This window comes from Watersipora subatra, chromosome 10, assembly GCF_963576615.1.
Source record: "Watersipora subatra chromosome 10, tzWatSuba1.1, whole genome shotgun sequence".
NCBI lineage: Eukaryota > Metazoa > Bryozoa > Gymnolaemata > Cheilostomatida > Watersiporidae > Watersipora > Watersipora subatra.
Window position 1 is genome coordinate 51552980 of NC_088717.1, and position 274172 is coordinate 51827151.

General features: G+C 34.2%; 9 protein-coding genes across 9 annotated transcripts; 5 read left to right on the forward strand and 4 right to left on the reverse strand.

Annotated features, from left to right (window-relative positions):
* Nucleotides 1-19902: 19902 nt before the first annotated feature.
* Nucleotides 19903-57997, reverse strand: LOC137405808 (multidrug resistance-associated protein 1-like). Its single transcript, XM_068092218.1, has 32 exons — nucleotides 57968-57997; nucleotides 49681-49805; nucleotides 48916-49104; nucleotides 47971-48114; nucleotides 47704-47838; nucleotides 46255-46377; nucleotides 45594-45790; nucleotides 42762-42912; nucleotides 41995-42053; nucleotides 41688-41892; nucleotides 41005-41102; nucleotides 40542-40764; nucleotides 39295-39432; nucleotides 37864-38010; nucleotides 37292-37376; nucleotides 36227-36420; nucleotides 34465-34641; nucleotides 34174-34335; nucleotides 33804-33966; nucleotides 33175-33289; nucleotides 31908-32025; nucleotides 30535-30772; nucleotides 29617-29787; nucleotides 29281-29420; nucleotides 28520-28719; nucleotides 26216-26360; nucleotides 25630-25763; nucleotides 24789-24900; nucleotides 24514-24672; nucleotides 23963-24129; nucleotides 23064-23258; nucleotides 19903-20516 (listed from the first exon to the last, which is right to left on the reverse strand). Exons 2-32 carry the CDS (start codon nucleotides 49753-49755, stop codon nucleotides 20399-20401), a joined length of 4677 nt encoding a protein of 1558 aa, XP_067948319.1. The 5' UTR covers nucleotides 49756-49805; nucleotides 57968-57997; the 3' UTR covers nucleotides 19903-20398.
* Nucleotides 57998-78397: 20400 nt separating this feature from the next.
* LOC137407191 (multidrug resistance-associated protein 1-like) lies at nucleotides 78398-93530 on the forward strand. The gene is made up of 5 exons (XM_068093793.1): nucleotides 78398-78509; nucleotides 78865-78984; nucleotides 91712-91900; nucleotides 92586-92729; nucleotides 93525-93530. Exons 2-5 carry the CDS (start codon nucleotides 78898-78900, stop codon nucleotides 93528-93530), a joined length of 426 nt encoding a protein of 141 aa, XP_067949894.1. The 5' UTR covers nucleotides 78398-78509; nucleotides 78865-78897.
* Nucleotides 93531-94539: 1009 nt separating this feature from the next.
* On the forward strand, nucleotides 94540-137720 carry LOC137406601 (multidrug resistance-associated protein 1-like). Its single transcript, XM_068093196.1, has 28 exons — nucleotides 94540-94662; nucleotides 96158-96280; nucleotides 97627-97823; nucleotides 98137-98281; nucleotides 98997-99055; nucleotides 99479-99683; nucleotides 100003-100100; nucleotides 100694-100916; nucleotides 101602-101739; nucleotides 102859-103005; nucleotides 104061-104145; nucleotides 104627-104820; nucleotides 104940-105116; nucleotides 105210-105371; nucleotides 107288-107450; nucleotides 108359-108446; nucleotides 109080-109197; nucleotides 110646-110883; nucleotides 116437-116607; nucleotides 118161-118300; nucleotides 129646-129845; nucleotides 130958-131102; nucleotides 131595-131728; nucleotides 132761-132872; nucleotides 134126-134284; nucleotides 134541-134707; nucleotides 135026-135220; nucleotides 137211-137720. Exons 1-28 carry the CDS (start codon nucleotides 94540-94542, stop codon nucleotides 137329-137331), a joined length of 4227 nt encoding a protein of 1408 aa, XP_067949297.1. The 3' UTR covers nucleotides 137332-137720.
* Nucleotides 119537-125080, reverse strand: LOC137406136 (uncharacterized). Its single transcript, XM_068092667.1, has one exon. The coding sequence runs from the start codon at nucleotides 125078-125080 to the stop codon at nucleotides 119537-119539; it is 5544 nt and encodes a 1847-aa protein (XP_067948768.1).
* A 17480-nt stretch (nucleotides 137721-155200) lies between the features above and the next one.
* LOC137406602 (multidrug resistance-associated protein 1-like) lies at nucleotides 155201-199463 on the forward strand. Its single transcript, XM_068093197.1, has 26 exons — nucleotides 155201-155332; nucleotides 155623-155758; nucleotides 160132-160190; nucleotides 160865-161069; nucleotides 162430-162533; nucleotides 162941-163163; nucleotides 165162-165299; nucleotides 168229-168375; nucleotides 168757-168841; nucleotides 169582-169775; nucleotides 170255-170431; nucleotides 171118-171279; nucleotides 171817-171979; nucleotides 172160-172244; nucleotides 172983-173058; nucleotides 175173-175410; nucleotides 176579-176749; nucleotides 177661-177800; nucleotides 178601-178800; nucleotides 179830-179974; nucleotides 180682-180815; nucleotides 183453-183564; nucleotides 185228-185386; nucleotides 194437-194603; nucleotides 197503-197697; nucleotides 198852-199463. The coding sequence occupies exons 2-26, from the start codon at nucleotides 155678-155680 to the stop codon at nucleotides 198967-198969; spliced, it is 3678 nt and encodes a 1225-aa protein (XP_067949298.1). The 5' UTR covers nucleotides 155201-155332; nucleotides 155623-155677; the 3' UTR covers nucleotides 198970-199463.
* A 5606-nt stretch (nucleotides 199464-205069) lies between these two features.
* LOC137406600 (multidrug resistance-associated protein 1-like) lies at nucleotides 205070-251294 on the forward strand. Its single transcript, XM_068093195.1, has 31 exons — nucleotides 205070-205161; nucleotides 217358-217546; nucleotides 218551-218694; nucleotides 219086-219220; nucleotides 220846-220968; nucleotides 221584-221780; nucleotides 222794-222938; nucleotides 224703-224761; nucleotides 225001-225205; nucleotides 225577-225674; nucleotides 227524-227746; nucleotides 229851-229988; nucleotides 232738-232884; nucleotides 233068-233152; nucleotides 234358-234551; nucleotides 234646-234822; nucleotides 236959-237120; nucleotides 238158-238320; nucleotides 239365-239485; nucleotides 239666-239792; nucleotides 240118-240355; nucleotides 241748-241918; nucleotides 242381-242520; nucleotides 243919-244118; nucleotides 244401-244545; nucleotides 246739-246875; nucleotides 247464-247575; nucleotides 247989-248147; nucleotides 248467-248633; nucleotides 249677-249871; nucleotides 250769-251294. The coding sequence occupies exons 1-31, from the start codon at nucleotides 205075-205077 to the stop codon at nucleotides 250881-250883; spliced, it is 4698 nt and encodes a 1565-aa protein (XP_067949296.1). The 5' UTR covers nucleotides 205070-205074; the 3' UTR covers nucleotides 250884-251294.
* A 1103-nt stretch (nucleotides 251295-252397) lies between these two features.
* LOC137406041 (coiled-coil domain-containing protein 134-like) lies at nucleotides 252398-260365 on the reverse strand. Its single transcript, XM_068092560.1, has 6 exons — nucleotides 260180-260365; nucleotides 259495-259616; nucleotides 259012-259096; nucleotides 257137-257318; nucleotides 255009-255083; nucleotides 252398-253137 (listed from the first exon to the last, which is right to left on the reverse strand). Exons 1-6 carry the CDS (start codon nucleotides 260337-260339, stop codon nucleotides 253048-253050), a joined length of 714 nt encoding a protein of 237 aa, XP_067948661.1. The 5' UTR covers nucleotides 260340-260365; the 3' UTR covers nucleotides 252398-253047.
* A 290-nt stretch (nucleotides 260366-260655) lies between these two features.
* On the forward strand, nucleotides 260656-264011 carry LOC137405901 (sperm axonemal maintenance protein CFAP97D1-like). The gene is made up of 5 exons (XM_068092352.1): nucleotides 260656-260829; nucleotides 261184-261264; nucleotides 261441-261559; nucleotides 263207-263387; nucleotides 263872-264011. The coding sequence occupies exons 1-5, from the start codon at nucleotides 260737-260739 to the stop codon at nucleotides 264004-264006; spliced, it is 609 nt and encodes a 202-aa protein (XP_067948453.1). The 5' UTR covers nucleotides 260656-260736; the 3' UTR covers nucleotides 264007-264011.
* Nucleotides 264012-264553: 542 nt separating this feature from the next.
* LOC137405902 (transmembrane protein 254-like) lies at nucleotides 264554-269031 on the reverse strand. The gene is made up of 4 exons (XM_068092353.1): nucleotides 268902-269031; nucleotides 266646-266749; nucleotides 265338-265397; nucleotides 264554-264689 (listed from the first exon to the last, which is right to left on the reverse strand). Exons 1-4 carry the CDS (start codon nucleotides 269025-269027, stop codon nucleotides 264572-264574), a joined length of 408 nt encoding a protein of 135 aa, XP_067948454.1. The 5' UTR covers nucleotides 269028-269031; the 3' UTR covers nucleotides 264554-264571.
* Between the last annotated feature and the right edge of the window lie 5141 nt (nucleotides 269032-274172).

Genomic DNA, 274172 nt, shown 5'->3' on the forward strand with positions numbered 1-274172 from the left:
GTGTCAATCGGGTAATTCATTAAAGTACCGATGTTAATCAATTTAGTAAATATCGATGTCCATGCGATCGAATAATACAGAAAAATCCCTAAATTTGAGATCACAGACAACGAGTTTTACGAGTGATAACATTTATTACGACCTATATAAAATCTTTGTGCTGATGACTCGTTGACTCTTTTCAGACGTATGACTAGTTATGTCACGAATGAAGCACCCATTGGAATCTGAGCTTTTTAAAAGATGGCCTCATTCAAACGCATATATCTATGAACAGCGTTAGTCTACAAAGACAAAAATGACATCAAATCGTAGCTGATGTTTTAGCCTTTTATTGGTCTTAATTTAATTAAATCGATCTTTTTGACGCAACTACATCTTTAGCCGTCAAAATAAACAATAAATGCAAAGGCTGCTGCGTAAAAAACCTATAGATCTTTTTAGTATTTATGTTTAATCCCTCATATTAATTGACCTCAGATTGCTCTAAGCCCCTGTTTATACATGCAAGTTAAAAAAAGATTAGTTAAATTGTGAATTTGGAATTTTACCTTTAGCATTTGTACATGATAGACTTGTGTAAACTAGCGGTCAAGCCTTTGCACCTCACTTTAGAACTATGATTATGAGCAAACCAACATATTAAGATATTTCAAGCATTCTGAGTGCTACCGCTTATACTCGCCTAGCTTTGATTTCAAAGACCTATTGAGGCTTCCATTATTTGGTGTTTCTCGAATGACGAAAAAACCTTATGAATGCAGATCTAAAATTATAGAATGACAGGGTTATTAGAAATACCTACATTTTACTATAATTTGCACTTTGACCCGCTTAACCTAAAATGGCTAAAAAAGCTATCTTATTCAAATTGTTCATGGTATAAGATTTGTATGCAAAAGGCTAGGTTTTACAGTGACATATTGTCAGTTTTATTTACTTCAACACATCTTTATAAACGTAGAGATGGTAGATTAAAGTTCTTTCACAGCTCAATAGGCATAAACAATTTTATTTTCAGAAGACAGAGAATCTTATGCAGCACCATAGTATTGTTTGTAGTTTGCTAGATAATACCGTAAGATGAACAGAAGAAAAGCAAAGGGGTATTTTCAAATTTAGATCAAATTTGCTTGTGCGAAACAATTGCCTAGAAAAGGTATGCAACAATCTGCAAAAATCAGCCAAAAATTTGTAGTATTTCTAAAATAATATTTTTTTACGAGTAATTAATGAGTAAAATATTTAAAGTGAATCAACCAACATAAAGCACCAAGTGATTATCAGACATGCTATCAACTACTTGATTGGGCGGAGATACAGTGACTGCTTAACCAACTGTAACTGTTGTAGCAAACCAAGGACAACTACCCCCTTATGAATACCTGAAAGACGAGAATGGCAAAATCATTAGTCAAACCGTGTTGATCTACAATAGTAAGGTGAATAGATTAATTAAGATAATATCTTCTTCTGATATAGTTTAAATATTTTAATCATATTTTTACTAGGTGAATGCCTGACAGTTGCCTGAGTAGTAAAAAGTCTTCAACAGAAAGTTAATTCGTATTTAACATCTAACAACATTTGACATTTTAACTTTTAGCTGTCATGAGAAACGTGTTTTGTGTAGTTGAAACAAATTAAGAGAGAAAATAAAAACAACTGTAAAAGATTTTAAACTTTGTCAAACAACTGTAACTTTTAAACTTCATATCACTAGAAAAATGTTTTGTGCAGGTCAAATAAATTGAAAAAAAACATAAAACAATTATAAAAAGGTTTAAATGTAAATGTGAATGTGAAATAATTAGCAGGTAATAGCTAAATTAAATTTGTTCTGCTAGGATTAAAATAAAAAGTGACTCAGTAATGATACAATTAACATGAACTGAAAAGAACCAAATAAAAATCTTGAGTATGTTGAATTAATAACAACTATTGCATAAAAGCGCGTGTGCGTGCGCGTGCGCGTGCGTGCGTGTGTATGTGTGTGCGTACGGGCGTGTGGTGTGTGTGTGTGGAGTAGGCGGTGTTTGGTGTGTGCGGTGTGTGCAGTGTGTGTGGTGTGTGGTTTGGGTGTGTGGTGTGTGTGTGTGTGTGTGTGTGTGTATAAAAAGGTTACTGTTCCACCAGAACTTATCCATCAAAACTTAGAATATGACGATACTGGTACCTCTCGATACTGGTGCAAAAGAAACCATGAGATATCATACAGTCTTTGTCTGACCGAGTGAAGAGAGAATGTAGAGGCTTTTCCGACGAAGATAATACAGTTGTTCGCAAAAAAAACAATTAGACTTGACCGCGATATAGCAGTCGAGTCTTATAAATAGCTGAAAACCAAAGTTCAAGATAACACAAAAAAGCATCATGTTTCATAGAGTTAATAGAATTCATAGAGTTTTAAATAGTACGAGTTTTAAATAGTCTGTCAGTTTCAAATATCATTTGAGCTCCCAGAGATTGTTTACAATCTCTGGGAGTTCAAATCCATTATAATGTGGAATTTTAATTCCAAGTTTTTAATAGCTATAGCAGTACGCACACGCTTGCAGGCAGACACACGCACGCAGACACACACGCGCAGACACTCGCACGCAGACACACACGCACGCAAACACACGCGCAGACACTCGCACGCAGACACACACGCATGCAAACACGCGCAGACACTCGCACGCAGACACACACGCACGCAAACACACGCGCAGACACTCGCACGCAGACACACATGCACGCAAACATGCATGCAAACACGCACGCAGACACGCACGCACAAACACAAATTTTGAGAAATATATATCTATAGATTGTTTTAATGCGATTATTGATTATTTTCTTTAAAAAATGTTTGTCAGCTCTGCTTTGATTAACTAACTTTGTTTAATATTTTTGCGTGGTTTAGACAGAATACGATGAAACACCAAAACCTAAACTTTATAAGACTAAGCTATGTGATCACTATCAGCAAGGTAGTTGTCCGAAGGGACCTGAATGTCGTTTTGCACATGGTGAAAAGGAACTGCGCGATTGGACAAAGGTTGCTGAGCTTATGGCTCTCTACTATGACAAGGGAAAGGTAAGATTTCAAACAGGTTTGCCATCCTCTTTCAATGTAAATAATATGGGCTAACATATCTACTATGACTTACTTCTTGGGTCTCTCTAGCCAAAGTCTGTTTCTGCACTTTACCATTAAATAACAAAATAAATTAAAAAGTAACTATAATAATTGCTTGCAATTTTTTGCACAAGTGGTTTAGAAGAAAGAGTCTTCATAGTTTTAATAAATTTAATAATATATCAAGCTTTATTTTAGTAATAACAGTATCAAGCAATAAAAACTTTTAACAAAATTTACAGTTGTTAATAACAGAAGAGCCTAGCCATATATAAAAATGTGGTTTCAAGAACCAATAATGATAATAACGAAGGTGTCTTTCAATTTGTCTAGAGATATTAAATTGTTAAGTACAAATCGGAGAGTAGTGAAGTATTAAATAAATTTTTTATCCCGAGTGTCTCAGACTGATAAAATGAAAATAAATATGAATAATCAGCTTTCGTAAAAAGTGTCTCTAAGTCTTCATACTCCCCTCAGCAAATGTCATAAGCATAGCTTTTGCTATATTGATATACAGTCAAACATGGATAACTCGAACTTCACGGGACCGAGCAAAAATGTTCGAATTATCAGAGCGTTCAAGTTATCAGAGCACTGTCACAAGTCCATGTATTTACTTACTTATTAGTAGATACATGTACATATGCAAACTATAATATAAATCAAAAGCACAAATGGCTTGTTTCAAATTAAATGCTTCTAATGTAAAGTTTAAAACGTTTTTATCAAAAAGTATAGAGATTTTTCTATCACTTGAGATTGGTTTGTTGTTTGAGGTGATGTTATTGCCAGGACGTTTTTTTAGATTGACATTGGCAAAACTTGATCGTTGTTGAAATGCTCAAAAGAAAAGACATCTTTTTCTTTTGAGCGTTTTACCCACGATCAATTTTGCCGATTTTTCTTGAAGTTTATGCAACTTCAAGAAAAAGCTACCAAAGAAAAATCCCTTACTTTACCTGGGATTCGTTAAGAGCAACACTCTGAGGCAGTTCAATTAAAAGTTTTACGAGGTTTAACGGTACATTGTATATCACTCACGCTTTTTGAATGGATACTTATTGAATGTACACATGTATTCTGTGTTTAGGTCAAACGATGAATAGTTTTTTTAGCTAAGACAACGTATACGTTTAATAAAAACAATTTTTAAGACGTTTTAAACATTCAACATTCCGACGTTGATTCAACACAGAATCAACGTCGGAAAACTATTCGTCACGGGCTAGCCGGGTCACGCACTCAAGGATTTTCGCCACGCACATACAAAACAACATGCTGTTTTTGTTTTGTATGTGCGTGGCGAAAATCCTTGCGCGCGTGACCCGGCAAGCCCGTGCTATTAATCGTATAGCAGTATAAATCAAATTTGACCAAACCTTTAGAAAAGTCGTTGACAAAATTATTTTGCCGATGGTGGTAATAACAACGCTTATGAATTACGAAAAGATGAGGTTTACCTCTATGGCTTTGAATAAAGTGATTTTCTAAAGCGATAACAACCGTTTCGGTAGCTGTTGGGCAAAAAAACAGTTCGAATTAACAGTGTTGAGTTCGAGTTATCTATAGCAATTTATCATTACATGGGAACGGACCAAAGAAACCGTTCGAATTAACCATGTGTTCGAGCTATCCGTGGACGAGTTATCCATGTTTGACTGTATTTTAGTGTGATGTCTCAGATTTTGTTTATTAAAGTTGTTAATAGTCCTTATTTAAAAATTATCACCTTTGGAAGATGCCGCCATGATACATATACAATCTATTTAAGCTTTTGTGGCCAAGCTTTCTACTGCCTGTAAATGTCATCAACCAAATACAGACTGAGTCCAGACCCAGTGACAAATTTGTTCTAGCCGAATATCGTGATTACACCAAGTTTGACTCCTGCGATGCTCTGCATCACATATTTTCTGCCCTGAATTTAATCTGGTCAAGGCAGGTTGTAATGGTTTAATAGCAGTTCAGCATAAGCACGTCTTTGTGACAACTTTTGACAAATTGTTTTACCTTGTTAATCTAACTCATCTATATCTCTCTACATACTTATAACACTCTGGTAGTCTTGTAAGTTTATTCAAAACTGCTACACTAAAATAGTTATGTACATGTAGGTGGTAATTAAAACTTTTCATAAAAAGATTTTTTGGTATGGGGCTTAGCTTAGTAGACAGACGTTCTGCTGTCTGCGCCTTGCAGAACAATTTAAACTACAATAAGAGCCGTGTTTGTCACAAAATTGTCACATAAACAAAGATCTATAAGATCAGATTCCCAGAGTTCCATGCATTACCTACCGCGCATTTATTGTATAATATACGAGCTGCATTACCCGTGTTCGAGAACAGATTTACGTAAAGCAATAGTTTTATTGAGAGTTGTCTTTCATACTGTAAAACAACTCCAAATATGCAATCTACTGAAATTTTTGTGCTTATCTGACTGCATACACATGCAGTTGTACATTTCAATAATGTTGGAGAGATCAATGGAAATATGCAATGTGATTTACAGCTAGTCTACAATGCATCAGTCTCAAACCACTCAAATCGGAATTGTCCTATTTTTTTGTACACAGAACTGATAATGAAATTGACATTGCTAGGCAAACTGACGTTCTTCAAACTGGCAGTATTGAAGTTTTACATATTTTAAGAAATTCTAGAAAATATTTTGCTATTGCACTGCTTAGCTATTGCCAGCATTTATTGAATTGAGACTTCTGCATGCTTGAAACACTAATCACGGCTCACCAGTTTTTCGTCGATTGCCTGTGTTTTGACATGGTATATACAAACTGTGCAGCGGTAATGCGGTTGTTGATAAAATTTATTATCAATAAAATCTACTATATAAACTACATATATGGCCTCTCGCCTTTCCAACATAAGGCATTACATCTGGAGCATTTTTGGACATTCGTCCCATAAAAAAATTCAACCCTATACTGTGTTGCAAGACTGTAGTCAAATGCAAAGTTTTCTGTCCATACACGGCGCCTGGTAGCAGCTGCTGTAGTTAGTGCATCTCGCTGTTGTCGCCGTTTCATCTGCTCTAAAAATTCAGCTCGCCGAGCCGCTGTTGTAGCTAGTGCATCATGTTCTTGTCGCCGCTGCATCTGCTCTGAGGTTTCTGCACGTCTGGCCGATGTAGCGGCTGCTCTGAGCCGTTTGAGTTGCTGATGGGGTCTGTTCAGTAGTCTATGCAGTTCTAGCGGCTGCAGCATCTATTCTGGCCCGCTCTCGATGTACCTGTGTTTGTTCGGCGGTTTCTGCTCCTCTAGTAGCTGCAGTAGCAGTTCCGTTTCGTTGTGGGCGTAGCTGTGTTTGCTCTGCAGCTTCTGCTCGTTTTGCTGCTGCTTTGCGAATTCGATCTCTTTCTCTACGGAAATCAATCTGTTATTGCGTTTGTTCAGTAGGCTTTTTGGAAGGCATTGTACTGCTTCAAGCATTTCTAAAATTGAATGAGATGGCGTGCTTTTTTGTAAGATACGCTGCTCGCTTTCTTCTCACCGTCGCCTATCGCCAGACTCGGAGTGCCCGTGCAAGTTCTGTAGTAGCTGTAGTTCTGTAGTACTTGTAGCTGAAAAAAAAGTAAAAGTAACTTGGCTGCGGAAGGAAATGAACATGTTTATTATCACCAACAGTGGCAAATCCAACGTTTTCAACCCTTTCACTGAAGTAGACTCATTCATGCGTTTTCTATGGTCGACTGCCATAGACACATTTTTGCGACTTTCCCAGCAATTGCTAGTAACTGAATTTTATTATTCGTTGATAACATAACCAACGATTTTTAAGACTTGTATGAAGTGACAGTGTTGTCCAAAGATTTCCCTATAAAATTAGCCTAAAATTTAATTTTAAATCTTTGTTTGAGAATTTCCAACTTAACCCCTTCGGGTGCATGCACCACTATACCGGCTTCGAGTATATTCTTCTCAAGTTCATCAGCCAGTTTTTAGGCTTTGCGTAGTTGCATTACTCATCCATCTATATTTAGAGCCTGCTTACAGTTACACTATATCTACAAAGCTAAGCATGACCTTCAGACATGTGTGCAGACATTAGAATGGTCAAACAGCTATGGTCAAATGAAAGAATTTCGAGTAATTTGCGTTCAAAGTTCAACAGTTCAAAGTTCAACATCTCGATCAGTTAGTAACAACGCGTAGTAGCTAGTAGTTGAAGCGTATAGGCTTCGATTCAGCCATAGAAATGGCAGACTTCCAGTAGAGTGGTGACGAAGATAAGTTAACAGCTATGGAAGAGACTGTAAATTGCATTGTACACACAGTATAATGTTTTAATTGTTTGTTATTATATATACTTTTATACGTTTTCATGCTACCCTTATTAGTCAAATATGTTCGTAGAACACGAATTTTAATAAAACCGCTATTTCATGCTACTTTCAATATTTATTAGTTTTAATTTTTGAAATAAAGATAATACGATCAGATACAGAATTTTCTCTGCTTCCCAAAAAGTATAGGTGTTCTATGTAAAAATCGGAGTGCTTCTACGGTTAAAATGACTTTTGTTGACCCATGTCATAATCTGTAGAGCATCATGATTTAATTGTACCTGAACGCGAAATTTGATTATGCAATTGTACCCGAAGTGGTTAAAAACAACCATTTTTGTGTAAGTTTTGAAAATGCCACTGAGTTAAAAAACAATTACTTATGTTGATGACATAAACGATTCAGATTTGTGTGATTACACATATAATTAAAATAGCAATAGCAATAACATAGTAAATAGCAATAACATACAACAATACTAACCTTTTCGATGTAGAAATTTAGTAGGTAAAACGCAGTAGCAGTACCCGTGCAAGTTCTGTAGTAGCTGTAGTACTCGTAGCTGGAAAATAAGTAAAAGTAACTCAGCTGCGGAAGGAAATGTACATGTTTACAATCACAAACAGTGGCAAATCCAATGTTTTTAACCCTTTCACCGAAGTAGACTCATTTATGCGTTTTCTATGGTCGACCGCCGTAGACGCAATATTTGCGACTTTCCCAGCAATTGCTAGCAACTGAATTTTATTATTCGTTGATAACATAACCAACGATCTTTAAGACTTTTATAGTAGTGACAGTGTTGTCCAAAGATTTCTCTATAAAATTAGCCTGAAATTTAACTTTAAATCTCCGTTTGAGAATTTCCAACTTGAAAACGAAGATTTTTTGTGCGAGTTCATTGAATGCGTCCGAGTTGAAAAACAAATAACTACTTATGTTGATGAAATTATAGCCATATCAAATTTTTGTGATTACACAGATAATTAAAATGCACAAATTATAGACACAACAAATTTTTTGTATAACAGTGCTTGTTAACATGTTGGCAAAATGAAGTATATAACCAAAACAAACGTTCTAGATCGAGATTGAAATTGAAAAAATAATGTATACATATTAAGCAATATCGGCAAAATGGCTGGCAGTAGGCCGATAGCTAAATTTGTACACGGACGCGAGTGAAAGGGTTATGTAGTGGAAGTGTGGCAATTCATATACAATACAACATTGATTAAGAAATACCTACCTTTTTTATGTAGAAATGTAGTAGGTGAGAACTGCGTTTTCCAGTGACCGCAAGAAACCTACGTTCGCGTGACCTTCTCGGTACACGTTGGCAGTAAAAATTAATCGCATGTAAATTACTATTCATTAATTTATTTTATTTAATGAGCAGTACATTTGTATAGCTGTATAGGCAGCCGAACTCAGGATGGTGCTTTATAACACGGCAGTAATTTTACTGTTTCAAACACGCCAGTCTCGTTGGGCGCCGTAAAGAGGCACGCGCTAACCGAAGGTGACGTGATTTTGCGTAAAACCGATGAATAGGTAGGTTATGTATAGATGCGCGTATTAACCGTCGATTCCCGTTAACGCGCCCTATAGATACCTAGTAGCTGGTAATAGTCCGAAAAGTACGGTACTCTATAAAGCGGACAATCAATCACACACACACACACAACGATTGCCGTTTATATAGTAGATGACTCGCTCCATGCTATGCCTGGCTTAATTGACAATATTAGAACTTTTTTTTCCTTATCAATACCTACAATCTATCTGATTAGAATCTTCAGAGTGTGGCTTTTGACTGAATTAAGGATACTGGAACTCACTACATTTATGGAATGCTGTTATAAAGGTAGTGTAGCTATTTTTGTTAAAAAAGCTATTTTCAAGAAATTTCAGTTTTCAACACAGCGTGTCACGTGCTGTGTGTATATCCAGGTATAGAGATTAGAATCTAGAAATAAAAAATCTGCATTGGATTGGAACCCCACATCACTAGCTCTGGAGGCGTGATCTAAACTATTACACAAAGCTTTCTTTGCTATTATCATTGATAATTGCACACATAGCCTACTTATTCAGGCTTGTGGAAATAACATTAGTTAATTACTAGCACGTCTACTAGCCTGCTTCCCGCTTACTGTTTACAGTTTCTAGCATAACATGAGAATTATAAGCATTATAAGCAAGCTGGGTTTGTTGGAGCAAACCAAACAAGTGTGAGCCTATTTGTTAGATAGCCAGGTCTAAATTTTAGTTTGAGCCTCCCAAACACATATTCGCATTACATCCAGTTTGCTTGAAAACTGAGCAGCAATTTTTTTACAGTCCAAAACCATAATAGTTTGAAGGTTTTTTATGTAGCAGCTCTAGCACACCGTCATAAAAAACTGGTATAGTGAGAGTCTTACAAATTGAATTGTGTAATAAAGCCTATATAATAAATAGAATTATATATGCAGACTCCTTGAATGAAAAAATGTGATTAACTAAGTAAAGAAGTACACCATAACAACAAACACAAGGTTTTGAAAAAGTATTTAGATAACATACCTCACGCTCTCACTAGTAATATACATGTAAGCTTTAATTATTTTGCTATTGGATCTCTTCAGTAATTAATTTAGTGATGGTTTAAATGAAAGTGAAGACTCCAACACTATTCCCTAGTACTTCTTTAAACTAATATATACAAAACTGATTGAATATGACAGAGAGCCAGCTTACATGTACGTGCCTTTGGCAATCTTATTTAATAAAAATTTGCTACTTGTAGTAAAATATTCAAAAATGTAAACACTAGTAATTCATATAAACTAATTCTTAGCAGACAGGATTTTAAAACAATAGTTTGTTTAGTCTGCAATCCACAGTTCTAGCAAAATTTTATAGAAAACTGATATTTCTTGGTTCGTAAAAGTGGATTTTATAAAGATAAGCTGGAATTATTTTGTTTAAATGAATAACAAGTAGCCTTTGGTATGCGTATATAACTGCTTTATGCATTGTAGAAAGTTCCCCTTGGCCACAATGAGCCATGTCAGAACCAGTTGTGTCCAGTCAGATTGAGATACTTGCTAAGGAAAACCGTTCTTTGTAAATTCTTCGAAGAGGCTGAATGTTCATATGGGACTGGTTGCACCTATGCACATGGTAACAAGGAGGTGAAGCCATTGCCCAAATATGAAAAGTGTCAAAATCACATGATTAAACGATGCAATCTGCCTACTAATCAGGTATATTTTTTGCTTCAGCATACAAATTGGAACAGCATAAATGTATATAATAGTATTGCATTTTATCTGTGGTTTTAGAAAAGGTTTCCTGACATTCACAGCGACCATCGCTTAAGCAAGTTACACCAGAATGTTCATGCAATACTCAAAAGATTTTAAAGTTGAATCATGCATCATAATAATGACTACTAGAACTCATGTTAACTTTCCTTTGATTGGTTTGTAGTGTGTTTACGCCCACTCCAGAGAAGAGCTGAGAACAAGAGGAGCTCGAAAGGTTCGATCCTAAAATTATTAAACCATAATTGCCACGAACAGCATTCACTGTTTTTTCATAGGTAAATCAGACACCCTGATTCCGATCTTTTACTCAACATAAAATTGGTCCACTAACTTTCAGTCATTTTTGTTTTTGAAGGCTTTTTACAGCGATTCAATATCGGTGTCGTAAACGGCAATACAAGCCCCGCTCATAAGAATGTGACGTAACCTAGCTTTTTAGGGACGGAAGTTGGATATGTTTTGTTCAATCTAGAATTATAGAAATGGGTGTCTTTAAATCTATTATTCTCTAAAATCAGCCTTCAAAATAATCTCAGTTTTTTTTCTAAAAGGTAAATAAGCAATGCTTTTAGTTTGTTACAGGATGTTCAATAGGATGAATGCCAAATAAATGAGCTCAGAAAAGCGCAATTTTAGCGTAGGCTAGCGTTGTTATTGAGTCAATTGTAAGCTAGGTCACACCACAAAATTAACGACATGATTAACGATAACGATAATTACCAAACGCCTTTGAAATTACATCAATCTGAAGACGTAATGCAAAATAATCTCAAAACTGTTTGCAATTTTTTATTGAGGCAATAAATATAAAATATAGTGTAACCCTATTGATCAGCATAGTTGATTTGCTATTTGATAAACTTCTACTTAGGACGGTGGCAGCTATAGTTTAAAAGTAGGTCACAGGGCTCTCTTAAAGTTTTTATAGAGTTGCCGCAACCAGTGAAATAGGACCAGATGGAGTTTAAGAATATTATATCCCTACAGCTATTACCGCAATACAATATTATGATGACAACACAATTCAAGCTGGTAAACCACTTTTTTGCTTAGATGTTAGTTGTTTTTTTCTAGTAGCTTATTGGCTGTAACCTGCTGACACAGCAGTTTTTGCTAAAATGTCTTCAAAAACTAACCTGCTAGAAAGGCTTGCAAGGTTAACACACAGCCTTGCATCAGTTAATTATTCTATATTATGAACGATTTAAAATTAAAAGAAAAATTTTTAGGATTTGCTTGGTCAAATAAATTGTTGCCGGGGTTATTGATGCACAGCATCTAAGACAACAAATTACCATGCTGTTTAAAATTTATAACATGCCAGCATAGTAGTGTGATAGAACGATCTAAAATTTTTTGCTATAACATTTTAATGATTTTTATTAACTTTAAAAGAACAGAAAATACGTTATACATGTCTATAGCTTTGAGTCTTCAAGTCATTTCAGCTAAAACTGTTTTAAATAATAAAGTTGAACTTGCACTATATCTTTACTAAATTTTATCAAAACGCATCAGTATTTTTTTATCATTTGCCATTTTATTTGATGTTTGAGGTGATCTGACAGCCAGGAATCTTTAAGATTAAAATTGATGCAACTTGATTGCAATTAAAACATCAAGGAATTATGTGATTATGACGTTTATAGTTGCCAAGAAACTGACAGAACAAAGAAGCATAACGCTGCAGCATGCATGCAATATCGGATGAGAACTATCGCAACGATAACAGCTAATGGCGTCACAATGCACATATTTTGTTTCTGAGCATTTCAGTCAAGAGCAAATTTTATCAAATCTTAAATCATGTTGGCAACCCCAAAATTCAAAAACAATTGCAAATAATAGAAAATACTAAAACTCTTATACGTGTATAAAATCTGCAAAAATGTCGTGTCACCAAATCTTAACACTTGGTTTGCTTGCTACATCGATATGCTTCATAAAACAAGCATTTTTGATCTTGAACCGGCAGATGTCAAGGGTAAAACTTTCTAAGACTAAAATAAAATAGAAATATAAAATATAAATATAAAATGGAAGGTGAAGTGAAAGGATTTTTACTTTATTAGTTTAGAATAAGTTTGTTCAGCTTGAAGAAAAGATTTCCTACAAGCACTTACGTGTTCAATTTTTGTGTCTTGTCTTAAGAGTTCATCTTTTAATAATATGGCTTAAACTTGATCTGTCCTGTGTAAAAAAAGAAAGCGTCTCATGACTAGGAGCACCTTGTTAACAATGCAAGCTAAATGACTTTACTGTAATAATTTACTTTATCATTTACAGAAAATGCCTGAGCTGTGCAAGCTTTGTGATGAAATGATTCCAGAAATTGCTCGAGAGACATACATTAAAATGAGCTGGAACTAATTTTGTTCGCAATGATTCCTTAAATAGCGGCAAGATTTATGAAGAAGATGAAGTTCAGCCAATGAACGCACTCATCTAATTGACAAGTTTGACTCTCTACTAGTTTAGATAGATTGTGTTTTCTCATTAGTGTTTGAAACAGTTTGCTTTCAACTGAATTGTTACTTGTAGTCAATTAACCAGTTGTGTTTTCTGATTTAATGACTTGATGTTTAATGATATCACTTTAATTTAGATCATATCACACTAAATGGCTAAGATTCATACAAAAAGATGCGTTGTAGAAAATCAAAACTGCTCATCAAGATGGATGTTGCATGACCACTATTTTTTTGAAATATTTATTTTGAATTTTTTTAAAATTATGTTTGACAAAGCTGATGTCACAATGGGTAGAAACTACTTTTTAAGGGAAAACATGTATTAATAAAATTGCTGCAGGTTGTTGAATTTGAACCGGTTTCATATTTTTATACTTGTTCCATAAACTTGCAACGATAGAAAAATATATTTTATTCCTTTACTGTTTTTATTATATTGTTTATTTGTATAACTCAGCAGTAATTTAGTTTGTTTTAAAAACTAAGTTTTCCACTTTTTTGGTTGTGTCTGCAAATGTTCTAAAAAACTTTGATAATCACTATGATAATTCTCCAAATAGTTAGCTATGTCACATACATATTGTTAGTTAAATCTAAAACAGCTGTTTCTTTAATTTATAAGGTAGTGTTTAGTACATGTTAAAATTACTGAGAAAATGGTAATATGTTCCATTGTTTTTGCTTTGTAGTTTTTGACTTATAGTTTTAAATGAAAAGAAAACAAATATAAATGTATTTTCATAATATTTAGCTTCATAATAATTTTATCTTTCTTAAAAGAACAAATTTATGACTAGCAAAGAGTTAAGCGATTGTAAACTCCTCCTTTTATACAGTAAACTGCAAAATCCCTGCGTTATTAGTACATAATATCGAGTATTTTTAGTACATAACTTAGTGTATTATTTATTACTATGTACTAACTGCAGACTTTATATGTTTGTTTTCTGCTCTCCAAAAAACGTTTTAATTGCTGTTAGTAGTCATCTACTCATTGGTCGTTGTCTAGTTGAAATAGCCTATGAGTCAATATTTCAAGAGTTTAGTAGATTTATAAAAATTTCATCACAGCTTGCTAATGCAAGCTATTTAATTTTTGAATTTTTTTCACCATTTGACTGTGTTAGTGCTGACAAAAAAGAGAATAATGCCCAACCATTAGTTTGACTTAATTAGGCTGAATTAGGCAGTTTCTTAATGATTCATAGTTTCTTAGGCAGATATTCCCAGATGAACTTATAAAAAATTTTGGTATATTTTATCAGAAAGCGTCGCTATTTTTGTAGCATTTGAGATTGGTTTTGATGCTTGAGGTGATGTAACTGCAAGAATTTTTCAAAATTAGCAAAGCGTTATTGCGATTAAAACAATCAGAAGGAAAATACAGGCAAAATGACATCACCAGTCGCTATCGCTGCAATATTTGATAGCAGTTGTTGTGTTCAACTTAAAGCGTTACGCGTCTTTATTCTGTTGATCTCTTGGCACCTATAGTCGTCATAGTTACACATTTACTTGTGCTGAGCATTTTAACCGCGATCAAGTATTCTCGATTTTAATCTTGAAACATCTTGGCAATCAGACGACTTCAAATATCAAAAACAATTGCAAATGATAAAGAAATACCGATACTTTCTGGTAAAGTTTGTTAAAATTCTGTGCAAGTTTATCTTTAAATAGGAGAAACTTGCAATTAGTCATAAATATAGCAGCAAGATTTAGCTGTTAACTACAGCTTGGAACTGCCGTAGGAGTTGCACCACCATGTATTGACTATGACAAAGATGAACAACTCAAACACATGTAGATAACTCGAGAGACTGCAGCACTTGAGAACTACAGCTCACAAGGCAGCTCAAGTAAATGTGTTACTACTAAATATAGCAATGAGCTAGATGTACTACTTGCTAGCTTCTGTTTATCAGTGTTGGCTCTATCTCAAGTAACAAACCGCTACTTCGGTCAAAAAGAAAAACAGTAATTAGGGGAGCAAAATTTCTAGATTGGGCAAATACAAATTGAATCGGCTTCTATTGAGCTGCAGATCAACTGCAAAGATTTTCATAATTATATTATTTATAAACATCTGTGAACTACCCCATCAATGTGTCCATAAATAAGCGTTTTTTATTACTTAAGCAACGAAGGGTATTTAGCAAGTACACAATAAATGTGCCTTTATAACAGAAAATTGACGGTGCTTTTTACAATCAAGCTCTCAGTACACAATATCTGTAAACTGTTAGATAAATCAGCACTCAAAGAAGGACACTGCTGATCTAATCTGTGGGAAAGTTTCAGTAAATCTTAAGCTGAGTTCACTCGAGCTGATTTGCTAACCGAGTTTTGTTGGGCGATCTCTGAACAATTTTATGGGAGTTATTGGTCGATTTTATCATTCACACCAGACCAAGTATGAACCGAGAATGCGCGATTTTGCCATAATTATGACAATTATTATGCCGTTGATAAAATAATTAAACTTAAGTAACAATTATGTTGACAGAACCCTTCAAGGTACTATAAATAGAAGTATTACTCTTTTTTGACGCCCATGACAAAAATGAGTGCAAATATGAAAACAAGTACGGTGTTCACTTAAAAAGACTGGTGGGAAGAATGATTTGGTTTCATTGACTTCTCAAATTCAAAATTGGCCTAGAAAAATAGCTGTTTTAGCCATTTTGCTGATTCGAGGCCTCGAGTAATCAGCCTAGAATCCTAATTTTTTAGCCATTGCCTTTAAATAATCTATAATTGTCTCGTAAAAGGTGGTCTAGAGTGTCAAACTATGCTACAATGCATTTTACAAACCCTGGGATACTGTAAAACTAGTGAAATAGGTAAAAATGTTAGGAAATATACCTTTTTGCAGATCTAGTGGTTTGAATAATTTTTGACTACTAAATAAGTCGTAAACATAGTGAAAATACCTGTGAACTTGTTGTTCAGTGTTTAGCCATCGCTGCCTTTTTGCTCAAATCTGGCTGCTGCCAATGAATTAAAAAATACTTTGCATTCTTGGTGCACAAAAAGGAATGTGCTATGAATTATTCATAGCACATTCCTTTTTATACAATTATAGGAGAGGAGTAATTTTAATTTGCTGAGGCTCAAGAGTATGGATAGTCTGTTACAGCAGATGATATTGTTTACATGGCAGATTATTCTATCACTATTAAGTTCTATTTGAGGCTATTTATAAACTAACATATTTAAAAGCAACATTTTATCCATGTATAAGTTATAGATACGATAATAACACAGCAAGTGAGCACTTTGCTATGTAAAAATTGATATCATTGAACCTGAAGCTGAAGGGAAATTTCTCGGTAAAATAATAACACTGTCGCTTCCTTTGCTATGCAAGTATTGGTTGCAAGTCTTTGTACAATCATAACGATTAGATAAAACCCTGATAGTGCAAACAGACCAACTACATACAATTACTAAAAATAATACCTTTGTATCTCATGTGTAAGTGCAAATAGTATAATAAGGTAAAAAACTTCCAGACTTGAACATTTTCACAATTTAATTATACTATTGTTACAAAAGCATCTTGTCGTTACAAGTTTAGATACATGTAAACTGTGTTTTTCTCTTTATTATCTGAACCAATTTACTGCTTAGTTGATTGTTACTTGTAGTTAAGTAGCCAGTTATGTTTTCTGATTTGATGATTTGATGTTTGATGATATCATCTGCTTATTTAGAATTATAGCTTATTATTTTAATACAGTTTTACTTTTTGAAGTGTAGCTTACTTAAAAGTAAAATAAATTTGACAGCATTGCAAGCACAAGTTTTATTTCGGTAAAGATTTACTCTGCAAAAGTTAACTTGCAGAGAGTTCTTGGGGGGCAAGGACAAATATCTGTCAGTGAGTATGATGAAATACTTTATGATAAAATATTAAATGGTGAATTAATTCTGAATCACACTAAATAACTAAGTTTTATGCAAAAATATGAGTTGCAGAAAAATAAAATCTGCTCAACAAGATATAAATTGCATGACTATTTTTTTGAACTATTCTTTTTGAACTTTTTTCGAACAGGACAAAGGCTGCAATGAGCAAAAACCACATTTTAAGAGCAAATAGGCGTCAATAAAATTGCTGCAGGTTGTCCAATTTTAACCATTTTAACATTTTGATACTTGGTCTCATAAACTAGCAAAGAGAAAAAATGTATTTTGTTACTTTACTGTTTTTATGATATTTTTTATTTATATAACATATAATTCAGCAGTAGTTTAGTTCGTTTTGACAACAAATTTTTTATTTTTCGTTATTATTTGCAAGTGTTTTAAGAATTTTTTTTGATAATTACCATGGTAATTCTCAAAATAGTTAGCTATGTCACATATTCTTAGTTAAATTAAAAATAGCTGTTTTTTAACAAGGTAGTGTTCAGTACATATTAAAATTACTAAAAAACACGGTAATAGGTTTTATTGTTTTTGCTTCATAGTATTTGGTTTATAGTTTTAGATAAACAAAAAAACGGAAATATATTTCATAATATTTTTTCTTTATAACAATGTTTTTTTTAAAAGAACATATTTACAACTAGCGAAAAACCTGAATGAGTGTAAAACTCTATTTACTTTATGCAGTGAAATGCAAAATCCTCAGATTATCAATGAATATTTTTGTGTGTCAGTCATCATTACGCACCAACTGCAGGCTTTATAAACTTGTTTTCTGCTCTACAGAATATTTTAACTAATATTAGTAGTTATCTACTCAATGACCTTAGGCTAAATGATATAGCCTCAGGTAAGTCAACAACTCAATAAATTTTAGTAAATTTGTAAAGCTTTTATCACAACTTGCTGATGCAAGCTGTTTAGTTTTTAAATGTTTTTCCTGCCATTTGTGTGAGTTAGTGTTGATAAAAAGGAAGATAACTTCTACCCATTAATTTGACTGCATTAATTTTATGCTGCTGCATAAGGCAGTTTTTTAATTAAAAATAAACTTATACAACATTTTTATAAGTTTCGTCAAAAAATATCGCTATTTTTACTGAGATTGTTTGTGATGCTTGAGATGATGTAACTGCCAGGATGTTTTAAAACCAATAAAACGCTATCGTGATTAAAACAATCAGAAGGAAATTACACGCAAAATGACATCACTAGTCGCCATCGTTGCGATATTTGATATCAGTTGTTGCGTTCAACTTGAAGCGTTACGCGTCTCTATTCTGTCTGCTTCTTTGCAGCTATAGATGCTATAATTGTACTTTTACTTGGTCTGAGCATTTTAGCCGCACTCACATTTCATCAATTTCAATCTAGAAACATCCTGGCAATCAGATCATGTCAGACATCAAAAACATTCTCAAATGATAGAAAAAAATATTGATACTTTCTGACAAAATTTGCCTAAAATCTGTGCACGGTCATCGTTAAATAAGAGAAACTTGCAATTAGTCATAAATATAGCGGAAAGATTTAGCTGTTAACTGCAACTTGGGGCTGCCTTTGGAGTTGCACTACCATGTATTGACTATGGCAAAGATAAAAATCTAAAATACATGTAAATAACTTGAGAGACTGCGGCACTTGAAAACTACACCACACAAGGCAGCATGAGCAAATGTACAACAGCTATAATATTTCTAACAATGATCTAGATGTACAAACTGCTAGCATCTGCTTGTCTGCTTATCTTGGGTAATAAACCGATTCTTCGATCACAAAGAAAGACAAAAATTTAAGGAGTAAACTTTCTAGAAGGGGAAATACAAATTGAATCTACTTCTATCGAGCTTCTATCGAAAATATTTAGTGTCGGTGATAAGAAAGCACTCAGTACGCAATGCATGTGAGCTGCTAGGTAAATCAGCACTCAAAGAAGAACAGTCAGACGATCTGCAGTCCTATTTTAGCGACTAACACTTTAGGAAGATGCTAAAAGATTTACTGATTCGAAGGCTGTTGTGCAAAGAAAGCTTGAATTATGTTAACTACTAGTACTAATAGTTAACTAGTTACTACTAATACTTGTGTTAAGTACTTACCGTAAACTCTCTATTTGAACACCGTGGAGCTTTATTTTTCAACCCTATCTCTTATAGTGGCATTTAATTAGAGGTGGCATCTGATTAAAGGTTGCGTTCAATTAAAGGGTGGCGCTGTATTTTTCTTTATAGTGGCGTTTTATTAAAGGTGGCATTAAAATAAAGGTGACATTCAATTAAAGATTTTACAGTAAGTGATTTGAGGCTTTTGAGCTATGATAGCCAAACACTTGCCAAAGAACAAAGGCATTTGGTGAGTGCTAAAAGAAATTTATTGGATTCGTCCGATGGTTAATCACGGAGTAATTACCGTGTTCATCACATAGGCCTACTGCTGAATGCAACATGTATAAGAAAACCCTAAGCTTATGTATACAGATGGAATTGAATGAATGCTTCATAAAATACTCCATCCACAACAGATATTCTATTAATATGTTGTCAGGCATGTCCATCAGAGGTACAGTGAGGAATTCTATCGCAGTCTAATATAGGGGTTGATTATCTGAAGAACAACAATCATTCTTCGCTTGTTCAGTTATGAATTTGTTTGCGTTTTTATGTGATTCAACACACTTTTTTGACCTGATCTGTGCTCACTTGTATTTCAGAGTACATTTTAGAGTAAAATAACAGAATGTAAGCAGAAGTCTACCTTTAGTACAGATTTAGTCCAATAGAACAAGCTTATAGTAATCTCTTGTCACAGGTTAGCACGGATTCTCAGCTTGAGTAAATATATATTTCAAGCTAAAATAACGAAATAATTGTAAATCACACTAATGGCCAGAATTTACGTCGAAACACCAAATGGTAAAAACCAAGATTGCTGTAGAAAGATATAAGCAGCATGCAAATACTGAACTCTCTTGAACATTGTTACCTAGACACAAGATGGATCTAACTAACATGCCGACAGTCAAACATGTGTAAATATTTAATTTTAGTAATAATGCTTCCATCTTTATCAGGGTAGTCCTTATGAATGAACACAAATTGGATTAAAATATTTACAAGGATAATCGGAATGCGTCCAGTGCGGTGCAAGTTTTTGAGCCACTCATATGAGAACCTCTGTAAAATCCGTAGCATACATAACAGTGACCATCTGTTGAAGAGTTTCACTAAACCTTAGTTTAGAACAATGCTCATTTAGCCTTCAGTCCAGCTTCCTTAGCCATTCCACTGAATACACTATCATCGTCTCGCAGAAGATTCTCCGGAGTATCGAACTCAGCTACCATGCCTTTGTCTAGCACCAGAATCCTGTAAAAACAATTATATAGTCGCATAATTTTAAGATTTTTATCTTTCTACATTTCCATTTGCAAATAAATACATTTTGGCTCGTTTTGCATCTCTTCGAGCTATAGAAAAAAATCTGTAAATTTGAATCATTGATGCTTAATTTTATTTAGTTGTGTAAATTATACATAGTATTTATTCAATAAATACTATGTATGCATTATGTACTTATTCAATAAATACTATGTATACATTATGTATTTATTCAATAAATACTATGTATGCATTATGTACTTATTCAATAAATACTATGTATACATTATGTATTTATTCAATAAATACTATGTATACATTATGTATTTATTCAATAAATACTATGTATACATTATGTATTTATTCAATAAATACTATGTATACATTATGTATTTATTCAATAAATACTATGTATACATTATGTATTTATTCAATAAATACTATGTATACATTATGTATTTATTCAATAAATACTATGTATACATTATGTATTTATTCAATAAATACTATGTATACATTATGTATTTATTCAATAAATACTATGTATACATTATGTATTTATTCAATAAATACTATGTATACATTATGTATTTATTCAATAAATACTATGTATACATTATGTATTTATTCAATAAATACTATGTATACATTATGTATTTATTCAATAAATACTATGTATACATTATGTATTTATTCAAGCGCATAAGTTATACATAATGTTTATTTAATTTCATAAGTTGTACACCTTATTATACAAATACAAGGTATTTATATTTCTGCAAAGTATTAGCTTTTTCTACCAAGGGAACTTTTTCCTAAATTATCTGTACTTCCATAGTGCTCTCTAATCACTATCACTCTACTGACTTTGACTACAACTAGAGATTAGTTCCTGATATTGAATTTCTGTATATATACTTCATAAGTCTAAGTGGAAACTAGATATTGATCAAATAAATATTTCATTACTTCAAATAAAATTAAAAATGAACTTACACAAAGTTTCAGTAAATTTTATCAGAAAGTGTCGGTATTTTTCTATTATTTGTAATGGTTTTTGATGTTTAAGATGATCCGACTGCCAGAATGTTAAAAAATTATAATTGACCATACTTAATTGTGGTTAAAATGCACAGAAGAAAGATATGTGCAAAATGACATCACTAGGCGTTATTGTTGCAATAATTGATATCGGCTATTGTGTTTACGTTGCAGTGTTATGCGTCTGTATTTTGTCGATCTCTTTGCAACTATAGATGTAATAATCACACTTTCACTTTATCTGAGCATTTTAACTGCAATCAAATTTTCTCAATTTTAATCTTGAAACATCTTGGCTGTCAGGCTACTTGAAACATAAAAAACAATCGTAACTGATAGAAAATAAAACTTGATAAAATCAACTAACATTTTGTATAGGCTTATCTTTAACAGTACATGTTAAAAACTAATAATTATTGCATGGAGCATTCAGCACAAAATATTTCATTCGTTCATTATACACTATTGTCCACCTTGGCAGACTTTTGGCTCCCTTGGTAAAAACAGATAAGTAGTTTTACCCCCTTGTTTTTAATGTTATAAGGTCATTCTGTCACAACATGTTACAGTGTACACCAAAAATAGAGTTAATGCTATTGGCTAGATTTGTTGGCAGGCAGCCAGCTCATTGTATTACATACTACATACGTTATGTCGTTATGCTTGGTTTAGTACAATCACTAACATACATATAAACTGTATGCGTGCAATTGCTTTAGACAGAATATAACATTCTACCGCGGTCACTAACTGACTTTAGGATAATTCTGGCGGGCAATTGTTTACTCATTCTTAAAACTCGGTGCTCTCAGGCCATATGTTCAACTTGATTTTATTATGCGGTATCAACAGAGTTCTTTTTTCCAAAAAACGTCAAGGAAAGAGCTTTTAGAATACTTTTTGCAGCCAAAAGTATATGCTGTAAGTTATAAATGTGTATCACGAAATTTAACCATTAATATTTTTCAGTCGAAATCACAAACACGTTCTGGATTATTGACAATATCATACCCTTAATTTCTTTAAAAATATTCCGCAATAATGATTGCAACTTTAATATTTTGTCTACATCACGTTTCAATTAAAATAAAAATAACTCATTTAAGGTAGCCATGCCTATTTTGCCTCCAAATAGAATCTTTAGCTTTTTAAAGAATATGGATAGGTATGCAAAAAATATTACTTTTTATAATAGTATTTAGCTAGCGGGCTAAGAGCGGGTATACATACCTATCACTGTTCGCAATATTATTTAGTCTGTGATCTATCATTAGGGTTAAGGGAAGATACGCATACCCATCACTATCCATGATAGTATTTAGTCTATGAGCTATAGTTAGGATTAAGGCAGGGTATACATACCTATCACTATCCATGATAGTATTTAGTCTATGGGCTAATTTTAGGATTAGGGGAGAGTATACATACCTATCACTCTCTATGATAGTATTTAGTTTATGGGCTATGGTTAGGATTAAGGGAGGGTATACATACCTATCACTGTCCATGATAGTATTTAGTCTATGGGCTATGGTTAGGATTGTGCAGTCAGCGAATGCAGTTCTTATAGTCTTCTGGATGAGATCATCAGTTTCCAAGTCTACAGCCGCTGTAGCTTCATCCAAAACAAGGATCTTAGTCTTTCTTAGTAGAGCCCTGGCTAGGCAGACCAACTGACGTTGTCCGACACTGCAATTACCAATGGATAGCAATTTTCAAAAGATTTTTTGCAACCTTACAATTACTGAGGCTTGTTAAACCAGTCAATCTGTTTACTTCTTGGTTATTGCTAACTAAAATTCACTGCAGCTCGCTTTCGCAAATTTCGGCATGTCGAGCGACTATGATCACTTTTCTAGTAGTACAGATTCAGAATATGCAAAACAGCACCTCAAAGGCAGCATCTAGTACAGCACCTTTATTGACAAACTAAAATTAGACCAGCTCAAAAGGAAAGAAAACATATTTAGTTGAAGCGGATGCACGATTATTTGTTATCCAGTTGACCAATCATTGTTAATTTCAATAAATCAACTTCCTTAGATTTATAACTTATTGATTTTTAGTATCTGGTGAATATTTTGCAATTTAATCGTTTGAATTATCATTATCTTCTAATAATCTAAGTTTATAAGTTTTAGTCAATTGAAAACACTCTCTACACCATATTAGTTATTTTAATATAATAATTAATATGGAAGTTGACTAATTCGATAAACCAACAGCAATCATGACCGGCAGCATTAATAAATTAGAGATGTATGACATTGGTTGTAGCACTTTCAACTAGGCTGACTTAACCTCACAGTTTGTGAACAGCTACTGGTTATACTAAAGAGCCAGACACATCTCAGCAGTGCTGACTGACTAATACAGAAAATAGAGTTTAATACCTAAGATTTTTTCCACCTTCTCCGACATCAGACTGTAATTTTGATGGTTGTTCCTCAACATATTCTTTAAGATAAGATTGTTCAAGCACCTCCCAAATCTTATCATCTGAATATTGTCGGAACGGATCAAGGTTTTCTCTCATGGTACCAGAAAACAGAACTGGGTCCTAAAGGAAATATATTTAAACATATGAGCTAGGCATTCAGCTAGGCTGGCATAGCATTTTACAGTCCATCATTAAATGATATATTAAGTTTGGTTTCACGAATGTATGAAGTTGTGCTTCATTGGTTGGATTACATTTCATCAAATCTTCAATGTGACAACCAAATAGAATTATTAATCTGTTTTATTTCATGAAAATACTAATCATTTTTACTAATCTATTACACAATCAGACATTTAATGTTACGATTAACTCTGTTGATGCCATTGGTGACTGAAGATTAACTTTGTTAATCCGTCGCTCACTGACGACATCAGTATTTTTCGAAAAGCGATTGAGGAACTGACTCAATGATGGCCTTAATGATAAAAGCGGTATGCGTACCTGTGGAAGTATGGTTATTTTATTTCGAAGTTGGTGCAGTCCAATGGCTCCTATATTGATTCCATCAATATAAATAGAACCTCTTGCCGCCTCTATCAGTCTGAAGAGGGCAACTGTCATAGAGGATTTGCCTGCACCTGTTCTACCTACTATTCCGACCTGTCAAGCATTAGAAAACTACTAGAAACTAGAAAGTACTAGAAACTCGTAACGTTTACATAATGAATAGATAGGAGCATCGAATAAAAAAGGTTTGGTTTTTACTTTTTTCTTACCTTTTCTTGAGGTTTAATTGAGAAATCTAACTGCTTGAGGACCAGATCCAAGCCAGGTCGGTATCTTGTGGCGTAGTGTCGGAACTGGATGGCTCCACGAGCAGGCCATTGCCTAAAGATTTTCAACCAAAAATCTTGCTGTGATGTGCAGAAAAATCATATTTCCTACTGTTATCAAAGCACAAATTTGTAAAGGTGTTATCGCAAATGGCTTGTCAAACATCATATTAAAATGTGCAACTTTTGATATAAATTTAACCACTGAAATGTGCATGATTTCAAGTGTTATCTAGTATTGTTCAAACTCCACAAACAAATTGTTTTTTTTTATTTTTCCAAACATGAACCTCTTCGAAAACCAACAATGCATATTAAAACAAAAGCTACAAAATTTGACATACGCTTTTTTTGTAATATAAGATTTTCTTTTTATCTATACAATATTTTTATAATTGACACTTTTGTGGCATCAAAAATGTAAAATAACATTCAGTAAAATTGAAACAAGAGCAAAATAGGTTTAACTTAGTTATATTCCGAATCTCTTTGTCAATCAGCGTCACTTAAGCCTTATATATAACAGAGATAAAACTTAAAAACTGACTCGTAGTAGCACCTACCTTTACTCCTATACCTTGTTAGTTTGTTATTATAAGATGGTACCTTGCACTAGTTCAGCACTAATTGTCTATTCCGCATAAAACTGAGCAGCAGACAACAGATGTGCTTATGATAAGGGGAGAAATTGTGTAGGTTAATCTACCAGTAAAAATTAGCAACAAAGGTATAGTAAGGTATCCAACTAATCTTACATTAGCAGAAACAGATGTTCAGCTCTCACCTCGGTGGAGGATCTTCTGAGATCCAGTCAGCTTCAAGAGGTACTTCACTGAACTCCTTTATCCTCTCAATTGACACTACGTTTGTCTCAAACTCAGTCAAATTTTGGGTGAAAACGTCCAAATTCTTTGTAATCTAAAATGATTTTAGAATTGCTAAATAAGAGTTGCACAACACTTTGTGTAATGAATGTTGAAATTACACTGATCTTTTGTTAAATTAGCAACTTTATGTTCATGCATACTCATTCGTGCAGAAAGGTTCTCGCATGACTTCTAGTGATAAAAAAATTCCACAATTTTCAATACAGCAGTTTTAGCATCATTTATCTATAAATCAAGGCTGTCACGGTGACTTGTTGTTGAACTAACAACATTTTGACAACAGACTGCAACCAGCTCTGTGACTGAATCATAAAAAAAATTCAGGGTAAGTTTTTACCATCTGCATTTTAAAAAGACTCAAGAAACCCGTTTCATAATGTCTGATCAAATGGTTGTAAGAAGTTGTTTAAATTGAAAATTTAGATAGGATATGATACCTAATTATCAGAAAGAACTTTATAATGGAGGTTTATGGTAACTTACCAATAAGGCATAAGCAAGGCAGAGACCAACGATACTGCTGCTGATGTGGTCAACAAGACTTGGAAGTTGTGTTGACAGAACACAGAAAGCAGCAGCCAAACCAATTACAGTTCCTGACATGATCTGTAGGCGCACAACCAGCCACCTTCAAATACGTATTATATTATACTGTATTATACTACATATATATAACATATTATATATTTTACATATGTACATGTATTTTATACACACATATATACGTATACATGCATATGCATATGAAGGCCACAATGAAAAAACAAGTGATGTCACATTTTGGTTTTTTTGGAGATATTGCTACCTACATGTATTTTTGGCACTGTAGAATTGTATGGTGAATTAAAAATTTGGAAAAAAATCAGTGTTATCCTATGAAAAACTGTGTTTAAATTTTATGCTCAAATAAACAGATAAACAGCTCGGATAAACAGGAGATGTCCAAGCCGTTATATGGAAAAACCGGTTAAGTCCAATAGCTAACCAATCAAAGAGCGTTTTGCTCGTTAACGCGGTCTTGCATTGTTTAATGTCGCTTAGCTAGCAGAAACGATCGATGCGTAACGCTGCCTGTTCGTTAAATTATTATTAATAATGATGGCATCTGGAGATAGATCGAGTCTTCAGAATAAACTGAAAAATCTAGAGAACAAAGAAAAAATGGTAGTGCACAAAAGCAAGCTAAAAGCAAAAGGTTTCTAGTCACGCAACAAGAGAAAATTTCTTATACAAACGGTAAACATGCTTTGTAATTGCGTGCAGATGACAGGCAGAAGTTGTTTACTGATTTTAATCAATTTTACGTTACAAAAGTTACAAAACAATTATTTATCTTTGCTAATAACTGTGTGTAAAGTAGAGAGAAGATGGCCCCATTGAAAGTCACATACAGACCTGCCAACCAAAGAGTGGGGCAATGCGTGAGATTTTGTTTTGAGGCAATTGATGTATCAATGATAGTATATATAAAATTGTAGAAATTGGGGCAAAAATCTCACGCATTTCTCACGCATTCTCATTTTTTCTTTGGGGTGATTGCGTGAATCTCACGCCCAATGCGTGAGAGTTGGCAGGTATGGTCACATAGGTGCCGAAGTAGTGCAGTTAGATTCGTTCTGTGATGGATACGCTGGACAGAACAAAAAACTACACATTCATTCACTATTTTCATTGGCTTGTGCATGAAAAAACCTTTTTTAACAAGATCGCAATAAGCTATTCAATGTGTGAACATTCATACATAGAATGTGATTGAGACATGACTGCAGTGAATAGCAAGTCAGGTGTACATCTATCGTCTAATTGAGTAAAGTTGTTTTGAAATGCTCGCAAACATCTTAAACCCTTTAATACAATTTATCTTAACAGCTCAAAGTTCTTTAATAACACATACATGTAGTATCTTAAGCAAATGTACCAGACAACTTGCCCAATAAAAACTAGGCCTATACGTCAAGTGAAAGCTGGGAATACGGAAAGCAAGCTCATGGAGCTTTATAAAGAATCGTGAAATGGCTGTCACATCGAGAGTGCTATTAAAAACTGTTTAAGTTTCCTCATTGAACTCAATCAACATCATTACCATCAGTCGATTACCAGTCAGCAAAGCAAAATACCAAGATTGGCAAGTCCTTAAACAACCTTGCAAACTAGAGAATCAACCATATTTTGATAACTTTAAAACCAGTGATGTTGTGACAGCAGATAGTGATGGAATTTAAACATTGTAGTAAAACTTTAAACTGCTATTAATTACTGGTTGTGCTACAGTACTTATATTATAGTTAAATATAGTTTGAAGTAGAAACAATATGTTTAATTGAGCAAAACCATTTTAGTGCATCCAAATGAAAAAATAGGTGATGTCCGTTGCCAACATGCATGTTTATTTTTGACCACTGAATGACAAAAAACCAATATTCGGAGTTAAAAAAGTTATTTTATAAGCACCAAACTATGTATCTGTCAATAAACCTACATATATTTGTCATAAGCTGTATTTTCATTGTGTGATCCAGTCTCAAATCTTAAAAATTGATTTTCTCAAAACTGCAAAAGTGTGACATCACTGGTTTTTCCATTGTGGTCTTCATATATTATATACATGTATATGTATAAATGCATATACATATATTGTATATTGTAAAGCATTATATATATTATATAGTATTTGAAAAATATGAATTCAACAGTGTAGAAGAGAAACACCAGAGTATAACGTTCTTTCTGCTAATAAATTTTCTGTCATCACAAACGCTGCAAGGAGTAACCGTTGGGAAGCCTCACCTGTTAGCCACCCATCCAGTGTAGAAGTACACTATGTTCTCTTCGACCATGTTGTCAGAATCATTGATAAAGCGCTGTTGATGGCCATAAGCTCTGATAGTCTGGGCACCATCAACTGTTTCACTGAAGTGTGTGTAGATAGGGGAGCGTGTCATAGCCTCAAACTTTTTCAGTTGTCTTACAGTATGTACAAAATATCTCTACAATAGTGCATAATTTTTATACAGTAAATATGAATTTATATGCAAGATAAATTAATTACACTTGTAATGAAAAATTTGTGATTTGCTAAAAAAAAGCTCAATGATGATGTTTTATATCTGCTGCAAGATGTTAATCTCCTTTGCCCTCTCATAGTTTAAGACAAAAATATGCATCATGGTTGTTGGTTAAAGCTTCAGTTGAATAGCAGTGCTTCATTATTATCAGAAAAGGCGTTGTGAAATCGCAGCTCCTATAAACGCTGCACATTTTGTAATAAATAAAAACTATATGCATAAATATATGAAGTCGTTTTAATTCTAGTTTTAATTCAACTATATTTAATTAAATCTTAATTTATCTGTTACATCAGTTGCTACCTATTTTAAGAGCAAAAATTTACAGTTTTCAGTCACACCTGTAAATTTATGCGTTTCACTTCTCCAATATTCGTTAGAAAGTCGAGCATTCTAAATTTAATTAAATGCCAGTTGAAAGGTTTTTTCTCAGTGCCTTTTCTCTCAAGAAATAATGCATATAGATTAAGAAACATAACTTACCTGCAGTAAATAGTAGAGAAGCATGAATGGTAAGATGAGAATGGCAAACCAAGGTACGCTGTAGATTATGATAATAACTGTGGCAAGTACCACATTTAGTACCAAGCTCATGGGCATGGCAGTTATTCCCAAGATGTTGTCTAAAACAGAACAGTTTTATTTACATTTGAGCATTTGTGCCTGATGGCTTAGAGTACATTTTATCAAACTTTCAGTGTGGCAACCAAATAGAAGTACTCATCCATTTCATCCCATAAAAATACTTATCATTCTTACCAATCTGTCACGCAATCATAAACATTTGACTTACGAATAACTCTGTTAAACGTCACTCACCGACGGCATCAATATCTTTTGAGAAGCGGTTGAGGATTTGACCTAGTGATCTTGTGTCAAAAAACATCATCTGGGCCTTCATGACTTTACTCAGCAGCATTCCATGGATGTAGGATGAAGCTGATACAGCACACTTAGACACGGAATATGCCACAGCACAATAAATTCCTCCTGCAATTTGCAAGATTGGAAATTTGTAGCGAGATCTTTAATATTATTAGTAGAAAACTCTACTTACTTTAAAAAAAGATTCAGACTAAAAATACGCTAAAAATAATCATAGAAAAGCATTCCAAAGAAGAAGCTCCTTTTATGGTAATAAATTTTGTGGCTAAAAAGCATGACAGACACTGTAGTAATGTGGAAGCTATATTTAAGTGTTTATTTTCAAGCTGCTGTTTCAAAGAATGCTGAAAATGTTTTCTACCATTTTTTTCAGGTAAGCTATGTCTTTAATTTATATGCATTCTTTCTTAAGGCACTGAGAAATAACCTTTCAACTGGAATTTAATTAAATTTAGAATGCTCTAATTTCTAACATATATTAGAAAATTGGAGCGTAACAATTTAGAGTTTTTGCTGTTTTTATGAAAATATTAACTATCAAAAAAGGTAACAATTAATATAACAGATAAATTAAGATTTAATTCAAATGAAGCTGACTGCATATATTTATGAATAGTTTTTATTGGTTAAAAACTGTACAGCGTTTATAGAAGTTGAATTTTCATAGCAAATTTTCTGCTAAAGCGCTTTGTTTATTTTAAATCTTCTCTATCACCTCAAATGCATATGCGATTAAATATAAATTTCACAAATAATCTTATGTAGTAATTAGTAGTAATATTTGAACAAGACTATACATTATTTAAACATCAGGTGTTGTCACATGTACCTCACTGATGAGATTAAACATACCTTGAGCAATAGCTAGCAAACAGTAGACAACCAGGTATTTTTCCGTAGCCTTCCATTTCTCGGTGTAACTATATTGATCTTCTGTAGCGGGAAGGAACCTCGGGTCATCTGTCCAACTGCTCAGCCATATGCTTGAAAATATTGTAAGACCACCGAGAAGACACATGTTGATAAAGACTGCAGTTAGTCGGAGATATCCCATAGCCTTGGCGAACAACTTGTAGACATCCTTTGTTACCTTGATTCAAAATATTTCCAAGTTAGATAACTATGTTGTGCATCAGAATTTGACATTCGAGATAAGCTTGCACAATATTTCAATAGATTGGTATTTTTTTAACATTCACCATTGTTAGAGGTAATCTGACAGCCAGAATGTTTGAAGAAGATTAAAATAGCGAGATCAAGCGAACGCTCGATTATGGTGTCTATAGTTGTAAAGAGACTGACAGAATAGAGACGTGTAATGCTGCAACTTGAACAGAATAGCTGATATCAACTATAGTGATGAGATGAACTAGTAATATTATTTGGGACATATTTTTCCTTTTGGCATATGAACCGCGATCAAGCTTTTTCAATTTTAATCTAGAAGTATTACGACAGTCAGATCACCTCAAACATTTAAAACAGTTGCAAATGATAGAAAATATTGATACTTTCTGATCAAATTTACTACAGTTTTGTATAATTTCATTTTTAAATAAATCTAATGCTAGTATCTACCACCAAAAACAACCAAATATTTGACAATCACCGGAAAAAAGCGGGTATGGATGATTTAATGGTAGATACAGAGTTTTACAAAAATTTTATGACTTGTATAAAGATTTTGTGCATTTTTAAGTTAAGGCTTGATTTTAACAATTTGTTATAAGTTTGAGGAGCTAGGTCTTTATGCGAAGTCTGTTGACAGACTCACCAATATCAAATTAGAATGCAGCTAACGAACTACCAATTATTTGTATCTTACATGATACGATGCGCTAAATAAAATCACTTTAAGGAGCATTAAAATTTACTTTGATAAAAACTGATTATTAAACATAAAACCAACTACATGTAAATGCTACAATTCCTGGATACTTGATCGGCCAAATTTTAAAAGAGTTGTAAGAGTGTCTTAGAAATTTTTTAATAGTCAGGTGTCACATTTACATGTAATACTTGTAAATGATATCACGTGACTACGCGCCATACAGATGGCATCCCAAAAATGGGCAAAGATGAGATGTGTATCTTATGCCCTTGTGAGACTCGGCTGCTTGGTAAACATGTAATCAGGCTAGCAACTTTCAACAAGAATTTGTATATAAAAAAAACAGGAGTTTTAACTCTGTTGGTTAGTTTCTTGTTGTGAATGTAGACTCTACCTTGACATCATTCTCATCTTTGGGCATAGTGCCATGAGAAGCGGGTTCTGCACTGAGCGCAGAAAGTGCATATGATCCTTCCACCTCACTGAGGAGTGCTGACATCACAAACTCTCCTCTAAAAAAGGAGTTCATTTTATTAGACTGGGAATGGAAAACAGAAAAAATTTGATTAGTAAAATGGTATTACAAACATATACAGGATGTTTACAATGTTAATCACTGCTGGTAATCCCGCTTCAGAACAAGAACCTGTTCACCAGTTTTGAGTGATTTCATAGAACACTACACTTTCATTACGCAACTATGATTTTTAATAAGCACCGTGAATGCACTAGATAAATAGTTGAATACATTTTCTTAATAAATTATGATACCTGCAGTCAATTTACTATAATTAGATAATGAATATATTGCGATTTAATTACTTAATAGTTTTACATTTATTAGAAATATTTTTAACATTTTAAACATACACCTATTTCTGAAGAATTTTACTTCATATGCTTTACATGTTTTCTTTGAGTTAGTGATCATTTTGCAAAAATTGTGGCATCACTCATAAAAGAATCAACCTTATAGTTAATAGCAGTTAACAATCAACTAGTAGTAGTTAACTATAGTTAATGCGTGGCTATTGCAGCCTACTTGTTCAAAAATAATAGCAACAACAATAACTATTATAATAATGTTAGGAATTATATTAGGAAGAGTCGGTCCATTTCTATCTAGTAAAGCTAAGTTGATGACGGAAATAACACGAACCGAAGCTGTGGTAAAACTGATTATAACAATAGTAATAATAATGATAATGCTTATATCTTTCGAGAGTTACGTTACTAAAATTTTAAAATGGTAGTTTTTGCTCTGAGGCAAGATGTGTCGCAATGGACATAAACACTCTGCTTATTATTTCCTACAAAGTTTTCTGTAAGAGTCAAAAGGTTAAAAGACTTACATGTATATCATTTGCAAGAAAATTCATTTACACATGAAGTATTTGCAAAAAAATAATTGATTCACAAATTAAATTTGTTGAAAAAAATTAGATCATTCGCATATAAAAAATTAAAAAACTAGATAATTCACAAATGAATCTTTTGTTGAGAATGTCTTCAAGTGCTTAAAAAAATAACTCAAGACCAGCTCAGTTTTTACCAAAATTAAAACATGATATGATGATTGATTTTGTATCAATGGTAATTATTGTTATTTATAATATTATTTCAGATTGAGACTCAGTTTTCTCAACTCTCAGACTATCTACCTCAACTGCTCCGATTCTCCTAGCTCCATTCCCTTCTTCAGTCTGTCAGCATTCTCAGCCAAACGATCTTCTAGATCTGGTTCACTAAGCACCTGAGGAGTTTCAGCTTCAGCATCTAAAGCAAACCAAAGCTTCTTATCACATAAACACTCGAATCACAGCAAATTTTAAGCATCATTTAGTTTTAAAATTATTGTACTGAAAAACTTAGGTAGTAAAATTCTTTCAAAGAATCACTGTTTCCTTGCTTTGAATAAGTTTGAGAGTTGCCCGCTGCTGATGAACTCACCCCCTACCGTTTCCCCATTTTGGAGTTGCACCATAAATCTTTCAAGATTGTTGAGGCATTCTTTAGAGCAAAGCTTCCTAAAGTAAACCCGCTTTCTTACAGCAAATGCTTTTAGGAAATTAAGCGAAGCGATGAATGCACTCGGACTTTACAGTTTTGATGATTATGAGTGGAAGCAACTCTAAACCTATTTGAAGCATGGAAACGCAGTGAACATAGCAAAATTTTCACGAGACTTAATGTCTAAAGTAACTACTACTAATCATGATACATGTATTCTCTCTCTCTCTCTCTCTCTCTTACTTCTAAAACAGCCAATGATTGAGTTGAATTTACACACCTGGAATAGAGTACTCTTCCACAAAATGACAAAATGCTCCCTTCTGTGCCATGAGCTCATCATATGAACCACTTTCTGTTATAGTTGAATGAGATAGTACAGCAATATGATCCGCCTCTGGTAGCCACTGCAGCCCATGCGTAACAAGCACTCTTGTCTTCCCCTGATATATATATAAATATATACATAGAAATATTTACAAATTACAAGTCTACGTCAGATTAAAAGATTTAAAATATATTATCAAGTAATTGACCATTAGAAAACTTTCATTTATTTTTTTTGGAAAAGCAAATACTGCAAAATATAGTGAAGAAAAATACCCTAAACTAAGTTACATAGAATGTTAGCTGTTTTAATTAAAGCATACCTTTAAGATTCCATTTGGTCCAATCACGTGCTCAAAGATGTGTTTCCCGACATGGGCATCAACAGCGCTAAGGGGGTCATCAAGATAGTACAAATCTGCTTCGCTATAACAGGCTCTGGCTAGACTGACTCTCTGCTTCTGTCCACCAGACAAGTTAATACCCTAAAATATGAAAGTTATTTCTTGCTTTAAAAGGATTGAGAAGAAATTAGCTTGATCAAAAGTTCGAATCAAGATTTCCTTTGTTCTCAATCTCAGCTTATTTTTAAAACAATCATATTATGAAACAACCTTTTCTCCTATTGCGGTCATATCTCCGTGATCGAGGATCTTAAAGTCTGGTCTCAGTGCGACTGCATCCACGATTGTATCGTACTTCTTTTGATCAAAAGGCATTCCAAAAAGGATGTTTTCTCGAACAGTAGCATTCTGAATCCAGGCTTGCTGAGCAGCAAAAGCTACATCACCCTGTAAATAAGATGTAGAAGAACTTTAATTAAAGTCAACATATAAACGTTACTGAATAATCTTTTCCAATAACTGAGTGACACATATTGAAATAAATATTTGAGTGCATAACAATTTTATGTGCTCGCTACTGCAGCTTCAAAGACAGATTCTCTTGACCAAATATTTTACACATAACCACCATTGTTGGAGACAAGCCTTACGCATCATTTGAATAATTTGGATTTTATAATTTCCTATTTAATACTTCAAGTGAGTAAACGTTGAGTAAATCTGCATTTATCTACTCTGCATTACTTGTAAGTTTCTCAAAACCTTACTATAAATTTCAGAGGCGAGTATTTAAATCTGCATTATTATTCAGCTTTGAAAACATGAATTATAGTCCTTGAACACTACTTTAAATGTAATGTAGTTTAGTAATTAGTGTAACTTTTATGCATATTTTATGAAAACTGCTTATGTTTTAAAGGCTGTCTTAATTTAAAAAATCATTGAAAGAAATTAATCATTTTTATATCTAAAGGAATTCTTACAGCTTATGACTCATGATTTTTGTTTATTTTCAGTTTAGGTTTTTCATTGCACCACCTTTTTAATACAATAATTATGTTTTTTTTCAGCTCCTTGTAATATGATTGGAGGTTATTTATTTAGCGGTTTGAATGCGTTTTTTAATTTAAGTATGTTCAGAGTAGACAGGAGTTCTATGTTTGGTGAAAAGGACCACAGCACTTTCAAGTTGCTGCAACTAAATCAATCACGTTATACAATCAAAGTAAAGGCACTCAGACTACATTCTTACACATTTCAATGCTACTTAAAGCATCTCCTAAACATAATGGTACTTACACTACACTGAGAAAGTAGTAAACATATTTTAGTAAGGTCAAAATTTGTGATTCAATGTTTTCATCTCACCGGTTTAATTTTAGTTGGAGTAGCAATTATCTTTCCACCACTAATTAGGTTATGATGATTTGCCCAATCAGCTTAATTAAACCATTAAATCAACAAAATTAATTTGAGTAAATAAAGTTTAAATTTGATCTTCAGTTGGTCTGCCGCACCAAATGTAGACAGTAAAGGGAAAAAGTCTGTCATGTAACAGAATCTTGCTACATTTTAGCAAGTTCAAATTACTTTCTTTATTAAACTGTTCATAAGATAGCTATTTACACTGCTCCGTCCTTACTTTTTCTACTAAACTGTTCAAAACTTAAAGCCCTAGACTATAGACTATAGTAAGAGCGCATTCTGTCTTTCCTTCTGTCTGTTTAAAGCCTCAGTTGGTTAGAACAAAGTACTGCTTTTTACAAGACTAAAACTTGTGACATTTAGCACAGTGGACTGAGATTCTAACGCATGCATCTTTCAATTGCCATACTGAGCTTCAGAGTAATTGGGCACATACTTATTCCTTGAGTTTTATTTGCACACCTCTTTCTTTCTCCCTCTCTCTCCCTCTTCCCCCTCTCCCCCTCTCTCTCTCTCCCCCTCTCTCTCTCCCTTTCTCTCTCTCTCTCCCCCTCTCTCACCACACCTTTTGTCTGCTTTCCAAGAATTCATGCAACTGGACTCTCACCTTTACAACAACCTTCCCAGAATGCTTGTGCATGTCACCAACACAGGCTGCCAATAGTGAGGATTTACCAGATCCTACTTGTCCAACAACAGCGGTGAGAGAGCCAGTAGGTACCTCAAAATTGATGTTACGTAATATCTTGGCAGAGTCAGAACACCACGAAAAGGTCCCATTTGTGACTCTCAAGCTAACATCTAAAATAATAAGGTTCATTGTGATGTAATCATTTGAAGCAATGTTACATTCATAGAGCAAGAGCTTGATAGCTGGCCCATTTTTTTTTCATTTATTATTTTCTTTATTTTAATGCTACTTGCAAACTATGATAAGGTTAATATCAGTATTGAGACAGTGATGTCTTATAGCAAACAAATTACTTGTTGGTTACTGGTGATCAAAAGTCAAGCGAAAAATCAATTTTGACTGTTGGAGGATGATAAATTGTATTATCCTTAAAAATACCATTTTTAGAATTATTTGAGATAAAATAACATGATTTCTAGTAAAATAGGAACTATGTAAAAAGCGTTGTACTTTTAAAATTAATTTAAAATCAATCAAAAATTTTATTTTCAGCTCCAGAGAAACTAATAGAAAATCTATTTCTTCAATAATTAGTTAATTATCAACTAATTTTCATAGAACTATTTTTTTAAAATAGCGTGGTAACCTAAAATTGATTTAATTGGTATATAAATCATTAGCTTGGTAACTATGTAAAGTACTAAAAATGCTATTTAAAACATGATGAAACAAGTATTAATTAAATTGGAAACAATAAAATATTTCTTAAACAAATCTTAGTTCAACTTTTAGATCAAGCTTTGAAAGAGTTCAGATGATTTTATGTTCCCATTATCATAATACCAATTTTGAAGAACTTCTAGAAAAAATGTTTTTAATTAGATTTTCAGCCAATAAATACTATAACAAGTATAGCAAGTATAGCAAGTATAGCAAGTATAGCAAGTATAGCAAGTATAGCAAGTATAGCAAGTATAGCAAGTATAGCAAGTATAGCAAGTACATGAATAGCTTGTAAACAGTTTTGCTAGATGGTCTTACCACAGCTGTCATCCCTTTCAACGTTGTCATCAGCAAGATTGGTTGTCTTAAAGAAGTTGACAATTCTGTCAATAGATACACTTGCCTAAAATCACAAGGTAAAGTCTTCATATAAGCATCAAGTACATCTTAATACAATTTTATAATGAAATGACACCATTTACACACATGACATCAAAGAGCATTGCATGAAATTTAGATATTGCAATAGCCATCTTATTAAATAAAAAATATTGAAATCTTTAAATAATACCTCATAAAAACAATCTATAATTGATTTATGTTCCATCTAAATTCAGTGCTACTTTTGTCAAAAATTTTAAAATATTATCAGATCAATTGTGTATACTAAATGCTTAAATTGCATTTTAATCTTAGTTTGCTAGCAACTACAGTTGTCTTTCATTTTTCATCCATTTAACACACTGTAATGGAAAAGTTGTTTGCCCAGCATCTGAAACTTCGGTTTAAAGAAAATTTAATGTTCAAATAAATTCTCGTCTTGATAAAGTTCTCATTTCACTGTTTATAATTGTTATATGTTGTTTGACTAACTCTGGTACATCACTTACCATAGCAATGGTGGACAGAGCCAACGGCAACTGGAAGAAAGGTGAGCGGAGAATGTTGAACAAGGTCAAAGTCAAAAAGGCCACTGTAGGTGGAAGAATATGATCCTCAGCTAAGCCTATGTAAGTGGCATATGTAGCTGCAGTCACCTAAAACCAAAAATTTGTGTCAGAAGCATTATTTTTTTGAAGTTAAAATTACCCAACTACAGATTAACCATGTATTCTGTAGTTGGGTCATTATTATATATTTATTATAATATATTCTGTATATTGCTTCAATAAAATAGTCATAAATTTAATAAATAAATTTTCAAAAATCTGCAAAAACCTAATCAAGAATAATTAGCTCTGGGTCTTTCTTTCTTAAATTAATTTGCAAATCAAAGACTAACAACAGAGAAGCTTTCAAATTCTTTGCGCATATTACATCATATCCTTTCTATGTTTTTTTTTATTAATTCATATTAATACAGCATTTTTCCATTGTGTGCGCTCATGTGCAGTGTTTTTTTATGTAGATGTGTTAGTCTACATGTACTCAATTCAAGGTTTACACACATCTGCTCTATGCCTGCCGCCGAATTGCAAAAACATTTGGCTTTAAGACTCTGTCTGGGTCCTGAGAATAAGTTACTTAAACATCTACTAGCAGGTTATCTGATGGAATGTGAAAGAAATTCCACGCATCACCAGACTTTTTAATGATCTTATTTTAAAAACAATTTGCATAATAATTTAATAATAATTAAATTCTTTTAATTAATAATAATAATTTGGGAAAAACTGTTTATTAGATGAGAATATAATTTACAAGTACAACTGAATAGGCCATGTGCAAAACTAGTTGCTTGATAAATGCTTGGTATTAGTAATGTACTGCTGGGAGCTTAGCACTTCATCAGATAGGGAATAATCTGCTTTTGAAAGTGCAAAGCTGTTCGTACATTAGGAATAAACTATTAATAGCACCTTGTCATTTTTGACTGACATTTTGCTTCGCAATTGAGCACAAACTGATCTGTACCGAAAATTGGTTACGTTATGGAATATGTATGACATTCTTATGGGTTATAGTCGTACGCTAGCTTGTTTAGCATGGGAAAATAGAACTGCACTCGGTCTGTTCTGATTGGTTAATGCAGCAGTTTATTTGTTAGTAAATCAAATCGCTTCAAACTGCGAATTTATGAACATTCAGAGAGGTTTGTAGATTGTTGAAAATTAACGCATCTCAAACTATCATTGAGCAATAAAACTACTCCAATCGGTCAAACGATCAGTTAGCACACACTTTATACTTTAATCAACGAGCTCTATTAGCTGCAATAACATTGAATATTCTGCTAGAAATTTATAAGTTGATGGAGTTTAGCAAAATTATTTTTTCAGACACACATTATAATAAATACACTCGGCAACAATAAGACTTACAGCAATTGGGATAGAGCAGATGATGGTATATTGGACCACCACAAGCTTCCAGTTGGAAGCGATTGATTTTATTTCTTCCGCTCTGATTGCTGCAATCTTTTCTTCAAATGAAGGCTCCCACGCATACAACTTTATGACCTGTACAACAGAAAGCAGATTTCAAATTTTCAAACATTCTTAAGCAACAAAAACTGACACAAACCAACCAAAACTGACAAAAACTGTTGAAAAGGCTGGTCGAAGTTTAAATTATTGGAAGTGGTATAACTCATTTGAACAGCTTATATACTGGTAACCAGAGATAGTTGTAAAACATCTGTAAAACTATGACATTTCTTCAAGATTTGCAGAAGCATTAAATAAATGAAACAATTATTGAGACTGTAGTTATTGTTTAATATTTTAGTACATTATTTAGAAGTACCATGATATTTCTAGCAACACAGTTTTCACATTTCACTTGTAACATTTTTTTTCAACTAGAATTCAAACCAAAATGAAGGTCTATCAAAAAAGATTAGGTGCAACAAGAAATGTTCTTTTAAAGGGTCACTATTGTCACATTTAAAATATGTTATCAGAAAGTATAAATATTTTATATATCATTTGAAATATTGTTTGCTGTTTTTGGTGATCTGACTACCAGAATGGTTAAAAATTAAAATTATCAAAACTTGAGCTCAGTTAAAACACTCATTAGTAAAAGACTGAATTTTTTAAAAAATTACTTCGAGAGTCGTGCATGTTGTTTGTGAAAAATAAATATATAGTGTCACCAGCACTGAGTTCTCATAATGTATTTTTGCGAAACATTTGAAAAAATATATATAACTATCCTACTATTAAATCGATTAAAACATCTATAGCATGGAGATTATATTCACCATTTTGTTTTAACAACCATGAGCAAATAAAAATAAAATATATGTCTATAAAAACGCGTAAAGCTGCAACTCGAATGCAATAGCTGATCAAGTGCCAAAAGTGACAAACAGGAAGTGAAACTAGTGATATCATCTTTATCTAGAGAAGTCTTTTTAAAAGTTTTAACTGCAACCAAGTTTTGAAATTTTTAATCTTGAAACCTTATGGCAGTCAGATTATCTTCAACAGGATTTGAATGATAAAACTATATTTATACTTTCTGTCGAAATTTGTTTAATTTAATATTAGTGGTTCGCTAAGTGAAAACATTCTGCGTTCCTTTGTGTTAGGCAGTTTTATTTTACTTGTAACTATCAACTTACCTTGATACCACTTAAAACTTCATTCATAATCTTAACTCTTGTGTCTTTTAGTCTCATCTGCTTAGCTTGTGACTTCTTCATTCGAATCGCTAGCATTCCATTGGCTGGCAACGCGATAACCATAATTGCTAGTCCAACAAATACGCTGGGCCCGACATTAATGTACAACTGCCAGAGAGCAATGAAGATTTGTAGAGGTGCTGACCACATCATCCACAGATTTCTAAAATAGTCCATGTCAAAAATCTCTTTTGTCTACCAATTTAATTTCAAACTTGAAAACTGTAGAATGTTTTTTATTGGCATTGATGGGAAACATTAGGGTTATCCTGGAAGTCGCAATACGCAACAAAATGGTATAAGGCCACACCCATTAGCAGTAATAAATGTTAACGGAATAGGTACATTGAAAAATAAATTTTTATATTGAACTGAAGACCTTCAAATATATAGAATGACTTACGTGAAGACATCTTGCATTCTCTGCCCATCTACAGACATCAAGTTGACAATCTCTCCTGTAGTAGACTTCTGTTTTGCTTCTGAACTTAGCCTAAGAGCCTGCAAAAAGCATAAAATATTGTCAGAACTTGCAGTTGATATGTGGAAGATGAGTTAGGTACGTTCAACTAAAAAATTAAATGTTAATTTTTAAAAATAACTAGTTTTACAAAACATTTTTCAAAGCATTTCAAAGCAAGTTGTAACTTGGCAAGTTCAATTAAATAGTTGGATATATACTAATGAATTTTTGGAACTTGAACAGTTATTTTTAAAAGCAGTTATTGAAGGCAAATTCAAATAAAAAGGTAGATACTCACATTACAAAAAAAATCTTTTTATCAGATTAAATTCTCAGAATGAATAATGGTTTTATAGGGCTACAAGAATACAAAGTATAATGCAGCAAAGTGGGACACATTTGTAGATGAATTTCACATCTAGCATATTTTGATAACATAATTGTGGGTAATTGACTTACAATGAGATATGAGGTACCTATCCTCTAAATGCAAACTTTTTTAAACCTAACCAGAAACAAAATCAGCTAACATTATTCCAGAAAGGGTCGAACCAGTAGAAAATAAGTCAGGTTTTGTTTTTGCCCAAAATACAAAGTCGGTTGCGTGCAGACTGGGTTGTCACCTTTTTATATATGATAGCTATAACTGATGATCTGACATGGAAGCCAACTTCCGAGCTGATTTGCCACAACTTCTGGTAAAGGACACTCATGATGACTTGCACGATGAACAGAACACATGTAAGAAAATATCCATGCCAGACAGGCTCCACATAAGTTCCTGGGATGTGTTCATCTGTTCTAGTACTCACGAAATCCATTAGTGACCTAAAAAATGAACTCTTCTTGTCGAGAAAGATTGAGTAACAGGAATTCATAGAATGAATACATTTCAAAGGTGTCAAAACTGTATCTTGATTAATACATTACCGTTGGATGAGAGGGCCTATGAATTGAATCCAGTCGTAGACAAATTTGCAGGTGAATCCCTAAAAAACAAGTCATAATACCTTATTTAGCTCTATAGAAGACATGCCATATAGTTAAAGATTGTCGAATCAAAGACCTTATCACCAAAATTATGAATAAAAATGTGTCACAGCATGAAATTTGCATTGTGAATGGCTTTAATGATACAAGCTACACGTGTTATAAGTTTGATGGTATATATGACAGAAGAAACTGAAATTAATAAAATTGTGTTTCAACCATGTAATAAGATGAACGAAACTAGAAGAACTCTGACATATTTTATGAAACTTGAAAGTTTTCGATTTTTAAAAGGTCGCGATTTGTTAATATTTTACGGAAATCTGAAGACCCTAAATTTAAAGAAAATATTTATAAGGTATCCTAATATTAAATATATTTTTTGTATATGGGCTCTTAAACATTGAAATATCTCTAAAGATATAGGCTCTTTATTAAGAATAATAATAAATCGACCATGGTGATAGAAAAAGCGGAAAGTGGTTGGAAATTTTTATATCAAATTTTTGAAAAGAATAGCGTTCAAGTGCCGTTCTTGATTAACAACTTGAGTAACTTAAATACAGTAACTTGAGTAACTTAAATAACTTAAATGACTTAACTTAAGTTAGTAATTACTAACTTATTTGTTGAATCTCTTTTAGAGGTCATTGCTCAGGCATGACTAATACTTCATTTTTAACAAAAAGGAAATGAAACAGGCTTACAATCATTAGATGGCCACCAAAATGCTTAGCAATGATCTTGGCAAGAGAAAGTGGCGGCTCCTTGACCTTTCGTGCAGGCTCCACAATAGGCTCCGTGTCATTTTCGCTGTCTGCTATCCCAATAGATGTGTACCTTGCATTGTTCTCTGTTCTGCAGACAACAGCATACACCAAAACATTACACTTATAGCTTTGATGCGAACAGCTTAGATATCTTAACTGCAAGATAAGGGATTGGAACTTTAATTGGGCGATATCTTTTATGCTCAAATAAGGCTCTAAATTTTTTTATGAACCACCAAATGAAACAACTAGATTAGTTTTATTAAATAATGCAATTTATTATTAAGATTTTCAATAAACAAAAAGCAATGTAAAATTGAGTTTTTGCAATAATCAGCCCTCTACTAATACTCGCTAATAGCAGAAAAAAGAGAGTACTGTCATATAGCGAAGAAAATCTTTTGAATTGTTCATTTTACTGCTGTAATACTTTCTATTCAGCAGTTGAACATACAGTATTTTCATTATTAAAACAACTAATTTACAATATCGACCAGCAGTTCCTTGAACGTACATCATATGTTAGTACCCCCTGAAGGAACTTGTGGTTGTTACAAGATGCTTGAAATAGTGCCCTATTCATTGATCCTGGCCATACCGCTTTTTGCATTTCTAATGAATTTTCTGGTTTGGTATGCATAAACGGCTATTGTAAAATGGAATGGGCGCTACTTGTTAGTTTATTCTCATCCATATTCATATATATGGAGTTATCTTGCCCTGAATGATGATTGCTTTATTGAAGACCGGTAAAAGAATCCAAAACGTCATGTTGATTATCACCTGTGTTTGCTATACGGTGGAAGGCAAGTTATAGCAGCTGAGAAATTCTAAGTATTTACCAAGAAGTCTGTTCATCGCTTTCGTTGAACCCCGTCAACTATTTACTAGCTACAGATTTTAGTTATCCTGTGCCATTGCGTGCCTGATCAAAACAAAAACTATAATTTTTTAAATTGTTAGGGCAAAAGGTTAGAATACCGTTAAACTTTGTGCAAGTCGTGCAACTGACAGAACTATTCTCATTGTGAATAGTAATACTGCTAGTAGATACCTTTGTACATCTTCTGTAATAATCAGACTATCATTTGCACTGCTATTTTTTGGTTCCTAAGGAATCGGTTCATATTTACAAAATAAATAAATACAAATAAACTTCTTTTATAAACTAAAAAGTGATAGAACCCACCATCTTCCTTGGAGTAAGTAGCCTGTTGGTAATAAAATAGCATATCAGCTGTTGGTAATAAAAAATTGTTACCAACAGCTGATATGCTATTGAAAAGTTTCAATGCATGGTTATCTCACACCAATATGGCCTTCGTTTAATCTGGGCATGTAACAAAAGTGTGGATTCCGATTCCTGCTTGTTTGTTCTCAGAAGGCATTTTTTCTTATAATTCAACGCAATTTTTTTAAATTTCCCGCTCATTGATTGGGTATTGAACTACTTTTTAAGCATCAAAGTATCAGATTTGTTGAGTTTCTTCTGTCACAAATTCAAGCATGAAGAGCTATCAATTAAAAAACAGCTATGCCTTTTTTCTCTTCATTGATCGCTTAAATTTATGACTTGAGCGTCTTAAAGGTTGACGCGCAACAAAATTCACATTACAGTTTTTTGGCATCAAAAGATTCATCATGTTTTACTCTGCTGTGTTGTAGGTGCAAAATATGTGGAATTGTGATTACAGGCTCTTGAAAGCTCAAAAACAAATAGTTAATCGCAACCATCCCAAAAACGCCATAGATTGGAAACCCTTTCCAAAACGACTCAAATGGAACGTAGATAAACATGTTGAGCTTCTGTTTACATTTTCATGCACCCCCATTCGTCAAAATATTTTCACAAATATTCCTCAAGCATTCAATAAAATCATGTTTATTGTTCTTACACGTCTATTTTATTGTTGTTGTAATGCTGTCACTTTGTAATGCTGACATCTCAAAACCTACCGTAAAAGTTCATTTAATTTCTTAACCCTAGCTCGAAGGAGTGCCTATCATCTTTGGATAAACACGAGAAGTCTGTTGGTCAACTATGATAGTCAAAAAATGCCGCAGAAATTGTCCGCGCTATTTGAAAGGAAGTGTGGGTCACAAGATCACATAACGACTAGATGATTAGAACTAGCTGAAACAAAACTTGTAAAGTAGTGCGCATCTATATTTGATACGGGGTTTCTGGTAGAACCCGAAGTGTTTGTCATAAGCTAGAGCTATGAGATATTTTATATTGAGCCTTTTATTGGCCTTTAATTTTATGAAATAACATCACGTGTCAAAACAATAACCGAAATTTTTGATTGAGAACGTCATCAGAATAAAGAGATTCCAAACTACGGCGTTTTTGTGATGACTGATTAACTGTTCTTTTTTAGCTTTTAAAAGCTTGTAATCACATTTTCCCATATTTTGCACCTTTAACACAGCAGCATAAGATATGGTGAACTTTTGATACCAAATAACTATAATGTGAATTTTGCTGAAAGTGAGCCTTTAAAAAAAATGTTTTACTAACCTACTCATTGACACAAAAAAGATATGCGTTCTTTCATAGCATGTTGATAGTGAAAAATCTTTTGTGAAACAAAAAAGAGAAATGCAGAGGCTTTTAGTTTTGATAGGTGCCTTAGTGAAGAACTTATTTATTGATAAACATGCTAATTTGAAGTGTTTAAAATAAGTTTCACCAGTAAGACCAAATTCAACCATCGATGAGCTACTGGGTAGAAAGTTTTAAAATATTGACTCGATGCGTAAGCTTACTGGTGCTTCCATTTGGCCACAGCGCGATTCCAGTCAGCCTCAAATGCGGGAATGTAGTCTTTGCCACTGTTACCTCTTCCTAACTCCCAGAGGTCGTCTCTAACTAAGTCCTTTCTGTATCCCAGAGATATAATAGGGGAGAACCACGAAAAAGTCAAGGTAGAAGAGAAAGAAGATATTTCTTCAGGGCAGATATTCTAGAACAAAATACCTCAGTTTGTTGCTTGAGTGAGTAATAAACGCAATGAACTCATGAAATATTACAAATATATGTTGTTTTAAAATTTTGCGTCTATAGAATTAAATAGACTATAACAAATTAGCCTTTATCATTATTTCAAATGGGCTAGTTATTGAATGGACTTTCAAAATAACCTTAGAAATCACAGCCAGCACCAGTTTTCTACATACAGATCTGCCAAACTTGATGAGCTTAAACTGTGCTGTTCTATATATATTTTTTTTTAAATAATACTAGTTTCTGATCATGCATCAACCTAAAACTGACGTATTGATTGCTGATATTCCACAAACATCAATTATATATTATATTATTGGTTCTGGAAATCTACAAGTTGCTGTAATTCAACTAGTATGCCACACATCTGGTGCTTTCAAAAGTCTGTTAAAGTACATTACATGAAAGTAATAGTTATCTAACCTGGAATCTTCTCTTAGTTTCTTCATTTGCATCAGAGAAGCTGGCCAGTATTAACTCAAGAACACACAAAGACAGAAAGACAGTCTTGGTGGTGAATTCTGGGACATCATCAACTCCTTCGACCTGTAGTAATTTTTATTGTGAGATTTGAGAAATTTTCAAGTTTTAACATTTTTTTACTCAAATGCTGTTGCACTTATTTTACTCATTCTTAAGCATTGACCTTCACAGTTACTAAATGTTTCTCTTTTTTTAGCCTAACTTCTAGGTGTAACATTCAAAATATTAATTTATTTCTCTGTAAAGGCAGTTTCACAATATATCGCCGTATGTCGCTTTTAATCTCACAATAGTTCTATGTTCGTCTGCGATAACAGTGTTCACACTATCACAGACCAATCTGCGTTTGCATTGGTAATAGCCTGCGGCATAGCATCCCCATTATATAACCCTGTGGAAGGGGGGGAGGAGGAACAATTAAATACTAGTCTCGCAGCAACTGAAATGAAATAAAATGTAGATCTATCAGGCCTCAAACCAAAGCCAAACACTATTGTACAAGCAGTACACATTTTACAGGCAGTGCACATTGTTCAGACTGTCATGAATGTTAGGCGAACTATCAAAAAATTTTGACGGCTGCAGTATTTCCAAATGCATCTGTGTTGCCTCGGCGATGCCTCAGTTTACGGTGAACATAGTCGATAAATAATTGCGAAGAAGATAACTCCGACATCATGCAATGCAGTGTGAACCAGCCTATAGTTGAACTTTACTTCGGCAAAATACCCGTGTTTATCAGTAGATCTGATTTAATGAGAAGATTGCCTGAGAAATATTGACAGCACTTTAAAAACGAAACGCTAATAATAGAAGTGTGATTGTGGATTGCACTTCAAATTTATGAGTTTCCCATTTATGTAAAAGGTGAAGCAAATATAAATTAAGAATGCCAATGTACATTTTTTAGCTAACCCTTACATATAATCTCATAGAGAGTGACAACACACCGCCATAGTTCTCGCAACGGAAATAAACTTTTTAATCAACAAATATCGCTAAAGTTTATTGTAAGTTTTTTTTATGAAGAGTTATTTTTGGCATACTTTTGTGGTATAGCAACAACAATGACAGACTATATTTTTGATGTCATCTTGGCTTCTTATTAGTTGTTATAGTTTTAGCCTGTTTATATAAAGCCAATAGAAAAGATTGTATTGTTGTTAAAAACTCAACCGCTGACTATATCTATAACTGGTTATAACTCATGGCACCAACTGTCTATCAGAGCAGAGCTATCTTGCTAATCACTAATGTGTTGCCATGCTAACAAAGGTGTTTTGTACATTCTTTTGGAATGATGGTATAGTCTCTGTGAGGTTCTCCATAAAAAAACCGACCTAACATCTAATAGAGAAGAACTGTTTGTACGCTGACTTCCATACTCACATTAATAAAATGAACAACTTCTGCGTAGACAGGTATGCAAGCTCCTACACACCAGAGAAGCCAGTAACACCAAAGGACACCACTGGTGAACCTCCCTTTCACTCTGTACCATTGTATGAGCACAGCAGCCGCTCCCTGTAATGAAAAGATAATGACTAACTTAGATTCCAGCAACAAACAAGGCTGATATATCAATACACCTCACTGTAACACAAATCACTGGACTAGCTTTTTTTGGCGATTCAAAAATTGGCACTGGACATTTACCATTGTCACAAGCTCCAGAGTTGCTGAGACGTATGCAACAGTGGCAACATACGAAGGGCTTGTCCAATACGGGTTGTAGAACTGTGTAGCAACTGCATATCCAAGGTCAAAGAGTGACAGAGCTGACAGAAGCAAGGCTATAATCTGCAAAATTCAATCAGTGTACAAAGATCAGCTGTCCAGAGTGATTGTTATTTGATAATCCTTGTCATTTGCCATCTAGAGCTGAATGTCATTTAAAAGGCAAGTTCATACTAATCGCCGATGTCTCTGCTGATTGTGCAACCTCAGTTTTTCACTAAAGTTTTAAGGCTCCAGACTCCATAAACTTTTCAAACTTTATTTTTTGTAGCTTCAACCGTAATCAAATTCAAGGCAATAACATAGCTTGATTGACATTAGATTGACAGGCAGTTTGCAGAGCTTGAAGACTTGGCATATAGCTTGTGCGTTTCAAACTTTAAAGATATTGGGGTTCCAAAATTCACACTTTGAGATTTGTGTTTTTGCATGTACAACACTTTGGTTATATTGCTTTTTTATCATCAAATTCAAAAACCTGAAGTAGTCCAAAAACTTTGAGTAGCCCTAAACTAGTAAAGTTCAAAAAACCTAAAATTTAAATATAAATGCTAAAATCGGATCGATTTACACTCATGCACACGCTTGCACACAAGCAAGACTATTGGATCATCAGTATTAGTAAAGTATCATAGCATATAGCAATACATTGGATAACAGACTAATGACAAACTTTTTTCTGTAAAACTGGTGTTGCCACAACAGCAGATTCAGTCTATCGTCAAATCAAATACATAGACTTTGGCAAGAGCTAAACTTTGATGAGCAACAAAAATTCAGTCATGATTCATTGTAGTACTTTCTTGTCAGATAAATCTACTCTAGTCCAGGTGAACTTTGTCTGCTCTCTTTCTAAAAACTTACGGATTTTGAAGCAGAAAACACTGTAATCCCTTGTACATATTCCCTTTTTGAGCTGGACAGCATGTAGAGGTAGAATGGCAAACAGAGCCAGAAGAAAAAGCACGGTACCCATGCGCACACCGTTTCTTGGAAACATCTGGTGAAGTTAGGGATGGTGCCATTTACTGTCTTCCAAGACAAACTATCATTCTAAAATAATAAAATACAGTGCCGTTGTTCTACTGAATTGCTGACTTCAAGAAAAAGAAACTGATTGCTTATAAAAATATAATAACATTTTTAATTAAAGATTGCATAGTGAATCACTTAAAGATGTACTTACACAAGCAATTTAGCAGATTATATTAAAAAGTATCGATATTTTTCTATCATTTGCAATTGTTGTTTAAGTTTGAGATGACCTGACTGCCAGGATGCTCACAGATTTTTTTTTAAAACTAGATTACCGACAAAGTGCTCAGATCAAATGAAAGTGTAATTATTATGTCAATAGTTGCAACAAAACCATCAGAATGGAGATGCACAACTTAGCAACATCAAAGCTATAGTTGATATCAACCATAGCAATGATAACTAGTGACGTCATGTCGGCTAGTGCTTTTCTTCTGAGCAGTTTCACCGCAATCAAGTTTTGTCAATTTTAATCTTAAAACTTCATGGCAGTCAGATTACCTAGAGCATCAATAAGGTTTGCAAATGATAGAAAAACATAAATCCTTTCTGATAAAGTTTAACTAAAATGTTGCTTAAGTTCATCATCATTACCCAAAACTCGGATCCGCAGAAGTATTCAAATGCAGTCACTTCTAAAGAAGTATTACTGGAATCGTCAAACTGCATTCCCCACTCATATGCTTCACTGGTTTTGAGGGTGACCCACTCAACGTAACCTGAAACAGAAGTCAAATCTTTCTATCCTCAGGTAATATTCTATTTACAATGAAAATTCAACACCTTGCAGTGCCAGTATAAGGCAACAGTCAAAAAGGGACCAAACAATGTCAGTGAGTTAAATCAAACAATAGCATTGAATACTTGTAGGGCTTATCAATAAAGCATGATGGACAGCCCACGCAAGCAGACCCCTCGAAATTGCACCTGTTTCAAAAATGTAATGGAAGGTGCATGATGTAATGGGTTGAACTTGGGTTCATCCGTTGGCCTGGTAGCAGCCCAACGTCTGGGTTAACTATGGATCAGGATTTGCCTGATAATGAATAAAGATTGGTCGAGTAATAGGTTTATGCTGGTAATGAAATAACACTGGGTTTAGAGATTCAGTGATTTTAATGTTCTACTCAGTGAACTCTTCATGTCATGTGATCAGCGATGTGGCGGCATTGGGCTATTGTTTCCCAGCTTCTACGTGAGTTCATACACTGATAGATGCGTGATTTACTAATAGGCAGTTTCATTTCGTTTGAAGTTAGCTAAAAACTTTGTGGAAAAGGGACAAGTTGTTTTACTAGCTAGCCTGTGACTTTTTTTGGAGAGCTTCCGATGATAATTTTTCCGACTAATACCAAAAGTTAATTCGAATTATATTATTGGTCAAAACAAATATTAGCAAAAATATTTAAAGGTGTGAATCTGAGCTACTACGAGAAAGTATGCATTTTTGAGCATGTTCAGTATATTCCTCTCCGTGATTCAAAAACTACAATTCTCTTGCCTGTCAAATACCACAAATATTTTAAAGATTATCTTACACAAACTTGTAGTAGATTTTACCAGGAAAAATCCGTTATTTCCGAAGATTTAAAATCCGGAGGTTAATTCCGAAGGTTAAAATCCAAAGATTTTTTTGACTTTTGAGGTGATCTCACTGCCAAAGTTTTTCAAGATTAAAATCCCTGGAACTTGATCAAAGTCAAGACGCTCAGAAGAAAAATGCAAGCAAAATTATTGCTCTAGTTGATGCCATTGCTATAGTTTATATCAGCTAGAGCGTTAAAGTTGAAGAGTTACGCTTTTCTATTCTGTCAGTCTCTTTGCAAATATAGACATCCTAGTCACACTTTTGTTTAATATGAGCATTTTAACCGCGATCAAGTTTAATCGATTTTAATCTTGAAACATTCTGGCAGGTGCATCACCTCAAACATCAGAAACAACTACAAATGTTAGAAAAATACTGATACTTTATGATAAAATCAACTAAAATTTTGCGGAATTTCATATTTAATCTATACTAGCTCAGGTTCTGCCCATGCGTAAGGCAAGTAATAAGCAAACAAATTGAATGAGATACATCAGCCTTAACGGACCAGTTGTTCTAATTGCGCAGCTACACATCACTGATCAGACTTGCTTTACATAACTCATCTACTTGTGTAAGGACAATTTGTTGTACTGGTAGCACAAACAAACCTGTTTCAAGGTTTTGCACTTATAACAATGAAGAGCAACATTTAGCATTTATGTAAGGCCGTGGACAATAACCCTGTGAATACCCCACACCTTCTGCCTACATTCATAACGTGGTAAACAAACAAATACATGACTAGTGGAATATTGCATGCACAAAAGATTATATTGATTTTGTCGAGAGCTCAGTTCATCTTCACTGCAACAAAAATGAATAAAAAGTGTCTCTCTTCACACTGAGGACTTTTAAAAAGAAAGTTGAAAGTTGTAAAGTGGTAGCTGGTATTTGGTTTGAACAGTCGAAAAAAAATTCTTTGTTTTAATCATGGAAGTAATTTAAGGCCAATTTAGAATCTTTGCTGCTGTACTAATATCTCTTGCTAGCAATTTCTCACATGAATGAGTCTTACATAACAACCTACTCGGATTGGTTCCAAGTCATCCTCAATGTATTGCTTACACAACCAGCAATGGTGAAAGCTAGTTTAAGAGAAGGTTGCTGTCACAAACAAATCTTCTATTCAAAATAAAGTCATATCTACTCGATAGTAAGTTTTAGATTCAATGTATAAGTTAACTAACGGTTACAAAACAGTCAGCAGTACCAGGAACAGATGGGCCTTTAGCAGCCAAAAACTTGGGACACAGCAAAATATGCAGCGCGCCAAAGGATCAAGCAGGATAGCATTTCAGAAGCTTCGTTGGTCCCTCGGAATTGGCCAATATGGTTTGCGGTGTAACCACATGTAGTTTTAGTTTTCAAACTTACACATTTTAACATAAGTTATTGAGCGTGTTTATGTTAAACAAAATAAAATGAAATAAATAAAGTGAATAATGAAATAAATGAAATAAAATAAATAAAATGAACGTAAGTCTATTTGTGGGCCTGTTGATCTTGGTCACTATTGTCTGATTTGTCATCTCTACAAATCCTGTACCAGGATGAACGTAAAAGGAAATCATGCTGCAGGAGTTTTATCAGCTAAACATAGCCCTTGGAGAAGATGCTTAAACAAAGGGTTTGCAGCAGTAATGTTTATGACGTATGAAAATACATAAAACTGAAGGATATGATTTAGCAAGTGTCACTCAATGTCCTAAATCTTTACATTGGTAATGTCGAACAAACTATTTTCAGCGCGAATAGTCACATGATGTTCACACTAGTTGATCCTATAATAAATTATAAGTGACAGAAACGCATCAAAAATAAATCTGTCTGTGTATATGAAGTGTATCGTCTCTTGTTAATAGACCAGCATGTCTAGCTTGACAGGTGGGCAATTCCCATTCACGCCTCAAGGTGAGAATGTGTGACATTCGCGGCAGAGACTGTTTGTGAACAACAATAGAGAGGGCCACGCGTTTAAGATAAGGACGATGAGACAAAACTCACCTGGACCCTAATTACCTTTTTATCTCCTTTCGATCCTAAGTACTTCTACTGATATTACTTTTACTTGTATTTTGGTAAATACCAGTTGATGTTGTAACTAGTCAGCATTTGAGAAATCTACCTACAATGGCTGGCCAACGCTGCAGTAAATAAAGTCTACAAGAATGTTCTTTCGTAGTCATTGTTTTCAAACACCTTTTTGTCTGATTGCTGTTAGGTAAGCATTAATTGTGGTAGGATTATACTTGCCAGGTAACTTTGGTTTCTACTTATTTCATTCTATATACGTTTTCAGTTAATAATAATACAACAAGGATCAATTACGCTAACTTCTTTAAAACACGTATGCAATTTCATTAAAATGCATTTACACTCCAGCAGTGGTTTTATAGTTTTACTAAGTTGGTTACTTTTGTTACCTACCAAAACCTGAAAGGTTTTCACACAACTTTGTTTCCTTAAAGGCTGGTTCACACTGTATCGCCTTTAGTCATAGTTTTCCTTTCGGTGTTCATCATCGATTATGTGAACCGTGAATCGATGGCATCGACAAAGCATTGCAGACACGTCTGGAAAGTTTGCAGTTGTCAAACTTTCTCTATATTTCGCCGAGCATCAACGACCGCCTATCAAATGTGAACCATTTCGGCGATGGTAATTAGCGGTTGCGAATAGCGTGACTTGTATCCGTTTATGATACTCTCTTCAGGGCTAGTTTGATTCAAGCACACGAAAACAAAGAGGTTTAATCGCGAAAATTTAAAAAGAGACATGAGAACACTACGTCACGGAGTATTTCCTGATGCAAAAGCAAATGGGTTTATGATAATGTGAACATCGTTATCATTGACAATCACCGAAGTATTGTGGCATCAATGCCAAAATACGATGAAATAGTGTGAACCTGCCTTTGACTTGCTTCAAAGTTTATTTTTATTACATGGTCTGCTCCGTTCATGCTGGCAAGAGTCGCTGTGCATGCCTGATAAGAACAGATTCTCTAGCTGCTATCCTGGAGTGAGCTACTACCTTCCTAACCCCAAAATAGTGCATCAGATCATGTCGGCCACTCCGTTTAAAAAACGAAAAGTAGCTCACAGCGGCTCTTTGCTTCATACAGCAGTTGTGTTGACAAGAACGTGGCATTTTTGTGTATAATTATGACTGACAGACTGATCTGCTGGTAGGAAAAGAAGAAAAGACGTATGACCTATGCAGCATTATGAAGGTGTGAACTAAGTGAGCAGGTAGCAAATCACAGATTATCTCCAAGTCCTTTATGTTAGACACTTGTATCTTCAAAGGTTTTTGAACTGGTGGCTATGCTAGGAAACTGATAATTGGCACCCTTCAAAATTGGCAATATTTGCAGTTGTTTTCCATATGTAACAGAGCTCTTAAGTAGTTGGTGACTGTAAAAGTACCACGATAGACTCATGACACTATCCACAAGCCAAACTTGTTATTAATGATCATTCACACCTGCTTAAAACAAATAATCTTTGAAGAGTTGTTCTCCCTATTCAACATAACTCTTAAATATGAACTTACACAAAATCTTGGTAAATCTTTTCACAAAGTGGCGCTATTTTTTTACATTTTGCAATTGTTTTTGGTGCTTGAAAAGATTTGCTTGCCTAAATGTTTCTAAATCAAAATCGAAGTAGAAAACTATCTGCAAAATGACATCACTAGTTGTTATTGTCCTGATGGCTGATATCGGCTATAGCGTCCATGTTGAAGCATTACGCGCCTCTACTTATAGCCTTCGTAATTGCGCTTTATATTGATCTGAGCATTTTAATGGCAATCAAGTTTTAAATTTTAATCTCAATCATCCTTCCAATCAGATCCCCTCAAACATAAAAAATAATTGCAAATGTTAGAAAAATACTGACATTTCTCATGAAATCTACTAAAAACTTGTGCAAGTTCCTCTGTAAAAGGTTGGTGAGCGTAAAATTACTGTGATAGACTTCTAATAAGTTTATCTTGCAGATATAAATAAGCCCCTAAAACATGTGTGAATTTCAAAACCAGGATCCATCATTGTTTGCAACATGATCACTGATAACGCTTGCTTGGGACATATCATATTACCTCTATATACAACCTAAAAGATCTCATCCTTGTCTTTAGCTAGTTATACATAATGCCAAGCTTAACTAACCATTTGAAATGTATCGGCTCCAACTAGCATGTCATTAGATTTTTTCAAAATGTGAAGTGTATGTGAAATGCGCATAAAAGTATGCACACATATGTACAACTATGAAGTCAAATTTATAAATCTATAAGGGTAAAAAATGAATACTCTTTTGAGAAATAGCACCCGATCCATAATCCGTAAGTTATCATCCTTTGCAAGATGGAAACTAGAAAAGCTCGCAAGTCAAGCGAATTTTTTTCCTCAAAGTTTTATCGAATATTTCTAAGCTGGAAGCGGCACTTTGCATAACGCACAAGAAAATTTTAGGCATTTTACTTCATTTTGAACAGTTTTTCCACTTTAGTTGGTTCTACTTGAATTTGAGCAGATTTTCAAGAAAGGAGTGCGCTGCTATGACCTCTAGAGTAGAATTCCTTATCTATTTTAACAAAACGCACACTAAAATTTGCAATATGTGAATGTCTATTCAAACACTTACCACACGGTAAATCAACATGGTGAGCAATTTTGCATCTGCATCATTCATTCAAAGAAACGTAGTACATGATAAACAGAATACCTTATCTAAGTTCATGATGACACCCTAGGCTTGTGCAATCATTTTAAATCACTTTTACCTAATGTATAATCTGACAATAATCTGCTGGTGCCTTCAGGCGGAGTGGCCCTGCTGGACCAGCTTACGACTCTTTCAAGTCTAATGCTGGTATGAACAAAATGAGCAAATCTTTATCTTTAAAGGTTCATTGAGTGACATAATGGGTGGTTAATGCTGCCAACTATGGTTGGATCGTTAATGCTGCCAACTTTGATTGGGTGATAAATGCTGCCAACTATGGTTGGGTGGTTAATGCTGCCAACTATGGTTAAGTTGTGAGCTAATCTTATTGATGGCATTCAAACATTACAAAAATAGTTTGAATTTTTGGCTATATTGATGCTCATCAAGTTTCACATCCAATTTAAACTACAAACTAAGCACTTGAATTGAGTTGCAGTTATCAACAACAACCACCCATGCTGAGGCTTTGCTTGCAATTCAATTTTAACCCATTTAAGAGAACACACAGATTGCAAATGCTAATTAAATATAAGGCAATAAATTGTTGCATACTGGATCTTGTACTAAAATGGCTGATCAAGAGAATATACCATCTTGTTAGTTCAATGATTCCATGCCAGGCTTGTCAGCAAAACATATAACTCTTTTAATCAACTGACAGATTGCGCCGCTTGCTTGAAAATTGCAAAGCTTTAAGAGAATGTAGAGTGCCGGCACAAATAGCAATACTTTAAAACTGGGAAAAGGAAGAAATAGTTTGAGGTGCAGCTTATAACTAGCTGAAACCAGAGCTAGAGATAACTTTGCTAGTGGTTTTTGATCGCTTCAGCGATTTTGAATCTGAATCGCCATAACAACTATTAAGAAGACGATTTCTGTCAACTGATCTCACGTACACTAAGCTAGTAGCGTTAAACTTGCTATGGCTTTTGCAACTTCTTGTAAGTGTTTACCTTGACTAAACCATTTTGTTTTGACCTTTACAAACAATTGAACAGCATACTCTAAACTGTAAAATGCTTTGTTTCTCATCTCATAGGTGTCTACTTACCAATGTGGTTTAGTGACCAGCTTGCTAAATGACAGAGTACCTTGCCCAGAACAGCAAAACATGCCCAAATCGTTAAGGTACTTTTTATTTAAAATCTAAGTTAAACTCGAGGTCACCCTTTTATTCATGTGCAATGTTTAAATTAGTCAAGCACACATGAGAACTTTAACAGCTGGAAGCTAAAGTTGTACAAACATTTTTACAGCAATTATATCTATGTTTAACAATGCAGCCATCAGATTACAAATGAATTGTATAAATTGTTTTTTCTGATTCTCAGTAGCAACTCTCATTCTTTCCCTGACTACACTTTACATGGTCAAAAGGTATGCAACATGCTGTCACTTTCGGCCATCTTATAAACATGCCTATAGTCCAAAATTTATGGTGCCCCATTAAAGCTTGCAGAAAAATAAGTGTTTTTATGCAAATAATAGAAATAGAATGTTGAGCTAACTTTATGCTCAATCATAATGTTGGTGTGAAGGTTGGAATTCTGCTGCAAGCACAATCATTTGTGAGATGGCCACTCAGTTCATAGAGTATTAACCAGCAGTTTTCAACTATTTGCTATATCACCATAACAAACAATAAACAAATTCCATACGCAATGAAGTTTGTGTCCGTTATTTACAGATTTACCAAATCATTCCTGAGAAGAAGCTATGTTACAGGTCAAAAGGTCAAAAGACAATCCTAATAGTAAAGTGCTTATTTTTTTTACCTAGTTTTGTACCTTAACATCCAAATTATTCAAAAATGACTCTGCGGCCATGTAAATCTTTTATGTCAATACTGTTGTGTCGTGTGTAGTAATCCGAGTTCTGATGATTTAGAATTGGCAAAAAGTAGAAAAACAAATTATTATTATTGTTGATTGGGTGCGCGTTGATAGATACTAGTCACCCAACACAACAGAAAATGAACTATTAAAAAGCTTCCCCAATTGCTAAAAGTTGGAACCTTAAAAATATTATTCAAGATGAACTTCCACACCATGCAAACAAAAATAAGATCAGTATAAAGCTTAGACATCAAGCCACAAGTTGATGTGATTTTTTGTTGTTGTAGACATACAGTCGAGAGATAAAATAGTTTTTTGAAATTCTTTTTTGAATTGCTTAGATTTAAGCAAAACTGTGATGATGGTGTTTATAGTTGCAGAGATTGCAAAAAGAATAGAGACACAACTCCAACACAACTTCAAGCCATGCAAGTAGTGACATCATTTTGGCACTTTTTTCTGAGGTGTTCATCTAGTTTTGTCAATTCTAATGTTGAAACATCCTGTCAGTCAGATCACTTCAAATATCAAAAACAGTCACACTTGATAGAAATAGTGCTACTTTTTGATCAAATATACTACCAATGTACAAATATACTTCAAATAAACTTGTGATAAAACTTATGTGTCAGTTCATCTTTAAAGTTAGAGATAGGCAGACTAGAATTACAACCAACTGAACTTAATTTACATCCAGAAAGTTCTTTCTCAGCACTTACCCACTCTCTGCAGTTAGTGAATTCAAAGAGGAACCGGCTCCTCGTGAGAGCGGCTTTTGCATCAATCTAGTCACGGTTGACTAGGGTCTCCGTTCAAGCGGTGAGTTTCAGAGACACTAGAAGCGCACAATCATCGTGCATAGCTAATTACACAGCCAAATCCTTGTTGTGTGGAATAGCTTGTCGTCAACTTTCTAAAATTCCAATATAGCTATGTGTTTCAATAGCCCTTTGTAATTCAACACATGGGATGCCCACAAGCCTATGCTAAGCCATGCATATCGCTTAAGCTTGCCTCATCAGCTTCCAAACTGGTGGTTTAACTCTGCATAACACGGTGTTAGTAAACAAGCTATACTTTGTCATTTTTATCTCCATTACCCATAGAAAGCCTTCACAGGGTAACATGAGATTTTTCTTAGCGTGACCACATGCTGGTGTGGCTGCTATTTTGCTACATGCATAGAATATGAAAATTATGTTAGTAGTCAACTATATATTTTTCTATCAAACTACATTCACCGCAATGCGAGAAGATTAGTAGATTTTTGTATGCTCAACTTCGTGATGCTTTTAAAAGCATTAAAATAGTTTAGCCTTGAAATATCTTTTTGTAAACCATGCAATCTTGAAGCAAATTAAAATTTACTGTCTCATGCAAAGGTTTGATTGCTGCAGCATTGTTATAATATGAGTAAAAAAGTAGAGAATCATCTTTTCTCTTTGTATTCTCACTCCTATACTATTAGTTTAAGAACAAAGTACACTTAATGGAATCCTGTAGAGGTACACAAATTATTCTAAAAGTGGGTTTATTACCTATGACCTATTATGTAGTATTTGTTTAATGTATTCAGTAAGTTTCCACAATTTCAACTGCTAGACCATTATCTTTGATTTTTATCAAAAATTGGTTTTATTTGTTGATAAAGTGCTCATAGGAAACAGTTTGGAATTATTTATGTGCATGTACTCTAATGGATTTGAAAACTGAACACGCAAACATCTGACCATTGCTAAATAGTTTGGTGAAAATGGTACCACTAAATGATTTTCTGTCTCTGATGTAATATTAGTAAATAACTTGAATCAGCTAGCAACAGTTTGATCTGAGCGGGTAGTTACTAGGCCTCTAATTTGTATGTCTTCGTTCTAGCGGCCATCTTAATGATTTCGGATACAATTTATGGAAAACTTTTTAGCTGCATGAAAACGTACAGACCATTATTTAGAACTAATAACAATAGCTGTTAAGGATGGCTCAATAATACTAGCTCGCAATAGTTTACACAAATCATTAGTAAGTTTTCATACAGTCACAGTGTAGTGGCACATCCTCACATGTTGCTGCAGTGCCATCATGGAAACAACTGTATCATTCGTATTCTGTCTTGTTTCAGTGTGGCTGTTTAGAAGCAAAATACAAGTGCTGTATGAAATTGTCGCGCTCTAAAAACGGCTTCAGCGACGAACGGCGCCGCACTTGTGCGAGCGCATGGGTTAAAGATGCAAACTTGACATGAGTTGCCGCACAACCATCACTCTAGTATAGAACCCTCAAGAAACATGGTTTGCTTGTTGGCCTTCATAGCGCTTCAGCACTGGCGTACCCAAAGTGCCGCAACAGTATCGCTATGTAGCTACATAGTAGATATCTCAAGCTAGCCGAATCTTCTCAAATCCTTGAACTTTTCCTTCTTTCGTCAGTGCATATTCTTATAAATACAGCGTATCACTTAACTTCTTGAGCTACGATAGTCCCTCAAAAAGCGCTCATTCTAACAACTCTATACAAAATTTTGTATTAAAACTCAACTGTTATACTGATGAACAGTTGTTTCAGTTGTTTGAAGATGAGCCTAAAACAAGATAACACAAACGTCACAGTCTTCATTCATTTTCCACAAGGAAAGACCTAAATAAATTCTGACTGTATGCTAAGGCTTTGACTGTATGTCAAGGCTTTGACTGTATGTCAAAGCTTTGCTAACTGATTGAGTAATTATTATACTACATCAGATTTGATGTTTTTAAAAACAATTCTCAAACTTACATCTTTAATTAAAATACCGCAGAATTATGTCTGATCAAAATATCAAATATCTGCAAATATCAAATCAGCAACTTTTCGCATTGTGTTATCATGCATGCACTATTAGTTTATGGCTAAACTGCACTTGATAGAATCTTGCATTCCTGCACCGACATGAAAGCTAGTGTCAGCACCGACAAAAATGCTGCTCTTCCTACTTTTTGAATGAGCTTTGTCATGACCTACATAAATTCTCATGTTATTGTCTAGAATAAACGCTATGATTCTACAGGTATAAAAGTTTTTTTTATTTTAGAACAATTAATGTTTTTATAACGGTTTTCATTTTAATGCCACGATTATTATTTCTGTCATTCCAGAGCAGTTTCTACTTTTCCGCCACTTATTAAATGTAAAAGCCCACCATTATCAATAAATTGGTATCTTGTTGGTAAACTATAATCAACGAATTTCTTATATGGGTTTATGTAATCTGCTCAGGCTGTGGTTGCTACCTATGACGTAGTATCTTTAACTGTGATCAGTTGTCTTAAAGTGGCTGCTTGCTAGCATTAACCCAAAATAATTTGCAGTAGAATGGGAAAGTTTTCCATGGTTTTAATTATCAATTAATAGCATGTGTTTCACACAATCTTTGACCCATATACTTGAAAGTGTTAGAATGTTTAATTTGTACCTTGAGTTCAAAAATTCTTTACATGTTAAATCGTATGTGAGAGGTCTGTGAAAGGCCAGTGCGCTAGTCAAGTTGACACTAGTAGTCAATACTAACTAACTAGTTTATTGAAATGAGATAAGACAGCATTACTTTGAAATTTGTTGATGTTTATTGGTGTCTGTTTCTTGCTTCAGGCAAGGAATCTAAGACCTGTCAATCTAAGATGAATGTATAAAATATGAGTAGTAATTTACAAAGCATAAGAAAGTTACCAACATTTCAATAAAATGGTAGATCTCCAAATGCCGAGCAGACCTGGCTACCACAGTCTTGTGTTGTCAATTTTATCAATTTTTAATTTTCCATTCAATGTCGTAAGCCTCAATTCTACATCAGCGAATCCATTTTTTTTATATTTATTGGCATAGCAAAATAAATTTTTGAGTACTAAACTTGCAAAGTTGTAGACACGCTAATATACAAGTTCAGTAACAACCTCTGACTATGTCTATGTTGATGAGGCTTCAAGAATCTGTATAAAAATACAAGTCTAGGGTCTTTCATTTGAAGGACTGTTAGCCTAAGTTTCTACCTTTCACTTGCATCTGTGAAAGCTTACTAGCTCGGTGCACTTTTAAAAGCTAGCCAATTATCCAGGGCTAATCAGGTTATAAAAGGCTATACAGCTGTTCATTTCTGTTGTACATCTATTACATGTATTTTGGTGCTTTGCAGACAGATAAATTACCTAGACATTATATTAGCATGAAATGTGACATGTTCCTACTTAATGGTAAATACAACCGTGACTAGTTCAAAGCATATTGATAGCACTTCAAATTGCTGCCTTGTCTTATCCTCAAATTAAAAATTCTTATTGGCTCAGATTTTTTACCTCATGTTTACCATCTACTCAATGGTGCTCTTACTGAAAGTTTAATCAAAAATTAAAAAAATTATAAATTGGCCTTAAGAGGTGCCCATTTATGTTCATATTTTAATAAAAAAATATAGTAAAAGGTTACGGGGTGCTAAAAGGAACTTCATAAAATAAGTAAATATTTGCTCAGCTCAATATCTTTACCAACTGGTATTATAGAGCTATTATTACCTTGTTATTATATTGTTGAGCGTCTGGCTTAGCTTTGTTGTCATGACTCATCCTTTCATAGCATAGATGGAGACACTTAATCAAAGTGACAGCTCTAACAAGTGCTTGTTTCAATGAGTCCAACTTAATCTTGTTATGAGCTGTTTAGTATGAAAAAACTCTGTTTCAGAAAATGAGCAAAAGTAAGAAAGAAAATTTAAATAACAATCACATTACAATTAAATAATAATATAAAAATACTTACGAAAAGCTACTGCTACCTTAAGAATCTAATATCATTTTAGTTATTTCTTGTTCTATTTTTATATTTTATTTTTTAAAAATTAACAAGTAGTGAGAATATAAAGATAATATTACACTTGCTAATATTATTAATAATAACATGAATAATAGCATGAATAATAAATGGGGCAATAGTTTTCTATAGATTTTTTGCATTCTTGGCTTGTAATTGTCTAAATTGTGAATATTCAATGAGCTCTTGGAACATCCAATGATGTCTCATACTAATTTTCAGAGGAAAGTCATTATTCTAGCTATTCTCGGTAATTGCTGCTATATAGTTGGTATAAAAACCTTTAGCTATTGAGCATGAGCTCAAGATTTAATGGTTAGCAGAAAATGATTAGCAGATAAAACCTTATACTACATAAAAATATGAGTTATAATTTCTTTTTGTTGGTGTTTAGTCTGACCATACCGTTTGGTTTTGACCCTTATCATTTTATATTCAAATACGTACATGGTAATAATATTATAAGCTTGCCAGTTCAATTGTGTTATCGTGTTTATATTTAGGTACCAATAACATGTTCATTTAAAATTATAATATGTAATAAAAATACAATATATTATATTAAATATATATATATAAATATATATATTTAATATATATATATATATATATATATTGTATATATATTATAATAAAAACAGCGCACTTCATTGATAAAATCACAAAAATATTTGCATAACTAGTGTAAAGAAACAAAGATTGAGTAGATTATGACACTACTTCGAGGTAATTAGATCAAGGAATTGTTCAAGATTCATGATCAAGGCCTTTGATAAGAATGAATAGGATGCCGGCCATGTTTCAACGGGTTTCAATATTACTGTAACTCGTACTTGTTGCTTGCAACATTGAGGTTCACTAATTAATCCCGCTGAGAAAATACCTCCCAGCCTAAATAAAGAACTTACTGTTAGACATTGCATTAGGTTGACAATGATCAGTAGACTTCAAGTAAGAAATTTTGGAGCTACTAAAGAATTTGCAGCAAAAGATTGGTTGAAAGTGCCACCATGTCAAATTCTAATAGATTTTATCAGTATATATAGATATTTTTTATACTTTAAAGTTCTTTTAGGTGATCTGACTGCCAGGATGTTTTAAGTTTAAACCTGACAAGCACTGATCACATTTAAAACGCTCAGAAGAAAAAGACGTGTTTAGACTCGCCCCAAAATGATGTCAGTATTCAGCTTTTTGTATGTCCCTTTAGTTATTAACATCAGCTATTGCCGCATTTAAGTTGCATTGCTATCATAGCAATGCAACTTAAATGCTATGCGTCCCTGTTGAAATATTTTTTATTCTGCATCTGCTTATGATTGATGAAATAAAACTTCAAATATAGCCTCAGATACATTGCTATATATTTCTCAAATGATTTAAAGATATGTAGGCTGGTTAGAGCTTGTCCGATTGTTTTTGTCTAAATGCTGTGTAAACATATGAGTACCCGATGATGATAATTGGCTAAAGAAGAAGTCAGATAAACAGAAAGTATGACTATCTAAAGGAAATCATATATTTTTATATAATGAAGATTGCTCATTTTAATTTTGGTTGGAATTTGTAATTAAAAAAAGGCTGCTTCAATAACATGTAAAATAGTCTCAACGAAAAGTTATAAATTAAAAATACATCCGATCTTTACTCCAGCGCTCATCTGGGGTTTGTTGTGTTACCGACATGAAAATAGTGCCCTTCTTGTTCTCATCATATCTTGAAACAAACAACATTAAAAAAGCAATTACTGGTCAATTTTACTGCTTGTTTTTTTATGCTAATACTAATACTAATTTGTTGTATAAGTTACTAAAATCACATCTCCTACTTGCCTGGCCATCCATGACATCCCTGCTTTCCAAAAACTTCTACTACACCTTAATCCAGGTACCGACATTGTCCGATTTCACATTATAGAAAAGGGTTATGCAAAAAAGGTCTTTTTTCCCTATTCATACAATTTTACTTTACTATTATTTATTATTTTGTGTCTCATGGTCTAATTTGTTTTGAATGGAATTAACTGGTGATAATAAAGCTCTTATCTATCCAAATTTTAAAGTAACACAGATTACTAGGAGTTGATCTCAAGATGGGCATCTAATCTTTAAATTCTCTTTTTTCTTATTGGTAGCTTACTGTGTTATCAGCGCATCAGAGCACACCCTCCTTCTACTTAATAGAATTTGGTACAAAATAGACATGACGTCTTTACAGTATGCAATAATCAGCATAGCTTTTCGGTAGAAAGAACTAAGATGATATTAAACACAGTATGTATTATTGTTGTACCTTAACACTGGCAAAAAATTCTTTCTTATCCATGTCTGTAGCTGACAAGCATACAATGCATTGTATCTAAACTAATACGCTGGTTTACAATTTTACATAAATAGAATAATAATCTATTCATCTGTGATTAGCCAAACCAACTAATTATCACTAAACAGAAGTCAGATTATATTTTAATTGCTTTAAATTTTAGCTAATTCTGAGTTTCACTCAAAAAAACCAAACAAAATGTTATCGTCATTTGTAATTTTTATTTATTTAGTAGAGACATAGCAGAGTAAGTATTTTTGCAAGTTTCATTTTCTTAACTAAATTTTTGAGTTATGTAATATCGTCATGTTAAAAACTAAAAAAAGCACTATAAAAACTATCACTATGTTTCTGTGACGCTCATGATTTGCAAATTTGAGCCAATCAGCAAATTAACGGCATCATGAAAATGGTATAAATCCGCAAGCTAAGCAAGTTTTGCGATTCACCAACCTTTATTGAATCCATAATGCCTGCGAATCATGGAAGCAGCCCTTGCAAATAATGCAGATTAAAATATCGCACCGGCTATTCAATTTTCAACATTTGTAATACTTCCGTCAACTTTTCACTTTAGAGTTTCATGTGATTGTGTCGCTAACTCGTGCGCCGCTAACTGCATCGCTAATTATTAACTTATAGCATACAACTCCTTACCTTTTGTCAACAAGGTGCACGAGTCAATTCACATGTTCATAGAAACACTTAAATCGCACCATATTGCAAAATGGACACAACTCCAGATCCGCATGATATGCGTCATGGAAACATAATGTCTAACATGTTTAGATGTGCCATGGCAAGTTTATATTATTGAAGCAGTTTGTCGGCATTGTACAAGCTGGTTCACAGCATGTCACAATACGTCAGTGTTATTCCAACAATACATAGGAGATTGTCAGCGATAACATTGTTATGTTTGTTGTTCTGTTGTTCTGACAAACCAATCTGTTTACATCAGTAATTTCTGCGGCACAACATTCTCATTATGCAGTGCAAGCGCGGAAAGGTGAAATAGTCTCACAGCAACCGTTCGGAAAAAAATATGACAAGCAATCCGGGACAGCCAAGCGCCTTTGCCGAAGTGGTGCATATGCACAGGCTGTCAAGAATACTGGATGAACTATCGAAAAATTTTGAAAGCTGCAGTCTTTTCTGACGTATTCGTGTTGCGCCGCCGATAGCGACGATGCCATCGTTTTACGGAGCACATTGTCGATAAATAACCGTCGGAATTATAGCGCTGACATATGGCATTATAGTGTGAAATAGCCTTGAATCCCTGAGTGTATTTTATGCGGGCAGCCACAGCAGGTATTTATGCAGTGAGAAGGCTTCATAATAGAAGGTTGTACGCGACAGTAGCTTATGAGTTATTTGATAGACAATGAGCTTAGTGTCAAACCTTCAGCTTTCATAACCTAATCCAACGCACTCAAATCATTCTTTAACATTGCAGCTAGGCAAGCCAAGGCTGAGCTCAGCGTGCAAGGAATATCCATGCTCGTAAATAGCCATGTCTTTTACGTGATGTAGTAATTGTTACTTGTACTAAATCTAACAATTAGTATATATTTCTCTCTGAATAGGATTTTTGTTATGGATTATTTGCATGTTGAGAGCCTTGGTGATCACTCTGTAACTTGAGATCACTAAAGAAGATATTCATATAATAATAAAATTGTTAGCTAACACAAAAGACCTCAAAGGCAGGCTGTATCATTGCAGAGCCTCCTATTGTTATACAATGTACATATACGCTAGAAATGAAGGGTCTACATTCATTATTCTCTAGTTGTGTTTGAATTTATGCTTCTTATAAAACAACACTATGTGTCTTTCTGTTTGTCAAACTGTCATTATGTTCAGTGTTATAAGCACGCCTGTGTAACAGTTGATGAGGTTGTCATGTAGTCATGTTGCATCATTTCTTCTAGTCAACATAGTTTGTAGTAACATTGCTTGTTTACATTGGTATTTATAAATATACATATATATATATATATATATATATATATATATATATCAAATATAAATAGCATATCATATAAAATTGCCTCCATTTATCAACGGCATATCAGCAACTTTTTGCAATAAATGTTTCAAAGCTATAAAGGCCAGTATAGGAATATCGTGTTATATGCAATGTAACTGTCTTTAGATGTCATTATAACTAAAGTATTTCACAGTAGCTGCATGAACGGGTTGCATATCATTACGACTGTGCTTTGGTGTCGTCATAGGAACAAAATACTTCAGTAGATACTTTGTTATTAACATGAAATTGAAAAATGTAAGCAACTGCCGCTTATCGAACAAGTATTGGTACCAAATAAAAGCATTATCGGTGAAAATGCTACATATATCATATAAAATAAGTTATTAGTACCAAAGCAGTTCTTTTTGCTGGCCTAGCACAGTTGTCTCCTGTGAAGCTGAGCTCAAAATTATTGTGTTCATTCAATTATAAGCTGAGATGATATTTTAATCCATTTGAATGCACATAGGCCTACCTAGTAATTGTGCTCTGCCCATCCCACAAATTTGATTGCCAGAAAGTCATTAAAGAACAAGATTGATAGGAATACAGCTATTAGGCCACATGCCACCAGCACAGGTTGTCAAAACTATATTGACACAATCTGAAAGGTTAATCCTGTCGAAAGAATACTGCTCATGGAAGAAATCTGGCTTAAAAGATTGTGCCACAACGTCGAAAAGCAACAATATGGAGGATAATTGGTAGGTAGGCTATAGCAATTTTGTTTGAACTTTTAGAATTGCTAGGACTTTAGGAGTAGAACTTTACTGATGGTGATGCAGTTACTGGACATTTCTTTATTACTTTATTACATTGAAAAATACCAAAACCAACACCATGAAGTCTAAAAACATAAAATTATCATGCTAAGTACTAAATATAAGCAGCAATATTATGTAACGAGTAATTGGCTATAATAAGTGATCAAGCCGAGACATTACACAGGCATTCTTCTAGCAAATTACATCAATCAAGTGGTTGGCACATGAGAAAGCATTCATGGCAAAGCACAGTTCAATTATCACCAGTTTGTAAGAAACAGGCAGAAGAAATAAAATACACATACTTTTTGCCTTCTTTCTAGCACTTTGTCAAAATACTTGATAAATACAACAGTGTATAAAAGTCTTAAAGGAAGTTTGTAAGAACATAATAACATAATAACTCAACCTCACTTCTCCGTTCTTCACGCCTAAAGATAGATATAAAGTAAGAATAACAACTTTATCATGTCTCAAAAGTTGTTCAGCTTCAGACCAAAAGATTATGTCGGATGAGTTTCTTCAGATCGGATTTATAGCCGCAGGTAAAGTATAGCATATATATAACATATAGCCACAGGTGAAGTAATTATCTGAGAAACAACTTGTTGTTTCTCTTTTGTTTATGGGAGTCTCTATGCCTGTAGGCAAACACTATACTGACTGTTTTAATTGTATGTAAACATAGTGTTTTGAATGTTTACTATCTTTATTTAGGCCCTCTTATTAGGTAAAGTGTATTGTTAAATCACAGTAAATGCTAACCTGCTAATTCATGCCTTTTCAATTCATGAACAAGTTTCTTTAATGACTAACAAAACCAGACTGAACTAGGGTGAGTGCAGGTAATATATATATATATATATATATATATATATATATATATATATATATATATATATATATATAGGGCAAAACAAAGATATCTATTCAGTTGTTACTGTTCTATTGGTCCCACCAGACTGGGAACCATACTCAGGTCCAATGACAGTATAGGCTACCCGGAAGAAACGGAAGAAATGCGACAATAGCAAGGTCAGCGAAACAGCTTTACTGTAAACAATCCATCGTTTTTTTTTGACGTCATCAAATCGTTTGCACATGCGCTCGTTCACGAAAAAGCCGCCATTTTTGTAGAAAATGATTGCTTATCTTTTATTCACTAGTACTTTTAGTTGTTGTTTTGATACTGTAATAAAAAAACTGCAAACAAAAACATCATTTTCAAATTATCATTGCAAAGCTTCGTGTTTTTAACGATAAAATTGTCTATAAAGATGGCCGACAACGATAAAATGACGTCGCGAAAAAAAACGAAGGATAGAAAAATAGTTTGACCACCACATAATTATGTGTGTTTTATTGCTGAGATGACCATACCAACGGATGAAATCATTTCTTTGTCAGGTAAATGTTTCAATGAGAGAGGGAGTTTGTGTGCAGCATACACCTAGAATTGTCTTAAAAGTATACAAATCTTTACAGTATGAATAAAAGGCTGAGTCATCTATAGTTTTTACTGAACTTGCCATACTGTTTGCAAGATCACTACAGTTAATAAGTTGGCATTCATTAGCACATCGAATGAGACACTGTTTGCATGACTACAGTTAATAAGTTGGCATTCATTAGCACATCGAATGAGACACTGTTTGCATGACTACAGTTAATAAGTTGGCATTCATTAGCACATCGAATGAGACACTGTTTGCATGATCACTACAGTTAATAAGTTGGCATTCATTAGCACATCGAATGAGACACTGTTTGCATGACTACAGTTAATAAGTTGGCATTCATTAGCACATCGAATGAGACACTGTTTGCATGACTACAGTTAATAAGTTGGCATTCATTAGCACATCGAATGAGACACTGTTTGCATGATCACTACAGTTAATAAGTTGGCATTCATTAGCACATCGAATGAGACATTGTTTGCATGATCACTACAGTTAATAAGTTGGCATTCATTAGCACATCGAATGAGACACTGTTTGCATGATCACTACAGTTAATAAGTTGGCATTCATTAGCACATCGAATGACTTGCCATACTGTTTGCATGATCACTACAGTTAATAAGTTGGCATTCATTAGCACATCGAATGACTTGCCATACTGTTTGCATGATCACTACAGTTAATAAGTTGGCATTCATTAGCACATCGAATGACTTGCCATACTGTTTGCATGATCACTACAGTTAATAAGTTGGCATTCATTAGCACATCGAATGACTTGCCATACTGTTTGCATGATCACTACAGTTAATAAGTTGGCATTCATTAGCACATCGAATGAGACACTGTTTGCAAAAAAATTGATTTTGTAAAATGTCATGGATCACCCAATTCTGTACAAAGACAACCATTTAAAAAAACTAAATAGAAACTACAGTCATTGCCAGTAGCTAATCAAGGCATTTATCCAAATCCTTCATAACTGTAGAGCTATCAGCCACTGCAACAATGAGTATGTGAATTTATGTTGACAAACAGTAAGCCTTTGGATTTTGCGGTTGAACATGAATTTCTAATAGGAGAGAGCTCTGTAAATAAGAAGTTTAACAACAAGTATGAATAACGCTTCTGGTAAGTTCAGATATAACAAGAATGCTGTTTTATCAGCAATTTCTGGCTGCATCAGGAAGTCCGGCTGCACAAGCCCCGAGTGATCTTAGAGATCTCAGTAGTATTTTGTCTACTGAGTTTGTTACCTCTAGATCTCTGCATGCCAGGTGTCTTTTTAGTCAATTTATAAGAATTGACATTGTCAGACTCCGGTTTTCAAGGGCAAGCTAACTAAAGCTTACACTCTTTGAAAGGGTGCAATAACCTACAAAATCTGTTGATTTTGTCAGTAGCTTACGGAGTGACATCTTATAAATGAATAAAAACTATTAAAAATCTCAAACTCGCGGATACACCTGTCTTGTTCAGTCTAACTCACTCTTCTTTTTATTTATTCTTAACTTTTTTGTTACAAAGGAAATCGCAGCATTGTACTATAAATAGTAAAATTGCTTCAAATACACTACTATAAAAGAATCATCGGTTGGTACAAAAAAGGGAAAGTATATTTATATTCTACTATAAACAAAAGCAAGAGCAAGCGAATGATGCAACATTCTAACAAAAAGGATGCTGCAAAACAATCATGAGTATTTGCATCATTACTCTTTGGAAAAAGAGAAACTGTTTATATGTTACAGCCAATGCAAAGTTCTGAGCTAGATAAGTGAGATTGCATCAGTGAGAATACATGTAAACTGCTCTAAAACCAGCTTTAAGAATCTCTTTTCACAAGCATACTCAGTAAAATGCAGCATTCAATATTTTGTAAGAATGTCTCTTAGATAAGCCAAGCTGATTGTGAGAGTTATGTAATGCAAGAAGTAAACAAGCGCTTTAACCGGAGTTTCAGCAGCTGTCAGCAGTGTTACTAGCTATGAGTTGTAACAGTAAGTCTCTCTTTAAAACTTTGTGAAAAGATAAAAACAATTGCCACAGATGGGTAAACTCCGCTATCACGTTGTGTGCAAAGAACGAATGAAGTGACTATATGATGCTATAAACTGCTTGAAAAGTTGGTAAATATATCACAGCTGAACAGGTGTAACATATTTTTAAGAGGTCTAGCTAGCATTGAGAGATCGAAATTTGATATCATAGGAGGTTTTCAGTTGAAGCACACATTTACAAATCGTCATGGTATAAAGATAAATAGTAGGACGATTCACAGCGGCGGCTCTCATGGATGACTGCTCGTGTGACCTAGATATGTCAAGGGGGCGCTAGGCTGTGTCTTTTCTGAATTCATCAATTATAAAGCTTCAAAGGCAGCTCGCGGCTTAGTGCAGTTCTTAAATCATCCAAGAAAACTTGTTGCCAGAACCATATATGAAAACTGAACACTATGTAGTCATTTACATAAGGATAGTGCATTGAATCAACCAGTACAAGCTTTTGTAAAAAGTATCGTCCTCTCTGCATAAGCAGACTAAAAAGCGATTGGCTCAGCATATCGCTCTGCCAAGAAAAGCAAGTACTCTTGTAGTTTTACAATTTACCAGTATAAGTTCCATCCAAGTGCGCAGCAGTTTTGTGTTAGACCTTAGTAAAACTTTTACAACAAATATATTTAGGAGCCTTATACAAATAGATAAGCTCTGATAATAGTCACTAATATTACCAAATTAGACCACTCGGACTGTTTTTCACCAGAATACATAACATAGCCTACATGTTTTATTGAGCAATTACGTGAATGGTTTATCAAAAGACCATTTTGATGAGTAATTTTTATAGATAAATTCGCTTTAGGATTCGCTTTTAAATTCGCCAAATCAACTAATTAGTTGATTTTTGGCAGACAGTTCTGTGTAAACATTTTGTAGACGGACATTCAGAAGCAGCGTCATACAAAGTGGGCCTAAACCTATGAAAGTCATTTAATAGCTTGTGATTTCTGTGGTTTTGCGAAATGTCTATGATTTTTTGTCAATAGGTACCTAATTGAAAGTGAATGATTATGCTTAAATTACCAACAAAGCATTAATACAGGTCATGAGACTAGATTTGGAAACACTGAAAACAGTCGTTTATGCATTTAAGTGTGCGCAATGAAAACAAATTCCCTAGCCATAACACTTGTTTTAAACGGTTGAGCACCCTGAGTAGATCTAGGTGTCAGAATTTTGGATGGTAGATAATCAATAATCAATGAGTAGAAAATATGCACATTGATCAAGTTTTGAATTCTGTCTGCAGCTAGTAAGTAACTGATGGTTGATACTACTGCTTGTCAGTATCCAATCGTCAGAGAGCCTGCAGCTAAAATACGACATGATTAATCATATTTTAATGTTGAAATAGCTATTTGCATAGTTAGTTATGCTAGACTAAAAACAAGCATTGCATCGTTGAAAACATGTTCAGTACATTTATTGCAAAGCTGAGCAAAGCACTGTATTTTCAGATAGTATCCTTTCAATCCAATCCATATTGTTCAAATCAGGCCTTAAGGAGCAGCCAATAGAATTCATAGGTTTAAATTTGTTCTGAATGCTAGTTATGCAACTTGAAAGAGTTGCATAACTTTTATAGTACAACGTGGTCGGCACGCAGATGTAACTAACTGATTGAGGCATGAGAGAAACCTCTGTGTGAGATGAAATGAAGCATTTCCACTATAGCAAGACCTGACTGGCTGTCAAGGGATAGTATGTAAACGACCACATGCGCTTCGTCAATGAGCTTCGTCGCAGCCACGATGTGAAGTTGCCGCTCAAATATCCAAAGTGAGGTGAGAGAATGGGACAAGCAAGCCCATTCATCAGAAGGAACTTGTACTTATACTAACTCACTGATGGTCAGACATCGAGGGAGTAGGCTATACGAAATATTCAAGCAGCATATGATTAGACTAGGGAACTTACTTGACCAAATGTATTGTCATGTGTCATTTTTATCGCTGGAAGTTGGTTTAGCTGTCTACCAGTTTCATAAAAGTTTCACCTGTTTTGCTGGTGTGTTCATAAGCATTCGAGCACTGAACAATCTGGAATTACCTCCTGAATTCATCGTTAGTTAAGATAGTTCTTCTGTTTTGTGCACTAACTACGTAGCTGCAAACCCTGCGTTGCTGGTCTTTTTTATGTTCAATCAGACATCCCACAACTTGTCTGTATATGTTGAATGCAAATTGTTACACTGTTCTCACTACAACAATGCAAGACAATTAAGGGCAATTGTCTTAAATTCATGCAAATGCTCACTCTTGAGTTTTTAGTAATACGAGTGTTTAAGAGACTGGTTTTTAAAAACGAAATGAAGCTTGGTAGCAAAATATTTTCGGCGAGCTGTTGGAAGGGTCGGAGCATATTTGTGTTAAGGTTGGGTAAAATCAGGCTAAAATTGTGGAAACACATAGCATTCACACAGACTAATAGAAACACATGCACACATGTTCATACACCTCACTTCACACAGACACACCACACACAGACACACCCCATACACAGACACACACACATATGCACAGACACACACGCTCACACACACACATACACACACACACACACATACACACACACATATGCGCATACACCACAGCATACCAGCATACAGACTTTCCACACACAGACACACCACACCCAGGCATACACACACAATAACTAATAGGATAACTATGCAGGAGGAAGTAACTTCTTATTGAATATGTAGATCTCTCTAAGCAAGGTTCTATTGCTGGCTGTGATATTTGTGAATTATTACGTTGGTTTAAACTGTTACTGTTGGACACGCTTAGTTAAAGGTAACAGAAGCTGATGAGAATGCAAAATCATTTAGAATTATTCATCAAAAGTCGCACAAATAGCTTGTTTCTTATGAAAAGCAATTTTTTTATTTAAATGCTAGGAAAAAACTTTTATGTAACAGTTGAAGCACCAGACAAATGAGAAAAACGTTTATTGCTCGGACAGATTTAAAATACCACTGCGAGTTGGGTTTCCTTTGATCCTTTCTTCCTCAGTTCATTGATTTGTGTTATATGGCTCATCACTTGATATCATTTTAATGACAACAGGGAAAAAAGGGGATGTCAGTTTTTTAATCTCTCAATAGTAGAAATAACTGTAGCTTATGCAACAAAGTTTTTACCATCATGGTTAATAGTGAAACTTTCATTTGCTAGCGGTCAATAATTTGAGATTTGCTTATATAAATGAGCAAAAGTTTTTGCAAATCATGCGTATAAAATTGTGACATTTCCAAATGACGTAAAGCTTTTGTGTTGATTATTGATGACTTGTTATGAACATATCTGATAAACTTACATATATAGAATTGATGTATTGTAGTCTAGCTAACCACAGTTTAATTATTTGATAAATATATTTTTAATGATAATGGTTCAGTGATGTTATAAAGGTCTAAATAGAAGTTACAAGTTAGTCTAATTGCTGTTTGATAAATCTTTGTTTTTCTTTTACTGCTTCCGTTAGCTACAAAAATTGAGTATTATAAAAATGAATGGTGTGCCGTTGCCAAAAAGCTAGTTCATAAAATAAATAATGTCGACAGACAACTTCTTTTTTTACATAGATTAGGCCGCTAGTGATGCTACTGCTCCACGGTGAACTAGATAAGGCTTGTTCTAACAGCACCTCAAGGATTGAACCTGTTTATGGCACACTGACGAGTCAGCCAAATCTGGCTTGTTTTTAAAGTGGTTAAGTAACAACATTAAGTATTTACTTTTTCAGATTCATTCTCCCTCTCTCTCTCCTCTCATCTTTGTCTTATGACTAAACATATGGTTTGAGATATCTAAAAGACTTTTCCTTATAATAGAAACATTTATTAAATGTTAAAAATGTTGTAACTACATTTATTCCAGACCTGAACCCAAGCGGAAAAGTAATCAAATGTATTGTGTCGATGATTATTATTAAAATCAGTCTACAGAAACTAACTCCAAGTTCAAAGAAATTCAATTGTATCAATGGTTACTTACAACCTATCATTGAAAATATTTGTACATCCATCCAGACGATAGTTTTCATTGTATATATATACCTGTAGATTACAACGTACATACTTATGGCAGCTGTTTCCTGCAGATAATATTATATATTATTAACAAGTTTGTGACTGCCATTAAATCATCATAGCATTCCAAACTAGGTTGCTTACAAGGTAGTTATAAATTTGAACTTGGCCATTCCATTGTTAACGGCTGGTTTAGCCCATTGCTTGTTAACAGCTAACTACCAAAGCTAATTTATTTTGAGAACCTTATCTTCTATTGCTGTTGTTGACATGCATTCCATATCTTGAGAATTTAATTAGCTATGGTTCTAACTACCAGGCTCACTATTTACCTGTGCTAATTTGTAATCTATAGACAGACCGTTGGTATTAGTGCTGGGCAGGAGTATTCTTTGCCAACGAATTTAGCCTTGCTCTCTTCCGTTTGTGTTTTTCGAGCATCAGGTAGCTGGCAGTGCTTGGCATGAGTATTTCTTGGCCAGCGATTTTTTCAGGTATTGGGTTTGTTGATACGAGTTTAATGTTTAAAATTTCCAAACATCAAACATATCCTAAAACCTATAATTCATTTATAATTCTATTCAATTTATTTACTATCTTTCACTATATTCGATCAACCGACATTTGTGATTGCAGCATTAACAGGCGGGTTTTTAAACAGTGCTTAGTGCGCAGGGCACAATAGACTGAGTTTTTGTTCACTTTACTCGATGGGTCCATGTACCAAAGCCCAAACTTGCAAGTCAAAACCCAAACACACTAGATCGAAATGCTCAAAATTTCTATTACTCAAAACTCAAGAGTAGATAAACCCGCGAGTTCAACGAGTTTTATTATGCTTGCCCAGCACTAGTTTGTATGCCTTTCAGGTAGGAATGCAGACTGGAAAGACTCAACCTTATTGAATTAGACGATAGAGGATAAAACATTGCAGTTACATGAATGAGTCATCGAATTCTTTTGCATTAGAGTTTTTAGTATGTGATGTTTTACTAGTGAAAGTTATTTTAGTGAAATTACAACCAGATGTTCTTCTTATGGTGCTTTTGACCCGCTGGCTATAGTACAGTTGTAACTTGCACACAATTACACTCCTCATTGCGCTAGACACAACGCTGTTGTAAGCAGATATCGAATTGCTGCTCAGCTTGTGATGAGCCTTGATAAAGATAACTCATATTTTGCTATTGTGTTTAGTGAAGATGTTGGAAAAAACAGTAGACTTGTCGGATGTCATAGTTATGTTTATAATAAAACCAATACATGCATCAGTAAAGATCCTTTAAGACCCAGTTTTATATAGCCACATTATCATATTTTTCAAGGATCAAAGCCTACAAATGCCCAAATTACATCAAATTACCTTAAGTCAGCTGCAAGCATTCACTGGGGCAATCGCATGCTTTTGGTCATTAGTAACAAATTTTAAAGAGTAGAAAACTCCAATTATGGTAGGGGGTATGGCTCATGTCTTCCTTAGTGAGTTGCTGTGAGCAGTTTAAGTCTTATTGGAAATTATATTCTATAAGAATTGTATATTGTAGCTGTATACATAAATGTAAAACTACCACTCAAACACCGTGTGTTGTTACTGAGGCATCACAAGAAGTAAGTGACATTTTTTATTTTAATGTTTGTGAGACAAAAAGTTGATCTTTAAAATTGAAATACATTTTAACACCATTTTAACATGTAAAATTAATCTATGAGAGAAAGCAAACTAAAATAGAAATTTAAACAATCTTATGAGAGATTTTCAATACAGAAATGACCGTGAAGATAATTATGATATTTCCTATCTCAAAATGTAAATGTTGTATTTTTGTTTTGTGAGCTAGTTTATCACACTTTTTACTATTTTAGATTTGTACTTCAGTATCTTTGAGAATTAATGTAGCAACACAAACTAAAACTGAAGGTTATGTCTGTTTGATGAACTTTAAGCACTTCTTACTATAAAGATCAACATAAGACACTAACTGCGATTAATAAAGCAAATGAAAAATTACATCAATTATACGTTTGCATAAAATTTAATAAAATCCAGCAAAGCAAATACTCTCATTGCAAAGCCTTCTGCTATTTCTCTGCTTAAATACACCAGAGTAAATCTATTGGCTAACAGTAAGTGGAAGCATTAAAGTTTTTAATTAGAATTCGTGATACAACTTCTATAATCTACAGTAATACTTCGTTTTATCATATGAACATTGAAAGGATAACTCTTAAAATACAATCACTAACAATCATTTTGAAAATGTCATTGCCAGCTGCTTTAATAATCTTCCACCAAATATCCGTTCTCTTAGCAGAGAAAGGCATTTTAAACACTATTTCTCAGACTATTTATTCAATTTTAATGGCTAACTGTTGCTTTTTTTCCCTTTTTTTTGTTTTACTATTGTTGTATGGCCTAATTTGAAAAACATTTCTATTTGTGAAATGAAATTATTGCCAATAAAGTACTATATATATATATATATATATATATATATATATATATATATATATATATATATATATATATATATATCAGCAAAAAAGTTCAACATTATTGAATGACTAGCAGTAAGCCAGGTGATGCCCGAGATTTCATTCATTTTTAATGAGATAGACTACAGAAGGGTGTTTAAGACGCTGTTTCTTAGGAATCAGACAGGGTTTGGCAACTTGACATTTTAGCGACCCGGTGAAAGGCACGTTACATGTGTGGGTAAAGTTTGGATGAAACAGGCCAAATGGGAAATGCATAGCATTTTCAAAGTGGCACACATACGCACACGCATATACACACACCATCCCACAACTACCACCACACCAAACCGCACCACACACAATACACACATATATACACATATACACATATATACATATACACATATACACATATACACACACGCGCACACACACACACACACATGCACACACACACATGCACACACAAATACACACCCACCGCATCACAACCACCACACCACATATATACACAATAACACAGTAGAGATTTATTAATTGAAAGAAAATAAGATATAACATGAACCTCATGATATAAATTTTCTTAATATAATTTTTTTCAAAAAATACTACTTTTATACAAGTCATAACATATAGGCCATTCCACATTATCATCTTACAGTAGCCTTTTTCAGGTAATTTTTTTAAATAGTTGGTCGTGGCTTGCATTGATAATGCAGCAGCTTTTTTAGAGTTTAGCTTCAATCTATACAAAACACTTTAAAAACTAATTTTCAAATAGACATCGAGCGGCTAACTCATTCACGGGGTCATTTTTCTATTTATGACAGACTTTATAAAAAGACTGATGTCATAAATGTCAGCAGTCTCTACATTGTAAGCTCTCTTTACTGTTGTCAGTTCATAACAGATAATTTACTAGTTATTACTAAAAGGAGGATATGTACAGTAACACTAATACAAACAGTAATACAATACACAGTGTTTGTTTCAAGTACTATTGGTCATAATCTATTCAGTGAAATTGTTTTCTCTCGTTTTCCAGGTGAGCAAACTTATACGCCATTCGGGTCACAGATGAGTGAGCAGAGGGCCGGTGTTTGAATTGTTAGAAGACATGAGTTAGCGCTAGTAAGTGCTAATGTTTATTAGGTTGAAGGTTGTGTAAGGTGAGCAATCTGGGACAGCTTCTTACTATTCCTTTACAGCCAAAGGTTTATCTTTTAAACAAAACCAAGGAAGGATTATAAGGATATAGAAGCGCATGAAGGTAAGATGCTATGAAACTAAACCTGGACACTGTATCTTATTGCAACCAGCCATCTTTGTAAATGAGGAGTTGATATAAACACCGAGTATGCCGCTGACAGGTACCAGCTTTCTGGCTCTAAAGGTTTCATGCCGTTTAAATATTTGTCTGTTTTGACAAATTCACATTACATTCTGAAATAGCTTTTTCTGTTTGTAGCAACAATCTCTGCGTGTAACAAATATGTTGCTAGTGAGTCAGTCATCTGCATGTATCTTTATATTCAATATCTTGTTTATTAAACATGTTTCTGGGCATCAACAAGGTCGTTTAAATTATAAGGTATGATTGTCTGATAGGTCACTGTTTGGTTTAGATCAAAGCATCTTAAAGAAATTGGTCTCTAAGAATGAATGGAAGCTCTATCTCTTTGGCTATAGCTGATAACTCATCCAAGCCTAGTGGCTTTGAGCTATTCTGTGGCTCGGAACTCTGGGTGAGCATAAACTTACGGTACCTACTTTCAAACGTATGACTCAATTAGTTCAAAGGTTACAAGAGGCATTAGTTGACTCAGGCAGTACGCTAATACTTACGATCTTGAAGCTACAGACTGGTTCAAAGGGTAGTTGTACTTGTCTTTGAATGGTGGTAAGCAATACTTGAATGGTTTATTCAGGAAGCAAGCAGACAACTGTGAAATAAAGATAGTTGGTCCTGTTTCTAAAATATATATAGCAAATTATAATTTCACTTCTATTCCTAGCGTTTGATATGTCAGCAGGTCAAAACGTCATCAATTGTCTGAGATTTTCATCAATATATATAAATAAAGATGATTGGTCTTGATTAGCCATTGGTTTATCTTAACTTAATTAAACTTATAGCACACACAGAAATAAGCAGCCACCTTCATTTAAAAGATAAAAAGGTAAGTCATGTACATGTTGATTAAAAATAAATTTTCTATGCAAAAACCCGCATTCAGTAGTTTCAGTATATTAGCTGCTTACTCCTTAAGTTTAAACAAAACCTGGGAGAAAGAAGTGTTCTAATTGATGCTTTCTCTCCTACGGTTGTAGATCTTCACTGATCTCGCGGCGAGAGATCATCAGATGTAATAACTATTCACATAGTTATTCTAAAAAGCTGAAAAGCGATTGATTAGCATGTTTGCTAATGCAATGGCCGAGCGAGCTGCATGCCATAAGTCCATAAAATGTAATTTCTCCTTTCAATCTCCTACCATGGCTTCGGACGTGAGATAGGTGGATGAGTGGTCACGGTTTCTGCTATATTAAAAATTTCTGTTGTTTGTGTAATATAGGCTATGTTTCTACGACCCGCATGTTGCGGATTAATGCTGGCACTTTTGTTGAAAAAAGGAAAGAAATTCTACACCATTGGTCAATAATTAGCGACGCCATCTTGTCATCCTTTGCAGCATTTGGAACATTAGAGCATTCAGAACTGCTCAAATTGAAAACCAACTGATGAAGCTCTTAAACTTCAGGAAGTGAAGCTCCTGAAAAAAGTCTACTCAGAATAATAATATAAGACTAGGCCTACTCAGTTTAGGAATATTTTGCACTGGTCAGTACAATTATTCAATGAAGGTCATACTTGGACTGGCAGGTGTAAACTCATTGTTAGATGCTTTATGCCATTGTGACAGGCTATTCTGTTGATATGTATACTAATTGTATACTCCTTGGTTGTTTGAAACAATTAAAATTTATAGTTGAATGAGGTTAACTGAAAACTTTTTACTTTAAAAATGCTGATTTCATGTAGCTTAAGAAAATAAAGTTTCAACAACTAAATGCTTTTTAATAAAACCAACAATTCTCAGAATTTTTAGATTTATCTGCACTCAATAAAGCTGTCTCCTGTTTTGAAAAATTTGAGTAGATGCTTTGCAATTTTGATTGCCTTATTTTTACTACTTTACACCGTAGGCCTACCGAGAGTGCCTGTTTTTATATTGTACTATTTTTGGTGAGAGCAACCAAGTTTAACATGCGATTAATGTCTAATCATTGAATCTAATATGTGAAAATGTCTATTTAGACTCGCACAGAATTTTCTACGCTCATCTGCTAAATTGAACTGTACTGCTAAGACTTTTACTAGCATTCTATACAGTGACAGCGTAGCGGCAGCAATAGCATAGTGACACTCTCCCATATAGCACTGCAATTTCATCATGGAAACAGCCATGTCATTCTCATTCTGTAGGGATTCCGTGTCACTGTTTGGAACCGAAACAGCTGCACGGTGCTTTATCTTTGTGCCTCAGAAATCGCCTTAGCGACCAATGGTATCACATTTGTATGTGCGAATAGGTCTTGCTTTCTTGTTTTTTATATTCAGGCATACGCCTCGGCATAAAGGTTTGGTTGTACAACCGTTGCTCTACTATAGCGGCCTTTGGAAACATGATCTTCTTGTCGGCCAAACAAAGCTCTTCGACACTGGCGCACCCAGGTGTCACTACACTATTCCTATATGGAAACCTAGTACTCCTTGTTATCTGTTATAAATACCCTTCAGTCTGTGAATGTTTACCATATGGTTCACTACTGTAGTTCACATATATACTCACCTACCTACAGAGCATCATCTACAATTAAAAGGGCAGCTTGTTTATCTCAGCATTTTGCTTTTAATTCTCAGTACATTGTTTTTTTAACAAGTTCCATCCAAGGACAGACTTAGCTGCACACTCAAAAGTAAAATAGAGTTTGCGTTACTAGGACATACTAAACTCATTCATCCGCTTAAAGTACCATTTGTTAGGACAATGTTTCCAAGAACTGACTAATCAGATTTGTTACGCTAGAGCAACTTTCTTGTACACTGTTTCAATGACAAGAAGACAGTATTAGCTCATTAGGCTATGATTTTCACTGACGCGTGCTGCTTAAAAACTTGTACTCTGTTTTACCATATCTTGAAGATGAACTTGTATAAACCTTTAGTAGATTTTATTAGAATGTATCGATAATTTTTTGATCATTTGCCATTCTTTTTTGTGTTTGAGATGATCTGATCGCCAGGATGTTTCAAGATTAAAATCAACAAAACTTCATCTCGGCTAACACGCTCAGATCAAGCATAAGTGTAATAAGGGTGCTTATAGTTGCAAGTCTATTTGCTGTAACTTAAACTCATAGGCTATAATCACTATAGCAACTAGTGACTTCATTTCAGACGTTTTTTTTAGTATTTCAATTACAACTAGGTTTTGTCGATTTTTCTTGAAACCTTCTGGCAGTCAGATCACCTCGAAAACTAGAACCAATCACAAATGGTACAGAAACACTGATTCTTTCCGAGAAAATCTATTAGAATTTCGTGCAAGTACTTCTTTAAGGCATGAGGTCTGTGATCTGTGATAACAGTCAAAACAGTTTCATCAGAATGAATTTGAAGTTCTGTTAGCTAGATCCGGGAACACGAAAGCCTTGATAAACATCTTTGTGAAGTATTTTATCATAATGTGCATTATAGGTCATATTGTTAACTACGTTCCACATGGTCGGTCTATAAGAATGCGTTGTGAAGTTATGTTTATTTGCGCAATTTCAATTTTTCTTGTTTATGAATTCACTTTAATATGAATCACCAGATTTGAACATGTTTCAAATGAAACTGTTGAGGTAAAACCATGTAAAACCATAACAAATCAATTACTTTTGTTGCATATGTTACTGTGGGCAAGCCATGCAATGTCAGAAAATTTGTTTGCGGTACTTTTTTGAAGTTCTGTGCTCATATGTTATAAGCTAGAATGAGCCAAAAAACTACTGAGTTGATACACCTGAAAAAACCAGCGGTGCAAATAGATAGTTTTTTGTGGTGGTTGTATACCAGTTTTAATTGGTAACTGCCATAAAACCAGGTTTCTGTTAGTCAATAAAGATAATAAACTAAAAACAGTGAAAAAGATGTATTACTGTCTTGTATTCATGAAGTATAGTTTTGTACGGGTTACACGAAATCATACAGGTTTAGCCTTAACATATCTCTAAGATCACAGAGTTTTATAATGTACACTATTGAATGGATGGCGACCAATCATAGAATACATATAGTGATAAAATTGTTAAGTAGTGGTTATGTAATGATTGTCTTTTACCACCAGATTAGAACTAAGTGATAACAGCAGTAGACACTAGTGGATAGATGCTTATAGGCACTAGTAAATAGACAATACAATTTGAAAGATTAAATTTCTAGAATATATATTCTAGAAATTTAGTCTTTCAAATCTCATTGTGTATATGCTTAGCACATCAGTTGATAACACGTTGTTTTTACATCTGTACAAAGTAACACTATTCAGGTACATAGTTACTCTTGTTATTCCAACACAGGGTTGGCCTCTTCTATGGTTAGAGCCACATAAAATTCTTTTTCTTTTTTGGAACCACTATTGTTGCCCACCCCTCAGCACAGAATATTCGCTTTGTGGATATTTTGACAGCTCAGCACTCTTACCTATAACTTATTTACTAAAAAATCTGGCAATTTTTGTTCAGGGTTCGACATCTTTTTGAGATGCTGACACAAGCACCACACATTTAGCTTTTTTCAAGTTCATAGCCATTCTGGAATTAGGTTATAAACGACATTTTGCAGTTGCTGTTCCTTATGTATCTTTTAACCCTAAATTAATCCCATTAATTAAAACTAGCGAATAGTGATTTATTTTTTTAAACTGGCTCAGCCCCACCCCTCCCCGCCATTGGCCAAGGAGTGAAGCAAGTTGCCCTCTCACTTTACACCGACTGCCCTTTTCAAAATGTCCCATTCTATCAATGAGTGTTCAGTTCTATTAATCGATCCCGTCAACTTTAATACAAAAGCTGACTATTCTGATATAAATATACTAAGAATACTGGCAGAGTCATGCAGATAGGTCTGCCATTTACTCGCCTCATCTTGTACGCCTCATCTTGTACGCCTCATCTTGTACGCCTCATCTTGTACGCCTCATCTTGTACGCCTCATCTTGTACGCCTCATCTTGTACGCCTCATCTTGTACGCCTCATCTTGTACGCCTCATCTTGTACGCCTCATCTTTTAGTTCTCATTTTTTAGGTCTCATTTTGTACGACTTGTCTCGTACGCCTCGTCTCGTACGCCTCGTCTCGTACGCCTCATGTCGTACGCCTCGTGTCGTACGCCTCGTCTTGTAGGCCTCGTCTTGTACGACTCGTACGCCTCATTTTGTACGACTCGTCTCGTACGCCTCGTCTCGTACGCCTCATCTCGTGCGCCTTGTCTCGTACGCCTCGTCTCGTACGCCTCGTCTTGTAGGCCTCGTCTTGTATGACTCGTACGCCTCATCTTGTACGCCTCATTTTGTACGACTCTTCTTGTACGACTCATCTTGTACGACTCATCTTGTATGCCTCATCTTGTATGACTCGTCTTGTACACTTCGTCTTGTACGCCTCATCTTGTACGACTCGTTTTGTGCGCCTCATCTTGTACGCCTCATCTTGTACGCCTCATCTTGTGCGCCTCATCTTGTAGTTCTCATTTTTTAGGTCTCATTTTGTACGACTTGTCTCGTACGCCTCGTCTCGTACGCCTCGTCTCGTACGCCTCGTCTCGTGCGCCTCATCTCGTACGCCTCATGTCGTATGCCTCGTGTCGTACGCCTCGTCTTGTAGGCCTCGTCTTGTACGACTCGTACGCCTCGTCTTGTACGACTCGTACGCCTCATCTTGTACGCCTCATTTTGTACGACTCTTCTTGTACGACTCATCTTGTACGCCTCATCTTGTATACCTCATCTTGTATGCCTCATCAAATACTTGAATAGTCAGAGATAATACTATTTGTTTCTCTAATCACCTCTCCCCTCCTTTTTCAAATGATGTTTAGGGCGAAGAAATATTAGCTGCTCTTTTTTCCTGCTCCCCGTAGCAATGCGAAAGCGCTGCAAATTTTCCGAGATAGATGCTCGATGTTGTTGTTTCAGGTGTCTGAATTATTTCTTTTTAGCTTTTTAGGCTAACCTTGCTAACTACAATACCTTTACCTTTATGTAATTTTTACAGCGAGTTGTTTTGTCTCTTTACCTAAGGTATCTTTACTAATATGAGTTAAAAGCAAAGTTTGTGTACAAGGCTTATACTTCTAACATTAAGTTTCCATGATGCGGGTAATGCGCAAGTCTGTCATTATTCGAACAAAGGAAACTGCAAAAATCTGCAAGTTTTTTTACTTACAAATATTTATTGAATGTTTCGTGCTTGCTAATTTTCTAAAGGGCACCTGCAAACGATGTCCAAGAAAATGCTGCGCAAGCTATTCCATTCTAAACATTTTCCCATTTCAGTCACTTTCATTTCGATTTGATCAGTTCTGAATGCTCTCGTGTTCCAAATGCTGAAAAGGATGACAAGACTGTGTCGCTAATTATTGACCTATGGTGTAGAATTTTTTCCGTTTTTTCACCAAAAGTGCCAGCATTAATCCGCAACATGTGAGTCATTAAACATAGTCTATATTACACAAACAACAGAAATCTTTGCCATAGCAGAAGCCATGTCTATTCACCTACTTATCCCTCCCTCCGAAGCCATGATGGGAGATTGAGAGGAGAAATTACATCTCACGAACTCATGGCATGCAGCTGGCTAGGCCATTGCTTTAACAAATGTGCTAATCAATCGCCTTCCAGCTTTTTAGAATAATTATATGTATGGTTGTTACATCTGATGATCTCTCATGGCGCGAGACTTCCAGTGTACTAGTGAGAATAAAATGAAATCAAAAGTTGATTATATTGGGTGATAACAGTAAAATTTCACAGCCTGACCACACAGGTTACATCAAAAATTGGCTTCCTTGGTAGGCGAGTAAAGCGGTGATTTATAAGCTAACATTTTGCATCGTATAGGTGATAACTCTTCTAAGAAGGTAATAAGCAATTTTCACAGTGTTGGCCGCATCCAAATACTGTTGATAGTTTGTCTGGCCCTTTACAGGTCACGTGCATAATTTTATGGCCTATTGTATACTCTAGCCATGTGCTATTAATTTGCATGTCCTATACCGTGACACTGGTTCATCAGCGTCCCAAACATTCCAATGCACACACCAAATGTAGCAATGGCTGACACTCCGCATAGAATAACAATAATTCATATTCAAGAATAGAGCTATAGAAATATGGTTGAAAGAAAGCTGAACTGATTCTTTTTGTTTTACTGGTTGAGAGAAGCAACAGCATTTTGTAATTTGTTTATAAGCACCATAGCAAACCTATATAGATAAGTTACTCATAAGTAACTTACTTTAATTGCAGTTCATGATGTTTTGTGCTGTATCAGATTTCCTCAAAAATAGTTTGGAAGATAAAAAGTGAAACTGCAAAATATTTGCCAGCAAGTTGTTTTGATCTGTTTCAACCTACCAGTTCAACAAACCAAATTGATTCACAATCTTCAATAATTGTGCTGGACTGCAAACATCTAAAAGTACTTCAATTGTTAGCCATTGTGTTATATTAAAAACAGCTATTTTTTAATAGAGGTTGAGTGTAAAAACATTATATAACATTGTCAGCTACTTGGTATCTAGCATAAAAAATGTTACGCCGTCAAAATGTTTGTCAATTTTGAATCGTCCACACTACACTCTCGAGTAATTTCACTGTGTGTAGCAAAAATAATTGCCTGTAAGAAAGATGTTTTTACACCGTTTAGGCATGAGTTTCAGAGTGCAACAGTAGAGATAAACTGGCTATGAGAGAAAATTACCCAGTGAAGATCGAATGGCTAGTATCTGTTGCTTCCAAACACTGAACTTGATACACTTTCAATTTTATGTGCCATAACAAAGTCATGCCAGCATCTTATGCTTATCTAACCGATCTACCGATCTCCCACATTGCATTCAAATATGTTTCAACTCAAGTGACAGAGAGAGTGATCTACTAACAACCCATTGGCTAGCGTTATTAGAAGCAATTTTAACTCACTGCTTGTGACAACCATCTTCACAATCAATCAACTTAAACAATAGCATGGCAAAAGATTGAAAAAATGTCCATTGCATAACATTTTTCAGCTAGGAGCCACTCAAGCTAGTATATCTGAAAAACTTGTCAGAACAAAATGGTTCCAATTACTCACCTCATCTATTACGTTACGCAAAGGATTGTGCTACTTATAGTAAACAACATACTAAAGGCATTACGACTGACCAGAGTGGGCAACTGACCAGCTTCTGAATGAAACAACTACATCTACCAAGAGCTTGCAAACAAATAGTTTCCATGATGTAGTTTGCCTAGATTAACCATAACTCATAAAGTTACAAAATTATTTGAGCCGCTGCAGGAGGAGAATGTTTTTATTGTTAGGATGATGCAGATTTGTTACAATATCCATCCGCATGTTATGGATTAACACGGGACTTTGTTAAAAAAGGTAGGATTTCTACTCCAGAGGTCATAGTGGCGTGTTCGGAACTACTCAAATCAAAATAAAAACAACTGAACTGTGAAAAATGCTTAAAGTGGAATAGCCTGTGCGACATTCTCTTACAGATCATTTGTAAGTATCGTTTATATATTTCGCAAGAATGAAAACTTTGATCAAAATTTGCAAGTAACCAAACCTGCTGGACTTGTGGATTTTTGTTATTTTCATCTTTCAGATGATGCGAACTTACGGATTAATCACATCATGGAAACATAGTGAAGGCACCGCTTGAACTAGTATGCAGAATGTTAAAAATTTAACCAGCAGAATGTTTGATAGCGTGAGGGTCATCAACTACCAGTGTTTAAAGCATCGCTCTTGTGAGTAGATTACAAATACTGGTTTTTTTATAGAAACACAATAAATAAAACGAGGTCTCGATTGGTGGATCCAAACACAGCTGGCTCGCTAATTGAGGTTCGCACTGCCATAGTGTTAATGCATGTAATTTCTCAATCCATATTAGTTCAATCTATTTGTCTTCTTCTCAAAACAAGTGCTATATAATTTTAGCGCTTACAGATACTCGGCTCATATATTTATTACGTACAAAATGAATGATAGACTAGCTACCACAATTCTGGATAGAATTGTTCAAAGACGATTACATATCAAACCACAACCACAATCATCATCCTCTGGTGAACCAGAGTCCTTGTGAAATGAGCCATTAGCTGATAAAAGGAACTCTATATGTTGTACATAGCTCTCTATGGTTAGGCTGTATTACGTGGCACCTGTAGTCAAAGAACTCTACTGAATCTCAACCACTAAGGTTATTAGTTCATTTGCATGATAAACCACGATGATATTTTCTCAAGGTATAAAAACCTTGAGGCATATTGAATGATCTTTTGTTTAAACTGCTTCATATGTTATTGTTGTTATACCAAAACATCAAATCTTGGATAGTCATCAAATTAATACAATTGAGTGAGAGGAATTAGCTATGCAATTAGTAATAGAACTATTCGTACCATAAATGACATAGGTTGGGGTCGCTATACTTTAAGCTAACTTCTCCATTGAAATAAGATGCAAGGTAGTGTTTATACTATTTCCACCATCTGTTGCATACTACATAACCAAGAACTCTCTCAATAATACAAGAATTGTTAAAGTTTTTTGCTAAACTGTTGCTCAAGTACTAAAAAAATAGAAATGTTTATGTTGCATGAGCAAGTTTGTAGAGTTTTTGAATATGAAGAGAGATCATTTGAGTTTAAACAAAAGCGAGTTTAGTGTAGTTAGCTAGTACAACAGAGTAGTTTCATTACCATAAAACAGAATAGATTAAGTATTCGACGTACTATTGTCAGCATGAAAATATACATATATTTCTATATACGGTATCTGCAATTTCATCCAAGTTTTATGTCAGCAAGTTTGGCAGGCTTATATTCAAAAGTTAATATAAATGTATAATAGATAAATAATCAGGCCAACTGCTAGCAGGACTCTATGCTCTGAAAAGTGTGGAGTGATATAAATAACTAGTGTGGCACTAGGTTAACTTCGTTTTTTTTAACCTGATGTTCTTCTCTGTTGTCACTAGAGTTCTGTTTCATGTTCCTACCTATTTTAGGGTAGTAAAATTCCGGAAGTAAATGTCCTGGAGATAGTAGCGTTGTCAATAAGTTTGAGCAGAGATTTTTGGAGAATCGATATGAATTAGTATTCTGCTTATCTCACTCCAAAGTCGAGAAACAATGGAATAACCTGGCTATATTTAAGCAATTCAATGTGAGATTGTACCAGCAAAAATACCTAAATAGTTGAAGTTGTGTTACCTGTATATTAGCCAAGCATTACATTGAATTTACTCGCTTTTATCATCCTGATTATGGGCCTGTAATCTCATCAGCCAGGTTATAATAAGCAATGCTAATTGGTATCACATTCTCTCACGTTTGTGGACTCTCTCAACTACATCTTTTTAACCTGCAAACAGCATGTATGGCATAATCATCTTTTGGTGCTGGCAAATTTCAACTCGCTTTTGGCGCTTCATATGATCTATACAAATACAGAATGACTAATCATACGGTTGTTGTTTAAAATGCCAGAGTCCTATCTCGACTGCTAAAATCCCTTGTCATGTGACACAGCAGTTATGTTTTCCAACACTTATTTTTTCAATTTTTTTTATACTTTGTATACTCACCTCCTGTAATGATTTTTTTAGCGTTGTCATTGTAAAAGCATTTTGGTTGTTTAATGGTTTTAAGAAGGGTTTTTCAATTTTGAAGTCAGATTAGTGAATTTTTGGTGAAATACTTAATTTCTTTGCTACATTTTGAATTTATTTACCTAAACCTTAGACCAAGTAAGCTGTTTTAGCCTTTCAGTTAAGTTTAGCAGTAAAATATATGCCAAGTGTTACTTGAGCATCTTAAAAAGAAATGTAACTCATAAGTTATGTGCATTTATATCATACTGAATTTTCTGTTTACAATATTATCTGAATAAAATGTTGCAAACACAATAACTTTTAATAGTGAGCTTTTACCAAAGTTAAATATATATAGCATTGTAAATAGCTTGAAATATGTAACATTTGAAGCAGACTAAAGTAGCTAATTAGAAAAAAGTTATTAAGTTACATATTGATCCTAAAAGTCTACCTTATTATTTAGCTAGTTGAATACTCGACGTTGCGCTGGTAATAAAAAAGTTTGTGCATAGAAAATTCATTTTTAATTGGTTAAGTTATTACACAAAGAACTTGAGTAACTTAAGCTATAATAAGAGCTGTGTTCGTCCTTCTGAAATCAGTGTTAGAAAAAATTGCATCATGATCTCTCACGCAATCGTGATCTTCAAGTGTATCAGCTAAAGCGTGAAGCGTGCTATTTAACTAATCAGCATTAAACCATAACTGTTACGTACAACTTTTATCGTAGTTTCTAGGTAAATCAGCCACGCTGATTCCGATTTTGTACTCAAAATAAAGCTTGGTCTACTAACCTTCAAAGTCATTTAGGCTTTTTTAAAGCGTTTCAATATCCGTTTCGAAAACAACACAATCGGCATTACATGCTCCGCCCATAAATATGTGACGAAACCTAGCTTTTTCAGGAATGGAAGTTGGGAATGTTTAGTCCGATTTAGAATAATAGAGATGGGTGTCTTAAAACGCATTATTTTCTAAATCCAGCCTGTAAAATTATTTCAGTTTTTTATGAAAGGTATATAAACTATTTAAAATTGCTCGTAGCTTGTTACAGGATGTTTAAAAAGTCTGGACGCTGAGAAGAATGAGCTTAAAAAGCGTGGTTTTATCACAAGCTAGCGTTGTTATCGCCCTTTTTTAAATATGCAATGCTAAATAGCTGATCTACCTTTCAGAAAAAACAGATTATTTTTAAGGCTGAATTTAGATATTAATGGATTTTAAAACACCCATCTCTATTATTCTAAATCGGTCTAAACATCCCTACGTAACTTTTGTTCCTAAAAATCTAGGTTACGTCACGTATTTGTGGGCGGAGCTTGTTGTGCCAATCAATCGTGTTGTTTGCGAGACAGATATTAAAATGCTGTAAAAAAGCCTTTATTACTTTGAAAGTTAATGGACTAATCTTTATTTTGAGTACAAAATCGGAATCAGCGTGTCTGACTTACCTAGTAAATACGATAAAAGTTGTACGTGACAGTTATGGTTTAAAGAATACTCGGTGGAATAAATATGATGTACACAATTATTCTATAGTATGGCCAGTTGGATGTGTAGTGTAATAAATAGTACGCCTGTCTAAAAGACTAGAGGTTGTAAGTTCATTTTCAGTAGAAACCAGATTTTTCGTTCTCATAAGTTTATTGCTATAACTAGACGCATGAACAACAGATAGCAGAAAAACAAACAATGAGATTCATAGATATAAATTAACAGTTGTGCTGTCTACTTTTATTTCTTCAAGTGAAACAACTCGTTTGTGGGGTACACTTTTTTGGATGAGCAGCTCTTTAAAGCTCTCTTTGTTCTTGCATGTAACACTTTGTAGAATACTCTAAACTGAGTCACCCTTAACAGTCCGCCCGTAACATTAATTATTAGGGCAACTTTTAAAACGCTGTTACTGAGTTGACACAACAGAAATTAATTATGGTTTGCTTAATATACATAATTACTGTACCTAATGTTTGCTCAAATACCAGAGTGAGCACTCTCAACATGCTTTACCATAACAACCTATATTCTTTAATGTGGGCATGATTGTGGTCAGCAAAGGTTTCCAGTAGCTTAGATGGTAGCTCAAATGCATCAGTACTTGCTGAGAGCTTTGTTACCTTGTATATTGTCAGTGGCAAACACTTTTGCACGCTAGAAAGTTGTAGATAGTTAGTAACTAGTACAAAAAGACAAGAAGTTTCCAAAATACTTAGCTATATTTGCTAATTTGTGCATGTATTATTGAGTAATGGCAAATTTACTGACAGAGCATTACAGTTTTATACTGATTATGTGATAACACTAATGTGCTGGTGCTCTAAAATTCAACTCAGGTAAACATCAGTTTATGCCTTCCAAAACTCTAGTATATTGTAGGTCTTACAACTAAATCTGCTAAATACTGAGCTAATCAGTTCCCTTAAATAAATATCAGATGATAAGAGAATTTTCGAATTACAATAGCTATGAAAGTGTTGTTCTTATTGTTTTTGAGTCATACCACATGTTTACACTATACTAAAAAGTTATTTTGGGATTGTAGAACAGTACTCTTACGTGGAATACTGTAAATGGAGCCATTCCAGACTTCACCAGATGCTTCAATGAAACACTAGTTAGTTGGATACCTTGTGGTTTCTTCTGGATCTGCCTACCATTCTACCTCTACTACCTCTCTACTGAAAAGAAAGATTATGTGCAAAAACTTTCGGCTTTCTCTGCTACCAAATCAGTAAGTTAATAAGGTAAATAGACACAAGGTTTTGGCTGCTCTCTTAGGCTCTACCATTTATCTAAGCCTAAGTGAGTCTCGTTCACTTCAACTGACTTTGAACTTTAACACACAGACGTCGGTGAGATACATGCTTAGTCTAGTCCAGTGATTAGAGTCATTAAACAATATACAGTCTACACAAAGCCTAGTCAACTGCACTGTAACAAAAACCTTTTATATTTATAGGCTTGTGAAAAAACGTACCGCTGTTAAAAGTTTACCAGCATCCTATGGTAGCAGCCATTTTTAAAATCTGATTCTCACTACAACAATATTTCTGCTAATTTTGTCAACTAGCAGAGCATGTTGAAACACTCAAGTTTGACAATCATAAATATTCCAAACATTAGTAAAATTAAACAATAATAAACACAATTGATTTTATTTGTAACACTAATTTGAAATTGTTTCAACTTAATTTTTACTATTTTACTTAATTTTATGTATTGAAAGTTTTGCATTCTTTTTCTAGAAACATGACACCAAGCGACATGCAAAGAAAACTTTTGTTTAGTCATGAGTCCAGGCGTGTTGAAGCATATTTCATGGGACCATGATTGGTTGATGATAGACATAGGTCTAGAAAGGTAATGAGAGGATAACGAAAATAGCACTAGTACACTTTTTGTGATTTATTTTGTAGGTCATAGCCTTGATTCTCACTGCATTATCATTATTTGAGCTTGGCTATGCAGTGGCTGTCAGATTCTACAACAGGAATTGGACTAGTCCCCTGTACGCCTCCCCAGCGACTTATGTTTCTGCAATTCTCGAACTTATAACGATGGTAAGCTGGAACTTACCAACATTTGATCAATGCCTTTTTTGAAAAAATATTGTCAAATGCTGTCTATGTACGAAATAGAGAGCTTTCTTCAGGTATACATATACATGGTTAAAATAAACCGCAGAACTATACAACATTAAAAAACTTTCAGTGTCTGAAATATTTTTTATAATCATTAGATGAAACCAATCAAAGTTCTGATTTGAATTGTTTAAAGCTTCTCGAGTGTATGAATGAGTAAGGCATACAACAGTTGACACCGTTGATCGATCGGTGCTGAAGTTTATGTATTGAGTTATTGTTTTATTTTAGCCTCGTATTTCTAACCTTTTGCTCCAATTCATATATAAAACCTATATTCCTTTGCAATATGTGCTAAAAACCTACCTTTGCCAGCAACATATCCATAAATATAGTAGCAATAGAAGTTTTTCTTGTCACAAATATTAGTTTATCTTAAAGAAAAATTAACAGAACTGTTTAATAAAAAAGGACAGCGCAGTAATAATGTGTTACCTGATATAGTTGGTTTCCTAACTATGGCAATGGCCTTTTCGTTAGCTAGTTTTTATACTTGTGCACAAAAGTAACAAACAATTATAAATATTTTCAGTCTAAACTACTTTTGAATAAAATAAAGTTGTTAATACCACAATTGTTTTTGAAAAATTGTGTAGACTTTTTAGCTGTCGCATCACTTTTATATTGCTACACGGGTACATATGTGCCTGGCCAACCCACAGCCAGTTTCATGCGGCTCCTACATTCATGTTGAATTTTATGTTTCTTTTACAGCAGTGATTTTCAGCCAGTGACCACAGCACTGCAGTGTGTCGTAGATTTTTTGTTGTTAAAAATGACTGACTTGTAGTCTTAGTTCAGTAGTATTTAGTATCTGTCACTATCATGTTGATGTGGGATATTTACAGTAAATATGGAAGAACAGAGGTCTCTTTATGTAAGTGATTGCAAGAGGAAAGGTCTAGGGTAGTTTACATGTGTCTGTGTGTCTATGTATGTGCTGTGGCTCTTTGTAACCAGCACACAGTCAAAACTGTGTGACTGTTTGGACTGTGTTGTTGTTTAAAAAAGAAACTTGAACAAAACAAAAAATTTCTGAAATTAGCCATATTTTTCTATCATTTGTGATTGTGTTTGATGTTTGAGGTGATCTGATTACTATGATGTTTCAAGATTAAATTCGAAAATTTTGATAGCGGTTCAAATGCTCAGATCAAGCAAGTGTGAGCATTACGTTTCCAGCCACCAAGATACCAACAGAATAGAAACGCTTAATGCTGTAACTTGAATGCAATAGATGATATATGCTATTGCAACAATAGCAACTAGTGATGTTATTCTGCACATACCAAAAAACCTCCATTTGAACGCTATTTTTAATTGAACGCCATCTCTATTAGGTTGCCTCTATAGATAAAGGGTTGAAAAATAGACCACCCTGGCATTCAAATAAAGGTTTTACTGTTTTTTTCTTCTGAGTGTTTAACCGCAATCGAGTTTGATTGATTTTAATCTTGAAACATCTTGGCAGTCAGACAAGAAACATAAAAAACAATCACAAAAGATATACATATACTAAAACTTTCTGAAAAATTCAGCTAAAATTTTGCGTAAGTTCATCTTTAACACAGTAAAACTTTATTATTCACTTTATCGATAAAAAATTTTTATCAAGAAAGTATTTTATTTTTATCATATTTAATTCAGCTTTCCGAGCTTGCTTCTAGCTGGCTCCATAACAAGCCTCAACTGCAGCGATATCTCATTCATTTTGCAGCCAGCCGCTGCCATGCTGATCCAATGGTACCGAATGAAAGGAAAGTTTACCAGTGGAGTCTTGTGGTGCTACTGGCTTATTTGGTGTATTGGCTCCTTCATTCCATTCTACTCTAAAATAGTTCACTTTGTCAATGTGAGTATTCCCAATCACAATCTGCAGGTGTTGTTTACTCTTGTAAAATTATGCCTAAAGCAATATTTGCCATGTTTTCAAATTGCTTTTCTTTGTGGGAATATATATGTTTTAAACATTTATTTAAAACGATTTTTACTAGTCGCTAGGCAAACAATATTTTTGCTTCAATCAAAATGTAAAACTAGCAAAGTAAATCCTAGGCAATTTGTATAAAAGTCATTTGACATTATAAAAAAAGCTTGCAGGTATAATAATATGGAAGTTGGTGTATTCAGCTACAGAATTTAAACCTTAGGCCTAAGAGTTTGCTGCATTGGCTAGCTTTTGCCTGAAGTAAGCAGCAATATGGCTGCTATGCATTTGATACTGTGATTGTATCAGCAATAGCTTACAGCTGTTTTCATATTCTAGACATGTAGGAGGCATTCAGATTCTAATAGACTACTTAGTAAAATTGTAGGAAACTTACAGTAGTATTTTCCTTTGTTAGGAAGAGTATAGTTCATATTAGAAAAAGTTTCCTGTTACAACGCCAAAATATTGAGGGTTGGTTGGTGTGAGCCAATGAATAGTAACTTTAAGATCTTGAAATTGGATTTTACTACAGGTGCATAGGTTTTTCAAGTTCTCTCATAATAGGGAAAAGTCCAGTGAAATTTAATCTCAAGATCTTAAAGGTACTATTCTCAATATTTTACCGTTGTAACAGGAAACAAACTTATTCCAATATGAACTATACTCTTCCTGATTAGGTTATGCAATAACAAAAATGCCGTAGGGTTCGCTGGCAGTGGGTAAGTGGATAGGCGGCATGCATTGCAATGAATCATTAAAATCCATAGCCTGAGGCCTTCATGAATAACTTAATGTTTGTAGGTTATAATAACCAAACGGTTGCATTTTAATTAACGTGTTTGGTATAGGCCATGAGGTTACAGAAAAACCTTTTGATAGAGTAATCAATGTTTCAGTCACATATCACTTGAAGTGACAGGCAGAAGATAGCTTCAAGTTTATGGACATGTTTAAGACTAAATTAATACTTATCACCTGCCATATTTAACAATAGATAGTTTGAAGTGAGTAAATTACAAGGTTGTTTGTAGGGCATTCTAAACAAGTTGGTGTTATGCATCACTTTCAACTCACAAGCTGGATAAAAAAAGTATTTCTTATTTTATCTGTTGTAGTTGAGATAAGCAAAAATGTTTGATATTTTTTTATCCTCAACTTATTAAATGTGTAGAGAAGACTACTTATTGTGAATTGAATGTTGATACAATAATAAATTTGTAAAGTTATAACAAATATCAATCACAAATGTAGTGAAAATCTGGTTACAAACTCAGATGATTCCCAGATTTTTCAAATTCCATCACTCTTTATACCAAGTAAAAAGCCAAAGAACTGTCATTAAAAATTGTTAAATTTTAACGTAAAAATATTTGGCTGAGAGGCTAACAATCGTTTGACCCTTGTTTGCAATTTTTAGGTGGAAAAATGTGACGATGTGCCAGAGTTTGCTACCTCAACAGTGTATTTTATTCTCTGTTGTGTACAGTTCATTCTCGCCTGTATTTCTGATGCTAATGACGAGACTCGCAAGAGGTTTGCGGTAAGTACAGTTGAGTTTGTGACAAGTTCAGCTGTGTTTATGGTAATTATAATTGTTTGTGGTAAGTACAGTTATGTTTGTGGTAACTATAATCATGTTTGTGGTAAGTATAGTTGTGTTTGTGGTAAGTATGGTTGTGTTTGTGGTAAAGACAGTTGCGGCAATCTTTATGTTTGTTTTTTTAAGTTAACAGTTTCACAAATATCTACATTGATATAAAGTTTATAATTTGGTTGAACAACAATAGGGGGTTTTTTAATTTTGTGGGGCCATGCAAGGTTGTTATGAAATGCAAACTCAAAATTCTACCAATATTTTACGCCATTTTAAAGCATCTTCTAGTGCATTTAAATATTTTGATTTTATTTAAACTGAAGAATTTATATAGACTGTAAACTACACATAAGATTAAGTACATGTAACAAATAGAAATACTCAATTAATAGAGGACAAATTTATTATATATTTTATTATATTTATTTTATTATATTTATTTTATATTATTATATATTTTACTCATTTAATAGGATATAACTCTGCCATATCTTTAGTAACTCCTTTCTTCGCATGTTTATGCAAAACAAGAAGTATAAAAGTAGCTTGTGTGTTTCATTTTAATGAATGATACTTTAAGAATGATCATGCAGAACAAACACATCATAAATATTTTTATTGTCACCAATAGTACTATTCTGAACAACTCATTAATTGCTAGCCAATGGTTGATTATTAAAAATAAAGAGAAGACGCGAGTCAGCAACTAAGATGCTCTTTTTAATTTTCTAGAATTAGATCATAGATTTTTAACTTCTTAAAGGTTTTTTGATATTTTAAGCAAAATCATGTAATAAGACAAAGTAAGCCTCAAATTTACTTAAAATCTGAGATGAATGAGAACCAAAATTGGACTGAATAAGCCTTGAGGTTCTCATTATGACAGCTTGGTTTCTAGATTTCAAATTATTTTATGAATACTCACAAATCAGTTCATCTTTCATCTACAGCCAAAGCTGTCTATTATTAACTATCAAGCTTAAAAAAACCAAAAGGTTTATAATATGGGTTACAATCATTCTGATTTATAACCTATTGAAATGAATCTTTGTTTACTTTTAGTAGGACAAAGTTAGTTTTAGTGGCTACAGCCATATATTTTTTCAAAAAACATATTGTTATTATAAAAAAATAACTTCCTGATGTTTAAAATAGATAAAAAGCTTTGCCAAATTAAAAACTGAATACTTTGAAATCTGATCAGAGAACTTGTAGCAATAGCCTTGATTGGTAAAAGTTCTATCCACATTTATATTCCTTCTCTCAGATATTTTATAACACATTTTTTGTAGAGCATATGTCCAGAGCACATCTGCTCTTTCTCTTCATATTTAATGTTTTCCTGGTTTACGGACACCATATCTCTTGGTTACAAAAAAGAACTAAGTCGAGACGATCTTTGGAATCTCGGACCTAACAACACGAGCAAAGAAAATGTGCCGGCTTTTGAAGCAGACTGGGATCGGGCTGTCGCAAAATGGAGGCATCAGTGAGTCATGTACATGTATATGAGACTGGATTGGAAAACGTTATAGAATCAAATGAAAAAAATGAATTAAATTATTATTTCTAATTGATCATAAATAATGCATCTACAGCACCTTTTTTAATTTTTGCTGCTATAAGCAGTTTGAGTGCTTTAAAAAAATCTATAATTTCTTTAAATGATTTTTAAATCACTTCCTAAATAAGATACAAATTAGCTGTAGACTTGCCATTTAGAGAAGTTTATAGCAAGTTCATTTCTATGTCTAAAAGATTATGGCTCATCTACATAAGTTATTTTGCTGTCATGATTACAGGAAAAAGAACAGTACTAAACAAGCTATGGAAATTCGAGAGAGCAGCGAGTCAGCACCTCTGATTGAATCTCGCAAACCTGCTAAAGAACCTCCGCTGTCCTTTTTTAAGTTGATCGTCAAGCACCATGGTGGAAGCATACTCCTTGTAAGTTTGTCTTAAATCTGCTCATTTACATTTAGCCATTAGTTTGCAGTTTTTTTATATGCTTGTGGTCTTTTTTGAGATTTTAGTTGGAAAATATGGTAGTGTATGTTATGTTATATAAATAAAATGCTCTTCAATATCAACTAGAAAAATAAATTTTGATAAGATTTTTTGAAATTAATGGCATTTTTTGTAATTTTACTTACCAAAAATTGTTTAACATAATTTTTTTTAATTTAAGAAGAATATATTCACCTAAAGAATTGTCTTCTCTTACTCAACTAGCAGTAAACTGTCTTCCCTAGAATTTTTCATTATCCTATTCTTAAATCTAAAATTAGTGATAAAATTCGGATGCCTTTTTTTCAGTTTAATTGTTGCAAGATCTGTTTGAATTTAACTCATTCGCTTTGATAAATTATTTTATATGTCGAAGACCTGGCAATGTTACATACATTTTTTTAAATGATTTGGTAACTAGGTAATTGCTGGGTAAAATGCGAAATAAGTATATTTTACCGGGAAAAAGTAACTCATATGCTACAATTAACTATTTATATATTTTTATGGTCAGTTTAGCTCAATATTTTTATGTAAGTTTTGCTTTCAAGCAGATATAAACAAGTTCTTGTAAATATCTTGTTCCGTGTAGATGTATTCACTCATAGACATCTAAAGTGCTTCAACATTTAAAAGTATGTTGGTGCTCTTTTAGGCACTAACCTACAAGTTTTTTTACGACTGGATCCAGTTTCTTTGCCCGGCCATACAAGGGTAAGTTCGCCATTATATTCGATTGGTTAGTTACATAGTGTTGTATCACATTAGTCTAGATAATTTGTTTCAGTTTACCAAATCTAAGGATATTTGCTTCTACATGTGGTTGAGTAACAATATTTTTCGAGTTGGGAAATTTTTACCGACGAAATGTTTGAACAACCTTTTTTTTATAATGAGAGTTGTGTTACCAATTCATCTGTCTGAAGCAACAGTTAGAGGTCGGGGTAAGGCATGAGTAACTAAATGGAATTTGCACATTCCTATTCACGCCGTCCACTTTTTTCCTTGAGTTTGAGTTTTATTTCCATATTAAATAAATCACTCTATAATGGTACCAAATGACTTCAGTGTTTACAATACTACAGTGTCAATACAGCCGAAGTGGCAGAAAACAAAAATAATTTTTTTACTTTGCAGGTTGCTTATGGATCTAGTCATGTCAAGAACTGATGAACGCGCACCAGGAATGAGCGTGGCCCCTGCATGGCAAGGATATGTGCTCACCATTGTCTTACTGCTAACACAAGTGGTAATGTCTATCTTGTTCCAGCATATGTGGTACATGAGCTTACAAGTTGGATTTCGCATCAGAGCTGCAGTCATTGCCATTCTCTACAAAAAGGTAAACTCTATCAAGAGTTTATACTCAGAAAAAATTGTCTTAGTGTTGTTTTAAAAACTTGTAATGACATGTGATTTCATTTGTCCTTTTATGTCCTTGTACTGTTTATCCTTTGCCTGTACTTATTGACCTATGAGTTAGGCCTTACTGTCTGAGTTCCCTTCGTGACGTTACGTTATGCCTTATGTTATGATAGTCAGTCAGTTGTTCAGAATATATGCAAGCAGCAACAACACAGTGCACTGAATTCACGTTTTAACACTTAGTGTCCTGTTAAAGTGGATAAAACAAACTGAAATGCTTTTGTTGCCTCCTATAGGCACTGAAACTGAGTTCAGAAGCCAAAGAGAAGACAACTACTGGAGAGCTAGTTAACCTAATGTCTGTAGATGCGCAGAGAATGCAGGATGTCTTCATGTGAGTTCTTAAACATAACATATACAAATATAAGCGGTGTAGATGCTCATTTTAGACTTGAAAGATGCAAAATATTGGCTACGTAAGAGGCAGTGAGTTGATTAAACTCTCATCAATACAGGATTGTACTTATCACGCGGAGCAAAAATTTGCCTCATTCAATATGCACCTTTTCTGTACTGTACTTTTATATCATTTTGCATACTTTTGTTTTAATTCTTTTATGATTTTCATGAATGGCACTGCAATTGCAAGCTAAGCTAATGTTTACATGTTTTTTTTATTAAGCAGAATGGTAAATCATATTATTGACTAGATCATTTGGAGTGCTAAATTTGGAAAGTTTTGGTACTTGGTATTAAATTCTTTTTCAAAAAATTAACCGTTATGTCATTTTTTGTTTTATTGAGATTTGAGACTAGTTTCAAAAGAGACTACTTCCGTTTGGCATTTTTATCTTTGACACAATATTTACCATGAGCATGCTCTTCCGCGTGCGCTGTTTGCATGATTTATATTGATCATTTTTTCTTAGAAAAACTTATATGCAAGTCAGTTTCCGATTAAACCTTTCCATTGTATTGCAACTTCAGGAACTTATGGGCCATACCATCAGCACCTCTTCAAGTGATAATATGTCTATGGCAGTTATATGCCTGCGTCGGGCCGAGTTTGTTCTTGGGCTTTGGAATCATGGTCATTAGCATGCCCATCGTTGGACGGATCGCTATGAGTCAGAAGGCAGTGCAAACCAAACAGATGAAGTTAAAAGACACGAGAGTCAAGATGACAAATGAAGTTTTAAGTGGAATAAAAGTGAGTACTCTAAAAGAAACATGAATAATATTCATAACAGATATTAAATAAAGTCTAATATATATAAAATGCTTATAAATATTCATCAAAGCTTATTTGAACCTGCAAAACTTACCAGCTAAGAGCTTGTAATCACCTTTCCACATATTTTTCACTTACAACACAACAGAGTAAGACATGGTGAATCTTTTCATATCAAATAACGATAATGTGAATTTTGTTGCAAGTCAACCTTTAAAGGGTCCTTATTATCGGCACACAAAAGTTGGACCCAATTTAATGCAGCTCAGTTGATCATTGGGTTTTGGGAAGATTGTTCTAACCCTAATGCCCTCTTTCAGTTGCATCAAAATGGTCTTTTTCTGATCCTTGAGCCAGAGATTTTCTTCACGATTATATTTATCCTGTGTCCAAGTTTCAAATTGATATGTTCAACCTTGAGCAGAAACTTGTCTAAAATAACTAAGTTTTTACATACCTACATTTAAAGATTAATTCCCATAGTGCAAGTGCATCATTTAGTGTGAGACAATGTATGCCTAAGCAGTAATTCATCTGAAGAAAGAAATCAGATGAAAATTAAATTTTCTTATATTTTGCGTCAGAATTTAGTTATTTTCAAAGAAGTTTGATTAGGAGTTTATTAAAATTTTAACTCTAAACCATTTTTGTTGCTATTCTTAAGGTAATCAAGTTGTATGCATGGGAACCATCCTTTGAGGAGAAGATAGCTGCACTTCGAGCTGAAGAAATGAAAACAGTTAAAACCTTCTGGAGGAGCATGATTGCTCAGTTTACCATAATTTCATCACTAATCAACGTGGTAAGACAACTCCTGGTTGCCTCTTTACACAATGATTTCTATCATGCCTATTACAGGTATCAAATGCCGGAGATAGTAAATTTTTAAGCAATTCTGCAAAATCATGAATAAAATCAGAAAGCTTTGGGAAGCATTTCATATCTGCTAAGGTTCTGCTATTTTGACAGTGTGCGCTTATAAATAGAATAGATAGTTGGCAGCTTTGCTAAAAAATTGTTTAGTTTCATTATGAATCCCACAAGGCCATAAGGTCATGATATAAGCTTTGATACATTTGATTTAATATTTTAGCGGTCATCTTATACCAAAATGCTAATCAAATGAGAAAAAAGCCAAATTTGTTTGACCAAAGCAAAATCTATATTTATAATGCTCGATAAAAGACATCATTGTCATTTTTTAGTGTTATAGTAGATTGCTAAAAGCTAACCACATTTCTGTTGTTTCTTTGCATGTAACTTCATTACAGTTTATTGGTTTGCATTTATTTAAAAATTCATAACTTTTTTAACTAAATATCTTTTGATGTTTTGAGTTTGCTATGAGGGCTTTTCAATATTCGATCGATGCATCAAATGTATTTTTGTAGCAAACAGCTTGTATATTTTTAGTCAAATCAATGCTGCTATCAGAAGATCACATCATTGCTTTCTTTTAATATTGAATAGTAGCTCTATATAAATTATATTATTTTAATAAAAACAAAGTTACTTTTATTTTAGTAATGTTGTTTAAATGCTCTTCAAATTATAAAATGAATTTCTTCTGGTTAAACAGCTCCTCGCTTTTAATAATTACTAAAATAGCATTAAACTAGCACAGCTCTAAAATAAAGTACGTACTTTATCATTTAGACTAGGCTCTTGGATAAAGGTTCATATACTAAGGTGTTTTTGATTCACATAAAAACGATAGTATTCTCACCCAGGTCATTGTACTGCATAATCTATGAATCACATTTTTGGTTCACTGGTTATAGTTACTGCAGATCTAACCTCATTTTTTATGTTTCAAAATTATATCCCTGCAAATATAATTTAGAATACTTTTATAAAATAATCTACTTTAGATATTTCTGCTGACATTCTGCTAAGGTAATATGAAAGGTGGCCATTTTAGGTGACAGCCGCTACATATACCATGTACATCTTCATAGACCCTCACCATATATTGACTCCGACAGCAGCCTACATTACGCTGACCCTGTTCAACCTTCTGCGAGGACCATTTTTTCAGATTCCGATGGCCCTATCTACCATAGCCATGGTTAGTTAGCTAATATATAAACTTAAATCTCTGTCATAGTAGCAAGCTCTACGACAGTGGTGATACGCTAAAACATCTGAATGGTGAACTAAAGTGTAGAATAGTTAATTCACAGTCTTCTTCTTCTAGTCTGGTGTTAGAGAGTTACAATAGTCTTGTGTTATAAAATATTGCTCGTACTAATTGAATAGAAAAATAAAAGTGAATCTTTAGTTCACTTTTCATAGACAAATGATCCTTCTGTAATCAAAAGCTCATGAGATTTTTTTTAAATCTTTAGCAATCTTTGTGAAACCATCTTTCTACTAACTAGAAAAAAAATCTGTGAAATAAGGAGTCTTTTCCACAAATTTTTCAATTAGATTAAAATCTGTACAATGAAATAGTACACAGCGCTACAGGCAAACTTATTTGTGCAGTTCTACCCAAAGTATATTGATTCCATCTAAATGCCATCTGGCTCTGGTTTTTTAGAGTCACAGTTGTTGCCTGTCTGGCTCAACTACCATAAAGCAGAGACATTGACAGAGCCGGTTGCTAGAATTTGGCGTAGCTGCATTGAATAAAAACAAAAATGAACTACAAAGTTTATCAGCTTCTCAAATGAAGTACTATTTAAGCAATGTTAATCTTATCAGCCCAGTTGAAATTGTTCAGTCACCCTCTTTCTCTCGAGGAATCGCTACATTATAGTGCTGAGTTTGTTAAACTCACCTCAACTCTTCTATCTGTCTTTCATTCTTGTTGGCTCGTTATTATTATTTTAGTAATACTTACCTTTTTTGTATCAGTTTAGTTTGGCTTTGTTTCACATCAGCGGCAGCAACTACTTGTAGGTCTAACTTAAACAGTGCTTAAGTTTATTGAACATGGTTGAGCAGTGCTGAAGGTATCTGCACAATGGGTGTGGGATCTTTTATAACATTCTGGCAATGTTTTAGGTTACTTTTGACAATTAATGCTATTCATATTATTATTTATTATATGGTTTTACAGCATACTTCACATTTACTTGCATCTGTCTCTGAATGCATTTTATCCTTTGATCTTTGTAGGCCTCAGTGTCTGTTAACAGAATAACCAACTTCTTTAAGACTACAGATCTGTCAGATGAGCATGTTGAACATAATGAAAATTGTGGTAAGTTTTCACTTTTAAAATTATTGCACTAATCCGCAGTTTGTGATTAAATAGGCAGTGAAATTGCTTAACTTTTTATGGCTTTAGCTGGACTACTGTAAGTAGTTAAAATCTAACACTATTTACTTTGACTGTCTGTAATAAAATAGTATCAGTACCAAATCTGCCCAACTAATTTATGTCACAAAATACTTTTAAAATATACAATATTAAACTTATAGAAATAACAGAAAGTTGCTGTGCGTAAAATAAGTAATGGATAAAAAGCATATGAATGCCTAGAATCAAATATAGAAAAAAATTAACTTTTTGTTTTATGTTATTTAGTTTTGCTGCTACCAAGGCAAAACTATATATACATTTTAGTTGTTTAGGTTTATGAACGCTAGGGGGTCATATATACTGGATAAATCAGCAAAGCGTCAAGATGTCAAGATTTAGAGTGAAGTCTAAATATGATTAAGGTTACTTTATATTTTAGACGTAAGCATCAGGATATCTAATGGAAGCTTTTCTTGGTCTCCTACATCAACAAAAACATTGCATAACATCAACTTTGAGGTTCCCACTGGCTCTCTTACCGCTGTCGTTGGACAAGTAGGATCTGGAAAATCCTCCCTACTGGCAGCCTGTGTTGGTGACATGCACAAACTTTCTGGAAGAGTCGTGTCTAAGGTTCTCTATACCAACATCAACTACTGTCTATATTCATTGTGTACGTGTAGGCTTCTTTATTGATATAGTAGCTTACAATTGCATAAACTAATACAGATTGTTATGCCTTCTGTTTTTAGGGTTCAATGGCTTTTGTTTCACAGCAGGCGTGGATTCAGAATGGAACTGTTCGAGATAATATTCTCTTTGGAAAGCCATATGAAAGGAATAAATACAACAAAATTCTCAAAGCAGTCGCTTTGACTGCTGACTTAAAAATCCTCCAAAAGGGTGACTTAACAATGATAGGAGAGAAGGTTAATTTATGTGAATTTCATTCAGAATGAGTTACAGAAATTGGTAATGTTCCTCATTATATCTGGTTCACTGCATCAAACCTTTATTTATAGGGAATAAACTTATCTGGGGGACAAAAGCAGAGAGTTAGTTTAGCCAGAGCATGTTACAGCGAGTCTGATTTGTACCTTTTGGATGATCCTCTGAGCGCTGTTGATGCACACGTCGGAAAACATATATTTGAGAATGTTATTGGACCAAATGGTTTGTTAAAGGTAAGCTTTATTGGTACATCTTAGCTTTTAGTCGTATTCTGAGATTTGCTGTTAGATATGAGCTGCATTTACCTTATAATTTTATTAAAAAATCTAAGTTTTCATTGTTTGCATGTGTGTGTGTCTTTTAGTCTCGTAAACGTCATATGCTTCCACTTTTTTGGCAGATTGTATCCAAACTTCACACATAAGCTCCGTTCCTTTTACTAGATCACCAAAATATTTGGTTTCAAAACTTTATTTAGTTTTTGCAAACCAGACTCTTAAATACCTATTTGATTTGAAACTTAAAAGTGCCTTTGCATGTATTAAGGAGAATTGACCTCAGGGAAAGTGTTCGTGGATTATTATCGCAAAAGTAGTTTAGCAATTTTCTTTATAAACCTACTTGCGGGCAATGTGATTAAAAATGGAAAATATCCCAGACAGCACCTGGCTTAATGCTAGTTCTCAATAAGCATGCGTTTAACTGATTTATTCATTTAATTAGCAATGTGATGTAACGGTTTGTCTAAACAGAATTCTTTTACATAATTTAAAGAATAAAATGCCTTTGCTAAAAGTTTAGAATAACAAAGATGACACAAGTCTGATAGAAGCTGGTTTCTGATATGATTTTTTGCCACAGAGTTGCTAAAAATGTCTTCCTTATATGTTTTAAAACATTCAGACTGACGTTTTTCCGGCTTAATTGTGAGGAATTCATTTGAAGTTAAGTGAAGAACAAGTTTCATAGCAAAAACATCCATCAACTTGAAGTCAATCAATTTATGGTCTTTTTAAGTAGTCAAGGCAACTGACTGACTGACAAGTTTAAAAGCTGCTAACTTTTATGGTCAAGTGGGTTTAACTTTATTAGTGAAGTTCTACATGTACTTTCACAGCTATAATGTTAAGAACCATTAGTGGAGTGCAAGTCTATATAGTGTACTACCTATTAATATGTTTTACGGCCAATAAATGACCTCGCCAGCTAGATGAAGAAAATAAAAATATAGTTCTTCTATCCAAAACAACAACTACAACATGTTACATTTTACACTTCAAGAATAAAGCCTGAGATCTTTGTGATTATACAGACATCCTATTTGTTTTAGTTAGATACATTGTAAATTTGTAAATAACTTATGCAGTGAGACTAGGTTAGGCAGTAATGCCATATGTTTTTTTTATATATTTGCTATCACAGTGGACAGAAAATTTTAGTTCTTTTGGAAAATCTGCTATCTCATTTATATGATGACATCACAGTGTGCTAAATGACTGCCATGCTTGGCAGTATGAAATGAATTTCATCTTTAGTTTGTGTTAAAAGTATTCAAATTTATGCAAACACCTTTCATACACTTGCAAGCTATATATAAGGGAGCATAGCATTACCTTTAAGGCAAATTCTATAAGCTTAATATTATTGAAGACCTTGACTTCTTTGTCATGTGAAGATGTAAGGGAAACCAGTAAGATGTTTGTTTTGCTACTGTATGTCCTCACATAGGGTAGCAACGCATTGACCTATTAACCTCACATTGACCTATTAACCTAATTAACCTTTTGCTGAGTAGGAATTTTTAAAACAGTATTTGAAACTGGAACAATCCATTAACTGTTGAAAAAGTAAGCTGCTTGTTTTTCAAGTTCAATGTAGTTAACACATTAATATATTATCTATACTTATTTTTTTAGAGTAATTATTTAGCTGATAGTATATGACCTCAATTAAAAAATGCACAATTATCTGAAGTTGTGTGCTCCATTTGACATTATGATCGCCAAAAATTGACATATTTTCTGTTTATAAAACTGTAACTCTAAAATGATTTTGAATTGTGGTTGACATTACATTTTCATAGCCGATGTGTAAACCATTCACGTCTTGTATTGAAACCTTAATTTTTTAACTTCTCTGTATTAAATAGGACAAGACAAGAATACTTGTAACCCATGGTCTGCAGTGGTTACCTGAGGTGGACAGTATATCTGTACTAACAGAAGGCAGAATTACTGAAACTGGCACCTACCAGGCTTTGATTGCAGAGAAAGGAGTTTTTGCTCAGCTTATAGATGATTACGTGTTATCAGGCAAGGTTACAACTATGATGTATATAATATTCCACATGAGCTTTTAGCACCTATGTTCCTTCCAACAACAAAAAACAAAAAGCATCTTTTATTCTTTAAATAGCCTCAAAAAGGTTACATGACACCCACTTGCTCAAATAAATCTGTGATGTAAGATAATTTATTATTATTTGGACGGTCCTGCATAGAGTATTAAATTCACGAGCGCCCAATCAGTGCTTCTGTCAGTTATAAAAAAGCATCGCTATTTTTTGTATAACTGGTTCAGTGGCTATGCATGAAATTTAGAATCCCTTCAAACAACAAATGGTTGTGTAATAATTTTAACTTAATTCTAAGATCACAATAAAGAAAAAAGTTTTGAGTGATTCTTTTTCAGAATTTCGATAACGTATAAAATAGTCAACTAATAGGTTTGGTGAAACACTGCTTTTGTTGTCACTTGTTGTACTCAAATTCGCACGTGTTATTGATATGAATTCTCCGTATAATTCCAGCGACATGTTTGTGCTTCATGCAAGTTCTAGATTGGTTAGTGGCAGCAGAGTTAGAGTATATTAATTTGACTAAGCAGTAAAGTATGGCAGGTGAAGGCTGCTTCTGTCTTCAACGCTCCCTCTAAACTACAGAACTACACATGAGTACATAATCTTTAAACTGCAAATTGATTAGAGGATTCTTGCAACTAAATTATGAGGAAAATTTGAAACTGGCACCAATTTAAAAATAAGCTGAGTACAGCTCACCTGGCATGGAGCCATAAAACAAAGTTTTGCTGATGTTTATAAATTATAGAATTTATGAACATTTCATATTAAAAAAGATTAAACAGAGTTTAACATATTTTTATAATTTGCTTCAATTTCAGGTTTTTAAAGTTTTTTAAACATTTTTTTTGGTAATTGTAGAAGATGCGGAGCCTGTAGAAGAAGTTGACGAGCAAGAACCTGACAACTGGAGAGGTGTTATTTCATTAGCTGAGCGAGAACATGCTCAGTACGTATAGTACTTATTCTCACAACATTGACCTCTCTCACTAAACTCTCTGTTTTTTTATATAAATGCTCTTCTTTAATGCCACAGTAACAGGAGTTAATAGTATTTTCACCTACGGAGGAAATAGGGCTGCTATCAAAGTTGGCTCAAAAATAGCTAAGAGCTTAAATACTACTGAAATGATTTGCTCAGTGTCATTATTGATGTAAGTTTCTTATAGACTCTGATTAAATATGCTCAAGTTATAATAATTTTGCGTGCTTACAGTTTATTCATTTGTCCTATCATTGACTAGCACTGATTAGTGTTCTTAAATTAGCCCATGCTAGTAGTTGCTTGAACATTGGTAATGAGCTGTCAAAGTGGAACAACTCCTAATTCTACTACAGTGAAGCTGAGATTGGAATTAAATAGCACCACTTCTAAATGTTTGTTATGGAAACAAACATTGATTCTAGTTTTAATTAAGTTACTAAAATCTTGCAGTATGCAAGGTCATATGATCTGCATAAATAGGCTGGATTCAGAGCTGGTGAGCCAACAGGATCATGAAAAAAAATTATCACATTTTATTTTAATCGGTTTGACATTTTTACTTAAAATTTATGATATGCACGATTTCATATACTTTAGGTTTGAGCTATCAGCGTCGATGATATTGAGTGAGAAAGAAGGATCCATGGCTTTATCTGCTCTAAGCAGGAATACTGAACCTAGCAATCTGCATGAAGAAAACCTGGAATCAGGAAAGGTGAGCATTAACTTTTTTGCTACCATCAGAGCCACATAGTACAGTTCGACAAAGCGTTTGCGTATATCCAAGAGCCAAATTATATACGGCTTTATCAGGCTTTGTGCAAATCACTTTTGATTAGCAAGTAGGTAACTAGTTGGCCCCATCGTATCTGTATTTAGACGAAAGGAAAAAAGTATCTGCATGCATTGAAGCAACAAAAAAATTTTACAAAAAACATATAAAAACATCTTAACAACAAAGTCTGAGTCTAGTTGTACTTTGCAAAAAATTAATTTTTTATTCCAATTTCTTTTTAGCGATGATCAGTAGTGTCAGACGCAGTCCAACTACAATTTTAACTAACTAACTTTGAATCTATTGACTTTGAGCCTTTTTTATATAACAAAAATATTACTAGGAGTAATTATTTCTGTCTTTTTTCAGGAATGATGACTTCTTAAGCTGTAATAATATTGATAAATAGTCTGGCATGCTCATGGTTTTTTAAATATGGCCAAAAAGTGACTGAGCTTATTCTGCAATGCATTTGTGGTATTTTTTGGACATCAGCTGATGTGAAAGTCCATGGTAATTAATTTGATATCAAAACATTTTCATAGAACCTGTGGTGCAAAAGTTATGATGATTTATATGCACCCTTGCCAAATATTAGGGTTTACCGACTATGTAATTATGTTCTGTAAATAAATTAATTTGGTAGCTAAAGAGTTAAAGAATTCACTTGATAATCGAATAAAAAAATTGTAAACTGTTTAGGCTTTTTTGAAGCGATTTTTATAACAAAAAACATAATCCTTTGTTTGTTGAGCTACCACTGATTTAATTTTGAACATTTTAAATATCATAACTTTACTTGACTGATCACTATAAAAATCTATTTTATAAAGATTAAAACAACTGTCCAAGAAATCTTGAATTTAATGTGTTTCTCAAATAAAAACTTTTTACTCTTCAGGGCCATGCAAATTTTTTTATCAGAAGTAAAGAAGATTTTCCGCAATGTCGGTTTTATCGGGTTTGCTTCTGTGGGTTTGCTTACAAAATATTAGAGTATTTAGCTAACTATAAGTTAAATTAAATTTCCATAGTCAATAACATGCAGTTAATAATCATAAACAGCCAGAAGTGATAATATTAGTTCAGCACTTTTACTGTCACTGGTAGCACCTGCTTTCTCTTCTTCAAAATAGCCAAAATCGACTATCTCTTCAGTGTTGCGTACTATTCCACAGAACTCTTTAGCTCAAAGTATCTTGTGGGTCGCTGCAATTGTTTCTCTGTTAAGGAGGTTTTCAAACTGACGTCATCTCCATCGTTTTTCCTGATCAGTCCATTCAAAACATTGTCACCTTTAATTGTCCTTCACAAGGTTTTTGCCTTAATTTAAGTTCAATTGCAATTATACAAGCTACTCATTTAGTCTGATGACCTTGTCAATGCAGGTCACAGCAGCAATCTACAAGTATTACCTGAAGGCCATCGGCATCTTCTGGACAAGCTCTTGCATCATCTCTCTATGTCTGTTCATGTTGTCAACTGTGGGTGCTACTGTATGGCTGACCACATGGACTAATGATGAAAGGTTTCTACCAGCCACCACTGGTAACTACACAACAGAGGAAAAGTGGAACGCAACAAATTATTACCTTGGCATTTATTGGCTGCTAGTCATCCTCAGATGTGAGTATTTCTCGTTTGCTTTCTGTTAGACCTCAAATCAGTCTGTGTCACCTTTTCTAGATTTTTCATTTTTACTTGCAAATAGAACACGTGAACTATTGTTTTCCTTTACTTCCAACTTTTAAATATTTTGATGAAAATGATTCTTTGGGACACTTAATTTAATACTGTGAGTAATAAGTTGTTTTTCTTTTGGAAAAGAGCACGAGCTACCTACGACTCTATCTGCCTAAGTCTTTTTATTCACACACAAGCAACAACTTTATTGGTGTTTTTTTCGAAAAATGCAAATCAAGTTTAATGTAGAGAAGATACATGTTTGCGAGTTTTTACATAAGGAGAACACATTGGTTACCATTTTTGATTATACTGCTCAGAAATAGGTAATAACTTCTTTGTACGCATTAGCATTTAGAAGTTGCTTGGCTCTTTAATCATTTAATTGTTGTTTCATTTAATTTAATTTTTGTTTCATTTAATTTACTTGTTGTTTCATTTAATTTAATTATTGTTTCATTTAATTTAATTATTGTTTTATTTAATTTAATTGTTGTTTCATTTAATTTAATTGTTGCTTCATTTAATTAAATTATTGTTTTATTTAATTTAATTGTTGTTTCATTTAATTATTGTTTCATTTAATTTAATTATTGTTTCATTTAATTATTGTTTCATTTAATTTAATTGTTGTTTCATTTAATTAAATTTTTTTGTGCAAAAATATCTTTGGTTAAGCTTGCTGCTGAGTCATGAGTCAACCACTTCATTTTAGTGTTAACCAAATTATCGTAAATAACTTTGTTTGAAGCAATACTCAAATAAACATTTTGCTGAAACGAAATTTTTGGATTTTAAACTGCAATAACTCAGCTAAGGCAGCATTAGAGATGAAATATGGTTTACTACCTAAAAATTTTCAATGTATAGTAAACTAGTCGCCACGCTGACTTTACAGTTTAAGATAGTCAACTACCAGTCAAGCTATAGATAATTGGCGCATGACTATCGTCTACCATACAACATAAAAAGTTGAAGGGGAAATTATATGCTAATTTTTGATATATCTGTTTGGTAAATATTTGACCATTAGTTCTATTTGTTCTGCTCTGCGCAAGTCTTCTTGATGCACCAGTAAGCTGCAGTCTAACCTCAGTTTTTGAACATCTCAGATCTCAAAATAGTTGGAGTACAATTGTACAAACAAATTGAGACTTTTCGCTTTGAACTCCCAACAAAGTGTAGAACTCAAACACGTTTGAGATACGCTGAGGAATGCTTCTCACATGACTCAGTTTCCACATGACTCTCTCGCTTTTCCATTTTTCCTTTTTTGCTCTCTTTCTCTCTCCTCCATCCTTCTCTTTCTTGCTTTCTCTCTTTCTCTCCCGCTTTCTCCCTCTCTTTCTCTTTCTTCTCTCTATCTTTCTCTTTCTTCTCTCTATCTTTCTCTCTTCGCTATTTTCCTTATTCAGCCTTTGAAGGTAGAAATGTTTGTTGCAGTTTAAAGCACATAAATTACATAATTTTTTTTATTATATAGCTCACTACATCAGAATCTTAGCTTTCGAATGAGCTTATATTCAATACACAAAGAACAATATAAATATGAAAAACATGATGTCAAAAGTATGTCCTGCAATAAAAAAACACTTGGTTGTGGTTCCCACAATGTGATGTCATAATTATCATTTAGCCTTAAATCGTGGATTCCTTTCGCTGCCATTGAGGCTGCGCTTTTCTGTGACAATCGGTGCTGTTAAACACAGAGAGCGCTAATAATAAACTAGGATTCTAGATAATCAACAATGCCCGGGATCGTGCTAACGCCCGACCAATGGGAGTCCTACCACACAAAGCTGTCGTCAGAATAGTCACTTTTAAAATCACTGTCGTCACTTTTAAAATCACTGTCGTCACTTTTAAAATCACTGTCACCTTTTTTCAAATTGGTAACCAAAACAACCTCTTTCTTCACATTCGTTATTTTAATACAAATATCTATACTGGTGGCACTGGGTTGCGTTGAAAATCTGAAACTCGCTAGGTTTGAACTTCTGCTAACCAAAAGCATGGCTCAACCAGCGACCTTCACAAACATATTAGTGATGTTTGTGAGCGTTGCTGATTACTCCGCGAAGAGTGACAGCCGTCTTAGGTTTTTAGAGCTATATTTCTTCTACTGAAAATAGACCGAGATTGCCTTTAATAATCACTGTCAGTCACAGACTTGGAAACGGATTTGCTGTAAATGTCGTGGCATTTCATTGCTTTAATTATTTGGCAGTCTATAAATGCTGGGCCAGATGCTTCAAACCAAAACTAGTGAAGTTTCGGTTGACCGTGGTGATTTATGAACAAATAATAAGTTAGTAACGGTACGGCAACACGTAACAAAATTTCCGTTGGTTCTAACCAAAATCACGAAATGATTGAAACACACAGAATTATTCTGCGCTGCTAGAATCTGCTAACGAGCACGATCTCAGCAGCTTTTGCAATTAGTATAGTCCAAGAGACGTATAATGACACACAATAGTTAAAGTATAAGTGCAAATCAACATAGTACACACGATGCAACTGCTTAGATTGCGTTATTGAATGTATTTATTGTTTGGACGCTATAGCTACAATTTGTTTATTTTTTAATTATATTTCCTTTTTAGCAGCAAAAGTTTTGTGGTAGAGAATGTCGACATCTCTAGCGCAAACAAGTCAGTTGCATCGTATTTACTATGATAACTTTCTGTAATAATTTTCTTGTGTGTCGCATTATGTTTTCGGACTACATATATCTTAAAATTTGCTAAAGTCGTGTTCGCTAACTAATAATAGCGCGACTTAGATAGTTACATCGTGTGTTCTATGTTGAAATGCTTTCGTATTTTTTATTGTGTGTCATGGTACATGTCTTGGACTATACTAATTGCTAAAGCTGCTAGAATCGTGCTCGCTAATAATTTGTTTAATCTGTTAAAAGCGTTCGTCGACGAACTCGGTGGGCATGCACAGCTCAAATAATTCTGTGAATTTTGACCGATTAATTCTGCGTTTTTCGTGATTTCGGCCAGAACTCCGAACTAACGAAAAATTCGTTACGTGCAGCCGTACCTTTAGTAATCCTATTTACGCAATCCTCGTCACCTACATTGGTAAATGGTCGTCTCGTCTGTCACTTTTTAAATATCCCTGTTGTCGGGTCGTCAGAATCGTCACAAAACATGGGAGGACCCCCACCAATACAAACACATGTTCTGGGTTAATTAATTATGCTTCAATAAATAATTATTTTGTCGCTGATAAAGGTAATGAAATCACATGGATTACATTGTGACCTGCAGTTGCGTGGCCCTAGGACGTTATGTCAATCCCACTTTCGCGAGATCACGCAATGCTTGAAATTAATTGGTCTCAGTCAGTGCCCCTCCAACAATCAACATCACAATAAAAAGACAGGACTAGTGCATAATATCATCAGGAAAACATAGTATGGTGCTTGGAATCTGAGTTATTTATCATAGAAATAACCTGTACATAGAGAGCTAATGACACTGATTCCTTTGTCATCTTCATTGGTTCTCTTGAGTTGTCCTACCTTCGCCTTCCACTAGTGTCATTATCGTAGTTCATGAATATAAGCAGTAAGCAATAAAATAAGTGGTAAGAGCACACAACACCGAATATGAAAATTGTGACGTCACAATTTTCGAGCCTGTACCATTGAACATTTCTGCAGTAGAGCTCTGGGGAAATCCTATAAACACCAACCAATGTTTGTCTCACCATGTCAAACAATAGCTCATTCGAAGGCCAAGATTCCGATGTATTGAAATATATAATAAAAAATTATGTAATTGGTGTGCTTTAAGAAATACTGACAGCATTTTGTGCTTTGCATTATGTATTAGTGTATTATTTTATTTTTATCCTTTTAAGAATAGAATGCATAAACTAATTATAGACTGCTTTATTTCACACAATACTCTGAAAAACCACGGCTGGGGTGCTAGCTGCTACTGATGTCACAATAGGTTCTTTGTGCAAGCCTAGCCTTTTCTATTAGTACAGTAATCATGAAGAATTCAGTATACCTTGTATTTTATCTGTTCTGTTAGTATACAGCTCTTTGTAGAAAATAATGTAACAATGCTCAATAGTTGTTCTGATTTTGATACAAATTAAAATGACTTTCATTTTCATGATTTAACCAAGTGGTTGCGGTTTTTGGTTAAAAACAGAGACCAGACTGTATTAGTTGGTTTGAAAATCATATGTTTAACTCTACCAATATTTTTATGCTAGCGCTTTTTTTGGAATTTTTTGCTGGCTTTTTAAAATTTTTTAAGCTTAAACAAAATTTTGTTTTTAGACTCTGCTTGTAACAAGTTGGCAAAAACAAAATTGATTTTTTTCAATCACAAAACGACATACGCTAGGCTGACTTAATTTAGCATAAAATGTAATTTTCTAGTTTTATTTCAGCTCTATCTATTACACTTGATAAATTGAGAGTTTTGTATGTGTATTATTTGGTTTTGTTAATGATGTTAAAATGACAATGCTATTATAAATCCTAACACAAATTTTAGGGAAGTTAGATTTTTACCCTACAGCAGCACTTGATAAAAACCTGAGACCAGTGTGAGTAAGCGTAAGATATTTTCTTGCTTTTCTACAAAGTCATGCTTCAAAATCCTGTTCCTGTTTATTGTGCTAACAGTCTATTGCTCAAGTAGGATATTAAGAGTTTGCCTCCCTTGTTTATATAACTCTGCACAGTTCTTACAAACACAGGAGAATTGCTTAAAGCAACACCTAAAAGGTTGTGCAAGTCATGGTGTATTGTAGTTATTGAAACATATCCAACCATCTCATCTCTCTACTTGACCTGCTGCCACAGTACTTTCTCTTTTTAGTTAACTCTTTTATAGGGCAGAAATTATATCACCTTTTTTTATTTTTTGATAAGTGATATTTACTTGAATGTGCTATTTTTACCTGACTAAAATATATAAACATCCTAGACACTTGCAGTACATCAAGGGTTTAATTATTTCTCCATGCGTCTAAACTGCTAATGCAAGTCATGACTTTATGAAAAATTTCTCTGTTTAAGCAAGTGATATGTTGGAGGTTTGCAGTCAGCATTTTTTTCAAGAAAATAAATGTTAACCATTTTTCGGTGCAAAAGGAAGTCGACTGACACTTTTTCAGCACTACACCAAACACCAGAATAGCTTGCAATATATGTTAATAGATATACATGTATATTCATACATATGAAAGCCACAGCCGAATATATTAATAGAAAGAGTGAAAATGTTTCTGCTTCTCTGGGCTGGTCATCTATTTTTGTGTCTGACGGATTAAGCTCTGTCCCTTTCGCTGAGTCCATCTTCCGTTGGTTCATCTTGGGAGCTTAGTGGTCTCCTGGTTCTGTTGCCAAGCTGGCTCAGCTACAGGCCTGGCCCTCACAACTGAACTTTTAGGGCATTCAAGAAACTTCAGCAAATATTCAAAAATACCTTTCATGAAATATGCCTTCATCTATTTTAGCTGTGGCAATCTTCTTCGTAACGGCAGCGCTGGCTCAGTCAGGAGTCTCAGCATCAAAGTACCTTCACGAAGTGCTGCTCAAACGTGTCATGAGGCTGCAGATGGTCTTCTTTGACACAAAGCCTCTCGGACAGATTCTTAACAGGTTCTCCAAAGACATCGATGCTGTCGGTAAGCTAGGGCAATTCCCATTTTGACAAACCATTAAAGTTATGCATAAAAACAATAACAGCAAATACAAACAATGATAATATTAGTTTTATATTTTAGATTAAAATTGTCCGTGATCCATGATTTACTTTTTATAATGGTTAGACTAAGGGACGGCAAAAACCTTTTTAAGTTGTTTTAAATACTCTAAGAATGGATCAAATTTCATAAAAAAGAAGTACTTGGTATTCATTTTAAAATAAAGCAGCAGTTATATTAAGAATATGAAAATTTAAAATATGCTCTTTAAATAAGTATGTGATTAAAATTAAGCGTTAATTTTTGTTAATTCTCAATACTGCAAGCAAATACTTTGCACAAATTGCCAACAACACAAGTCTTATGAAACAATTTGCTAACAACACAAACCTTATGAAACATGCCTTTGTATTTACAAAATAATAAGCAATAAACGAACATAACAGAGTCATTTGCATTGCTGAAGAAAGACCAATATGAGAAGTGAATGCCACCTATTGCGTGAAATTAGGTTACGCTGTTAATGTATTTTCAATAAGTTGTTTTATATTTTATAAGCATATTAAAAGTTTTCATCACGTCCTGTATATATTGTCATTGAACCTCACAAAAACTCTAGCAGGCAAACTAGCATGAGTTATTTATTTCACAACCATCGTAACTTCACAGATATCTGAATTAAAGTATTGTTGCTATTTGAAATTAAAAGGTTAATTTGAAAGGCAATGGCGTAAAACTTCTCTTAATTTAAATTTAATAACCAATTTTAGCTACATATTCATGTTGTGTTATCTCCTCACTAGTTTACTTTGAACTAACAGATTAGTCTTGCATTTGTCATTTGAGCATTTGTCTTGAAAAAAGTGTAAAATGCCATACTAGTTCACACTTTTCTTAAAAGAACGTAATGGTGCTGAAAAAATAAAAAAGAAACTCAAAAAAGCTCTTAAAGGAAATGCTGTTTAAGTTATTAAATTTGTACACTGTTGCTATAACTAGTATAGGATGTTTTGTAACCAAATCAGCAGTTGTAGTAGGCCGTTTTGTAACCAAATCAGCAGTTGTAGTAGACCGTTTTGTAACCAAATCAGCAGTTGTAGTAGGCCGTTTTGTAACCAAATCAGCAGTTGTAGTAGGCTGTTTTGTAACCAAATCAGCAGTTGTAGTAGGCTGTTTTGTAATTAGGTCGTTAGTTGTAATAGGTTGTTTTGTTACTGGGTCAGCAGTTGTAGCAGGTTGTTTTTTAACTGGGTCAGCAGTTGTAGCAGGTTGGTTTGTAACTGGGTCAGCAGGTTAGTAGATTGTTTTGTAACTTAGTCATTAGTTGTAGCAGGTTGTTTTGTAACTAGTTCAGCATCAAGAGGGATAGTAGCTAAAGCTGCTGCTTGTGTCTTCATTTACTGTAATGTTAAAACTGTACAACAGAGGCTAGTCAGAGCCTTACAAATTACGCCCTTTAGCAAAAATGTTTTGATAAAACAGCTGAAGAGGTCATCTCAAGCAACTTGTTAATAAAAAACAATCTGCTATTGTAGATAATGTTCTGGGAGGGGTCGTGCTGATGGTCTCCTTTGGAGTAGGTGGACTTGGTGCAGCCCTGATCATTATAGTCTATGGTACTCCAGCTTTCTTGCTTCTTGTCATTCCTTTTGGATTTTGCTATTATCTTCTCCAGGTAACTATTATTTGCTCAGCATTAAATATTTATTATTGTTAAACATACTACTTCCAAGTTGAAACAGTTATGAGTTTTTTCTTTTAAGTGATAGCTAAATCTATTTGCAATTGACTACAAAAAGCTGAAACGATACGATTAATTGTTTTTTTCTAAATACTTACCTCAATTTTTCAACGGCTAGCTGATATTATGTAAAGCTCATTCTATGAGTAGCAAATGTTATGAGCAGTACATTTGATAAGTATAGCAATTTTGTTTGAACTTTTAAAATTGCTAGGACTTTTGGCGTAGAACTTTACTGATGATGATGCAGTTACTGGACATATCTTTATTACTGTACTTTATTACATTGACAAATACCAGCACCAACACCGTGAAGTCTAAAAACATAAAATTACTATGCTAAGTACTAAATATAAGCAGCAATATTATGTAACGAGTAATTGGTTATAACAAGTCATCAAGCCGAGACATTACACAGGCATTCTTCTAGCAAATTACATCAATCAAGTGGTTGATACGTGTGAAAGCATTCATGGCAAAGCATAGATCAATGATCAATAGTTTGTAAGAAAAAGACAGAAGAAATAAAATACACATACCTTTTGCCTTCTTTCTAGTACTTTGTCAAAAATACTTGATAAATACAACAGTGTATAAAAATCTTAAATGAAGTTTGTAAGAACATATCAGTTTCTTTAATGGCTAGCAAAACCAGACTGAATAGGGTGAGTGCAGGTAAAATATATATATAGGACAAAACAAAGTTATTTATTTAGTTGTTACTCTTCTATTGGTCCCACCAGACTTGGAACCATACTCCGGTCCAATGACAGTATAGGCTACCCGGAAGAAACGCGACAATAACGAGGTCAGCAACAATAAAACGCGAGGTCAGCAAAGCAGCGTTAGTTTGAACAACAGGAAACTGTTTGACCACCAGATATGTGTGTTTTATTGCCGAAATGACCATACAAACGGATGAAATCATTTCTTTGTCAAGTAAATGTTTTTATGAGTGAGATAGTCTATGTGCAGCATACGTCTACAATTGTGTTAAAAGTATACAAATCTTTACACTCCCACCAAAAATTTAAAAGCCTAAGTTAAATTTTTTAGTATTATTATTATTATTAGTTTTTTTGTTTTTTTTGGAGTTATATATGTCTAATATTTTCTGTGCTACCACAACCATTAGGTTAATGTATTCTGAACAAACCTAAATACACACATTCACATTAACTTAATCAGTTTTTGGATCGGTCTTTCTAGTACCACTGCCTTAGCCGTCCGTTTTCCATTCTTATCCAGATCTGACGTACCTATTCTAACTTTTGCTCTACGGATCAAACAGTCTTTTCCTAAAATCGCTTCTTCTACGACGCCAAGCTTCCATCTTCCTCTAGGAGTGTCTTGCTCCACTAACATCACTATGTCACCAGCTGTGACATTTTTTCTTGTCTTGCTCCATTTTTGCCTCAGAGTGAGGTAACTTAAGTATTCTTGTCTCCAAGAGAGCCAGAACTCCTGAGCAAAGCACTGCGCTTTCTTCCAACGCAGTCTGCCATACAGATCATCATCATCAAAATTTCCAGGGGGGAGCTCTGATGGCATATCGCTTTTCATCGTGAGTAAGCTGTTTGGCGTAATGATGTTTTCATCTGGATCATTGATATCCAAAGCAGTTAGAGGTCTATTGTTCACAATACTCATGGCCTCGTAGAAGCAGGTACGAAGAGTTTGAGTATCTATGCGACCTTTATACTTCAGTGCCATGCCTCTTAAGACCTCCCTCACAGATCTTATCATTCTCTCCCATACCCCACCTTGATGGCTTCCTGTAGGAGAGGTAAATTTAAACTCCACTTTGTTGGCAAGTAAATAATTTTTTAAAGACTCATCTTCCACATATGATAGTTGTCTTTTTAGCTCATTGGCAGCACCCACAAAGTTTGTGCCATGGTCGCTTATCAGTGTTTTGATGGGACCTCTGATTGATGTGAAGCATTGTAAAGCATTTAGGAATGCATCACTGGAAAGGTCTTCGAGCATCTCAATGTGTATAGCCCTGGAGTAAAGACACGTAAAAAGAAGTCCCCAGCGCTTGTTCTCTGTGCGCTTGTCTTTGGTGTAGAATGGTCCAAACACATCTATTCCCACATTAGTAAAAGGTGGTGTTTTCTCTAAGCGCTCCTCCGGCAGAGGACTCATTTTTTGCTCCCCTGCTGGCTTTCGAAGTTTGGCACAGCCAACACAGGAGCTCAGGATGCTTTTTACCATATTACTTCCATTAACTATCCAAAAACCAGCGTCCCTGATGGCTGCTAACGTTGATCGTCTCCCAAGGTGGAAGATGGCCTCATGGTAGTCTCTGGTGATAATCTTTGCTAAGTGTGACTTCTTTGGAATGATCACTGGATGTTTGTGATTTTTTGTCAAGCCTTTCCCATTTTCAAGTCTCCCACCAACGCGGACTAAACCTTTGTCATCTAAGTAGGGAGACAATTGGCGCATGCTGCTTGTTTCAGTTGAGTTATGCAACTGTTCTATCTCCTTAGAGAAGTGAAGAAATTGAACAGTTTTTATTACAAGTTCTTCTGCATGTACTATGTCTGCAGGAGAGATTTGTACTTTCAATGATCGTTCTTTGCCAATTTTATAAATGCGAGCAAGGACTTTGGTGAGTTTGGTCCAGCTAGAGGCTTTGCTCACAATGTCATTAAGCCATGAGCTTTCCGTTGTCTTAGTCGAATTTACTTGTACCTTGCAAACCTCTGGGTCCTTTTCATCTATTTTGAGAGCTGTGGTTTTCACATCTTTGACCTTTCTTATCTCAGGGTCAGTGCTGTCAAGTTCTTTGTTGTTTTTCTGTGTATTAAGCCTCTCTCTAATGTCATGTTCCTTAAGAAAAGCAGGCCCAGAAAACCACATCGAGTCCAGCAATTTGCTACAGCTCATCCCGCGTGAAGCAATATCTGCCGGGTTTTCATTGCTGCCAACATGGTGCCATTGACTTGCGTCTGATGACATTTTTATTTCCTGAATGCGATTGGCTACATAGATGTGAAACCTTTTCTGCTCATTAGCCAAGTACGCCAGCACAATTTTTGAGTCCGTCCAAAAGTGCTCGCCATCAATTACCATGTCTAGCTCCTTACGAAGTATTGCACCCAGACGAGTTGCCATGACAGCACTTTGGAGCTCCAGTCTGGGTACTGTCATGATTCCTTTGCTAGGTACTACACGGGATTTAGCTAGCAATAAACAAGTGTGAACATTACCACTGTCATCTATGCAACGCAGATACGAGCAAGCTCCCATGCCATCCATACTTGCATCGCAAAAGTGATGCAATTCACAGAGCTCTGTTTTTCTAAAGTCACTGGGTCTGATGCACCTGGGAACTTGTACTTCATCTAGAAATTTCAGGTCTTTGGTCCAGTTTTTCCAAAGCTCTTGCGTGTCTTCTCCTATCACTTCATCCCAGCCATATCCGGCTTTGTTGACTTGTTGCAGGATATTTTTCCCTGTTAAGGTGTAAGGAGCCAAAAATCCTAATGGGTCGAAGATTTGGCTTATCATAGACAGTATGCCCCGTCTTGTGGGAGATTTTTGTTCTATGACCTTACTGTTGTACTTCAGTATGTCCTTCTCAATAGACCACTCTAGGCCAAGCGTCCTCTGTATAGGTAATGATCCATTTAGGAGATCTACATCTTTCACTGACCTCTCAGACTCTGGAATATCATCCAGCACTTCCATTTTGTTTGACAGGAACTTATGGAGTCTGAGGTTACCACGTTCGCAAAGAGTTCTAGCATCAGAGATAAGCTTCTTAGCATCGGAAGTTGTTGGAACACTTGTTATGCCGTCATCCACATAAAAATTTTGCTGGATAAAATTGGCTGCTGTTGGAGAGTGGTTTTTGTTGTCTCGAGCTAACTTTTGTAAGCAGTGGGTAGCCACAGCAGGTGATGAAGTTGCACCAAAGAGGTGTACTGTCATTCTATACTCTTCAATGTTACCACATTCATCAAACCAAAGAAAGCGCAGAAAGTCGCGGTCTTCCTCATTGACATAAAAGTTATAGAACATTCTTTCTATATCGCAAGCAATAGCTACCTGCTCTTTTCTAAATCTCAACAAAATCCCAAGCATGTTGTTTGTCAAGTCAGGTCCTGACAAGAGATGGTCATTTAGCGACACACCTCCAAATGATGCGCTGCAGTCAAATACAACACGTAACTTCTTTTTCTGCGGGTGACTGACTGCAAAGTGAGGTATATACCACACTTGTCCTTCTGATGGTTTACTCTTTATGGGTTCAGCATGACCTCTTTTTAGAAGGTCCCTCATGAAGACAGAATAATTTTCCTTGAATGCGCTATCAGCATCCATTTTCTTTTTTAAGGCTTGGAGTCTTTTCTCAGCTTGCAGGCGATTGTTGGGCAGAGTTGGCCTTCTACGAAAGGGAAGAGGCCCTTCAAAATGCCCAGAATTATTGACATGTAGCTTTTTCTCCATTGTCTCAAGAAATTTAAAGTCATCTTGAGAAAGCATGGTTTGCTCATCTTGATCATTAAAAAGCAAGCGAGTAGCCTTTGCCTTCGTCGAGGTTTTGTGAGATTTGTCATTACTCTTGGTCGCACCGAAGACAGACCAGCCTAGCATAGTTCGTTGAGCAAATGGCTGACTTGTTTTGCCAACCACGGCTTCTAAAGGAGCAAACGCCTCTGGGCAATTTGCTCCTATCAACATCCCTACCTCTATGTCCAATGGAGGAGGTAACTTGTGTGCCTGACTCTTCAAGTGAGGATACTCTGCAACATTGATGCAGTTTGGAATTTTCTCAATTGCACATATTAACCTATCCCACTCATATGCTTCCAGACTAGTTGTATCAGACTGATTCCATCCTCGTATTGTAATATCTTGATATCTTCTGATCGAAACTGTGTTTTCTCCTTGTAGTGTGTCCATAGTCACTGTTTCCTTGGTGAACCTTGGGCCGATAGCCTTTGCAGTATTGCTCGTAATGTATGATGAATCAGATTGGGTATCTAACATAGCATATACGAGGGTTTCCTTGGTGGGTTCATGCTTACTAGAGAGATGAACTGGTACCACCATACTTAGAATCTTTTCCTTGGTGCCTGTAGCTTTGACATTGAGAGTCTTAGCTGTAGCTGTCTGAGATTTGTCGTCAGGCTTTTCTTGTTTCGTGGCATCTATTGAGGCCTCTTTTGTGTCACCTGATTTAGCAGTCCATTGTGAGTCATCCTTATGTAGTGACGTTGGATGCCTCTTTTTACATTTTTTGCAAGTTGCTCTCTTTGAACAGTCTTTCGATTGGTGCCCATTCTGTAAGCACCCCCAGCAAAGACGATTCTCCCGAACAAAGGCGGTCTTCTTTTCATTGGCCATCTTGCTCAATTGAAAGCATTCTGCGGTTGGATGTGTCTTGTTACAGCATCTGCAGCTTTCAATCGGAGCTAAAGTAGTGGAAAACGTTTTGACTCTTCCAGAATCAGGAGCATTTTTTGGCTTTCTTTCCTTGCTTCGATTGACACTCAGCTGCATTAATGGCTCATCTGCTACTTCAGCATGATCAACAACAAAACTGGTAAATTGGGAGAAGGTAGGGTACGACTGCTCCTCATTTCTCTTATCTTTTACCTTTCTGGCCCAGAGACGTATTAGCCAATCAGGCAGTTTACATGCTAGCTTTTCATTCTCCTGACTGAGACTGAGTGAATGTAGCTCTGGGATATCTTTCATTGCAGAGTTGACATGAAGTAGGAAGTCTGCGTATCTTCGTAGAGCTGTTGCATCATGAACGGGTACCTTTGGCCATGAGTCAAGCTTGATTCTCAGAGCTCTGTTGACATTATGCTTGCTGCCAAATCTGTGTCTCAGTTCCTTTCTGGCATCTGCATATGCTTGCACTGTGTTAGTGATGAAATGGCCGCTTATAGCTTCTTTTGCTTTGCCCTTGAGAAATCTTTTGAGGAAACGGAGAGGCTCTACCCCAGTCAATCCCTCTGAATCCACAAATGCGTCAAAGTCCATTTCCCAATCCTGAAACTCTATCGGGTTACCATCATATATTGGTGGTTCAGGCATCGCTCGCTTCGATGCCTTCATTGTAGTGACTAAGCTCTGGGCAAGCTCTTTAACAGCATCTAGGCCTTGGTTTGTTGATTGCTGTGACGTCATTGAAACCTTTGCTTGACCTCCTTGCTGACTGCTTGTTGGTGACAATAATTGTTGTTGAGCACCTTGAAGTTGACTCACCATGGGTGTCTCTGACCTCGGAGTTATGTCTTTATGCAACTTCATTCGTTCCACAAGAAAATGGAACTTTTTCAACTGGTCATTATATGCTTGTGCAGTTTCCTGGAGAGCTGCTTCTTCATGGGCAAATTCTCGATCCATGTCAAATTGCTCCAATTTTTCTTGGAGTTTTGCTCTCTTTTCTTTTAGTAAGTCACAAAACACATGATACATCTGAATGGTTGCTTCATCAATTGTATTTTCTGTAAGTGTATCTAATTCAGTGTACTTATCACTAACAGATACAAGCCACTCTTCTAGAGTATTGTGAAACTGCTCAATAACACCTTCCTCTTGAACTAAGCCGTTTGAGAAAAATTCATCAATTGACTCAAAATGACCTACAATATTGTCTGCTACCTCCTTATACAGTGCAGCTATTTTAAGACGCTTAGATTCACGCTTATGGGCATCAACTACCTCTGTTTCACTATCAGAGGGCATTGTGAATGCAATATATTAACTGTTATGAAATAATCGTTTGCAAAAAACCACGATTAACACACAGTACAATATTCTGACAACAAATATCAAACTTATTATATTAAGTATCTTGTTCACAATTCTAACTTAATGTTCAGCAATCACACCACAAAATTGTATGATTGCATGCATATAAAACTTGTTTTGCTGAATTATGCAACGAAATGTAACACTGCAACTTATTTCACTGTAAGCTTTAATTTGATTAGAATGCTACAGCTAAGCACCGCGGTCAGGTCTAATCAACGCAATCTCACGGAAATAGCCACGCCGTACCGAATCCGGACACGGAACCAATAACTGTAGGGACAGCAGTACGAGAGCAACAACTTCCAAACCTCTAAAATTGCACTAATGGTATTCAGTTTTAAGGGCACTCAACCTATTCAGTTTACAAACAGCTAAAATAGAATTCTTTAAAAAATCGACAAATTTACTGCAATTATCTGTCTGAAAGAGTTATTGAATTCCAAGCTCAAATGAAATCTGATTAAAGATTGTCATATAGAGCTAAAGTACATGTAATTTTACTTAGCTCTACTGTATAGAGTGTGAATAACGTCCTTCTTTCTTGCTATAGTTTCTATCTTTATTGAACAGCACTGGTTCCTTTAGGTTGACACGAAGTCTCTATGAGTTGAACACGTTTGGTTCCTTTAGGTTGACACGAAGTCTCTCTATGAGTTGAACACGTTTGGTTCCTTTAGGTTGACACGAAGTCTCTCTATGAGTTGAACACGTTTGGTTCCTTTAGGTGGGTGACACGAGGTCTCTTTATGGTTGAACACGTTTGGTTCCTTTAGGTTACTTGATGTTCTTGATTTCTTCTTTCATATTCAGTAGGATCAAGACTTCACTATAGCAATTTTGTTTGAACTTTTAAAATTGCTAGGACTTTTGGCGTAGAACTTTACTGATGATGATGCAGTTACTGGACATATCTTTATTACTGTACTTTATTACATTGACAAATACCAGCACCAACACCGTGAAGTCTAAAAACATAAAATTACTATGCTAAGTACTAAATATAAGCAGCGATATTATGTAACGAGTAATTGGTTATAACAAGTCATCAAGCCGAGACATTACACAGGCATTCTTCTAGCAAATTACATCAATCAAGTGGTTGATACGTGTGAAAGCATTCATGGCAAAGCATAGATCAATGATCAATAGTTTGTAAGAAAAAGACAGAAGAAATAAAATACACATACCTTTTGCCTTCTTTCTAGTACTTTGTCAAAAATACTTGATAAATACAACAGTGTATAAAAATCTTAAATGAAGTTTGTAAGAACATATCAGTTTCTTTAATGGCTAGCAAAACCAGACTGAATAGGGTGAGTGCAGGTAAAATATATATATAGGACAAAACAAAGTTATTTATTTAGTTGTTACTCTTCTATTGGTCCCACCAGACTTGGAACCATACTCCGGTCCAATGACAGTATAGGCTACCCGGAAGAAACGCGACAATAACGAGGTCAGCAACAATAAAACGCGAGGTCAGCAAAGCAGCGTTAGTTTGAACAACAGGAAACTGTTTGACCACCAGATATGTGTGTTTTATTGCCGAAATGACCATACAAACGGATGAAATCATTTCTTTGTCAAGTAAATGTTTTTATGAGTGAGATAGTCTATGTGCAGCATACGTCTACAATTGTGTTAAAAGTATACAAATCTTTACAATAAGCAATAAGCAATTTACTCTAAAAATAGGGATCTTCAGAATTTGTGGAGTATTGTTGTTATGGCGTGCCAATTTGTAAAACTTTGACTCTATGAATTCTTTGTTCTAAGCACAAACACTATGGTTATTGACTTGAAGGCTGGTTTACACTATATCACCATATCTCGGCGTTAATGCCACAATACATTGGTTTTCATCAGTGATAACAGTATTCACACTATGACAAACCCATCCATGTTTGCATCAGCGAATACCAGAAATGGGCATCCGAGTTAACACGCTTGCTCGAGCAAGCCTTAAGGCTCAATTCACAAATGAATTGAAAAGAATTGATTCTCTGGTATCGTTTACTTACTGTAGAATTATATTGACTTATATTGAGCATCCTACTAGTAAGAATTGAATTGAATCTTTACTGTCACCATAGGAGAATTGACTCAATTCTCTATTTCAACAAGTGAAACAACTTTATTTATAATGCACCAATCATTCCCTTTTCAATTACTGTGTTGACGAAAAATCTATCACAGAGAGTGATGTCTCAAGTAGCACAATCTATTAATTAGTGTGCACCAAAGAAAGATGTGAGTGCAGTCCTATGTTGCCACCTCCACGTATTATTAAAAGACTGCCATATCATTGCGTTTATTTTAATGGTCAATAATGTGTACTGAGCACTAACTTAATGGTTTACCTGCGCACTGACAATAAGCTTATTTATAAGCTTTATAGCTGCTCACGAATATCGTTAATTTTTCCAAAAACAGCCTTTCTAACAACTCACCTTTGCATCTAGACAAAACAATAATCACGGATGGCAGTCTTATCAGATCCACCCAAAACTTGGCCACGATAAATTGAGAAAGTTAGGGTATCAGTGTGTCAAAAATGGACCAGTTGCGTAGTTTTCCTTTACTCAAAAAACACAGCATAAAATCGTGGTTTCAATGTTGTTAATTTCGGATTTAGGATGATTGAAAGAATATTGTAAACAGCAAACTAAATGCTTTTCTGCTAGTGAAATCTTCCAACACTGAACCGATGATATTTTTGACTAGTACATTTTTATATTAGATAATGTGCCTCTGCGTTTTGGTCGAACTGCAAAACGATAGCGTTTTTTTGCAGCTGGTTTCACTAAACGTACAATGTATACATTGCTTTTTTTGCAAATGCATTGATTCTTGTGCAGAACTTTTTGCTGATTCTGAAAATTTCAAGTTCAAGTTAGATGACAGAAACTCTGCTTTTACAGCAAAAATACCGAGTGTATGCCAGCAAAAATGGTAGGCACAACTGAACTCTACCCGAAAAAAGCAAGGAAATTCCTAGTTAAATATTTGATATTTGCTATACAAACAGTCAATAAACTGAGCTAATGCGTGTAGCTGAATTAGTAATTGTGGATTATTTTTATTTTGATAAGTTGCCGTAGGTCAGTTTTTACAAGAATGGATAGAATTTTGCTTTTGTTTATTTGGGAGAACTGGAAAGAATCGACTCATTGAAGGTAAGATGGCTGCAAATTTGAAAATTGACTTGAGATGTTTTTGCAATGACTTGTGAGCTGAATCAATTTTTACATGAGATATGATAAAAGGGAATTGAGAATTGAATTGTTAATTCTTGTTGAGAATTAAAATGAATCGAGTTATTTTTCAAAGCTTTATAGACATCTCTGGCAAGTACTCCGTGACATAGGTTTCTAATTTTTCTTTTTAATTTTTTGAAGGAGCTTTTTTGTTTTCGCTTGCTGGAATCAAATACTAGTGACTCAGCAACTAGCATGAACGGAAATAAATTAATCAAGCTATCCACGACCACGAATTGCTATCGACAAATTGTTCACATTGTACAGTCTTTTATCGATGCTCAGCAAAATATCGGAAAAGTTAGACTGCTGCAAACTTTCCAGAAGTATCTGCATTGCTTCGTCAATGCTATCGGTTTACTGTTTACAATGCACATAGTCAACGATGAATGGTGAGAGGACAACTCCGACATACGCCGATATAGTGTGAACCAGCCTTTCTTTATGTGCAGTTAACCTTATAAGAAGTTAACTTGATGGATAGTTAAATCTATATGTAGTTAAATCTATGGAAATTAGTCTTTTGAGCAGCTAATCTATATGAATATTAAATTTTATAGATATTGCTTCTGATAGGAACATGCTTATGTCAGAAGCTATCTATAATCAGTTTATTCTGAGCTACTGGAACAATTATACATACAATTGATGCAATAAAGGGTTTAATTCTTTAACCAATAACTTGTAAAAAACCCATCCCTGTTTATACAAAGCCATCATATTTAAAATATGGGCTTACACAAAACTTTAATGGGTTTCAGCAGAAAGTATAGGTATTCTTTATCAACCACAATTGTTTTAGATATTTGAGGTGATTTTACTGTCCGGATGCTTCAAGATTAAAATCAACAAAACCTGATCACAGTTAAAATGTTCAGATCGAGCGAAAGTGCAAAAATTATGGCTATATTTGCACTTTAGCAAAGAGACTGACAGAATAGAGACATGTAACACTAAAACTTGAAAACAATAACCAATATCAATAGTGAGAAAAAAATCTGTGGCGAAATTAGTGATGTCATTTGGCATGTATGTTTCTTATGAGCATTTTTAATCCAATCAAGTTTGGTCGATTTTAATCTTGAAGCATCTTCGCAGTCAGGTCATCTAAAAAAACAAAAAGAATCGCAAAGGATAAAAAATACCAATAGCTTCTGATAAAATTTAATAGAATACTGTGTAAGCTCATCCTTAACCTTACACATCGGTTTGACAAATTTTGTCATTCTGTTTTGTAAGAGATACTTCATCATGGCCATGATTCGGATAAAAAGATGGGAAGCTGTGACGCGCTCCCCAATCTTCACACATTTTACTGAGACTGTGCTTGGTGCTCAGACTATTCGAGCTTTCGGGGTTCAAGAGAGATTTATACAAACATCAGAAGACATGGTTGAGGAAAACAACCTTTTCTTCTATGCTGGCTGGGCAGCTAACAGGTAATTAATGTGTAGTAAGTTTTGTGTAAGAGTTGTTACATTCCATAGACATTTTAGAAAGCCTTACACTCACTGAAATTTATTTTTTCATGTTAAAGTTGGCTTAACATTGGTGAACATACCGTTTTACTAAACAGAAAGCTGTTTTATTACATTCGAGCAAAAACAAAAAATAGATTTTTGCTATCAATTAACTAGCTTCTTTATTGCCTAAAACTTTGCAAAAATTAGTTACACAAGTTTTGAATCTATACAGTGTTTTTTGAGAACTGATCTTCAGAATGAAGTAGTGTTGTTTTAAAATGATTAGCAACAGAAAGTTGTATTGCCAAGTTACTAAGGGAAGTTCACATGACAAGAGAACCAGGCTGTGCAAGACATACATACTGTATGTCACTTCAAGAAATCGGTTTCTCATGATCCATCACACGAATTTAAATTGAACTCATAAAATCAGTTATTGCCTAACCTATTTTCACTTGATCTATGTTTTACACTCTGAATCACGATTGAATCGATCATTTAAGAGCAGATAGAATAAATATTAGATCCGCTAATAATAAACTCTCTAATCAAATGCAGGCTAAATTGAACATGACCAGAGCCTTTAGGCTGTGGTTATTCTGGCTGCTTAACCCAACAGAAGCTTCCAGCACTAGATGCTTCTGTTTGGTTTTCATGCGATCACTCATTTATAGTTTTTCTGAATCTCCTCAAGCGCGTAAGACATTAGTAAATGAACATAAAGTTTGTATTTCCCTGCGGTCTACCATCATTCATACATAACAAATCAGTATTATATTTGCAATCATTGGAATCTATTCAGAATTTTGTGTAGTTACTTTCTGATGTTTGTCAGGCTCTTAAACGCGTAGCATGCTTTAAATCTGTATAAGCTCTAAATAGCTTTGTCTTTCTTGTCTTCTCTTGTTTTTCCTAGGAGTTGTTTTACCTTACCAGCACGCTTTAAGAGTAGATGCATTAAGCCTGCATGTGAAATGTACTATCATCAGCTAAGTATGTGTAATATATGCGTGCAGACACAAATAGAAATCTCAAAACCATTAGGCCAAGTTTAATAGCCCATCTCCAAAGATTCTTTCTGTTATTAGGTGGCTAGGAGTACGTCTGCAGATAGTCTCAGGGATTTTAGTTGGAGTCGTAGCAGGAACGTGCGTTCTTTCTACTCAAGTTCCTCTTCTACATTCATACATTAACAGCAGCATTGCAGGAGTTGCCCTCACTTTTGCTCTGCTCGTAAGTTTTGCTTAGCTAAAAGAGGCGTGTCAGTCGCTACAATACTAATACTACAATTGCTAAAATACAGACAAGTCAGCGTTGGTGTTTTAACTTTTCATCAAATAAACTGTTCTACCAAAACTTTTAGTATGCCGATAATATAAGGACCACAAGTATTTTTAACAAACAATGAAGTCTTCTTATTTTAACTAGCAATCTATATAAAGAATAATAGAACTGGTGCCTTTATAATTTGCTATTTTATTTATTTGCAGAGTAAATTTCCTGTTGTTAAATATAGCTTAATGGTTATAACAGCTTTGCTCTAAAATCTCGGATAGAAAAATATGAAGCATTTGCTTGGAGACAAATCACAAAGCTTTACCTGTTGTATGGTAGTCTAAGAACTAAATACTTCCTTGCTAATAGATACTCAGCTACTTCCTGTAACTTGGTTTTCTACTCTATCTAATCCTGCAACATATCATGTCTGAAGGTACTATATTTCAGGCGACAATGCAGCTAACGCTTTTTGCTAAGAACCTCACTGACTTGGAGACCAACGCTGTCTCAATAGAAAGGATTAAAGAATACACAGAGCTGCCTCTTGAGGCAGAGTGGACCAATGACAACCCTCCTCCAAGGTATAAGCAAACAAAGTTGAGCCACTGTCTTTCAGGGCCTTAAGTGTATTTAGAGAATCAGTAACATACATGTATGTAAGCAAACATTATGACTACTAAAGCATAGAGCGATGCAGTAAGTTTTACTCAGAATAGAACTTCAATAGAGATATCCTACTAGTGAATATATAGCTAATTGTCCTTAGCTGAACTGTGTGTAGCCTGTCGACCTACACATGCTGACAGATCTCATCGTTACATAAGGCTCAATAATATTTTAATTTTGCTTTTAAACCAAACATTTTGTCTGATAAAATAATATGTTACAAGATAGTACACGTTCCAAGTTTAGAGGTTAGATACAGTAACATTAGAAAAATGTTTGTATACTTGAACATTTAGTTTTTAAAAATCACAAACCATTTTATTTTATCTAAAAAATAAGAAAAAGCTTATTATATATAGAAAGTGCTGTCTCTAAAGTTGAAGTTTGCAAATGTGCTACGTTTACATTATAGTTTTATATTATAGTTATATTTACCTATGTTATTAGAGTTTCAATAATAATGAATAGAATATTGTTTGCCAACGTAAAGCAAAATAAAAACAAAGTCAGCCAAAATAATAGATCTGTGAAATGAGATTATTTTGGTTTATTCTGTTTGGTTAGACTTTATCACAACATTTCTGGGTGAGCACTGTAAATTGTAAATAGATAAGTCTAATTAATATTATTAACACAATATAGGAGTTAAATAGGCCGGCTATTAAGAAAGAACAAGTTTTTTCTTTTACTCTGTCACAAATGTGTGAACATTTGCAGAATTAGGCACATTTCGAACGTGTATCCAAAAATATAGCATACATCACAATTTTTTTACTTGCTACCAGATATAAAACCTGAAAAAATTTTAAATTTTCTTATAGTCAAAATCTTTACAAGAATTTTGTGTTTTGTTGCTTGATAATACATAATAAGTGGTCAAGTCATCCTTACTAGAATAGTTGAGTTGTAAACTCTCTGTTTGACTAAACTATGTATCAAATTTGTAGACAATGGCCAGCAGAAGGAGAGATCCAATTTTCATCATATTCAGTCAAGTACAGACCAGAACTGCAACCGGTGCTAAAGGGCATTGACATCACCATATCACCACAAGAGAAGGTAGGCAGTCTCTAATTAGAAGGTAACAAATAAATCCATTCGCTGACATCTTGAGAACGTTTACTCTTCCTTTTGATGCACAAATACTTGCTTTAATGCCTTGAAAATACTGGAAAATGACCTTTTAAAATTCTTTAATGAAACTTACTTGAATACACAAATACTAATGAGCACATCACTTCTAATTTTAAAATCTATTTGAATTCTGCTCGTTAACTTTAGAGTTATTTGTGTCATCTCTAGTCATCTCTGTAATGAATAGAAATACAATGATTTGTATAGCTGTGGTTAATGACTCCGTCTTGAGCTGTTACTTAATTTAAGTATTATCAAAATAAATTTTAAAAGAATACTTTGCATAATTGTATAAAAGAGATTTAAAAGTTGCTTTGTTGTCTTCAAACAGATGTATAATTATCTAAAACCTTTTATGAAGTTTTTTTGTAAGTTTTTTTTATTATGAAATTTTGATACACATGCACACACAAGTGAGAGTTCAATTTCTTTTAACATGATAAGCAGACACTGAGCAAACCAAAGTTAGTTTCATCGACTATCATGAGCCAATTTTTGCTATGATAAGAATTGTGTCTGTTCGTCCATTTTTTCCGAAGTCACATAAAAAATGACTTGCAAAGGAATAGAACTCAGATATTCTGTTTGCAGCCAAGCATGCTACTAACTGCTCTACTCAAACACCTTGCTAAATTTAAGACTAATTGTACATATATTTATTACACCTGGAGATCTTATACTAGGCACGGGGCTGCCAACATACTCGTTAATAATAATCGATGTAAGAGATACCTAACATTTGTCCTAGTTTTCAATTTTCAGGGTGTATAAATACGGCGCACACTTTTTCGATATTTTGTAGAATCTACTTTGGCCTTGCATAATAATTTTTGATGAAGTCGGTTAATCATAGCAATGCAAAATGGCAACTAAAAGGAAATAATTTTTAGGAAAAGTGGTTGCAAAAATGCTTTTGTCTCGTATTCACAGATTGGCTAATCATCAGTATTATCATTGTAATTTATCTCCAAAAAATACTACCCTATATGACAGCTGGGGGCTCACAGCACAATTTTTTTTGACCTAATACTGCCTTTTTGTTTTTTTTTGTCAGCAAAAGCAAAAGGTGAAAAATGAAATATGATTTTATTGGCACAACAAAATGTGATTTTAGATGCCTTTAATAAGCCCCATTTTAAAAAGTTGTTGAAATTTCACTTATGTGTACTATTTGTCAGATTGGGATTGTTGGAAGAACTGGTGCCGGCAAGTCAACAACTGCTGTTGCACTATTCAGACTGATAGAAGCATCTGATGGCTCAATATCTATAGATGGAATCAACATAAGAGATATTGGACTGCATCAGCTCAGAAATAGACTCACCATACTTCCACAGGTAAATTACGTTGTACCAGAACTTCTAGAGCTTTCTCTCATTCAGGAACTATTGTTGTACCAGAACCTTCCATAACCATTTTATGTTCAGTAACTATTATTGTACTAGAACCTTTCAGAACTTTCTATCAATCATTAACTACCATTATTGATATCAGATAGTAGAATATTCTAGAATTTTTTTTTAATCAGTTCAATAAAAATTCAATATTTTTAAAGACGAAGATGAAGTGCATACTGAGTTGGGATTTTTGTAGGATCCAACTGTATTTGCTGGAAATATGCGAGACAACCTTGACCCATTTAACCAATACTCAGATGATAAGATCTGGGAAGTTCTAGAACAATCTTATCTCAAGGAGTATGTTGAAAAACAGCCAGAGAAACTGGAATATGACTGCGGAGAAGGTGGAAAGAATCTCAGGTGAGCAGCTTACAAGATTTTGTAAGGCTTAAGCTTGGGAGTCATCTTATGCTAGTATCTTATCTTTTCTAGTCTGGACCAGTCGATTTCAGTCTATCAGTAGTAAATTTGTTGCAACTTGGACTCTCTAAATGTTTATTATTAATTTATTGTTTAGAGAGCAGCTTTGAAAGGACTTGTTCTGACAACAGCAAATTGATGGTTGTTTCTATTAATTATTGTGCAAAAACGCATTACAGCAAATCTATTTACTGTTAAACAGGTGAAAAAATACTGGCATGGTACTTGAGGTAATCCAAATGTTACATATTCCTACAGTGTTGGACAGCGTCAGTTGGTCTGCCTAGCCAGGGCTCTATTAAGAAAGACTAAGATCCTTGTTTTGGATGAAGCTACTGCAGCTGTAGACTTGGAAACTGATGATCTCATCCAGAAGACTATACGAACTGCATTCACTGACTGTACAATCCTAACCATAGCCCATAGACTAAATACTATCATGGACAGTGATAGGTATGTATACCATCCCTTAATCCTAACTATAGCCCATAGACCAAATACTATCATAGACAGTGGTCGGTAGGTATACCCCCAGTAATACTAACTATAGCGTAGACTAAATACTATCATAGACAGTGATAGGTATGTATACCCTCCCTTAATAAACGCCTATAGATCAAATCCTATCATAGACCGTGCCTGTTGATATGTGCTTCCTTAAACTCTCACTTTCAGAGTATGTAAGATAATATGAGCAAAATACTTTGAACTGAATTTAAACACGTGGGAACAATAGAGCAGAAAAATTACTTTTATATAGTGAAGCCTTGCATTGTCATTATTCTAAAATTACATTCTCAGATTGAAAATAACAGATTTTCGCTATGGTATCAACATGGTATGTTTCAAAAGAAACTAATTAAAATAGCTACAGCATTTTCAACTCCAATACATGCAGTACATATCAAGTTGCGATCTATAACAGAATCACGCTCTTTCCGCACATTCATAAAAGATGAAAAAAGTTTTATATATTTTGAATGTGAATGGTAAATTTAGCTTTACCAACTACAATATTAGCAAAACTGGATCCGATATGTTCATGGTAAATAAAATGTATACTTTGTGGTTATTAACCAGGGTGTTACCCAACATCTGTCATCTGAGCCGAACAGCGTTGCGGCTGCTGTTTTGTTCTAGTGAAGGCTTTTTAACATGTTGTATTTACTGAAGTCTGAAGTGTCTCTGTTAGTTGTGTTGCCAAACTTTGTGGCTGAAAACATTTTTACATTTCCTTGTCACTGAATTTGTAGAGGTTTTGTTATAATTAGCGTAACTTTGCAGAATAAGTTGATCTGGGAGAATAATTTTAGTATTTTCACACAAGCCTTTTAGTTCCTTACAATATTAAATAAGTTGCAAGTTTCAAAGAAAAAACATGTTATAATTAGTAAAGTAAATGGGTAGACTAAGAGTAAACAGACAGCTCGATAAAAATGGTTGGCTTATGTGCGCGCAACTGCGTCATTTTCATTAGTGGAATGCAAAGGGTTAAGGCTACGAAGATCTTTGAGGAATCAAATTTGTATTATAAAAAAATACAATTGCTTAGTTGTAAGTAAGCTCTGTTAGAATTACATTTTGGCAATGATACACTTTGAAATACGTATTTCGCAGTAACTCAACGTGTGCACAACTCCAAATCCAAATATAATATACACCAATTTTCCATGACGTGGATGAGTTGGATTTGAAGTTATACACACGTTGAGTTACTGTAAAATAAGTGTTTCAATGGATATTCATGTGCTGCGGATAAATGAGAGCCCTTTGTTAAAAAAATAAGGATTTTGACACCTAAGCTAATCGCAGCATATCTTAACTCTTAACTTATAAAAGTAAGAATTAAAGGCAGGGAAGATAATGCTACCCGTCGATATTAATATTAGTTTAGGTGTTTGTATTTCTTGACTGAACAAAAGTCAATATAACACATGACCTCAGGTTACACACATGTAGGTTTCAAATACAATGATAAAAAAACAGTAAACCTGTCAAGTTGCAGTAGGCGCAGCTCATACACAAGGTCATGGCTAATATAATGAGCAAACAAATTATTCACTTACATACATAACAACAAATTACGGGCTTCTCCTTTAACTCGTTTTAATTCACAGTTGATACAGTGCCAAGTATTTTTATTTCAATTTTTTGCCCATTTCTATATTGTATTAATGAAATTAATTAAAATTTTTTGCCATTTCTTGAATGAGTTAAAGTTGATTCTAAGAATAAATTGCTGACAGCAAAGGTATAATGCTGTCAGCACATTTTCATCAATACTTAGTTTAAGTATTTTTTCACTTTTTTCTGATTTGGTTTGAAATGAGAAACTGTAAAGTATGAGTAGTGAACAATGAGCTAGAGATACTGAAGCAGCGTCCTTAGATGTTGCTGAAAGAGTTTCTTCCACTTAACATACTGTTATGTACACTACTTGCAGAATACTAGTACTGGATAGAGGCATGGTAGCCGAGTTCGACACTCCGGAAAACCTTCTAAGAGATGATGATAGTGTATTCAGCGGAATGGCTGAAGAGGCGGGATTGAAAACTGCTTCATAATTCATATTTGCATAATATCTGCATACAATGTGCAATTGAACCTGCAATCTGTATGTATAGACCAAAATGGATGTACAGCATTATAAATAACAATTTGATGTAACCCTTAGACAATGTTTAGGAAAAGTGTTTTTTGCTCTGCACTCAACTGTTTTTGCACACTGTGGTATTTCAGGTTTATCTATCTCTGTCTTCTAGGTAGCAAGATCATTCATTACGTCACGAATGTATTAGTTTTTATTTTTGTTCTAACCTTTTAGGCCAGCTTTTAATACCTCAATATGTACTATAAAAGCCACATTTGTGCAATTTCACATCACAATATATCACCTTGTCTATTATATATCAGTACAAGCCTAGATTTTTCATAAATAAAATGTATTCCCGTCTAGTTCTGTTTGTATTTTATCTAAACTGGTACATTTGTCAGTCTCGAGCACTTTGAGGGATCGTCATGAGTAACCAGTATATGGAGAATTAGCCTGTGAAGTGGTAATATGCTGGAGCGGTAGAGCAGTAGTGTGCTTGCCTTTGAACCAGACACCCCGAGTTTGATTCCTGTGTGAAGCCCATTTTTTAATGCGTGGCTTTGGACAGACGGCAGACTGACGCTGCTCTTATTATAGTAAAAGTTAGCTAATTAGATTTCAAAACTTACGGTTATTATTGGTTGTAAAAAATATAAGCAAAACCTAATAAAATTATAGTGAAATAGGTATAATCAGTTGTGTGAGTTTTGGATGAGGTATGCGGAAAGGTAGAAGTGATTAAATATAAAATAAGGCAAATTTTACTCATATTTTTATTAGATGTACTTGTACTCTGTAGGTAAAAGACTTTGATCACAAAACTAAAAGATTCTATCTGGAATAACGAAAAAATAATGTAGCATTAATAAAGTTGTTATGCAACAAACATTTCCGAAAAACAGCATGGATGTATTATGGATAGTACAGATTGTATTTAATATTGAAATGCTATAGGCTATTGCCTGAAATTTATGACATTTTCCATACATGATCGGTGAGGTTCTGCTTGTCTCTGTTAGATTATCTAATTTGATAGTTCGCTTCACAATCCAGACTCTCTGTATGATTCCCTACCCCTAATCAAAATAAATGCCAATTAATATGTTATCTTGGGTGGTCTGTGGGTCTTGTGTGGTCTGTCTGACTTGCCATTATGGCACTCCATACCGTAGTATTATTCATTTGATTGGGTCTGCTTGAAGGCTTTTTTCTGTCAGACTTTGAGCCAACAACATGTAGTTTTTCAGCTCTGTTCTCAATGCTGATACTTCATTTTATTTGTATATAAGTTTCATCATTATTCCATTATCATATACATATATAGTCAAGAACTAACCAAGAGGAGAATCACATACTAATTAGAAATCTCTTGAATGTGTTATTAAGGTAGACGTTTAATATTTCGTTCTAAATGTTTTATTTTATACATTACCAATGGCTTCGCAGATGGCCAGCTGTATAATTGACATACTTTCAATAACCATTTATTGACAATCAAGTTATTGTTTTTGTGTAGTTTCCCGGTCTTGACAAGCATAAATAATAAATTTGAACAGAATATACACTATGTCTCATCACCATATGTGACAACATATACATGTAACTGTGAGCCAGGGGATCCACTACATGATCTCCTTTAAGCATTTTTTATTGGTGGTCATTACTTGCTGTTGTAGGATATATTGCAATCATCTTTTCTTGAATATTGGAATGGGATCAATTGTTGTTGGACACACTTTCTAATACTACTAATGGTTCTTGTGTGACTTGAACCACTGACCTTGCTGGTCATAAGTCTGTGTACTAACCAATGAACCACATCAGTTCCTTTGCTAAATGTAGTATAATATAAGTATAACATAATACTGAAACTTTGGAAATGCCTTGTACCCTCAGATGTAAGACCATATGGCTGATCAGGCGTCCTGTCAATAAAATAAGGAATAACAAATTAAAACTATTAACACTTTAAACTTTAAACACACTTAAACTATTACCACAATAAGCAGCAAACACAAACAGGAAACAAAGTCCATGTCTACTGCTCCAAGTTTTGTATCTAATAAATAGATATAACATATTTGATGCTCAGGGTAAAAAAATAAAAGCAATTTTTTTATTCTTATAAAATTTCTGGGGTAAAAATATGTTTAAGAAAAAGTGCATTGCCATGTCAAAATATTAAATATTATTATCAAGCAAGGAGAAAAAAGCCAATTTTAAGAAATATTATACTTACTAGCTATGCTTTTATGATCAGAGTGTTATTGGTGGGAAGTCTAATGTAAAAATTATTAAACTAAAGCCTGTTTTACCTAGGAAACTGTTGACCCTCATATTTTAATCAACTCAGAGTTACAACAGCCGAGTCTACAACAACAGTCATAAGTTTATTAACTCTATCAAGAGACCCTCATAGTAGGTCTTTTAGATCTAATGAAAAAAGTAAAACTTTTTTTAATATTTTTTTATTAATAAATTTCAATTTTTCCTTTTTGAGCGTCTGTTATTCTTGTGATAGTGCGGTTATTCCAACGGTGCTATCCTAAGGGGGGCTTTTCTTAGTAGCCCAATGTTGTATTGATTTGCTGCTTTAGTAATACGAGACGAGGTTCAAATTCACAGATTATATTTGTTATACAGTCACACACAGTTGAAGCAAGTAGAAAAACTAACTCATCAACAAAGGATGGCATTCGCCTTTATATAATAGTGCAAAGCTAAACTATTTTGACATGAGCCAAACACAAGATACAAAAAGAAACAGAATAACATTACAACACTCAATTTTTTTCAGACACACAGAGGCAGAAGCAACAAGCAAATATATAGAGAAGCCCTTGGATAAACCGGCTCCAATATTAAAGCTGACATGTTATGATGTCAAATCTTGCATTGGCATCAAATGTATATTTAGTGTACGTCAATGTCCGGCTTTGAATACCAAGATGATACTGTTTCACTATCTAATGTTATTTGTATTTTTAGATAAAATAAAGTTTGTTAGAATTAATGTAAGTTGGAGCGATTGTCATTTAGCATTCAGGAAAGGTGCTGGTATGCTGAGGCAATAGTTAGGTAGATCAGGTTGGAGCCATGATTGCCGTCGAGATATACTTATCTCAAACTCTGCATAATCGTTATGGATTTCCACATTTCCACCTTTCATGCAAACTTCACACATATATACTCTGTGCTTTTCACCAAGTCAAGAAAATATTTGGTTTCAAAACTTTGTCTGGTTCCTGAGAGTCAGCTTCTAAAACATCCACCTGATCAGAAACTCATAAATCTTTCTTCACATACATATAGGATAGTTTCTCTAAATGAATATGATCGTGAATTGCTGCCATGAAAGCAGTTTAACAATTTACATTGAAAATCTACACTCGGGGTGCGGGATATCTGATTAAATTAAAAAAAATCTTAGGCAACACCACCCTTAATGTTTATATTAAATACTATTTATTATATTACTATTTATTACTAAATACTTTATTATATACTATTTTATAAACTTACTATTTATATTAAACTTAAAAATAGAACTATTTTTAAATTTCATTATAAAACGCCTTAACAAAAGAATTACCTCACATTTTGTGCCTATGAAACTGTTCCATAGATAACAGTTATAACAGATACATACCATAAATTGATTTAGGCTAGTGTCATTGAAATCAATCGGGGTTCAACTCATTTGCAGCACCACATTGTGTTCCCTCCTTTCTGCTCTGTCAAATACTTTCACACTGTTATAGCCCTCTGTAGATGGCCATCTTTATTAATACTTTTATACTGAGCTATATAATATATGCAGTCGATGAGAATAAGTTACTAAAATTTTATATCAAAAATGATTTTATAAATTATCACTCGTATTATGAAGTTTAAAAGTTAGAATGGTAAATGTGTATGTTAAATAGAAATGAGTTTTTTGTGAAAAAAATTGTATTACCAGAACAGCGCCGGGCATTCAACTAGTTGTACTAAAACATCTGATCTGTCGATGAGAATAAGTTACTACAATTTCAGTTAGATCTTTAGCTATTCTCTTGTCAATAAACCAGTTATCTTTCATTTTGAGTGTTGCACAAACACGCAACCATTTTAGGAATAATCATCAAAGATCTTTACAGAGTTTTTAAAATGTAAAGAATTTCTGAAGGCTGCCTGAATTGCTGGCGAGCATCACGTGCTGTTAGCAGCAACAGATTGGAAAACTCCAGGATGTGTCACGCTTGAGTAGCTGTAGCATAAGCTGATATCATTGGCTCATATAGAAAGCTGATTTACTTTGCCACACGGGTCTGTGAGAGTAGCCAGGTAAGTTCAGAGCTGGTGACTTTTATTACTGCATTATTTGCTATAGCCAACATTTGTATGTGTATATAAAATTCAGAGTTTAATAAACTACATGTTAAAAATTTGGTTCTTTTAGGTGAAGCAATAGCCATTGCGTTCTGGTGTTTAAAAGTCATTAAAGATGAGCTTGCAAAAATCTTTAGTAAATTTTATCAGAAATCATTTGTATTTTTCTGTCATTTGCATCTGTTTTTTATGGTTGAGGTGATCTGACAGCCAGGATGTTTTAAGATTAAAATTTATAAGACTCGATTGCTATTAAAATGGTCTGATCAAGTGAAAAAGTGAAAGTGAAAGTGAAGTGAAAGTAAAGTGAAAGTGAAGTGAAAGTGAAAGGGAAAGTGAAAGTGTGATTATGATGTCTGTAATTACAGAGGCCGTCAGATTAGAGACGCGGAGCTCTTCAACTTGAATGCAGCAGCCGGTTTCAGCTATCGCAACAATAACAACGGAGTGACGTTATTTCGTACGTATTTTTCTTGTGTGCATTTCAATCGGGATCAAGTTTTGTTGATTTTAACCTTGAAACATCCTGAAAATCAGATCAACTCAAATGTTAAAAACAATCGCAAATGATAGAAAAATACCGATACTTTCTGATAAAAACTGCTAAACGTTTGTGTAAGTTTATATTTAAAGGTTTAAGGTTATTATATAAGTAAGTTTAAAGGTTGACTTGCAACAGAATTCACATTACAGTTATTTGATATCATAATATTCACCATGTCTTACTCTGTTGTGTTGTAGGTGCAAAATATGTGGAAATGTGATTACACGCTCTTAAAAGCTAAAAACCGAACGATTAATCACAGCCATTATGAAAGCGCAGCAGGCTAAAATCTTTTTATTTTGCTGACGTACACAAGCCAACTTGGTTATTGTTTCAACACCTGATGTTTTCACGTGAATTGAAAGGCCAATAAAAGACTCAATACAAAACGGCTCGTAACACTAGTTTATGGCAAACACTTTGGGTTCTACCAAAAAGCCTGTATCAAATATAGATTCTCGCTATGTTACAGTTTTGTTTTGGCTTGGTCTAATCATCTAGTCGTAATCTGATCATGTGGCCCGTACATCTTCCCAATTAGCGCGAACAATTTCTGCAGCATTTTTTGACAATCACATGTAACCAACAGGCTCGTCATGTTTATCCAATGATGATATGCACTCCTTCGAGTTAAGGTTAAAAAATTATACAAATTTTTATGGTAGGTTTTGAGATATCAGTGCTCAAAGTGATAGCATTACAATGATGATGAAATAGACGCGTAAAGACAATAGATATGGTTTCATTAAATGCGTGAAGTATATTTGTGAAAATACTTCGACGAATGAGGTTGCATGAACGTGTAAACAAAAACCATCTTGTTCAATTACGTCCCATTTGAGCCATTTTGGAAATTAATTCCAATCTACGGCGTTTTCATGATGGTTGCGATTGACTGTTCGCTTTTTAGCTTTTAAGAGCTTGTAATCTCATTTCCACATATTTTGCACCTACAACACAACAGAGTAAGATATGGTGAATCTTTTGATACCAAATAACTGTAATGTGAATTTTTGTTGTAAGTCAACTTTTAAGTAGAAGGTTAAACAAATCTCATTCTATTTTATTACAAGCTCATTAATAACTAATCGTATATAAAAAAAGAGAGGCTGATTAACACAAAAAGGACACCATAACAAGCAAGTAAGATTTTTTATTGACTATAACAGGACGGCATGCTTTCATGCAAATCTTTTATATGTAAATATAACCATGGTATTTATACATTTAAATAATATATTTTTAACAAATAAATAAAATAAATTCAATAGCACATAAGCAGTGAATATTGCTGATTGTCACTTAGAAATTATTGTCTTTTTTCAAATTAGATTTTTAATTTTGATAATTCTATCTAAATCTAGAGTTTCAGGAAGGCAAACATGCCTGTAATATATCTCACAATATTTTTGCCCTGTACTTACAATAGCTTTAAAACTTTCCAAATGCTATCTTGATAAAGCATCATAAAATCAAAAACGCAAAACATGTTATTTCCCATAATTTCATATAATTTCATGTTTTCATAGGTCACCAGAAATAGGTCACCAAAATAGGTCACCAGAAATGATAAATTGTTCAAACCAGTAATGCAAATATAAGAGATTTAACAGTTTTTCATGCTCAATTTGCTAACTCATAAAATTTAACCTCTCATATCGTAAGAAGTCAGTTTAGAATAGGTTTTAATACTAATATGAAAACCTTCTGCAAAATGTTGGAATATATAAACTTTTACAGTTTCTGGCTATAACGCTGACAATGCATTTACAGTTTTCCAATTTTGTCAAAATAAATGGCAGTTTTTGTTATAGATTAAACCTTGAAATGGAGACAAATGATAGGATAAAGGAGTACACTGGTCAAATCATGTCCTTCCAAACATTCTGTGGCTCCGAATTGTGGGTGAGGAAACCATGCATATTTTAAAACTTATTCAGTTTTATTTATTTACCAAGGATTAGCTTTGGTAATTCATTATAAGTTGTATGTTTCAGTCAGTTAGTAGTTAAGTTCTGAATTTTTGTGGTTTAGTTAGCTGAGAATTGGTGCTTTTTCTATTTTATCCAGGATAACATGGTTGGTAATGCCGCGAACTCGTATGAGCAACTCTGAACAGTTTACAACCAATAATCAATCAGTAACCAATAAGTTTGCTAAAATGTAACTTAAGAAGGATCTTAGCTTGTAGGACTTCATCACAATTATGTCAAGCAGCACTCAGTAGCAGCTGTGGTCTAGTAGGCTAGAGCGCCTGATCAAACAATGGGTTGAGGTTCGATTCCCAGAATGTACACCTGTGGTAACAGGAATAGCATCCAACTTTAGTGGCTCACTACAGTTGGGCATATCTTTGGTGGGCCAGGTTCCCTAGCCATTGGACTCAAAAATGTCTAACCAATATAACAGAACCATTGTTTGTACAACAATGCTCTTAAAAAACTATCTGCTTCTGCTTGCAGACACCATACTTGATTTTCAATGAATCACTAACACATATCCAGGAGGAGAATTGTTGGAACAACAATAATCAGCTAGAAAAAGTCATTTTGTGTCTCACCATTAGCTCAAAGAAGCAATTTGTGCCGAAAATGTTATAATTATAGAAATACTCATCCATTATAACTACGGTTTGTTTGCTATTTGTTTCAGCTATAAAACCGTCATGTCATTTTTGTAACATAAGTTCTCCATGACAGAATTTAGTGGCCAGTACCGGAAACAGCAACTCCCTGAGGAAATTACATTGGTGCAAAAGGTTATTTCGTGTTACGCTATTTGCTATAGACTAGCAAAGTAACCAATAGTTCTGACGTATGATTTGGTTTTGTCAAAACAAGGAAGCAATCAGAAAATCTTGGATTGTTATTTTTATAGCTTTATACGGTCAATGAGAACTACAACAAACGCCTCTAGTAAGAGAAATGGCAGAATATCAGCAGTTAGTTTTTGGTTAACCATAAAAGTACATAGCTCTAGGTACTCAACATGCTCTGGGTGAAAATGGTCTCTAGACTAGCTTTAGATACACTCAGACAACTTGGCCAGAGTAAGAATCTAACCTTTGACACATTTATATGTCAGCAATGGCAAGCTACATAGTCCTCTATGACAGGCCATCAAAAGCTGCTTGTAAAGTAGCATATCTTGTTTAGAATGTTACTGCTCGCGAGGTCAAGTATTGAAATCCAAAACTGTTTAATTATTAATTATATTAGAAAGTTTATTCACCAAATTTTCTGCCAGGATTAAAGTTTTCAACAAAACAATAAGCTGGTCTGTTTCTGAACCAATGTAATAAAAAGAACACATTTAAACCTGATTATCATATGAGCCTCAAGCATCAGTAGCAAGCTCGCAAGATCAACTGTAGTAAAGTTTGAAAATACGTTTCCATTGACACTGATATTTGCTATAAGCTGCTAGCAGTCAACTCTAGATGCAAGGGATAATTATAAAATCAAGTAGATGAGTGTGAATAAAAATGCATTTAGTAAATAGTCAAATTAGTGAATTTATAATCAAGCCATAAATTTGTGACAAATCATTTAGCATTTACCGTAGGTACGTCTTTTTGTTGCCCACACTTCCGTTTTTCCACTTTTTATTATCAAGAGGAAATGCTGTCTTGCCGTATTTATGGACTAACTAGATAAATGTCTGACACTGCATGGGCAATAAAAAGGTTTTTGGATAAAAACTTAGCTTTTAGTTAGCAGTTGCAATTGGCTAAGTTCCGTTATCCAATGAATTTGAGTAACTTAAGCTAGTAACTTAAGTGGGTCTAAATCTTTACTATAATAAGAGCTGTTATTTTAACTTAGGCTAGCATTAGAAAAAAGATAGCATCATGATCTCTTACACGATCATGATCTTTAAGAGTGCTAGATGAAGCGTGAAGTATGCTATTTTAACTAATGAAATATAAGGTGCATAAGTATGTGCCCAATTAGTCTATATCAATGTCAGTTGGATGTTTAGTACACTGTATGGTACACCTGTCTGCAGAACTAGAGGTTCATGAATCAAATCCAGTGTGAAGCAAGTTTTTTGGTAATATAGCCTTATCACTATAACTAACTACACGAGTGACAGACCAATGGCAAACACTAGGATGTGTATATATAGATAAACATATATTTATATATTTATATATCTACATATTATATCTATGTATTATAACTATATATTATATTATTATCTATTATCTATATATTATATATATAGATAAGCGTTTTGCTAAGCATGAAACACTATTATCAGATTATACTTGTTGGTATTCTGAGAATATCATATCATTTTGTTCACTTAAAGGCTCTTCAAACAAGATTTTTAAAAAGAAGATCACAGATATGAGTTTTGATAAGTCAACTAAACTAAGCTACAAATTTTGAGATACAAAAGTTGGTTCACAGTTTCAGCAGTATTAAAACAACAATATATATTTTGACATCTAAAAGTCTCATATGTTGAAATTTATTGCAAAAAATAAAATGTTTTCCCACGACCAAACACAAGCGAAGTGATTGTTTGGGAGCTTTATGATAAATGATATGTGCACACAACTCACGAAAATTATTCATCAACACCGTCGCAAACCCTTGTACCAAAATCTCATCAACAAATTTAACCAGTTTTCAATGGAGTTGTTTACGTATAATAACGATACAAAACACATATAAACTTATTTAAATATGTTACCAAGTCTTTAAAATTTGTAGACAATATCCTAAACCTTACTATTTGATCAGATTATACATAAATAGACATATTAATTTGGCCTAAAATAGCAATAAAAACTTGACAAAGTCTTTTTTAATACAAATTAAGACTGACCAACGAAACGCCAATAAGGCCGTGCGACAGAGAGTAATACCATAAAGTCAGGCGCATTTTGCGAGAAAAACGTGCATATTTTACCAGTCTTTGGCATTTACCAATTGCCGAAAGTTTCTGTAATGAACATAGAAATACTGAAAAGTAATCGTTTCTTTTTTACCGATTCTACCGGACTCTGACATTTTGGACACTTATAGGGAGTACTTTGGTATTCTAACTGATGTCCAAAGCAGTGAAAGTAAAGGAAATGACAATGTTATTTTTCTAACGATTCTTATAAGATTATCACAATATTTAATTGTAAAAATAATTATTCGATTTATAAGATTATTATGAGATTTATTTATAAGAATAATCATTCGAATTTACAAGACCAAAGTATATAGTGACCGATGGTGTGCAATAGGTTACTGTTATTATTTTTCTAAAGATTTTGTTGATGATACTGCGGCTTTGCCTAATATCGCGGTACTACCAAGTCGTTTTTAATATCTGCAGAATTAAGTAATAGGCCTACAATTTCCTATAGATTTATCTATGTAAATAGATACATCTATCTTTATGACGACCAGCTAAAATCTGTTTAGATTTTTAAATTCATCATAATTCTTTTAGATATCGATACAGAAATCTAGATAAATATCACAACTTCTTGATACTGGTTGCTATGACCAAGGATATACAGCCCCTTAGCCTGTGTATATTACACAGCAGCTTGCCATTTTACTTCTAATATTGCATTTCTCCTATTGCAGGAGAGAGATATAAACATATAGTCTTTTCCTTTTATTATTGCTGTTTGTTGTACATAATAAAACCCAGTACATTACAGCTACCATTGCAGCTACCATTGCAGTTCTCCTATTGCGCTGCAGTGCCATTTGACTGCTAATATTGCATTTCTCAACCGGCAGTACCTTTTCTTTTTCTATTATCACTTTGGTCGTGGGCTGTATGACCGGGGAACTTCTAGTTACAAGAAACTAGAAACCAGGAACTGGTAGGGCTTTGACACTAATGTTCATTTTGTTTTTGCAAAAAGGAATGTGCATAATTAATTTTTGAATAGTTAGTTGTATGATCAATTTTCCTACCAACGGTTTAGGGAAATATTTTAAGCAAGCTGAGGCTAATTTTGGAAAAATATTTTACAATATATTTTTAGAATGATACCATTTCTTGGAACACTGCCAATGGAACCATGCCAAACTTTCCTAAATGTTTTCAAGAAGCAGTAGTCAGCTGGGTACCGTGTGCCTTTTTTTGGATCTGCCTACCATTCTACCTCTATTATCTTTCTAATAGTGACAGAGGATATCTGCAGAAAATATCTACATTTTCAGCAGCCAAGTCTGTAAGTAGCTGCACTTTATTCAACTTTACAGTTTAAAAAAGTTTTTTTTTACATTTATAGCATCTCTTTCTCTCAAGATGTCAGTGTCTTATATTGCAATGAATTGTATGCTTTCATGGCTACACTTGGCTTACTTTCTCTTGTCTACTTGTTTAATGCTAGATTTCAATTTCCTATTAGCATTGTTTTAAATATTAAATTTCAGCAAGTGTTAATAACTTTTGAAATCTTCTCAAAAGATATTGCAATATTACTCTGTATTCTGGCTTAGCATTTCAGATGCTGTTCTTTTAACATAGTACAAATTCTGATTATATTATAATTGAGTTTATTATATTGTTTCATAGTACATATGTTATACTACAAATTATTATAATGTACTACATGATGCTAAAAGTGGTTTTTAAATAACATTGTAGGACGCAGTATTGCATTGTGACATAGTACATTAAACTAACTTACATGACACCAGATGAAATTATATTATAATGGTTTATTCTATTGCTATTTTGTTATAAACAGCTATTTTACAGTATATTACTATAATTTATATTATATTATTTGTGTTATACTACTATTAATTATATCATACTATTTTAGATTAAATTGTATTACAGTATGTTACACTAACTTATATGCTATTATATTGCATTATTTGTCATTTTATTGCTTCATCTATCATGGTATAAAAAGAGATACATAATCTCGGAAGATATACAGCATAGCCTAATTATGAAAAATAATATTAAACAATATTGAACAGTAGTAGTTAATATGCATTATTATTTGGGTTGACCAAACAACACATCTGTACTTAGCATAGCTATGCAAAGTGTGATGACACTACACAAAGGTGCTAGATTTCACCTTCGCAAGGCTTAAGAAATTATCACATGTACATATATAAGTTATATCATTAAGTTAAATACAATATCTTGCTATAATTATTATTTGGAACTCCAATATTGTTTCATATATGTAGATAATCTCATTGATGTTAGCCGCAATCTCCCTAATCAGTCTTGGCTCTGGCATGAATGAGAGATTTTACAACAAGGACTCCGGTGACTACAGATATGTTCCGATGGCAGCATATTTTACTGCATGTTTTGAAATCAGCTCTATGGTATGTGGCTTGCAATCACGCAAAGAATATTATTGCATGCACCTACCTATTCATTCGCCAGCTCAATAACACTCTGCAAACATAAGTGACAAGAGTTTATAAGTCGAAAGCTATCAAACATAGTTGGCCATGGGTCCTTGGTAAATACTAGATAAATCGTATTTGGGTAGAAAGTTGTTATGCGTTTATTGACGTTATGATGAGTTTAAACTAGACATATCTGTTATATCTAAAAATGAGTCTAATATATATTATTAGAGCTTGAATATGGTTATGTTTAAAAAAATTGGGGTATGAAGGCTAAAAGTCACGAGGCTAGTTTTATATATGCTGCTCGCTGACTTTGAAAAATGTATTCTAAAGCCGGTTTTTGCATACTTCAACAAAGCCCTTTATAGGGTTAATCATGTTTTTCATTTAAATTTCTGTGAAGATTATAATTATGTAGTTCAAGAACTTTAACTGGAATAAAGTTCCTATACAAGAAATGAATTAACTTCGCAGGCTAAATAATTACAGAGCACGTATTATATTTTTCAACCAATTCGGCAATTTTCTGTGTTTAAATTTATTTATCTAATTATGGATCATTTGGTAAAATTTTATGTTTTAAATTCTTCTAAACATACCTCTTAGTAACGAATATTTTAAGCAATAACAATTCTAATCACTAAAAGTTATTTTATTAAACACATTCATTAAAGAATTAATCTTAAAGAAGCAGCATTTTTAAGAAAGTGCAAATCTTCAAATAATTTTTTTCAAGTTTCACACATTAAACAAAGTTGTATGACTACAGCAGTAATCTGTGTGCTCATTTGAACAATTGTAAAAAATTGGTTGAAAAATTATTCAAAATACAAGAATTCAACAAGAACTTATAACTTTATTTAATTGTTTAGGCTGTTAGAAACTTATCCTTTAGCCAGTCATCATAAAAGTGAGCTACAAAAGCAATTGTCCCGTTGTTCTCTGTAGCAAGAGCTAAGTCATTCATGTGATTTGTTCTAATTAAGTTGAATACAACTGATGAATAAGTTTAAGATTAATAAAACATTGAGTATTCAATAGTTTAGTTGAAAAATTGCTTCAAATTGGCTTCATAATATTTCAAATAAAATATTGTTGCGTTTTTTAATAACAAAAAATTTTCAACCTAATTGGAAAATATAGCGCTTCTTAAGCAATTATGAATTAAAATCTAAAACAGACATTTTAAACTCTTGCAAAGGAAGTAAAGCATTACCTGATAGATATGAACAGTTTAATAAATTTAATTGAAAATGTTGTTATTACCACAAGCGGCAAAAATTTCGAAAGCTCCGTATTCCTAACAAGTCATGATTAGATTTTTTTAGCTTACAACTACTTTTATTAATAAAAGCTAGAATTTAACTAAAAAATTCCTAATATGAAAATCTGACAGATACATCTAAAGCAATAGCTAGAGCTTGTAAATTTTCTTGAGAAGTTTTTTTAGATGATTCTGCACTTAGTTACACAAGTATTAATGATGATGCAAATTTCAAAACAGAGCTAGTGACGTCAAGTGGGGCACCTATTCACGTTCTATATATAAACAACTAGCTAAATGTGAGCTGACAGATGTTGACAGTACGCATAACGGATATCCCGTTTTATATTGGTCAATACTTGTTGACATAACACGACAGAAGGATGTGCGCGTGTGTGCAAGAATGTGAAATGCTTTTTTGTCAGTCACTATTGAGGACAACTGTCTAGTGTTTATTATAAGTTATGCTTAGGAAGTTGTTAGGCTAAATATAGAAAAGAAATATTGTAGCAGCAATTGCGTTGTTTTTTTGGTGCAATACTTAGGTAAGCAAAAAGTTTAGCAAAGTTTTCTAATCTCATAATTGGATATAATAACACAAAAATTCTGTTCACAAATATACACAATTGTAAATTTAAACAGATAAACTATTGGTTCTTGAATGCATAACAACAACTTGTAGTAGTTGTAGGATGTTTATTTAGACTCTCAAAGCAGTGTTATAGTGACAACATCAACCTACTAGTCAATGGCTGTCTTTGATTACAACAGAAATATGACAAAATTATGCAAAACATTTACTTGTTTTTCAGCCTCTATGATGTCATAAGTCTATTACTCTGGTTTAAACTCTTGAGGTTTTATATCTGATTTTTATTACTCATTCTGCAACTTAAGAGTTTAAAATAATTCTCAAGTTATCATTATATCAACGACATGGTATCATTCTAATAAAATATTAGTCTTTCAAAGTTAATAAGTTTTTTAATATTATGTTTCATTGGTTCTCTCAATGATGTCAAGCCTTGTGGTGTTTACATTTTAAATAACTTCAGCAAGTCAGAGATAGGGTTAAATTTCTGATGCATGTTTAGAATTATTTTGCTTTCACAAAAAGTAAACAACTTGGAAAGCAGCTGAGCCCTCTAACCTGGTGCACTGAATAGCCTTTATGATGGTATCAAGTTTTAGTTTTATATGATTGACAGCTGACAGCAGCTGTGCTGACCCAATGGTACCGACTGAAAGGAAAGTTTACTAGTGGAATTCTATGGTGCTACTGGTTTCTCTGGTGCTGGGGTTCCTTTGTACAATTCTATTCAGGAATCGTACACACTGTTCAGGTGAAATTTTAGGAATACTATTAAACTTACACCTGTGAGTTTTTATATAAAGTATGTGTATAATTAATCAAATGCAAACTTCAGTAGTATAGAATGAATCAGCTAATACAGCTTTTCGGATAAAAAGCTTTCACTTATCATTGATGTCATGTAGTGAGATTATATCCAAAGAAGTGTCATGGCTTTTTTATGAATGCATTTCAAAATATCTAAAATAGCAAAGTTTAGCATCAATTTGCTTGCTATTATTGATTATTAATTCACATGTCAAAATATTTTATTCTGTGTTGGTCTAAGCCCAACAGTATTGCCTGAGTAACTAGTATGTGGATTGCCTAGCATTTTCATATATTTTTGCAAATAATTATTTTAAGTTACACTGTTTTTGTTTGCAATTTAAAGTGATCAATAGGAAAATAAAACAAGCAATCTTAAATCAATAAATTAAATTAGGGTGTAAAAAAGCTATGTAAAAAGGTTTTGGAGATACAGCTCAATATCTATGGTAAGCTTTTGGCATGTTTAGCTTTGAACATGAAAAGTATGCAATGTTCCTACTTTAGGAACTTTTAGATTATTTCTGTTAAAAGCTCTGCCAAGACCAATTTAATTGATGGAAAAGTAACACAAATTAATTTTCATGGTTTGCAGGTGGGTGCAGCTGACAATATTTTTCAGATTGCAAGAAATGCTGCATTTTTCACCCTGTGCATCCTCCAGTTAGTTTTAGCATCAATATCCGACGCCAATGATGACACCAGAAAACACTTTTCCGTAAGTATAACATACCAAATGTTGCTTAAAAGATGTAGTGAAGGATGCTGGTGAGTACATACATGCATGTAAAGAGGATAGAAGGCATGCTATTCGATAGATTGATCACACAATGGAAAGTGCAGGAGTAGTTAGGTGCCACAAAATACTTAGGTGATCATATATCACAGCCCATTCAGTGCTTTTACCTGTCATTTAAACAAAATGTGCAGTTGTAAATTTTTTAGGTAAATGCATGCCTTTGACCCCAAGAATTACCTGTTTTGCGGGACTGGCTGCGGCATACTGGCCAAAGAGTTTGTTTGTGTGACCAATGTGTGGCCAGCGTTGACCAGTGAGACGGGAATGTGTTATATCTCTTGGGAAGAGTTCAAAAGCTATTAACGCTTGCTGAAATTTAATATGTAAACACATGCCAGCCACATGTGATCAATTTGTGGCTGAATGTTATACGGTACATTGTGTGTAATTGGCCATGCTTTTTTGGTGCATCAGTAACGTTCTAAGAGATGTTCTTCATTAGACAAAAATTTGATTTCATTTTGTTTATTTTTAGCGCATGTTGTTATTATTTAAAACTCGATTCTGAATGACGAAGATAAGGCTTCACGCAAACAACTATCTATATCTGCACAAATACTGTATTCTTACCAATGACGATCTCTGGTGTCATGCAAAACTACTCAATAAATCAGTTTAGCACAATTCTTTGGCTAATCAAATAAATTAAAAAAGAAAGTTTTTTCTTGCTTGGTTCATTTTAGTGATTCAATTTGTTTCTTTTTTGCAGTCGACTGATTTTCACCAATAACAAAAAGTCTAGTTTTGAGCTGAAACATAAAGGCGCAAGTTTTTACCCAACCACAACAGCTGTTTTTACCACAGATCACTCATGATCCATAGGCAAATCAGTAATACACTGAGACCGCTTCAATAAGGACAATGAACAGTTTTAAACGATCTCGTAACCTTCACCTATTGAGGCCTATTCTCATTGAGCAGTATATTTTCCCTTACAGCAGGTGTAGAGTTGTGTCTACAAATTGCTTTGTCTGCCAAGAAGCTATGGATTTACTGGTGATTTAGCCATAGCTTGAAGATATCAAAATCATTTCATTTACTCAGTAAAAAGAACTTGATAAGCATTTGAATTGAGTAACAATATTGTTTTACTAATACACAAATCCAAATTAGGAATCAGCAGCTAAACATCTATCACTCTCTATTCTTTTAAAACATACATTCAGTATCAGCTGCCAGATAAATTTAGTTGCTGCCTAAAAGAGTATTTTCAAAGCTATTTATTATTTTTTCATTTAAAATCTTTTGAGTAATTATTTTTAGCAAGGAGCTTTATATTGAGTGAATAAATTTAATCGTAAAATTCTCTGTAGTTAAATTTTTAAGGCTTGTTGCTATATTTAGCTATAGCAAATGGTACTTCTATGTGACTAACATTTGTATTTATTTTTGTTTCCTTAGAACTGTTAAAATTGGTTTCATGATATGCTTAATTATGGACTGAATTATCACATATGAATTTCATTGTTTGTGCTTATTACTTTAGTTGAGATAATAAGCTTTTAATGTTATGGCTTACATTCTGTTCTCAAGAACAAAGGCTGGCCAACCAAATTCTAACCAAAGTTTTACCTTCATATTACCAAAGTTGACTTTTTTTCAGGGTCACTTAGTGCTGCTCAAAGAGATTTTCAAACTACTTTACTTAAAATAGACTAATAAAAATGTATGCGGTGTGATCATATCTGCGCAGGTTGTTATTTTCAACCGTTAAAAAATGAAATGTTCAAAATTTAACTTACATAACCTTTCATAAACATGATTGTTATAGCTGTTCGGTTTACATATTTGAAATCAGAACAAAATGAAGATTAATTTAATGTACACTTTGACGGCTATCAACCAAATTCACAATAATATATATTATTATGTAATTTATTAATATATAATAAATTCACATTGAGTAACAATGCTGTAAATGAGAATTTCAGTTTTCCAACAAAGTAGTCCAGTTTCTTTTGCACACTACTGCGTATCTCTTTGTAATTTATTTTCTCAATAAGTATGAATTCAGTTTAAAGTCACTAAAGAATATTATATATTCTACAGAGTCTGTGTCCAGAGCATACTAGTTCCTTTCTCTCCTACCTCTCATTCTTCTGGTTCACCGATACAATCTCTCTGGGCAACAAAAAGGATTTGAATCGACAAGACCTCTGGAACCTCCCAAATAGAAATAGAAGCAAGAATCATGTACCTGCTTTTGAAGCAGACTGGAACCTAGCAGTAGAAAAATGGAGGAAGCAGTAAGTTACTTAGACTAGCTCTAGTTTACTTTTACAAAGTGCGTTATGTATTTGGGTGCAGTATTTAAAATAGAATTCGTCATTGACACACCGACTATCCAAACTTAGTTTTTGCACATTTTCAGCTATTGCAGTCGCCGCTAATGTCTTTTTTTGTTGTTTTTTAGCATATAACCTGTCAACTTCCTTGCAGAGGCAACGACATTTCTACCAGTTTTTTTCTAGCTCTTTATTAATGTGTTTTTGCTGGTTAATTTTATGATAGCTGCGCAATTTTCCTGTCACAACAGGAAGGAGAGTTGTCTCAGGCCTACACCAAAGGATGGAGTAAATGACACACAGCCCATGATTGAAGCTGCAAGCCAAGAGCCGGCTCTATCACTTAGTAGAGTGATATTCAAGCACCACGGAAGGACAATGCTAGTAGTAAGGGCTTAAATTCTGTCCTAGTATATGGTTCTTAGTCTTTGTTGATAAGCCCTAGTTCTTTAGGAACCTACTGAATTGAAGCATGTCATAGCTTTTAAAATATTTTGAAGTTAACCTATTCTATATTCACAATCAAAGATTCAAGGCTATACTGTGGAGTGACCATATAATGTGCATTTTAAGCTATATCTTGTACATGTCACTAGGTGTTATTAATGCTGTAAAGCAGATCTCCAGTTAGCAGGAGTACATGTAGATAAACTGGGCAGCTTTTTATTAGTGGTCAGCTGGCTTGTACGCTGTGATGAGATAGCTTGGAGATTGAGAGTATGTTTACTAAAAGTTCACTAGCTTACTTCGACATATAATAAGTAGCTAACAATGGTTTATGGTATGTCGGTCTTTCTGGATTATTTCCAAGTATTGATAACAATGCAGGGCAATTTAACAAATTCGTGTTTTCAATGTTTTGACCAACTTAGGATACATTAAAAAACTGCCTAACTAAAAAATAAATTTTAAATTTTAAGAGCTCTGCTAGTATAAGGCAACAAATATGTTGACAGCTGTAAAATACCTATCAGTAGAAATTTCGGAATATTTTTTTCTTACCAACCAAACATAATAAATCATTTATTGTAGAAACTTTAGTTTAGTCAACCGTCTACACATAACATTATTTAGTATTGAAACCTGCTCCTTATGTTGAAACTATTGTATTTAAGAGCAAATATTCTGATAAGTTTACACTGCAATTAAATTAATTTGTTGCTCAACCTAAAAATCACCTTTCCAGCTTTTTAATAAATATTTTTAATAATTAAATGAAGCATTCAAACAGATGATTTATGTAAAACTAGATAAATGCTAGCATTGCATGGGTAATAAAATACTTATCTAATGAATTTCAGTAACTTACCAAGTGAGCTAGTAAAATCTTCACTACAGTAAAGGTCCGGCCACACGTAACGAATTATTCGTTCAATCTGACCGAGTTCACGAATTTCACAGAATTCACAGATTTATTCGGCCGAATATCACAGAATCGTTTGAGCTGTGCATGCACACCGAATTCGTCAACGAAACGCTTTTAATTGGCTAACCAATTTTTTTAGCGAGCACGGTTCTAGTAGCTTTGACAAGTGGTATAGTCCAAGACACGTACGACGACACACAATAAAAGTATCACCGCGATATGACTTGATACATACGATGCAACAGCCTATATGCGCTATTGTTGGTTCTCTCTCGTTGGTTCACCATGGCAGGAACTTCTCATCGTGTATCCAGAATTTTCTTTTAGATGTTTTAGAAGCTATGAATTATTTCTTTTTCAATAATAACAATTTCTTTTTATGCAGCAAAAGCTCCGTCGCAAAAACAGTCGCTATCTCTAGCGCATATAGGCAGTTGCATCGTATGTATTAAGTCATATCGCGGTGATACTTTTATTGTGTGTCGTCGTACGTGTCTTGGACTATACCACTTGTCAAAGCTACTAAAACCGTGCTCGCTAAAAAAATTGGTTAGCCAATTAAAAGCGTTTCGTTGACGAATTCGATGTGCATGCACAGCTCAGACGATTTTGTGATATTCGGCCGAATAAATCTGTGAATTCTGTGAAATTCGTGAATTCAGTCAGATTGAACGAATAATTCGTTACGTTTGGCCGGACCTTTAGAGCTGTGTCAGAATCTAACTTAATCAATGTTATGTTACGTGTAATGATCTAGTGTGCTGGTTAATAGCCCCCAGCGCTTTAAGCGTGAGTATTTTAACCAATGTAATGAGTATGACAACAATTAATGCATCGTACCTCAAGTAGCCCATGTGGTTTAATGGGTAAGATCGCTGCCTCCAGAACCGGAAGTGTCGAAATCCAATCCAGTATGCAGTGCATTTTTCGCTTGTAAAACTCCATTGTTATAACTGGACAGACAAACGGCAGACACAGAGGTTTATATATACAGACTAGTACCCTGGCAGCCTAGTGAGCCGTGTCAAATAGTCAAGTGTGCTGATAAAGTACAGAGAATTCACACATTCATTCTTAAGTACCCGAAAGTGGTAGATCTGTGTAGGTGTTAGAGTGGTGGTCTACCAAACTAAAAATCGTGGGCTTGAATCCAGTAGAAAACAATTTTTTTCCTATAACCTGTAATTGTGGCTTTGGACAGACAGACAAACACAGCTCTTATTATAGTAAAGAGTACCCAAAAGTGTAAATTATGTTTAAAAGTAAATTAATCAATAATAATAATAATCAATGAGAGACGCTTGTTGTTGTTGTTTTACCATAGAAGCACGTGAACGAGAGTATAGGCTTGGCTAGGCATAGGTCGAGAGCTAGAAGTAAAAATAAATATACATGACAAAGTTTTGCTTAACCTACACTAAGTAAAGTTTAGATTAACTTAACTTATATACTCTTTTGTTATGTTTTAATTTAACTGTTACCCGATTTTTTACCCTAACTTATAGAGCTGCAATGTTAAAAGACTTTAAGAAACTTTGAACGCTGTATGCAGGAAATTACTTCAATTATATAGTCAAAGATTTGCTTAAACTCTAAATTGTTTTTTGTAAATTAGTGGTTAAAGGTAGAACTTAGACTGAACTATTGGTGTTACAAATATGTTACGAAAATAAATGTTAGCTGTTTCAGCATAAATTTAAGAAACAGCTATTGATTGACAGAATTTAGCTATCGATGATAGGCCTCATTTGAGCACAGTACATGAAGAGTACTTGAAGAGTGACTTAATATGCTTAAAAATGAACTTACACAAAGTTTTAGTAGATTATATCATAAAGTATTAATATTTTTTTATTATTTGCGACTGTTTTTGATATTTGAGGTGATCTGACTGTCAGGATGTTTCAAGATTAAAATCAAAAAAATTTAATTGTCCCACGACCAAACGAGCAGATGCGAAGTTTGAGAGTTTTTATGATAAATGCATGTGCACACAACTTACGAAAATTATTCATCAACAATGAGACGAACCCTTGTATCAAAATCTCATCAACAAATTTAACCATCGTTTTGTAGAGTCGTTAAAGTATAATAACGATACAAAACACATATAAGCCTATTTAAATATATTACCAAGTCTTTGTATACCGTCGGCATTATCTTAAAACTTACCCATTTGATTGGATTATACACAAATAGACAAATTAATTTGGCTGAAAGTCTTCGCAAAACACTTGACAAGCTTGGTTTAATAAAAGTAAGACCGGAAATTGAAATGCCAAGCGACAGAGAATAGAACGATTAAGTCGTGCGCATTTCACGGAAAAATAATGTGCACATTTCACCAGTCTATCGCATTGTCGAATTGCCGAAAGTTTCTGTAATTAACGTAGGTGTACTGAAATCATTTCATTTCATGAAAGTTTCATTTTTGCCGATTTCAAAGTAACTGACATTTTAGACACTCTTGAGTGCTTTGGTATTCTAACTGATGTCCAACGCAGTGAAAGTAAAGGAAATGACGATGATTTTTTTCTAACGATCCTAATGAGGTTATTACAATATTTAATTATAAGTTTGGATGACTACAGAACAATGACTACGTAGTACAGATTTTCTAAAAGTCAATATAAGTATCACAACTTCTTAATATTGCGAGCTATGAAGTTTTAAAATGTAAACAAAATTGTGCATTGGTTTTATATTATTACTATACTAATAATATTGGTTATTCTAATAATATCAGCGCATTTTACTTCTAATATTGGCCAATATTGCATTTCTCCTATTGCAGGGAGAGAGATATAAACATATTATCTTTTCCTTTCATTATTGCTATTTGTTGTATATAATAACACCCAGTACATTACAGCTACCATTGCAGTTATCCTATTGCACTGCAGTGCCATTTGACTGCTAATATTGCATTTCTCAACCATCAGTACCCTTTCTTTTTTTCCAATATCTCTTTGGTAGTGGGCTGTATGGCAGTGGAACTTCTAGTGGTTAAAATGCTCAGATTCCAACAAAAGTGCAATTATGACACCTATAGTTGCACTTCCACAAATATATCAACAGAATCGAAACTCATAAAGCTACAACTTGAACGCAGCAGCCGATATCAATAACAAGAAACAGGCAGCCGTTTATCTAGTGACGTCATTTTGGCATGTATTTTTCTTTTTGAGTATTTTAACTGTGATCAAGTTTTATCAATTTTAATCTTGAAACATCCTGGCAATCAGATCAACTCAAACATCAAAAACAAACACAAATGATAGAAAAATACCGATACTTTCTGATAAAATCTATTACAAATTTGTGTAAGACTTTTTAAGACAATGTCTGAATTGTTTTTTTATTACAGGCTTTATTATTAATATTCTTATTACAGGCCTTCTTCTGCAAGTTTCTGTATGACTGGATTCAATTTATAGGCCCTCTCATACAAAGGTACAATAAAATAGTATTCAGCAGAATAAAATAGTTGAGAATTTCAATGTATTTAATCTGTTTCTATTCTGTGTTTATGTGTCAATTATAGAGTCAAAGATTTGCTTAAACTCTAAATTGTCTTTTGTAAATTAGTAGTTAAAGGTAAAACTTAGACTGAACTATTGGTGTTACAAATACGTTACAAAAATAAATGTTAACTGATCTAGTGATTTCTTAATTAAATGATTATGTATATTCGTTCTGTGTCTATGTTATGATATTGCCATATAAATGCAGGCTCATGATTGCTACCTTGTAAACATAAATTTACCACAGCTAATATATAGAACCTAAACATACAATGGTACTACCACGCCAACATAGACATACTATAAATAATATATTAACATGAATGTGATATAGCTACCCAAAAATTGAATTTGTCACATGTCTTATAAACATAGATGTATCATAACTTTGGTGTCAACATAGATGTACCATAATTTTGGTGTCCACGTATATGTATCATACTTTTGGTGTCAACCTACATGTAAATGTACCATAACTTTGGTTTCAACGTACATGTATATGTATCATAACGTTGGTGTCAACGTATATGTATCATACCTTTGGTGACAAAAAAGATGTACCATAACTTCGGTCTCAGCACAGATGTACCATGACTTCTGCAGGCTGTTAATGGAGCTGGTAAGCTCTAGGACAGATGAGAGAGTTCCAGGAACTCAGGCCGCTCCAGCCTGGCAAGGCTACTTCCTCACAGCTATCCTTTTTATCACACAAATCATAATGAGCTTTCTGTTTGAGCAGATGTTTTACATTAGCCTCGAAGTTGGCCTTCGCGTCAGAGCATCCATTGTTTCAGTTCTTTACAAGAAGGTCTGTCAAAATCTTATTCCCTCTATTTCAATAAATGACTGGTAAAAAAAATTCATAGCACATGAAAAATTTAAAACTTTGCTAAAAGAATTTAACAGAGCTGCTTGCCATGACCAATGGAGTGCGTCTTATATGGAGTCATCTGATCATGTTTTAGAAGTGCCAAGAACATCAAATAAATAAGAAAATTCAAAATTTTTATAGCCCTACTAGATTATTCAACCTTGTGGGCGTGGCTCAGTGTGTATAAAAACTTTACATTTTCTATTACAATTGTCGAGCTGCTGAACATAAAATCATTATTCGGCATTCATTCACGTCGACTTAAATTGTAGATTTAGGACTTTAGATTTTAGTGGCAGTTAAATATACTACTCTAAAGCTTTCTAGAGCTCATTGCACATGCCTACACATTAAGATCTTTTTATCATCTATAAAGTGCCTTTTTGCTAGTTCCGTGCTTTTCTGTTATATAACATTAATTAGCTATTTCTGTCTAAATTGACTTTCTCTAAAGCCTTTCATTGTCAATGCTGAATAGTTAAATTTATTTTGTAAAATCACATGAGTTTAAAATAATTTGAAAAGTTTGACAAAAGGTATTACATCAAAAGCTCTGTTACACATTTTGAAAAAAAATATAATTTTTTCTAAAAAAAAGTTAAAATTTGGTCAGCTAAGTTTTATCTTATATCATATTTGTTGACGTGTTACATTGATAAGAATACTGCAATTCTACTAAGTATTCAAGCTGAGTTTTCAACAAGTTTAACTGTAAATCAGCTTACGAGAAAAAATTGTTAGATTTGTTGATTTAAAATATTTGGTTAACAGACAATCGGTTTTGCGCAAAGAGCCTTTAAAATACAACTACTCTGACTGTTTTTAAAAGATTCTTCAATGGTGTTAGAAAGTTTGTTAAAATGATCAACATATACAAATATTTAAAAGTCTCTACTGATAACATATGTACAATGAAATACTTTACTAGCATCCAAATTCTTTTCAGTATTTATAGAAAAATAACTACTCTTTTTAACCTTGTTAAATAATGTTAAAGCATGCATAACAAGCATGACTGACAATAAGTACACATCTTGAATTTATCCGCTAACTTGGGTAGTCAGCTTGTGATTTAAATACTTGCACCCACTTTTAAATATTTGGCAAATCATTTTTATGATGCTAAACGCTAGTAAAAAATAATGCATTCGCTTAATGAGTAGAGGCTATTCGTTTTTATATAAGTATATTTTTATATAATACACAAGATTTGCTGATAAATACATGTATATGTGATATACACTGGGAAACATTTTGCTTGTAGGTATCTTTATAATTGACTCTTTGTTATGTTCAGGCTTTAAGATTGAGTTCACAAGCTAAAGAAGAGACGACTACCGGCGAAATTGTAAATTTAATGGCAGTCGATGGTCAACGCATGCAGGATTTATTCATGTATGTGTAATTTTCACTGCTTTCATTGAGTTCATCATGCTATAGTATACTAGAAAATGGCTAAAGTTATTAAAATATAATATTAGATAATGTGGTTTAAGAATATATTACAACACATTAAATTATTTCATATTATATTGTGGTATATCATGTTACACCATATTATAGAAGATTATACTATATTATTTTTTATATTTTTATAGTATAAACTTTAAATTTTTCAATATTTTTTTATATGATGCAGTAAAGAATAATATAACATACCAGTACACAACAATAGAAGTTATTGAATAACATTCCTTTTCCACGACACTCAATTTGATGGTATTTTACTTGTAGCTATGATATACGAACAAGTGTTTATACCTGCCAGTATATGTTTCATCATCAATACGGATTTTCGCTGTTTGCAGAAATGCTTGGGTTTTATGGTCGGCTCCTCTCACCATCGCCATATCTCTCTGGCAACTCTATCTCAGTATAGGTCCTAGTGCATTTCTTGGCTTTGGTCTCATGGCTATTGCTGTGCCTGCCAATGGGCTGATCGCGATAAGACAGAAGACAATTCAGTCCAAACAGATGAAACTGAAGGATATGAGAGTGAAGATCATGAATGAAGCTCTTAGTGGAATAAAGGTGAATTGTTACTCTTAAAAGATGACTCTATGATTATTTCTTGCTTTCAGCTATGACTGTGAATTAGCATTCAGTTTTAAGTTTTCGCTATGTCTATATATCTGCAGTTATGCCTTGTTTTTGTATAATTTTAAAATTATGGTCATTTCTTAAGATTGTAGTTGTTTTACTATAAAGAAAGCTGTACGTCAGTATAGATATACAATTCACTACATATGATCATAGCTATTGGCTCTCTAGTAGAGAAGGCACTCTATCCATTACACCTTAAGGTAGGTACATGTGCACCTACTGTACACTGCAGTTACTTTACAACTATTTGTGTCAAAGGTTTCTTGCGGCTGCAACATGAACCCAACACCAGAAAGTTTGTGTATGGGGTATTATTGCTGCATCATTGCAGTATGCAGTGGGTAAAGAATCTCCTAAGCGCATGACATCTTGCAACAATGATTTATGTCAGTGGTAAATCTGTTGCAAGGCTTTTCAACCCCTGGCTATCAATAAAACAAATTTGAAAGCTGAAATAAGATTTTTGTAAATAGTATTCCAACTGCAAGACCACCAGAATGAATTTTTTTGCCAGCTCGTTGCTATATTATGCATGATGCATTACTAACAATGCGCTATACATTAAATACCAATCAAAACACATTGTGCATTGCTCACTATGCACAGTACAATATGTACTAGACAAAAAGCTTTTGCGTAATATGATGATTTATATCGAGAAAATCATTGCATGCACTGTTTTAGTGCAAATTGTATTTATGGTCGCTCACTGTGTGTTCAAAAGCTCTGCTCGACCACCTGCTGTTCTATAGCATTGATCCGCAAGAGGAGAAACCTTGCACTTCAATCACTACATTTTATAGATGCTCTATTGTCTACTAAATAATTAATGAAATTATTTTTATTTTGGTTGCCGTTCTACGTGTGGCATAAGTGTCTGTCAAAAGGTTAATAGTGCTGCCACCAATGACCTTTAGACCTGAGAGCCTTATTTTAGAATGCACTCGTCTTTTCATCAGTTTTATTTTCTAAATCTGTTAGAGCATATAAACAGCTGTGTAAGGTTCGTAAAACCAATTGCTAGTATGTAGCTAAAAAGCTTATATTTGAACTTAACTTTTTTAAAGATATTTTTAATGTCATTTCCAAAGATCTAACAGAACGCAATTAAAAAAAATTTATGTACACTTATTATGTATTTTAAATTTACTCAATTAAAAAAAAGTAATCTAAGTGTAAAATGCATGCAAAAATCGAAGATTTAAAAAAATTTAAAAATAGCCAAAATATGGTGTTATTATGACAAGCAACTGATGTAAACTAAAAACATTTTTCTAAAAGGATGACAGGTGAAAACCTGAAAAATTTAGTATTTTAGCTATCTTATACTAGGGTTTTTTGATATTATTTATTTTTAAGCTGGAATGGCTAAAATAAATAGTTTTGAAAAAGGCAGGTCAAAAATTTTCTATCAATTTCCAATTTTACGCTGGTTTTATTTATGGCTAACTAAACCCAACTAAAAAAGAGCAGAGAGTGAATATGACTCAAGACTAACAATTCAAAGGCTTCATGCATAACTGTGTTTGCTTCACATAAAAGCTCTGAAAATGGTTCTAATAGATGAAAATTCTATTTACATCAAGCAAAGCTTTGATGCTCACCTTTAAATCTAAGTTTTCAGAACAATGAACAGACTTGAGTAAGAGTAGACAACTGAGCTATAAAACATAGATGTACCATAGCAACTCTATCAACATAAATGTTCTATAACTAAAATATTCCTATACATTAAATTAATATGGATATGCCATAATCACACTATCAACATAAAAGTGCTATAACTACTGCAGTATATTACCATAGATGTGCCAACCTGATGACCAATGAACTTCGAAATAATAAACGAAAAGTGTAAACCCCTCAGTTGTATTCAATTGCTTTATCTTAAAACGTTTGTTTGCTAACTAGTGACAACTTTGGCAGGTCATTAAGCTTTATGCCTGGGAGCCATCTTTTGAAGAAAAGGTCTCAGCCATCCGACGAGAGGAAATTAAGTCTATATCAGACTACTGGAAGTGCCTCATAGTACAATATGTAATTATAAGTGCAACACTTACCCTAGTAAGTATGACTTACTCGCTTATTCACCTCACCGAGTATATCTCATACGTATAAATCTTAGGCTTACTGATTGTGTGGGTTCTCATTTTTAGTATACTTGGCTTTTCAATGGCAGTGTAAAAGAAACGCACGATTCCTTTATTCTCCACAAGACAGAAATAAACACACCAAGTGTTTAGCCACTAGAATATATATTTATGAGAGCTGCACAATGATTGCGTTATTTAAACGATTAACGTGACTAATACAAATAAACGATTAACTGAGTTAGGCCAATTAATCTTCAATTAAAATGCAACCGAGGTGATGATCTTGATGTGGTTCCTTTCCTTTGTACTGTTTAGTACCATACGTTAGTAATTGGCCTACTAACGTAGCAGGTTACTACCATTTAATTTACTAGCAAATTAATATTATGACAAGCAACACTTTCTTAACAATAAATTAAACCACAATTATTTTGCACTCGCCTATGAAAACACAGTGAGTCGCTAACATTAAACTTGTTTATACAATACAATGCACAAGCCCGTGCCGATCTAGCCGTAAGCGGCCATGTTGTTAGTTGTTTGATTATGTTTCTAGGTAATAGCAACAAACGTGATTTCAGTATTATTTAATATCTTACAGTTTATTTTTGTTTATTTTTAAAAACTTTTTTAAGTAAATTATACATGTATTTTCATTTTTCAAAAAAATCACAATTCTATTTCAGCTTCAGAATATTAGTAATATAAGATTGACACTTTATTGGAACATGAAAGCAGAAAAATGTCTTCCACCCTAGGACCGCCCTAGGTAGTGCATTACTGTAAGTTGTTGGAAGCGCAAACAAGAAAGCGAAGTGCATTATATGCCAGAAAGAATTTGCTTACCACCACAGCACATCATCATTAAGATATATTTTAACTAATTCTCATCCTACCAGCAGAAATCATCACCAGCTGTCGCAGACAATAACTAATACTACTGACTACTGGCACTACTGGCACTACTGTCCCCTGTGAGCAGCTATTCTCTAAAGCTGGCAATAGTGTATGTAGGAAGAGGGCATCTCTTTCTTCAGATAATGTGAATAAACCGTGCTGCCTCAACTCTTGGCTGACTTAATTATAGACTTTCATAGACAGTTTTCATACTCATAATAATTATTACATTGTAACTTTAGTACATTGTGCATAACATGTACTACTGCTAACAATTGTTTAAAATATAATTAATTTATATGTAGCTGTCTTATTTGTTTTTGAATATGCAAGTTTTTGCTAGATTAATTCTAAGATTAATCGAAGATTAACCGGTTTAGACCAGTTATTAATCGCGATCAATTTTTACAATCGTTGTGCAGCTCTAATATATATATATATATATATATTCTAGTAGCTAAACACTATATATATATGTAATCATACAAAGTCGTTAATAATAAATATATATAAATGCATGAAGTCAAATGCAATTGAACGGTCATGCAGAGAGTGTGGGCATGTTGGCAAGCTCCTTATACATGTATAACGACCGCATGGCGATAGGCTCCGCTTCTTTATTATCTTCACCGCGATCTTGTCTCTGTTCCTCTTGGCCTGCCAAGTTAGCTCACCGGCGACCGAGTCTCCTGCCGAGATAGCGCGACTCGGCTCTGCTGTACCCGCGTTTGCTCGGTCAGTCCCGCCAGCTCTGCCCGCACAGCCCTCTGCCGCTACAGCAGCCCAGTAATGACTTCCTGATTAGCAGCAACCCTAAATAAACTTAATCCGGCAGATACTGTCTTTCAGCAGTTTTCTATTATCAAACATAAAAACATGGCGCATTGTCTCTTATTATATTTCACAAGCAATCTCTCTTTAAAACATAGTTCATAGTGATTACCTTAATTTGCTTGATAACCTAAATGGTGCTGGCTTTTGACTTACTCTAGTAATTACCTTCTCTTGGCATACAATTGTTACTATCTAGCATGTTCTCCAATAATGAAAACTTGCAGTGGTTCCTCATATTGTACCTCATATATACCTCTGTTGATCAGCTTTATTCACTCAAATACATTGTATATTCCAAAAGTAGAACAATGCTGGACAACAACATCAAATATAGAATTTAATATAATATTTAAAATTAAAATTAAATATTTGTAATAATGAAATATACAATTGACCTAAATTAATCTAAAAATTCCTAAACACCGATTCACTTTCTTTTGTTGAAATATTATTCCTTTACACATCTTTAAATTTACTGTAACATATTCAAAAGAACACTTCAGAATTAAAGTTTTCCAAATTATCTAAAGTTTTTTTAAATTTAATTTCAGTAAAATCAAAAAATATCACAGTGCAAAAATTCTTTGTAAGCTGTTGAGGTAAATTTTGATTAACCAGCTTAGTAAAAAATCCAAAAATAAATTTTGCTATTTCATTGGTGTTTATAAATGTTCAATTTATTTACAAAAGTTGGTAAGTTTTAAATTGATTGTTTTCGAAAACTATTTTGACAAAAAGCACAATTATTACTTCTGTACATTTTCATTACTCATACAAATTTAAAGCTTGAACTATATTTTAAGTGTTAAAGTGATGAGTTTCATATATTTTAGTCCTGCATGGCACAAAATAGTTGTATAAGTTTATGTCAACTATTAAGGGCGTCACCCTTCTGAAGGTTCAGAGATATCAAGCTATTATTTTTTAGGTTTAAAGGTTTGCCTAGTTAGTTCTTGTTTTAATTAAGTTTTTTATTTTCATTATTATATTTAAAAAAAAAAATTTTTATTTCAGCAAATGATTAGATTATATCTATAAATATCTAATTATCTAAAATCAGATATTTTAGTTAGTGAATTTATGACAAACCAATAGTGAATGCATCAAAATTTGTTTTAGACGCGTTGTGTTCAAATAAATAATAAATTTATGTTTTATATGTTTTATAGGTACCTACGGCAACATTTACTATATATGTCTTAGTAGACCCAAATCACATGCTGACGCCGACAGCAGCATTTCTTACACTGACACTTTTCAGGTTACTTCGTGGACCTCTTTTTCAACTTCCTAAAGGATTGTCAACTGCTGCAATGGTATGGTAGCAAAACACCTTTATGCGCTTTCTAGCTGACTTAAATTTTTAGATGTTTGTCTTAAAACATGCTTCAAGTATCAAAGTTGAACACCAAGAGTGTGCAAAATAATTTTGAGTTAAGAAGTTTAGACAAAAGTTGTTAAAATTTGTTCAAATTTGGTATTTGCATGTATTTCAGTTACCACCTTTGCCGTTGTTCAATTCTTTTCTGCTTCTGTTCAGTTTTATAGCTAGGCTCAAGTGGACATTCATTCATACAGTGTTAGTATGTACTATGTAGGCTGTTTAACAGCTACCTTACTATGTTTCTATGTCTATTACCTTTGATATCTGAGTAATTCATCTTGCCAACATTAAACCCATATGTTTTTATTGCTAGGCCAGCGTGTCTATCAACAGAATAGTTAATTTTTTCAAGACTTCAGATCTGTCTGACAAGAATATAGAAAAGGATGATAGTTGTGGTAAGGTAACAGTTTAACATACAAACATATAAATACACTCGTTAGTAGATAATTTCCATGAGTTTTTGCTTACAGCTGAGTAGCTGAGCTTGTTTCTTATTGACACTTGCCTCCTTATAGATATGTTCTATAAATCTTTTTCCTTCATTATTATTAGCCATGATGAACCAATTATTGCATTTTCTACTAAAATAGACAATGTATCATATTGTATTTAAGTTATATTTGTCGCATAGCTGTTCTGACGCAAACATGTTTTTTTGAAATGCACTGCCACCACTTGCGATTGATTTGTTATTAAGATTATAATTTCTGTTATAATTATGTTGAGAATATAATTTCAATGTTACTTCATTACATTCTTTTGACTTTAAATATTTAACTCCGCACTATAATTAAATATTGAATATTCAATGTTATTCAATTTTTTAAATTATTATTTTAAATAACAAGATAATGGAATATTGTTTTTAAGACATGAAAAAAGTTAGAAAATACCGAACGCAATAAGATCTTTTCCATATGTGCATGCATTTTACAATTTTTCCCTGATTCGTTAATAATCGTCACCTTTTAAATTTTTTTACAACTGCAGTTGTTCAATTTTGGTGGTATAGTAGTGTCTTAAAACATAATTTTTAAATTAATTAAAAATCTATAATAATTTGCATTTATACCAGCAAAGTTGACCCAACAATTACCATATTCAATTCATAAGTTTATAAATTGGTCTTATATAGATGTAAGTCTTCGTATCACTGATGCCACCTTCTCATGGTGCCCAGACTCAATAAATGTATTGAGCAACATCAATTTTGAGGTACCTACTGGCTCTCTCACCGCTGTTGTTGGACAAGTAGGATCTGGGAAATCCTCACTATTAGCAGCCTGCGTTGGTGACATGCACAAGCATTCTGGAAGGGTGGTTCTTAAGGTATACAACTTATTATTTTGTACATTTTTTACCAACTTTGTAATACTTTAAAATCTAAATTGTAGATGTCTGCTATAAAAATGCAGCAAGCTAAGTTAGCTCTGGTATTAAATTTAATTAAATAATTTTTTCATTTTGAACTTCAATCTTCATCAATTCTTGATCGCCTAGAAAGGTTGGATAGTGAAAGCATTTTCTATAGTTACTAGCACTGGCCTTGTTGTTATTTCAGTTTAGTTTCTGCTAGCAATCAGCTTATTTAAAAAAATAGATAACTTTTTTAAAGTTTTTTAGATGAAACTACTCTAAAAAAGATATTTTCCGTACTAAGCAATTATAATAATTAATCACACAGGTATGGCTGCATACCCAGTCTTCTAGTGGTTTCCATAGCTGATTTTTTTATCTGTCTTAGGCTAAACAAAAATTCAAACTATCGTGCAGTATCTGTAGCTGGCTGACTACTTTCTTCTCTTTAGGGCTCAGTGGCCTTGGTTGCGCAGCATCCTTGGATTCAGAATGCCACTGTGCGAGATAATATAACCTTTGGAAAACCATTTGATCAGAGGAAGTATGATGACATAGTCACTGCTGTTGCACTGGCATCTGACTTTAAAATATTGGATCATGGAGATCAGACCTTGATTGGAGAGAAGGTTTGTATTGAACCAGTAAGGTTTTGCAGCTGGGAGCATTTTCAGCACCTACTATGTATGGCAATATCACCACCAATTGCATGTCATCACCTGTCATCAACTGCAATCACTTGCTATCACCTATCATCCCCTTTCATTATCTTTTACCACCTGTCATCACTTGTCTTCACCTGTCTTCACCTGTCTTCACCTGTCTTCACCTGTCTTCACCTGTGACCCCCTGTCACCTCCTGTCACCCCTTGTCACCACCTGGCATCCCCTGTTATCACATGTTATCACCTGTTATCACCAGTTCTTATCTGGCTTTTAAATGAATTCTAAAGAATGTGTTTAATTTAATAAGAATACACAGTATGTCAGAAAATCCCTCACAAAAGTGACTTTTAAAATAGATGACTTTACTGGTTTCTTACAGAGATTTAAATTATCTATAAATTTGTAATCTCTAGGATTTTATAAAGTGCATAAAAATGAGATCTAGAGTAATTTTGGTATGTCAAAATAAATTGCTTCCAAAAATCTCAAACAAATCAAATGAATAGAACTTTTTGTTTTAATTTTATACTTATCCTATTTTTTCTCTGGGAAATATTTAAGACTCTTAACTTCTGCAAAACTCAAAATTGCTTGATTAACGTATATAATATTGATTAATCCAAACTCATGGCATTCTAAAAAATTTCAGGGCATTAATTTATCTGGTGGACAAAAGCAGAGAGTTAGTCTAGCCAGAGCCTGTTACAGTGAGTCGGATTTGTACCTTTTTGATGATCCTCTGAGCGCTGTCGATGCCCACGTCGGGAGACATATCTTTGAGCATGTCATCGGACCTAACGGGCTTTTAAAGGTAAAGCATATTTCCTACATTTGTGAGTATTAGCTTACTAATTAATTCACCTTTGACAATTAGCTATTAAAGCTTGTTAAAGTCTGTTGCATATTTCATCTTTTAGTTTTGTTATAGTTTTATGTACCCAGCTCAGATTGCTCACTAGAATTGTCATTAACGCTTATATAGGGGTTTACTATGATTTTCACTTTTATGAGCTGCTCTAGTCCAGTAGAACATTTTATTTGAAAAGTCAAAATAAAGTTACAAAAACCATATTTGTTGCTTTTGGTCACGTCGCATCAGTTTTGAACATGATATGTAGTAAGATAAAAACTCTTCTTGGAAATCAAGGATCATTTTCTCTAAGGGTTTTCATAAGATGAGTAAAGGTTTGCTCGCATGAAATAGTTTTGGGAGCTAGTGTGCAGTTCAAATTCCTTATAATAAAATTATGATTTTTTAAAACATTTTTAGACTTATTTTTTAAGATTTTTAATTTCATTAGATTAAAAGCTGGTGCTTTCCTCAGCTAACTTCATTTTCCAAAATCAGGAAAAGACACGAGTACTTGTCACCCATGGTCTACAGTGGTTACCTGAGGTGGACAGTATATCTGTACTAACAGAAGGCAGAATTACTGAAACTGGCACCTATCAGGAACTGATTGCTGAAAAAGGCGCTTTGGCAGCCCTTTTGGAGGAGCACACATCTTTCGGTAAGACATGCATTAGCAACGACACTCCAATAATAATAGCAGTCATTATATGGTGCTAAGAAATAATTTTTCACAACTTTAGTCATTTTATATGTATAGCAGGTAATAATTGTAAATGTTTCACAGGTGCTAGCCATTTGACACATTTAGCAGGTATTAGCTATTCTACATGTTTGGCAGGTGCCAGCGAATCGGCTGCAACTGATGAGAGATATGCAGCTTCTAAAAAAAACCAAGTAAATTCTCCAGGGTCAGAGTTTGCAGGGTTTGTATAAACTTTGACTAAATTTGGACATAAAAGTTAAAAGAATTATAGTTATGATGAGTCATTTTTGTAGCCAAATCATTTGAATCATCACTGTACAATTCTCTGCTGCTAAAATCAGAAATATTTCAAGTAAATATATTAGTGGTATTGGCTTTACAAGCAAGGTTAATCATTTTTAAACGTTATTTACAAATTGTTGTTTGTAAAAAACTTTTTAATCAAATTTTAAAATGATTGAAACTTTTTGTTAGAGTTGAAGTCAAAGTTAATTAAAATTATTAAATAACTTTGACCTTATTAGAATGGCAAGACTATTCTGATAACAATGCTTGAATCACTGTATAGAATTTGAATAAGAAATGCAATTATAGCAGCTTTTAAAAACTACTTACGTGTTTGACATTTTGTTGAAAGTTAGGCATAGATTGCTTGAGTGAAGGTTAAAGGTGATTTGTTTTATTTTTCTATTTTAAAAACTGTATTCAATGTCTTTTCAGCCATTGTTAAAAAAAATTTCTTTGTTTTGCCGCATAGTTTTATATTCTTTTTAACTAAGCAGTAAATTTTATATTCAACAAATAATTACGTGAGCTACAAAAAGATAAAATATATTGAAAAGGTATAGCAATTATTTCTCATTTAAGTTTTAATATTTTTGCTAACAAATACCTTTGATTATTTACCGATAGACATAATTTATTACCTATTCATATTAGTATGGTTTCTTGTCTTCAGTGTATCTCAAAGATCTGGAGCTTGTGCAAATGGAATTTCCCCTAAAGCCAATCAGGAATCTGTAGAATCTGGAAAGGTAAACTTAAGCAGATTACAGAAATACCTCAGAATATGGTTTCAGTTAATTTGATGGCACACTCGTTATTGTCCTTAAAGAAGCTGCAGTTGCAATTTATTTTTTGTTTTCATCTATAACCAAAAACCCGTTTCTGGTTCGTGTTTCACTTTGGGAAATAATTTCTGTAGTGTTTTACGGAATGATGCTGTTTTTTATGTAACATTATTATAACTGTAACAATTTATATAAGCTTTTGTTAAAAATTAAAATACAATAATCAAAAACATGAATGAGATAAGTACGCAATTTTTATGCCTCATGCTAAGCCTTTAATGTTTCTACGCTAAGGAAAGTTTTGGTTTATATTAATTTTCAATACCCTAGGACACTTATGTATTCGCCTCATCTAAATTTCGCGTTTTCGCAAAGTCATCCTTTCGCGAAAATTTCATTAGCGAAACTAAACTATCATAACGAACGAGCGAAAACGCGAAATTAAATAGCTTTGATCATTAATATTCACAATAAAATTGTCACACGTATTAGAAATGCAGGCATTTTTCGTCTGTGGTTGGATCATTGGGAATTTTCTGCTAAACTCATTATAGCTAATACGCCGATTGAGCAGCATGGCAAAGCAAATTACGATAATAGGTTTTTTTGGAAAAGCCAAGACAAATGAGGAAGATGATGATATTAGTTTAGTCACTGAATTTGTAACTGATGAGGATGAAAGTCTGGTAGGGAAAGTCATAAAATTTAATAATAATTATTGCAGTGATGAATTTTATTACCAACCAAAAACAATAACAACCTGGGCCATGGTCACCGCGTGCTATAAATACTTGAGATCTCACATTGGTACCGCATCAGTCACGGCGGGAGGGACCTTGACATCATTGATAGTCTAAGAAACAAATGGCAGCAAGCGATCAAATTGCATTATCGATCTCGTCAACACATTTCTACCTGCGGTTTACAAATACAAACTAGTCGCAAATTGAAAACAATTTCGTAACAGTGAACTGGACCTGATGAATCTAATTATGTTTGTTCCACTGCATTTATTTTCACATCACTATATTTTCGCACTCATCAGAGCTGCGAAATTAAGTTGCAACATAATTTTACTCTGTATGCCACTCACGAAACTAAATACTAGCAAAATATAAGTGTCCTAGAGTATTAGGAAATACAGTGACAGCTAGAAATGTCTGAGTAAAAAAGCCTTCGACTTTTACCACTTTATTAAAAAAACTATTCATGCCTGACACAAGCACTGAGCAAAAGCAAAAAGCAGGTTTAAAAAACTTACGTCTTGCCAAGCTGTAGAAATGTCTATCTTATAAAGAGATAGGCCTATACTTTAAGTCTTCTCTACTCAACTGTGGCCCTTTTTGAGATACACATTGATGAAAGCTTTGTACTTCTACACAAGTGCGAGTGAAACATTCATAACCTTTTCCAAAAAGTGAAGTCTATTGATTGTTGTTCTAAGATCACTTACTGACCCTTTAGTGACAACTTAGTGACCACATAGTGACCACTTACTGACCACTAACTGACCACTTCTAACCACTTACTGACTACTAACTGACCACTTACTGACCACTTACTGACCACTTACTGACCACTTACTGACCACTTACTGACCGATTAGTGACTACTTAGTGACGACTTACTGACCACTCAGTAACGACAGTGACCGGTGACGCTAGCATGACCACTCCATTTAATGGACTATCAGTAAATACTTGTCTTATTTATTATATGCTGGTAGCTTTATTAAATGTTAAACTTAAATGCCTTTTGCTGTCTGCTTAACTCTATGGAACATTTCAACCTCAGTTTTTGACCCTAATCCATCCTTTATCTTATATAAGAGAAGATGGGTGTTTAATTTATAAATTTTTGTTTGGCATCCGACATAGAAGATCTCAAAATTTTTGTTTCAACTTTGATTTGTTTAATATTTGAGATCTTTGAAAAGTTGGGATGTACTACATTTTCTAAGCTCTTACATTTTAATGATCGTTCTGTTGTTATTGCTGTGTTATTCTTATTTCTATTTTAATGTTGTATTATTACTTAGAGTGTTTACCTTGCTACGAGAAACTATAATTTATGTTAAGGTGACTACAGATGTTTACAAAGTTTATGCAAAGTCGATGGGATATTTCTGGCTGACAGCCACTTTCCTGTTCATGCTGGCCTCGGCAGCCACTAATGTAGGCTCCAGCATCTGGCTCAGTGAGTGGACTGACAATGAGAGATTTTTACCAGCTACAAAGACTAAGTTTTCAGACGAGGCTAAGTGGTCCGCTACCAGTTTTTATCTGGTCATCTACTGGGTCATCACCCTCCTGCGAAGTGAGTTTTACGGTTTATCATGTTATAGCAAAGTGCATTATTACAGTAAGTTGGTTCATATGACATGAGTTAAGTTTTGTATAGAATATCACATCGCGCAACTTACATATTATCATCATGCATTGTACGCACTTATAATACTATGTGTTTGATTCGGATGTAACTCACTGCTTGTATTTTAATATAAATATATTACATTGCGCTATGCATTGCGCTATACGAGCGTATAGCTTAATGTAGCACAGTTTGTAGGTGATTAGGTAGAAAGCTCAGATCAAAATATTTTCATTTTTTTAAATGCTCATTGTCTACGCTTACATTGTCTTATGTTATTGTCTTATGTGTTATTTGATCAAATCAGTTTGGTAATGGCTTTGTAGAGAGAGGCTATATGTACTTTTCAACATGAGAAACGGATTCATTCTTTTTCCTCTCATAGCTCAAAGTTACTTAACATTAGATTTTAGAAAATGTCTTCAACCTGCTCAGAGCATGCTTGATATAAAGTATTCAAAGATGAACTTTTAAGTTTACAGAACTTTCTCTGAACTTTACAAATTTTAAAGGCAAAAAACTACTTTTTAGTTCACCTACTAGCTCGAACTTGCTCAAATTTTTAGTAAATTTTATCAGAAATTATCGATATTTTTTCTATCATTTGTGACCATTTTCGATGTTTGAGATGATCAGATGCCAGGGTTTTTAAGATTAAAACCGAAAAAACACTCAATTCCGGTTCAATTACTCAGAAAAAAAAATTTGTGAAATGACATCACTAGCTGCTATCATTGCTATAGTTGATATCGGCTATTAAATTCAAGTTGCAGAGTTGGGCGTCTCTATTCTGTCGGTCTCTTTGCAACTATAAACAACATAATCGAGCTTTTCCTTTATCTGTGCATTTTAATCCTGATAAGTTTTATCAATTTTAATTTTGAAACATCCTGGCAATTAGATCACCTTAAACGTAAAAACAATAACAATCAATAAAAAATATCGATACTGTCTGATAAAATTCACTAAAACCTTTGGGCAAGTTCATCTCATTTTTGCAAAATTATCACCAAAATTAAAATTTAACAGGTAGATAGACTGAAAAAAATAGTTTTTTTTATCTTCAATGTCTGCAGAAGCTATTCTATCATGATGACATCATTTGATGTTTTAGCTCTGATGCTCACTCTCTTGACATACTCATTTGCCAAGTGTTCCATATCAGCATCAACCTACTTGCATGATATGCTCCTGGCTAGAGTCATGAAAGCCCACATTACCTTCTTTGACACAAAACCTCTGGGCCAGATCTTGAACAGATTTTCAAGAGACATTGATTCTGTAGGTAAGATTTGGGTTTAGTTAAAAATAGTCATCGGGCCTTCCAAAACAGATAAAACTACTTTGCTCGACTCGCGAAACACAATAATATTTTGTCTGAATGCAGTGTGCTTGACAATAAATCAGGTTTGGCATAAAGGACAACTGTCCAAAAAGATTTAACTTGGTTTTTTTATCAAATATAATCAAAATTGAGCAGCGGTGGTTCAGTAGTTTGGGTGTCGACTTATGACCAGTAGGTCAGTGGCTTGAGTCACACAAGCAGTATTAGAAAAGGCATTTAACTAAAATTGCTCTCTTTTAATTTGAATGAGCAACCATGGGTCAGAGGTTACAGCACTGACTTATAATCAGCAGTAACACAAGGACCATCGGTGGTGTTAAGAAGGATATTTAACTAAATCTGCTCTGCTAGATCAGTCCAAAGTCTGTAGAACTCTAAAAAAACAGAAAACCTCGAAAGGCCAATTTCTCCCAGAGGTATAAGATTTTAAACAATCTGGGAATTTTTCTCTCAAATAAAAATAAGGTATGTAACAAGTTTATTAAGCAAGAGTTTCATTTTGTTAGTTTTGAAACGAATTACAAAAAAGTCGCTATCATTTCTGCTCTTTTCATAGGTGAGTCAATAACCAATAATTACTGTTAAATGACTATCAGACCATTATTAATACTATCAGACCGTTATTATTACTATCAGATCGTTATTATTACTATTAGACCATTATTGCCACAGATTTATACAAATTCAACTTAGTTTTCTTACTATGACTCAGTCTCCTAGAGGATACTTTACCTTATTACTTAAAATAAATATGAACTTTTACCAAAGTTCACGATTTAATTTTTCATTTTTCCGACCCTTTTGTTCAATTCCGCATATGTACATTAGAGTGAATATATTGCTACTTGCAGATAATGTGCTAGGAAATACAGCTCTGCTGACATGGCTTGGTGTAGCAGCAGTTTTGGCAGCAGTGATAGTTGTCATGTATGGAACTCCAGTCTTTGCCGCTCTAATTATTCCTCTTGTCATCTGGTACTACGTTGTACAGGTAACAGCTTTAGTACACTTTCAGAAATTTCATAAGTACAAAACATTGAGCAATTTTTTTTGCAGAATGTATACAGCTTTTAAAAACTACTATGACAATTCTCACACCTGTTACCAACTAGGTTACTCACAATCTGGGCAAAACAATTGCTTCTTAAAGAACTTTTTTTATTACAGTCAAGTCAACTGTCCATCACTATTTTTGTAGAACATTAGGACTTCATTGATGCTGCATTGCTTAATAGTTAGCCATTCTAATGGTTGCTAAAATACCTGATGTAACAGCTAACTTACAAGTATACTTTGGAGTAAGATGACATGTATAGTTTATTTAGAGTGGCAAGTATATACAGTAGCTTTTATTAGTGGGTTAAAAAACTTTTATCCGAGCCAAATAGGAAGTACTTCAAAGATTTTAATAGTTACCTATGTAGTGTCTAAATAAACTAAACACTTCAGCGTAAAATATTTTTGTAGTTAAAATTTATTTTGTCTACTTTTTAAATAAGCTATTAACTCCTGTTTCAATCTGAGATTAATATTATGCTTGCATGCTAAATGTGATGCCAGTATTTCAGCAGCACTAGTGAATATGTTTATTGTAATGTTAGGTATTTTTCTTTTTATACCTCATATCTAAGGTTTACATATTTGATTAAAAAGTATTAATAATTTTTAATAACACATATAGCTTTATTTGGCAAATATTAGCACATTTACTTGTAGGTAGCCAACTGTATCTGTACCTGTTGATTCACTATACTGTGAGACTTTTGTATTTACTGAGATCTTATTTTACAGAGATACTTCATTCGAGCTCTAAGACAGCTTAAAAGATGGGAGGCGGTAACCCGCTCTCCGATTTACACACATTTCAGTGAAACCATCACTGGTGCTCAGACTATTCGAGCCTTTGGGGTTCAAGAGAGATTTATTCAGAAATCAGAAGATTTGGTTGAAGAAAACAATTTGTTTTTCTATGCCGGTTGGACTGCTAACAGGTGGGAATTCACTAAGTTGATTAATAATTTAAAAATGATTTTCATTTTGTGTTAAACTCTGAGCATCAAAGTTGATCTATGATTGACAATATAAAAAAGCTCTGTAGTTCAATATGGGTGGTTATTTGAGCAACAGATTCACATCTAGCAGAGGTAATTACTCCAACGCCTCAGTGACAAAGCAAACCAGCCTGATCAGCACATTAGCTACTAGGGACACATTTGGGATAGTGAGACACAAATTAAACACTCACCAGTATTAAAGTAACCATTCTTTTAGTAACAAAAATAGTACCAGACTCTAATTATCAAAATTTGGTAAAGAAGTCTTTAATAAATGCATTTGTACGAACAACAAATTTTAGCATGTATTTTCTATATCTACCATCTGTGAAAATATGAACACAGTTTTAGTTTTGAGAGCTGCTTATTTTGTTAAGCAATTCAGTTTACCATTAGTTAGTTACAAGCAAAACTGAATAGAATGTGCTTCATGTGGTTATACTGTTTTAAGTACTGAAGCAGTGGACACAAGTCACAAAAAAAACATCATAGTGGTTGGCCATTATTCTAAGATTCACTTACTTAAGTGAAGCTGCTAGTCAACCAGACTAGTAAAGCTAACAACAGGACAAAAGTGCTTTTTAGGTTTTATTGTTATCTTGTCTGAATTTCTTATGTGATAGATAGCTGCAAATTCACTATCCACTCACCGGCCCATTGTAAAATTGACAGCATACTAACTTCTGCGTTTCGTAATATAAATATTATTGTATTAGTAATGGTGATACAGCGGGAAGTGTTTGCTCACCTGTTTCAAGGTCGTCCTGTTTCCAAATTTAGTCACGGCTCCCAACATCTCAGTCATACATCTGATTATGTTAATATTTGTTACCTTATGAGATCAATAACCATAACATTTAGTTGTTAGCTATAGACTGCTATTGAAGTTGTTGTAAACTTCCATTAAAGTTATTATCATTGTTCAACATTATGAATAGAATAATCTTCTTCATGTTTATGTTTTAGGTGGCTAGGTATACAGTTACAATTATTGTCAGGCCTTGCAATAACATTTGTAGCAGCTTTCTGCATTCTCTCAACCCAAATACCATTTCTACAGCAACATATAAACAGCAGCATCGTTGGACTTACGCTATCTTATGCACTTCTTGTAAGTATAAAGCACTTTACTTACAGTTAAGGTGTGCAAATGTGAGGTAGTCAGCGTTTCGTGTGTGTATCATGGAATTGTGGGTAATATTAGCACAAAATATTAGAAGCAAGTTGATGGTGCTTCCATAAATTAGCTTTAATTACGTGTGAGTGGTTAACTTTTGGAATCGCTGAGTTGATTTGTTTATAGCTGGTTTTTAAAAATCATAATGGCAAGAATAAGTCAGTTAAAGCCTTTTCTTTATTGCGTATATAGTAAAGGTCAAGACCCCTTGACCTACAAATAACAGGTTGGAGTTTAGTTTACAGAGAGGCCACCGGCGGTAAAAGAAATGACATCCGACCTAAAATTACTTTATGTAACTTGACATGTCTCCAGTCAGCAAGGTTTTCTTGCCACTGAGCTCACACATGCCCAGCAAGATGACAGAGCCAATTTTTGAGCAACGATGCTTTTACAAAAACATGCATAGCCTTTGTTTGCTGTGCTAAGCCGGCATCAAACTCGATTTTCTAGTGATTGACCATGCACACTTATAAGAGAATCTTATAGAATTTTATTGCAAAAGTTTTGTTTTTACTTAACGTTTTCTCATATTAGCTGGTGTACAGATACAAAAAGAACCAGTTATTTTTGGAACCTCACTATCACAATAAGCACAGTTTCTCCCTACGCTACCGCAACTAACTTTACCTGCATTACAGAGCACTAATACTATTTCCGCTTTGACGAAAACACTGACTGACCTTGAGACTAATGTCGTCTCAATAGAAAGAATTAAAGAGTACAGCGAAGTACCTCTTGAAGCTGAGAGAACTTCTGATACTCCCGCACCAAGGTAACGCAAGTTATGCTAATACTATGGTATTTCATACTGCCGCTTTAAATATTCAGAGCAAACAGACAACTCTCAGTTTAGCATCAGACTTTGAAGTTTGCAACTCATTTTAGCAGCTACTTTTAGAAAGTCGCAGGTAAGTTCACTTTCAACTCATTAAAATCACAAAGGCTTCATAAATAGACTTAAACTGTTAAACTCACGATTCATTTTTTGCTAAAACATAATTATCAGCTGTAAAGGCTGTGCAACAAGGAAATCTATTTCACAAATCAAAATATTTACTTTTAGTATTTACATAACTTAATTGGTTAAGCTGATGTCCTTTCTTAGCAACGTGTTGATACATGTATTTTTCTTATGTGCTTATGTCTTATTATGCAGACAATATTTCCAGAAGTTTGAATTGTTTATTTTCTGAATACCTATTTCAAGTGTTCTGGCTGCTGACATAATATTATAATAGCGTTTACAGACAAGAATATTATTTTTCAGTTAATAGACATAATAATATTATATTGTCATTTAAGATATAATAATATTATATTTCTTTTTGAAAGTATATTAGCATGATATTACTGTTTAAGAAATAATAATATGCTATTTATAGACATAAATATTACATTAATGTTTATACACATAATAATATTTTATTAATGCTTAAAAACATTATAATATTATACTAGAAATTTCCCTGTCATACAGCCCACGACCTGATGATGGAATAAGTGATAATGGAAAAAAGAAAGAGTAGTGCTGGTTGTTGAAAAAGTAGTTGTCAGCAGGAATTGACAGAGTGTAGTGTAAATGAGAGTTGTTCGAGATTATATAAAATAAATTTGAGGGAGCACGACTTCAAAAAGGAAATTCTAGTAATCTAGGAATTTGACAGGGGAACTTGTTGGCTCGTATGATATAGTTATATTTGAGCATTGTATGTAATGAAATTTTTCTCATTACATCCAGTATATGTGAGCTGTGATATGTTGTTGTCCAGTCGGCCTAGAAAGTTGTTACGCAGTTCTTGAAAATCAGGACAATCTAAAGATTGAAAATAAGGAATGTGATGAAGGGGGGCAGCATTGGGAGGAGCAATATTGTTTTGTGCAATATTTTCATGATCAATGATGTCCATAAAATCATGATCATCATCTGGAAACAAAGGGGCTGCCAAGTTCATGTCATTTACATCGCCTAAAACATCCACTAAAGAGTTCTCTGAATCAGATGAGTTGTTGTTATTAATTTGAGTAGCGGCGTTCTTGAACATTAGCATTTGATGTTGCTGGTCGCTGTGAGGACCTTCTATTTATCCTCCTATTGAGCTGTAATAATTGAGAGACACGTGGACGGCCAATGCGTCGGCCACGATGTGGTGTTCTGGGAAGTTGTATGTCCATGGTAGTTGTCAAGTTGTTTTGAAATTAAATTCAAAAAGTCAATTATGCAAAACAAAAAGTTGTAAAAATTCACACCTAATCTACTACTATCTCAAACTTATGTTTTTCAACAATAAGATGAATATTAATTAAAGCTGTAGGCCTAACCTACTGTAATGTATGTAATGTAACAACAGCAATAAGGAAATATGTTTATTATATCTTTGAAATGCAAAATTAGAAGTAAAATGGCAAGCTGCTGTGTAATATACACAGTTTAAAAGTTGGTTGTGTTGAATGAAGAATGGTTTTGATAGCGATCTAGCAGAAAGCAAGTATAAGCGTTCACACGTCTGGAAGTTTTCCGCAAACTGGAGCAAAATAAAAAAATGTTTTCGTCATAATGGAGCGTTGTAGTTCAGCCCTAGCTTGTGCATAAGACGAAAGAATTTTGGCTAACGTTTTAAATAATTTAATGAAACCTTCTGTAATTGGGAAAAAACATAGGCTGATAGACTGTGTACCACAATTTCGTACTTGTAAGTCGGTCTACGCCTCAAACAGTCTACGTTTATTACAGAAACCTTCAGATAAATTCGAATAATTACTTTTATAACTAAGTCTAACAATAATTTTATAAAATCGAATAATTATTCTTATAATTAATTATTTTCGCAAGATATTAAAACAGAAAAATATTAGAAGCCTTAGCAATTAAACAATGCCATAGGCTGATGAAATGAGCACGTTTTTCTCTCGTGAAATGCGCACTGCTAAATAGTTCTACTATATGTCACAGGGCTTTATTGGCGTATCGTAGGCCAGTCTTAATTATGATTAAAACAAGCTTTTCAAGTGTTTTGTGGCAATTTTTGGCCGAATTAATCTGTCTATTTATGTATAATTCGATCAGATGGATAATTTTTAGGATATTGTCTACACTTTTCAAAGACTTGGTATCATATTTAAATAGGTTTATATGTGTTTTGTATCGTTATTATACTTAAACGACTCCATTGAAAAATGGTTAAATTTGTTGATGAGATTTCGGAACAAAAGTTTGCGATGGCTGTTGATGAATAGTTTTTGTGAGTTGTGTGCACGTATGCCTTTATCATAAATCTCCCGAACAATCGCTCCACTCTTGTTTGGTCGTGGGATGACTGTTTAAAGATAAAATAATATTATATTACTGTTTATAGACATTATAATATTATATTAGTGTTTATAAACAATAATAAGATATTACTGTTAATAGACAATGGCCCAGTCAAGGAGCTATCCAGTTTAAACACTACGCTACCAGCTACAGGCCTGAATTAAATCCAGTACTTCAAGGATTAGATTTTGTCATCAAACCTCAAGAAAAGGTCAGTGTACTATCCCTTGCATAACAGATGTTTACCAGATGTTAATTAGCAGCCATTTGCACTAAATTAATCTTTAGTTGCCGATTTCTACTCAGAGTTGGACTATGAATGTTACACGATCTTGCGAGCTTTTGAAAGATCATTTAACGTCTTTGAAAACCTACTCTTCTGCATATAAGCAAAGTTGCCTGGTTGCTGAAGCTAATTTGATAAAATTCCAGAGTTGCATCAAGGTTGTTGTTGCTGCAACATCATGTATGTTGTTTTTGTGTAAGTAACATTAAATGTACATCACTGTTTATTTCATCCTACTACTGGAGTGCTTTGGTTAAATTTTCAATATATATTTGCTGTACTAAAAGGAAACGTTAGATTCAACAAACTAAACAAATTAACACAAGTTTTCCGATCCTTACGGTTAAACTGAAATTAGCTTGAGCTCCAAACTAAATAACTCCAAGCTTATTCTTAACGTTGCCACTGACAGCTTCAAAGCTAAAAACCAAAACAGAAAGAGTAATTGCTTTTAAATCAAACGACATTTTCAAGCTACAATGGCTAACAAATGTATTGAATGTAGTTAAAATGTGTCGCTAATAGAAAAATCTACAACTTGTAAAAAGTGGTAAAAGCTGGCAAGCTTACAAATTGATTAAATAGAAATTGGTTCATAATATGTAGCAGGTTATGCAAAAAGCAAAAACCTGTAGATTTGTTATGAGTTTACTACGATTACTTTTTTATAAAGTGACTCACATTTTTGTTCAGCACTTGAACCAACCAACACATTGTACTGTCTACTACCAATTGTTTCCAGCACCAAGTGGGAGTTCTGTTGTTGTTCACTGTAGTTACTAGTCTGTCATGACAAACTGTGGTTTTTTGCGGAGTTGTCCCCCATTAAGCGGGGGCGAGCAAAGCAAGCGGAGAACAACTAGATTAGCTTGTTGTGGTTATCACAAAAAGGAATTTTAAAGGTCAAGGAAAATGGCTACCTTGAAGAGAAAAATTAAAAATAAATTGAAAAATAATAGTTTTCATATGTTTTTTAAAAGCTGTGGTAATCAGGTTTCTATATTTAAAAACCTAGATTTGGTAGATATTTTTATTTATATCCATCTATATATATAACTCTCAGTGTTAGTCTGTCTGTTGGTCTGTTGTTCACATGTCCTGATATAGTGATATAGTTAGGAGCTAAAAACCCACCTAACATTGGAGTCAAACTCAAGACCTTTAGTTCTGAACAGGAAAGCTAACCAATAAACCAAATGGCCTACTTGCAATTAAATAGATTAGTTGTGCGCATACTTATTACTAATGCTAATATTTAATGGTAATTGGTGAAAATACCTGTGCTTATACAATACAATATCTAGCATGCTTGAACTAAAAGAAGATATTAAAAGAAAAATTTTACTAGAAAAAAAGCGGGCTCAGACTTCCCCAAAATTCTGTAAATATACGTATATATAACCTAAACATAATTCAACTTATAGCACACACAGAAATAAACAAACTATTTGATTAAAAAATTAGAATGGTAAATGTTGATGCTAAATATGTTGGTTGAAAGTAAATTTTCTATACAAAAACTTTTTTATTACCCGTGCAGCGCCATACATCCAGCTAGTTATTATATATTAGTTCTCTGATTTAACAGGTCGGAATTGTGGGTAGAACTGGCGCAGGAAAGTCGTCGCTGAGTGTAGCATTATTCAGACTAATTGAAGCTAGGAAAGGTTCAATATATATTGATGGAGTTGACATAGAGACTATAGGATTGCACCAGCTGCGGAACAAACTAACCATACTTCCTCAGGTACAAATTATCCAGGTTTACAATTGTATATGTATTCAGGAGTTAGTTTATAATATTGAAGATTTCTCTAGTACACTGATGTAGGAAAATGTTTTGTTTGAACTTAAACTAATATGCTGACAAAGTATAAGAAATATAATTTTTATTTGTATACTTGTAGACTATAACTGGGCCTATCCAAATATATAACAGAGCGTTCTTATAATATCTACAGTATATTATGTTCTACATTTTAGAAATACATTCTTGCAGTATAACTAGAAATTCCACTGTCATACAGCCCACGACCAAAGTGATATTGGAAAAAAAGAAAGGGTACTGATGGTTGAGAAATGCAATATTAGCAGTCAAATGGCAGTGCAGTGCAATAGGATAACTGCAATGGTAGCTGTAATATACTGGGTGTGGGTGTTATTATATACAACAAACAGCAATAATGAAAGGAAAAGATTATATGTTTATATCTCTCCCCTTGCAATAGGAGAAATGCAATATTGGCCAATATTAGAAGTAAAATGCACTGATATTATTAGAATAATCAATATTATTAATATAGTGATAATATAAAACCGATGCACAATTTTGTTTACATTTAAAACGTCATAGTTAGTGATATCAAGAAGTTGTGATATTTATACAGATTTTTAGAAAATCTGTACTACGTAGTCATTGTTCTGTAGTCATCCAAACTTATAATTAAATATCGTAATAATCTCATAAGAATCGTTAAAAAAAATATCGTCATTTCCTTCACTTACACTGCGTTGGACATCAGTTAGAATACCAAAGTACTCAAGTGTCTAAAATGTCAGTTTGAAATCAGCAAAAATGAAACGATTTCAGTACTCCTACGTTAATTACAGAAACCGTCGACAATGCCATAGATTGGTAAAATGTGCACGTTATTTTTTTGCGAAATGCGCACGACTTAATCGTTCTATTCTCTGTCGCCCAGCGTTTCAATTTCCGGTCTTAACTTTTATTAAACCAAGCTTGTCAAGCGTTTTGTGACGATTTTTGTCCAAATAAATCTGTTTATTTGTGTATAATCCGATCAGATGGGTAAGTTTTAAGAGAATTTTGATAATTTACAAAGACTTGGTAACATATTTAAATAGACTTATATGTGTTTTGTATCGTTATTATACTTTAACTAATCTACAAAACGATGGTTAAATTTGTTGATGAAATTTCGAGACAAGGGTTCGTCTCATTGTTGATGAATAATTTTCGTAAGTTGTGTGCACATGCATTTATCATAAAAACTCTCATACTTCACTTCCGCTCGTTTGTTCGTGGGATAATAGACACGATTAAAGCATTAAGTTGCAGAGTTGGGTTGGTTTGTGTACATTTGAATATGCCAATATATATATACGTGAATCGGCATGTACATGTACATAGCCAAGGGCTTTAAGGCTACGGTACTGGGCAAAGGCGTTGTGCCAATGTGTTAATGTCTATGCAGACAAAGAACGCATGGCACATAAAATAGCTGCTATGTATGTTTAGTAACACCTGTACTAGCTGTATACCGGGAGATGCAATAGCGTTCTTTTTAATAATCTGTGTTTTTATTATAACACTTCACACGGTGAGCTCGCTATTTCTGGTAATTTACCAAAACCTGAAGAGCACTCATTTCTAACAGAGTTTTCTAATAAGTTATAAGTGATTTAAAAGTATAGAAAAAAGAATGACATTTGAGGTTCAGCCTTGGGGCCATTGGCAGCGTTGGCAGCATTGGCATTTTTAACAGAACACATTAATACGAAGCAATTTATCCAATAGCCAGCAGACTGCATCAATGGCTGCAGCTATGTTAAACATTGCATCACACACTCATTTGAAAGAAGTACACTATAGTAATGTTGTTACTATTTTTAGCAGTGAACAAGGTGTATATTTACATATAGTGCATGAGCTGACCTCATTGTAAGACTACAGATGTCTGCATAGTGAGCTTTATGGGTGCTGTATTGTATAAGTAGCTTATATCTCCTGGTTACATTTTTCTGAAGTATGTATATGATTTACCAGTATAACAATCAATAATGAGCATATTCAGATAGCAGCAGGTAAGAATTCATATAGAGTTGATAATACTCATATTGTAACTAATGACTACAAGTTGTTAGAACTTTAGTCCTAGAAATAGAAATATTGTCTAATGCAACAATAATTATTGTACAGTATAGTTATTCAGACAAGATACTTCCAGCCATACCTGCTGTAGGTGTGAGTGATTATGTTTTGGTCTATTCTGGCTTACTATTTTGACATCCAGTGCTTTTATGCAAAAAGCCTTTAATCGATGTTAAATCTTAGGGAAACAATTAATTTTTTCACATTCCTAAGTTTTACATCAAAAAATCTGACATATATAAGCAGTATGCATTTATTTTTGTCTTTTGATGCAAACATTTTAAACTTCATCAAATCTTTTTACACATAGAGAACATGTATATAGTACAAGGCATATAGAGAACATGTATATAGTACAAAGCATATAGAGAACATGTATATAGTACAAGGCATATAGAGAACATGTATATAGTACAAGGCATATAGAGAACATGTATATAGTACAAAGCATATAGAGAACATGTATATAGTACAAGGCATATAGAGAACATGTATATAGTACAAGGCATATAGAGAACATGTATATAGTACAAGGCATATAGAGAACATGTATATAGTACAAAGCATATAGAGAACATGTATATAGTACAAGGCATATAGAGAACATGTATATAGTACAAGGCATATAGAGAACATGTATATAGTACAAGGCATATAGAGAACATGTATATAGTACAAGGCATATAGAGAACATGTATATAGTACAAAGCATATAGAGAACATGTATATAGTACAAGGCATATAGAGAACATGTATATAGTACAAGGCATATAGAGAACATGTATATAGTACAAAGCATATAGAGAACATGTATATAGTACAAGGCATATAGAGAACATGTATATAGTACAAGGCATATAGAGAACATGTATATAGTACAAGGCATATAGAGAACATGTATATAGTACAAAGCATATAGAGAACATGTATATAGTACAAGGCATATAGAGAACATGTATATAGTACAAAGCATATAGAGAACATGTATATAGTACAAGGCATATAGAGAACATGTATATAGTACAAGACTTATAGAGAACATGTATATAGTACAAGACTTATAGAGAACATGTATATAGTACAAGGCATATAGAGAACATGTATATAGTACAAGACTTATAGAGAACATGTATATAGTACAAGACTTATAGAGAACATGTATATAGTACAAGGCATATAGAGAACATGTATATAGTACAAGGCATATAGAGAACATGTATATAGTACAAGACTTATAGAGAACATGTATATAGTACAAGACTTATAGAGAACATGTATATAGTACAAGGCATATAGAGAACATGTATATAGTACAAGGCATATAGAGAACATGTATATAGTACAAAGCATATAGAGAACATGTATATAGTACAAGGCATATAGAGAACATGTATATAGTACAAGACTTATAGAGAACATGTATATAGTACAAAGCATATAGAGAACATGTATATAGTACAAGGCATATAGAGAACATGTATATAGTACAAGACTTATAGAGAACATGTATATAGTACAAAGCATATAGAGAACATGTATATAGTACAAAGCATATAGAGAACATGTATATAGTACAAAGCATATAGAGAACATGTATATAGTACAAAGCATATAGAGAACATGTATATAGTACAAAGCATATAGAGAACATGTATATAGTACAAAGCATATAGAGAACATGTATATAGTACAAAGCATATAGAGAACATGTATATAGTACAAAGCATATAGAGAACATGTATATAGTACAAAGCATATAGAGAACATGTATATAGTACAAGGCATATAGAGAACATGTATATAGTACAAGGCATATAGAGAACATGTATATAGTACAAAGCATATAGAGAACATGTATATAGTACAAGGCATATAGAGAACATGTATATAGTACAAGGCATATAGAGAACATGTATATAGTACAAGGCATATAGAGAACATGTATATAGTACAAGGCATATAGAGAACATGTATATAGTACAAGGCATATAGAGAACATGTATATAGTACAAGGCATATAGAGAACATGTATATAGTACAAAGCATATAGAGAACATGTATATAGTACAAGGCATATAGAGAACATGTATATAGTACAAGGCATATAGAGAACATGTATATAGTACAAAGCATATAGAGAACATGTATATAGTGCAAAGCATATAGAGAACATGTATATAGTACAAAGCATATAGAGAACATGTATATAGTACAAAGCATATAGAGAACATGTATATAGTGCAAGGCATATAGAGAACATGTATATAGTACAAGGCATATAGAGAACATGTATATAGTACAAAGCATATAGAGAACATGTATATAGTACAAGGCATATAGAGAACATGTATATAGTACAAGGCATATAGAGAACATGTATATAGTACAAGGCATATAGAGAACATGTATATAGTACAAGGCATATAGAGAACATGTATATAGTACAAAGCATATAGAGAACATGTATATAGTACAAGGCATATAGAGAACATGTATATAGTACAAGGCATATAGAGAACATGTATATAGTACAAGGCATATAGAGAACATGTATATAGTACAAAGCATATAGAGAACATGTATATAGTACAAGGCATATAGAGAACATGTATATAGTACAAGGCATATAGAGAACATGTATATAGTACAAAGCATATAGAGAACATGTATATAGTACAAGGCATATAGAGAACATGTATATAGTACAAGGCATATAGAGAACATGTATATAGTACAAGGCATATAGAGAACATGTATATAGTACAAAGCATATAGAGAACATGTATATAGTACAAGGCATATAGAGAACATGTATATAGTACAAAGCATATAGAGAACATGTATATAGTACAAGGCATATAGAGAACATGTATATAGTACAAGACTTATAGAGAACATGTATATAGTACAAGACTTATAGAGAACATGTATATAGTACAAGGCATATAGAGAACATGTATATAGTACAAGACTTATAGAGAACATGTATATAGTACAAGACTTATAGAGAACATGTATATAGTACAAGGCATATAGAGAACATGTATATAGTACAAGGCATATAGAGAACATGTATATAGTACAAGACTTATAGAGAACATGTATATAGTACAAGACTTATAGAGAACATGTATATAGTACAAGGCATATAGAGAACATGTATATAGTACAAGGCATATAGAGAACATGTATATAGTACAAGGCATATAGAGAACATGTATATAGTACAAGGCATATAGAGAACATGTATATAGTACAAGACTTATAGAGAACATGTATATAGTACAAAGCATATAGAGAACATGTATATAGTACAAGGCATATAGAGAACATGTATATAGTACAAGACTTATAGAGAACATGTATATAGTACAAGGCATATAGAGAACATGTATATAGTACAAGACTTATAGAGAACATGTATATAGTACAAGACTTATAGAGAACATGTATATAGTACAAGGCATATAGAGAACATGTATATAGTACAAGACTTATAGAGAACATGTATATAGTACAAGACTTATAGAGAACATGTATATAGTACAAGGCATATAGAGAACATGTATATAGTACAAGGCATATAGAGAACATGTATATAGTACAAGACTTATAGAGAACATGTATATAGTACAAGACTTATAGAGAACATGTATATAGTACAAGACTTATAGAGAACATGTATATAGTACAAGGCATATAGAGAACATGTATATAGTACAAGGCATATAGAGAACATGTATATAGTACAAAGCATATAGAGAACATGTATATAGTACAAGGCATATAGAGAACATGTATATAGTACAAGGCATATAGAGAACATGTATATAGTACAAAGCATATAGAGAACATGTATATAGTACAAGGCATATAGAGAACATGTATATAGTACAAGGCATATAGAGAACATGTATATAGTACAAGGCATATAGAGAACATGTATATAGTACAAAGCATATAGAGAACATGTATATAGTACAAGGCATATAGAGAACATGTATATAGTACAAAGCATATAGAGAACATGTATATAGTACAAGGCATATAGAGAACATGTATATAGTACAAGACTTATAGAGAACATGTATATAGTACAAGACTTATAGAGAACATGTATATAGTACAAGGCATATAGAGAACATGTATATAGTACAAGACTTATAGAGAACATGTATATAGTACAAGACTTATAGAGAACATGTATATAGTACAAGGCATATAGAGAACATGTATATAGTACAAGACTTATAGAGAACATGTATATAGTACAAGACTTATAGAGAACATGTATATAGTACAAAGCATATAGAGAACATGTATATAGTACAAAGCATATAGAGAACATGTATATAGTACAAAGCATATAGAGAACATGTATATAGTACAAAGCATATAGAGAACATGTATATAGTACAAAGCATATAGAGAACATGTATATAGTACAAAGCATATAGAGAACATGTATATAGTACAAAGCATATAGAGAACATGTATATAGTACAAGGCATATAGAGAACATGTATATAGTACAAAGCATATAGAGAACATGTATATAGTGATAGGCATATAGAGAACATGTATATAGTACAAGACTTATAGAGAACATGTATATAGTACAAAGCATATAGAGAACATGTATATAGTACAAGGCATATAGAGAACATGTATATAGTACAAGACTTATAGAGAACATGTATATAGTACAAAGCATATAGAGAACATGTATATAGTACAAAGCATATAGAGAACATGTATATAGTACAAAGCATATAGAGAACATGTATATAGTACAAAGCATATAGAGAACATGTATATAGTACAAAGCATATAGAGAACATGTATATAGTACAAAGCATATAGAGAACATGTATATAGTACAAAGCATATAGAGAACATGTATATAGTACAAAGTATATAGAGAACATGTATATAGTACAAGGCATATAGAGAACATGTATATAGTACAAGGCATATAGAGAACATGTATATAGTACAAGACTTATAGAGAACATGTATATAGTACAAGACTTATAGAGAACATGTATATAGTACAAAGCATATAGAGAACATGTATATAGTACAAGACTTATAGAGAACATGTATATAGTACAAGACTTATAGAGAACATGTATATAGTACAAGGCATATAGAGAACATGTATATAGTACAAGACTTATAGAGAACATGTATATAGTACAAGACTTATAGAGAACATGTATATAGTACAAGGCATATAGAGAACATGTATATAGTACAAGGCATATAGAGAACATGTATATAGTACAAGACTTATAGAGAACATGTATATAGTACAAGGCATATAGAGAACATGTATATAGTACAAAGCATATAGAGAACATGTATATAGTACAAGACTTATAGAGAACATGTATATAGTACAAGGCATATAGAGAACATGTATATAGTACAAGACTTATAGAGAACATGTATATAGTACAAGGCATATAGAGAACATGTATATAGTACAAGACTTATAGAGAACATGTATATAGTACAAAGCATATAGAGAACATGTATATAGTACAAGGCTTATAGAGAACATGTATATAGTACAAGACTTATAGAGAACATGTATATAGTACAAAGCATATAGAGAACATGTATATAGTACAAGACTTATAGAGAACATGTATATAGTACAAAGCATATAGAGAACATGTATATAGTACAAGACTTATAGAGAACATGTATATAGTACAAAGCATATAGAGAACATGTATATAGTACAAAGCATATAGAGAACATGTATATAGTACAAAGCATATAGAGAACATGTATATAGTACAAAGCATATAGAGAACATGTATATAGTACAAAGCATAGAGAGAACATGTATATAGTACAAGACTTATAGAGAACATGTATATAGTACAAAGCATATAGAGAACATGTATATAGTACAAAGCATATAGAGAACATGTATATAGTACAAAGCATATAGAGAACATGTATATAGTACAAAGCATATAGAGAACATGTATATAGTACAAAGCATATAGAGAACATGTATATAGTACAAAGCATATAGAGAACATGTATATAGTACAAAGCATATAGAGAACATGTATATAGTACAAAGCATATAGAGAACATGTATATAGTACAAAGCATATAGAGAACATGTATATAGTACAAAGCATATAGAGAACATGTATATAGTACAAAGCATATAGAGAACATGTATATAGTACAAAGTATATAGAGAACATGTATATAGTACAAAGCATATAGAGAACATGTATATAGTACAAAGCATATAGAGAACATGTATATAGTACAAAGCATATAGAGAACATGTATATAGTACAAAGCATATAGAGAACATGTATATAGTACAAAGCATATAGAGAACATGTATATAGTACAAGGCATATATACACACATTGAGATTGCTCAAGGTAAAAGAACATGTATATAGTACAAGGCATATATACACACATTGAGATTGCTCAAGGTAAACAGATGTATAGCCAAAACATAATAAAAACATGCACCAATGTTTTTGTTCAATTCTAGTGCCAATGGTTTTAGGCAACTTGTATTTGGTACTCCAGCCATCAATGTTTTTAGAACTGAGCAATTTGAATTTTTAACCATTATTCTAAGCCTTTTCAGTAGCTTAAAACCAATAGTACTGAAGTTCAACAAAAAATCTAGCATGATTATTATTTTGTTGTACAATAGAATAGCTTTATCTTTTATATGTGGATGCTTTTTTGCATTTGTTTTTTGTACAATAAACCTTCTCCACTATCACATATATTTACAATGTTGTGTAACCGTACAGTAATCAGCCACATTAAAATGCATATCCCCTTCCCAACAATTAAATTAGTTCTGCAATTTTATGTGGTATATTGTAAAATTGTTTCATTTTGTAGGATCCAGTATTGTTTTCAGGAACAATAAGAGATAACCTTGACCCTCTTCATCGTTATTCTGATTATAAAATTTGGGAGGTTCTGGAGCAGAGCTACTTAAAAGAACACATCGAAAACCAGCCTGAAATGTTGGAGTACAATTGTGGTGACAATGGGCAGAACTTTAGGTCAGTACATTTTGGAGGTTGGTGGGTAAAACCTTTAAAAGAGTATTTTTAATCTCTACTATGTAGGCCTACTATTTTTGTAGCCTGTTGTAGATATACGGGTAAACTGTTGGCTGACCTCACATTTGTATATTACAAAGATCAAACTTGAATGAATATTTTGCAATGACCACATAATTCTGAACTGCGGCAGAATTCTTGTTTTGATTCCATAGCCTTTTTATTGAATGGGCGTTTTTATTACATTAAAGGTGTATACTCTGTAAGAACATTAAAGGTGTTTAACATACATGTACTTAACAGCAAATACAACAATCACTGAATACTTGAAAACATATTACTCGCAAAAAACTCAGAAGTGAAAAGAAAAATCTACCAGCAGGCCACAGAAAACATGATCTTTGCGTTTTTGAACTCAGAATATTTTGTATAAGATTTCCATTAAATGTTTGTTGAATTTGTCATACAATAGTAATGGGAATGTTTGATTTTTCATTTTTTGTCTGTAGAAAAGCATAAAAAGTGTTTGAAAGATAACTTTTAAAAGAGATTCTTGAGCGAAAGATCAAACCTATTAATTTTACTACATTTGCTTGGCTACAAATGTGTAAACATTTTGATAGTTACGCATTGCCATTAAGAGATCTTCCATTTGGTTTGTCATATACAGTAATAAACCAGCACATGCTAAAGGTTTTAACCAGATAAATCGGCCCTCAGAAAGAGAACTGACAGCTATTGTTGAGCTTTATAAGAATGATCAATAGTAAACATAGATAAGTTTTTTGATCAGACAGTTTAGCCTTGCAGCAAAAGTTATCAGACTATGAGGCTTTAAGACTATCAAAAACTACAGCTTTATTTTGGAACTATGGTTAGGTAAATTGATTCAGTATTCCTATATGAGTACTAGGCTACAGGATGTCTTATTTTCAACAATTCATCATAAGATATTGTATAGCCCTGATAATAATAGCAATGATAATAATAGTAGCAATAATAGTAATAATAATAATAATAACAGCTCATATTTTGAGGAAGGTCCTCTCTTAGTGGAATTGAGGAAGATGTTGAATCCTTTGGACTTTTGTTAAGACCCGGACTCAACACGGACTAAAACCAGTCACCTACCACCACACGACTGTGAAGAAAAACTTTTACAATAGTAATAATATTATATCAATAATCAACTTAATATTTTGCTAACTTATTAATGGTAAGAATTACTTTATTTAATTTATTTATATTAAATATTATTATTTCCAAATTTATACATTATTTTTAGTTATATTGTACTATTTAATATAAAAAACTGTTATTTTTAATTTATCTACTATATTAATTATTATCTTACCAGCGTAGTCATGCTAGGGTTCCTTCAATCATAAGCTATTCTCTGGTTGTTGTTAGGCCTTTTTGAAAACTTATAATAATACTTTGGTGCACACACCAATGAATTTTGTTTAAGATTTAAATTATTATTTTAATTAGACCTAGTTTTATTTAACGACACTGACATCTACACTGACTGTTTCCATGCTTTTTAACGAGAGATGTTATTCTATGGAAAAAGAATTTTTTAGAATACTAATATTCTAAGTAAACTGTAAGAATCTGATGATTATATTTTTGTTAGATGGTAATGTTCTACAAGTTTTATGTTTGGTAGGTATGACTTTTAACTCAAAAAGGCAAACTTATTCAGTTACAATATATTTTTGATAACCTTATATATAAGTAATTATTGTAGATGAATGTCCAGCATTGTACGGAGAATTAATGTTTTTGCGCAGATAATTTATTTTTAATCAACATATATATCCGTTCAAAATTTACAACAGCTTATACAGAGTAGCAGGTTATGTAGTTGCCATTGGTTAAGTTTTTGTGATTCATTTTGAGTAACATAAGCTAGTAACGGAAACTAGTCTAAATCTTTACTATAATAAGAGCTATGCTTATAATTATGTTTATAATCGTTACGTTACGCATCACAATCTTTTAACCAATCATGATATTCGAGCGTGCTAGTAGTAACCAATACTATTTTGCGCTAGCGCTTTAACCGTGCATATTTTAACTAATCTAATAAGTATGTGTACATTTATTCTATAGTGTGGCAAGTAGGCCGTGTGGTGTAGGGGGTAGAAATGCCTGTCAGAAGAAACAGGGTCCTGCGTTCAATTCCATTATTACATGTTTTTTTTTCATTCCTGATACCTCCTGATATTCCTGATAACAGGACATGCCGATGACAGACAAACAAACATTCTTAAACCTAAAACGGACATACGAACGACTGACACTCACATTTACAAATATACATTACAAGTTCTTTATTCTGACTTGCAGTAATGCAGAATTTGGTTCATGAGATTTTGGTACATTGTAAAAACAATAATAATGTGCCAGAAGCTATAGCATCTGGTGTATAGTAAGTTGGCACCAAGAGCTTACCGCTAGTGTTTTTGTTTACAGTTTAAAAATTACCATAGCTACATCAAATTTTTGCCAAAAATCTTTACTATAACAAGGATTGTATATGTTCATCCAAAGTCATATATTGAGGCTAAGAAAAGGATTGCACTCAAAGGGATTCAAACTTCTAACTTTTGGCTAGGTAGACCAACACTCTTCCTCCTGTACCAATCAATCACTTTGCCCACCTTAGAATAATTCCTCACAACACACCTGGCTGTCAAGGTACTAGTGAAAATAACAGTGTTTGAAGAAATGATAGAAAATGGAGAGGCATCTTAAGCTTTTAAAGCCAAGCATATAACCTTTCCAGTTCTTAACTCTTTCTGTTGATCCGTATAAGCTGCTACCATATTGTATACTGTTTTTGTTTGTATAGATTCAGTATACTAGACATTAATCTACAATGTGTTCATTTCAGTGTTGGACAGCGTCAATTGGTCTGCTTAGCCAGGGCTCTACTAAGAAAGACTAAAATCCTTGTTTTGGATGAAGCTACAGCGGCTGTAGACTTGGAAACTGATGATCTCATCCAGAAGACTATAAGAACTGCATTCGCTGACTGCACAATTCTAACTATAGCTCATAGACTAAATACTATCATGGACAGTGATAGGTATGTATACCCTCCCCTAATCTTAATCATATCCCATAAATTTAATATTATCATGAACAGTGCTAGGCATGTATACCCTCCCTCAATCCTAGCTATAGCTTAAAAACTAAACACTATCATGGACAGTGATAGGTATGTATACCTTCCCTAAATCCAAACTATAGACTATAAACTGCTACTTACTTGAAAGGCAATATAAAACAATCCAGACAGAGTTATTGGTTTCTTTAACTGAATACTTGTACAGTGGAACCTCGGTTTTCAAACGTTTCAGTTCCCGACCAACTCGGTTTTCGACCAAAAAATTTGAGATTTGTTCGTCTCGGATCTCAAACATAAATTCGGTTCTCGACCAAACCAGAGCATGCGCGCTAGAATTAAAAGTTTAAAACAGCACGGAAACATGTGTTACCGGGACTCCAAAAACAAAGAAAGACGCTGTGAAAAACGAAAAATTGTTCGCAAAAAATGTTGAATGCAAAAAAGAATTGATAGCTCCATAAATTCTTTATAAAAAGGAAAGAACCATCTGGAACGCCGTCTCTTCTCAAGGAGATTTGCTAGGGAGACAAGTTCTCAAGTCGAGTTACCCTGAATTGTTTTGGAAAAAGAATATTCCTTTAAAGATGTGAAGTAAATGCTCCAATGCTGTTTATATTTTCTTTTTCACATGATTTTTACTGTAACTAATCTGTTGCATTTTTTGCTGTTTCATAATCAATTTCTGCAATTTTTAGTATTGTATCTTAACCTTTAATATTTTCGATGTTCTAAGAGCAAAAAATACAAAGTTTTTACTTTTTGTTTTCTTTTTTATCATCGTAGATAGAAAATAATTTAGTAAAATTAAACACGATCTATATCCACCCATTTTTATTTATAGTATGCAGTATACGGTAGTTCATGCATGGTGTAAAATACTAAAAAACACTTTACCAAAGTTGTTTTCTCGACGTGGAATAGATTAACATTTACATACATTAAATCTAATAAGAAATTTGTTTCGAGCCTCGAACAACTCAGTTTTCAAACAACCTTCTGGAACAGATTATGTTTGAGAATCAAGGTTCCTCTGTAATGCAGTTTGTCTCAGTTAAAAATAGATCAGAGCAGCACTAAACTTAATATTCTCTAATTACTATATATTATTTTAGGATACTGGTGCTGAACAAAGGAATGGTTGCAGAGTTTGATACTCCAGAGAATCTGTTAAAGGATGAGGAAGGCATATTTAGTAGCATGGTTAGAGAAGCTGGACTGAAGGCTAAATGATATATACTTTTGAAGAATGCATTTTATTGAGTTAAATTCCTCACTTGCTTCAAAAACAATGTTTACACTATAATGGCAATGCAATTTTAAAGTTCTTAAACAGGCAGTAATTTTGCATAAACTTGACTGAGGTGGAAGGAGTTTAATAACTCCATGGGAGTTACAAAATACTGATTTCACACTTCTGTAAAATAATTGCGCAAGTGAAAACTGTTCACGTGGTTTTTTTAAATTATCGTGTTGAGGAGTTAAAAGAAAATAGCAATTTCCTATTTTTATGTTATTTTTACGTTACCTCTTACAGAAAGTTTTATATATCTATGTATATATATTGTTGCTATGGAATTTGGCAACTAAAAAACTGCAAAAAATTAGCCTTGGCTTCACAGGTATTTGTTACTGGTCACTTCATTTAGTGAGCATCTCATGCTAGCATGCAGATGTGTGCCAGTTTTAAGGTCAAGGTCAGTTTTAATACATTTTTCAATTCTGCAAAGATATTAGACATCGAGTAAATTTTGTAGATTGTAGTAAAACCTTACCAAACTCATAGTTAACCAGACTTGAAAGTCTGTAATCAATGTGGGTTAGCAGTTTAGCTTGCCGTCAATTCAGATGATTAAAAAAATTGTTTAAAATTTAATTGCTGCCACATTAAAAAGACCAATAAAAAGGCTAATTTAGATTATTTTTTAAACTCCACATCAGTCAAGTATTAGTCAAGTATCTGTCAAGTATCTGGCAAGTGTTAGTCAAGTATCTGTCAAGTATCTGGCAAGTATTATTCAAGTATCTGTCAAGTATCTGGCAAGTATTAGTTAAGTATCTGTCAAGTATCAGTTAAATATCTGCCAAATATCAGTCAAGCATTTACTAAGTGCATAATTTTTTGTTTAGAATCAAACTTGTTATAAACTTTAAAGGTAATTATGCTTCACATATATAGTCAGCGGGCAATTTAGAATACTTGAGGTTTAGGTGGCCTAACACCCACAAGCATGTACACACGCCTACACACGCAAACACAGGCATACATACCCACACACCCACGCGCGCGTGCACATGCGCACACACTCGCACACACATACACTCGCACACACACGTACATACACACCCACACATGCATCAAGAAAAATTGAAATTTAATAATATAAATATACCGGCAACCATTTTGTTACAAGCGTTGTAATAAAATAGGAGTGTGAAATTTCAAGAGCAAATGATTTTTGCTGGCGTTTACCTCTAGATTGGTCATTCTAAAGCTGATGTCAGCCAATAAAATGAGACAATTTATTCTGAATCAATACCAATACGCTGATGCTAGGATCAGTGTCTACACCAGTACTAGTGAGTAGCCCCCTTAAAAACTCTAACAGATCTTAACAAGAAGAAAACAGAAAAAGTAAACAAGGCGATGGTGATGGGCAACTGGAGAGATCAGGAATATGAGTTGTTGTCGATGTGAAGATGGGTTGCAGCATCTCAAAGGTGACTCACTTTCACTAGTCCGTGAAATTTCCAGTCGCTTGATCTCTGTATGCAGATATCTTTAAAGCTAGCCATAGTCTGCTAAACTATTTGTCAATCAGTATGGCATTGAAATGGGTTGATGGTCTCAAACAGCGATGAACATTGGAACTCTAGTGATCACCGCTAGGAGATGGAAATAAGAAACCTGGTTTATATATCCAACGGACAGACACTTGGTTAGCTAAAATTGCAAAGTTTTTATTGAACTTCTGTAAAATGAACTCATGTGATATTCCCAAGCATTTCCTAGAAAGGTTGCTAATCACGAATGCAAATAGAGATAAAAACTTCTACATTCTCTATGTTCAGTCTGATTGGTTTTCAATAGTGCATCTTTAGCCTAACATCATCATAGAAGGTACACTAATGGCATCATATTCTGAACACATTGACCTCGGGCTAGGGAATAGAAACACAAGGAGAACATACAAGGATGAACCAACATATACTATGTCTACGCCTATGAATCTCAGAGCATGGACTGGCGCTCATAGAAAAATCTTTCTGAATACAATTAAAGACAGATAAGGGAGGACAAAAGATAGAAGATAAATTCTAGACTATTATCACTACTAAAACTAATTGTAGAAGGTTGGCATTCATTTCCTCATTCAAATCATATCAGTCTTATATATTCCTAACATTAGTTTAATTACTACAATACTCAGAACTATTTGTTGCTGCCTGCTTTATTAGGCTCATTTTTCCATATTATTTTTTTATTTCTTGCACATTATATAGGCATACTAGCAATTTTGTTATTCAGGTAGGTAACAGAAAACCCGATCTTGTTTGCGAAAGCTATGTAGCAGGATCTATACTTGATTCACAAACAGACCTGGCCTTTAGTTAATCCCATATCGCCTGACAATAAATTCAATCATGGAATCTTAATGCCTACTAGTTAAGGAAAGACAATTCTTCAGTTGTATTGTAAAGATAACTAGAAGGTAAAATTTATCTGCACAATGCTTCAACAAATAGTCTAAACACAGATGCTACCAAAGGTTCCTTTAAATACCCTTCTATTTATACAGTATGATGAAAAGTTTATCTTTCGTACAGCCAGTTTGAGGTCACTCATAACTTCCTCAAAGTGACTATGGGAGCATGCATAGTGCTCAAGCCACGCAGTTCTGTAACTACTGCGGTGAAGCCTTGCGTTATGCAATGAAGCATAAACGATCCTTATACTAGTGTGTGAAAATTTATGTAAGAAAGTTTTATGGTTGAATGGTCCAACACGGTCAATTAGTTGAGTCACTTTGTTATTGCGGCTTCAAGTTTTAGTCTAATGCACTTTAGCTCTTTTGGCATGCTGTACTTTGATACCACATACTGAGTTTTCTCTACAGACCTGCGTGGTGCAGCTAACCAGCCATCTTTATAACAAGTGTTTATTTAAAATTAGCAAACCAAGTTCAGTAAGAGCGAATTAATCATACAACAGGTCAATAACCTGATAAGATTATTATAGCTTTTACTTATAAACTGTAATAACTGAGTCTGAAGGACAGGTTTTTTTATTAATGTAATTCTGACAATGAGTTTAGTTGGTACTGCCTATCATTTCCACAGAAATTTAATTGCACATTTTATCATGAAGTTGCATTTACCGCAATAAATTGTAAATACAGAATTGTTTCTTCACCCGGTTAAACCAAGTGTTTAGTAATGTCTCCTCAAGCTCTGGTCTTTTTCCAAGGACCTGGGAGTTTGACCACTCACCTTGAGATCTTTGCATTTTAATATCGCTCTGTTCTGCAACTCAGTTGTGCTGATTGTTACTAGTATTTGAGCAAGCCACATTTGGTCTGTAGGTGTTACTGCACCCAATGCTGTAGTAATTATTGGAATTACAGCTGTTCTTGCATGTCAGCACTTTTCAATCTCCTCTCCGATTTGGAGATACTTCTTGACTTTTTCTTTTCTTAGCTGGTTATGTTGTAGTCATTGAATACTGCTATAGCTATTATAGTAGCCCTCTTGCTCTCCTTGCTCACCAGTACAATATCTAATTGGTTTGTCAAGACACGCTTGTCAGTCAGGGCTTAGAAGTTCCAGAGGAGCTTAGCACAATCATTCTCATTGACCTTATCAGAAACTTTCTACCAGTTTTGTGGGTTAAGGAGGTCATGCTTCCGTACCCTAAACCTGTGACATCATTTTGCTGTTCAGTGTACGAATTTCTGGCTTGCATCCAGCAATGGTGTGTTAGATGGTCTCCGGGGCATCTTTGCACAGTCTGCATCTAAGATTATTTGCAGTGTGATATGTCTGTGTTTGGAGTTGCCTAGTTGGGAGCGCTTGATCTTGACCTGCCATGATTAGCCATTCAGTACTGGCTACTAGGTCACTTTTATTCAGCCACATATATGTCTGAATGGGGTTTCCAATCGCAGATGCATGTCAATGGTAGGTATCATGAAAAGGTGTGGTATGCCAGTCAGGCGCCTCCTCATCTTGCTCTGTTCTGCTTCGTTCATTATCCGCTGTACGGTTTTGAGATCCTGTCCCCATCGTTTTAGCAGTGTATAGGTAGTTATTGATGCGACTTGGCTATAGGCATTGAGCTGCGTGAGACCTGTCAAACCTGTTTCTTGTATTCGGTAATGGTCTTGTGATACACTTCGGTTTTATGATTGCTGTCGTTTTGTATAATCCCTAAGTATATATACATATGATACAAATTTCAATCGATCTAATTCGACTAAGCCAACTTTTTATATTTATAATAGCAATTTAATCCAGCGCTGCCAATGATTTCTTTCACTTTCAATAACTTTGCCCTCAGTACATGTGTACATTTTCAGCAAAAATTGCTACACTACTTTCTCGGCAACAATCCAAAAAGGCGTTCATGAATGGCAACTGTTTTTTATGCATGCAAAGGCGCATTTTTGAATTCCTAATCAGATAGATCATGACGCAGTTACATAGGCAACGAAAGTTTTAAGATTTCCAACTGCATCCGGCATTGGTTGAAGCTTTTTCCTATAAAATGAGCTGCAGGTAGCATGGTGGGCATTGCTTGAAGCTTTTTCCTATAAGATGAGCTACAGGTAGCATGGTGGGCATTGCTTGAAGCTTTTTCCTATAAAATAAGCTGCAGGTAGCGCAGTGAGCTCTAGCGGTTTACTCTTGTAACTGTTTCCTCTAAATGTCTGCTCTTATTCCTCCCACCAGAATTTTCTAACGTTGGAAAGTTTTCTAAGGATCATTTTATAGATATGCATAGCAGTTACTTAGGGAAGGCAGTAGGGTGTCCTGAGTTCAAGACCTGTACAAAGCAATATTTTATGAAGTGCTTAAATACTGACTATATTATGTTTTATGCATCAGTTTCAAGCAAATTTAGAAGAGCAGAGCTTTATAAGTATATACATGTAGATGTCAAAAATGGTAAACCAATCAACAGACTGCTCAGCCAGATAGCTAAACACAAAAACACAGTATTTGATTAATTCTGTTTATTGCTTTGACGATATTAGGTATGTAAACGAAAAACGATTGCTGCCAGTTAATTTTGCAAAAGTTAATTTGTTTTTATACTGAATGCATTTTATCCTATAATATTTTAAACAAAAAAATAGTCAAAGATGCTTTAAGATTAACAAATTTGTTCACTGGTCAGTTAATTATTGGTTTTAATCAATTTGGCCATGAAAAACTATTAAAACCTGATGCAACCAGTTGGAGCACCTGGCACTCAAAGTGCCTGGTGATAAGTTCTGCATTTAGGTCACCTACCGAAAGGTTGCTTTGGTATCTTAGCCAAGCAGTAAGCCTCTTAGCAAACAAACTATAGCAGAGAGTAATTGCCTTTATACACTCATTTTATTATCTGAAGCGTTTCAATAACTACAGAATTTGAAGCGGTGAAGCGTGCATCGCTTGTAGGAGAATAACCTAGTCACATGTTTTCTGTAGCCGAGAGAGCCTGACCTACAATAGTGGAATCTTAGCAACTGACGCACAGATATGATTGCTAGTAGAGAATGAAGGTTAGTAGAGATGCATTAATCTTTTACAGCATCCATCCTTTTCTTCGTCTTGTTTTAGTCATTGCTATTTTGGATTTATGCTGAACTATCTTTCACTTTGTTATACAATGTTGCTATTTTATCGCTTGAATAAAGATGGTTGGCAGAGAGAACAAGTTGTTTTATAAGCTGGAGTTTTGAAATTTGAAAAACATGTACTCTAAAAGGTTCTCTGATTTCATCACCGCAATATAAAGTTGCTATTCAAACTAGTCATTTTAGCGTTGTATATCTGACAGCACTAATGTGCTTGTACTTTTAAAATGTTCGATATATTTTGATGGATGATCATGCGTTTACTTGCGCAAGGCTTCAAACTTTATTTGTTTTTTGGAATCTAAAGATATAGTATGATGCAGGTTTATATACAACCTAGGCTGTGACTCATCTCGCTCTCGAAAGACTCTCAAAGACCCGAAAGACTCACTCGTCTTTCCATCTGGCGAGTCATCGGGTTTAAGCTATCAGAACTGCACATCTCAGCTTGATAAGGATTCTTAAACCTGTAAGCTATCACGTGGTACAATTTAAAATGGAGACAAACCTTTCATACACCACCATGTACAACAACACCAATGAGCTCACTTCATTTGAGATTTTCTGTGGTTCAACAATGTGGGTAAGTGGTTCTTTTACTCTCATAGCATTTTTAAGCTTCAAGTTGCTTCTATTAAATTACTTTAGAAAGTCTTGGTAGCTTGATCCAGCTTTTCTTTGTTTTAAACTATAATGGTAAGGAATGTCTACCACAGGCAGATGCACTTCCTTTTTGGTACTAGTCTGTTTCAGTTTTTGATGAAATGCTTCTTCAAATGAATGCGTTCATGCAGCGTCTTCATCTTGCTACTTAATCTCATCTAGACATCTTCAGTTCGCTTAAGAGGTTGCCAATTTCTAGTTCTTGTCATTATTTAGTAAGGTATTTCATTGTTCTCAAGGCTTAAAAGATCGATATCATCATTGATTTGTCAACAAAAAGAAAATAGTGGGCTGGTGGATGTATGTTATCAGACAAGTTGTTACTATTGTCAATATAAAAGTCACGCCGCTCCAGCACTGTCTTTTAATGCATGCCATTTTATGTACTACCAGCATCATCATATTTTGTTTAAGTGTCACTTTTAATCAAGTTTTATAGTGGTTAGTTCTGATTAACTACAACTTTTTCCTACACAGCTAATTGGCTAGTAAATGAAAGACTAGGCTTGTCAGAGTGGCGTCCTCGCGGTGGCTTAAGTCCTGCCAAAGTGATTCATTTTTCACAGTCGTGCATTTGTTTCAGGTACAGATAAAACATAGTTATACAATCGTCATAGTTACATATCTGTCATAGTTATAGACCTGTCATAGGTAAACATCTGTTATAGTTAAATATATGTCATAGTTACTGACCTGTAACAGTTACATATCTTTCACAACTAAATATCTGTCATAGGTACAGACATAGGTTAAAATGTCATAGGTACAGACATTTTATAAGTACAGAAATTTTTCATGTACAGTAATACTTCAACTTACGAGTGCTCTAACGTACGAGAAACTTGAGATACGAGCCAGCTTTTAAGCAAGTTTTAGCACTAACATACGAGCAATGTTTGAGATACGAGCACGTGAGTCAGTTGCAAAGTATGCCGGAGGTGTTTTATGAGAACAGCATCACTCTGTATTTTTCAACTACTCAGGTTATACTTTTGTACCGTGTTTTCTGTGCGCAATTTTCAGTGCAGAACTATGTGAATTAAAAGTACGGTGCGTAGACCGAAAGTTTGCCAGTAAAATGAAAGATAATGGAAAGAAAAAGCAAATGATAACAATTGATATTAAACGGAAAATTATTGTAAAATATGCGAAATGTGTATGCGTGATTGATCTAGCTCAGCAATATGACAGAAATACATCTACAATTATCAAACCGAAGGGTTATTTTCAGGGCATTTAGTTTGCAAAAGGACTAACCATAATGCGTTTCTAAACGACGCAGCGATCTTCACGACTCCTGATGGAGAGACTGCTCAGGCATTGGAAAACATAAAAGATAAGCAATTGGCCGGTGACAGCGTAACTGAAACGATGTTTCAATAAAGGCGAAAAGGCCTATGTGAAAAGGCCGGTGCCATCTATAAAAATAGACTTTCGGACAAGTTGGCTAGTGGTCGTGCATTAACCCTTTGTGACGACACCAGTGTTCGTTCTAATCGCAACACGTTGAAAGAGCGACAAAGGCAAACGTCCTTAAATAGGTTTATCTTAAAACGGCCGGCTAGTCGTGAAAGCGAAAACAAAGGAAAAATTAGCTAACCAGCGAGAAACTTCCAATTATGAACGCCGAAGAAATTTTAATTACGAAAAATGAAAGTTTGCTTTTAGGTTTGCTTTTAAGTTTGTTTTTTAAGACTTTGATAAAATCCAAATTTATCAAATTTAACTGTTGTAATGCAGAATAACACTTATATCTCCCTCCCTGGCAAATGCTAGCGTTAGCTGCTACTGTGTGTATTTAATTTTACCTTTTTAATTAATCACATTTCCTTGCATTTTTTATTTGTTGCTTTTTGAAAGCATGTGGTAAATTAGGTCAATAACCATCATGCCTTTTTTGTTACAATATCTTGTTTTGAGTGTTTTATTTGCATTTTTTAGAGTATAGAAACCAATTAATATATATTTAATTGTTCTATATATAAATAAATTGCACCAACAAGCGAGTAAATTAACATACGAGCTCAGTCTAGGAACGCATTAAGTTCGTAAGTCGAAGTATGACTGTACAGAGTTCTAATAGTTACACATCGGTAATGCTTCAGATCAGATACAGTTAAGGCTGGTAAATTCTACCTATAAGACAATCGTTCCTTCAGCATCTATTGCTTATCATAAATAATGCATTTGAATCTCTGTACAAACCACTCTTTCATCCTAATCTTTATCCATGGCTTCAGATGGACAAACATGCGACTCTCTTATTATAGTTAATATCTATATGAATAACTTGTAAATTTATCTTTGAAAAGCTGTAATTTTCAAACAAGGGAGAGTTTATGTGCTCTGTGACTGAAGTTTACTTTTGCAGAGGTTTTGTGTAAATTTTATTTGACATACATGCTGGTCAGTTTTTATACGCCGACTGAATTTTAAGAATTTGTTTCATTATGCACACTAATGTCATGTTATTGCAATGGGTCAATATCAGATTTATGTGTCTTTATTACAACAAGTCTAAGTCCTAAAATTTTAGCTTTAGTAAATATCTCTAGCAAAGTTAAAAACTTGTAGCCTGAGTTGTTTACCTTCACTACAGTTGTTCATATCACTTCATAATAGCGGTGTCTATGGTATGGTTTTTTATCAGACATTGTAGAGCCCATTTGAGATGAAAAATAGCCGACATAGTGTGTTTTTTCAATTCTGGTCTCATCTGAGCATTTTAAATTGGAGAGTTTCAGTTCAGGCCGACAGCATCACAACTGTTTTACAGAAGACTAGATGTGGTAAGCAGTTGAGAAGTTAGATGTTTGTAAAGCACCCTAAAATTTGTGAGGCTATTATTTTAGCTGTTTAATATTTCACTAAACTTTGCTAAAACACTTTAATCAGAATTACTATGTATTTTTGTGACTGCTCACAAAAACTTTCAACACCAGGAAATCTGTCAAACACATCACAAGGAAAGATTTGCAAGTTTTCCCTATTTTTGCATCTTGGATACGCACGCACGCTTGTTTGCTATATGACAGTTTCTCATTTGATTGGCCAACTTGCCTATTTGTGATTTACGCATTATCAATAACATTACCATAAAAATGTGCTGTAGTATATTGAGCGTGTTTTTATCACCAAGCAACACTGAGTGTGACGCATGCAAAAAAAGATCTCACTTCGCGCACATCAAAAATCACAGTCATACAGCCTTGTGAGGTAACACCAAGTGGGGTGTACCTTAGCTCTAGAGTTTATAGAAATCCTTTTAACACTAAAATACCGGTTTGCATCAAATTCAAAATAGGAGTCTCCAGGAACCGAAACTAATTATCAAAAATAGCGATACTATTTATGCCATGAAAAGCAAGCTAGAGCGTATCGATAAAATTGAAAAATTTCATGTCAAAAAATCTTTGCAAACAAATGCGTACTCTTTGTATAAATCAGTGTCTGCTGTGAAACTAAAGCATATTGAGTCCAAGTGCCTGATCTCAACAGTACAGATAGCAATGTTTTCTCAGAGACCATTTTGAACTGTAAACCTAAAGGTGGCTCGTCTCTTGCTGTTTCTAATAGAAACAGCAAGAGACGATCTTGCTGTTTCTATTTGTTTCTATTGCTGTTTCTAATAGAAACAGCAATAGAAACTTTCTATTGGTTTGCTGAGGGACTGGTTAGTTACCCTATGTGTCTGAAATAGCTTCCAGTCCTATAGTAACAAGTGTAAAAGTGAAGGGAAGGCTTCTAATTGATGCTCCCATCTTTAAGGCTGGTTCACACGGTATAACCATAATTATGTCAGGATTGTCCTCTCGATGATTATTTGTTGACTATGTGCGCCATAAACCGATGACATCGCCAAGGCAGCACGGATATTTCGGGAAACATTGCTGGTCTCAAACTTTCTCGATGTTTCACCAAGCATACACAACAGTCTGTGTAATGTGCACTGCTTCGACGATGGTGCTCCGCTTTCGCGTTAATCTTCCAATTTTTTCTTCAAGATAGTTTTTACTAGACGAGTGTTTCATCATTTTAGTCCACGTATTGTATAATGAGAATTTTATGTCATGGACTATTCGCTGGGGCAAGTATGGATGCTTTTGTGATAGCGTGAACAATTTTATTACAAACGATCACTTATATATTGTGATTAGAGCTGATATCTTGCGATATAATGTGACAAAGCCTTTAGAAAAGTGCAGGCTGGAATAAATATGACAAACACCTTGTGGATATAGTAACAATACGCCTCCTCAATTTGCGTGTTCCATTCAGTGGCTCCAAATAATTATACAAGTGTCAGATAAAAAGGCATTCATTGGGCATAGGCTAGCGTTACAGCTGAGGCTTTGCACGATTATAAGTTTATACCCCGGCATTGCTTTTGAAATTAGGTTTTATTTATAATATCTTTTGATCTACATGTATGAGCAACAACTTTTCATGCTTCATAAACCACGGCGTAGTACATACATAGTGCTACAACTTTTTTTAGAAATGCTAATTTATTTTATTTGAAAAACTGATGAAAATGGAAGCAAATATGGGAAGCTATACACAATGCTTAGTAACATTTCAGCAGTATTTTAGCAGAGTTTTGTTTTTGCTCCAAGTAGAAAACACTTAAAATAAGTAGCAATATTTCATACATTTGAACTACATGTGGGCATACCGAATGGGCTCTCACTAAGAATAACATTAAAGATGAGCTTTCTTAAAATTCTAGTAGAACTTATCAAATCGTATCTGTATTTGTCAATCATTTTTGATTGTTTTTGATGCTTGAGGGATCTGACTGCTGGGATGTTTCTAGATTATTATCGATAATGCTTGAATATTAAAATGCTCCAGAAAAAAAATGTGCCAAAATGATGTCACTAGTTGCTATCGTTGCTAGAGTTGATATCAGCTATTGTGTTCAAGTTGCAGCATTACGCGTCTCTATTCTGTCGGTCTTTTTACAATTATAAACAATATAATCACATTTTCTTGAATATGAGCATTTTATCCGAGCTCAAGTTTTGTCGATTTTAATCTTAAAACATTTTGGAAATCAGATCACCTCAAAAATTAAAAAACAATCGCAAATGGTAGAAAATACCGATACTTTCTGATAAAATCTACTAAAATTTGATTTAAGTTCATCTTTAATTAATCTGTCATACAGCTAACTACTTGGATGAGTTTGAATTTATAAACCAGAATACTAGAGACCTAATATATCAAAGTATTTGAGCCACTTTGGTATGTTAGGTGATTAGTCATTAAGACTAGGTAAATTCTCGATGGAATAAGTCTACAGTACATAATGCGTTACGGTATGCATAATTATGACAGCACCCCCCCCCCCCCTGTTTGTTGTTGATTTAAAGATTTTCTCATCTCATATGTCAGCTTAGCTCCATGTGCATACATCATTTTGACACTTAAGGTTTACTCTTTCAACTGACTAAATAAAGTTTATCTAGTTAAATAAAAATCCTTGATCTTTGACTAGAACGAGTTACAATCTAAACTGAGCTCTAATTTCAAAATTCAGAGTAGGCCTAAATTTGTCAATCGACATATTTCGTAGTCTTGTTGTGCTTTGGAGAATGAAGGAAACGTTTGAGAAATTTAGCAACAACGACAAAATGTCTCAAAGCAAAGAGCTGGCCATAAATTTGGGCTCAAACCACTTCGAAATCATTTCAAAGTTTTTTACAACATGAGACATATATCTCAAGTTTGAATGGAAGCAGCAGAATTGAAATATATAGTTTCAATTGCATATTTGAATCTCTCACAAAGTTTTAATAAAAATTATATAAAGAGTTGCTTAGTTCTGGTGATTTTCGACACAGAAACCTTAAATAAAACAACATGTGTCGTAATGTTTAGGGTGCTGCCGTAATTTTGCACATCACCGCAGTTACTGTAAAGATTTATTTATGTTAGCAACTCAGTATTTGATTTCTAAATAATAAATTTTGTTTACTTTTTTACTGACACTACCTTTAAGACAATAACTAGCTATAAACTTTTGATGAACCTTCTTTCTCGCACAGCTGTTATACTAGGGTTGTTATATAAACGCCAGAATAAATCCTGCAGATTTGACGGTTTTATTTGGTGAGGGGTTTGAAGCAAACCCAAATCATATGTTTATTCATTTATGAAAGCGTGTTTATGTCATTGCGATCACGCTTGTTTGTTCAAAAATCATTGCTATAGGTTATCTTTAGGCAGCGACATCTTGATAAAAATAATTAGTTTTTAGACTAATAAATGTGGTTTTTAGACTGTTCGATATAGTAACATAGGCTGATATCAGACCAGTATCTAAGTACATGTTTGCAAGGCATCCCCCACTCTTATACACCTGTTGCACATTTATGGCATTATCAAGTAGCTATAAGTTTATGTTATTTGAATATTGGGACTCAAGTTTTAATAATCACCGTTGGCTTGTGCTGCCATCGAAATTCTAATATGTGCTAAATTTAGACTCCGTCTGTAAAGATCATGTGAGTGTCCCATGACTATTCTGTCAAACAATGTTGTAAATGCTAACAAAAGCCTAGTTTTACGAATTCGATTTTTTATTGTTACATGGAACACTGGGGTCACTCTATAGAACACAGCGTTGTTACACTGAATACCAAGATACCAAGAAGATGGCACAACAAACCAGTATCAAACACTTGAGGTTGTTACATGAAACACTCAAGGTTGTTACATGAAACGGTAAAGGTTGTTACAGGAAACATTGGTGTTGTTACATGAAACGCTGGATTTTGTTACATGGAACACTGGGGTTCTTACATGAAACACTCAAGGTTGTTACACGAAACACTTAAGGTTGTTACACGAAACACTTAAGGTTGTTACATGAATGACTGAAGGCTGTTACATACGTATAAAGTGAGGGCATGGAGGAACAAGCTGATGTTTACATGAACCTCTACGTCGAAGCAGCGTGCTCACTGTGAGCACAGCGGCTCTATATTTAATAATAGGCAAGTCATGTGATTGATAGAGAGCTATTATGGCCACAAATGTTCAGCGCTGCAAATTGTTAAGTGCGAGCTTGTTATCTAACACAATGAGATGGCATCATTACTTGCACTATTGCTTTCAATGACTTGGAGCCTGATCTTTCAATCAACATTGCAAACAAATCAAGGCACACACTCAATGACAAGATTATTTGATAATCTGAAGCACATTTTTTGCACTTCAATAAAATAAGATCAACAGCTACTGAGTTTGAAAAAAAAATTTATTTATATGTTAGAATCAAAACATGTACGAAGGGTTAATAATTTTGATCAGTTTGAGGGCTGACTTAAGAAATTAAAAAAGTAATAGTGTAGAATGAAGTAAGATCAGAATAAGTGATAAAACAAAGTTTGTTTTGCAAAAGAACAAAAGCTCACAACAATCAGCTCAACTCAACTTATTCAAAACGAACACTAAATATTTTACGTCATGCTTAATGTAATGCATAGCGTCAAGCCTGACCCTGTATATTGGAAGAGCAAGAAGTAATAATCGTCACATACACAGTCATGAAAAGTCTTCATAAGCAATCTAATAATTTCTAGTTTAGAGTACCTGGTTATTGCTGGACACCATTTTTCACAGTCAAACTAAATGAAAAACATTGTGTCTTATGCTATATCTTTTCTTTGAATACTTATTCAACATTTGTATATAAGCTTTACCGTCAGATGAAGCAAGAAATGTATACATTTGTTTGTGAATTTGAAAGGGTTCAAGGTTGCACAGTGTGTAACAAACTGTGAAAATAACAGCTGCAGGGTCTCCTTAACGTTTGTGACAGCTGCGTGACTAGGACCTTTGATTGATAATGGCAGGACTGCTGTCACAAAATATGCCTGAAACGCACCCCTCAGCCTTCTTTATATTTCCTTTTATGATGCTGTTTTAAGCAAAGTCATCAAAAACTCTTATGAGAAACTAATGTAACATTGAAAGTATTAAAAAGTTTTAGAAGCTGTCATAATAGTCATATTAATACTGATAATATATTGTTAATTACTGATAACATACTGTCATAATAATAAAAGTCATAATAGCCAATTTTATACAAAAACTCTGAAGAACAATTCTTGTACTCACTTTCATCCAGTACATGCTTTTATAGTTTCTAGCAACTAAGCTGTCGGGTGCGCTGTGAAGGATAGTCAGTTATATTACCTACACTGTACATGCAATTAGTTTATCAGGTTAGGTAATGAGTCTTGCTGTTTTTAAGCTTGGTTCCCATATCGATTTCGAGACCTCGGCGATAATCTTGCGCAGCAAAACGCTTGCGACGCTAGGCTTGGCGGCTTCTGTTCACATAAAGCTGCATCACTAATAACCGCATAGAAAAAGTTTGCTTGCCATGCTGTTTTGATGATACTGACCTTCACCTGTACAGAGCATTTTAGGAAGGTTTTGCCTGCGGCTCTTCACAAATTTTGAACAGCGCTAAACTCTTGCATTGAACGCCTGCAACTAACGGTGGTGCTCGGAGGTATCTGGCGTATAGGTTCACATTTCCCGCTGTTAGCCTGTGGTGCTGTCGTCGGTGCTTTGCAGCATATATGGGAACTGGGCTTTAAAGTGACAGTCTTCCATGCTTACAGTTGTGAGTTCAATTCCTGTACAATGGAATCTTTTTTCCAACCTTCAACCATGGCAGCGGATGGACAGGCATGACTTTTATTATAGTAAATACTAGTACTCAGGCCGTCCAGTGCACCGTGAGAAATCATCATGAGTCATAAGTATGTGCACAATTATTCTCAAGCGTTTGATGTTGTTAATTTGTGTAGTTGGTAGCAGGCTAGGCTAAGAAGCCTAATATCTGTGTTCGATTCTTGCGTGGTGCTATATTTTTTATAAACAGACAGATAGACATGATTCTTATTACAGCAAAAATTACCATTGTTTAGAACTCTTGGGTTTTCCCACTTTGTCAAACCTTCTCTTACTCATATAGCAGACGCATTCACCGGGCCTACTTTTTGGAAAGCTTCAATATACAGTTCTTAAGCAAGCGAGAATTTAAATCAACTCTTTTTTTAGTCAAAAGTACCAAAAATTAAAATAGATGGCTCGGAGTCAGCATTTAAAAGTTAAAATGTTACAATGGAATTCACAACCAAATAGCATTAAAACTTTACATTTTAGTTATCAAAGTTCTAAAACGCAACGCCTGAGGTTAAGCAGTCAGGTGGATCAGGCCACTGGATCAGGTGGTTCAGGTGGTTCAGGTCACTAAGCCTGGTCCAGAAAAGGCCTAAAACCATTAGTGACTTTTTTTTAAATTGAACCCCGCCGGCTGTAAACAGCAGGTTAAAATTGAAAGATTGTTTTAAGCCTTTGAGGTTTCAATAGCCCACGTTCACCAGTTTTATATTTATGTTTATTGAACCTGTCAAGAAACATTTGATATTAAATACCGAGTTATTCAGTATTAGTATACTGGGCTAAAGAGTAGCAAGTATTTCAGGTTTTTGTAAAATGCAAATCAGAAAAGTTTTATTTTTTACTTTTATTTCACTTCATTTTAATTTTTCACTTTTCATATCACGATTTGAATGAACAAGATTGCTGGTAGCAACTATACATTAAGATTTACAGTGAGCTTGCTGAGGTGAGGCAAGCTATGACGAGGGGCAGGGAGATGTTCTCAGTACTGCACTTGAGCAAAGTCAGCGCTTAAAATCTGAATGTCTGTGTTGTTAAGCGTTTTTCCACAATTTATTTACACATACTTTATGAGCGACATACCGCCATCACAATGGCAGATTTTTTTTCACTCTGAAGTCAGTATACTGTGAATACCTCCAATTTTTAGCTATACAGCCTCACTGCCAGGCAAATTACCTCAAGAACTGTCGAAGTGTTTGTCTATGATTTTTGCTCAATGATATTAAATCTCAGTCTAAAAGAAACTATTACAAATACTTTGCACAATTGTTTTAGTAAATATTAGTTTGCTTTTGCAGTGGCTTTACAAGCTGATAGCACTATTTTAATACTAATTGTTATTGTCTCATTTTGGGAATTACACTCGATATGCAAAAGGAAGATTTTGATATTAGCATTAAGCCTACTTGTTTATATGTAAATTCTTTCTAAAGTAACTAATAACATATGATACCAATTCAAAAAATTCAGAGCTCTGCTTTTGTTGTCTTTGGTTTTAACTGTTTAAAATACTGAAATATTCAGACTAAAAAATTAGGTTTAATGGAGACATCATCCCTTCAAAAGGTCAAATCAACTTTTTACAATACAAGGAGTAGAAACCTTTTTCGGAAAATGTATAACTCTAGTCTAGCTGTAATCTACAATAAGAGCTTGCCTTATAGTTGGTTTGATTTCCAAGTGCGCTATCAATAGCAAGCAGTCTCACTTCTCTTATTACCATGATGATTACCAGTTTGCTCCTGCAAGAGTAGGTAACTCTAGGAACTGGAGCTTAACATTTAGTTTTGGTAAGAGTTGTCTTCTCTATGAACAGCCCCTAATTGGCTAACCAAGAAGAGCAATTGTTCAAAGTATATCATACCTTCACTTTGTTAACAAATCGGGAGATACTTCCTTGTCTATCTACTCCCTTTCTATGAAACTACTAAGGGAAACATAAAACCGATATTGCCGCTGGTGCGAGATGCAGAATTAAATATGCACAACTTACAGAGTTAGCAAGTATGCATTTCCACTATGCTGGCTATCTCATTCACAGGTATTTTGATATCCAATAAGAATTAAAGGGTTAGGAATAAACAACAGTAAATAATGTAAATGTAAAGGCAAAGCAAGCATACAAGATTTGGTCTGGTGAACAATATATCTATACATTACATAGTTTATGTAAGATTGCTAATCAAGAAGAGTACTTAACAGGATTAAGCGGCATATAGCGTACATACACACACGTTGCTAATAGCGACCGACTTATGTAGAAATAGCAAAAATGTAGCAGCTATATAGCTTAGTATCAGAGCAGGTCTTAGTTTAGCAGTTTATAACATACATTCACGTGTTACTAGCTAGTAGTAAGCTGGTGATGCCTGGAACGTTTTTCATCTTCAATCGAAAAGTCTGCAGGTTGATGTCCAACAGGCTGGTCTTCAGGAACAAAATAGAGCTTGGAAACCAAATATTTGTAGCAAACTGGCAGAAAGCGCAAAGCATATTGTTGAAATTAATAGCTGGACTTGCCTGTTTTATTATTAAACACTGAACTGACTTGGCTGGAGCCAGCAAGAGAGCAATATAGCAGTATAACAGCTGTTTAAGCAAAAAGCAGAATAAGTAATGTAACAGTTATTTAAACTACAAACAATTGAAAGAGAAAAAGCACATGATTCAAATGAAAAGCACTGGCGGAAGGCATGATATATTCATGATATTTATGATATATTTGTGTGAAGTTTTGATGAAATGATATAAAAAATATGGGAAACGCGTATCTGCAGACTAACAGACAGACAGACAGACAATGTCTAAGTGGGATTTATTAAAATAGATTGTAAGCACTCAAATTCTGAAGATTTTTATGTACCGTGTCAATCTAATCCCCAAACGATCAACTGTCATCTGCAGAAATACTTCACTATTCCAATATAGCATGCTAAAAGCTAAATATAGTAGCTTCACGTTAGGCTTTTAAACACTAGCAAACAGTGGTGTGTAGCCAGAATGTGGTAGCTATCAGCAGTTTGTAAAAACTAGCAGTTTCATCCTGCTGAGCTGGATATTACATACCGCTTATTAGCCTAAACACATCGTGTAGTTGTTAGTCCTTGAAATAAAAGCTTTAGTTTCGCTTTGTTAGTTAAAATTCGGTTTAGCGATCAAAATACTACCTTTGCCGATGTAATCCTTTTTATAGCTTGGCCCATTATGACTGGTTTATGTGCTTAAATAAGCTAGTCTGTTTTGGCATGTATGCTAAGAAATAAAAAAGTTTTGCTCTTACAAAAACATTATTGCGTGTTAAAAACAAAACACTAAGCAATTTAAACACTCGTTTAGTTTTGAAAAATAGATCAACAGGCTTACATCATTACAGAAATAACTTACAGTATGTTTGGTATCTTTTCCAGAATGAAACTCTGTCATGGAATACAGTGAATGGAAGCATACCACAGTTCACTAAATGCTTTGAAGAAACAATCGCTAGCTGGGTACCATGTGGTTTTCTTTTGATCTGCTTGCCCTTCTACTTGTACTACCTCTCTACTCTAAAGGTTGACTACGTCCAGAAGCTCACAGCTCTCTCTGCAACTAAATCTGTAAGTATCAGATCTTACCCTTCGTCTTTGATGAGACTTACACAAAATTTTAGTAAATTTTATCAAAATGTATTAGTACTTTTTAATCATTTGTGATTGTTTTTGATGTTTGTGGTGATCTGAATGCCAGGATGTTTTAAAAAAAATAGACAAAGCTTGATCACAGTTAAAACGCTCAGAAGAAAAATGCATGCTGAAATGCCTGTCTCTTTAGTTATTGATATCGGCTATTGCGTTCAAGTTGCAGCGATATGCATGTCTAATCGGCCAGTTCCTTTAAAACTATAGATGAGATAATTATACTTTTGCTTGAATCTGACCAATTTTACTATAGCCACTGGTCTATCTTCATTTTTTCGTGACGTCATTCTATCGTTGCCTGCCATCTTTATGGACAACTTTTATTGTTAAAAACACGAAGTTTCTGCTATTAATTATTGCAAACAATCCTTTTGTTTGCAAATTTTTTATTTTAGTATCAAAACAACACTGAAAAATACTATTAATCAAGAGAATGACGATTGTTTTCTACAAAGATAGCGGCTTTTTCATGAACGAGCGCATGTGCAAACAGGGGGATGATGACAAAAAAACAATGGATTTAAAGCCACCGCTACAGGTTGGACAAAAAAATATTGCTTGGTATGGGATTCAAACTCATAATATGCAGCTTGGTAGCCTGCACGCTACCATCTGTACTAGTTCGTCAGTCCAGGCTTTTAGATTAGTTGTGCACACTCTTATTCTCTGTACTTTATCGTCTCACTTGACTCACTCTCGCAGCACACTAGACCTCAAAGGTACTAGTAAATATAGTAGCCATAAAATTAAAGTATAATTTAATATTAGGAATTTTGTTTTTGTTTTGTCAATGAAAGAGAGGTAAAAAGTGAGTGACTCTTACAATCTGCTGCACTGTTATGGAAAAATGTTTTGAATGCTTTTTTGGTTCATCATATATCTTTATGAACTGTTGTCAAAGTTAACATGTGCAATATTTTTAGATACTATCTTTGATTCTGTCAGCGGTATCGCTATTTGACCTTGGCCTGACTGTGGCCTTACGATTCTACAATGACGATATGACTTCCTTCAAGTACCTTCCAGATGCTTCTTATGTCTCGGCTGCGCTTGAATTTATTTCTATGGTAAACAATATATTGCAACAATGTCCTTGAAGTCAGTGAAACACACATGGGATAGATTTATGTTACTCTGCAATATTAGCTCGATCAAGCATGTTACTTGATACATTCACGGCTCCATGCTTGATGGAATGCCAAAGATGGGGTGGAAGTTGATGTCCATACAAAAGGCTTTTAATAGAGAAACGAGAAAGAAAATATCGCTTTCTTGGACAATATAAATTCACAAATTGGATGGCTTTCTATAAAGAAGGAAAGTGCAGTATTAAGCTTTCATGAATGCTCCCTATAAAAGTTTTGCAAAGTTGTAAAGAACTCAGGTTTTAAGCCCTAATGTTTTGCCTATTAATAAATAATATTTAGTCTTACTTGCAATGTAGAAGGCATATTTTAGATAATCGCTGCCGTGCTGACTCAGTGGTACAGACTGAAGGGAAAGTTCACAAGTGGAGTACTTTGGTGCTATTGGTTTCTTTGGCTGATTGGCTCATTCATTCCTTGTTACTCAGAAGTCGTTCACGCTATTGCGGTATGTACCGTCTCACAAAATACATAAGCTAATCATCAGTGTCATGATTATATATGTATCAGCACAAAGTAGATACTTTGGCTTCATTAGTTTGGTGCATTCAAATTGCAATTGAAGAAGTTTTTTGTCAAAAAACCATGGTTTTCTTAGCATTTATGAAACTCAACGAAGGCTGGGTTATAAGTTGTTGTGAAAAATATTTCACTATTATTTTCACTATTAGACTACCTCAGATGTTGATTTTGTTTTTACTTGAATACTTTAGTGTGTTAAGATGAAAAACAATTCAAACGTAGTCTGGTATTAACGTACTGTAGCAACCGAGAGCATCAACTCATGACTACACCAGTCATTCAAACTCAACATAGGCTAAGATTTGTAATAAATTCTGAAGCAAAAAATAAATGTCTTTTAAGACTTAGAAGTGAGCTGAGTGCGACTTTAGATTTTCTGTAATTAATAATGAGGCTTACATTGCTATTTAGAGTTGCAATCTATAGTCGCTATCTGTTGTCGCTATCTACTGTATCGCAACTAACTAAAGTCGCTATCTACTGTATAGTAGCAATCAATAGTTACTATCTAAAGTCGCTATTTATATTAGCTTAGCTATCTATAATAGCTATCTATAGTCGCTATCTATAGTTGTTATCCTAAGTCGACATCCATAGTGGTTATCTATAGTTGATGTCTGAAGTTGCTATCTATAGTTGCCATATAAAGTTGATATTTAAAGTTGGTATCCTAAGTTAATATTTAAAGTTGATATCTAAAGTTAATATCTAAAGTTGAAATCTAAAGCTGCCAGCTCTGTGTGACAGCTTATGACAGCTCAGTTGAGGTGCTTGTTTTATAATACTCTTAATTCTCCTCGTGGTCAAACAGAGTATTATCCTATAGAAGTGATTGTCAAGGTAAAGTCCAAATCTTTCACCTCTATTACTATTACCGGATATAGCAAATCAAAGCTGATAAGATTTTGCTTCCACCTTCCCTTTTTATTTAGTCACCTGCAGTTAGAGTAGTATATGTATCCGACCAATTCTATAAAGGGCACACCTATATTAAGAGTTAACTAAAAAGTACATTGCTTTTTAACCTACTGTATATAGGTAGAAACTCGTATATTGAACTGTTTGACCCGAATACTGTAGAACAACATGCTGCTAGTAATGTTTGGTTGTCCAGCCTCTGTTCAACTCATCTTCAATAAAAAGGCTGGCTCGAGTTTGCTACTAAGCCATTGTGTTATAATTTTCTAACTAATTATGTTGGTAATTCTAACAAACATGAACTCGTAGTTTTTATTTTAAGAGCATGCCATAGCGCATTGGCATCAATAGCATGCTATCCTTTACATGCAGCATGTTTTATGTTGTTGTTGTATTTTTCTTTGCCTCTTTTAACAAATAATAACATAATTACACCACAAGATTTATTCATCATGTTTGGCAATTACACTACAACTCTGCAATGTTCCCTCTGATCTCTGAGAAGCCATGAAGACTAAAAGTATTTTATAGTCAAAAGGATACATTCTTTCTGAATTTTTTTAAATAATTTTGTTTTGAAGTGTGAGAGCATTATTTGTTTTAGACTTATCACAAAACTGGTTTGAATTACAGCTGAGCAAGATCGAAGATCCTATCGAGTTTACTGCAAGAATCGTCTTCTTTATCTTATGTATTGTACAGCTCATTCTTGCTTCCATCTCTGATGCTGACCAAGAAACTCACCAAAAATATGCGGTAAGTATTTCCTTATTTTTTGGGAGACAACTTGCATCGTTCCTCTTCACTAAACCTATGACTAGGTAAGCAGATCAGAACAGACAGAAGCAATGTTTTTTGAAGTTTGATGATATCTTTAAAGCAAAAGAAGTAAACTGTACAATAAGTTCATAAGTGTCATTAATTTTAGAGCAGTTGTAACTTTGTGTTTTTTTAACTTAGTATCATCTGTGAAGAAATTTGTCTCAGGGTCATGTTATCAAGTTGGTTTTACTGGCATTTGAGCATTGTACATTTCTCTATCGCAAGGTAGACAGGCTGAAATTTTCCTCTTAGGTGTTTGAGTAAGTTGTCCACCCATACTTGCCAGCCTCCTAAGGTTATTACGATTTTTGGGTTTTCCAAAAAAGGCTATCATGGTTGCACCTGTGTTAAACTTCAGTGCTACCACAGCTCAGATCTTTTTACTTTTGCCTTCAATAATTACTGTTACTTGAGCTCTAGATTTGAGGACATGTCTGTTCAGTTTGACACAATTTTCATTTTTGCATCTCACCTGGTTGCGTTTAGACATTGGTATCTTTCTTTTGTCCTTTTTCAGCTATTGTAAATAGAAAGTTCTTTATTTTTCAGAACATCTGTCCAGAGCATACCGCATCCTTCTCTTCTTATCTAACATTTTCCTGGTTTTCACCAGTTATCTCTCTTGGTTATAAAAAAGATATCGAGCGAGATGACCTCTGGGACCTCGGGCCAAGTGTAAAGAGCAAAAATCATGTTCCAGCTTTTGAGGCAGACTGGAAACTCGCTGTTGAAAAATGGCGATATCAGTAAGTTTTGGATATTAATCCTATTTGTATATTTTAATCCCATAATTTAAAACTGTTAAAAACTGAAACAGTCACTAAAGGTAGAGTGGCTTGACAATTCAAAATTTATCACAAAAGTTATAAATCATGTGAGCGGGTGAAACAGAGACGCAAGTGCATGTCATAAGACAGTTAAACTACTAATTAAAGCATTTGAACTTTTCAACGTGATGTGCTATATTTGATCAAGTTTACAGCATTGAAAGTGTGTCAAAACATTGTAGTTTTATATGTGAAAGTAAAAATGCCAGTAAAAACTAAAAATAAAATATAAAGCGTAAAGAAATATACAAGTTAAGTTACTTTAAACTTCCCCAATTCTAAGTTATAGTAAGGTATGCTACATATCTCTATCACCATGACTACTTCCAAGTCAAGATACTTGTCAAGGACTACACTGCTATTAGAGTGTCTTTAAGCTAAATTGGAAAATAAAAAAATATTTTTATTTATTATTATTTTATGGGTTTAGATATTATGTGTAATCATATTTTGCATATTATATATAACTTCATTGGCAATAATTTTGTTTCAAACAAAAATGTTTTCCAGCTTATGCTACACAAGAATCATAAAATTTAAAAAAATTTAAATTTAAAAAAAGGGCCACAGTTAACCCCTAAAGGGTTTGAGATTTAGCGTTTAAAATAGATTTTTACATGTTTAAGTTTTGTTTTTTACATATTTTATATAAGGCAATTGTTTTCATATTTTGTTTAGTTGCCTTACTCGCTTTTAAAAGTTTATAGTCCTTGTTTTGGCTGTAGAACAAATTAAACAAATTACAGTGTGGTTTTGCAAGAATATCTGCTTTTTTTACTGAGTATCTAGTAGCATCATCAGTATTGCATCAGCCATATACCTCATGACTTTACAGTTTCTATATATGGGGATGTTTAAATTGTAATGTTGACCGTCATTTCAAATATTTAACTTTAATTGCTATATTAATAGGTAATATGTTTGTATTTCAGAAAGGAGAACAGTGAGCGATACACAAAGTTGAAAAAAGGTGAAGGAGAAACTGAGCCACTTATCGAACCACTAAGAGAAGTTAAGGAGCCATCTTTGTCGTTAGTTCGACTGATAATAAAGCATTATGGAGGAACCATACTGATTGTACGTAAGCATTCGCCTCTAGCATTTCCTGGTGATCTTTATAAAATTTGAAAGTTCTTTATATTTGTTCTGAAATACCTTTATGAAATTATGAAAAAGTAGTTTTGCTTTTAGGAGGTTGCTGCACAGGTTGTTCTGTAGCCCCATAATAAACAGCACTGTGAACCCTGCTGTAGAAACTATTGGGAACACGACTGTAGACACCATTGTGAGCACGACTGCAGACACTATTGTGAACACAACTGTAGACACTGCTGTGAACACGACTGTAGACACTGCTGTGAACACGACTGTGGACACTATTGTGAACACGGCTGTGAACACTATTGTGAACACGACTGTGGACACTATTTTGAACACTACTGCGGACACTATTGTGAACACGACTGTAGACACTATTGTGAACACGACTGTGAACACTATTGTGAACACGACTGTGGACACTATTGTGAACATGACTGTGAACACTATTGTGAACATGACTGTGGACACTATTTTGAACACTACTGCGGACACTATTGTGAACACGACTGTAGACACTGCTGTGAACACGACTGTAGAAACTATTGTAAACATTGTTAGTAAAACTGCTTTAGACACCATAATTATCAGGAGTTCAAACATTCTTCTAAATATTTTAGCATCATTTGTGTTTTAATAGTTGAGTTTTAGTTCAAGCACATTGGTGAGTCTTGGAAAATTGCAGTAAATTAAACTTATTTTTGTGGTTGTGAGTAGCGAAACGCCTTGATAATCAGTCTCGAATGTCTATTTTATGAACCAATATATAATAGACACACGCACTATTATAAAACCAGAGGCATTCATATTCTTTCATGATGAAAACATTGGCATGTTGCCTTAACAAGGCTCCCTATGCCGAACATCAGTACATTAAACTATCTGTCTGTGTAGCCACTCTTTGAAATAGCAGCTAGTGTAAGTTCTAGTTAATTTGCCATGTCTAAGCAGGTGCTTTGCTTTGTTAAAGAATGGCATAAACGCTGGTATGATGAAGAAACACTTCAAGTTAATTTCTCTCAGCTATTGGGTGTTGGGTGTCCCAGCCAGGGGTGTTGAGATCCAAATTTTCATGTGCTAAAATTAGACTGTTGAAATAAAATATTTGTACAGCATTGTCAACTCGGAGGTATCACAGCTACATATTATTTAACTTGTTGCGTTCAAACTTTATGTTCTATTACAGTCTGCTTGCTCACTTGCTGATATCTACTTGAGAGTATAGTAATGTTAGCAACAATTAATTTGTAGCAATTCTTTCAATTATTTCTCTTTCTTAAATGACTGCTTTAAATTCTTTGAGGTTTTTGCCGATTTTTGATATTTCAAGCATGAACAAGTCTCACTTGTGTTTGACACAAGAAATATGCAGATTGACTCACATTTTCTTGTACAGAACTGCTCGTGTTTTGAAAGAGAGTAAACTTCATAAATAGATTTAAAGTTATTATGAATGGTAGGTAATAAGCAGTGAACAAACACTGTAAACTTTATAATTGGCATGTTCCGACGACTCTAGATCTCTTGATGCAATTTTTACCAACATTTTCAGTTTAGTTTGATTTTTAAAGCGTTAGAAGCCTTTCAGATTAAATTTTAAACTTCTAAAAACCATAACTTTTAATAGAGTATCTGGCTTGCTTTATGTTTATAAGGTATTTGAATACTAGCCTTATTTTTAAACTAACAAAGAGGAGGTTTAGAAAAAAGATGCTCACGTGTTTCTGTCATGATTTATTTCAGGGGCTACTTTGCAAGTTTGTCTACGACTGTATGCAGTTTCTCTGTCCTCTTCTTCAAGGGTAAACACAATACACTAGGATTTAACTTTTTACTGTGACTTTTTTTATAAACACAGTTAATATTTTGCAATTTTAAGTGAAACTATGCTTTTTAGTACACGAGAACTGCGGTATCTGTGGCTTAATTTTGTGTAAAAATAAACTAGAACCAGAAGGTGAATTAGAATGTAATATGAATTTTGTTGATTTCTTCTTTTACCATCATTTGACTCTGAAAATATACTCTTTTGAACTTGTAGTGAACTGATGGCCTTCGTTAGCTCGAGAACTGGAGAGCTTGCAGCGGACTCGCCTATAGCACCCGTATGGCAAGGTTATGTTTTTACCCTGCTTCTATTTGCTGACCAAGTGGTCATGAGCTTCCTTTACCAGCAGCTCTGGTATCTCAACCTCGAAGTTGGCTTCAGAGTGAGAGCTTCGGTTATTTCCATGATTTATAAAAAGGTATGTGTTTATTGTCAGTATAACTCATCTGATTTTTTAATCAGTCAGCATTTTACAATTTTATTCCTTCAATTTAATATTATGACTATGTTGTTAGAAGTTTTCGTAGTGTATTACTATAGATATTATATTTCCTTTCAACTGACTTTTTGTATCTCAAGATTACTTGCATGTCTTAGATAAGCTGATGCGCTTGGGGTCCTTATGGGTCGCACAGAGTATTTGGCAGGCTATGGTTAGGCTTGGTTTTTTATTGGTGTCTGTTTTTGAGTGTCAACAGCAGTTAACATACAATTAAAATAAACTCTTTGTTATGTAAACTTGCAGCTTGACCCCTGTTCAGAGTGAATATTATGTTTAATATTATTCAGGCTTTGAGAATGAGTGCAGAAGCAAAACAGAAGTCAACAATTGGTGAGATTGTCAACTTGATGGCAGTAGATGGTCAGCGGATGCAGGATGTCTTCATGTATGTCTCTAAAACCTGTATATGAACGAGATTTTTAATACTTTATGACTTAGGCCTATCACTAATTTATTTTTGCACCCAGCTCATAGGATCAAAGATTATCTTGAAGCTAAAAAGTGAACATTGGTAAAAGTTACAAATTTCGAAAGTTGTAACTCTAATAGGGTGTACTCTGAATTCAAGTACAGAGTGATAACTTTATGTTACTCCAACTTCAATAATGAATTGCTTTTGACTTTAAAGGAAATCATTTGCAACTATTCGGTATGTACTATAGTAATGCACTAGCTGTGCCTTCCGGCGTTGCTCGGGCATTAAAAATCGGCTTATAAACAATGAGAAGTGATGAGATTTGCTCACCACTTGCTGGCAGGCAACACTCCAGCAAGTGGCAACTTTCTGGCAGGCAACTCTCTAGCAAGTGGCAGGCCATTGCCAAGTGGCCTTGCACATTGCTAATGGAAAATTCCACTAAGCTACTTAGTAAGCTTCAAATGCTTTGTCAGCATCGGTGCCCAGGTAGGCTATTCCGGAATTCCAATAATAGCTATAGCCGGAATGCAGGCAGATATATGACATACAGACATACAGACATACAGACATACGTTGAAAAATATATAATATTAATAGATTGGCAGAAGATTATGCTTGGAGTGTCAGAACATGCTTAGCAAGCCTTTTAGGGATTTTTAAGGACGAATCAAAGCATGGCTGTTGGGTATTATATGGCCAAACATTACCAGTATAGTAGATCCCATGTTGGATTGCATTTGAAAACAAAATCTATCGTGAAAAAAAAAAACTGGTATGATTTTTTGTCATTGAGGCATGGTCCATGTTACGAATCTAATCAGCGGAAAATCGACATATTGGAACATCGATAAATGAATTATAGCCTCAGGCCACATTGAACCAGCAAAGATAGACAAAAATTAGAACAATACAATTAGATTGATACGACTCAAAGAACGATCCTGTCAACAAAATATTTCATATAGAAGAACACCTACAATAAAATATTAACCTGATTGCTCTAAAAAGTAGCAGTAATGGTGCAAAGCAATAAATATGGCAGAAAGTTTGCAGACACACGTAGCTAAGTTATTATTGCTATTGACCTTGACACATTCTATTCATGACCGATACAACTATACTTCAATGTTCACCATTGCATGCAATGAGATGTTATATAATGGTTTAAAAGAAGATCAACCTTGCGGAGCGTTGCTCATCTGTATTCTGACTACATTTTAACAAGATCAGGTTTTTGAATGACCTTTTTTAATTTTTTAATTTTGGTCATGAAGAGAGTCTAATAAGTACTACAGTCTTCATATCCATAAAATGTCACACTTTTTTGCCAGTGAACAGATCATGCCATGTATCAGCAAGACAATTTTCGTTGCACACTTAATTCAGTTCGTTGATCGACGTAATGTGTGGTCTGCGATCATGTCATAGAGACTTTGTGAATAAGGTGTTCACAGACTCACTATATATATATATATATATATATATATTTATGGTAGAACAGCTGAGCTGTTCAGCACGCTTTATGTCAGCACGGAACATGAATAATTAATAGTTTAAAACAGACAAATCACAAGAAATACAATTTTTCAAGTTTTTCTCATTTGTCAAAAAACACATTGTAAATTTGGTATCATGTAAGTCAGCAATGCTTTGCCTAATAATTTGAAGTGTGATAACATATTGCATACTGCATACAGCTAATTTAATTAGCCTGTCCCATTTAGTCTGTACAGGTTTTTTCAATAATTGGATATGAAGTTTTGAACAGATGTTAATCATTTTATTTAAGTTGTACAGAAAACTGTATATCTTGTAGGTACTTTTGGATGCTTTTCTCTGCCCCTACTCAAATAGCCATAGCTCTCTGGCTGCTCTATATAACCATTGGACCCTGCCTGTTTGTCGGGTTTGGGTTGATGGTCATCACTATGCCCCTAAATGCTGTTGTCGCCATCTGGCAGAAGAACATTCAAACTGAGCAGATGAGACTCAAAGACGAAAGAGTGAAGGTCATGACTGAGGTCCTCAGTGGCATTAAGGTGTCTTAAGCTAAAGTTTATTATGATATTTTCTAGTAAGAAACGGCATAGTTCAGGTTGCCACAAGAGTAGCTTTTTATTTACAAGGTTTGTTCAACTCGCATTTCAAAGGTTCTAAATAAAATATGTGGTGCACATAATATGTGCACCACATATTATATTATTCTACATATTACAATATTATATACATATTAAATGTTATATTAATTATATATAATACAAGTATAGGGCTTATTATGCCCTATGCTTAAATGAACTCATATGACCTATACATAAAATTAATGACGTTCACATTATTCCCCTTTATATAATTGGTCTCTAGATAAATGACCTACGCATGAATGACCTATCCATAATTGGTCTATCATAAGTGTCCTTTACGTAAATGGCCTATATATAGTGAACGTTCACATAAATTGCCCGCACATAAATAACCTCACCATAATTGGTCTATCAATAAATGGCCTATACATAAATGGCCTATACATTATCGGCCTTTACGTAAATGGGTTATAACAAAATTGCCTACACATAAGGACCATTGTTTTATCTGCCTAAATGACCAATGATTAAATGGTCTTTACATGACCAGCCTTCCCGTTCACACACGTCGAGTTCGCTGAGTTAATTTGAGTCTTTTCAAGGATATTTAGTTGAAAAATGATGGTGGCCATGACTTTTAGATAAAGAGACATAAAGTTTGTTGAATAAATATAGTAGTCTTGGTTTATTACAGTGAAGTCTACAAACCTCTCTCGTCTTAACAATTGACCAATCAACTCATTATTGATGGTGGGGCTTAATTAAATAATATTAGCCCACAAAAATTTTGGACACAAATTTTGGGGGTCTTGCAGTCTAATCACTATTTAATAAATATTTTATTTGACTATTATAAATATTTTTCTTATTTTATTTTATTATTTTTTTATAATAAATATTTTTATTTTATTTAATATCACTTTGGTCGTGGGCTGCATGACAGGAGAATTTCTAGTAAATATTTTATTTGACCTTTGAAAAACTTTATTCAATGTTTATGTGGTAAGCATTGACCACGAGCTGCATACAGTTTTTAAGTAAATGCCACTTGTGATCTAAAACTTACATGTATATGAACTTTTATCATATTCAATTTTAAATAACTTTCTTCCCTACTCGGGCAGCTGCCTTTTAATTCTCTTAAACCTGAATTTAAAAAGTTGGAGCTTTAAAAACATGATAGACTATTTAGAACCAAACTTTTCTTACAAAATCGACAATATGAAAAAATGCTTCTTATATTGAATTGTCAAAGGGCGACACAAATTGGAGCAAATATCTATGAATGCTAAAATGTACAATCTGGATCTCCTGGTAAGAAGTTAAATATTTGCACAGATTTCTGTAATGTCCCAATGCTTACATAGTACTTCTTTTGGTCTATCTACAAAAGCCAACAAGTGGACAAGTTGAAACAAATAATTCATAAGATTCAGAGTGGCCAGTTCATTTAGTATTTTTTTATTTTACATAAAAATATTTATGTAAAACCATCTCTTTTTTTATAAAGTTTGAAATTAAAATTGAATGTTAAAATTTAAATTATGAAAATTATTTTTGATTATTTATTTGTTATATTAATACTTTTTATTATTTATAACAAGTATTAAAATTGAAGATTTGCTAAAAGTTTCATTTATGTTTCTGAAAAATAAGCAAACTGTAGGTTTGGTTTTACTGACATGTGAAAACAGCGGATGGGGAAATATGAGCAGACAGAATACATGTGCAAGGCAATAGAAAAAACTAATTTCAACTTCATAGGCACAGTGACTCACTTGTGCGTTGTGATTTCATAAAAGTAATTCTTATATCATCAAATACTCTGAACAGGCCATTTTATAGCTTGATTTTGTAGCTACTTCTAATAGAGTTGTAAATAAAGACAAAATACAACTTTTTATTATGGTACCATGAATATACTCAACTAATGTAGTTTTGAGGTTTATGTAGGTTTGTTGTACATAAGCTTCTTTATCCCTAGCGGTTCTAGTGGTAAAGATGTGATGAACAAATACAACAGGTTTTATCAGCTGTCACGAACTTGTTTGATCTGATGTAGGTCATCAAGCTCTATGCGTGGGAGCCGTCCTTTGAAGATAAAGTTAAAGCTATCAGAAGAGAAGAGATGAAATCGATTGCTTCAAGCTGGATATGCATGGCTATTCAGTTCTCAAGTCTTGCTGCTCTCCCGGTTCTTGTAAGCTCTTAGAAAATTGAAACCTAACTCAGTGATGAAAAAGTAAAGTGGTATAATTTATATATTTATTTTTATATTTATAATTTATATATACTAGGAATTTTAAACTGTGTGATAACTACTTTACAATTGGCTGTTGTGTTGTAAACATCTGTCGCTAATCCTACAATTCCACAATATTCCAATAAGTGAAAACTGAAGAGCTTTTAGCAGGGTAACTGATTCAGGCTTTACTAGTATCAGCTTCAGCGCAGAAATTATCAGTAAGGAATGAGATATTCTAGCTAATAGATCATATATGTGACCCCGGCCGTCAGAATGTACAATCGTGCGGTAATTGCTTTGTTCACAATAGCGCGCTAAGTGTGCTTTACGCTATTATATGACTCACCGTCACTATTTTAGTAAACAGCGGTTTATAGTGCATTCAACCCTGCTCTTTCACGTGGTCTTGTTTATTTTTGTGTCTGACCAATCATAAAGCCATAATTGCCATTTAACTATACCCATATCGGTGGTTGTTATGGAATTTTTCATAACCCAAGATCATAAATATAGGCTCTAACTGCGGGTGCATGCATGTATGTGGCTATTTTCTGTTTTAATGCTTCAGGCTAGAACAAAATACAACCATCGCAAAATTACGACTAGTTGATGCTAGATGAGTATTTCTACATAGAATCTGAGTCGGCTGCCTCAGATCATAGTGAAAGCGATGATGAGGATTGTAATAATAGGGCAACCTTAGAAATACAGCTGCTTACGCAATATGTGGCTGCTAACGATAATGCGAATGAATTAAATCCAATTACAGAGAATAATGATCAGCCTATCACTGCTGATAACATTCCCATTCTAGCTGTTGACATCAAACTAATAAGTGGGTGCAAATGTAGGGAATTATGCGTTAGTTTTATGTCATCTGAACAATTAAGCCTCATTAGAACTGTGTGTCAAGGATTACCGAAGGAAACATTAGACATGGTTGTGTTGGGACAAATTGCCACTAGCATAACAAACACACCCCTCCAATGCGCTACAATAAATCTTTGCAGCGTACTCGTGCTACACTGTGTGAGTGTTAAACTACATAAAAAGAGCTCTAGATTGAATGGTCACTTGATGAGTTGGGTTGATATTTTCGCATCCTGATGCCCTCTGTGTTCACTTTTCGTTGACCTTACCACGACCTTCTGTATAAGTGGACGATTCTGAATACACTTTCAACTCTTTGTTAAGTTGCTGGACTGTCATTATATGCAGTCATAGCACTATAGCTTGATGAGAAGTGCCCAGTTTGAAGCATACCCTTTTAATGAATATCTCCAGGACGGTGAGCTTTTAGCCACATATATTGTTAACCTTACCATGACCTTTGGAAGATCAACCGTCAATCAATTTGAAATAAAAATGCAACGATCATCTTTTTCAGGGTTTTATTGTGGAGAATGCCAGATTTCATCAATATAGGTTGAGATTAAGTGGTCGGTTGCTATGGAATTTTGATTCGTAAACAAATAACATGATTTACAGTTCTTGAATCACCAACTTTATCCTGCTTAAACTCAAAACAACAGTTTTGGTTTATCACGAGACCTTCTCTACTAAATCTTGCATAACCTGGGCATAAATAACCCGCTTTGAAAAATTTAAAATGCATTAAAATCCTCAGAATTTGCTGATTTTAAATCTTTAAATAACTCAAAAATGTGGTTTTAGCACGATTGTACATTCTGACTGCCTGGGTCACATATAATAGGTTATAGATCTTAGATAATATGTCATAGCTAATAGCTAATATATAATAAATAATGGATAAAATACAATAGCTAATAGAACATAGGCAATAAATAATAGGAAATAAATAGTATATAGCAGATAATAGATAAGAAAAATAATATATAGTAATATATTAATAATTGAATTGAATAATAATAAATAAGTAGAGCGATAGTTTTTTAGAATTATTTCCTGTTTTTATTTGAGTGGATGACTGACTTATTAAGTTACATAATAAAGGATGACAGTCTTTTATAAAATTTAACACTTCATGTGACTCAATAGTCAAAGGTTGCTACAACAAGATTTCCTAACAGATAAAATGTGAAACCAAAAAAGAGAAAATTACAAAAAATAAATACCTAATTATTTACCACTGTCAAATGCATCTCAATCTCATTGGTATCTAACTGAAGAGTTTTTTTTAAATTTGAAGTATTACCAGGCTATAAAAGGTATAACAACCATGTCAATATTATAGCTCATAGAGCTGTGGGTTTTTGGGGGTAAGGAGGGGGCGCATTAGTCCAAACTAGAGTTTTAGTAATATTTTTAGTATAACTTTTTTAAGAGTTCAAGTGCTATCGTACTATTAAGTACCCTTAGTTCAGTTGTTCTACCAGAATTCAGAGTGAACTCATTCAATCATCGCATCTACCTAAGCATTATAACCATCACCTTGAGCACTAGCAAACTATTTAATAGCGTGTTGGTGTTGTCAGTCGGGTGCTTAGCATTTTGGGTTATTAGGAAGTCATTATACACAGTTTTTAAAGAACTATAAATCAAAAGGTTTAAAGTTATTTTACGGAAGTATTACATTTAGTTGCATTTATGAATAAGCCACACAGCAGATGCAAAATATATATAGAAAATTATATATAGAATTTAAAAACCGATATATATGAGAAATAAAAACTGAAGCATGCGCTGTGTATGCGTTAGTCAATCTAATATTTTTGCTCTGCAGGTAGCTGCCTCTACCTACGCTGTATATGTGTTTGTCAGCCCTGAGCATACTCTCGGACCAACAATTGCTTTTGTGACCTTGACTCTGTTCAACTTGCTGCAGATGCCACTCTTTCAAATGCCACTTTCTTTAACCTATACTGTCATGGTAAGAAACTGCCATAGAGCATGACATAATTTTTTAGCGTACCGGTAATAGATGACAGATTTTGTTGACACTTCATTGGCTGCAGTCATGCTAATGGTCTTTATGTTTGATCACCTGCTCCCTCATCTATCATCATATCTATACGATAACTAGCAATTTTACAGCTGCTGGATTTTTATACAGGCAAATGTTTCCGTCTCCAGAATTGTTGAGTTTTTCAAAAATACAGATTTGTCTGACAAGAATGTGGAGAAAGACAATGAATGCGGTGAGAAATTTTTTTATACTTAATGTGCTATATATAATAAGGATAACAAATATATGATATGCATATTAATGAGAATGGTAAAGGTCTAGCTATATTGGCCAATCTTAGGTGCATGATTCTTAGCGTGGAGCAAGTTAGCTGACTATATAGGTCACCATGTCAATGTTTTCTAGGTGGTGATTCACATGTGCATGTATTTCATCACTGTCACTTCCACAATAGAATAATGCAATTTGAAAACATATTGAATGAATATTAATGTTTCGTGTAAGAAAGATGTCATCGATAATCATGGTCTCGACTTTGCATCATTGAGAAACGTCCTCCTGTGTATCTACTAGTTTATATCGCTACCAGCACTAGGGCTAATAAGGAGTATAACTGGCTACAATGGTTTCGTCAAAGCTGCCGCAACTAACAGCTGCAAATATAATTTTAAGTCGAACCTTTTCATAACTCTTTGATTCTGCAACCCTATCATCTCCTAAAGATTAACTTACACAAAATTTTAGTAAGTTTTATCAGAAAGTATCGGTATTTATGATCATTTGCGATTTTTCTTGATATTTGAGATGATCTGGCTGCCAGGATGTTTCAAGATTAAAATCAGCAAAACTTTATTACGGTAAAAGGGATTGATAGGTAGATGGGTATTGGTAGGATAGATTAGTATATCTGCCATCTGTTTCAAAGTGATGTCCTTAAAAGTTCCTACCACTTTTAAAGTTTTCATACACTATTTCATTATTTTGTTAATATTCCTTGCGAAGTGAATAGGAAGCCTCAGCTGAGCAATTAGCATTTAGTACTTATATGCATATGAATGCCACAATTATATTAAATTCAACACTTTTTTAAAAGCTATACTATGTAACAGCAGGTTATTTTTCAATGCACACTTATTTTAGTTGGTTGATCTATTTATTAAACGCATGGCCTGCCATACATCAGGTTGGCAAGTTGCCATACATTATGTTTGCAAGTTGTCATACGTTAAGTTCGAAAGTTGATACATGTTAAGTTGTCAAGATCAATGTTTGGTAAAAAATCGGTTTCACAAGCTCTTTGCTTCTGCTCCTTCAATGCCATTTAGCATTTCTAGCTTGATTGTTCAAGATGGACTCCTATATTGCCTTTGATCATATTTTACTGATAACTGCTATAGTATGGATTGGTTCCTTAATATTTCGCATGACATGTTGCAGATGTCAGTCTAAGAATTACAGACGGCACATTCTCCTGGTGCCCCAACTCTCCAAAGATCTTGCGCAATGTAAATTTAGAGGTTCCAATCGGTTCATTAACTGCCATTGTTGGACAAGTCGGTTGTGGCAAGTCTTCCTTACTAGCCGCTTGTGTCGGTGATTTGCACAAACATACCGGAAGAGTTGTGTCAAGGGTGAGGCTTTTTATAATAACTATTAGCAGCACAACATTTTAGCAGCGTCTCGCTGCTTGGCATGTGAATAAAGATATCCATTTACAAATTTTAGGGCTCAGTAGCCTTTGTGGCACAGCAAGCCTGGATTCAAAATGCTACAGTCAGAGACAATATTCTATTTGGTCAGCCTTTTGATCAGAAGAAGTACAACAGAGTGATTGATGCAGTTGCCCTCAATCCTGATTTAGTCCTGCTAGACAATGGTGACTTGACAATTATAGGAGAGAAGGTATGTAAAGGGAACTTGTTTAAATTCAGAGATTTTGCTCCAACCTTCAGGGAAATTAGCCAGCAAGCGTAGGCAGTGTCTTGTATAGAAGTGAGATAATATTTGTATTATGCGTAACACAATTGCAGTAACGATAATCACAATGTTATATAGGTGCGACCGTAGCAATGCAATAAAATATGGTATGTAGTAGTTGTGATAACGTCGGTGTAAGCTGCGTGATAAAAATCTAAAGTTACTCAAGAATGGTGCTTTGCTGTATATCCGGTCTTGAGCTCTTCAGTCCGCGTAAATAAATGTAGACTAACTACGAGTGGATATCATGCGTTAAATATGAGAGTAATGTGTAAAGAAACTGCCATCGCCAGATTAAAAATAATTATAAATGGTACTTACGGCTATACTATTACAGTAAAAATAATCAACTGATACTATATGATAGTCTAGGTCAAACACTACCATCTAGCAGCCCTATCATATCGTTAATACTACACAATTGTTCGTTAAAAGGCGATTTCCGGTAGACAGCCGCACGGTCTTCATCTATTTGACTGTTATCATCTTTAGCTCCCCAGGCAGCTCCTCTATCGAACGTTGTCCTATCTCTATAATTTCAGTTCACATGCAAATACGCTCCTAGTACTGGATGACTAAGGATATAGACTTTCTTGCAACATTTGAATCGTGGAACTTCATTAGTAGAAAAGAGGGATTCTCTTGTAGGACATTTGTTATAGCAGTCTAATGTAATTTACTGAAAAACTGTACCTTCGGTTAGTGATGTAACTACCGGAAGTAGAAATTTTCAATAAAATGTAACAAGGCATGTTTATGCATTTTGATTAGGTGTATTTAGTAAAGACATACACCAATTATGGTAATGGTTTCGTAGTATGTTAAATTTTGCAGCCATCTACTTAGATTTTTAGGATTTAAATGAGATTAGCTTACAAGCTCGCTTAGCTTATAAGTTTCCTTTTACCAAAACTAATAACTCGCATTGTTAGTACTGAATCTGGCCTACTACCCTATGGCTACGAGTTATTATTGTTATATACTTGTTATATACGTGCATTATTCTATGATATATTACATATATATAATATATATAGAATAGTGTCACGCTTCTCTAGCATAGTGCTATATTACTGGAAGCAAGAGCTAAAGTATAAAAAAGTAGGAGATGACCTCTGTACATGATTGTACTCTGTACATGAAACTATTAGTAATAAAAACTCATTTTTAGTCATCTCCTACTTCTTTTATATATATATATATATATATATATATATATATACATATTTTACTATGATATATATATTTTTTATATACTATATATATTTTATATATTTAAATTTTTTGTAATTTGACATACGTAGTTGGTATTACACAGTGGTTCATGAATGCTGTGGTGATCAGACGACAAGTGCTTTTGTTCCATGCAATTCGTAAACTTGATTTTGCTGTTTTTCTATTCATACTGTTCATTGCTATTATTTATACTACTTTATTGGCAATAATTTTATTTCACAAATATAAATTTTTTTCAAATTAGGCCATACAACAATAGTAAAACAAAAAAAGGGAAAAAAAGCAACAGTTAGCCATTAAAATGGAATAAATAGTTTGACAAATAGTGTTTAAAATGCCTTTCTTGGCTAAGAGAACGGATATTTGATGGAAGATTGTTAAAGCAGCCGGCAATGACATTTTTAAAATGATTGTTAGTGATTGGATGCAATTTGTTCACATCAAGTAAGTTGAAATGAGTTGAGAACCTGTAATTGTCATGTAAAAAACGATTTATTACAACTATCATTTGTCAGTTGTACAAATTCTAGATCAGTTACATAATACATAAAACTCACACTTCTTACAACGATTGATAAATAAAATTTATTGACTGCTGAAGGTTGCCAACTGATTTAACTCTCTAGTATTCAACTTTGATGCCAAAGTAAAAATTCTACTCGGTAGTTATTAATATAAAAAATAAGCACTCAGTTATTGAGCTCTACAATCAGGTTTAGATCGAGAGTTAGGCTTGACTAGTGATTTGATTAAACTCTGAAATTATTTCAGATATACAAATACAAAACTAATTATAGCTTCTAATGAGTTTTTGTCTTCTTTCAGGGTATAAACCTATCAGGAGGCCAAAAGCAGAGGGTCAGTTTAGCCAGAGCTTGCTACAGCGATGCTGACTTGTACCTTTTAGATGATCCACTAAGTGCTGTCGATGCTCATGTAGGGAAACACATTTTTGAAAATGTCGTTGGACCAAATGGTTTACTAAAGGTAAGCAAGCTAAAGTTTTTATTAGTAATTCCAGTAAACTTATTAACTTTTTCAAATAATACATTTATGAACAGTAAAATTAACACTGAATATATGTACTTTTTATCGTTTACTTGCATTGTAAAACATTACTGTACACTTTCTAAGAAACATCAGATATTATCCAAGACATTAAAAATAAACTTAGAAAAATTGTTAGTAGATTCTATCAGATAGTATCGGCATTTTTCTATCCTTTTCAAGTGTTGATGTTTGAGGTGATTTGATTGTCAGGATTTTTCAAGATTAAAATTGAAAAAACTTGATCGTAGTTAAAACACTCATAGCAAGCGAAAGCGCGAATATGGCTTCGATAGTGACAAAGAGACTGACAGAATACAGTTGCTTTACGTTGCAACCTAAATGCAATATTTGATATCAGCTATAGCATAGATTGCAACTAGTGACATCATTTTGCAAGTATCTCTCTTCTCAGCGTTTAAACCGCGATCAAAGTATGTCGAATTTATTTTTAAAACATCCTATCAATCAGATCGCTTCAAACATAAAAATTGGTAAACTATAGAAAACTCCCAATACTTTCTGATGAAATCTGCTAAACTTTTATATATGTTCATCTTTAATACATGTAACTACAAATAAAGCGCTAGTTAAGATTTGAGTACTCCCACTTGAAGTAATTTTAAACATTCAGCATCCAAGTTTTGAGTGTGTTAGTTGAGCCATTTTAGTTTCATAAGCAAGAGCGAATAAGCTAGTGAAACACCCAAAGTCAAATATAAAATTTATAAAACAATTAGAATTATTTAAACAAAATTAACTTTATCTTTGTCAAATGCGATTTAAGGCAAGTTACACTTTGTATCTTTATCACCACCTCTTTCTTCAAGTCTACATTACTTTTGGCATGTCTCTCGGGTACGGTAACCACAGAAATGTAAAATTTTAGTGTAGCATGGAAGCTTCACTTAATCTGTCACTAGACCAAAGCTGAGGCTTCTAGTAACTTCAGCAAAGTTATCTCTGGCTGCTTTTAGGGAAAGACCAGGGTATTGGTGACACATGGTCTTCACTGGCTACCAGAGGTAGATAATGTAGCTGTGCTTTCCAGTGGTAGAGTAGCAGAGACGGGATCCTACAAAAGTCTTCTTAATCGAAAAGGACCTTTTGCCAATTTTGTGAGCGAATTTGTTTCATCGGGTAAGGCATGCAATGGAGACAGATGATGCCATGTACATTGTTAAAACGCAGCAAAAAAATATTTTATTTTTGAGAGGAGCACCTTGCAATTTGATTTGTAAACGTTGCACCTTCAGATTAAAAACCTCAGAGTATTTAGTTTTTGTATATTTCTATTCAGTAAATAGCTACTTGATAGACTCCTAGTTCACTAAACATCTACCTGATAGCCTCCTAGTTCACTAAACAGCTACCTGATAGGCTCCCAGTTTAGTAAACAGCTACCTGATAGGCTTCTAGTTCACTAAACAGCTACCTGATAGGCTCCCAGTTTAGTAAACAGCTACCTGATAGGCTTCTAGTTCACTAAGCAGCTACCTGATAGGCTCCTAGTTCAGGAAACAGCTACCTGATAAGTTCCTAGTTCACTAAACAGCTACCTGATTGGCTCCTAGTTTAGTAAAAAGCTACCTGATAGGCTCCTAGTTCACTAAACAGCTACCTGATAGGCTCCTGGTTTACTAAACATCTACCTGATAGGCTCCTAGTTTAGTAAACAGCCACCTGATAAGCTCCTAGTTCACTAAACAGCTACCTGATAGGCTTCTAGTTCAGTAAAAAGCTACCTGATAGGCTCCTAAATCACTAAACAGCTACCTGATTAGCTCCTAGTTCAGTAAAAAGCTACCTGATAGGCTCTTAGCTTGCAATCAAATGGTGAATTTGGTAAATCGAATTTACTAGCAGCTGTTACAGGTGAATGTTAACTAGTGTCATGAAATGTCAACAGCACTGCCATAAAAACCTTGACTCAGTCCCAATTTAAAAAATTGTAAAAATTCAGCGATGCTACTCTTTATCTATCCACAATGTTAACTGTCAGATTTAAAATAGAGGCACCTAGTATATTAACACTTGTAAATGCTCTAGAGGACTTTTTGTACAATTAGTTGTGTTTGTGCAGTCTCACGGAAAGTAGTCACCAAAAATGCTTTGCATGCTTAAACACAATGGCACATTTCAAAAAATTTTATTTTACATTCACTATATTTTCTAATTTGACAGAAATTCCTGATGATGTTCCTCTCATAGATGCCATAACTGAAACCCAATTTGCAGACACGGTTATAAGTCGACCTGAAAGCACTACGAAAAAGGGAGCAACAATAGATACAAAAAAATTGAGGTATGACTTGAAGAGGCATGCAGCATCAACTGATACTTGCAAAACACCTTTTTGACCAATTTTATCTAAGTTTCCCACGCATGTGCTCCGTGCCCTTTTTTTGCCAAAAATATTTGGTTTCAAAACTATGTTTCATGCTCTGATAAGTGTTGTTTGATGGTTATATTTGTTGGTTTAAAGGAAACAGCTTTCCTTGTCAGCCATTATGAGCCTCTCTCTGAAAGCGGAGCCAGCTCCTGTGAGCACACCGGCTGTAGAGGAACAGCCCTTTGTCGCTGTCGAACAAGAAGACGTAGAGTCTGGCAATGTAAGTATCACAACAACAGAACACAAACTCTATGAAGAAGTCTATTATTTTTGGTTAAGAAGTTTCTCTGTATTACAAGTTTGTGGAGTTGTATGTATGTTTAACTTTTTATTGGCATTGATAATCGATCATCAACAAAACGAAGCTTTTTATTACATGTTAAAAAGTAAAATTAATAAAATAAACAGACAAAAATCAAGAACTATTGAATGAATCAAGCAAATGTGTTTTGAAAGTTGGTAATCTAATAGTGTTGCGGAGGAATTGGTTCATGGAAATAGGTCTTATGGGAATAGGTCATGGAAATTCATCTTTTACATTGCAGGTAACTTTTGGAGTCTACAAGTTATATGCTAAATCTATGGGAATGTTCTGGCTGTCAGCGACCGTTGTCAGCATGGTCGTTCTTGCGATGTTCACTGTATCCTCGAGTATATGGCTGAGTGAGTGGACTGATGATGAGATGTTCCTTCCAGCTACCAGAGATCAGTATTCTGATGACGATAGGTGGGCTACAACGCAGTACTACCTAGCTATTTACTGCGGACTAGCTATATTACAAGGTATGTTGAGCACTAGCGCTTTTGATGAACCCCTGCTGATGTCATAGAGCGCCAGGGTTCAATTCTGGTTTTGACTCATTGGCTCATACCATTGGTTGTATAGCTGTTAGAAAATAAATACTCGTCAATAATACCTATTTCACCCATTCTGTTAGTCAATGGACATTTTAACTTTCAAAAGTTGTTTTCTCCAAAAATTTTACATGGCTGTTTGTACTCCCATGGGCAGTGCGCAAAGCTCCCAGCAGCAGGCCAGGCTCCCCTTAACATATTAAGAACATTCAAGGGTTCCTTCTCAGCGCTAATAAATTCTTTGTGGTTCAGTTTTGTATGACCTCTTGGCAAATGTTGTTGTACCTCTATTGGTACAAATAATCTTGCAGTTCTTCTGTATATACTATCGAATATATGCTCTATTTAGTTAAAATACAAAAACACTAGAGCAGTGAATAATCTTACAAACTCTTTTGCGGTATCAATTTGACAAAAGTTTAAGAAGCTCCCAGATAAAAGTTTATCATCTCAGCAAAAACAGCAGTTCTGATGGAGCGTTCAACAATTCAAAAACTCATCAATTATACTGAAACTATTTTTTATAAACTTGTTTATATACGCAATATATTAAACAATGTGATACAATTTTTTCCATTACAAAGTTTGTTCCAGACCCCAAGTCACCATATTTTGCTATACTGCAGTGCATTATATTTTGATTTATTAGAACATGTTTAAATTAACTTTTACATAATTGTGTGTATATTATATTATACACACAATTGTTTAAAATTTAACTATCAACTTTTAAATACTTTCGTTATATATTTAATTATGAAATTCATTATATTAACACACTTATCAAACACAATTAAATAAATAATTGTGTTTAATAGGTGTGTTATCATACTGAGATAAACTTCTGCTATCCTGCAACTTTTACCATTGCCTTGTAATGTTTTGTTGTAAGGTGCACTGTTAACTTAAACTATAACATGGTACAATATTGTTTGATATGTTATATTTTACTCGTACGATGGTGGTATCTATGCACATGAGAGATCATCATATATCAATGATAACTATGTGCACAATTATTGTTATATGTGTAAAGGTGGTTGAGTGGTGGAGATGGCAGTGCATTTGGCTGAGAATATCAGGGTTCAATTCCTTTCACCTTCAATTCACCTTCAATTCAATTCCACCTTTCAGTGTGGCTCTGGACAGACTCGGCTTTTACCATAGTAAAGATACTAGTAAAAATTTTTTTAAAAAATTTCATAAAATATTCCCTAAAGCCATTGCCGCTCTGTCACTATATCAGTAACTTGCCATAATCACTTCAGCAACCTGTGATATAGCCAGTGTTTCTATATATTTGTATTTGTTTATTTTTAGCTTTAGGTAACTGTGGCCTAGCAGTATCATTTTCTCAATGCTCGACGGCAGCATCTAAAAACCTCCATGAGCTGTTGTTGAGTAGGATCATGAAAGCTCCAATGATCTTCTTCGACACCAAACCTCTTGGACAGATCCTCAACAGGTTCTCTAAGGATGTCGATGCCATAGGTAAGATGAATATCAAGGTACTAGTTAAATGTTTGTTTGTTTATTTTCATCTATAATATAACTACAAAAAGTAATATGAAGAGTGTTTCTCACAGTATAAAAGGACAAGAGAAATAGAAAAAAAATGTCACTCTAGGGAAGGTGATGATGAGGTCCCTGTGCGCAATAGCAAGGCTAATCAAGGCACGGAACTTGAAAGTAGAATCAGCAGAAGTCTGTCTAGTTAGTTTAGTCTAGTCTGGTTGTCTGAGGTAGCGCTTCAGTTCATTTTTGAAAGAATTAGCATTTACCATTTTATGCAGTGTAACCGGTAGTAGATTCTATAGCAATGATTCTAATGTGTTAGTATGTTTTTTGGTATTGCTGAGCTGTGTACCAAAAAGAATTTTTTTATTCAAATTTGTGGAATCAGTTGAGCTTCCATTTTTGCTCAATATAAAAAAGTCCAATAATTTGTTGCAGACAACATCCTGGGCATAACTGTCTTGTCTATGAACTTCATTTTGATGATTGTCTTGGCTACTATTATCATCATAGTATACAGTACTCCTCTGTTCATAATACTCGTCATCCCTCTGGCCATGATGTACTACACACTCCAGGTATTTATATATACCGATACGCTTGCTAGTCCTGCGCGCTATGAAAGATTATCAGGAGTTGTCAGTATTTGCATAATTATACTACAGAGTGATAAGGCATCTGAGTAGTGTAGTGATAGCACGCTCGCTTTTGAATCAGATCTCCTGGTTTGATTCCCATAGGAGACAATCTTTTTTCCTAACACTCTTAGTGTGGCTTCAGACAGACGGTTAGACGTGTCTCTTATCATAGTAAAGATAATTTATTGGCAATAGTTTCGTTTCAAATAGAAATGTTTTTTTTAAATTTTGCCATACAACAAACAGAAAACCAAAACAGGGGCAACGGCTCAAAGTTGTATGCGATTTGTAAGAATACAATCTTTACTTCATTTTACTTAATCAAGTAAAGCGAATTAAGTTGAAATCCTGTAATTGCCATGTAAAATATTGAGAACAAAACCCTGACTTTTGCAACATCGGTGGTGACTGTGAGAGTCTAGCTGCATTGTTGGCTAAGTTAGCAAGAAATTCTTTTATTTTCATCCTTGTATGAACAATTTCCTGGTAACATGATTACCACTGTAGTTGTTGTGTGGTGAAGAGAGTAAAATATGGCAAAAAAAATATGGGAAATTTTATAGTCTCACTCAGTACTTATTTCATAAATTCAGCTAGACTTCAGCTGTGCATGGTTTTAGTGTCGTTGAACGGAACATTAAAAAATATGTCATAATTTGACTGAATACCCAAATACAGCATTTCAATCAAGTTCACTATGTCAGAGAGGAAGAAAGAAGAAGTAATGTATGCAGTCATTAAAGAGCTTTATTAAGATCCCTTTGCACTGGTCTAAGGCCGGTGACATTCAGCTTGGGAGACTGACACTCCGCCACCTTCACTACTCAACCATATTCCATCATTGAAGAATAATATTTACTGTTAAAAGCGCTGTGTTCCATGATGGTAATAAATTCTCGTGTGATGGAAGACTTAAAAGAACAGACTCACTTCGGCTTATTTAATGCGCAAAAGCTGGTCTATTTTAAGCAATGTCAGGGTCAATAGTTGAGCTTAGAGGTCTCGTGTTTCGTATAAATGTACCGCGATCTATCAGATTAGAAACTCAAAAAGCGGTCTCGGCATGCATTGTGAGCAATTGTCCTGAATGAATGCATTAATGGACTTTTGTTATGAAACAATTTTTGTTGAAAATCAAAGAAATTCCAAGAAATTTCAAAGAAAAAGAAAAGTATTGTTGAGATTAATGCTAGTTATGTATACAAGTAAAAGAATAAACTATTTGGCCTTTCCAGCTGTCAAAAGCTATAAAACATTGTTATAGTAATCATCACAGTTACCAGTGAGTTGATTTCAGCACATGTCTCTTGGTAATATGATATATTACCTCTGTTTTAGAGGTACTTTATTAAAACAGCCACTCAGCTGAAGAGATGGGAGTCGGTGACCCGCTCCCCTATATACACCCACTTCAATGAAACAGTTGCTGGCGCTGAGTCTATAAGAGCGTTTGGTGTTCAAGACAGATTTATACAAGAGTCAGAGAACAAAGTAGAAGAAAACATCATATTTTGTCACACAGGCTGGGCTGCTGCCAGGTACCTAGCAGTTTATCTATGTCTCTCTTCCCCCTTCCCTTAACCCAGCTTAACTTAAACACTGGTTGGCAAGCAATTAGTATCTAAATAGCTTGAATGGTGCTACTAACAAAATTCTAATTTTCATTTGTACCATATGTTTTTTCTAACCACCCAAAAAACAAATGTTTTGCTCAACTTTCAAAAACTTACATAATTACAAAACTGCCACTACTAATAATATAAGACTTACTAATAAAAGCAGTAACAAAACAATGTATATGACATAATAACTATTTACAGGTGGCTAGCTATTCGACTACAGACGATGTCTGCAGCTGTTGTAGGACTCGCAGCTGCCTTTGTGGTTATGTCGACACAAGTCTCTTTCCTAGAAGCTCACATAAGCAGCAGCATTATGGGTCTCTGCCTTTCTTACGCTTTCATAGTAAGTCTTTCCTGTTGTATCTCTTAAAGCTGGAAAAGTACTTGGCTATTGTCATTAGCAGCCACCTACTTTGTAAAGAAAATAGCCTTCCCAAGCTATGTACAGAAGCAGCGGAGTGACTAGTTTTGAATTTTTTCTACACTTTTATCTTTGTCGTTAGATTGACCTCCATCGAAGGAGCATAGGTTCTATATAGTAGGTCTTTACTTTTCTCTGTTTGAGGTTGTAAATATTTAAAGCAAGGGTAGCCGACCAGCTGCTCCTGGGCAACATGTGGCTCTCTGCTCAGTTTTGGGTGGCTCTTACGTTCCTGTTGTATTTTGTGTGTGTTGTTTACAGCAGCGATTTTCGACCAGTGCGCCATGAGAGATCCTCTGGTGTGCCACGGGAAACTATCAATAAAAATACACTCTTTAGAACTTCATCCATATTATTATTGATCGTTGTCCATTTGTTGGCTCACTTTTTGTATCGTAAAGCACAGAAAATGGGTATTTAATCAAATATTATTCAACTCCAGAAGTTGACTGATTGGAGTAGCTAGCTAAAGTTGCAGTTTGCAAAGCAGAATGATGAGGGTTTGAGCTCCATACCAAGTAGTATTTTTTCTTGGAATGGGACAACGATTCTAAGAGAGCAGACAATGGACAAGAACTTTATGAGCCTTATTATCAATCCTGCATTGCAGATATGAACTGGACATCAAACTGAGTGTTTGTTTGTGAGAAAGTCACCGAGTGTTTATTGTTGAAAATGACCTACCTATGGTCTTTGTTTTGTGGGACTCAGTTTTTGTTATTACTATAGTAATGTGTAACACTTACAGTAAACCTGAAAAAGTAGAAGTCTCTATGCATAAGTAAGAGATGGCGGAAGAGACTGAGGTAGTTTATATGTGCTTGTGTATCATGTCACTCTTTGTAGGAATACAGTATAAACTGTAGCTCTTGGCCTCTTACTAGTTGGCCAACCCTGATGTAGAGTGTATAGAATTGAGTTAGCGGCAGCACGCGTTTATACTCCAGTAACATGTATTCATATGATTAACTTATGTTTTGTTTTTTTTTAAAGGAGGAGATTATTTTTTTCAGCTTTAAAACTTTTTGAAAACGTTTTTAAAAAGTTTTAAAACTTCTTTAAAACTTAAAACTGTTTGATTGGCTCTAGCATAACTACAACTTTATGATTTGACTAACTAGCTGGCTTCCAAGACAATTGCCGGTGTCAGTTTGTCATGTTTTTTTAAATACGCTGCATCTAGCAAAAAAAAACTTAATTCATTTCAGTGCAGAGATCGCCATGAGTGAAACAGTCGCTTGTAACTTATATTTTGAAATGATGGTAATAAAACATACTAGTCACACTGTCCTGCATTAATTTTCGTGTTCTCACTATACCTACAACAATAGCCGTCGTCTAGTGGGCTAAGATGCCTGACTTGCAAACAGTGGGTTAGAGTTCAATCCCTAAAAAAGGCCGCTGGTGGTGACAGGAATGATATCAAACCTTAGAGTGCTCTCTGCAACTGGACCTGTCTCCAGTTGTCAAGTTACCTTTGCCCCTGGACTCGGACATGTTTAGCCAAGATTACAGACCCTTTGTTGTACTACCCAAAAACAGGCACAGCCTCTGCTTGCAGTAAGCAAAGCAGACGTCATACTCAATCGTCGAGGGATTGCCCACACTCACCGCTTGTTTTGATCCGGTTTAAACTTAATGTTTGGGGACCTCCAGTACTCTATTGCAGGATATCTATTAATAGCGCATTATTATGTTTTGTTATTACTAGTTTTTAAAAAGTTTGTCTGATGATGAATATTGAAAATGTTACCGCTCAATTGATATACTCACTATTCAACTAAACAAACTCAAGATTTCATCAATATTATTATGATACTATCACTTAATAAATCTGAAATAAGTTAGCACTTGATTAATTTATTAAAGTTTTTCTTTAATTTTAAGACCAAATCTGTTGAAAGACCCAAGACTTAAACATATGTGGACTATTCTTACCTAATTCAAAGCACTCTAAACATAACAAGACGATCCGATTGGCATCCGATTGCGTTTAGTGAACATAGCCTTAGTTGCTCCTCTGCAAGTTTATTTGTTCTCTTGTCAGTTTTGCTGTTAGTTGGTCGTGCAATAATCTACTGACCATTTCACTGATTAAATTTTTGATTTGTACAGGTAACAAAGAGCCTTGATATATTAGCTCGAAACCTGACAGATTTGGAAACTAACATAGTGTCTGTAGAGAGAGTGCGAGAATACAGTGAAATAGAGCTAGAGGCAGACTGGATAGAAGTAGATAATGCACCCCCAAGGTACGATGACTTTAGCTATGAAGATTATCTTACACTTGGTAGCCTCTCATATTGTGTGGAAATGTTTTAAATATAACCTAGTAGAGATATTGTGCTGATATAACGCTGATAATTGCCATGTATTTATTTCATCACAGATAATTGAGTGTGTTCAACTTGTAATGTAAGAATAACCTTCATATTGTGTTTGTGGACTCTTCATAGAACATAAGACTGATGCAAAACAGTCAGGGTGATGTTACAGCCATCAGTGTTAGTAGTAAATTGTGATGACTTCATCGTTAAATTTTGTAGGGTTACACAAATCTGTAATCTAACTTTATGATCATCCTTTCGATGAATTGCTTAAATTTAACTGAATTTCACCTCAATTGTCTGAACATATTGGAGTTATGTTGAATTAGAATTATGTAAGCCTGCCAGCATAGATGATTTTATATAAGATTGCCTGTACCAGCAGAAAGAAAATATTTAACTGTTAATTCATCTGTAATCAATGTGTAGCATTTCTGCATAATGGCATTACTGACTGGTTTGACCACATCTGCCAAGACTAAACGGAAGTTGTTACGAATGCTTTATTTGTAGGCAATGGCCTTCACAAGGGGCGATAACTTTCAAAGGTTATGGTACTAGATACAGACCTGATTTAGACTTGGTACTCAACGACCTCAACTTTTCAATTAAACCTCTAGAAAAAGTATGTATATTCTAACTCTGAACTCTAAGGCTATATCTGTACTTGTATTCCATCGAGCTCGAATAAAAGCAGTGTTGAGCAACTAGTTCTTGATTTGATCTAAAAGATGACATTAACAATGTTACTTTGGTCACAATGGAAACACACGTGCACCATTATGGTTTTCATCTGTTTTTCAACTCAATGAATATGCATATAATATGAATAATATTATAGTATATAATATATATAATATACATGCAAGTCTTTCTCTTAAGCCAACTAGAAAGAAAACATCAAGTTGACAACCAGGGCACCATCTGTCTATAATGTTTTATCCCCGTAACTGACAGCAATGTAAGTGATAGACACCTATGATGGTTATCTTACACCCTCATCATGTAACGCCATTTGTGTTATTTTATAACTGATAGGTAGGAATAGTTGGAAGAACAGGTGCAGGCAAATCTTCTATGACAGTGGCCCTCTTCAGATTGATAGAGGCAGCCAAAGGCTCGATATCTATAGATGGAATCAATATAGGAGACATTGGACTGCATCAGCTTAGAAATAAACTTACTATACTTCCACAGGTAAATTACTGTTGTGCAAGAACCTTCGCTCATTTAGTAACCACCATTGTACCAGAACCTTCCAGAACTTTCTCTCGTTCAGTAAACAACCTCGTACCAGAATCTTCCAGAACTTTCTCTCATTCAGTAATCACCGCTGTACCAGAATCTTCCAGAACTTTCTCTTATTCAGTATAAGATTTTGTCTAGGCGAGGTTACTGCACGAGTTCAGAAACAGGCTAAACATACTTCCATAGGTACTATAATTTACAATATTCAAATCTTTACTTTACCAAATGTAGGAGAAAGCTTATATTGTCTGTAAATTTTGAATTTCAGGATCCAGTGCTATTTTCGGGTAATATAAGAGACAATCTAGATCCATTTCACCAGCACTCTGACGCTAAAATCTGGGAGGTTTTAGAGCAGTCCTATTTGAAGGAACGGATTGAACGTCAACCTGAGAAACTTGAATATGATTGTGGCGAAGGGGGTAAAAATCTCAGGTGAGCCAATGTATTAGATTCTATTTTCGCTGCAAAGTAGAATAGATTATTTATACATGACACTGTGTGGCGTCAGTGCAGCTTCGGCAGAAATACAGCTACTCACTTCCAAACAATTGTTTCCATCTCATTACTGACACTTTTTCTTTTAATATATAATAATGGAAATAGACCGTGTCATTTTGACAAGCTTTTTGAGACAGAGAAAAAATTAATTAGTCAGCGTTGCTGTGTTGAAATGAAGTTACCCTTCGAAATGATCGCGAATCTTTATTGATTCAGTTTATAAAAACGTTTAACAAGACTTTATTTTCGCTGGTCAAATCTTTTTTAATTTGCAAATACTGCTTTCAGTCCTAAATTATAACTTTAGGCATTAATTTTAAATTGCGTCTGGTCATTTTGATAGCATTCTGTCTGAGAATGCTTAGTAGCATTTTGTCCCAGAATGCATAGTAAGACAAGCTTCACCTAATGGTGAAAACACGGCAATCGCTAAGTCATATGTTAAACTCTAAGTCATATGTTAGGCTCTAAGTCACATGACAAGCTCTAAGTCACATGACAAGCTCTAAGTCACATGACAAGCTCTAAGACACATGACAAGCTCTAAGTCACATGACAAGCTCTAAGTCACATGACAAGCTCTAAGTCACATGACAAGCTCCAAGTCACATGAGAAGCTCTAAGTTACATGACAAGCTCCAAGTCATATAACAAGCTCTAAATCACATGACAAGTTCTAAGTCACATGACAAGCTCTAAGTCACATGACAAGCTCTACGTTACATGACAAGCTCCAAGTCATATAACAAGCTCTAAATCACATGACAAGTTCTAAGTCACATGATAAGCCCTAAGTCACATGATAAGCTCTCGGTCACATTTAACTGTGGAATATATCGCAGTAGTTTGCAGAGGAAGTATTACATCGCTTCTTACTGTCTTGCACTTCTTATGCATGAAGCTGTTTCTATCTCATCGTCCAATTTAGATACCAACGTAGATGTTAACAATGGCTCTTTTCTAATGTGTACTTACAGTGTTGGTCAGCGTCAGTTGGTCTGCCTAGCTAGGGCTCTATTAAGAAAGACTAAGATCCTTGTTTTGGACGAAGCTACTGCGGCTGTAGACTTGGAAACTGATGATCTCATCCAGAAAACTATAAGAACTGCATTCGCTGACTGTACAATCCTAACTATAGCGCATAGACTAAATACTATCATGGACAGCGATAGGTATGTATACCCTCCCTTAATGTTAACCACAGCACATAGGCTAAATACCATGATGAACAGTTATAGGTATGCATACCCTCCCTTTATGCCAACTTTAGCCTATAGACTAAATACTATGGTGGACAGTGATAGGTATGTATACCCTCCCTTGATGCCAACTATAGCCCATAGACTAAATACTATGGTGGAGAGTGATCGGTATGTATACCATCCCTTTATGCCAACTATAGCCCATAGACTAAATACTATGGTGGACAGTGATAGGTATGTATACTATTCCTTTATGCCAACTATAGCCCATAGACTAAATACTATGGTTAACAGTGATAGGTATGTATATTCTTGCCTACACAAACCATATAGTTTTGGCGGTTGAGATTGCTATTATGCTGCGCCGGAGCACAAATCTTAAAGGAAATTCATACATGAATTGGTCATTCACCATAGCCAATAGCCTAGACTGCTTCTCCTCACAATGCTGAGTGGATGATGAAGTCAGCATTGTATCAGAAGTTGTGCTCTCAGGAGTCTCAATAAAGAAAACACTCGTGGGATTGTGGAATGCCAAATTCCATTCGCATTGTATTTAGTATTATATAGAATATTATTACACATTGCCTCTACACGTATATTTTTTGTCAAGGTTTGTTTCCTCTTGTTTACTTGAATATAGTGTACAAATACCAAAATACCAAGTATGTATCAACCGCAACTGGGCAGTGATTTTTACTGTAACATAGTGCTAAAGTAGCTGGAATTGAATGTATTTTTACTGACTCAATGCGGAGTTGTCTATGGCGTGACATCAGAAATATCCTAGTTTTGTTCCGTAAGCAATAAACAGGGGAGACAATCGTGAACTTAATGGTCCTTGTCTAATTGCCTGTTTGTTTATAGGATACTGGTGCTAGGGAAAGGAAGGGTGGCAGAATTTGACACACCAAAGAATCTCCTCGCTGATGAGAATAGTATATTTAGTGGAATGGCTAAGGAAGCTGGGATAAAGACTTAGTCTATTTTAGCCGTTTTTATTGATCTATACATGGCTTACGGGTGGGGGCTATGTTTTTCAAATTGTTTCAAGTTTCTATTTGTAAGTAGTTTAAGACAAATTACATGGTGCTCAACGAATGGACATGCACATAGTCATACATTGTTAAATATTGTATAGTAGAATATTCAAGAATGCATAACCATGCTATGGCCTCCTGCCATGGAATCGTAAAATAAAATATTCCATCAACTGTTGAACTAGCAAAAAGATTTCTCGAGAATACTAGAGTTATCAATCATGTTAAACAACCGATGAATCAAAACCAATAATAACTTTATCGTAAGTCAGTCATGGGAGATAGAGTAAACTGTCACTTCTATCTACAACTGACACCCTTAGCTATGTAGCTTTGTGAGGAACATTGATGCTACATCAAGATTACGTAGTCGAATACTAGATACAGCAAGTGAGCTACCTCATCTGTGAGTCACTACAAAACATGACAGTTTTCATTTTTGGCATGTGCAGCTAAGAATTATCAGATGTTTGCAGTATTGGTTGATACTGGTATTAGCAGTTGTACGAAACATAATTGTCAAGAGCATCCATCAACGATCAGATAATGAAACAAGAGGAGGAACATTAATTCTGCCTAGTAACACTAAAAGGCAAAGGAAGCATATACAAAACACTAATCAACTATCAGGAAAATGAAATAGTAGGACCACTTTTGCCTAGTAACACTAAAAAGCAGAGGAAGCATATACGAAACACTAATCAACGATCAGGAAAATGAAATAAGGAGTAGCATTACTTCTGCCTAGTAACACTAAAAGGCAAAGGAAGCATATACGAAACACTAATCAACGATCAGGAGAATGAAACGAGAGAAGTAGCATTACTTCTGCCTAGTAACACTAAAAGGCAAAGGAAGCATATACAAAACACTAATCAATGATCAGGAAAATGAAATAAGGAGTAGCATTACTTCTGCCTAGTAACACTAAAAGGCAAAGGAAGCATATACGAAACACTAACGAACAGTTGGCTGAGCGCTAGACGTAAAATAGCCTGTTTTCAATTAGCAGCAACTTGTGCGCTGACTTGAAGCAAGAGTTGGCTGTTAAAATAGGATCTGCAGAGGCTCATGTCTTTATCATGACATTTTATTGAAATATTTCTGTTTTGTGACAAATCACCTGAGAACATAGCTAACCAATATTCGTAATGAAGCAATCTATCTACATAGTTTGAAGAAGTTGAGTGAGTTAGTAGAGCTTTTCAAAGTTTATTGATGGTTATTCTAGTGTAATGTACTGTATATTAATTATGATCCATTTAAGAAACATCAAATTATAGCTCAAAACTTACATATCAGCTAGATACCATATATATAGTTTTATAGTTTCAAATCAAGCTGATATAGATTCAAATCAAATCCGTTTGATTTGATCTAACTTATTTGATCAAATCAGTTAGATAAAAGTTTAGTGAAGATCACAAAACAAACTCTAGTAACTGAGAAAGTTGTGGAGCAGAGTTTACCATTACATTTGTGATTCCCAAGATTTCATTCTAGTAGGATTTTGCTTCTCAAAAATGGTGGCAAACTTAAAAAAGAGGTCTAAAAATACTTTGCGTCAGTTTATAAGATTTCGACAGATAGCTTTTTATAGACATCGTTGCCAAAGGAGCATGTGAATGTAGTCACACATAGTGAGATACACATGAGTATCAAATGACCGCTGAATTGACAAGTTATACAATGAGGAACTAACAAGCAAGGTGACTGAATGGGACATAGTAATGAATAATCTACATAGAAGACGCACTGGTCTGTAGTTTGTGGCTACGTACTTGGCAGTAAATGATTTCCTGGAACAGTAATGAAGCATTTATTTTGACTATTTATCTCATAAGACTTTTTTTAAAATAATGATTAAAAATAAACACTAGGATCAGAGCTCAACTAAATCATTCTGACATTCTACATAATACAGCAGCCGTCTACTCCAGATGTTTCAACATTTATTTACAACTTCTGTTCATTCTGATATGATAATAAGCAGATGCATAGCAGAATATTCTTCCCTGAATTCAACAAGCATTACGCTGCTGTGCCAGTGGCTAATATTTATACGATATACAAACACATCCTGTATGTCATAATATATGCGCAGACTCATAGCTCAGTCCTGCGAGAACTTAATCGAGGGCCTCTCTCTTTCTTAGTCTTCTTCTTTTTCATCTCTTCTTCGACTAGCTTGCTCAACTAACAATGAGAGAGCAGTAAGGTCAAATTAGGCCAATAAAAAAATCCATACCAAGCTTGCCAAACTCGTAGTTGTTTTCCCTCCAACAAAGAGAGGACAATCACATATATGTTTGCTAAAACCATCGATAACCTTGTTCATTATTCTTGTTTTTGCTTTGTAACTTGATCATCAGAATATATTCAAAATAACAGCGGCTCTGAACACTTTTTGCTGTTTTGTGAATCAGTAAATATGCAGTTTTCCTTCATATGACTTGGTGCCAACTTCTATGGAGTTAAACAATTAAACATTATATTTAAATTGAACTTATTTATAACTAAACATACCTATACAATGGTTTTAACATATGAAAAATATGGGAATGGATGAAAATCGTGTCAAGGTCTGACTATAATCGCTCGATTCCTAGATGTACCAATAAGTCACGCTTGCGTTGAAACTTTTAAAACCTTTGTCACAGACATTGTACGTCACAGACATTGTCTGTCACAGACATTGTGCGTCACAAACATTGTACGTCGCAGACATTTTACATCGCAGATATTGTGCGTCACAAACATTGTATGTCGCAGATATTGTACGCCACAAACATTGTACGCCACAAACATTGTATGTCACAGACATTGTACATCGCAGACATTGTACGTCAAAGACAGTGTACGTCACAGGAATTGTACATTATAGACAGTAGACGTTACAGACATTTTATGTCAGAGTTATTCTGGAGCCTATCTATACATATTAAACGAAATGTTTGTGTTTTCGTCATTTGTGTATATGTGTATGTCTAGTGAATAGCGATTGGGTAAATACATTACCTGCAAAAGACTATTGATCAGTAAAATATTGATTCGAAATTTTTCGGCATGTTTCAGCATTTAAATCGCGCACAAAGACCTTTATAACTGCAACAGACTTATAAGAAGTGTATGTATACTTCTTATCGGCGACTTTTATCAAACTCGTCCGATCATACCAAGAGGAACTCCCGCTGATGAACTCAAGGCTTGCTTAAAGGATTCTTATATATGGCACAGTGCAGAAATGTGTAAACTAATGAAAAATATGAGAGTACATTTGCGAGGGAATGACCCTTTGGGAGAGTTTTCTGAACAACTTTCAAATACCGGTGATAGAAAGCTACCAGTCAACAATTTTAATCATAAATCTTTATTCCAGTAAAATGAGGATTTATTGTAGACATAGAAGATGATTTACTACAAAAGTTTGCTCTCAATCTTCTAGAAAAATATCTTCAGCACCAATGGCTAATAGAAAGGGTAATTTTGCTATCCTGCTAGTCAAAATCTAAAGTTGGAAACTAGGTCAGATTTGTTTGTTAGAAAACCCATCCAGTAGAATTGGATAAAGTAACATAACAGTCTTTTAGCACCTCATTGAAGAACTAGTCATGGTGCCAACACTAGCCTACAGAAAAGGTGCTTCATAGACAATCTTTACTATAGTAAAAACCGTGCCTGTCGAAAGCCACGATTAGAGATTACAAAAAATTGTTTTATTTGAGATTCGAAATCACGCCACTCAGGTTAGTAGAGCGACACTCTAACACCTGTGCCAAACAACCACCTTCTGACAGATTGAAATAAGTGTGTGGATGGTTATTCTCTGCGCTTTATTGCCACTCCTGGCGATCTCTCACAGTAAACTACCAGTAGGCTACCAGGAGACCAGTTATAACTTGATCTCCACTGGGAATACGTAGAGAGCAGATAACCCTAATATAAATTTTGACATTTAAAATTTTGAATTTTTGCTAAAGAACTGACTGGTGCCTATGACAAACCGACAGAATAATGCTAGCAGACATGGAATAACCTACACACATCTACAAGTGCACCAGTCTCACCTTGATTTCCTGTTCATCCACAAAAGGATTCGTGTAATTGTCTTCTCTTTCTATATAGTTGAGCTCCTGAGATGCCTAAAAAGCAATTGCATTGCATAAACAGTAATTACAGAGCATTTCAACTGAACTTGGTTAGAGTGACTAATTCAAGCAGTTTTGGCAGTGTGTCATACGCAGGTTTCATCAAATTGCTCAATCCTACGTAATTACTTTATCATTCCTTAGTAAAGAAATACTAAATACGTTTTTACCATAGAAGGTTCCATCAATACTATCTAAAACAGTCAGCAGGTAGTATTTAACTAACTGTTTAGATTCGAAATCAATTGCTAGTCCGCTTTTGCTAAATTGGAGGCATCTGCCAAACAAAAAACCTTGCAATCCAGCTCAGTGCAGAGATCATCGTGATCAAAATAATCACTTGTCACTTTTATCTTAGAATGCTTGTAAGAAATCAAAAAAGATTAGACTTTCATGCTATAAATTTTTTCAATAATTTTTCATTCATTTTTTTCGACCTATTGGAGTGAGAGTTGAGTGTAGAACATCATTTGAGCTACAAAGTTTTCAAAGGAGGAGTATTTAGTATTACAGCTAATGCCTAGGTTATAACAGCTATGGTGTCTATGTTATTAGAGCTACAGTGTCTAGGTTATTACAGCTACAGTGTCTAGGTTATTACAGCTACAGTGTCTAGGTTATTACAGCTACAGTGTCTAGGTTATTAGAGCTACAGTGTCTAGGTTACTACAGCTACAGTGTATAGATTATTACTGCTACAGTGTCTATGTTATTACAGCTACAGTGTCTAGGTTATTACTGCTACAGTGTCTATGTTATTACAGCTACAGTGTCTAGGTTATTACAGCTACACTGTCTAACTAAGCTGATAGGTATGTTTTCAAGGTCTTCATAGTTGAGCTGATAAGTAGGCCCGAGTTATAGATAACAAAGATTGATGGGTGCCGACTGTGCATCGAGTCAGCATTTTTAACGAGGCTCTTCCCTGATAGCTTTATTCGATGCCCAAATGGCAGCTAGGATTACAAGATAGCGATGAGAGCACACAAATCCCCAGAGATAAGTCAGTTACATACATCCACCCAATGAAGTTGTTTCACTAACCAATACTAGTAATAGGTACCTAATAAGCACCTAATAAATATCCTTCACTTTGGTTATGGCAAAAAAGGTTGAATCGGCGAATCCAGAAACTGAAAGCTCGCATGATTGATGAGAAATACCAGAGACAAACAGTTACTATCTCACTTATCTGCTTCACACTTCAGAGTTGAGTTAATTTTTTTCTAACCGCTTAGTGTCAAAACCGCCTGAGAGCAGGAATATTGATATTAAAAACAATAGAAAATATTCTCAAAGCAGATAATCAGTAAAACAAGCAAAGAGATTGATGATCATACTTTTGTTGTCTGATGTTCACAAACTATTAGGTATGCATGAGTAGACAACCCTTCATCAATCCAACTTGATACCGAATATACTGATATTAAAACTTACTCAATTTAAAGACTCGGACACATGACTAGGCATATATATTTATATATATGGAGTTGTTCCACCTTAGGCGTATACAGTTACAGATGTACTCTCTTGTTAATTGAATAGTTCTTTTCAATAACTGCCTGAATTGTTTCCAAGTAGTACATGCAAATCTGATGATTTCCGCTGAAGGTTTTCAATTTATCAGCTTAAACCTTATCTCAAGTGAAAAAAGTAATATTAGATAAGTTACAAGGTTGAAATCAGATTTAAAATCGATGATTAATGCTCCGGCTATTCACCAATGCTTTGTAAAATACTTTTAAAAATCAAATGGTTAAGTTTTGTTAAACAGTGCAACGGTTTTATAGTTTTTTGTTAGAATTCTGTCTCTGACAACAATTTAAACATTTGATTCTTTAAGCATGGAAAAACATCGAAGTACTTTTTCCTGAACAGCTTTAACATGAATGCGTTCAGGAGAAACAAGCTCCGTAATCTGTGAAATTGTGTTCTCTTGACCAAAAAAGTAACAACTCTTCCTTTATTGTGTCAGACTTACTGTGAGTAGCAAAATAGCATCGGTAACCCCAACAACGAAATAGTCAAGCGTTATTTGCAAGCTTACCAAATAAATCGCTTGAGCAGAAGGTGTTCCCTCAGTCACTCTCGTCTCCCTTGTGAACTCGAAACACCATTTGACAACAGACTTAGAGACCTTTTGCCTGTCGAACACCCGATGCATGAAAGACGGAAACCTGAGAGCGAGGTCAGCATAAAGAAGGCTGTTTTGGATGACCTGTGAGAGACCTGCAACAGTTTCAGTACAAAATTTAGGGAAATGTTCCTTTTATGCTTCTAAACTTCATCCATCGCCCTAAAGTTAACATTGGTCTAGAACACTCGACCTGCAAAAAGAACATTGGAGTTGAACTCCAGGAAAAGGTCACTGGTGGTAACGAAAATGACATCCAACTTTAAACTGTTCTCTGCAACTGAGGATGTCTCCAGTCATTGAAGTTCTCTTACCAATCGACTCAGACATGACCAGCCAACCCAACGATGCTCCAAACAAACACACACAGCTTCTGCTTGCTGTAGGGTAAGCAAAAATCATACTCGAACCTGTGAAGGATCACACATACACGCGCGCGCACACACACACTCACACACACAGGCGCGCACACACGCACGTTAGATGGAATTATCTGTGAAATAAAAGTAGATTCAGTACGCTTAAGCAATGGCTACAGAGGCAAATATTTAGCACTGATGAACTAAAACATGTGTCCGGCATGTGTCTCTAATATCAACAACACTACACCAAGCATGCCAGTGTTTGTTCGGTAAACATCTGTATTACTGGCATTTTATTAGCAAATTCTATTATTGTATAGTAAGCTTCTTCAATCTACCAAAGTAACTAGAAGCCAGCCCTCTTCATGACTCATGAAATGAAAATTATTAAATATTGCGCCGAGAGCAACAACCTCTTTCAGCAACATACCATAAGCACTGATATTATTCAAATTGGAGAGCATTGTTAAGGAAACATAAGCAAGCACGCTAAGCTTGTACAGCCACGAAAGTAGAGACACAGTGCTCTTACCGAACATCAGAGGCCTATAACACCACTCTGTATAGACACAGTATATGTACGAGATGCTTTAAACTTCCTGACAGTGTATAGAAAAAGCTGTCAACTTTTGAAGCTAGTATTTGATCTAAAGAAAACATAGTTCAAGTACAGAAATAAATTAGAAAAATACAATTTTTCATGTGCATACTATAGGTATTTATCACGGCTCATTGGTGGCTGCAATAATAAACTCATGGACTTTACATTAAAATGATTGTATATTTTAATGAAAAAAACAGTTGCTGACTGCTGCTCTATAATCTTTTCAAATCTACAGTCTAAATTATTCACCTTGATTCAATTGAAAGTTCGCGCGTAATGATGAAAACTTTAGTAGCTAAACGAAGTCAACTGCAAACTGATTGAGCTGTTGATCTGGTGCTTACGCACAGTGGAGAGAGCATAACTCTGTAAACAAATTGGTACGATGCCCGCTTTAGAGAATACAAGCAGGAGTAAAAAGCAAAGACTGATTTACCGATTACTGCCAGTCGGCTCGTGATCTACTCAAGAACTCTGACAGTAAATTTTTGAATTATCAATTTACTGATCAATAGCAGTTAAAAAATTACCCCAGCTTCTTGCCTCTGAATGTCGAAGTTTCGATGCAGCAAATCCCCAAATGCTATGTCAGCCTAGACAATCACCAATGATGTTCAAGAATGTGTATTTAGTGAAACTTAGTCTCCCAATTACAAACACCGTGTAATAATCTTTCCATCTCCAATCAAATAAAATTCTTGTGACCTTAAAACAAAGTTTCAAAGTTCACTACAGCATGCAAAGTTTCAGCACCTCAACTTAGGCACTTTAAAAAAGGAACAACATGACAGCTCAAGAAATGATAAGATGTTTGCTGCTTACTATCTCGTAGCTGCTCATCCTCTGGAAAATCACCAGTTGGAGAAAATCCAGCAGCAAGTAGCTCTGATTTAGACTCTGCTAATATCTGTAGAAGAAATAAAACATGGAGAAAACAATGTCAGCAAACTATCAGCGGATATGGTCGTGCAATAAAGGCCCGAGCAAAATTATTTAGCTTAAACTATATATGTATTTCTATAGAAATCCATTGACCATCGTTAACTTCTGATGTTTTACAATAATCCAACTAATGTTAAAAGACGTTGCAATGAAAATGTTTAATCACCATAATGGAAAACAAAAAAAGTTTGCAAAATTTAAGCTTTGTATGAGCTACTATATTTGCAGTTATCTTCTGTATCAAATTGACAAAAGTTACAATAGAAAACTTTAAAACTTACCGCTAATATTGTTTGCACACCTATTAACATACACAGGAGGCCTCAAATAATTTGCATTGTGCTATAATTTGTAGGCCTTTACCTCAACTAGTCTTTTAGTGACAAGGTTTAACATCTCATATTGCTTCTGAGTGTTTGTAAAAGAAAGAAGCTGCTTAACAGCTTCTTTGTGAGCTTTTCTTTGAGTTTCCAAAAGAGATTTATCTAAGCATTAGTAAATCAAGGATGAACCATAGTCATGGAATGTCTGCATTATTCTCTTACAACTTGATTATTTACATATATCATACATGATGCTTCAACAGCAACATATCTCGTTTTTTAGCTTTTGTATGTTATTCGCCGTTATAATTTGACACCAAAAACGTAGTTTGAATGTGAAAATAAAAACATAAAAAGTGTAGCTCAGTGAATGTAGCTCTGTAGTTCTATATCGTGGAGACATGAACCCATTTTTGCAAAATAATTCAGTGCACGCAAAAAATTAGTTAGACAAGTTTCAACTAAGTATTAAAAATCATAGAGAATCACTAAGAATCTAGCACAAAGTTACTTATTAGGTTCTCAGACAACAACGTACATAAAATCGTGCTGAAATTTTAGTTATTAGCATCCATTTTATTCATTGATAACTATTTATCTATCTTAATCAATATAAATTAATTAGCCGACTACAGTTTAGGATGATTAAAACTAGCAGCAATGAAAAAACTCGAATGGTTAACACATTTCAAAGGACAAAGCTTCCAAAAGTTAGATAAGGATACAAGCTTCCCACGTATTTATCCCTTTAATTTCTCCCGAAATAAGTTCATCTTTAGCTTTATCCTCATTGGAGCAACCTATTTGAAAGAGTGTGATCAGTGTGTAGACGAAAACAACTACGCGCGTTGCGTACAAGAAGTGAAATATTTTCTTAATAGCCATGACGTTAACTGAGCTTTATTTTTACGCCTTTTGGATTAGTGTTGGACTTTCCAAAAACGCGCCGTGGTTCTACGAACTAGCTATTAAAGTCTTTCCGAATTAATTTACGGCTACACTTCAACCAAGCAAGCTGTAACCCTCGTAGAGGCAACTTTTATTGGCTGGTGAGATAGATGCTACTTCATGATTGGACTAAGAATCGTCAATATCCTCCTAGGCACCAGCGCGATAATTCGATAAAAAATGTTAAGAGATCAAATTAGTTTTACTGTTACTAGGCAACCTAAACACCACGAGCACCTGCAACGGTGGTTAGCATCTCCAACGATTGATTACACTTATTGGATCGTTGGCAACTTGGTAGTTACTTCTATATACAAACAGGGTTTTCGAAATTATGCATAAGTCTTACCAAAGCATTCTTCCTACCCATAATAAACTTCTTCAAGCAAAATGGGATACCACATACTACAACGAGCACAGAAAGAAGGTAAGCAAAGGTTGTTGACCTACTATGCACACAGGTTAGGGTCGAGCAACTAGAACCTAACAATCCGTTTTAGACATAAACTAGCTATTAGAAAGTTTCTGTTTAGTTAAATTAATTTACTAAAATATTTATATTTTAAGGCATTTCGTAAAACCTATATCTTGTCTTATCGGAAATACTTTAAATAGCTGACATGAACCGAGCTAACATCTGCCCTTGTGTTTGTACTATGTCGTGTTATATGGTGTTGTTATAACTGCTTAAAATCTGAATGCTCATTGGAGTAAAACAAGTACGAGCTCACAGCAACTTCTAATATATGTCTGATAATTGTCTTGTATTTTTCCTTATTAGGTTCGCGAGGCAGCTCCTATGGTAGACACAAGAGCACCTCAGACCTATATGCATCTTCATCTCAAACTGAAGAAACTTCAAGTAAGTGTGTTTACCTGCAGAATTTTTCTGCTCTTTATAGCAAACTGACTTTTATCTCATAGATGTAGTTACACATTTCTTTTGGATATTTTTAGTATAACAAAGATAATAATAAATGTTGGCCTTGATTTATAGAAGAACCGTGCATTGCTTAATAGGCTTATATTTTATCACAGCTGGAAGAAGAAAGACTGGCCACCATTGAGCGAGACAACAGAATTCTACTGGAAAAGATGTCATACATCATGAGAACCCAAGGCCGTGTCGATAATCGCAATAACTACGAATACAAAAGGTAAGCTATGCAGTTTATATGAGACTACCTGAATGCCTGGCATTACTCGGTTAACAAAAAAAGTTTTGCATAGAAAATATATGTTGACTTGGTTAAGTTTCTTTACCCAATAAATTTGAGTAACTTGAGCTAGACTAACCTAAACAGACTAACAGACAGACAAAAACACTGAGATTTATATGGATAGGTATTATTATGGAGCCTTACAGTGCCTTGCGTTCCATGTTCCCAAACCGAGTTGTTGAACTTGGGTTGCTGTTCAAAGAACTCGGGCTGAGTTTTTGATGAACTCGAGTTGTGTTTACAAACTCGAGTTTGTTAAAATAAGGTGCAATATACTGGTATTACGGTAGCATAATCGTAGATCTGGTTATATTTACAGTGGTACACCGACAGGCACACGTTAGCTAATAGAAATTAAACTGTTTATGTATGTACTATAAAACTAGAATTTATGGCAAATTAGAGTGTCCTGGGTTTGCAACCCGAGTTGATAAACCGAGTTATATTTAAGAACTCGAGTTGGATCATTGCCAACTCAAGTTTTTCAGCATGCTTTCGAGTAGATTTTCCCGGTTTGCAGAAGCCGAGTTCTTCAAAATTTGTTTACAACTATTGCGTTGTAAACTTGAGTTCTTGGTAAAAGCAATAAGTTTTAGTTTTACAGTACATACATACATAGTTTAATTTCTATTAGCTAACGGGTGCCTGTCGGTATACCATTGTTAATATAACCAGAACTACGGTTATGCTACCGTAATACTAATATATTGCATCTTACTTTTATAAACTCGAGTTTGTAAATATAACTCGGCTTATCGAGTTGCTAACTCGAGGCACTGTGAGGCGCCATATAATATAGATAATTGCCAGAGTAAAACAAGAAGTATTTATAAAAAAATAAGATAGGTTTTTCCAAATGTATTTATCACTGTCATCCATATCTTGATCTCTTTTACCTTTCAGGAGTGGCTGCGAACGGTTAGCAGAAACTAATTTTCATTCTCTCACATTTTGGTTACTAAACAGTTTGCTATGAAACATATTTTTGCTGTTTGATTACACAATATTTATTGTAATTGTTAGTGAATGCTGTTCATAGTTCAGTTTTTGTTACAGAGAAAAGCAGTCTTATAGTTAAAAAAATTGTATCTATTGTTATATTTTCCATCCAACCAGGCTCGTGTGTTTGCTTCAAAAAATGCACACATGTAAGTGATTAGATATACCCTGAACTAGATATATGTGCACAATATGGGTCCCAAAAAGCTTCAGTATGAGTACTCGCACAAGCTGCCTTTCCTCGCACTTTCTAGATACCTCTATTGTTTTATCCATAAACTTACTGGTTGTGCATAACCTTGCGGTAAGTCAACCCTGTACCACGCCGATCAATATATTGTGATTCTCTTACCATTGGCACACGAAGAGGTCTCAAGCAAATGAATACTTAAACAGAGTCTAGTTAGCCAAATCGATTAGACCTGTATTTAATTTCACAGTCAATGACCTATGAACAACTAGCTGTTTTGTGCTGCTTGTTTTCAACACATCTGTTTATTGATCCTGTGTTAGGTGAGAAATAGCCTGTGGATCCCATAGGCAGTCTATTGCTGTTATGTGCTATGTATATATATATATGAATAGTTTGAACCGAGAGAAGAGGCAGAGGGAGCTTTTGAGAGTCACTAGAGAGAATCAAGCAGTACTGCAACGAATTATTAACAGAAAGCCAGAGTATGACCGTGGCCAGTGGCAGAAAGATTGGGATGATAATCTCAAATTTATGGATAGCATCTCGGCATATCCGCCAAACTGGTGGGAAAAGGTATGACGTCAAATTGAGTATTACAAAACTGATTGAAATTATATGTTAATTTATTGATAATAGCTTCATCTAAATTAGAAATGTTTACCAAATAATGGCTTACAAGAATCGTAAAACAAAAAAGAAATAAAGGGGCAACAGTTAGCCACTAAAATTCATGCCCCTTTAAGACAAAAGTATTCTCCGAACACTGAAAACAAAAATATTTTTTGAAAGCATGCAGCAGTATGTTTATTGTAGCCATAGACAACCACAATAAACAATTACAGCCTTTGGATAATATTTATCACAATGTTTACTCGTGACAAAGGTTATGGCAGATTATTTTTATCAGAATAGAAGTCTGCATAAAAGCCCACAAACAGTATTCTAAATCCTGAAATGGCTGGCCTTTGAACAAATATTGCGACCCAATACATCGTCCATATAACTAATGCGAGATTAATATCCGCACATCAAAGTTACTCAATACATTTGTTTGCAGAGGAAGAAGGAGGGCCGTACGCCGAGAGAGGAACAGAAACGAAGAGATAGCGAAGCTATAAGTCAGCAGAGTGGGAGAACTGAAGAAGGAGAAACAGAAAAAGTGGAGGAGCAGGCAGCAGCTGAAGAATCATAAGCGCTTACTAACAGTATTTTACTAAATGATAAACATAAGTGGCCCAGAACATCGTAAGACCTCCAATGTCCCGGTTGTGATGCATGAGATATGCGTCAGCCAGACCCTATTGTCAGGAGCTTCCAATGGCAACTGCTTATGGTGAAGCGAAGGAGTTGGCATGAAATGTAGTTTTGCTCAACATTACTATATTGTATAGAAATTCTAGTTTTCTTAATAGACATCGAAATAAATTTAAATAAAATGTTTATTATGTACTTTGGTGTGTGCTGTCTTCTCTCTATGCTATCCCACAACATTTCATTTCATTTTGAGCCGTTATTGGAAATATAACAAATAGTCAATAATAATAGAAATAATCCTGTAGCGGGAACCTGCAATCAATAAGAAATATCTATAAAAAGAACATAATAATCATGCATTGTCTTACGCTATACATTGGTCCATCTTGAAAACCGCTAAAAATCAATAGAAGTTAATGAAGGGTAAATCAATAGAGAAAATGCGATGGAATCACTAAGGAAAAGTCATGATTAATAGATTTTGTAGCCTCATCTAGGTAAATTTAGGATGTCTTGTCCAAGCTTTTTGTTTTGCCATAAATCATGCTTAAAGAGAGGATACCAAAGATTGTCGTCTGCAAGGTCCATTTGAAGGTAGTCCACACGTTGAGGTGCAACCGTCTACAAAATCAGAAAGCACGTTTACAATTATTACAGACAATGCTATTACATGTAGGTTGCTGGTAGTAATAATCTGTACTAGTTCTGTAACCTAAGTATATTACAAAATGAATATGGTAAGTTAAATATAAATATGGTATATTAAATATAAATATGGTAAATTATAAGAAATGCTCTACGAATAATAAGACAAACTGGCATTTGGTAAAAATGTTAATTCACTACAGAAAACAGGATGACAGAAATGGCTGACATGAACAAAAAGGTGGCAATATGACAATCATAACACATAGTAATCATATTAGCAATACCACATGGGGAAACATGACATCTAATGCAGTTATAGCAATCCCAAATAGTAGCCATATAAAACAAGTCATATAATCATATCACATAGTAATCATATCACATAGTAATCATATCACATAGTAATCATATCACATAGTAATCATATCACATAGTAATCATATCACATAGTAATCATATCAATACTGCCTCACAGTTAGTTTAAAGGATACTCGCTGTGAGATATTAGGAAATGGTAGCATAACCAGATTATAAGTGTGAAAAATGCTATAATAAACAAAATATTAATCGTAATTTTAAAAAATTTAAAGTGTTAGAATTTTCAATTTCTTCAAAACCTACCTGCTTAGGATAAATGCGTATACCCCCTCACAGGCATGGATGATATTAGCTCCAATACATCTGCAAAGGAAGATGGTTGTTAAAAATGTCTTCATGTGTAATGATGGGTGATGCACGTGATGTGACCGCTGTAGAAACAGCACACAACACGAGTTCATACAACTTATGGCATAACCTAGAGAGCTTTGATATGACAACAATTTCAACTTTTTCTTGCGTCTCCCCAGAAACAAGGAATCGTCAACTGCATAGCGATAATTGTGTGTTATCAGAACTTACCTCTGTACAACAAGCACTAAAAGTAAAAAGTAACACAATTCATGTCACCAAAATAATTCCTATAGTATCGGTGGATCCATATTGTATTTGTACTTTGTACTGTGCACCCTACTCCTATTGATGCTGCCTGAATTACATGGGAATACAACTTAATCTTAGATGTTGCCCATTTTAAACGTTGAAGAGCCGTTGAGATTACAATGAAGCTATAACATCCAAACTTAAATATTTACAAACACAATGTCTCCAAAGGCTGATAAAAGAGTTACTGCTAAAAGCATTTAAATGGATGTAGTGATAAGACTGGTTGTGCATATGTAAATCAAGTTAGTCCTATGTATCGTTATTCAATTCATTGCTAGAAGCTCTCCAGATGAAAATTATTCTATGACGAATATTACACTAAGTAAAGAAGATAAGATTACACTTGCAGTGAGCCATATCTAGTTTATATTCAAAATAAATTGTTGAAGTTTATACAATGGCCAATCACATCCATTTGTTTTTATAACAGTGTAAAGTCAACATAAAAACCATAAAATGCTAAATAATATAATATTATTTACAAAGATGTAAAACTTCCGTGATTGTCACAAATGTAAATCTGATGCATAACTACTATATGTTAATTAATGAGTATGTAGAATGTGTGGTAGTTTGTGAGCCTTCCTCGGTTTCTACACAAGAATTATACGGAGTTAATAAATTTTAGTTACCTACAATCAACTAAAATTTGATGTTCAACTAATTGAACAATCAACTAAACTAAATTTGACAATCAACTAAAAACTAAAAAATGATATTTTACTACATACGATCTTCTCTGGATACGTGAAAACCTGCCTGCACTTATTTATCCAAAGGGAAAACGACTCCTACAAAGAATTTCTTCAACACACGGAAACACATCGGTTCTCAATTTTAGTTGAAAACACTGTGAAGAAGCAAGAGTTTAAAGAGCACATATCTTTAGAGGCTCAATACCTTGTCAATGCAGGAAGTGTAAATAATAGATAGCAATAAACATACATTCCTGCTAATAGCCTTGGAGTCTCTTTGACCATATAACCACCAAGGCTACCAAGGGGTCCAAAGTAGTGTAGTGGTAGCACCTCAGGACAGAAATAAAGGAGCTGCAATAAAAAATATTTAGAAATTTACGGTGGATAAACGCTACTACTGATTTACTGCAATGAAGGTATATAGTTACTTTAGTATTTTTCTATCTACGCATGGCGACGACAAGGTCATAAAGTTTTCATGAAGAACCTAGTGTAGCTGCTTACATACAGGCTCTCATAAGATCCAGCTACCAACTCTAACAAAAACAATTGATTTCTAATAGTTTACTGAATTGAAACTACGTCATAGTGCATAATGACAATCCACTGACACATGACCCAACCGTTGCACGCATAGCACCACCGGAAGGCTTCTGAATGGGTAGTGGACAATAACAAGTTGCTTGCCCTACATAGCTGCAGTGAGTAGCACTACCCTTACTAAACAGAACTACTCAGTAATGGAGGTGTGGCAAAGACGACGTTTACACATTTTTCTAAAATGGCTTTGGCATGCACAAAGCAATTTTATCAAAATTAATTTCCTGGTAAAACAATTTATGACCATCTGACATGCTTGCACACAAGTAGTAATAGCTGGTTCACACTATATCGTTGTATGTTGGGGCTGACCTCTATTCGTCAACTATGTGCACCATAAACCAATGGTATCGCAGAGGCGATGCGGATATGTGGGGAAACATTGCAGCTGTCAAACTTCCCGATATGTCACTCAGCACCTATGACAGTCTGTGCAATGTGCACTACTTCAGACATAGTGATTGCCTGCTGCGGATTGTTCGATTGATATTTTCCGTAATGTTAGTTGCTGCGAGACTAATATTTCATCATTTCGGTGACCACATTGCATAATGAGAATGTTATGCCACAAACTATTCGCTGATGTAAGCGCGGATGGATTTGTGATAGGCTGAACAATGTTATCACAGACAATCACCAATGCATCGTGGGATTACCGCCAACACACTGTGATAGCGTGAAACAGCAGTAACAGAAGTCAATGTCAAATGTGAAGTTCTGTAGTTAGAGCTACGCAACAGACAGTCCACTCAACTGATTCAATGTTTCAGGCAACCCATTACAACCTGATTTTTTGATATCCGAGACGCTCGACCAACGACCAACTCGCTCAACCAATAACTGAATATTCAGAAGACAAAATATTTTCGCTATTATAACAGTTGCACGTTCAGTTGACCTTATTGTTGGGTTATTTATTGTCATTTGACCTTATTGTTGGGTTATGTGTTATCAGTTGACCTTATTGTTGGGTTATGTATTGTCAGTTGACCTTATTTGGGGTTATGTATTGTTAGTTGACCTTATTGTTGGGTTATGTGTTGTCAGTTGACCTTATTGTTGGGTTATGTATTGTCAGTTGACCTTATTGGGGGTTATGTGTTGTCAGTTGACCTTATTGTTGGGTTATGTATTGTCAGTTGACCTTATTGTTGGGTTATGTGTTGTCAGTTGACCTTATTGTTAGGTTATGTATTGTCAGTTGACCTTATTGTTGGGTTATGTATTGTCAGTTGACCTTATTGGGGTTATGTGTTGTCAGTTGACCTTATTGTTGGGTTATGTATTGTCAGTTGACCTTATTGGGGTTATGTGTTGTCAGTTGACCTTATTGTTGGGTTATGTATTGTCGGTTGACCTTATTGGGGGTTATGTGTTGTCAGTTGACCTTATTGTTGGGTTACGTAATGTCAAAACATTTACTCTATTTTATGCAGCTGTCTTTCAACAATATTAATTTTATATTCCTTTTGCAATGGCTTGAAAGTTAAAAGAGATAAGCAGTTAAACTTAGTTTCATTTTCATCAAACTTATTCAAATCTTATAAAAACAGTGCATGTAAAATATCCTATTTTAGTTGTATGTAGTTGAGAGTATAAAGACAGTCAACCTATTCAATTTTTCAACAGATATGAAGCGTTGTGCCGTCAGCTTTTAAAATGGGTAGTCATCAGCATTTCAACAGTCCGTCGCAAAAACAGCAGACCAAGGAAGGCAAATCTACAACTGGTTTTGGCATAAGTTAAAACATAAAAATGTTTTTTTCTTGAAGCTGTCAAAACTTTTGTGTCACATCTTTAAAACAAACACAAATATATTTCAAACCTGCACTGGGTGAAACTTAACCCAGTTTATGACAATTATTACAAGTCTCATTGTTTAACGTGACAGGCACACACATACCTCAGTGTAGCCCAACATGGCGACTATGAATGCACCAAGGCCTACATGAACTGAGCAAAACCAATCCGGCTCAACATCCTTGGCACCTTTCATCACAACAGCTAAAACTACAAGCAAAGCAAGCATATACATGTAGCTATTCCAACAAAGCAAAATTGAAATAAAGCATCTATAGTAACAAGCAAGTAAAGTAAAAGCACTCGTAATAACGGAAGTATATGACTAAAAATTGTAGGTTTTAGTAGACAGTCTCAAGGTTTTATAGAATGAAAAAACTGCAGTACCAGTTGGAAAGAATACCGTATAAAATAGCAAATTTAGAGCAATAAGAACTATACATCTTGAATAAACATGACCAGCGTTACATAGTCTAAACAGGAACTATTTATATCAAGTGTACTTTTATGCCATATCTTGAATATGAAGCTATATATGTACTATTTAAGCTGTAAAGCAGCGTTTCCAATTGCGTTAACAACAGTACATTTATATAAACTGAGCAGCGTTTTTTCGATTTCAGCTAGCATGCAAAACGTGATGAGGTAAATAAGAGATTGAAACAAACTTTAATAAAGGTTCAGTTGCTTATTTTTACAATTTTGCTGTAGACAGTAAAATTGTGTACACTAAAAGCCCCTATAACTTAACCAAAATGTGTTCAGTTCAGCTAATATTCAACTGTTATAATTAAGATGTCATCTAAGGTGTAATGCATAAACAGCTTATGGCATGAAACCTTAGGAAAAACCAGGCAGTTGAATATTTGGGCATTCAGATCACAATCTATAATCCTCTACTAAAGCACACATTTTCCCCATAAATCAAGCAAAATCTTTATAATGGACAAATGACGAAGATAATCCATTCTAATACTTGCTTCGTATGTCATAACTGTCATATGTTGCACAAAATATTCTTATGAAAATGCATTGTATTTTTTAAATTCATTTTAAAGCCAAAAAGCAGCGAGAGAGATATCTCAAGTAGTTACATAACATTAAAACATTACACAATACCATACCATAAAATTAAATAAATGAGATATAACAACAACATTAAATGTAAAAACAATATTAGTAGAAAAGCAAAAAAGGAGGTTCTTTTGCTCTCTTTTAGAGACGAGAGGAGGAGTGTAAGGAGTGGTGCAAGTACCGCAGGGAGTGTAGCCGTAGCTATTCATAAGATCAAGAAATTTAGGACATGTTGGAAATTATTTCATGTCGAGGCAAATATTTGTTTAAACTTCACATCAAATGTCAAGAGGTTCGTATGTAGAGGTGATTGTAAGTTGAGTTTTGACTGTCTATGGCCAGTTCTTTTAAGCAAGTCTAACAAATATAAAATTGCAAAAGACCTCAATTTGAAAGTCGATGATAAAATTTGATAAGAACTACATCAAGGTTGACTGGGTAATATATTTCAGTAAAATGAAAACTTGCCTCCGTGTGTCAATCGCTAAAATGCAACCGTAAGCAAGCCACAACCATCGACAGTGCTAGTTACTTTAAAGTAACGGACAGTGAGACAGAGTCCGATAGAAACGGAGAGAGTGAGAGAAAGAGAGAAAAAGTGAAAACCTGCCTTCCAGTTTTTCAGTCGCTAAATTGCTATCATATTTAAGTCCTAGTCACTTCGACAGAAATAACAACGGAGAGAGAGAGTGAAAGAGAGGAGAGAAAGTGAATGAGAGGAAGTGAGAAAGTGAAAATCTGTCTCAGAGTCCATCAGTCACTGAATTGTAAACATTACTCTAGTAATTTTGATGACTGTGATGACTGCACAGACATAAAGATTCTGGTATTTTAGTATACATGCACATATACCTAATCATTGCTATATTGATAGAGGTAGAAACCAGAAACCAACAGAAAAACTTACGACATAGACTGGTAAGCTTTCAGTCTAACCAATACCAATTTTAGGATCTAATACAAACCCTACTTAATTGAGCAGTCTTTTTCTTCTAGCTTACGAAAAGGCAGCATGCAGATACTGCTGAACTGTTCACATTATCAAAATAACCAATACAACGACAGCTGAATAAGCTCAAGTCCAGCCTGGTGTAACATATAGTTTCTGAACTCTCAAATTTGACGACAGATGTAGTGAACCCTATTCAACTGGCTCCTCCGCAATTACCGGTAATAAGCTTGCAACTTGTCTCTGTTATATAGTTTTATTCTTAAAGTCTGCCATGAAGTCAAATTTTTACTGATTCATCATCCTTATTTCAAGTTGATTTGATGTTAAGCTAGTCCTCAATTTGTATCCAGTAAAAGTAAGTAAACTGTATAATGTAGAAGTGGTGTTTGGTGACATGAGCAGAAAGTGCCAAACAAACACAACAAAGGAAACATCAAAAGATAAGATTGAAATGTGCCTTCGATAGACATAGTTAGGCAAATATAGGTAGGCATAGGTAAGCTTACTGGTTACTGTAAAAACTTGAGATATTTTTTGATGATTTCCTATGTTAGGCAGCTGCAGGCTGAACGCTAGCAAAAACCTTGAGAACTCTGTCAAAGATGTATATTTAGTCTTTACAGCAAGCTTGTTTATTTCAATTTGAATGCCATAGAGAACATAGAAATTGCTACTATCTCCATTGCACATCAGGATGAAAATACGCTCATTAATAGTGACTTGGTTGACGCAAACATCGGTAGCGTTTACTAAAACATAAAAGTGATAGATGCGGCTATTTCAGACACTAACAGATAGTATTGTGTCGGCCTCTCTATGTGACAACAAAGATATCCAAATACTGCATTATTCTGCATTGATTGAAGTTTGGTCAAGACTATATATGTATTGACAGTACATGTATCACCTTGAAATCCCGTCTATACCATTGAAAAAAACTTGAAAGATTTTTTATGGCATTACTTATGATCTGCAACCAAGTAGCCATCTGAACTATCAAACTCTACTGGTAGTGTAGAAGTCTTTCCATTTCATGACAAATAATTAATAAGGCATGCTGCTAGCATTCTTTGACAGCCCATGCAAGTACTCATTCATGAATTTTAGCTTAAATATTTTATGCTTTATTGTTCATCTAAAAACTACACTCAAACTCAAAATTTGATTAACCGACTAACCATTATTTAGCTAAGGAACTGATTTATGGAGAGCATCATTATTATCTAAGAAAAGAGTCAATAACTATGACATATAGAGAAGAGGCAGTGTTTGTTTTGTTTCATTAAAAAAAGTACAGAACAGTGAGAAATAGAAAAACGCAGGAGCAATAAGGACCCGCATGTGCAGTAGCATAGCTAGTCATCATACTGGGCCTTGGTTACCGGTTAGTTGCCTAATTAGATAAAAAATACACTATGACTATACGAGTGAATCAATGGAGTGATCTTTGTTACTTGATGTGAAGAGATTAAATTTGCTTATTTGTCGGAGGTCAGTTGGCAAAGAGTTTCATATTGCCGATACCGAAAACATGACTTGCCGATAATCTGAAGCAGAAAAAAATGAAAGTATATCGTCTTTGCTCATGTATTTTTATAAGCTGTTGCCCAAAAACAATAATATTACTACAGCAGAATCTAAAAGTGAGCTCGTTTGCTTTGTATCTAATGTGGAAGACATGGCAGAATGGAAACATCTCAGAGATTAGCTTTTGTTAAATATTTTGTGCAAGTCTAGCATGTGTCACTAAGTAGCAACTGGTTTATATTTTAACCTATAATATGCTAGATTAAAGAGAAAATAATTCCACGCTGCATATGAGCTACTGACGTTCAAAGCATGATTTTCCAAGTAGCTGCTTAGCCGTGCAACAAGCTAGTCCCTTCTTTTATCTGCAGGTATCAGCCAGGGTTGAGACCATTACGAAAAAGTCATAACAGCAAATTGCTAAATACTAACTGATGCTCAAATGTATTGCAATGAACTGTTGCCTAAATATTTGTTTAGTTGCATGAGCAGCGCAGTAGCAGGAATAAGCATGTTACAGCCATGTATTATGCAGTATAATTACACTGCATACTTTTACTAATGCACAGTACACATTATACATGCAGTACAACTATTTTCTAATGTGCAGTAAATCGTATTGGTGCAGTATTAGTGGTATTGCCTATTGCAGTGTGCAGTGCTAGATTCAACGTGAATGTGACTTGTGCGCATTTTGCAGTGCTCGATGCAGTAGAAACTTTTGCATTACACAGTACATATATGCAACACATTTTTGCAAAAACTCATCACAGAATCAAGTATTGAGTTGCCTTTGACACAACCACAGCACAATATCAAGATGGTAATGCTGCTCAAAAACAAATTGATCACAATCAGCAAGTTGTATAACGTTGAAATAAAAATCTATTGTGGTTTTATTACATGTAGATGTTAATGATAATGCAATACAAAGACCCCAATTTCATCGGAATAGTGATAATCCCTACTCCAATAGTGACTCCTAATTTGGAATCATGAGGGAGTTGGAGCATAAACTCATGTGCTTGCGAAACATACAGGTAGCATCTGACAGTTTCTCACAATACAGTACAGATGTTTGAAAGGCCTACATCGTCAGTTGATCCACACTATTAATTTCATATGAATGCGTGGTTGCAGTACACACGCAGTTTTAAATTTTGAAGAATGTGCATTCACAGCATGCATGAATTGCTGAGGTATTGTGCCATAAAAGTAAATGCGCAGTAGATCACAGTGGGCAATTTGCAGTAGGAACCTGGTTGCAGTAAATGTCCACTGTTCATTGAAAAGTTGTAATATACTGTAAAATTACTGCAATGATGCTGTACAGTCCTATTGCGTTACAGCACTGCTACTAGCAACTAAGGCAAAAGTACAACCTCGACTAAGTAGCCGAAGTTGTCTGCACTTGCCATGATTGAAAGATAACTCTCCCAATTAAGATGGGAGATTTATCATCCTTCATCACAACTAACAGCCTCATCACAACTAACTGTACGAGGCCTAAGATTCTTTCGACTGAGAAGTAGCAAGTATTATGATAATCCGCAAAACGAGCATAAATTGCGAGCCTCTTACAATTTAGCGTAACTGGCGTTACAGGGCGTGGTACAACTGTATTCAAACACTACTGACGCTAGCTATCGTTTTACTAAGTAATGTTAAATGTTTTAAGAAGTATTGTTCTAATATCCTAATTGCAATAACTTAGTGTGTTCATTAATAAATTTGCTTAATTTATCGCGATAAAAATTATCAACAAAAGTACAGAAGTAAAGACGGTAGTCTGGAACGATATTAGCGTAACCTTTGGTCAGC

What these genes read in the sequence shown, in the direction of transcription:
- LOC137405808 (XM_068092218.1), bottom strand. Translation starts at nt 49,755, where the DNA reads ATGCAGTTTGACGATTCCAGTAATACTTCTTTAGAAGTGACTGCATTT. An exon ending in TTGGTGGCCATCTAATGATT is followed by an intron (nt 42,054 to 42,761) that starts GTAAGCCTGTTT and finishes CTTGTTTTTTAG; the next exon opens with GGATTCACCTGCAAATTTGT. An exon ending in AAGTTTTAAGTGGTATCAAG is followed by an intron (nt 39,433 to 40,541) that starts GTAAGTTGATAG and finishes TCTGTTGTACAG; the next exon opens with GTCATAAAGTTGTATGCGTG.
- LOC137407191 (XM_068093793.1), top strand. Translation starts at nt 78,898, where the DNA reads ATGAATGGAAGCTCTATCTCTTTGGCTATAGCTGATAACTCATCCAAG. An exon ending in TCTGTGGCTCGGAACTCTGG is followed by an intron (nt 78,985 to 91,711) that starts GTGAGCATAAAC and finishes TTGGGATTGTAG; the next exon opens with AACAGTACTCTTACGTGGAA. An exon ending in CTTTCTCTGCTACCAAATCA is followed by an intron (nt 91,901 to 92,585) that starts GTAAGTTAATAA and finishes TTTATTTTGTAG; the next exon opens with GTCATAGCCTTGATTCTCAC.
- LOC137406601 (XM_068093196.1), top strand. Translation starts at nt 94,540, where the DNA reads ATGCTGATCCAATGGTACCGAATGAAAGGAAAGTTTACCAGTGGAGTC. An exon ending in GCTGGCTGGGCAGCTAACAG is followed by an intron (nt 129,846 to 130,957) that starts GTAATTAATGTG and finishes TTCTGTTATTAG; the next exon opens with GTGGCTAGGAGTACGTCTGC. An exon ending in ACTATCATGGACAGTGATAG is followed by an intron (nt 135,221 to 137,210) that starts GTATGTATACCA and finishes CACTACTTGCAG; the next exon opens with AATACTAGTACTGGATAGAG.
- LOC137406136 (XM_068092667.1), bottom strand. Translation starts at nt 125,080, where the DNA reads ATGCCCTCTGATAGTGAAACAGAGGTAGTTGATGCCCATAAGCGTGAA.
- LOC137406602 (XM_068093197.1), top strand. Translation starts at nt 155,678, where the DNA reads ATGATTGAAGCTGCAAGCCAAGAGCCGGCTCTATCACTTAGTAGAGTG. An exon ending in TTTCAGTTCTTTACAAGAAG is followed by an intron (nt 161,070 to 162,429) that starts GTCTGTCAAAAT and finishes TGTTATGTTCAG; the next exon opens with GCTTTAAGATTGAGTTCACA. An exon ending in TCTGGTACTACGTTGTACAG is followed by an intron (nt 177,801 to 178,600) that starts GTAACAGCTTTA and finishes CTTATTTTACAG; the next exon opens with AGATACTTCATTCGAGCTCT.
- LOC137406600 (XM_068093195.1), top strand. Translation starts at nt 205,075, where the DNA reads ATGGAGACAAACCTTTCATACACCACCATGTACAACAACACCAATGAG. An exon ending in CGCTTGAATTTATTTCTATG is followed by an intron (nt 218,695 to 219,085) that starts GTAAACAATATA and finishes GGCATATTTTAG; the next exon opens with ATAATCGCTGCCGTGCTGAC. An exon ending in CTCTGTCCTCTTCTTCAAGG is followed by an intron (nt 224,762 to 225,000) that starts GTAAACACAATA and finishes TTGAACTTGTAG; the next exon opens with TGAACTGATGGCCTTCGTTA.
- LOC137406041 (XM_068092560.1), bottom strand. Translation starts at nt 260,339, where the DNA reads ATGGCTATTAAGAAAATATTTCACTTCTTGTACGCAACGCGCGTAGTT. An exon ending in GGATGAGCAGCTACGAGATA is followed by an intron (nt 257,319 to 259,011) that starts GTAAGCAGCAAA and finishes AAACTGTTGCAG; the next exon opens with GTCTCTCACAGGTCATCCAA. An exon ending in CTGCTCAAGCGATTTATTTG is followed by an intron (nt 255,084 to 257,136) that starts GTAAGCTTGCAA and finishes ATTGCTTTTTAG; the next exon opens with GCATCTCAGGAGCTCAACTA.
- LOC137405901 (XM_068092352.1), top strand. Translation starts at nt 260,737, where the DNA reads ATGCATAAGTCTTACCAAAGCATTCTTCCTACCCATAATAAACTTCTT. An exon ending in AATAACTACGAATACAAAAG is followed by an intron (nt 261,560 to 263,206) that starts GTAAGCTATGCA and finishes ATATATGAATAG; the next exon opens with TTTGAACCGAGAGAAGAGGC. An exon ending in CGCCAAACTGGTGGGAAAAG is followed by an intron (nt 263,388 to 263,871) that starts GTATGACGTCAA and finishes ATTTGTTTGCAG; the next exon opens with AGGAAGAAGGAGGGCCGTAC.
- LOC137405902 (XM_068092353.1), bottom strand. Translation starts at nt 269,027, where the DNA reads ATGCTTGCTTTGCTTGTAGTTTTAGCTGTTGTGATGAAAGGTGCCAAG. An exon ending in CCATGTTGGGCTACACTGAG is followed by an intron (nt 266,750 to 268,901) that starts GTATGTGTGTGC and finishes TTTTTATTGCAG; the next exon opens with CTCCTTTATTTCTGTCCTGA. An exon ending in CCAAGGCTATTAGCAGGAAT is followed by an intron (nt 265,398 to 266,645) that starts GTATGTTTATTG and finishes CTTCCTTTGCAG; the next exon opens with ATGTATTGGAGCTAATATCA.